The sequence below is a fragment of the Globicephala melas genome, chromosome 1, assembly GCF_963455315.2.
Source record: "Globicephala melas chromosome 1, mGloMel1.2, whole genome shotgun sequence".
Classification (NCBI taxonomy): domain Eukaryota; kingdom Metazoa; phylum Chordata; class Mammalia; order Artiodactyla; family Delphinidae; genus Globicephala; species Globicephala melas.
In genome coordinates, this window is record NC_083314.1 from 16,310,264 (window position 1) to 16,598,621 (window position 288,358).

The 288,358-nt window shown below is 40.4% G+C and overlaps 2 protein-coding genes and 1 non-coding gene across 5 annotated transcripts; 2 read left to right on the forward strand and 1 right to left on the reverse strand.

Moving 5' to 3' along the window:
* Positions 1–78,639: 78,639 nt before the first annotated feature.
* RRP15 (ribosomal RNA processing 15 homolog) lies at positions 78,640–124,949 on the forward strand. Its single transcript, XM_030868323.3, has 5 exons — positions 78,640–78,830; positions 90,884–91,158; positions 93,602–93,699; positions 96,101–96,302; positions 124,445–124,949. Exons 1-5 carry the CDS (start codon positions 78,686–78,688, stop codon positions 124,586–124,588), a joined length of 864 nt encoding a protein of 287 aa, XP_030724183.3. The 5' UTR covers positions 78,640–78,685; the 3' UTR covers positions 124,589–124,949.
* Positions 124,950–139,783: 14,834 nt separating this feature from the next.
* On the forward strand, positions 139,784–223,663 carry TGFB2 (transforming growth factor beta 2). Of its 3 annotated transcripts, none has more exons than XM_030868325.3 (8): positions 139,784–141,498; positions 156,294–156,377; positions 192,352–192,515; positions 214,209–214,341; positions 214,465–214,575; positions 216,099–216,276; positions 217,642–217,795; positions 220,869–223,663. In XM_030868325.3, the coding sequence occupies exons 1-8, from the start codon at positions 141,153–141,155 to the stop codon at positions 221,025–221,027; spliced, it is 1,329 nt and encodes a 442-aa protein (XP_030724185.1). In that variant the 5' UTR covers positions 139,784–141,152; the 3' UTR covers positions 221,028–223,663. The 3 variants fall into 3 exon arrangements, with proteins under 3 accessions (XP_030724185.1, XP_030724187.1, XP_030724186.1); XM_030868327.3 differs by having other exon boundaries at positions 216,214–216,276; positions 220,869–221,035; XM_030868326.3 differs by lacking the exon at positions 156,294–156,377.
* Positions 172,366–172,474, reverse strand: LOC115859560 (U6 spliceosomal RNA). Its single transcript, XR_004042101.1, has one exon. It is a non-coding gene; the product is annotated as a U6 spliceosomal RNA (small nuclear RNA).
* Positions 223,664–288,358: the final 64,695 nt, after the last annotated feature.

Sequence of the window (288,358 nt, forward strand, 5' to 3'; positions counted from 1 at the left end):
GCCATGGCTCACGGGCCCAGCCGCTCCGCGGCATGTGGGATCTGCCCGGACCGAGGCACGAACCCGTGTCCCCTGTATCGGTAGGTGGACTCTCAACTACTGCGCCACCAGGGAAGCCCTCTTTAGATGTTTTAACTTCATTTATCCTTTGTAACAACTATGGGATTGGTATTATTGTTCATTATTTTCAGTTGAGGAAATTGAGGCATAGAAAGATGAAGTAGCTTGCCAGAATTATTTACTAAATATTAGAAAAATTTCAAACTGGAGTCCCTCTCTGAGTTTTCTGAGAATGTCAACAATAATAACAATGAGAAAAGTTTTGGGGAAAGTCAGGGCTTATGCTCCTTGCCTTAACTGCAGCCTCACCTCCTCTGCCGCCTTTTTGCCCCATTGTGGGGTGGCCCGCTCTGCAGTTTCCTCTCCTCCTGGCCCCAGGGAGCTGCTTCTCTGGGCTTGGTTCCCTCACTTCCTGATGACTCCATTTTGATACTTGGCTGACTGCTCCAGGGAGGGATCCAGGTTCATCCCGGTACCCTATCTTAAACCCTGGAACTCCACCATTAATTAATCTAGTTGCATTCTGCTGTTATCATATGTTCACACAAAAGTGGATCCAAACATCCTAAGGAGAATTTGTAAGTTGTATAAATATGGCAACCAAATAACATACCTGAACATGTAAGGAGGGGAGATGAGTTTGGGTTTGAAGCTATCCAAAGAATGGATATGTTTTCATTTCTTTCATACAGTAACACAGCTGAAAGCAATCTTCCTTTACCGTGAAAGAAGGCAGGAAAGAGTCAGGAGAGTACTACACTATTAAACTCCAAGGAGGGTAAGAATGAAAAGTACCTGAATTCTGCAGAGTTAGATTGACAGCTCTTCACTGTAACACTCAGGATCCCCTGAGCCCTGATCCTGAGTGCATACTCAACAGAGACCAGAACAAACAACAATATTTTAATAATCAAGTAGTGTATCATAAAGAATGTAGGTTAGACATAAGGAAGAACAATCTGACATGGAGAATATTTGACCATGACACTAAAATCCCTAATAAATTTAGATCAAATTTCAGCCAATTGGATTAAGAAGAAAAAAATCCAACCAGGACATATATGTGGCGTTATGAGAGCTATGAAGTCTATTAATGATGGGCTGAATTCGTTGTTGGCCTGATTAAATTTACCACACAGTTTGCTATCAACATGGGTGTCATTAGGTACTAAAGATAATGTATAATCTCATTTCATGGAGATGTTGAAAAACATAACTGCCTTCTTGTCTCAAAGAAAGAGGCTAACTCTTTCTAAAGAGAAAAGGGGACTTCCCTGGCAGTGCAGTGGTTAGGACCCCACACTGCCAATGCAGGGGGCGCCAGTTCGATCCCTGGTTGGGGAACTAAGATCCCACATGCTGCGTGGCCAAAAAGATAAAGAAAATTAAAAAATAAAGAGAAAAGAATAAACAAGTTCATGCATTCAAGAATTTTTCTAGTTCTTCTAATCAGTAACTAAGCACATATAGATGTAAAAATCATATAAATCATATAAATTTCAGGTTAAGGGAAGCAGATATGTTGAACATTTTTTCTCCTGTAGTATAACAATTAAAAAATAAAGAGAAAAGAATAAACAAGTTCATGCATTCAAGAATTTTTCTAGTTCTTCTAATCAGTAACTAAGCACATATAGATGTAAAAATCATATAAATCATATAAATTTCAGGTTAAGGGAAGCAGATATGTTGAACATTTTTTCTCCTGTAGTATAACAATTAAAAAATAAAGAGAAAAGAATAAACAAGTTCATGCATTCAAGAATTTTTCTAGTTCTTCTAATCAGTAACTAAGCACATATAGATGTAAAAATCATATAAATCATATAAATTTCAGGTTAAGGGAAGCAGATATGTTGAACATTTTTTCTCCTGTAGTATAACAATTAAAAAATAAAGAGAAAAGAATAAACAAGTTCATGCATTCAAGAATTTTTCTAGTTCTTCTAATCAGTAACTAAGCACATATAGATGTAAAAATCATATAAATCATATAAATTTCAGGTTAAGGGAAGCAGATATGTTGAACATTTTTTCTCCTGTAGTATAACAATTAAAAAATAAAGAGAAAAGAATAAACAAGTTCATGCATTCAAGAATTTTTCTAGTTCTTCTAATCAGTAACTAAGCACATATAGATGTAAAAATCATATAAATCATATAAATTTCAGGTTAAGGGAAGCAGATATGTTGAACATTTTTTCTCCTGTAGTATAACAATTAAAAAATAAAGAGAAAAGAATAAACAAGTTCATGCATTCAAGAATTTTTCTAGTTCTTCTAATCAGTAACTAAGCACATATAGATGTAAAAATCATATAAATCATATAAATTTCAGGTTAAGGGAAGCAGATATGTTGAACATTTTTTCTCCTGTAGTATAACAATTAAAAAATAAAGAGAAAAGAATAAACAAGTTCATGCATTCAAGAATTTTTCTAGTTCTTCTAATCAGTAACTAAGCACATATAGATGTAAAAATCATATAAATCATATAAATTTCAGGTTAAGGGAAGCAGATATGTTGAACATTTTTTCTCCTGTAGTATAACAATTAAAAAATAAAGAGAAAAGAATAAACAAGTTCATGCATTCAAGAATTTTTCTAGTTCTTCTAATCAGTAACTAAGCACATATAGATGTAAAAATCATATAAATCATATAAATTTCAGGTTAAGGGAAGCAGATATGTTGAACATTTTTTCTCCTGTAGTATAACAATTAAAAAATAAAGAGAAAAGAATAAACAAGTTCATGCATTCAAGAATTTTTCTAGTTCTTCTAATCAGTAACTAAGCACATATAGATGTAAAAATCATATAAATCATATAAATTTCAGGTTAAGGGAAGCAGATATGTTGAACATTTTTTCTCCTGTAGTATAACAATTAAAAAATAAAGAGAAAAGAATAAACAAGTTCATGCATTCAAGAATTTTTCTAGTTCTTCTAATCAGTAACTAAGCACATATAGATGTAAAAATCATATAAATCATATAAATTTCAGGTTAAGGGAAGCAGATATGTTGAACATTTTTTCTCCTGTAGTATAACAATTAAAAAATAAAGAGAAAAGAATAAACAAGTTCATGCATTCAAGAATTTTTCTAGTTCTTCTAATCAGTAACTAAGCACATATAGATGTAAAAATCATATAAATCATATAAATTTCAGGTTAAGGGAAGCAGATATGTTGAACATTTTTTCTCCTGTAGTATAACAATTAAAAAATAAAGAGAAAAGAATAAACAAGTTCATGCATTCAAGAATTTTTCTAGTTCTTCTAATCAGTAACTAAGCACATATAGATGTAAAAATCATATAAATCATATAAATTTCAGGTTAAGGGAAGCAGATATGTTGAACATTTTTTCTCCTGTAGTATAACAATTAAAAAATAAAGAGAAAAGAATAAACAAGTTCATGCATTCAAGAATTTTTCTAGTTCTTCTAATCAGTAACTAAGCACATATAGATGTAAAAATCATATAAATCATATAAATTTCAGGTTAAGGGAAGCAGATATGTTGAACATTTTTTCTCCTGTAGTATAACAATTAAAAAATAAAGAGAAAAGAATAAACAAGTTCATGCATTCAAGAATTTTTCTAGTTCTTCTAATCAGTAACTAAGCACATATAGATGTAAAAATCATATAAATCATATAAATTTCAGGTTAAGGGAAGCAGATATGTTGAACATTTTTTCTCCTGTAGTATAACAATTAAAAAATAAAGAGAAAAGAATAAACAAGTTCATGCATTCAAGAATTTTTCTAGTTCTTCTAATCAGTAACTAAGCACATATAGATGTAAAAATCATATAAATCATATAAATTTCAGGTTAAGGGAAGCAGATATGTTGAACATTTTTTCTCCTGTAGTATAACAATTAAAAAATAAAGAGAAAAGAATAAACAAGTTCATGCATTCAAGAATTTTTCTAGTTCTTCTAATCAGTAACTAAGCACATATAGATGTAAAAATCATATAAATCATATAAATTTCAGGTTAAGGGAAGCAGATATGTTGAACATTTTTTCTCCTGTAGTATAACAATTAAAAAATAAAGAGAAAAGAATAAACAAGTTCATGCATTCAAGAATTTTTCTAGTTCTTCTAATCAGTAACTAAGCACATATAGATGTAAAAATCATATAAATCATATAAATTTCAGGTTAAGGGAAGCAGATATGTTGAACATTTTTTCTCCTGTAGTATAACAATTAAAAAATAAAGAGAAAAGAATAAACAAGTTCATGCATTCAAGAATTTTTCTAGTTCTTCTAATCAGTAACTAAGCACATATAGATGTAAAAATCATATAAATCATATAAATTTCAGGTTAAGGGAAGCAGATATGTTGAACATTTTTTCTCCTGTAGTATAACAATTAAAAAATAAAGAGAAAAGAATAAACAAGTTCATGCATTCAAGAATTTTTCTAGTTCTTCTAATCAGTAACTAAGCACATATAGATGTAAAAATCATATAAATCATATAAATTTCAGGTTAAGGGAAGCAGATATGTTGAACATTTTTTCTCCTGTAGTATAACAATTAAAAAATTCAACACACATTTATTGCTATGCGTCTGGTATTGTAAATAAGCACTTCCATGTCCTCTATCTTATTTAACATTGTTATTAAACATTTTCATTTTCCTTGTAAAAAAGAAATTCTAATCTCTCTGTAGCCTGAGGGAAACCACTAAACCTTTATTCTTCAATTTTATTTAAAATTGAGATGATAATATTTAGCTCCCTAGGTACTATGAAAACTAATCAATTAGCGTTGGCAAAAGATCTTGAAGACCAAAAAATATGAAATTCCTAAACCTAATATTATTATGTTTTTATTCTTCACAGTGCCCTCAATATTAGTCTCCTTTTTTTACTCTATTCCCCATCAGTAAATAACATTTAACTTGAAACAATTTGACATGAGCTAAAACCTACCAGCTGTTATCAAGATTTCTTGGCTAAAGACGGTATTTATGCGAATGTTTGTAGTACATACCAAAACATATGTGCTTGTTCACTAAAGATAGGAAAGTTTGAGTGAAAATAATATGATGAAATTCTTTTAACTGGCTCCCATGCGATTTCGGAATGGAATATGATGCTTTGTTTTTCATATTACTGGTGATATGAGATAATCTGAAGCAGCTTCGATGTTAAGTAAAAAAAATGTAAAGTACAGCCAATTGCCTTTTTTTTTTTTTTTTTTTTTTTTTTTTTTTTAGGTACGCGGGCCTCTTACTCTTGTAGCCTCTCCCGTTGCGGAGCACAGGCTCCGCGGCCATGACTCACGGGCCCAGCCGCTCCGCGGCATGTGGGATCTTCCCGGACCGGGGCACGAACACCGTATTCTCTGCCTCGGCAGGCGGTCTCTCAACCACTGCGCCACCAGGCAAGCCCTCACCTGCCTTTTGACTTTGCTAATGGACATCACTTTCTTTTAGGGTAGTCCCATATCACTGAATATGCTTTGGAAATACTCAGAATAGTATTCTTCTTAGCTTTCTGAAGCTTATTTCACAATAATTAAGCAGCAATTTTATAGTCTTAACCCAAGAGCCAAGCTCTTGGAAAAACTACCATTGAATTATGGTACTTATTAAAATTCTCTGAAAATAAACCTTGTAATACTAAGGTTTTCAAATATGACATATTTTATATGGAATTCATTTGAATCAAACCACTGTTTGATTCCTAACACCTATAGCAATGAAAGGACCTCAGGAATCCTGAAACAAAAAGGAATGAGTTTGCAAGTAAATAGAATGGGCAAATCCGTGAATTCTTAATGTGCTTTTTTTTAGGCACTATTATGTGTTATATTTTAAATGGAAAAAAAGAAAAAACTCGCTTAATTTCAAGGTCAATGATAATCTCAATCTCTCCTCTTCTCTTTCTTTTCTATTTCCAGCCCAAATACCTATGAATTGTGAGATGATGCTGAAAACGAATTATCTTCCAATCTAGGGCAACATATTTGCCTTAATTTCTTCCATATTCTGAAATTTAAAGAATTAAATGGAAAATATTTCATAATCAAGAAATGATTGATTAACTCCCTGTCTTATCAGACTCAAAGCAATTCTATCACCACTGTTAATACAACACAATATTTTATGTATACATTTTTTTTTTTTTTTGTGATACGCTGGCCTCTCACTGCTGTGGCCTCTCCCGTTGTGGAGCACAGGCTCTGGACGCGCAGGCTCAGCGGCCATGGCCCACGGGCCCAGCCGCTCCGCGGCATGTGGGATCTTCCCGGACCGGGGCACGAACCCGTGTCCCCTGCATCGGCAGGCGGACTCTCAACCACTGCACCACCAGGGAAGCCCTATGTATAAATTTTTATAAAGTGTCCAAGGTGCAATATAAAACTAACACAGCAGACAAAATCTGTGAGGAGTTTGCAATCTATCTTAAAGTTACATGGAAAATAAATACTCTTCGAATCCAAATAGGTTGACATATTGTAGCATAAGATCAAAATTAGGGCAAAAGAGGTAGGTTTATGGGACCTTGGACAATTGATTCAGCCATCTTAAATTATGTATGTAATGATATCATGTAAATGATAGTATATTAGGAATCAAAAATGAGAACAGAAGTGAAATCATTTTAAACTTCTATACAAATGGCAGATATTATTGCAATTATATAAATTAATATGAACACAGAGAAAAACATATATGTTGAACTACTCCATGTTTTGAAAGGACGGGATATAGGGAAATGATACAACTCTGTTTCAGGTGGACAAGTTTTCATAGGGTGACATTACAATGCTTTAGACCTAGTAAATTACATGCTTAACGTACATGCTTAGGAATATCCCATGCTTTCAAGGCAAGGTCTCCAGAATGAGAATAGAAGGACCAACCGCAGAGGAAACTGGGGGTCTTGGAAATGAGGGAAGTCATGTTTATGAATGAGGGGTGGCAGTTTGTTACCCAAGTGTTTGCTGCCTCATTGCTCCAATTTCTGGGGCCACCCTTGCCTATGACTTTAAAACAAATAAACACTTTGGGACAGTGATATTTAGTCATTTAAGATGTGGAAGAGAATATAGTCAAACTCATAAGAGCAGAGAGTAAGTTGGTGGTTACGAGGGGGTAAAGGGAGGGAGAAATAGCGAGGTGATGGTCAAAGGGTACGAAGTTTCAGTTACACAATAAATGGGTTGTGGAGATGTACTATACAGCATAGAGCCTATATAGCTAACAATGCTGCATCCTATATTTAAACTCTAAGGGGGTAAATCTTATGTTAAGTGTTCTTACAACACACACCACCCCACACCACACTCACTAATCATAAAGGGCAGGAGGAAACTTTGGGAGATGATGACTACGTCTGTGGCCTTGATGGTGGTGATGGATTCTGTGTTTAACCATCAAGTTTAGACATTGAATATATAGAGTGTTTTATATGTCAATCATAACTCTATAAAATGGTTTTTTTTAAAGAAATGTATACTTGCGTTGGGTTGCCTGGAATGATGATCACTTAATATAATCTGATTATTATATCTGAGTGGTGAGACATTTTTTAGCAATAATTATTTTTACCTTTGTAACTGGGTTTCTTATACTAGGCATGTATATGTTTTTGAAAAAATCCTTATTCTGCAAAACAATTTGGGAAAATAAGTCCATGGTAAAAGAAAGCTTCACTAGTAATAAAATGAGTGAAAACTTTTAAAATGAGCTGTCATTCTACACTTCTATAATTAAAAATAGTAAAATCTGATAATATTATTAAATGTTAAGGAAGGTTCAATGAGACATGTATCTTCATACACTGCCAGTAAGAGTGTACTTTGATGTAACTTATCTGAAAAGCAAGTGTGCAATATGAATTTCTAAAAAGGCACAGCCTTTGACCCAACAGTATGACTTCTTGTATCCCATCCTAAAGGAAAAAAAAAATCAGAGATACATACAAAGATACAAAGAAATATTATTCATAACAGCAAAATTTTGGAAACAACTAAAAATTCAACAATAAGGAAACGACTAATGAATAATCGTATATCCATTGAAGATCATATTTAGGAGACCAATGACCTGAAAAAATGATTACACAATGTGAAGTGAAGAAAAGCAGAACTCGATTCTTATACACGATAAGGTTTCAATTTTACAAACCATGTATGGGGGGAGGGGACTCACATAGGGAAAAGACCATTGGAGTAAACATACTACAATGCTACTAGTGTTTATGTTTCTAGTTTGTAGGATTGTACATAATTATTATTTTCATCTTCATACCTTTCTGTATTTTCAAGATTTTCTACAACTAGAATGGGTTAAAAATCTCTCTGCTTTATCATTTAGGAAAGAAATACCCTTTCTCAAAATTTATTCTAAGAAATAATGTTCAATTTGGGGGAAAAACTATACACAAAGGAATTTATCACAGAATTATTCATAATCTTAAAAACTGAAAAAAAACTGTAATGCCCATTAATAGAAAGGATAACTAACTTGTGCAACATCTCTCCAAAGAGTGTAGCACATTAATTTATACCAATGACTAGGATGATTATGTAAAAACAAGGAGAATGCTTAAATGAAAAAACAAAGTCATCGAATGGTATGCAAAGTTTCATTTAAATGGTTGAATAAAAGCAAATATACGTGCACATAAAACACTGAAAGAAAACTTGCAAACTCTCATAGTTATTATGCTATATCTGGGTTCCCCGGTGAGTGAACATTTTATTTACCTTTCTTTTCAAGCTCTTCTGTAATATGCCTATTTCCTCCTTGATGATAAAACCGATTTATAACACAAACCATAATGTCTGAATCAGAGAAGAACAACTAGTACAGTCATTCATTCCAATTCTGTTTATTCTTCTTTCTTAATTTCTAACCATTTGTATGATCTTGCATCTTTCAGCCTCATATTAAGCATTAGTGTTTGTCAGTGAAGCTTTATGGACTTTAATACTGAGTTTATAAGGTATTGAGTTAATGTGACTCATTTACTTCACATTTCAGGACGTATACATGAAGAGCATCCTTCTAATGTTTACTTGTCCTTTTGGGTCAAGGATGCAGGTACTCCACATGTCTGTGATGTTTGCCTTTTGTAGGCATCCTCAGAATCAGAGATCACTTTTTTTTTTTAATGCCATTTATTAAGTAGACTAAAAATGAGAGGTGGGGTGGGAAGAAAAGCAGGAGTCGAGGACACAAGTTGAGTCTAGGATGACTCTCAGTTTCCTTTTGGACAGTTTAAACAAACAAACAAACAATTCCTTCTCTACTTTGTATTGCCTGAGAACCACTATGGTTTTGTAAAGTCTGTAACATTAATGACATTTAATCACCCACGAGTACATTTGTTTTAAGCCTATAAATATTATGTTAGTAATACTAAACTATCTCCATTGGCTTATTTGTAAAAAGAAAAATATATATTTATATTCTTATAAAGTTAACAATGAGGGCAGAGAAAAGGGAATGAGAAGCAGTGTTTAATCACAGTTTCTCTGGACAGAAAAAACAGACTGGGTTCTTACTCAAGCTAGCTGGTCAAGCAGGATCTGAGGAAGAGTCACAGGAGACAGAGATGATGGAATTGCCACTTTTAAGGATAACACACATTGGGTTATATAGGATCAGATAAATTTGCTTTAAAAATCTCAATCTTTTATAACAACACCTCATATATGTTAAGATGATGAGACACAGCTTCAATATTTTATGAGATAGTTTTCTACTACTGATAGGTTCTCATTTAAGTTATTAAACCACCAGCCTCACAATAAAGGGAAACATATGTACTAACCATTTTTCTCTGCTATGAAATTCAGGCTCTATAGAATAAGTAAGTTGACTTCCTTTTGGAAAGATTTTGTCTGACACTAAGTTTTATTTCTTCACTTAAGATAATAAAATTGTTTTGAAATTGCTTGTTTCATCAGTGGAGGGTGGGTGGTTAGGTTGAGAAAGAAAATAAAAGTAAAGAGTGAACACATATGGGAATTTTCCTCAGTGAAGTGAACAAAGGCTCCATGGGTTGGGTGAGTTTCCCTAGCATATGGTCTTTGGACTGTGCCCTTTCTTTGCCAGTATTGATACATATTCTCCATTTCACTTTACCCAGTGTCAAAAAGTGGGGAAAGGAGATGACAAATTGAAAAAGAAATACACATATATATGTAATCTCATTGGACGAAATATATAAATAGTTGGAAACGTCATTTTAATTACTACCTCGTGAATACAAATGTATTTGACTCCACACTAATGATCTTGATTCTGGCACTGAACCATAACTAATGTCAAAAATTTGCAGAATTTCAAAGAAGAATATCACCTATAATATCCATGTGTCCTAACATCAAGGTCATTCTCTAATGATGAGGATTTTACTCACTTACATAATTTATGTGTAAATGAAGAATATGGATACTTTGTGTTTCTGAAAGAAAAAAAAAAAAAACTTCTACCAGTTCCAAGTGTCTGATCCCAGGTAGTGCTCTTATTAATATAATTCCAATGATATCACATTTCCCAAAAAATCTCTTGAGAGGGACTTGAGAGCTGCACCACTGTCTCTAAGAATTACCAATTACTGCCTTTCACATTTCCTCCTGAGCTGGATAAAAAGTATCCATCTCAAATTTATCAGCAAATATAGGATAGTTCTGGGACCGAGAGCAAAAGAAGCTTTTCCTTCAATTGGAAGCCCTCGGAAGATTGGCCTTTCCTAAAGGTTGGAAGATTGAGCCCTCATTACCATGGCCTTTGTCAGTTTGAAGACTTTACCTGAAGAAGCAGTCCATCTCCTGTCCTCTTTACCTTGGGTTACAGGGTCATTTAACCGTTTTCAATCCAGGGAAAATATGTGTCTTTCAAACTGGTGTCAAGATACCCAAGTGGGATAACGGGAGAGTGTTCAGTGGAGTCTCCTAGACTATACACCCTGCAGAGCTTCAGATGCCTTCTCAGTGAAGATGGGTGATGGGGAGATGAGGCTGGTGAATTTCACAAGCAGGCCTCACCTGCTTCTGCCTTCATTCTCTCTGGTGTTTTAGGATCCAGTACAAAGCTGTCACAGCCCTAATTGACAATAACACCAAGTGCAAGGGGGAAAAGCCCATTTCTTAAATTACTAGGATAAAGGAAGTGTAGTAAGTTCCATGTGCTGAGATGCCTCCTATAGGGTAGGAGGCCTCACTTGTTAATTTCTGCTACCATATCCTAGAATGAAAAATGTATTTATCCCTATTATGAAGATGAGAAAACTGAAGCTCAGAGAGGTTGACTATCTTACTCCAGGTCACAAAGCCTCTGAGTGGCAGAGACAGGATTAAAACCTGGGTTGATTTGTTACCAGGACCCCTGCTTTTTTTATTTTTTAACCACTTCCCTAAGAAGGAGTGATATCCCAGCATGTGAAATTGTGTGTTCTCCCTGGGAGGTCAGAGAATAAAGAAATCATTGAACCCCGGAATTCAAAAGCTCCAACAGGGTCATTATTGTGAAGAACGGAGGAAGTTACATCCTGCAATGAATAATTCTGTGCATTGTGGTTTTCTAATGGAAGGCACACAGGCAGAGCAGAAGTGAGATACAGGGGCTGGGGGTGGGAATAATGATCAGACCCAAAAGAAGCAGAAGGTAAGTAATACAGTCATTCAGTGGTGGGAGAACAGCCTGAAATGTACTATACACAGGTCAGTGCAGACCTGCTTGGCTCCAAACGGTGTTTTCAGTCCTTTTGGAAGCAACCGGTTTCAGGCTGCAGGTAGTAATGGCCAAGTTTTCACCTTCACATTTACACCCAGCTCTTCACCCAGAAGATCATTCTTTGAGCTGAAAGAAATAGCAGTCAGGAGCCGTGCAGTGGTGCATGCCTGCTCAGCTTATTAAAACATGGGAAGAAGGCAATATTTCACCCCCCAGAAATAAAAAAAGATAGGCAAGTGAGAGCAGCTAATCCATCAGAAGAAATTAGCAAGCAGAGTATGTAGCTGTTTGAAATGATGAACGAGGCTGAAATAGCTACACAGGCTAACATCCAGTGGGATAATTACTCCAAGCTCTCAGGCTAAAATCTGTCTTGGAGGAACTGGGAGGCTTTGATGACTCAATTTCAGTGGGCATGCTTATGAAATACATAGTAAAAGCTATTAAAATTGAAATTGTTCTTGGTAAGTATTCTGTGACTAGGCTGCTGACCCTGTCAGGCGGCTTTTAATAAGGTACACAGTATTTTTATTCTCAAAAGTGGCATGTACTTTAGCTGCCCACAAACTCAGCTTTAACCCTATAGTCACTTGCCCTGTGATTTTTCCATAGACGTATGCTGCGTTTACTTGTATTCTTGTTATGTAAAATGGTGAGTTTCCAAATCAGTGTAGACATTGTTCGTTTTTGCTATAAGAGAAGCTGCTTTCCTTGATTCTGTCAACCAGTTTTCCAGCTGCAGAGACAAGGATTTGTTGACAGGACTGATCATACTTGATGTGCATGGAGCAAATGTCTTCATAATACATACTTGCTGATCTAAAACAACCTTGTTTTCCCACTGGTGCTGATATTTTCAGCCATGACCATCATGACGTTATTCCTGTGGAATATATCCAGGTATAATCTAAAATAATCCCCACATTTTAAAATGAATTAAAACTAAGTAGGGCTTCCCTGGTGGTGCAGTGGTTGAGAAGCCACCTGCCGATGCAGGGGACACGGGTTCGTGCCCCGGTCCGGGAAGATCCCACATGCCGCAGAGCGGCTGGGCCCGTGAGCCATGGCCGCTGAGCTTGCGCGTCCGGAGCCTGTGCTCCGCAATGGGAGAGACCACAACAGTGAGAGGCCCACGTACCGCAAAAAGAAAAAAAAAAAATCTACAAACAATAAATGCTGGAGAGGGTGTGGAGAAAGGGGAACCCTCTTGCACTGTTGGTGGGAACGTAAATTGATACAGCCACTATGGAGAACAGTATGGAGGTTCCTTAAAAAACTAAAAACAGAGCTACCATATGATCCAGCAACCGCACTCCTGGTCATATATGTGGATAAAACCATGGTTCAAAAGAATACATACACTCTAATGTTCGTTGCAGCACTGTTTACAATAGCCAAGACATGAAAGCAACCTAAAGTCCACCGAAAGATGAATGGATAAAGGAGACGTGATACATATATACAATGGAATATTACTCAGTCATGAAAAAGAACGAAATAATGCCATTTGCAACAACATGGATGGACCTGGAGATTATCATATTAAGTGAAGTAAGTCAGACATGGAAAGGCAGATATACAATACCGCTCATATGCGAAATCTAAGAAAAAAATGATACAAATGAACAAATTTACAAAACAGAAACAGACTCACAGACTTAGGGAATGAATTTATGGTTAGCATGGGGAAGGGTAGGGGAGAGGGATAGATTTGGAGTTTGGGATTGATTTGTACACACTGCTATATTTAAAATAGGTAACCATGGGCTTCCCTGGTGGTGCAGCTGTTGAGAGTCCACCTGCCGATGCAGGGGACACGGGTTCGTGCCCCGGTCTGGGAAGATCCCACATGCCACGGAGCGGCTGGGTCCGTGAGCCATGGCTGCTGAGCCTGTGTGTCCGAAGCCTGTGCTCCACAACGGGAGAGGCCACAACAGTGAGAGGCCCGCGTACCGCAAAAAAATAAATAAATAAAAATAAAATAAAATAGGTAACCAACAAGGACCTACTGCCAAAAAAAAAAAAAATTAAATTAAAAAAAAGAATCAAGGCTCATACAGTTAAAAGCCTTTGAAGAATCAGGGTCGGGTGAGGCAAGGCAATTTATACTCCAACGATGATTATATTTACAGCTGAAGATGATGGGTCATCCTGTCAAAGACCATCTCCCAGTCCGCTCCTTCCTCCTCACACCCCATTCACTGGCCCCATCCTCTTTCCGGAGTCTCTGTTTCCCCTCACTCTTCTCCTACAGTGACATTTCAGCCCCCATTTCACTAATTTCTTTATTTGCTCTTTCTTCTATTATCTAGCCTGCAGTTTATATTCTGAACAATAAGCCCACTGAGGACACCAGTGTACCCAGAAGACGGCGTCTTTTTACTCTAAAGTAAAGACAAAAGCATTAGATTTAGAACCTGGGATTGCTGCATATAAAGGAAGCTTGCTGTTTTTATCCAAGAAATGTCCATTCTTCTGAGTAGTGAGAGGTGGACTTGAGTCAGGTCGCGCACAACAGGAAGCTGCTCTTTTCCAATTAAGAGAGAGTTAAATACAAAAAAGAAGCAGACTCACAGAAGTTATATTCCATCATATATATATATATATATATATATATAATATATATATACCACATCTTTATCCATTCATCTGTCGATGGACACTTAGGTTGCTTCCATGTCTTGGCTATTGTGAATAGAGCTGCTATGAACATTGGGGTCTAATTTTTTCTTGTCCATGGTCAATCTACTCCCATTCCCCTCAACATATTTTCAAACCTTCAACACCACCCTCAAACTCTCTTTTCAACTCCTGCCTCCTTCCAGTCTTCAAGAGATAATTATGCCTCCTTTTTTATACATAAATTAAGGCATTATCTCTCAACTGCTACTCCCTGTTCACTGGTCTCTTTCCACCCACGCTCATTCCTAACTTCCTCTCTTTCAGTTTTCGAGAAAAGAAGATCTTCCCCTATTCACCCCCAATCTGTGCCCTTAATTCCTCCTTCTACCAACACCGTGATTTTGCTCCCTCAGTCACCTCCCCTCTTACTCCCTCTTGCATCTTCCTCTCCTCTTCCTCTCTCTCTTCCAGCTTATTGTACTCAACTCGTAAGCATAGTCAAGCTTCCCCCGGACAAAAAAGAAAGAACTGACCTTTACCCCAGAGCTCTCTATCTTCAGTCCAACCTTCCTTTCGCATCAAAATTCCTCTCCAGTGTAGTTTTAATTTCACATTCTCAATGCATATCAACCAACTGCCTGTATGACTTCTATCCCCAGGTTGCACTTGCTAAAATGCCAGTCACCTTCTTATTCTCAAAACCAAGTTGCCATCTTATTATATTTCTCTATGGCATTTGATACCTACTTCTATTTTCTCAGCATTCAAACTCTTCATTCTGCTGGCTGTCCTCCCATCCCTGGCCATTTCTTCCTCATACACACGATCTCCTCTTCCTTCTCCTACCTTTAAATACTGGTGTTCCTACATCTATCCCAAGGTGCAACTGACTTGTTATATTTTATCCTGAGCAATCAGATTTACCCACTTGTCATGGTTTCAGTAACTATTTGTACGCAGATGATTAACAGATTCACACTTTTAGACGTAACTCTCTTTAGGGTCCAGATCGTTTATTCAAGTCCCCTTTTGGATATTTCATCTAGCTACCACTCAAGCACCTAAAATTCATTATGTCCAATATGGGCCTAATCCTTCCCCAGAACCGCACCTTCTCCTGTGTTCCCAATTTTCATGGCATCACCATCCAAAAGACACCAAAGTTAGAACTTTGCTTTCTCGCCAAAGAGTTGATTATAAAGGGCCAGTGATATAAACTTCCTAAATATTTCTGGGCTCAAATTCCTATTTGTTCTTCCTACTAGTTCAGGCAATTATTGTGTCTGATGAGGATTACTACAACCTCCTGCTTTTAGTCTTGATTTCTCAAATTCAACTTCCACACAGACATCAGAGTCCAATATTCATTAGTTGGACCAGGTGAGAATGGCAGCAATATATAATTCCATACTATATGGCAGGGGTCAACCGCTTGTTTTTTTTGTACAGTCCATGAGCTGGGAACGAATTTTATATTTTTACGTGGTTAAAAAAGAAGAGAAGTCTTTCATGACACATGAATATTACATGAAATTCAAATTCAGTATGCCAAAATAAAGTTTTATTGGAACACAGCCATGCTCATTCATTTATGTATTTTCTGTGACTGCTTTCAAGCTAAGAAAGAATAGTTAATTAGTTGTGATAGAGACTATCTGGCCAGATCATCTGGAAGTTCAGATATCTGAAAATATGTACTATCTGGCCCTTTATAGAAAAAGCTTACTGACACCTGCAATATAGTATTTTTTTAAATTTCATCATATAGTGCCAAAAAAATTGGGCGGAAAGTGGTTTAGAGGTGCTTATATTTTATAGACTCCAAAAAGCCTATTTAAGTTTATGTATCTTCAAGTAATACTTTTGGTTTAATAGACATTATACATAAAAATTACTCCTCTGGTGAGTCCAATAAAATATTTGTTGAGTACCTACGCATCAAGTAGTTTTCTAGGCACTGGGCATACAAAGATGATAAATATAGGCCAGTGGGTTAGAAAAATAGAAAATTTTCATAAAATTAATCAGAGCCTTGAAAAGGTTTACAAAGGGTAATAGGTTATAAAAGACCGAAGAGGGACCATCAGTCAAGCAGGGATGTTCAGGAAGGTGTTCCCGGTAGAAAGGACCATTCAGCTAGAACTGAAAACAGCGTGTTCTTACCCTCTTCTGTTGATAAAAGTAATTCATCTGTTACATTCATTTTTCTTAATATTCTAAGCGATAAGAATTGTTCATGTATTTTTTCAAGTGACAAATAATAGTTTAAATTCTCTATTAATACTATGTTGCAACCAGATGAATCTAAAAGCTTTCATTCCCACACAACTGCTTGCATACCAGTATCTTCACCAGGGTAATGACCACTGCCATTTGAGCCTACAATCATAATGAACATGGAAAATAACATAAATCTGATGGATGGCGCCTAGTGCAAATATTTTATACTTGTTAGCTGGGTATGTATGTCAGATAATTGTACATTTACTACTCTGGGATCTACATTCAAGATGATTGGATATTTGTGAAAATAAAAAAATGCAAACACCGTAACATTACCTGAAAGTGTACTTCATTACCTGGAGAATGTAGGAGACATTTCTCTCATTAGCGTCTTCTACTAAATTAGGCTTTTATGTTGTCACAGTATTTGTGGCTTAGTCAAAGCTCATAAAATAGACAGTAGCCAATAATGGAGAGGAATGATTTATTGGCAAACAGCCAAGTCTCGAAGTCTTTTTTTTTTTTTACAGTCAAGTAGACTGAAACTACTAAGACACATCTTTTCATATTTCTTTCAGGAAAAAAAGGAGAGAAGAGATTTTTTTTTAAGTCAGGGACTTTTTAAAAAAGAATAGATGTAAATTTAAAGACCTTCAGCATTTTACACTGGTCACTAAAATTTCATTTGTACTGATCCAAGTACCAGTTGCAGATACAGAAGTAACTTGATTTTTAAAAGTCATTTTTCAGGTGTCCCTCCTGTTATATTTGCCAGCTCTACCATCTAGATAAGGAAATAATTTAAGATGGGCTGAATTACTGACTTGAGGGCGTATTAGCAAACAAGATCAAAACTGGGAGTTAGTTTTCATAACTCATCCAAGATACTGTGCTATTATCGCCCTGTATCCCTAGTGGACAATAGCTGCAAGTGTATCTGAGCCTATGAGTATTTTTGTAGGTTTCGTTGACTTCCACCAGCCCTACCAGCCTCAAACACTGAAGTGCTGCCTTTGCAACATGGATGTGTTCTATAAATAGGCGGAGTAACTCCCCTTGAAATCAAAATAATTTGAGTTTGGAATAGATAAAAAGGTTGAGGAGGAGTGAGTGATCGAGAATGAGTGTGGATAATATAGGGAACAAACTAGTGGTTACCGGTGGGGAGAGGGAAGGGGGAAGGCGCAAGATAGGCACGGGGCAGGGGGCGAGAAAAGAAAGGGTGATTATGGGATTATACGAAATCATGTGTGTGAAACTTGAAAATTGTAAAGCACTATAGAATTTAAAGAACACTTTATTCCATATAAAAAAGAATGACTGTGAAAGCCTGAGAGATCATTTACACTCGGTAAACATTTGTTTTATAACTTCTACTGCAGTTTTGGAGGATTTGTCTAAAGCCAAAATATTTAATGGATCTTAGGATTGCAAAGCCCTTTTTCTTAGGGCTTTCTTTATTTTTACAGACCAGATTATTTAAATTTTATTACAAAATGATACTCATTTTAAATATAATTTAAATATAATGAGGTGCAAAAGTATATTGTCATTCAAAAACACATTTTTGAAACAACTTCATGTCTTAGAAATAATATTAAGTAGCATATGCCTTTGGAATAATAGTAGCTAGCATATGTATCATTTAGCAAAGAATTTCATAGAATGAGATAACATTTGTAACAAAATATTTTTAATTAAAGAATTTAGACAATATTGGCCTCAACTCATGTGATTTAAGTTGCAAACTAGATTTTTAATTTTAAAATGTCTAAGATCTTGGAAGTATCCAGTGGAAGTATCATTCTCTGAATCAAAAATATTTATTCAGAGCTTATTATATATAAAATACTATGCTAGGTAACTGAATATATAGAAGTGTCCTCAAACTACTTATTGTCCAGTGTTGGAGACCACAATTCAAATAGGATATACCAGGTCAAATATAACAATAAACTAGGCTTTTCTCTGGTGGAATAACAGAGCTTAGTGTGTGAGATTTGTTTAATTTTATGTTGTCTTACAATTAATTTCTTATGCAGTCCATTATCAAATATATTTACAATCTAAAAAATACCTGTTCACTTCATATAAGAATTTGCTAAGGGCTTCCCTGGTGGCGCAGTGGTTGAGAATCTGCCTGCTAATGCAGGGGACACAGGTTCGAGCCCTGGTCTGGGAGGATCCCACATGCTGCAGAGCAACTAGGCCTGTGAGCCACAACTACTGAGCCTGCGCGTCTGGAGCCTGTGCTCCGCAACAAGAGAGGCCGCGACAGTGAGAGGCCCGCGCATCGCGATGAAGAGTGGCCCCCGCTTGCCACAATTAGAGAAAGCCCTCGCACAGAAATGAAGACCCAACACAGCAAAAATTAATTAATTAATTAAACTCCTACCCCCAACATCTTCTTAAAAAAAAAAAAAAAAAGACTACCCTTTCATAACTGCTGCTGTAGAACTGAGGCAGAAGTTTAAAAAAAAAAAAAAAGAATTTGCTAAGTTGATATTTTATGATACTATGATTTTGAAGGTTTAACAAAATATAAAAGCCAAGAAAGTACCTTTGTAAATAAAATTCTGTTACTTCAGCTGATGTAACTCCTATGTGTTTTTTTGTGCTTTAGTGACGATATGACTTTCTGATGACATCAATAGCAGAAGTCTTCACAACATATAAATCAACTGTATTTCAATAAAAATTTTTAAAAATCAGAAGTCTTTTCCAATACCTCCTATGACTTTTTCTATCTATTCCTTTAGCCTGCCTTTTCTTTCTTCATAGCAGCTTTGGCATTCAAAATCTTTCCTGCCTTCTCCTTTTTTCACATAATGAAAGTTTACTCAGTTCTTTGGAACCTACCGGCAGAAATACTATAGCCCTTCTCCTTCTATGTATGTAAATAAAAGACTGTCTGGCTCAACCACTTGAGTACACAATCCGAAATCTTAACATGTTAGGACTTAGATACTCAGTGGATGCTTCACTGATACCTTATAGTCAAAGTCTACAAAAATAAACATTATTTGTAATTTTTGTTAATGTTCAGTCATAATTTGGCTTAATAAAATCCCCAAGTAAGAAAGTTTTCCAAAGAGAACTATGCCAGAAATTCCAATTTAGTTTGCTGGTGAAGTAATGTTTAGAATGTCTGTATCAATAATATAGGAAAATGATGTTCGCTTTTTTCTCTTAGCTAATAAAAATGTAATATTTTCAGTTTAAATGAATTTTCCTTTCTACTTATGGATTTTTTTTCAGACTTTTAGGGACCAAATTTAACGTTCCTGCCATTCACCTGTTTCAAAACAAATTGCTTCCTAGGTCAGCATTATTTCTTGGTACAAATAAGAGAGTGCCATTAAATGAATCCTGTGTTCAGACTTCAAAGCGATCAAACTTGACAAGTATTGCAGCCGCTCGCTGTCTATAGCTGATCTTACAGGAGTAGGTGATAATGGACACCATTCAGTGGACTTTTAATTTCCCTATATTTTAAGGAGTTATAAGGAATAAAACATGGAAGGTAAAGAAGTATAATATTCCAGAATTTAGAAAAAATGCATTATTGAGTGTGAAATATTCAATTATAAGAAAGAGTAGAATTAAATTTTCTACTGAATTTGCTAACTATAAATTGTTTCATTCAACACTTTAATATAAATTTCTGAAGCTTTTTAGAGTAAGATATTTCTTTGCCTTTATTTTTTAAACCTATATAAATCAGAGGAATTTAACAACATTTAAGGCAACAATCTATGATAAAACATAATTTCAGATCTTTTTTAAGAAGTTGTAATGAAAAACCCAGTGGATCATCAGATAAGCTCCACTAAAAGACTATTAGATATAACAAGATAACTCAGAAAGTTGACTAGTTGCAAAATAAATATCAAAATCAGTAACATTTCCAGAGAAGAGCACTAATCAGAAAAACAATGGAAAAATTATTCTTCCATTCACGTTAACAACAAATATATATGAAAGAATCAGAAATTAATACAAGCAAGGTACAAGCTTTTGTGAAGAAAAGCACAAAAATTTCCTATGGGATATGAAAGAAGATTAGAAAATAATTGACTTATTTGTAGCTAGTGAGATCTAATAGTATTTCTTGAATTAATTTGTGGGTTGATACAAAATTTCTATAAACTTCAACAGGATTTTATTTTGCATCTTTACAAAATGAATTTAAGTTTACCATGAGGAAGAATGAGCTAGCAAAACCTCTGTGTGTGCATGCTCATGTGTGCATGCATGTGTGTGTGTGTGTGTGTGTGTATAGAGGTAGAGAATCATGGGGGGAGAATTGATTTTTATGTATTCAAGATTATGTCTTATAAAGCTAAAGCAATTAACAAAATATACTAGTTGGATGTTATAGAGACTGAAAAATGAATGCATTAGAAAACCCCCTATTTATCTACCTTATGTAAGAATTTAATATATAATAAAGACGGTATTTCAAATTAGGAAATGGCAAACTACTCAGTAAATTGTACTAGCACAATTGAAGGAGGTTATCCTCATTTTACAAATGAGGAAACTGAAGCACAGAGAAGTTAGGTAAGTTGCTTAAAGTCACACAGCTAGCATACAATATGTTTAGGACTCAAACTCAGGCCGATTTACTCGGGAGCTCAAGCTTTTACTATTACACCATCTGTTCCTAATACTTGATTTTTCCAACAACCTTGCTCTACGAATAAGAAAACTGAACAACAGAAAAGTAAAGTAACCTCCTAAGATGATGTATCTGAAGTATTCCAGAAACAGTTCTGGAATTTGAGTTCAGGCCATCAGGGTAGTTATTTAATTTTTCAAAATATCTTGTACTTATTAGGACTTCCCTGGCGGTCCAATGGTTAAGACTCCACGCTTGCACTGCAGGGGGTGCGGGATCTATCCCTGGTAAGGAGCTAAGATCCCACATGCTGCGCAACACGGCCAAAATAAATAAACAAATAAAATATTTAAAAACATGTATATATTTTGTACTTACTAAATCAGAATTTATAAAAATCTAGGTCTTCTAAGTGGTCAGATCATTTTTCTAAAATACAATTACTAACATACAATTTTAGTAATACCACTAAAATACAATTCACCAGTTACTATAAGCTCTCAGATATAGTGTTATTTCTAGTGTCGGATAAGAAACCGTGAGAAAGAGATGTCTCATGTCAACTATGGCCTTCCAAATTTAATAGAGACACAGATCAAGAATTATTTTTATATTGCATAAACTTCCCCAAAATAGGCTCAGTTCAGATTTCACCTTCTCTGAGGATTCTGGGGGGACTTTATCTCACTCTCATCCCAAACTTATGACAAAACTAAATTGTTCCCTCCTCGTTGTGCTGTTTCCCTTCGCCACCCACCTCTAGTTGAGCACAGACCACATACTGCATTATAGTTATCTGTAAAAATGCTTGTTGTGCCAAGATATCAATAGCAAAGCAAGAACTATTTGTATTCTCACTGCATGCTACAGTGTCTGGCACATAATAGAGCTGAATAAATATTCTGCCTTGTCCTGAATCTGCTCATCTGTACTTACAGAGCATCCTTCTATATGGTACAAAACTGAAGGCTCTTGGGAAACAGACAAGAATTTTTAATCCATAATCTCTGAAGCACTAAGGGAGCAAGTAAAATGCCAGAAATAAGATTTTAAAAATCTGGCTTCAAATCTTGACTCTGCAGCTTTTTGACTATTGACCTCTGAGTTTTTATCTTTCTATAAAATGGGAATTATAATATTTACCTCCCAGGGTTTTTCTGAGCAATAAACAAGAGAAATTTAGTAGAAGGGCCAATTATACCGTCTACTATGTACTACCAGTTAACAATATTTATCCTATTAACATTAATATAGCCATTTTTAAGTTATTGCAACATCACCTCTTCTGCCAGCCATTTTATATATCATCTAATCCTCATGACAGTGCTTTCATTCAGCAATGATATCTTCACTTTACAGGTAAGGAAAGATTCAGAGAGGTGAAATGGGTTGCCCGTGATCACATGGCTAGGAAGTAGCAAAGCTAGAATACCAACTCAGAAGTTGCTGATTACATTTCCTGCTCTGAGCCACTATAATTTTTTTTAATAAAGCAATATCTTAAAAAATTGCAGATCAATCTACACTAAGAAAGATGTTTTCTAAAACATAGACACTAAATAGATAAAGATTTGGGGGAAAACAATTTAAAAAAATACAGACTTCCTGGATGACTTAAGTTTCACAAGACATTCTGGAGCTGAAGTAGTAGAGTCAGGATTTAGAGAATGCCAGGTGACTTCCAATCTCCCTCTCTATTCCAAATTTTGATTTTAATCTACTAACTACTGAATATTTTTACTTGAATGTCTCAGAGACTTTTTAAAGTCAAAGATCCAAAATTAAATTAATCCATTCTTTTTTTCTACCACAACTTTTGTACTACTTTCCTTCCTACTAAAAAAGTTATTTCTTTTTGTTACTATATCTGTGGACTACAACTCCATCCCCTCTTTTTTTTGTGTGTGTGGTATGCGGGCCTCTCACTGTTGCGGCCTCTCCCACTGCGGAGTACAGGCTCCGGACGCGCAGGCTCAGTGGCCATGGCTCACGGGCCCAGCCGCTCCGCGGCATGTGGGATCTTCCCGGACCGGGGCACGAACCCACGTCCCCTGCATGGGCAGGCGGACTCTCAACCACTGCGCCACCAGGGAAGTCCTCCATCTCCTCTTAATTGCCCATCTCAGAAATCTGGAAATCCTTCTTGAACCTCTTTCTTTCATAACTACCTTCTCAAATCCCTCCACTTTTTCTGCTTCCCATCTTTACCAACATTTCACCACGAACATACCTGGCAAAATTCTTGCCAAGACTAATGTGCAGATTGAGCATATTAAGCACTCTAAGAGCTGAGACAGATTCCCGAAACGTGTGAAGGAAAATGATCAGAAAAAGAAGGAAGCCAAAGAGAAAGGTACTTGGGTTCAGCTGAAGCTCCAGCCTGCTCCACCCAGAGAAGCACACTTCGTGAGAACCAATGGAAAGGAGCCTGAACTGTTGGATGGAGCCCATTCCCTATGAATTCATAGCATGATGGCTGTAAAGAAAATAAAAGACCGGGACTGTAAAAAAAAAAAAAAGAGGAAAGAAAAAAAAACGCAAGTCATCTACTTGACTTGTATTAAAATTATGTTTACAGGGACTTCCCTAGTGGTCTAGTGGTTAAGACTCTGCACTTCCAATGCAGGGGGTGCAGGTTCCATCCCTGGTCAGGGAACTAAGATCCCACATCCCACATGCCACGTGGTGCGGCTGATAAATTAAAAAAAAAAATTATGTTTACTGTCCATTTCCAAATAAAGAAGATTGTGAATGCACTGGTGGCAGAAAGTTTGTCTTCTTCAAATTCTAGCCTATGCTTTGCAGTAGCTAGCCTAGTGTTTGGCTCCTAATGAAAAAAAAAATTCTATTTGTCTGTGTATATACGTATGCATCTATCTGTCTATACATCTATCTACCTACTTACCTACATACCTATCTTTATTGGTAGATTGTACACAAACGAATATCTAACCAATTTAAAGAGAATGAATTCTTCAACTATGGGTAAAGTATTCTGTTTCTCATGATCTAGTTTTAGTTAATATATAGCTCACTTCAAATAAATATCCCAACCTTCTACCTAAATGCTGATTAATTTTTAATACTGAATAACTTTTTAAGTACAAATAGAATGTTTTGGCAAAACATGCTCCCTTCATTTCAGTCCATTCTCAATTTAAACATAGCATTTACTTCTAAAACACTACAGAATTTTGGTATAATCACATGGGAAAAAAATTCCATAATGTAACTGTTTTTGCTTTCTCCAAAGGGTTAAATTTTTGAATTCAAATTCTCAGCCAGAAGTTAATTTTTTTTAAAGCTAAGTATGTATATTTATGTCTATCTAACAGAAAGATTTTGAGGACCATATCCCAGGCACATTGCTAGGTCCTAAGGATAAGCAAAGATTTATGAAACAAGATCCCTGATCATTAGAAGCCCACAGTGTACAAAGGCTGATGATATTCACAGTCAACAAGAGAGCATGTGAGAATATGTAGTTCAGTGTTTGCTGCATACAAGGTGCTCAATTAATGTGTTAAAAGAAATAATCAGACTATGATACAGTAATGGCTACCTTACTGGTTTATACAGAAATTACTTTCAGCATCCTCTTTGCAGCTGAAATTATTTTCCAGAACACAGAATTCCAAGAGAGTAACCAAAGATGTTTTGATTTCAAAAGATAATACCTCTTTGTCTACATGCATCTGATACATATACCAATTTTAATAAAGTGTAACACATTTAGGGGAAAAAAACAATTATTTATATTAAATAAAAGGCAGCTGATTGATAGAAGCAAATTCACAACCCAAGTAACTGCAATTATTTTAGCTATTTCATTTTTGTCCTAATGCTAATATGTCCCTGAATTGTTTTCAATGGTTTTAAAGCAGTGAGGTGATTGTTTTGCTACAGATTCAGGAAATCATGGTTTATTGGCCAAGTCACTGACCTTCCAAGATCCTGAGCTAAAATCCCATTAGCACAAGTTGTTTTAATGTGAACTTGATACAGCAACTCAGAACCTGAGAGAGGAGATCTGAAAGGCACCTTTCTAAAAAACAATTGATTTGCTTCATTTCATTGAAATGGCTAATGCTTTGATGGTTCATATTTACAATGGCTTGTCCTGCTCTTCAATAGAGTTGATATGTTGGAGTCTTTAACACCATAAACTTGATCAGAACTTCCTCAGTAATAAACAGACTGGATGGAAGGGGAGTGCCCCTCCTCACCAGGCCTCTGGAACCTATTTGCTTACCAATTTGTAGCTAAAGACATTGAGAATGGTGTTCTTCATGCTCAACCGCTCCAGGTAGTTGAAAAGAGTTCTGGGAAACTCAATATGCAAACTGGTTTGGGAGCCTGAAAGATTTCAAAGGGAAGAACATTTGACCTTCCTTAGGAAGAGCATGTTGCTCAGTTACATTCACTTTTAAGTATGGAATTTTGGTAGCATTCATAAAACCCATGAAGAAAACCTATTTCCCTTGTAAGTTACTTCCTAAACAACTCAGAAAATTAACAAGCTGGGATTCTAGTTTGTACTTTTTTTCCCTACATTCCAAAGATGTGTCAAACTTCACAGCGACTTATGTTGAATCCCATGATTGTTAAAGACAAGAGACACACACCTCTTCTCCACATTAGGGCACAGAGAAAGCTGAGACTGAAACTTAGCAGCCACTAAAGGGCCTGAGTGTGTTGCTTTGTTTTTTCTTTTCAATTCTACTCTTTTGGAGGTGTCAGGGTCAGTGGAATTTTTTTTCTTTGCTTTTGAACAGCAAGTCCAATTTAATTGTGATTGCGTTAAAATCAAGACATTCAATCAGCACAAAATGCAGATTTCACCTGCCCTCCCACCTTTTTCTTTTTTTAATATCAGAAGGTTTTCTTTGAATCTCTCCCAAGTTACTTGCCTATCAGTTTGTGAAGTGATTTTGCCATAGCAGTACTTGGGTAGGTGTGATGAGGTCAGGGTTAACTTAACAGTCACCAACAAAAATTCCTACCCAAACCCTAAAAGCTAAAAGAATACTGTTGGGGTCATACCTCAATACCCAGAGATAGAAAATTTACCCTCTGCAGGTCTGTAGAAAATCCTTGACAACTAATCCTATCCCAACCTCTCCACACTCCTGCCAAGAAGAAGAATTATATGAATTCCTTATGGAAAATCTCAGGCCAAAATTTAAAACATCTTTTTATGCCTCATAGTTGACTCCTACTCAACTTCTCACCTGCATTTCAACAAAATCCCTCCATGACTCTCAGTACCATTTTTAGTGTATTTCTCTGGCATTTAACCTACTTCTTTTCATGTTAAAAATAACTGACTCATAAGTTCTTCATAAAAATGATGATGGTAAGGGACCTCCCTGGTGGTCCAGTGGTTAAGACTGCATGCTTCCATTACAGGAGGCACGGGTTTGATCTCTGGTCAGGGATTGAACAAAGATCCTGTATGCCCCGTGGCCAAAAGAGAAAAAAAAAAAATGATGGCAATCATAGAAATACCATGATTAATAGTAAAAGTCATTTGTGCAGGAGACAAAAGACAAGATAAAATAATTTTATGTCAGGATTTCTTTACTTTTAATTTAAATAAAAATAAGCAGCTAGAGATTGTTTAAATCATTTGGAAAACAAATTCAAACTTATAAGATGGATCAGAAAGCTATTGTATGAAGCTGTTCATTACCAAGGGAACATTATCAAAGAAGAGTTAGATCTATTAAAAAGCAAGATCACAGTTTAAATAAAATTAAACCAAAAAATTAGGAAGTCATTTTATTATTACAATGTATATTATGTATGTATACATGCATGTATGTATATATTTGAGAATAGCATGTGCTGCTTTCCTATGTATCTGATATCTAAACTGTCCAGCAATTTATAAAGGCAAAAAATTAAAAATCTCCTTATTTTTAAATATTTTAATATGTATTGTTATATGTATTGAATAAAATGTGAATATAATTTTCCCCTCAGTTTTCTTCTTTGGGAGCTTAGTTGCCAATTAAATGAGAGAATATATAAATAAACAAAAAATTAAAAGGATACTTAATTAAAGCTAAAGTATCTACAGTGATTAAGTAATCCAAGTATTTCAGATTATGTAGTTAAGATAAATAATATCAATAAAGATGAAAAATTAATCTGAGGTCTCCAACTATTTACATATTTGTATGTATGTGTGTATTTATCTACTTTGTCTCTCTCAACTTGATAAGTAATAGCCTGGCAGAAGAACTCATAGAAATCCTTTTTCATTTCAACAATGATTCCTAATCTCAGCAAAAATACTCAAGAAAATTCTAAATCCATTCCTATCTCGCTGGCTTGCTAGCTCACACTTCAGAAGTTACTTATTTCTCTTGAGTCTGTCTCAACTACAAAATTAGGTGAAAATCCGTCCTTCTCCAGAGATAACTTGTATAAAATGCTCAAATTAAAAGTTACATATCAAGTACAAAATAATGCCAGTTCTCTTATTTCTTTGAAGAAGAGTCCATATGAAACACAATCTGCACAGTTGTGAATGAAAAGTGGAAATTAAAAGGGAGTAGTAATCGATAGCTGTGAAATCCCAAAGCCTATGAAATCCAATCAGAAAAGGGAAGAGTTAAAATAGGAGAACTCCCCAGAGCTTAGATGACTTTGGAAACACAGATCAAAAACAAAGACAGATAGTATAATTAACTCCATTACTGCTCAGTCAAATGAAAACAGCCATGACATCCTTACTTATTTATGACACCAGCAAATAGCTCAATTCCACCCCTGGATATTGCTGTAGGACAGCACTGGTTCCACAGCAGGTGAAACAGAAACAAGCTGCTAAAATTTATGTCACTAGATCATGTTAGAGATATAAGATTTATGCAGAAGTCCCATAAAAAATAAGTAGCTTTTATATCTTCTTATAACAATTCTTGTTCTTGAGCAAACCAAAGTCTATACACAGAAAGCTGTAATTTTCTCAAGTGTGTTTAGAATTGTGAAAAGCCTATTTACTTAAGTATATATTTTGCCTCAGGTATTGGAATTTACCAGCAATAATAAAATCTTTGCATCATCAAGCCATCTATTAACATTTACGAAATATTTTCATTTCTGAGTTGTCTTCCTTAGCAAATTGGAAAATCCAGCAATGTGGTACATAACCCCCACTGTACAGAAGGTTCAGAAGGAAGGAGAATAAAGGGGATATGCAGGTCACTCGCAGCATTTCTCCCTGAGATGTTGTCTGATTCCTCTCCACCTCTGTTCTTACCTTTCTGACCAAATCTTACCTTCCTGATCACTTTGGTATTCCTACTGCCTAGGGCGGTACTTGGCGTGTAGTAGGCATTTGTCTGCAAAGAATTTCACTGTGCATATATATTCTACTCAGACTCTCTTGTATATCTTTGTATCTATCTTCAACGTCTAGGACAAGCACCTTATTTACAATAGATGTATAATATTTAGTTGGTTGCCCGATTTCCTGAGTTAGATAGATCGTTTTACCAATGGTCTTAAATCTTTTCTTCACTGCTGGTGGGAATATGAATGGTTACAACCACTTGGATGGCAATCTGTTTTTTACACTTTTGGTCAAGAATATTCAATGACAAGCTGCAGAACACAGTTTGTAAGAACAAAGGAAAGCAGAATGGGTAAGTAGTGGTATATTCATAGGAGGCAATATGGTAGACTAGTGAAAAAGTATCAACTATCCCTATACAGGTTACCAAGGAGACTCTCCCAAATAGGATGTTGAGGGAAAAAAAAAAAACAAATTGTACATAATTTATATAAAGTTTTAAAGCATGAAAGCAATACTGTCTATTTTATTATACACTACACATTGAAATTATGTTTTTAAATGCATGGAAATGAGAAACATTACGTTCAGTGGAGTGGTTGCCTTGGGGTAAGAAAAGGATATTGCAGTCAAGAAGAGTACATAGGAACACGGAACACTGGGGAAGCCAAATGTATTGGTAATGTTTTACTTTTTAAGCTGGATGTTGAGAACGTGAGATTTTTAAATTGTTATCATTCTCTTCACCTTTCTGTAAATCTGAAATAGTTTTTAAAGGAATAAGAAAATAACATTAACAAGGTAGTAGTTAATCTACCGTGGGATAAATATCCTAATTAGATTCTTTTTCTCTTTGCCATCTCAAAATTGTTAAGGAAAACAGTGCCCTGAATAGAAATGATATGTTGACATGAGGGGCACCATTTAAATCAAACATGGCAAAGGGACCAGAGCCCACAAGAATAGATATGAAACTTTAAAAAGCAAAGGCAACATACTCTCTTTAGCCACTCAGTAAAATATGACGACACAGTGGCCAGGAAGCCATCAAACACATCCTTCTGCCAGCAAGCTCAAAAGGCTGCTCAAATTCTTACTATAAATTGGGCGAACACCTAAGTTATCATCCAAGTAACATAGTTTTAAAAGTAAACACGGGCACTATTAAAAACTATACTGGAACAAAAAATGTAAACCAGGACTGTCCCACCAAACCAGACTATAGAATATAGACTACAATTGCTAGATGCTCCACTGCAGTAACAGGTTTATCGAATTTAGTGGATTTTATGGAGGCAAATATGAATACAGAAGTGTAAATGTTGCACTCCATTTGAAATACTATTTTTAGATGAACTGGGAAATCGAAGAACTGGAAAATAAACTGACAAAAATCAGGTAGACATAGGAGAGGAGTGAAATCCTCTTCTTTTATAGTGGTCTATCTGGAGATTTTGTCTAAAATCGACATTTGTGACTGCCAGATGTAGGCATTTAACTCAGTCATAGTGGCAATTTAAAAAGTTTTAAGTGGTTATCTCTGGGAAGTGGAATAGCAGTTGGAGGAGGAGTGATTATGTCAATATCCTTCCTTGTGGTTGGAGACATTCTTTACCATAAGCATGGTATAATTAGAATTTTTATAATTAAAATGTTAAAAATTTATAAAAATGATAATAGCCAGTACTCACAAGTGCACAGGGTAAATAATGGTAATAGCTCATATTTTTATTGAGCATTTATTATGTGCCATGTACTTTGTTAAATGATGAACATGAGTTATCTCATTTAATCTTCACAACAATCCCATAAGTTATTATGCCCACACTCTAGATGAGAAAACTGAGATATTGGGTGGGTGTCACAACTTGTCGAAAGTCAGACACAGTTCACATGTGCAGGACCTGAGACTTGTACCCAGGCAATCTAACTCCAAAGCTGCCCTCTCAAATCATTCTTCTCTCCCGTCTCCTATTTGAACATGACACTCCAGGGAGTATACATTGGTACAAGTTTTCATATAGTATTTTGACAACATGTATCAAAACTTTTAGTGTGTATACTCTTTGACTCAGAAATTCTGTTCCTATATATTTATGTTAAGAAATAATGGTAAATACGCCCCAAGGGATATTTTAAAGGAAGTCCATCCTTGCAATGCATATGAAAGCAAAAAAAAAAAAATTAATATTCATCAATAGAGGATTGATTTTCTTAAATTATGATATAATTCATACAATATAATACACTCAGTCCATACTTATTTACATGGAAGATTAACACGGTTATATTGAAAAGGCAAGTTGCAAAACAATATGCATATATGATCTTGTTTTTGTCAAAAATAAAAATGCATAAACAGAGCCATAGAATACAGTTTGGAAGGCCATACTCTACAATACCACTTCCCAGGAGAGATCATTTCTAATAGCTTGACATAAGTAGTACCTTCCCTGTTGATTTGCCATCATGATTCTCTGCTCTTAGCCATCAGAAAAATAATATACATTCATTTGCTTTCTTGCCTATTTTTTGTATCTTTCACCAATTTTATGTTAACTAAGGGCAGGAACCACATCTGTAATAGTTATCCTATTTACCAAGGCCCAAGTGGTACAGAATATGTGCTTCAGAAATACTTGTTGAACTAATGCCAATCAAATTTGCTTCCAGGTGATTTTCACCTTCAACTTTCTACCTTAATCCACTGTTTCAGCTTTTACAAAGAGAAGGGTGGGGATTGCTGGTATAATTATGGAGAAAAAAACCCCTGTAAAGCTATTTTTATTATGGTAAAGCCAACCAATCAACCAATCTAGCGATGCAGAGGCAGTGCTGATGAAATTAAAAACCACACTAGGGCTTCCCTGGTGGCGCAGTGGTTGAGAGTCCACCTGCCGATGCAGGGGACACGGGTTGGTGCCCCGGTCCGGGAAGATCCCACATGCCGCAGAGCGGCTGGGCCCGTGAGCCATGGCCGCTGAGCCTGCGCGTCCGGAGCCTGTGCTCCGCAACGGGAGAGACCACAACAGTGAGAGACCCGCGTACCGCAAAAAACAAACAAACAAAACCCACCACACTAGATTTGCATCCACAAGACTTGAGTCTGCAGCCTGCCTTCCAGCTCAGGCACTTACTAGCTGGGTCATCAGTCTCTTAAACTTCACCCATCTTCTCTTCTTTCCTTCTTACTCTCATTGAAAAACTTTATTCCCATATTTATTTGCAGAGCAAAGAACTGGGCTACCTGCCTCAAGGAGGCTACAGAATCTTCCAGCCCTCAGTGCCCTAGGTGGACCAGGAAGGACCCAGGGGCAGAGACTACAGAGGAAGGGCTGCTGAGGATTTGGTTTAAGTTTTTTTTGGTTTGTTTTGATTTTTGAGTGCCATCAGGAGGTGGAGGCCATAACTTAAAGGGCTGCAAAGCCTGCTTTCTCTCTCATTCTTCTCAAAGAGAATAGGCTGACCTAGCCCCAGCCTCACACTGTCAAAGGTATAGTCACTCCGTAAATATTTGTTACAAAAATGAATGAATGAACATGTAAAACATTCTTTTTCATTGGGCTTGCTGTGGCAGTCAAAGCCCTAAAAATCGTAACTGGAAAAATGTAAGATTTGTTAAATATTGAGTTTAGGGAAGAAAAAAATGTATTTATAAATTAATTTGTTTTCAGTATAAGACCTTGTATGTAAGGTTCCAACACAGTGAATTTTTACAGTGAAGCTATAAACTCTAAAATGGGGATTATGAACGTGGACACTATAATTTATAATACTTGCATAGCTTTCAATTATTCAGGTGCTCAAAGCCCAACAAATTGAATAATGAACAGGGGTAATGAATTGAACGCTGAGAAGATGATAACAGAAAACACTGGGTAGTCACCACGGAGAAATTCACATACAGAAGTAGCCCTGAAAGAAACACACTTGTTTGAAGGACACATTTCCTTTTCTTTCAAGCCAAACATTTACGGAACAGTCATGCAAGTAGGAATTGCTTTCAAGAAATACCTGTTAAAGGCAGAAAGCTGCTAAAATAGTATATTTTAGATGACCAAACGGAGAATTAGAATCGTAAATTGGCCTGTCACATTCTCGGAGAGCGCGGTTCTCTATTTCATTATCTTTAACCACATGGAGAAAGGGGAGATGCGTTCATATAAATTATCAGCACCATTGCTTTAGATTTAGGCTGGGAAATGTGTGGCTATTCCACAGATCCTAAAGCACGGGGTTCTTCACGGTATTTCATACAACACTGCAGATCAGAAATTTAAATAATGAAATGGCTTCTGAACTTGCTGTTCAGACCCGGGATGGATGATGCATGCTCGTGTCTGCCAGTGAAGGTTCTGGAGGAAGGATGCCTGCTTAGCCTGGTACCCACATCTCTGCTGTCAGTGATACTGCAGACCCAGACAGGCACAACGTGCAGTTGGCCAAAATCGTTGAAAGATTCGAATTAACTGCAATTAACTAAAGTCAATAAAAATTAATGGTCCCCGCACCTCTAACCTCCACCACCATCATACACACTACTCAGTCTGCACACCCATCATTTTCCACATAAAGGGTATTTATCAGAGCAACTTAAAAATCATTTGTCTTCTAGACTATTGCAAGCCACGTGGTAATACTGTATAGTGATTAGCGTATTGTCCGTAAGGTCAGTACATCTGGCTTCAGATCTCAGCTTTCCTGTTTTCTAGATGTATTTTAGGCAAACTATTTAACCTTCTAATATTCAGTTTCTTTGTCTGTATAATGGGGATAATAACAGTACCTCCGTCTTCAGATTATTGGGAGTATTAAATAAGATAATATATGCAAAACTTTCAGTACAGTCATAGTTAGCACTCAGTAAGTATCAATGTTAGCTATTCTTACTGGCTAAAGCTGTATTGGCAAAGGCTGTTTCTATGTATCTGAAACACTGGGACCTGGCACCCATAAACAAGAGTTGTGCCATTCACAAGAACCATTTAAATGATCATTTGGGGCTCGAGGCTTTCAGGGGCAGCTATTGCTATTATATCCTTAGAAACGGTTTACCAGCAGCAACATGGAAAAATTCACATGGAAAATGAGTGCCTATTTACCTCTGACAATTGTTTTGATGGGTAGACCAAAGGAACTCGTCAGTTTGATATGAATTATAAAATATGGGTCACGTTTGTTAAACTGTCGTACCTGTATAATTTGAGTTTGATTGTTCTGATCCTAAAATATTGTTCTACCCAGCGGAAATCACGATAATTATCCCAAATCTGTCCTGGAACTACAAGATCAACAGTGCAGAGCTCTAAAACCAGTTATTTTCCTGGGAGAATTTCATAGAAAATTTTCAGTGATATTTCACCACTCAAAAAATAATTTAAACCTATTGAGGTACTTCAAGACTTTTCTCAGATGCAAATGTAAACCTACTAGAACATCTGGACTATTCTGCCTTTTGTTTTTAGTCACTCACTAATCAAGGAAAGTGGAAATGTGTAAGAAGCTTAAAGATCATCTAATCTGACCACTTTATACTAGAAATGAGGCAATAAGGATGAAGAGAGGAAGCTATGTTTCAAACAGCCAAGGTTCAAATGGAATTTTTTCGTGGGCCATAAACATATTTTCAGTGATGTTGGTGGCTGCTGAAATGTCCAGGAAACTTTATACGTGGACATTATAGAACACAAAATATAAATTGTTATTGATCACTTTTACTTTATAATCCCAATAGTAAATTAATGGCTCTCTAAATATTAATACAAACACATGGTCTTTAGTTTCTTTAAGATAAAGCATAGGACACTTACTCCATAGAATTCTCTTTATGCACAGCATTTACACACATACATCAAGTATTTCTTTTTTTTTTCATACATAAGAATTTCATTTTTCCTCTTGCTATTTATATTTCTTAAGTCTCCAATTCAATTGTAAGATATTAGGTGCAGAAACCTCTTTCCCCTTTTTTAATCACCTATAACATGTGGGGCATGTTCATGATAGGTTCCCATGATTCACCGCCGATGAATGAGTTCTAAAGGGAAGCATTTAAACTATTAAAGCTGATGGACTACGAACTCTGAACTCTCAGAAACCTTGGGAAAAAAATTTTTGTTTAAGGGTGACCTGAACAACCAAAGGACAATAATTCACACTATGACCTTGGATGAGTCAATTAACCTCTTTGGTCCTGGTTTTCTTCACCTGTAAAGCAAAGGGGTTGGCCAGAATGATGTCTAAAGAGCCTTCCAGGTCTCCACATTCTACAAACCTGTGTTACTTCATTACCTTGGTCTATCTGTACAGTGTTAGGTTATAGCCGTCACCTCTTCTAATAGCCATTCAATCTTACTTCTAAAAGCCAGGTCCCGCCGGTGTCGCTGGTAGCGGAGGCTGCATTGCTTGTTTCTAACCTGCAGTGGAGAATTCAGTGGTGGGGAACAGATGAGGATCGATGTCCCTGTTATGGCCACAGCTGGGACACAATCTCAACCTTTGTGCAGAGGGCTCTTTGCTTTGGGGTTGGGAGTATTTGAGATGGCAGGAAGGAAAACGACCACTGGCAGGACAATCCCAGCAGGACAGCTTCATGTTTGGGGATGTCTTTGGTCAGCATATCACTCCCCTCCAGTGAGCATTTGGTCTGGAAAAAAACAAAAAAAATGTGTATCTGTTGATCTGATAGCATTGGGAGGCTTCCTTCCTGTTCAGCAAAGTAGAGAAATGGGTCCTGTGAAATCACAGACAAGTAGAATATCTCCCCTTTGCCCCCCATCCTTAGCTTTTCACTCCAACTGAGATACACGGCCAGTATCAGCAGTCTTTGCTCTACCCTCTGGAGACCTTCAGAGGGTAAAAGAGACTTAAAAAGAAAAACTCCTCCCCCAAATCATAAAACTGGCATGAATAGAACATCTCCACAGCAGGAAAGCAAAAAGGAGGGAAGAAAGTTGGTTTAGGCAAGAGTGATATGAATATTCAACTCAAATAAATCTTATTAGGTGAGGGTATAGCAAAAGAAACAGCCAGAGGCAAGAGAAACAGGGAGACCCTACAGCTGTATTAAGGAAGGAAAGACAAAGTAGGGTTACAGGGACTTCCCTGGCGGTCCAGTGGTTAAGACTCCATGCTCCCAATACAGGGGGCATGGGTTCGATCTCTGGTTGGGGAATTAAGATCCTACATGCTGCATGGCCAAAAAAAGAAAGAAAGAAAAAAAACCAAAGGTCTAGTTAAAAAAAAAAAAAAATATATATATATATATATATATATATAGAATAAAAAACAGCATTAAAAAAAAAGTAGGGTTACAAACAGCAGTCGTCTCCTTGGACAAGGCTAATGACTCACCTAAAAGCCTGGAGAAAGAAGACAAGTAGAAAATTACGAAAAATTACAATCTCTTCCTCACCACCATAACCCCCTTTATCGTGTCATTTCCTAAACTGCCCAAAACTTCTCCATTAAGACATTAGTAATGCTGACCAATAAGCTGAAAGAATAAGCAAGCCCTGTCAGACAGGCCTCCTGGCTGGCTTAGCGTTTGCTACTCCCCTGCCCCCAGCCTTTTCCCTGGGTATTTCCATGACTCTGTCTTTCTCAGCCTCAATGTCATCAACTCAGAAAAGCTTTCCCTGGCCACACAATTAAAGTAGCCTTTGCGCCCCACCGTCTATCGCCCAGTTACTTTCTATTTCCTCATCTGATTTTTTTCTCCAATAAAATTTATCAAAAATTTGAAATAAAAAAAAAAGAATAAGCCAGCCCTTAGAAAAGTATGCCTATTTGAGAGTAAAGGATAAAAAAATCTCTTAGGGATGGCAATTTCAAAATTGAACAATTTCAAATTATTCCACCTGTTTCTTCCGAAGACCACCAATTTTGCTTGGAAAGGTTTTTTTGTGTGTGTGTTTTTAAATTTAATAATAGGTTAGAAATCTTGTTGCTCATATCCTAAACATTTTCTACCCCATTATCTTCATTATTTTTCATTCACTTTCTCATTCTCACAATAAAAACTCGAGGAGACAAAAATAATAATTAACATAGGATTCCTATCTTTAGATTTATCAAGTCCATATCTGACTCAGATAGCAGAAGTTTAGAATACTGGCTCTTCTTATAAGCCAGTTATGGGCAAGCAAACTCTTCAAGCTTCAGTTTCTTCATCTGTAAATTAAAAATAAGAACATATTTCTAATAGAGTGTTGTACATAAAATACCTGGAATAGTCCTTGGAACATAGTGGGAGCTCAGTCAATAACAAGAATTATCTTTACCATCATTATTTTCTTGTGTGTTGTTAGCTACCTTCCAATTACGTACAGAGAGCTCTACTTCAATGAAGTTTCAGGCACAAGGCAATAAGTTATATTACATACATAATAAATCATCTTGCTTTTCTTATCAATTTCAAATCTGCAAAATCATAGGAACAGGAGGTGTCATACTCAGCCAAAACTATTCAAGTAGTATGTCACCAACAGGAACACTAAAAACAAATTGTCAGTGACAGTGATAATTGCTACCATTTATTGAGCTCTTATTATATATAAGGCCCATGATAAGCAATTTATATGGATTGTTTCCTTTCATCCTTTATAAAACCTCGTACGGAATTGGTATTTTTATCCCCACTTTCCAGATGAAGAACAGGGATGCTGCAGGGAGTTGCTTGGAAAGAATGCATCACATGTGTCCAAATTTACACAGCTAGTAGCAAATGAAGCAAGACGTGAAACCAGGTCTCTCTATGACAAAGTTTTAGGCTTTTACACAGTATCGAGGGTCTAGTATCCTTCTGAAGAATTATAGCATTTTAGAAATTTAAAGGAGGAAGAAATTTGGGGGGTTTTTTAGCACAAGACCATCTTTTGAGAAAAAGCTTTCTCCCTTCTTAGTAAAATCCCTGTGTATGGAGCCTAAGACATATATACGTCCAAGTTCCCCAAAGTGGTTTTTTTTGGTTTTTTTTTTTGCGGTACGCGGGTCTCTCACTGCTGTGGCCTCTACTGCTGTGGAGCACAGGCTCCGGACGCGCAGGCTCAGCGGCCATAGCTCACGGGCCCAGCCGCTCCGTGGCATGTGGGATCTTCCCGGACCGGGGCACAAACCCATGTCCCCTGCATCGGCAGGCGGACTCTCAACCACTGCGCCACCAGGGAAGCCCCCAAAGCAATCTTGACAAAGAAAAACAGAGCTGGAGGAATCAGGCTCCCTGACTTCAGACTATAGTACAAAGCTAGAGTAATCAAGAAAGTATGGTACTGGCACAAAAACAGAGATATAGATCAATGGAACAGGATAGAAAGCCCAGAGATAAACCCATGCACATATGGTCACCTTATCTTTAATAAGCGAGGCAAGAATATACAATGGAGAAAAGACAGCCTCTTCAATAAGTGGTGCTGGGAAAACTGGACAGCTCCATGTAAAAGAATGGAATTAGAACACTCCCTAACACCATACACAAAAATAAACTCAAAATGGATTAAAGACCTAAATGTAAGGCCAGACACTGTAAAAGTCTTAGAGGAAAACATAGGCAGAACACTCTATGACATAAATCACAGCAAGATCCTTTTTGACCCACCTCCTAGAGAAATGGAAAGAAAAACAAAAATAAAGAAATGGGACCTAATGAAACTTAAAAGGTTTTGCACAGAGAAGGAAACCATAAACAGGACGAAAAGACAGCCCTCAGAATAGGAGAAAATATTTGCAAACAAAGCAACTGACAAAGGATTAATCTCCAAAATATACAAGCAGCTCATGCAGCTCAATATCAAAAGAACAAACAACCCAATACAAAAATGGACAGAAGACCTAAGTAGACATTTCTCCAAAGAAGATATACAGATTGTCAACAAACACATGAAAGGATGCTCAACATCACTAATCATTAGAGAAATCCAATCAAAACTACAATGAGGTATCATCTCACACCAGTCAGAATGGCCATCATCAAAAAATCTAAAAGCAATAAATGCTGGAGAGGGTGTGGTGAAAAGGAAATCCTCTTGCACTGTTGGTGGGAATGTAAATTGATACAGCCACTATGGAGAACAGTATGGAGGTTCCTTAAAAAACTAAAAATAGAACTACCATACAACCCAGCAATCCCACTACTGGGCATATACCCAGAGAAAACCATAATTGAAAAAGAGTCATGTACCACAATGTTCATTGCAGCACTATTTACAATAGCCAGGACATGGAAGCAACCTAAGTGTCCATTGACAGATGAACGGATAAAGAAGATGTGGCACATAAATGCAATGGAATATTACTCAGCCATAAAAAGAAACAAAATTGAGTTATTTGTAGTGAGGTGGGTGGACCTAGAGTCTGTCATACAGAATGAAGTAAGTCAGAAAGAGAAAAACAAATATCGTATGCTAACACATATATATGGAATCTAAAAAAAAAGTGGTTCTGAAGAACCTAGGGGCAGGACAGGAATAAAGACACAGATGTAGAGAATGGACTTGAGGACATGGGGAGGGGGAAGGGTAAGCTGGGACGAAGTGAGAGAGTGGCATTGACATATATACACTACCAAACGTAAAATAGATAGCTAGTAGGAAGCAGCTGCATAGCACAGGGAGATCAGCTTGGTGCTTTGTGACCACCTAGAGGGGTGGGATAGGGAGGGTGGGAGGGAGACGCAGAGGGAGGAGATATGGGGATATATGTTTACGTATAGCTGATTCACTTTGTTATGCAGCAGAAAGTAACACAACATTGTAAAGCAATTATACTCCAATAAAGATGTTAAATAAATAAATATATAGATCTAATGATTAAATACACATTTGGCTTGTATCTTATCAGTGCCCAAGTCCCTAGCTGGGAATGTCTGTTGACAAAAGAAGTTTACTGATACAATTGCACTAATGGCACTCATGTTGCTCTGGAAAAAACAAATCAACCTGGCTTTGTCTCAGAGGGAGGCACTGCAGGCACTATGAGGAAATCAGGTCTATTTTTTTACATCTGGACTTGTAGAAAAACATGTTTTCCAAAGCTGATTTATAGCTTGTAGGCAAGTAGATCTGGATTGAAAGAGAGATGCTGGTCTGTTGAAGCAACTTGATCCAAGCCAAGAGAAAGCTGGAGAGAAGTCTCCTTGCTCTGAGCAAGAAACCCATGACCGACAGAGCCAGCCTGATCAGGAGCACCTGTGGTTTTAGTAAACCTCTTCTTCAAGCCTGACTAAATCACAAGGGCACCCTGACAATTCTCCAGAGAGAAAACCAGAAGCAAGAGGCCAAAACGACTCAACAAAAAGCTCTCAGGAGCTTACAGAGATGAGATTTAGAGCCCCGGCACTAACAACACACCAGACACTTATTGAGGACTCGCTGTGGGTCAGGCACCGTATTCCTTGCTTTGCACACATCCAATTCATTCAGTTCTCACAACAACCCCAAGAGGTAGGGATTAATATTATCCCCATTTTTCAGAGGAAGAAACTGAAGTTGAAAGCTGTTAGGTCACGTGCCTTAGGTATCTTAGGTGTAAGAGGTCCCTGGAAGTCTGGAGCCTGAATTGATGCATGTAACGTCTACTATCCTAACTCTAGATCATGAGCCATTCTCCAAGGTAATGCTTCCATTTCCCTGCCCCTTGGTCCCTGGACTGAATTACCATGGACTTCATATTCACCCTTCCCTGGAGACGTGGTGAATGTTGTTCAAAACTGCCTATATGTGTTGAACCCATACTTTATGCATATTTGTTCTATCATATCTCAGTATTGTTTCAAATTTTTCCTCCAGGGAAATCTTTGCTCTTTATTTGAAGGAAACATTAACAATAAAGTTGTGATGGAAAATCGTGTCCTGAGTGTGCACTGATTCATTCATTTAGAAGATATTTATTGCAGTATAATGTAGTGATCGAAAGTGCAGGCCCCACACCAGACTGCTCATGTCTTAATATCAGTGTGACCATTCTCTAGCTGGGTGATCTTAGGTATATAACCTCTTTGTGCCTTGGTATCCATCTTCAACATAGGGGTAATAAGATAATGATATTTCATGGAATTATGAGGATTAAAAATTAATATATATAGAATGTTTAGAACAGTGTCTGGCAAGAATAAATGCTTAACAAATGTTAGCTGTTGTCATAGTCAGTTTGGGCTACTATAACAAAATATCACAGACAGAGTGGCTTAAACAACAAACATTATTTCTCACAGTTCTGGAGGCTGGGGAGTCCAAGGTCAAGGGCAGATTCGGTGTTTGGTAAGCTCTTTCTTCCTGGTTTGCAGACTTCTTGCTGTATCCTCACATGGTGAGGAGAGGGCTTTGTTCTCTTCCTCTTCTTATAAGCACACTAATCCCATCATGAGGTTCCCACCTTCATGACCTCATCGAAAGCTAATTATCTCCCAAAGGCCCCACCTCCAAATGCCATCAATTGTGGGTTAGAGCTTCAATATATGAATTTGGGGGAAGACAAATATTCAGTCCATAGCAACTTTGGATGTGATTATGATTATTTACTGGGTGTCTTAGCTCTGTGCCAAAGATTGTGCTAAAAGCTTGGGTTGCAGAAATGGATGCCAGTGGATGGCTAGCTTGAACAGTTTTTTACATAATTATCTCACGTAAAAGAAAAATGTGTAGTTGGTAAGTGGAAAGGGCTCCATTGCCTCTAGGTCCCTGTTTCAAAATGCTTTCCCATGGAGAAGAGATAGAACTCATCTTTAGCAGTTTGTTGAAAGGCTGTAGGAAATCAGCTTCAGTTCTTTGTGACTAAGTCCACCCAAGGCCATAGAACCTTAGGTGACATCTTCCTAAACTGATGCAACTGTAATTCCATTGAACTAGTGAGACTTTCTCAACTGCAATATAAAATATGTAATAATTAACAGCTTAGATATGTCAAGCAATTTTCAAGGCATTTTAAAATTATTAATTCATTAATTTTCAGAATAACTCCATGAATTAAGTGCTATTATTATTCCATGTTAAAGATGAAGAAACAGGCACAGAATGGTGAGTACCTAGGGACATACAGCTTGTAGGTAGCAGAGCCCAGTTTGGCTCCAGCATCTTTGCTCTTAAATGCTGTATCATAGTGTCTTTTTATACTTAAAGAAGACTGCCTACGTCTCTGATAATTCAATGGTTATTCATATAAACTATGATTGATAAGGATATACAAAGAGCTCTGGATGGCATAGTTCAGAAATTCGGTGTCACATTCATGAGCATTTCTTCAATAAGAAATAACAGTTCCTGGATCTCTGTCTCACCAAGGACTAGAAACTTCATGGCACTAAACAGCTGCACCTCCAGTCTAATTACTCAAATACATGAGCTCATTGGGTTTACACAGAACAAGCAACTTGCTGATTTACTGGTCTTTTCACACATCAGTGAATCGTTTGGTGTTATGAAAACATAACATGATTCAAATGCATTGATAGAGCTTGTTTGAGGAAGCACAGATAGCTTCTATTTGGTGGGTAAAATATGTATAGGTAGTCTAAGTCTCAATTTGACATTTCAGCAAGCATTACATTTATAGAAGGAAGTCTAAGCGAGCAGAGGTCTTTCTAAACAGAGTAACTTAGAGAGGTGGCAGGTAGATTTCCATTTGATGTAGCATCCTATACACAGGTGAGCAAATTAAGGTTGTAGTCCTTTTGTCAATTGGGTGAAATTGTTTTCTTTTTTCATAACTCTTTCAATTATACCCTCTATAGACTCACTTTTAGAAGTTATCAATGAGGACCATGCCCCAAGTACTCCTGAGGTAGATGGGAATTTTCCCAGAAGCCAGAGAACCTTCCTTGGTCTTTTCCCCAAACATTCATGTTTCCATTACCCCATACAGCCTGCCTTTTGGTAGCATCCAAACACACAAGGGGGAATTCTATGAATGCCTCAAATCAAATGCCTAATTTTGTCATTCAGTCATTTGTCTACAAAATTTTTTTTGTTTATTCTTTTTTAGGGATGGATCTATGCTTCAATTCTCTACTGCATTCTTAAGTTATGCACAGAACATGAACAAAAATTCAGTGGAGTTTTACTTTCAAATTTTAAGTCTCTAGTTGCCTCAGGGTAGGTTAGTTCTTCACTTGAGTTCATCCTTGTCTTCTGTGTTGAGACTGCATGAGGATAAATGCAAATGGTGCATAGGCAGAATGGTGATCATCAAGGTTTGAAATGAGAATAGAGGATCCAGGATGGAATGCCATTCACTTTATCCATTCACCCTCAATTCACCCTCATAAAAACTGGTATAAATGCCTTTCAACAATCTGGAACTTCAGCACGGGGAGGGTCTATCAAGTTGCTGGGGAGGATTGGTCTTCTGCCATCTACAGAGCTTAGGTACTTCGGGTGAGCTAAGATTTCTCCTCCTAGCCATTCTCTTACTCATCAGAGCTCCATTTTAGGGGACTCTGTGGATCAGTTACCTATTGAAACCACTCTCAGTTCATATCCATGAAAACAGATAATTAGCATGTAGCGATACTTGCTCTATATTTTCTATAGTAGGAGAATATACATCTTGATGAACTCTGTCCGACAGAAATAAAATGGGAGCCACATATGTAACTTAAAATTTTCCAATAGCCATGTTGAAAAGAACAAAAAGAAGAAGGTGAAATTCATTTTAATATCGTATTTTGTTTAACCCACATATCCCAAGTATTATCATTTCAATACCTAATCAATATATCAATTATTAATGAGATTTTTTAATCTTTGGTACTAAGTCTCCATCCTGATTAGCCACACTTCAAGTGCTCAATAACCACATGTAGCCAGTGGCTACCTTACTGGGCAGTGAAGCTCTAGATCATCAAAAAGAGGTGGCAACTCATTAAGTAAAGTTAAAATAAAGTGCCTCCAGACCATTTTATTTGACTCAAAATTGTTAGTTTCTACCGAGACACCATAATTATATACGATTGTATACAATTAGCTTAAAGATAAAGGTTCTATGTAAACAGGAACGTATTCTAAGCTGATAGAGTCAAACTGTAATAAATTTCTTTTCACAAGATCAAAGGTCAAGGATATTTCTATAGTTCACAGATGTTCTCAAAATTTTTGTACTATAATTAACAAAATGCTCCATAAAAAGTTAAAAGTGAGTAACGTGGATTAATAGTAAAATGTGCTTATTTGTTGCTGATTAACGATCTTAATGACCAAAATTATTGCCATTTACATCGCTTGATTAAATAGAAATTTAATTAATGTAAAAAGAGATATACATTTAGCAAAATAACAGGTAGCCTCTTCTATATCATTCATCTTAATTTGATTAATAATTTGTGTTTATGTTTTTTCCCTTATTTTCTCTAACAACCAAAATCCCAAAAAACAAGTTTACATTTACCTAAACCTGAAATAAAAGCGGTAATCTGTTGATATGGAATAAGAGGCAGACCATTCTGTCAAACCACCAAAGAGAAAATTTCTACATCTACATACAGAAGAAAATCACAATTAAAATTCTAAACAACCTCATACTATACTTTGCACTGAATAGTATTCATTATATCCTTTTATCTTTTTATGCTGAAGGGAGTAGATGCAGGTCCATTGACAACTACATCAAAAGTGAAGATATTGGCAGTTTCTCCTCAAGTTAAAGATACAAGTATTATAATGACCCAGCAGTACTACTCTTGGATATTTAGTCAATAGTAATAAAAACATATTCAAATGTTCATGGTTTACTTAATAATAGTAAACAGCTAGAAACAACCCAAACATCCATCAACAGGTGAATGGATAAACAGTTGTGATGTACTCACACAATGGAATGTGAACACAGCCATAAAGAGGAACAAGCTACTGAGAGGGGGAAAATCTTGAATACTGTATAGCTCAAAAATAATGTGACAAGCAAAAGAAGTATGTCCCCCATATAATTACATCTACATGATGCTCTAAGACAAGCAAAACTAAGTTATGGTGACAGAATTCAAAAGTTGGGCAGCTGACTAGAAAGAGGCATGAGGAAGTGTGAGTGATAATTGAATTGTTCCATAGCTTGATTGAGGTGGTGGTCATATTGCTGTATACTTTTGTCAAATGTGATTGGACTGAGCACTTAAAACCTATGCATATATAAATAATAAAATAAATTTGAAATTAAATAAAAAACTTTAAAAATGAATAAAAGGACAACGGTTGCTTTTATTCAGACTGTAGTTACACCCTGTTCTTGCATGATAGCTTTCGGTCTCTTCAACCTATTTTACAGCTATTTTAACTCCCCCTTCTCCCTCCCAATTCGCACTAAGAATGAACAATGAAGAGTCTCCTGATGACCGTTTTCACTGAAGAAAGAGCTAATATTAAGTGAAAATATGGATGGGGATTTGCAGTCTACTCACACTTCTCCATCATTTCTACAATAGTTGTATTATTTTTTGGCAGATATTCAATGGTGACAAGTGATTTTTTGAAATGTAAACAATTAGTATATAAGATTCCGCATATTAAACAGATTTCATGGTCTCTTTATTCATCTTGAACTTGATAATTTCTGGAAATTTTGAATCAAGGGGTTTCTGGTTACTTTCCAATGATGTTTAACAGTTAGACTTAAAAATACAGAAAAAAGCATTATAAGTTTTATCCAAAATGATTATGGCCATCATTTGAATAAAATACAGATTTTGCAAGCTGTAAAGCATATCATTACTATATACTGGCCTAAGTAAGGTTTGGTTCACAAACTAAGAGCTCTAACCAAGTCATTAAATCTATCAAAAAAGGGCCTCATTTGAGAAGCAATAAAATTTTTAATCATTTTATTATTAAAAAAGTGTTTAATATGTAGCTAATTAAATGCCAAAGGCAGGTTATCTGAGTTTAACCTTCAAAAAGAAAATGATGTATCAAAGTCTGCCGTTGGCATCATGGGATAGAAATGTCATCCTCATAATCATTGCGTGACAACTAGCTGGTGGCCTTTTCTAGAGCTATAGTTAAATTACCTGATTAAATTAATAGCCACTTAGATGTTTTAGGAACTGCGCAGACCTATACTAAATGAAAATTAGGTCCATTACATTTTCTGAGTGGGCTAGATAGACTCTAAAATAAAACACGTATGCCATTGCCCACATTACTTAGATTAAGCAATTAAAAGCTCTTTCTAAAAAGCGACTAATTCCCTGTAAAGTACAGACAACTGGATTTACACTAATGACCAGAGGTAAGTTTTTTTTTTTTCTGCTTATTTTTCCCTATCCTCAAATTCTCTGTTTATTTTAAAATAAAATATTAAAATTTGAACACACCTAAATATGTAACTAGATAGCTATTTGTAAGTATATTTCTGTAAGACAATGAACAGTGATTATGTGTAAGTAAAACAGTAAATTAGAAAGTAAAATAAAAAGTCATCCTAATTGGGAATTCACCAAACCATTATTGAAGCATTCTAGGTAAAAGCTTTGAAACTATTCAGTCTCGAACGTTTGGAAAGAATACAAAAAGAATTCATGCCTTCTTTCCTTACTATGTTGATTCTTTCATGTGAAATCCAGATCATCAAGTAAGTAAATACGTCAGAAAATGCAAACAGCATATTTATTAACTTAGTTAAGAAGCAAACTACTATTCTCTCCATACACCTCCAGTTGCAAATGAATACAGATTGCACGTGTAAGTTTTAAGGACAAAAGGTATGGTCACTGCTATATGCCTAGTACCTAGAATAGCATCTAACACATAATAGGTATTCCATAAATATTTGTTGGATTGAAGGCAAGGCTGAAATGTTTTCTCAGTTTCAATTAATAATATTTATTTAAAAGTCATATTGACATATCAAAATCCCTTGTTTTGACAGCATGTTATAAAACTAAATATTCAGCAAGGAATTTTTAGTCCAGTGCCATTTGATAGGTAACTAATAAAAAAATGAACTGCATCAGTGTGGGGACTTTATTTATAATTAAGATTTTGCCTAACTTCATTTCATTTCATACTTATCAAGGATACAATGTTGTATCCTATTCAGGGACTTTAAGGTGTTCAAAATAGATACAAACTCTTAACAATATTTCTTAAAATCCTTCTTGTGGCTATAAAGCTTAGATCTACTGTAACATCTGGTACTATTTACAGATAAATTTCACCTGTGACATGATCATGATGTTTTAAACATAAAGCAGAAAGAACCAAGCAGCATTGATAAGACTGTGTAAACAGATCACTCTTTGGGAATCAACAGTGCTTACATCATAACTTGGTTGCATGTGAGTAGGTCTTTATTCGTTGAATCCTCATTTATTGGGAGGCTTATGGTGTGCCTGCGTTGCATTAGACACTTTGTAGAAATACAAAGAGTCATAAGACAGCCGATGTTTTAACTCTTGTGTTAATAAATAACCAACACTGAATATGAAAGAGTAATCAGAAATGCGCATGAGCCAAATTAGAAAAGTGGAAAAGTACAATCACCATAGTGAGACAGAAGTGATGAACCGTCTCATGGATGGTGAAGGCAAGCTGGGAAAGAAGTTAAAAAAAAGAGTGTTCAGAATTGTTACATGACAAAATGAAGATGGAAACTTGTACATGAGGATGTCAAATCCAAAAAAAAAAAAAATCCTAAAAACCATGTGTGAGAAACTAGATTTAATTGAATACAGACCCTTCTTAGAAAATGTCAGAATCTGATGTAATGGATTGCATTTTTTAGGTTGTTTTATTGGTATGTCAAAAAAAATCTCTAAGTACTCTGTGACTTTTTTCAAAGTTACCATGGAAAAAATTCCTACAGAGGAACATCATAGGATATTTCCATAATAGAGAAGATAGAGGAATGTTGTTATATTTACAGGAAAGCACAGAAATAAAAATTTAAGACTTTCACGGACCATGGGCTTTCGAATGTATTCTATAGATAGCATGCTGTGTCCCACTGACCCAAAGCCTGATTGTCCTGGTAAGGGAGTTGTGAGGAGAACACCCAAATTCAGCTCATGGTAAGGGAGGAAAGAGTGGGAAGAAATAACCAGGTAATCATAACAGAGATGGATCTAAGACAGAACATATTGGAAAATCAACCTTGACAAACAATTTTAAATTACCTTTCCAGCCTATGCCCGTCTTAAGTTTTAGTTGTTTTGCCTGTCAAGAGGCTGGCTATTTGACAAACAGTAACATTGACAGGAAATTCCTTATACATTCATAGAAGCCTGTCTCAACCTAGATCCATTTTGGATGTCACTAGAGCTAATTGAGAATAGTATTCAAGCTGTACAATGGATTATGTACATCTCCAGGGAGATCTTGGAGTTCATTCATAAGGGCTAGAAAAATATTTAGTCTATTCACCCCACATACACAATGCTTCTTTTTTATGTAAGATCTAGTATTGAAGTATTGTAGGTAATGGTAATAACCATGATTTCCTAGCCACCTGCTATGCTCTGTACTTACTAGGACTTTTCAACCTTCACACTATGGATACTTGGGCCAGATAATTGTTTGTTGGAGGGCCTGTCTTGTGCTTTATAGGGTGCCCAGCAATATCCTTGGCCTCTGAACACTAGAGACCAGTAATACCCCTTCTCTAGTTGTGATAACCAAAAATGTCGCTAGACTTTGCCAAATGTCCCCTGGGGTGGGAGACAGGAAAGAGGGCACAAAGTCATCTCCTATTGAGAACCACTATTATAAATGACCATTTACTTGTTGCCTATTTCTTTTTATAACAATCCTGCATGGTAGGAATTATTATGCCTATTTTAAAAATGAGAAAACTAAGTTTTATAGGAGGATTTAAACCTGGGTCTTTTAACCACAATCTTTATTCTGCACACCATGCTCTATTATCTCCACCTTTAAAGATTTTTTACTCTGAATTTTCTAAAAGGTTTAACATTAACCCCAGAAACATCCTTGTGATACACGTCTAGAATTGACTGTCCTTAACATACTCAACCACATTGAGTATGTGGTTCAGGATTTTCTTTTAGGGTTGCTTTGTCTTATCTACCAAGCCTACTTCTAATCTACTGTTCTATCTTGTTACAGCCTCACGGTCATTTTTGGATGGCAAGCAAGGAAATCAAAAACTTTGGGTGACTTTGATTGTTTGCTGATTTTCAGAAATGTTTTGTATGTGTTTTATGGGGTAAAGAGAAGGAACTCTTAAATAAATCTCTGTAATTCATAAAAATATTGTTTGATGTTCATACCAAACAGTAAAACTTTCTCTCTCATCTTATCATTGTGACTCTGTTTGCATATTTGTGAATCTGTCAAAAGATTTAGGGATTCCTAGTGGTTTTACAAGTTGAATTGATTAGGGCAATGATGAAGGAATTGCGTTATCTCTTTTTCCTGCTACCAACTTCCATAATTACTCCATATCGTGTTCTAAGTTGCTTTTGAAAAGTTCTGCCTAATGGAAGAGTTTCCTCCCTCAGTTCAACAAAAGCAACTATTTGGTGTTACATCATATATGTTTTTACCTGATTACCCAGCACAGAAATCGAGGTTGAAAAATGTCTGTTGAATGAATAATAAATAACGAACTAATGTCAGATCCATAAATAATCGGCAGATTCTTGAATTCGGCTACACATAAAAGATGTTTTATTGCTATTAGCTGCAGTGAGTCACCTGCAGGACTGGAAGAGAATATTAGAGATGATCATTTCTTTAATTTCTAAAACTCACTCTTCCCCTCTCCTCTACCACTACCAATTTATGTGGTGGGAAGTCAGGAAAAAGGTAGTGTCGGTTCTTTTTAAAGGAAGAATTAGGTACTTGCGAAGTTTGGGCTTTCACACTTAAAACATTCATTAACATGGAGAAAAAAAATGTAGAGTATGAAGAAAGAATAAACTATTACTTTTGCCCGTTCTTCTGAAATAATAGTCTAAAGTTTTCCTTTGAATGTTATAGTATGGCTCTTTAGACTGTAGAAATCACTCATATCTACGATAATTCAATTTTTTTAAAAAAAGAGCTGTGTATACAGATTATCAGACAAACTAGAACAAGGAAAGCAAAATCGTCACTTCACAATTGATTGTATTGATCAAGAATTTTGAATCTTTTATAATTATGAAATGTTAGCATAAGTGTTATTATTTGATTTACTGACATTCTCATCCTTCCTTACACAAGTATATTATGATTTTTAGGAATTATAGAATGCCACATTTTGAAGCTAAAAGTGACCTAATGTTACCTGTTCCAATCCACATTCCCCTCTTAAAACAAACAAACAAAAAACCCAAAAAACAGCTGAAGAAAAAAAAAACAATGAAACTTAAGAAGTTACCGTATACCAGACCTTGCCTTCCTTTTTCAATTAAGTAAAAATGTAACTGAAATTTTTAAGTTTTAATTTGAAATTGTGAAATAGGTCATTATTTTGACCCTTTAAGCTCCAGGGAGCATTCCCAGCATTATCAGAACGTACAGTAAAGAGTCTTTCTCTAGATCTGTTGTTCAGATGACATGGGTTGAGATTTCTGCCAGTTTTAAGCAGGGGGCCTTGCGTTAGCTTCTTAACCGTTCTTTGCCTCAGTCTCCTCTCATAGGAAATAAGCGCTTCAGCTTTGATCTCTGAAGACCCTGCTAGCGTTTCTTCTCTGACTATAGCTCCTATTGGATTTTCCTTTTACAAAAAGCAGACTTCTTTTCTTAGCCTTAAGAGGGGTGATGGTTAAAACCTATTTTCAGTATTTATTTTGGAAGTGTTCCAGCCACTGAGCTGCCATTTGATTAACCAAAATTTCTAGGAATATCTCTCTTTAAAGTAACTTTTGAAGTGGAGAGTTAGAATCCGTAATGAACACCAGGAATGAGCAAGTTTCATAACCTCAAAGGGTCAGGTCATGACAACCTAAAAGGATCATGACACACATACTAGTAGTAAATTTCCCAGTAAAATGCCACAAACAGCAAACATTTACTGGGAACCTACTCTGTGCTCAAATCTCATTTCCCTTTATTTAATCTCTGCAGTGATCTCATCTACATCTGGACTTTAAACTACCATGTGTATCCTTAATTCATCACACCACATCTTCCTTCTGAGCCCTGGACCCATGCATATTGGAAATAATTTCCACATGTTTGTCCCACAGGCACCTCAAATACATTAAGTCCAAACAGTCCTTTCTATCCACCTTCTAATCTCTTCCAACACTTCTCACCATGTATTCACGTAGGGCTACTACGCCCTTCGTCTTCTAATGCAATAAATGTGAGGGACCCTGAGGGCAAATAAGAAAAATGCGATTAGTAAAGAGGAGGTGAACTCTGAAGATGGAGAAACAGAAGGCGGGAAGACAGGCAAAAGATTGTTATGATTGACCAGCCAGACATGGTAGGATAAAAAGGTTTGGAATGGGAAATAGGCATGACCACTTCATAAATGAATGATGAATGAATGAATGGCTGTGTGCATGTAATGTGTGTGTGTGTGGTTTATTAAGAAAAATAATAAGACAAAGAAGAGTTGCTGAAGGGAACCACATTGATGCACTAACTCTTAAGTCATCTAAAAGGCATGTTATCATTAGTTCTTACTTCTTTGTTGACAAGTTCATAGAAAGGGCAGGCTCACTTTTATTGAAAGCGTGCGGAGAAGGCAAAATCTGAAAATTGCAACCATTTTCAAACTAACTGTGACTTGGCTCGATGTGTTTTGAGGCAAGGAGTAACAATGAAACATCCTTCGTTCAGTGGGGACGCTTCACTCTGAGTTCTTCCTTGGAGAAGGTTAGCAACGTCTTCCTCACTTATGGAGTTCATGATAACTTTATCAAAAGGCTTGGCACATGGTACTCAGTCCTTTTTCCTGTCTCAAAAGTGTGCTGATATGTCCAAAAAGGTGATGTCAGCATGATGATCATTTTCTAGAGAATCCAATATATTTCCATGCCAGTTGATCTTTAGGCACGAACTTTAAGTTGCATTTTGTACTGTTATCAAACATTACCACTTAGATTTTTAATTTACAAAGATATATTAAAGCTTGTCCAGCAAAAGTAAGCAGCTCATTTGTGCCTTTGTGGATGGGGAAAAGCAGGGCATCAAATATGTGTCTGTCACTCCCACACTCATGATTCTCCAAATGATGAGTAGAGAGAAACCCATCTCTTTCACACATTGAGGGCTGCTAGTTTTATGTTCCTTACTTGATTATAATCTCCAGGAAAGCAAAGGCTGTGCCTCACTCCTAATCGATGAGCTAAAGTTAGAACAAAACCAATACGTTCCTGCTCCAGGAAGTTTATCATAGAATACATGGAGGAACATATGTATAAATGAACCATAATGTAAGTATTATGTCAGTGGGTCTCAAACTTGGCCATGCATGAGAATCACCTGGAAGGTGTGTTAATCCACATATTACTGGACCCCCACCACCAGAGTCATTAATACAGTAGATGTTAGGTTGTAATAAGGAAGAACTTTTGTATTCTGTTAAGCTAACTTTTGTATTCAAGTTAAGCACTAAAGGGATGTTTCCTATAAGCTTAAATTATACATAATGGCCCATCTCCAGGAACCCTGCCTCCCAAGTAATGAGCGTTAAGTTAAAATACCTTGTTTGGCTCACAGGAAACATCCTGCCCAGGCCCACCATGAATGGCTGCAGGAAAAAAGAAATTAACACATCTCTGGAATCTGGCTAAAACAAGGACTGCATCCCCCTCCCCTTTTAGTATAAAAGAAGCCTGAATTCTAACACGGGGAGGATGATTCTTTGGGACACTAGTCCACCATCTTCTCAGTCTGCTGGTTTTCCAAATAGAGTCACTATGCCTTACCCCAAAAACTCTTCTCTTGATTTATTGGCCTGTCATGTGGTGAGCAGTACGAGCTTGGACTTGGTAACAGGGTGATGCTAAGCCTTTGCATTTTTAATGAGTGATGCTGATTCTGCTGGTCTGGGGACCACACTTTGAGAAGACTAAAATATGGTGTCAGTGGTGGGTAGGTGAGATTATATTTACTCCCAAATAATCATAAGATGGTGGGGCTGACTTAAAATTTTAGACTTGAAAGGGAATTCTGAGATCTTCTAATTTAATTTCCCAAATATTTTGCAACACGAGTGAATAGTGGTGGGTCCGTATTCCTGACCCAACTTTTCTCCAACTTCTTTTCTGCTTCCCAAATGAGGTTTCCCAGATCTAGTAATATCCCCGAAAGCCATCCTGCATTTGTGTCTCCCATATAAAATAGCTGTGGAAATCAATAACAGTTCTGTGTGTATAGCGATCTCAGAGGTTGCTTATGGGTTTTATTCCACCAGTAGAAATAACAGAAAAAATACACATGCACTAGATTGATTTTGGTCCCTTTGCTCTACTTTTAGAGGAAAAAATGAATATGAAAATATGTGTCCTTTCTGCGATTTTTCTCCCAGGAATTTCCCTTTTTATTTCTCAGGCAAAGTTGGCTGCCATCTGAATAGGAATATAAGGCTCCCTGGTCCTTTTCACCCACCATTATGCAGAGTCAGTTTTCCACCATTTAGAATTTAGTGCATCTTTGGTGAAGCCTGACAGGTACATGGAGGGTTGGTGGAGAGAGGTTGGAGGAAGGTAAGAGGGCTAAGAAAGCAGCCGTATAATTTATAATCTTCATGACCATAAAAGCACAGCAAGCAGATAAGGTTGAGCACGCTGTCACGGGGGCACTAGCCAGGCCTCCGCAAGCTACAGGGTCTTGTTTCGTTGTCCTGTGACCTGCATCACAGTGCACAAAAGTCCCACTCTAGGGCCATAGCTAATCTGCTCTGACAGAATAGGAAAACAACTGCAGAACTCTGCAGCTTCTCTTTCCCATAACCAGGAGGCCAAATGCAAGCAACAGAACTACATTCTTTTGGAGAACCATCGTGACAAGTTAGAGCATCCAGAACTTATGATCAGGCTTTGACCCTGTGCTTTCATAGCTGCTACTGCAATGCTGCCTAGATGCTAAGTGCGTGGGTTTGGAGTTCACATTTTCGTTCTGCCATTTGTGAGCTGGATAACCTTAGCTTCTACTTCAATAAGTTGCATCTTATTTAACTATAAGATGGTGATCAGAATAAAGCCAAACACTGAGCGTTGTTAAGAGAAATGAAAAAACTAATCCATGTAAGATACAGAGTACAGGACACGTCCCATAGGAAGCATTTTTGATTATGACAGATACCTCATCAGTATATGTGCGATATGTCAGGCTAATTTACTTAGACCTGCTTATATATTTCTTGGCTGTTCGTCTCTATCTATTAAAGAGACTGTCCTCAATTTCTACAGGTTAGGCTGATCAACTAGGTAAATCACAACAATGAAAAACTCACACCTTGACCACATTGTGACAATTACCTGAATAACCAAGGAAACAGTTACAAATGTGTTCTGCAAAGGAGAGCTTCACAAAATGTTAACCCTGCATGGGTTTCTTATAATCAGTTCATTTTTTTTTATTATTGAAGTATAGTTGATTTACAATGTTGTGCTAATTTCTGCTGTACAGCAAAGTGACTCAATTATACACATATATACATTCTTATTTTATATTCTTTTCCATTATGGTTTATCCCAGGAGATTGGATATAGTTCCCTGTGCTCTACAGTAGGACATTGTTTTTTATCCATTCTAAATGTAATAGTTTGCATCTACTAACCCCAAATTCCCCCAAACCCCAACCTCTTATAATCAGTTCTTATCCTTCCCTTGACACAGTTCACCTCGGAATAATGTAATAATCACAATAAAGATACAACTAAAGCAAAGTAATTAATTTCATGTGCTGTTTTGCCACCGATGAAACATGATACCGCCTCCATCAGGTCACAAATAATGTCTTACAATAAAAAGCTCCCCTAACGTTAAAGAAATGCTGTACATAGACTCTGAAAACTGAACTCCTTCAGATTAGCCTCTGTATCAATGAGTCCTTTTGTTAGTGGACAAGGAAATAAAGGAGGTAGCAGTCAGCATGCAAGCGTTACTTTTTAGATTTGAAAAGAAGATGATCCATGGGGATGTTTCTGATCTACAGTGAAACGTAATATTCTGCTCAGGAGTTGACATTAGTATCACTATATTGGCGAAGGCGGGGCAGGGGGACAGAGGAGATGCTGCATATTTTTTGCTTGTTTCCTCTCTCATCAACTGGAAACGTGACAGTGTTAGTAGCAAGTGTTCTATCTGGTGTACAAAAACCGAGCACTTAGGCATTTTTGAGTGATAATTCAATAGGATTAAATTACACTCATGTGACAGCTCAACTTCGCTAATGAGGTACATTTCAGTAAACTGTTGACAGAACCGTCTGGGAGGTTTCTTTAATTTACCAACATGTAACAACATGGGAAAAGCATTAGTCAACTAGATGAAGATGAATAAGCAGTGAGGTCTAGGGGTATTTTACATTAATACCTGACAACCTGAAAGGGTTTTTTCACCTGTTCCATTTAGCCCAAGGCAGGCACAGAATCACTGGTACCTGTTAGTGTGGTTGACTTACCAAAGCAATGAAGGGAATTACCTAGAAGAGGGCTGAGTGGAAAATATGTCAGAGAAATTTCTTTTCCTTCCAGTTAACAGGAAGCATGTTCCTTGCAAAGTAGGGGATGGTTGCCCTAAAGTTGAAAGAATGTTTCAAAGCTTTTCAGATGGCTACACCAACATTTTCATTTTCAAATTCTTTGAGTTTGTCTTTACAGATGAAAAAATCTGTCTGTATAGATTTCTAGCCAGATGTTGATTGGGAATAGTGTAAGGTGCTCAACTAAATAATTTATTCCAAGCCAAGAAAAGAAAGAAAGTATAGGAAACATGGAAGAACAGTAAATAGGAGACGAGGAAATATGCTTATGAAGGCATCAAATGTTTATTGAAAAGATGCTCTAGCTAAGATTATACTAGCCAATAAGAAGGCCATAAAATCATTTGCATCCTTTGAAAAATGTCCCCAAACTACTGTTCTTCTAGTGTCTGGCAAGTAGTATGTTTGAAGAGAAAAAGCCGACTCTAAGTGGATAAACATGGCAACCATTAGGGGGCGCTACAGGTTCCAAAATAGATATTTATGTACCAAAGTCTACCTGTTTCCCTAGACTCACAGACATAGAACACAAACTTATGGTTACCAAAGGGGAAAGGGTGGGGGGGATAAATTAGGAATTTGGGATTAAAATATACACACTACTGTACATAAAATTGATAACCGACAAGGACCTACTTACTATACAGCACAGGGAACCATACTAAATATCTTGTAATAACCTATAATGGAAAAGAATCTAAAAAAGAATAGGTATATAGGTATATGTATAACTGAATCACTTTGCTGTACACCTGCAACTAACACAACATTGTAAATCAACTATATTTCAATGAAAATTTTAAAAACAAAATATAATGTAGTAAAAAAAATAGTTATTCTCCATACCTAATCATCCTAAAAATGTTAATGTATTGATATATTCTCAAGGGAAGGTGTGCCACAAAGGAGAGGCAGAAGCAAAGATGGAAATACTTTCTTACTACATCTGTTGGCCAGAAATTCCTCAAAACCACTGAGCATTTTAGAAGAATTAGGAGAAAAAAAGAATCAGTGACACCTTTAACTCTTGAGTGTCAAACACATAAGAGAGGATTGTTGGTTTAACTAACTCAAACTATCAGCTAATCCATAAACCACATCTGTTTAGCTCTGAGAGAATAAAGTGTATAGGGTTTCTCTGCAGCAAGTTACCTTTCTCATTTCATCTTGATATGGCGATTATTCCAGTGGTTTTGCATTTCCAGAACACACGGTGATTTGTTGGAGGCCCTTGGGATGACAGGCTAGGAGGGAGATGATGGAAAGATCTAAAAGACAAGAAACCGACTTTTCATAGTTTCCGCTGTGTCAGCTCAAAGTATACTACCTGAGGGGTAGCAAAGGTGAGAAAACCATTCAGCAATATTGTCAACACACACACATACATAGAAATGTCAAGCTGGACCTTGGAGTAAGACAGAAGTTCTGCCAACAGAAAAGCTCTAGGAGGTCTGAAAATACTGATGAAGGGTATGCTGAACAGAATGGAAAGTATTACAAAAGGGCCAGCTATCCAGAAATGACTCCTTTTGCTGGCCTCAGACACTATCTCTGACTCTCTGAACATTATTTCCAGTCTCAGTGATAATCATAATAACAACAATTGCTAAAATGTTCCCCATGTTCTGTTATTCACAAAAACTTCCATCACCTCATTTGCTCCTGTGAGGTAGGTAAAACTTGACAGACAAAGAAGCTGACTTCAGCAACTGCCCACTCAGGCTGCAAAAGCAGCCAAATAAGACACAAACTCAGGTCCTCTGACTTGAAGTCCAAATACTTCATTTTCACTGTGCTGAAATGTCATGGAATGTCTAGAGGCGGACTTGCAGAGTTTGAGCAGGGCTCGTACAGTCCAAGTGGGAATTAAATATCTTGGCAGGTTTTTGATCAGAGTGATCCTCATAGGGAATTCGAGAGGAAGGATTCCATCTTTCCACAGTCAGGCTAGGCATCTGGATGACCAGCAACTTGATTCTATCTTTCCTTTACTTTTCTCTAACTATATAAAAAACATGGACCTGGCAGTTTCCAAAGTAGTGAAGGCCAAGCATTCTTTCTGAGTTCTTTTTTTTTTCTTACTCTATTACTTTTTTATTAGTAGAAGCAATAGAACAGAAATATGAGGAACAGTATTTGTAGATTTTTCCAAATATCTCTGTTACATAAATTTCTAGAAGTAGAACCATTGGGTTCAAAAATATGCACATGTAATATTTGATTTATATAGCTAAACTGCTTTCCATTGAATTCTACTTGTTTTTAGTTGAAGTATAGTTGATTTCCAATATTGTGTTAGTTTCGGGGTACAGCAAAGTGATTCGGTTCTATACACACACACACACATATGTATACACATATACAAACACACACATATATATTCCTTTTTCTATTCTTTTCCATTATAGATTATTACAAGATATTGAATATTGTTCCTTTGCTATACAGTAAATCCTTGTTGTTAATCTATTTTATATATGTTAGTATGTGTCTGTTAATCCCATACTTGAGTCCTTTCACATTACAGAACAATATAAAATTAATAATAAAAGCAAACTAGCAACAGAGAAGGGAAATAAGACATCATGCCTATAAAATATTTTCGTATAAGGTCTCAGTTGAAAACACTTATCTGAACAGTAATACTTTTCTCACCCAACAGTGTGTATATAGTAGTTGCTAAAGCTTGGACCATATCAACTTATAAGACAGTTCTAAACAATGTTAGGTCAACAGAATTGTCTGGCTGTTATTCTGACCAAGTAAAAATTGTCAAGTAATAGCTTGATGTAGACAGTTTTAAATTAAAAATGAACAATCAAATTTTGTCTGGGATTGACTCAGCTATCTAGTCAATTATTTTGTAAAGTTTAAACAATATTAATAGCCCACAATAGTTAAGATTTTTTGACTGCTTCCTGTGAGCCAGAAACTGTGCGTTTACAAGCATTATGCAATTTCATACTGCTACAGTTATATGAATGTCGGTGCTATCATTAGCCACATAGAGAAGAATGCAAAAAACAGACTTAGAGCCTAGGTAACTTGCCCACATTACACAGCTAGTAATCCGTCGAGCTACCACTTGAACCCAGGTCTGTATTATTTCAGAGTCTAAACCCTTTACTATGTCTACTTGACTCTACCTTGGCCAGATACTCTGTCTCAGTTAACTTCCTAATGTTCTGCTATATTCCTAATTCTGGTTCTCAAACCCAGAGATAGCTTACTTTAGAAAGATGGAATGAAGTTAAATCAACTGAGAGCAAAATAGAACACACATGAATAGGAAAGCCCGCTTTCTGCAATGGGGTAGTTTGGCGCCAAGCTGAGTAACCAGTGCATGGCCAGGAATAGTATCAGAAATGACTCTTTTCAAATAAGAAATTAATCTTCCAGATATACTTGAATTCAAATATAAAAATGTATTACAAAGATTTTAAAATTGTGTGTAATAGGAAAAGACACACAATTTAGATGGAACCAGAAGAATAAACAAATTATGACAAATACATAGAATAGAATACTGTGCAACCTTAAAAGAAATTAAATAGATTAACGTGTGCTAATACGGCAGTCACCAAGACATACTGTTACATGAAAAATCAAGGCTCTGACTAGTATGAGCAGTAAGTTACCAAACAGACCTTAAAAGATAGACATACAAACTCATGCAAAATAGAATATCGCTGGAAAGATCTACAAGATCCTGGTATCGTCTCTGGAGAGGGTTAACTGTGATTCAGAGAAAAGAGAAAGTCTACTTTTTACTACATAATTATTTGTATTGTTCTATCTTTTATCATGTACATAAATTACTTAGAAGTATTTTAACATTAATAAATAATAATAGGTGTGCAATCTATGTTTGTGGATCTGAACAGTGATCGGAACACATAGGTCATGCCAACCTAGAAGCACTGGACTTGGAAACAGACAAAAAAAATTTTAACTTGGTTCTGTCACCAACTAGCAGGGCAGGGTTTGTGTAAGGGACTTAAATCTTTTAGCTATAATTTCATGTATGGGAAATTGGTATAACAGCCGCTCAACAGATTCTCAAGGATGAGATGAGACCATATACAGCAGAGCATTCTCTGAAGTGTAAAAATGCCAGGAGTTATTATTGTTTGTTGTTGCTGAAGCAGGCTGTGGTTCAGATCAGGAAGCCATGTCTTCAGAAAGGGAGGACTTACCACGCATAGCCTGACTTGCCACGTCAAGCAGATCAACCAGATATTTGCCAAATATTCGCTTCACTTTGTACCATATTCCCATTCTTTTGCAACTAGATGTGAAAATATTTATGATTTCTCCTTTAGAAAGGGGAAAATGTTTGTTTGCAGAAATGGTTGTTTCTTTGGGGTAGAAGGTAAACCTAAGAGGGACCTCGGCAAGATGGAGAGAAACACTCTTGTTCCTTTAAAGAAGAAGGTGAAGAGGAGAGAGGAATGGATAAAGGCTGAGACCAGCGAAAGATAGGGTGCTCAGCAATGTGACCTCACCAGACTCCTCGTCATTAGAATCACAGAATGGCGGACATGAGTAGCGTCTAGAAGAAGCTACTTAAAAAGCTGAGGACAACACACACAGGGTCTCTCAAGACAATAGAGACAGGGAGAATGAGAGTGAGGTTAAGAGAGAGAGGCACAGGAAGTAAAAACCCAGGACCTCTCAGAAATATAAGGAAGAGTCTTGGACTGTCACAGAAATGGACTGGGATCCAGGTTTACCCTAGAAGTTCAAGCGGCAGGGGCCCCAGCTGAACGCAGGGTAACATACCGTTTCCCCAAATACACGCTTGGCCAGCAGTACGCCCGAGTATTAGACTGAGTTTACAGAACGCAACTCCTGGACAGCCAGCCCAGTGGATTGACTGTCCACAATCAGCAGGAACATTCCTGGGTGAAGCGCAAATTGCTTTCCCTGGTGCTTGACCCTTCCAAACCATAATGATAATTGCTGCCGTGTTGCAAGCTGGGCTTATGCACAATGCAGGGGTTAGTGCCCTCCCCTCAGGAAGGCTACCAAGGAGTAGGGACTACACACATCTGATTGTGACAAATGCCTAGTTTACCTGCTAATCAGTGCACAGTAGTACGTATCTTGTAATCTCACCAAAGCAGAAAACCCCACGCATCTCAGCTCAAAAAAATCAAATCAAATCTACTGCTTCTATATATTTCTGGTAAGAAATGAAATACATTCAGTTTTAATCACATGAGCAGTCAATCAAATATCGAATTGAAAACAATGAACTGCAAAGAGCCACCTCGAAGTCACTTAGCATTGATAAATTAGTAATGTATTATTAAATTATTCATATCTTTTTTTTCTTCCTTCGAACTATAATGATATACTGTACACAGCACTGATCATTTACTTAGGCTGAGTCCATTCATTTAATTATGCTGCTGAACTTGGTAGGCCAACTGGTCATCATGAGAGTTTCCAGGCAAGCTTATCACAAATATATAGAACATGTTTCTTATTGCCCCCAGTGGCTAAGTGCTAAAATGCTATTTAGTGCTCAGAAGGTTAATGTCCTGCTTATGTAAATTGTCCAATTTAACATTCAGCAGCGGTATCATAAATTCTGGCTCCAGGATTTCATTAAACGTATGTTCAAACTAGTTGACCTTAAAGGTTAACAAGCACAAGTTAAACAGGACAATTATTTAACTCACTTCTTATCAAGAGACTGAAGTGTACCAGCCGTTTAATAGCTCCGCAGACTTCACAATTAGAATTCTTAGAAGGTCTCTGATAAAACGGCAGGTCATGAATTTTCATAAGGATGTCAGATAATAACTATTTATCTGCACTTGTTTTTTCTTTCTTATAAACTTAAACTTTGATCTTAACATTCAATTAGAAATGAGTCCACAGAGAAGGACTAGGTAACTCAGGTTGCTAGGGTTCACCTTCATTTGGGTCTGCACGGGGATTTAAAACATCACTTACGCATCGTCATTCATGAAAATTAACATGAAAGTCAGGGACTCACCATTAAGTGTGCAGAGCTCAAATGAAGCATGGGGCCCAACACTGAGTTACAACACCTCTTTTACTGGTTTGGGACATTAGACTAAACATTTGATTCTTTTCTTAAAAGACCCCCAAATGCCTATTAACCTCCTGGAAAAAAAATGCATTCTCCTTTGCTTTTATAACATGATGCTTTTTTTTTGTTTTTTTTTTTATGCGGTACGCGGGCTTCTCACTGTTGTGGCCTCTCCTGTTGCGGAGCACAGGCTCCGGACGCGCAGGCTCAGCGGCCATGGCTCACGGACCCAGCCGCTCCGCGGCATGTGGAATCTTCCCGGACCGGGGCACGAACCCGTGTCCCCTGCATCGGCAGGCGGACTCTCAACCACTGCGCCACCAGGGAAGCCCGCATGATGCGTTTTAATATAACAGAAAGTTAGATGATTCAAGACATCCTTTTCCTCGCCAGTCTGGTTTCTTCTCCTGCTCTCCTTGGGCATTTTTTTGTGAAATGGGAGCGAATCTCTGGAAGTGATCGCTAAGGCCGTGTTACCTACGCTGAGGTGAAGCTTGGAGCGAAGTCCGTGGGCTGACGTTTGCATGTGCTTCTCTCTGCGGGAGGATCAGGCAGTGGCTTCGGGGATACATTAAACTGGTAACCACACACCAGCTAGCTCAACAGTTGGTGGCCACTGTCCACCAGGAAAAGGCACAGAAACCTTCTCTCCTTGCAGGTGTAACTGTTTAGACTGCAAGCTCTTTGGAAAATAAAGCAGCACATAACAGCAAATAGGACTTTATTCATAAATCATGAGCTGAATTTCTGTTAGGAGCTGAAATGAAGCAAAATGGGTCCAATTTGCCTGTAGGTACATTGGGGGTGTGATAAGTAATTTTTAAAATTTGGTAATGTGCGTTAAAGGTAATTAAATGTGACGATAGAAAAGGGAGAGATGGATAGATAGATAGATAGATGGATAAATAGGTGTTAAATATATCTGTGCTTGGCCCAGTTCCTCTTCCTGCCTTCCTCATTCCCCCAGAGGTTACTTATTTTTAGGAGCTGTTAAAAAAAAATAATATAAGGAAGAAATATTTTCTAGCATGAAAAGATGTGACAGTGTTTTATATCCTCTTGTGTTGCTCTTCATCCAAACTTCATCTTTTGAATATTGCCTTCAAATCCTGCCTGAAAGGGGACATAAATAAAGTGAAATGGCTAATGGACTAAAAACACTTATGATCAGGTTTTCATAACTAACATTATTGATAGCTTCTACCGCGCAGTCACCTGCACACAGTGCAATATCCATTTCTAAAGTAAGATTTAGAGCCCTATTTGCAATAAAAAGGCTAGCACATGCAAATAAAGAATTCGAGAGTGAGGCCGGCAATGGCCTCCCCCAAGAGAGGGAGGAAAGACCTCTTTCCATCGCAGAACTGACCACAGGGTCACAGGACACTTTTTCAGATTTCAGACGTGGCTGTGCATTTCATGGCATCCTGGGAGGGTCTTCAGGGACAGAAAATTGTTAAGTCCTTAATTTGGAAACAACCACTTCTTCCTCCTCAATGGCTTAGTATTTGCACTTGGTCAGGCAAATAAATTTGCATTTCTGTACATTGAAACAATAACAAGATCGTTTTGCAGGAAATGTAACACAATACAAATAAGGAAGCAGGCAAGATGGGAATATTTTTATGGAGTCTGGTGCTTTCCATGTCCATTTTAAGGTGATTTTCCTGTTGTTGTTGTTTTGTTTTTTTTCCTTTAAACATTTCTATTTTAGCAAAGACAGATAAAGAAAAGCCTTTGTGATGAATAGAAATTTATTTGGTGTTCAAAAATTTTTCTTATCAATAACCCTCTCTTTAAAAATATTTTAGCTGTAGTAACAATAAGAAGATGCTAGCAAAACAGAAAGCCTTTTATCTGCTTCTTGCTATTGAGATAGCGTTTGGAAGGCATAATTTTCTTCTCTTTTAGTTCTTACTATTCCCATCTCAGCAAAAAAAAATTTTTTTTTTATTCAAACTCCGGACTTTATTATTCTAAAAAAATTAAGTTCAGATTACATAGGAAACTGGAAATTATGGCTTTATTAAATTAAATTAATTTAAAAGAGCATTGGATTTGTGGGACTTGTATAGTTACTCATATCTACAGCTTCTATTATGGTAGGATCCCCTCCTTCAATTATATTGAAAATATGAATCCCAGTATACAGTCCCCCTTGGAACTGTGCATTCATGTTAGAGATTGTCACCTCTGTACTCTAAAGAATAGTGATAGCTTCCAAGTTATATAGCAATCAACAGCAAAACATTTCTCCCTCCCTTCAGAATCTCATGGTACTGCAAGGTATTACTGAGAGAGAAAAATGTTTTGCATGGGAAATTGCAACAAAGATTTCACACATAACTGCATCAGTGTTTAGTTGTGAGTCCCTATTTTTGTCCTTTCTTTTGTCAGAATTTGAGTGTAACAGAGAGCAAAGAAAGACATGAAAAGGAGGGTGCAAAATGACTGCAAACTCTTCATAAATGGCAAACTCATCGCTCAGAGACAAGCTGAGGCCTCACTGCTGATGACAGACACAGCCCAGATGCCCGGATGCAATCAATGCTACCTGGGAGGGAGCTGGGAACGATGAGACAAGTGTGACGCTGCTCCCCCCATCCCCTCACCCCACCCACTCCCACCTCCAGAGCAAAGAAAGTGCCAGCAGTCCAAATCACAAATCCAGCCTGCTGCAGGAGAACACCAATCCAGACAGTGTCTACTATGTGAGAGACAGCTCAAACGGATGCTCAAGTCTTGTGACAGCTAGGTTGTGACACATCAGGAATGAGTGGCAGCTGGGTGAAGACAAGTGGAAGACACCCTAGCATAAGAGAGGGAAGGAGGGGGATTCCCTGGTGGCGCAGTGGTTGAGAATCTGCCTGCTAATGCAGGGGACACGGGTTCGAGCCCTGGTCTGGGAGGATCCCACATGCCACGGAGCAGCTAGGCCCGTGAGCCACAACTGCTGAGCCTGTGTGTCTGAAGCCTGTGCTCCGCAACAAGGGAGGCCGCGACGGTGAGAGGCCCGCGCACCGCGATGAAGAGTGGCCCCCGCTTGCCACAACTGGAGAAAGCCCTCGCACAGAAACGAAGACCCAACACAGCAAAAATTAATTAATTAATTAATAAACTCCTACCCCCAGCATCTTCTTTAAAAAACATAAAAAAAAAAGAAAAGAGAGGGAAGGAGGTTGCCATGAGTTGAACTGTCTTCCCCAGAAAGATATGCTGAAGTCCTGATCTTTGGTCCCTGTAATGTGAGCCTATCTGGCAGATGCAGTTGAGTTAAGATGAGGTTGTACTGTATTAGAGTGCACCCTAAATCTAATAACTGCTGTCCTTATAAAGAGAGAGAGGTTCAGAGACGGAGAGAGAATGCCATATAATCATGCAGGCAGAGACTGCAGTGATGTATATTCAAGCCAGGGAACTCCAAGGATGGCGGGCAACCACCAGAAGCTAGAAGAGGGGCATGGAACATCTGTCTGCCTCAGAGTATACAGAAGGAACCAACCCTGCTAAAACCTTGATTTCAAATTTCTAGTCTCCAGTATGATGAAAGGATAAATTTCTGCTATTTTAAGCCAACTGGTATGTGGTACTTTGTGGCAGGCCTAGGAGACTCATACAGAGGTGAATAGGAACGTGACTTACTTCCTCCTTCCCATTTTCTCCTAGCAGTCCCTGAACCAGAATCTGTTCTGGTATCTCTCATAGTCTCCTGAACAGACTCTCAGACTGACTGGCACTGATTACACGGAATGCAGAGAATCACCATGCAGAAGTCTTGATGTCCTCTCTCAAACTGGACCTGCCTCTTGGTCAATGATGTCAGTAGCCAGTCTTGATTATGCTCTAGTTCCTCAGAATTGATTTTGAACTTCTAATAATTCCTCCTTCCATCCTCAAATTTAAGGAAAAAAAAAAAAAAAAAAAAAAGGTCCTCAACTCTCTTCTTCCATATTTTCCTCTAAAAACCATCATGGTTTGGGCCTAGCTCTCTTTCACCTTCTAAAAGTTTACCAAGTATCACACTTATATGGTCATGCTCTTTATGGCAGGCAGGAACAGGCAAACGTAACTGCTAGATTGCATTTAGAGCTTAGGTTTGGGGATCAAACTCCTTTGATGGAGGGAGAATAATTCTGGCAGCCTCTGAAAGCCTAACCTCAGATACTATGTCATGGTCTTCCTGCAGTGTTGATGCCTAAGAGCTTTTCAGACAAGACTGCCTGGCAGTAGTTCTCAGTTTAAGGTTAGATAATCATAACGATAATCGTTATGATAATCGCCACCATCTGTAACATCCACAACTCACAACTGTGACTCCAAAAAAGAAAGGTTTGGAGTTATGAATGGCAGACCATTTTGTATCAGGTTTCCAATGTTCATGACCTGCCCAGGGTTGGATTAATGACACAAATGCCAGGACTAATTTTCACCCTCAGTATATGATTATTCAAAATGAGTTACTAATGACACAGCACATATATGTGTGTATGTGTGTGTGTATATCTTCTTGACACCATAACAATTACTCATATACTCTATACAAAGCTCCCATAAGATCTTTCCCCAAAAGAACTCTTTAAAAATTTTTTAAAAGTTTTTTTACACAATTTTAAAAGTTACTTTCCATTTACAGTTATTACAAAACATTGGCTATATTCCCCATGTTGTACAATACATCCTGCAGCCTATCTTATACCCAGTAGTTTATACTTCCCCCTCCACTGCCCGCCCCCCAACTGGTAACCACTAGTTTGTTCTTTATATCTGCGAGTCTGCTTCTTTCTTGTTTTATTCACTAGTTTGTTGTATTTTTTAGATTCCATATATAAGTGATATCATACAGTATTTGTCTTTCTCTGTCTGACTTACTTCAGTTAGTATAATGCCCTCCAAGTCCATCCATGTTGCTGTAAATGGCAAAATGGTGTGCTTTTTTATGGCTGAGTAATACTCCATTGTGAGTGTGTGTGTGTGTGTGTGTGTGTGTGTGTGTGTACCACATCTTCTTTATCCATTCATCTAATAATGGACACTTAGGTTGCTTCCATATCTTGGCAATTGTAAATAATGCTGCTATGAACATTGGGGTGCATATATCTTTTTGAATTAGTGTTTTTGTTTCCAAAAGAACACGTATTCAACAATTTAAGGGGAAAAAAACCCACCTTGTTGTATAATTTCCCCTTCACTAACTTTCCTGACGCTACTTCCAAAAGTTAACTATAGTTAACACCCAAGGCATATCACGGGATTTATGAAACCATCAAAACCTTCACAACTAACACGAGAGATCTCATTTACTTAAATTTACGTCTATAGTTGTGAAAATGAAACATAATTTTAAAGGACTCCGTCTGCTGTGGAAGTTTTCCTCTGTTATAACTTCTGTGTAAAATTGAATACTCTTTGCCATTAACAGGGGGAGTCAAAGGGATTCATTAAAGCACTAGCCTGTTATTCCAGGGGCTTCTAACTAGCTGAAGGGAGAGAGAGAAACAATGAACCATGAGCATCCCTTTTGCTTTGCCTGCATGTCTCTTTCCCCTTTCCTCTTATAGGTCTCCTTCTTATACCTCATGGATTAAACACCTAGTAGACAAACGGACATTAATTAAAGGCAGACATGAAACCGTTTCAAGGATCTGATGTGGAAGAATGAGTATGAATTTGGAAGGCAGGGAATCCTAGTGCATCACTTACTAAGCTGTGACCTTTGGCAAGGAAGTTTACTCATTCATTCAACAAATACATAATGACCACCCACTCTGAGCTGGCCACTGGAGTTACAACAATAAATAAGGCAGACGTGGGCCCTTCACTCAAAATATTTCATTCTATTTAACAGTCTTCTCCAAAGCTCAGCTTCCTCCTCTGTTAATTTGGCATAATTATAACATCAGATTCATGCGGAAAGCGTGAGGGAAGGAATGAGATACAATACATGTGAAGGAATTGTGAAGTCCAGTAAAATTAGCTATTATTTCCACCGGATAGGAAATACCTTAAGAGTAAAAACGGTTTGCTATTTGCCTTTAGTATGCCCTGCACCTTGCACAATGCTTGGCGTTTAGTAGATACTCAGTGAAAATTTATTGTATGATTATGAACACCAATAGAGATCAGATTAATCACTTCCTCATCTGCTCTTCGCAATTGGTACGCACTTTGAACAATACACGATGTGAGAGCATGTTATGTTCATCTCGGTATTCTTCTCGCCCTTCCTTACCTGACACAATCGCTGGAGCATAGATGGTGCTTGGAATTTATTTCAGTAAAATGTCTGTCAGTTAACAATCATTTCAAATAGAAAACTTAAGCAGGGAAGGGTCAGCACTCGGCCATGTCTGCTCCATGCCCTGCGAAACCCATGTCCATCATATCCTCTCTCACTGGCCAGCCGCCAATACTGAGGATTTCATTATCAGCTCCACCCAGGTTTGGAAATGACCCTAAATATGCTTGTTAGTGTATAAGAGACTGGGTGGATGTTGGACAAGGTTTCCTTGTGGAAGGGACTCAAAATAACGTTTAGGTAACAAGGGGGTAGAGTTGTAGGGGAGGGAGTATATCCTTCAGCGAAAATAACAAACAAGAGGGGCTGAAAATGGGAGATGAGATGGAAATTTTGTGAAACAAAGAAATCCACCATGCATGAAGCATAGGTCAGGAGGAGAGTGGTCCAAGATGAGGGGTGGGCAGGGGCTAGGGCTGGGTTGGCAACCTCTGCAATATTGACATTTGGGGCCAGAAAATTCTTTGATGTGGAGTTCTGTCCTGTGCCTTGTGGATGGTTAGCAGAACAATCACTATATGCCAACAATATGCCCCAGTGGGATGACCAAAAATGTCTCTAGATACTGCCAAAGGCCCCTTGGGGGAAAAACTTCTGAGATTGAGAACCACTGGGCTGCTGGGCCATTGCAGGGCCTTGCAGGTCACATAAGGAAGTATAGGAGATCACTGTGACCTGACTTGCAGTTTGAAGAAATCATTTCCTGCTGAATCCATGCAGGGAGACCAACTGGGAGGCCATGGCAAGAAGTCCACTGGAGGGAAAATGGAGGTTTTGACCAAGATAGTGGCAGTAGGATGGACAGAACCTGGTAGATTCAGGAGATATTAGGAAGTAGAATGCGAGTGGTATTCATAATCTTGCCAGGCATCTTTTTTCTGACCTTTTTCACTGTTCTATTTGACCCTACTCAAGGCCTGGGGAAGAACCAGCAGAGCAGGTCTTCTTGTTAATACCCATCTGATTGCAATTGGTTCCATCTTTTTTTCTGATTCAGGAGACCTCTTTGCTTATTACTTATTGTTTATCACTATAATTTCTAACTCTTTACTTCTTATGAAGGTTGACATTGGAACTGTCTGTGAAGGACATTGTCTGCATTTCCTTTTGAAGAGAAGCTCAGGCCACACAGGCCCATTTTGATTATCTACCTGTTTTTCCTGGAGGCAGGAAATTACTAGAAGCTTGTCAAAGCAGTTCCCATCCTTCCACTGATCCCCATTTTACAAGGAAACTCAGGGAGGAATCCCAAGTATAAAGGACCAAAAAAGTAGCATTGATGAGTCTACCACAATCTGAGCTTGCTGAAGTTAGCAGAATGGTCTTCTGGTTATCTCACAGAAAAATCAACAGTAGTCAGAATATATTTATTAACCTACTTAGTGGATTTCAGGAACAATCTCATCATGACCCCCCTCACACAGTATAAGGCCTTTTCCCTTAGTAAAGGGAAAGAAAGGAAGAACCAAAGGTCATAGCTTCCCTGCAACTTCTATCCACTAATTAGAGAGACCCGTTACTAGGTGAGGCTGAACATAATTGGGCCATTACAAAATAAAAAATATACAATTTCATTTCTGTTGGTTTTCCTGTGAGTGAGACACAGATCATCAACGGATAGTCAAAGTGTAACAAGAATATTACTGACGGGTTTTCTAAATGTGAGATTCCAGCTCCAGGGATTCTATTAATATTGCTCACATTAAAGAACCTGAATGGACAGGTAGCCATTTGGGACCTGCTTCTGATCCAAAGCCATTCTAAATATCTAGTTTTACCATTGTGAGCCGTATTCAATGGCAGGCTCAGGAAATAATATTGACACTGAGAGGAAAACTCTCTTCTTTAGTAAAGACACCAAGATTTCCTTAAAGCCAACAATATTCCAGGAGCAATTTATTAAAAATCCTCCCCAAAAGATCTGTGGGTAAATATACATAGAGGCAAAGCCATGGTGCGCACTTCAACCTACAGCCGTATGCACACATCTGGATTAGGACATCGAAATCTGGTCTCAGGTCACTGGAGGACTTCTAGCTTCATGGAGACACCTTCTCTGGAGGTGAAGCTAGCTACAAATTCTATTGCAAACCCTCACATTCCCCACCCATTTCTCTTGTCTCCTGTGCAAAGGCAAGGCCCTAGTGCACTGAGTTTGATGCTGTTGTTGTTGCCAAATGTGGTCTAGTTTCCATCTTAAGAAAATTAATTTCATGTTTTCTACTTTCATATGAATGAGTCCATTGGAAATGACAAAATGAACAAAGCTTGAAGAAAATTAGAAAAGCAAGTAGGCAATGTGCTCTAGCTTACCTTGAAAGTGTTTGTGGTAGTAATGGCCATTTTTCATTTGTTGTGATAGTGGCTAAGATTAGGCTTCATCAGACACATGACTATCCCCAATTTTTTTTAAAAGGAAAGTTCTGTGTATTTAATACCACAACAACTCCCCAAGGTAGTGGAGTCCAAAATGCTGGAAAGTTAGTATTTCAACAGAGCCTGAAAAGGACTGCCTTGCTTTCCATGGAGAGGGAACGTGATGCTGAAGAAAGAACACAGCGCTGGGAGTCAGCGCTGAGTGAGTGTTGGACAGTCACTCAGTTCTCAGTTCTCAGACAGTCAGGAACTGTTGGACAGTTCCTCCTCCTGTGTGGCCTTGGGCATATCAGTCTCAACCCACCTGCTCCCATACATCTAAGGCCTTGTCAGGCATTAAAATTCTATGATTAAAAGAAAAAGGGGCACATATCCAGAGAAAACTATAATTCAAAAAGATTCATGCTATGTTCATAGCAGCACTATTCACAATAGCCAAGATGTGGAAACACCCTAAATGTCCATCGACAGATGAATGGATAAAGAAGATGTGGTATGTGTATACAATGGAATATTACTCAGCCATAAAAATGAATGAAATAATGCCATCTGCAGCAACATGGATGCAACTAGAGATTATCATACCAAGTGAAGTAAGTCAGAAAGAGAAAGACAAATACCATATGATATCACTTGTATGTGGAATCTAAAATATGACACAAATGAACCTATCTATGAAACAGAAACAGAATCACGGACATAGAGAACAGATTGGTGGTTGCCAAGGGGGAGGGGGCTGGGGGAGGGATGGAGTGGGAGGTTGGGGTCAGCAGATGTAAGCTTTTATATACAGAATGGATAAACAAGGTCCTACTGTATAGCGCAGAGAACTACATTCAATATCCTATGATAAACCATAATGGAAAAGAATACAAAAAAGAATGTATATATATATATATATATATATATATATATATGTATAACTGATTCACTTTGCTGTACAGCAGTAATTAACACAACATTGTAAATCAACTATACTTCAATAAAAAAATAAAACAGAAACAAAATGAAAACAATCCACAAGATCACATGCTTTCTTTCAATCCTCCATGACTTCATATGACCATGACAGGCAACAGAAAGACAAATTTCCTTGCTAAGAAAGGGGAGGTTGTCTTTTGGCGATTCATCCCTAATCTCTTTCTCAACTTGAGAGCTCCCTCTCCAGACTCACTGCATATTGGGATCCTTTACTGCCCAGGTCCAGGATCATTCTGAAAATAAAAATGTTCTTCTCGCACAGCTGGGCAGCAAGTGTTCAGAACAAGAGTGAAAGGCTAGACAAATCTCCCCATTGTCTAAATGTCAAGATTCTTGGTATCACCCATCTGTGAATCAGAGATTCAGAAAACAGAATCCCTGCTTTCTAAGACAAAGAAGCCTGAGGTCTGAGTGGTGCATTGTGCCACGTGCGGAGCCCATATTTTGAACCCAGCAAGCCAATACCCCTAAATTCAATAAGAAATAAACACTGAAAAACTCTGTAGGGTAACAGCATCAGTGCTCTGTGCTTAGCATCCCTTCCAGGTACTGAGAGGAAAGCACATTCAGTGCTCGTGGTAGTTAGTGCAGTGAAACAGCAGAAAATCTGGTGACAAAAATCCTTATGGCATAATGTTTAGTGGAAAAGTAGTATATACAACTTTGATCCAAATTATATTTAAACATAAATGTAAATTTTTTTTCTTTGTTTTCATCTTTTCCAAAATTCTTACAGTAAAATTTGATTAATTTTGTTGTAAACAATACAACCAATTCCATTTTGAAACTATAGAAATATTTAGCAAATCTACGCGAGTTGAGAAGTCACCCCAGTTTTAACTTGTATTTTTCTCAAAATTTTATCCACGTATTGATGACTTCGGCTTGTTATGCCAAAAATTTACATGCTTTTTGCTAAGCACAGGAGAGGTGGATATTATGTTACAGCATTCAAATGCTCTCTTATTCTTTTGTGTGTGTGACCCTGTAGGGCAAGTTGGAAGATTAAGAATAGCAGCCGTAAAATTCCTACCATCCATCTCATAGCACTTGGCATTATATGAATATTTGCCTGCAGTGTTTTATTGTGCAATAACAAAAATGGGGGGTGGTGGCTTTAAAATAGCTAGTTTACAAACATTGTATCTTTACAGATAAAGCTGAATATGGTCAACTTTCCTGAATCAGTGGGGTGGTGCTAATGAAATTACAGTTAGAGAATCGATAAAAATAGACAGACCTTAAATACAAAAGACTATGCACTGTACAATTCTATTTATACGAAATTGTAGAAAAAGCAAAACTAGAGTGTCAGAAAGGAGCTCAGTTGTTATTAGGGGGCTGGTGGTAGATTGAAGGGGTCTAATAGAAAGGGACACGAGAACACTTTAGGGTGAGGAGATGATGCCATATCTTAATTATTGTGGTGACGTGATTCTGTACAAGCACTCATCAAACTACACTTTTAAAATTGGTCAATTTTAGTGCATGTAATGCCTTAATAATAATACCTTAATAACATAATACCTTAATAGGCATAAAAGAGGAGGAAATGGGCAAGATTTGCCTAGACCTATTCATTTGAGGCAACACCTAAAGTTCTAGAAAGGGGACAAATTACAGCATTTACCATACATGGTAAGTATCACGGGTCTATTAAGGACACACAGATTGGGTTCAACTGTCACCATGAGAAAGAAGTGGCAGTTCCTTGTATACAATTCAGGATGCACTTTGTACTAGTAGAAAGGAGAATCTGAAAATCTGGAAGGATCGAGGTAGTCCACTTTTCTCTTTTGGTTGCTTGATCATTCAAAAATCCAGGGCAAATCTTGCCATGGCTGATGAATACTGCCTAAGAGACTGTTAACTCCCATAGGGAGGTGAGTGTTTAATGGAAAGGCTTTATGCAAGGTGGACTATGTCTTCTTGATGCATGAAAGTACCTGTGTCACTAATGAAGGCTCTGAGACCAGGAGTCCAAGAGTAATTTGTTCAAATGAAATGAAGCCTGTTAGTCTTGCCAGTATTCTCCTGCTTCGTTGCTTAACACCAACCGGATGATGTAAGCTGTCCCTTTCTTGTTTACAGGGATGTTTCTAAAGAGGCAGTCAAACATTGCCTCAGTCTGGTTAGGAATAATGAGGCCACTGCCTGGGTCTTAATTATATCACCGGCAGAAGTCCAGTGCCAGAGGAGAGTAAAGATAAAGAGGAAAGCTATCCTCTTTTTAAGGATGTTCCAAAGCATTCAGAAACATGTGTCCTTAAAATAAAGATGATAAGATTCAGAAACACCCGTATGAACAGGAGTCTGAAATGCTGGGGTTTTGTTGGTAGTTCCACTTTTCCTTTAGAGAGCAAAGCTACCTGGTTGGAGAGGGAATGGAGCTCTAGTTAGCTGCTCCTTAATGGATTTCAGAAGCCTTAAGGTGACACATGAAAGATCATTCCTAGGAATTTCTAGTCAATCTCCAGAGGAGACACAGAGCCACACACTCATTGGCATCTAAATTCTGCGAGTCCTCTTTTCCCACAAAGGAAGTTTCCCTACTCTGCTGTGTTCAGAACCTTTCTACACAGGAGAATTTATGTTCATCTTTATATTCTTTCCACTCTGTTACTACTTTAAAAAAATACAGAGTTCAGAGCCAGACGTTATCACTATCATCATCACCATCATCATTATTATTGTTACTATTAATTTTAGATTACTGCCATTAAATAACTTAGGAAAAGTTTGCATATCAGTCTTGAATCTTAGATTTTGAACGAAGGGGGGATGGTTTGGGAAAACAATGTCTACCTGGAAATTTATTCTATAATGGCATAGAAATGTAAGCTGAAAAGATTTTTAGAGTTTATTTAGTGCAGCTCCCTTATTTTTAATATGAGGAAACGGAAACACCTTTACCCTTTTGAAGGTAAAGCAACTTGACCAAGGTCATGTAGTGTATCCAGTGCAATGTTTTTTGGATGTAAAGAACAGAAAACCTGACTTATATTATAAACTGACCTAAACAATGATCCAATTTATCTTACTAAAATGAAGGACATGTATAGGGCGTGAGTATTAGTTTTCTAGGGCTGCTGTAGCAAAACACCACGGACTGGGTGGCTTAAATAACATATGCTTATCTTCTCATAGTTCTAGAGGCTTCAAGGTGCCAGCAGGGGTGGTTTCTCCTGAGGCTTCTCTCTTTGGTTTATAAGTGGCCACCTTTTCTGTGTATATGCATCGTTGGTATCTTTTCCTCTTCTTTTAATGACACCAGTCCTATTGGATTGAGGCCCACCCATAGGCCCTGATTTAACTTCAGTTATCTCTTTGAAGACTCTATCTCCAAATAGAATCACATTGGCAGTTAGAATTTCAACTTATGAACCTTGGGGACACAATTCAGTCCCTAACAGTGAATGCAGTTGAGCCTGGTGTTTTCTGTTTGGGGTGGTTATTAATTATTTATTCCATTTATTTGAGAGATACAGGCTTATTCAGATTGTCTATTTCTTCTTGTGTGAATCTGGGGAAAATGTATCTTTTAAGAAATTGGTCCATTTAATCTAGGTTATCAAATTTGTGGGCATAGAGTTGTTCATAGTACTCCTTTATTATACTTTTTACATCCATAGGATCTGTAGTGATGTCCCCTCTTTTGTTTCTAATATTTGTAATTTTTGAACTTCTTGAAGTTCTTTTATTCTTAGCCTGGCTGGAGGCTTATCCATTTTATTGATCTTTTCAAAGAAGAAGCTTTTGTGTTCATCGATTTTCTCTATTGAGATCCTCCCTTCAATTTTATTGATTTCTGCTCTAATGCTTATTATTTCTTTTCTCCTGCTTACTTTGATTTAATTTGCTTTTCTCCTTCTAGTTTCCTAAAGTAGAAACTTAGATTAGTGATTTTAGATCTTTCTTCTTTATATATATATCAGTATATATATATATATATAATCAGTATATATAGAGAGAAATCAGTATATATATACATATATATATATAGAATCAGTATATAAATAAGTATATATATATGTGTGTGCTTTTATTTCCTGACTTTCTATTTTGTTCAGTTGATCTATTTGTCTACTTGATGGCCATATTATACCATTTTAATAACTGTAGGCTTATAATGTCTTGAAATTATATAGTGCTAACTCTTCAACTTTGTCCTTTTTCATTTGTTTTTTTGCTATTCTAGGTTTTTTGAATTTTCATATGAATTTTAGAATCGGATTTTCAATTTCTACAAAAAAAGTCTGTTGGAATTTTGATTGGGATTTCATTGAATCTATAGATCAGTTTGGGAAGAATTGATAATAATGTTGCATCTTCTGATCCATGAACATGGTAGACCTCTCCATGTATTTGGATCTTCTTTAATTTTGGCTCAGCAATGCTTTGTAGTCTTCAGCATATAGGTCTTTCACATCTTTTACCCCTAAGTATTTTGTGGGTTTTGATGCTATTGTAAATAGCTCAAGCCCCTCTCCTGTAAGTCAACCCATTGCACGTGCAAATGTTATCTAGCTCTTTTTGAGTCACTCTGTGGTGGGGCTTGGAGAAATGTCTAAAAAATTGCTGATACTCTTGCTACTACTATTGCTCTGAATAATAAATAATCTGCCCTTCCACTCTTACCCAAAAGTCTTGTGTCTTCTACCAGCATTCATGAAATTTTGGCAGGCTTCTTGTTACCTTGCAAATAAGATAAAATCTCATACCCTTAAGTTTTTGATAGATACTCTAACCAATACCCTGTGTGTTGTGAGATTTTGCCAGTCTGGCTGGTGGGAATAGGCACTATTCCCAGTCCCACGTGTGCATAAGTAGCTATTGACTCTAATTCTTTTGGGTGGTTCTTGGGTAGTTTCTCACGTGTATGTGTTGATCAGTACTGACCTAAATCCCTGAGGGAGCCTCTTCACAGATCTCCTGAGTTGTCTCTCTTCTCTCTGGTACTCTATCCTGCTAACTCTAGTTGCCTTGGTCTTCCCTGACTCTCAGCTGTATCTTTCCAACTTGAAAAGTCTTCCAGGCTCAGCTTCGATCCCCTCTCTCTGTGCCCAGGTTTGGAAACTTTCTCCAAGCAGTATGCTGAGGAGATCATGGGATCACCTAGTTTGTTTCCCATCTCTCATTGGTCATTATCCTTCACGTCTGGTTCTTGAAAAATGTTGCTCTGTTTATTTTGCCTATTTTTTGTTTCAGGTGGGAGGATAAATTTGCTCCCTGTTACTCCACCTTGACCAGATGTGAAAGTCATATGAATTCTTCATGTAGTCATCTCAAAATCGATTTTCTGTCTTATTCACATTCTATTTACCTTTATATTTTGGTCATTTTCTTAGATACACAGTTTTTGGTTTTTATATAATTACATCTATTGTTCTCTTTTTCAGAATTACTTCCATTGATTTTAAACTTGGAAAGTTGTTTCTACAATCCAATAAATCAGACTTTCACTTCTTTTTTTTCCTTATATTTATTTCATATTTAATTCTGGAATTAATTTTAGGGTAAGATGTGAGCCTCTAATTTCTTTTCTCACTAAACAGTTAATTTTACTAAAATAAGTTTTGCAGAATTTTTCTCTTCTCTCTTTTCCTCATGATAGTTCCTGCATAACATTTTAAGTTTTTACATATTCTAGAATTTGTTTCATTATCACTTATTTTTTCTTTTGATCTGTACATTTTAATTATTGTAGCTTTATGTATAGTATATTCTAATATCTGAACAGGCAAGCTTTGTCTCAAGACTCCTCTTTTTAAAAAATATTATTATCATTTACTTATTTTGAACCTTAGAATTATTTTATCAAGACTTTGCTCTTTTCCTTTCTTCTCCCCAAACTTTCCAATGGCACTTTTGTTGGAATAAATAAATTGCTTTAGAAAATTTGATCTGTCTTTCAGGAATATAGTACATCATTTCTTTTTTTTTTTTCTTTTTTTAAGTTTTCCTTTACATCTCTTGTTAAAGTGACAAATCAATTAAATAGTTATGATTTCTTTTCCTGTGAGTCCACATTTGATGACAATCACTTCTTTTGGAGAATGTGTCCCACTAGTGTTTAGAGACCTAGCATTGCTCTTCTCGTAACTCTCTATCCTCATCCCTCTTTCTTATGCCTTCCCACATAGCAACACTGATGATATTCCCTATGATCCTGAGATATATTCTTTCTCTTTACACTCTCCTTTTATAGATTCCTTTCTCTGTAGAGAACCCAAGAATTATTACTTAACCCAGAATATCTTTCCAGAGCATGCAGACCTTGCAGACCCAGCACCCCCTGCTCTGGATACACTGTGCAATTACCTCTCCTTCTCATCTGTTCCATGTCCAGTAGTTCAAAGCTCTTCAATGCACTCACATCAGCCAAGCTGCAACAAATCATCCAGAAGAAATTGTTTTATCTGTTATCGTCCTATAAATATTTGCATTTTTAACAAGGAACTCTACTCTGAATACCCCCACTCTTCTAAAAATGACTAAACCTTAACGGAACGGTTTAACGGTGCTGCAGGCTGGGGGGGACAGTATTTGGGTACTGATAATATTTCCATCACAACACTGATCTTTGTATCAGTTAAGGCCAATCAGGAGATGGACACCACTTAGTAATTTGATTCGGAAAGTTTAATATACAGAATTGTTAACTTTAACAGAGGATTGGAATAACAAGGGATTGGCTAGTAAGACGTGAAGAGAATTCTACAGAAGATAGTAATAGCAGATAAAAGGAGCAGAGAGATAACAGCACCCAAAGAAGAAGTGTGCCCCCTCCCCCTTTAGAAATTTTGGGTTTTAAAGAAAAACAAGAAATGCTCTTCCAGGAAAATGCTAAGCTTAGGGAAAGTCTTTAGAATACGCCTGGCCGATGGAACACGATGTAAGAGTTTGCTACATTATCCGTTTGACTCATTAACTTTGTGAATGGTTGTATCCTGTCATTCATTCATTCATTCATTCATTCATTTCTTCCAAAAATATGTTTGGGTTCCTATCACGGGCCAGGCTCCGTTGCTGGCCTCGGGGGTAGGGTAGTGAATGATATATGGTCCTTATTATCCAGGAGCCGACAAGTTAGGGAAAGGAAATAGGGGCAGCTTGTGGGAGCAGCTTCGAGGGAAAGCGGGGCTGGGAAAGCTGGTGTCAAAGGCTGACCTCAGGGAGAAGCTGGCCCCGGGAGGGAGGCAGGAGCAGCCCGCGGAGCGCAAAGCTGCTGTTTTCTCGGTCTCCACCGCGCGGTCGGGCGCCTTGAGCGGGCGGGGCGGAGCTAGGTGGGAGGGAGGGGTGGGGGCTGGAACCCTTCACACCTGCGACCCAAGGGAAGAAAGCGAGATTCTATTCGGTTTGCAATTGGAAGCCACTCAGGGGTTAATCAGAGCGAGATTTCGACCCCTCACGCGACTGTCCTCGCTTCCTCCCTTCTAGTGCGTTTAGTAGGCACGTTCCGGACGTTAGTCCAACACCATAAACCAACATGAAATACGGCAGCAGATACGGAAACAGCCGTGGGGAGGAAATGAAAGTGGACCGGGTCGGGTTGGGGGTCAGAGTGCGGCGGCGGACCAGGACACGGGCGAGCTGGCAGAGGAGTCGGCCGAGAACGTATATTCACTGATTTTTATTATTATTTTTTACTGGAGCAGATAGCACGTAAAGACAACCAATCAGTCCTCTTTCCAATCCATATTGTGAGCCTCCAGCCCGAGAACTCCCGGCTAAATGGCACCGCCCCGGAACCTTGTATCACCGGAACTAGATGCCGAAGTCCTTTGTGTCACAGCCGGACGCAACGCTCACGGAACGCTTCCGGTTAGGAATCATGGCCGCGGCCGTTCGAGAGTCACGTGTGAGTGCGGGGAAAAAGCTGAAAAATTCACTAAAGAAGAAGGGGAAGATGAAAATGATATCCCCGGCTGCAGCATCGGAGCTGGAAGATAAGGACAAAGATGCTACCGATAATGAAGGTAACGTACTAGGGCTGAGTTTGGCTGCTCAGAGGAAAGGCCGGCATGAGTTTGCGGGAAGCAGGGGATGCGAATGCATTTGCCGCTAGCCGCCCGAATTTCGTCTCCTCAGGACGGCGAAGGGGCGACTTTGGCTCCTTGAGAAGGCTTGGGAAAGTGGTGTTCAGGGAAGGGTCCCTGTTGCGTGTTAAAGCTTCCAAGTTCTTTTATTAGACATTTTTATCGTCACTGTAATTAATTAAAACAGATGAAACTGCTCCTTCTTATAGCAGCAAAACGAAGCTTATAGTAGCAAGGGACGAAAGGAAGGGGGATATTTGGAATTACAAGAATGAGTTAGTTCTCATATGGAGCAAGGAGCAAAAGTCCGGAAGAGGAAGACGGATGGTATACTTGAATTTTCTTGTGCGGTAGGTGCGTGCATCTGTTGGGGAGTTAGAGATGAGATAGTAAATGAAAGAAGAGTAAGTGGTTAAAGTAGAATAAATAAAAGTAGCAGTTGATAACTCTCTCTCAGAGACGTTTGCTATTGAAAGGAAGGAAATATATTTTAAGGCTTTCAACCATGATGTGTCCATGCTTCTATTCTTTACCATCGTTCTTGGCACTAGCTTCTTAGGTTAAAGGGGTCGCAGACGACCCCTGACTTACTACTGCCAGTGATTGCTCCTTTGTACTGTCTAGAGCTTTTAACAGCCAGACCTATTCTTTTATAATGTACCTCAGATCATGTCAGTTATCTGCTCAAGATGAGCCAGTGGCTACTCATCTCAGAATAACATCCAAAGTCCTTAGCCTGTGTATGATCTAGTTCAGGCATCTCTCTCATCATCTGCCCCTCTTCTCTGCCCCTTACTAGCCACATTGATATTCTGTGGTTTGTTATACATGTTAAACATAACTGTCACACCATGGGTTCTGCACTTGCTGGTTTCACTGCCTAGAATACTTTTCAGATGCTTGCGTGGCTCTCTCTCTCGCTCACTCCTTCAGTCTCTGATTCAATGCCTTGTCTGCGAGACTCGTCCCTGACCGCCCTATCTAAGGTACACCACTACTCTTCTCCGTGTCTCCCTGCCTTCACTTTTTGAGTTACTACCCTGCTTTATTTTCCTCAGCATTTCTCAAACCCTCTGACATATGGTATATTTGCTGTGTGTCTCTCTCAGCCGGAATGTAAGTTCCATAAGAGGAGAGACTGCTCTGTACCCATTGCCTAAGACAGTGCCTGCCGTGTTGTGGATCCTTCGCAGCTATTTAAGTAAATAAGTGAATAAACCTCGACTTCCAGGACTAAGAAGAAGAAACTGTCATATACTACTGCAGTCCCTAGGTAATTGGAATCCTTATCTCCTGCGAAAGGAGTTAAGGAAAACAGACTATTCATTGAGCAGGGATTGGAACACCTCCCTATATATATATATATTTTTTTTTTTTGCTGTACGCGGGCCTCTCACTGTTGTGGCCTCTCCCGTTGCGGAGCACAGGCTCCGGATGCACAGGCTCAGCAGCCATGGCTCACGGGCCCAGCCGCTCCGCGGCATGTGGGATCTTCCCGGACCGGGGCACGAACCCGTGTCCCCTGCATCGGCAGGCGGACTCAACCACTGCGCCACCAAGGGAAGCCCTCCCAATATTTTTTGAACTCAATAGACTGGTTCCTGTGGGGTTGTCAGAGAAAGAAATACTACTGCATTTGGAGCAGAATATCAGTATTGCTTACAGATTTAGGTGGAAAGTAGATTTCTCTATTTAAGTACTGGATAATTTCAAGTTAGAGCTGTCCTGACTTCTCAGTGCATTATTGTAAATATGATTAGGTTCTAGGGTTCTTTTGCTATTATAGTTCAATTACATTTTGGGTTAAGAAGGCTTTTGGCTAATATAGAGACCTTATTATTCAATTCAGTTCAATGAACAATTGTGTTCTTCTGTATTCTGGTCACCCTCTGGGTGTTGAGGATACAAAGGGTGAGTAAATTCCTGCCCTAGAATTAGTCTTCGGGAAGATAGATATTAAACACAGGACTGTAATACAATGTATTGAGTATTATTAAGAGCTCATTATAAAGGTTATAGTTACCATGATCCTGGTCCAGTTAAAAATGGTAAGGATGGAGACAGAGAAATCCATATCCTATAGAACCCAGCCTAGGCATTGCTTCCTTCTATCTTATACATATTACTTACAATGTACTGTATTATTATTTTATTTTAACGTGTCTCTCTCCTTTTGGATATAAGTTCAAGTGCTCGAACGATGTCTTATGTATCTTTATTTTCATAGGGCCTTCCTTACACATTTTGGTACTAAGTACGTTTTCTTGCTGAATGAATATGGATAAGTAAGGTGTCATTTCATCGAAGCCTTAGTTTTCTAAGTCTGGGGGTGGAGAGGACAGTTTTCTCAGACATAGGAAAAGCACATACAGTGGCATGCAGCTTCTTAAAACACATGGCTGGTTAGGTTGAGATGAATTGTTGGCTGTGGCTCTAGCTCTTCAGAGGAGTCACTGAGACTAGGAACAGAGGATAAAGCCAGATTGTAAAGGACCTTGTTTGCCATATGAAGGAAATAGGATTCTCTATTTGTAGGCAGTACGGTGCACTTGAGACCTTTTAAGCAAGAGGGCGACACATCTTTATAAACATCACTGCTAACTGTATGGTGACTGCCATAGAGAGCCAGAACAATCAGGCAATTGCAAAACTCTTTCAGGGATTGCACTAGCAAAGTACAGGGAAGACAGAGAGAAGGTCCCCACTTGAAATGTGTTTCAGAAGGAAAGCATTCAATTTTCCAGATAACCAACTTCCAAATAAACTTGTAGCACCATAAATTTGGGGTGTACTATACTGTTAGAGGAATTAGGTAATAATAACAATAATATTAGCTTAGGTACTCTTCTAAGCTCCCTATATATCACTTTAATTCTGACAACAACCGTGTGAGACAGGGTTATTATTATCCTCATTTTACTTATAAGAAACTGAGACACAGAGAGGTTTTATCTTGCTCCCCCAATGCACAAGCTGATAAACAAGTTGGTAAATGACACGACCATTACTGAAGTTTGCTCTAGAGCCTTTACTCTGACCCCTAACTCCGCTGATACGGTTGAGGAACCAGGAGGATAGAGATGATCAAAAAAAAAAAGCTCTCCGGAAAGTAAAAGAGCAAGGGCATAGAATCTTAAGAAAGATTGGGTATGAGGAAACCTTGGTGTTGAGACACATTTTTCTTCCACTCAGGGAGGTTCCATCACTAAGGGGTGTTTTTGTGGTCAGATTTCTGTAGCATTCCTTCTGCTGTTTTTAACTGTGTAGTCTTCATTCATTCCTCACTTATTCCAGCCTTCCTTCTTTTCTCCTAGTATCCAAGTATTATCTCTAGAAATGAATGATCACTTTTACTCAGTTGTATAAGAGGCACCTGTGTTTGTACTGCTTCTTTACTGTGACCTGCCTCAGTTTCGTCATCCCTAAAATGGAGGTGATAAGTGTCTCCTCAGGATTTTTGCAAAGGTTCAATGAGCTCATACATGTAAAGCATTTAATGTTTGGCACAAGACACCTACTCATAAATATTTGGATTAATGATCATGACATTTTTTCTGATCTAACAAAACTGCTAGTCCCATCTCTTGACCACCCAATAAGCCTTCCAGCCCTTGATAACCGTGATGTTTATAAGCTGGAGCTTTCTCCAGAAAAAAGATTAGAATTTCCTCTGGTAACCCTGCAAGGTAGCTCATGGCGTTTCTGTTTTACAGATGCGGAGACAGAGGCTTGGAGATACTGTTTCCATTGTGCCTCCCAATGGAAAACTGTTCAGTCCATAGTTGCAGGATGTTGTCTCTTAATTCTGTCCTTCTTACTCCATAATCTAATCATTTAGTCATGTATTTGTGGTAAAATTCAGGATTAATAATAGTGATTTTGACAACTATGGGTTGTCTATGCTTAGTTGTTCCATAGATACCTCACACTTAATATTTGCAAGGCTGGACAGGAATAAAGACACAGACCTTCAAAAAATGTCATGAAGAACCTAGGGGTAAGACAGGAATAAAGACACAGACCTAGAGAACGGACTTGAGGATATGGCGAGGGGGAAGGGTGAGCTGTGACAAAGCGAGAGAGAGGCACTACCAAAGAGGCACTACTCTCACTACCAAACGTAAGGTAGATAGCTAGTGGGAAGATAGCTAGTGGGAAGCAGCCGCATAGCACAGGGAGATGAGCTCGGTGTTTTGTGACTGCCTGGAGGGGTGGGATGGGGGGGTGGGATAGGGAGGGTGGGAGGGAGGGAGACGCAAGAGGGAAGAGATATGGGAACATATGTATATGTATAACTGATTCACTTTGTTATAAAGCAGAAACTAACACACCATTGTAAAGCAATTATACCCCAATAAAGATATATATATATATATTTGCAAGGCTGAATTCATAATTTCATTTTCCCAAATACAGAAGCCAGTGAATGAGGAGGATGGACTATATCACTGTGAACTGGTGGTAGTCTGCATACCCAGCCTCCACGATCTGACGGCTGCTTACTCCTCAAGGCTCACACCTTGTCGCCCCCCAGCTCGCTAGTGTCACAGTTTCTGAACTCCTCGTTCCGTGAACACATTTGCTCTCCTCCCTCCTAGCCATGCTTATGCTGTCCTAGTAGCTGCTATTTTTTCTTCACTTTCTCGTAACCAGCTTCTGTGTGTCCTTTAGATTTCTACTTAGTTGTCTCCCTCTGCTGTTTCTTTCAGGATTTAGAATGTGTCTCTTCAATAGACATAAATAATAAAGGGCCTTTTATTTAATAAATTCAGTAATGTAGGTCCTTTGGATGGGACGTTTTCCTTTGGTTTAACTGAGAATTTGCTATTTAATATAAGAAGTTGATTTTTTTCCTCTTGTGAAATCAGATATTTCTGGAAAAAAGTGAACCATGGAAACAGCTTTTCTAGTTCAGATATTTGTGTACATGTGGCCTTGGCAGAACTATTAAGTTATCAAAAATTTATAGAGAATGGATTCTGAGAGATCATAAAGGCAGACGATTGAAGCTGACTCAGACACATGAGGAATCAGCAAATTATAGACTTATTATTAAAGTGTACCAGCTCATTTTATCAGGAAGTTGAATTAGAGACTAGAGACTTATCTTTGAATTTTAATTGGTTCATAAAAATTGATAGAGATGTGCCTTATATCAACATTTGAAAGCAACTTCCTTTAGCAAGATGCTACTTAAATTCCATAGAAAACACACAGGTATAACCCATGTGTTGTTTTAACTTTATTTTTTATCTTCTGGCTTTAACTTCTTTTGACACATTGTTTAAGAAAGGTAGAAAATTGTGCATTTATGAATGTAAACCTCTTAAGTATTATTTGTCAGACTTTGCAGAAGTTTCCTAGTTCAGTGGGGAGAGACCTTGAAAGCTTTGGTTACAGCTGTGTCTCAGAACTTGGCATAAGAAACATGGTGTAGTACTCAATATCCATTTATTATAAATTGGAAAACTCTCTTAATGTGATTTTTACACTCTTTTCTCACGTACCAGGTATTTTTAGCTGAAGTTAAAAATTAACAGAAGTTGTATGTAATATAAACTTGAATGATAGCAAAATGATTCAGGCTGAAGTTTTGGTAAATTGTAATACTCTTCAGTAGGGTTTGAAATCTGGTCATAGTAAAATTGCGGATGATCACGAATCAGAGGTATTTGAAAGGTAAAATGCCGTAGTCAACATTCGAGTAACACATAAATGTCAAGCATTATAAAGGAGAGGATGCCACCCCTAAGTGAGTTAACCTGGAACTACTCAGATTTATTGAATTGATACCTTGTTGGAGGTTTAGATACAATGTATACTTGGCTCTTAAGTTTGTAGTCTAAATAAAAAACAAAGGTACACCTAGCCTTCCCAGTCAGTAAATCATGAAAAAAATGAGAACACTGGTGATGATATCACGTGTTATAAAGAAGAGTATGATAACCTCTACCTCTGAGTTATCATTGACCTACTCAGATTTATGGAATTTATGCACTGTTGGAGGTTTAGACACAATACCTACTTGCTTCTTAAACTAATAGTCTTTATTAAAAAAAAAAAAAAAAGCTCTGTAGTCAGTGAATCAACCCAAGTGAAAAAAGCCTTGGTCCAGTGCCATGAAGTGATTGACCCCTCCCTCACAGACTGTGTCCATATGCCTATAAACTAGTAGAGAGGAATGGTAATTTCATTTTTTTCTGAATTATCTGGTTACATACTTGAAAAATGGCCATATACTTCTAACACAAGACTTGATAGCAATCGGTTTAGAAGATCCGAGGAGCTATCCCTTCATTTTTGATAAACTACAAAACAGTATTCAAGATGTAATAACCTAGCAGATAAATGGGCTTTTCATCAAACTGTAGCTTATAGCCTCCTTCATCGTTTAAGTTACTTAAATAGCAAAGGAGGAACATGCCTAAGAAATGAAGTATATCATAGTCCTACTTGAGTGGTTTAGCAATTTATAGGACAGACTCAGGAAACAGACTACTTCCAGGCTCTGTCTGCTCTGGCTTGCCCAGATAGCACACAGTAATCACATCCGATAGTTTGTCCTGTGGTAGAACTTTCATTTTATTTTTGGTTATTTTTATGGAAACCTGGAGTAACTTCCTTTTTTTTTTTTAAGAGGTAAATGCTTTTTAAAAACGTTTTCAAGTATCAGTTTTGAATATTCTAAATTAAGTACTAATGGGCAGGAAAGATCACGTGACATGATCGATCGGAACAGATGATTTAAACCTGGAGTGGGGAGCAGTAGTTTTGTAGAGCTCTGCATAGCTAGGGGCGGAATGAGAATGGGCGCAAGCAGTGGCTGTTCTGTTACCTGTGGCCTAGAGAGAAATTCCTTTTTAATTCAAGCTTTATTAAGCTATTTTGTGAATACTTTCTGCATTAGTTCAGTACACATTAGTCTGAGCTGAATCTTTGATTCAAAGCTTTGTAGTGCCTTAGAAATCAACAGCCCTATCATCCTACCTTATTAACTTCGTGACTTTGGCCATTTTTTTAAGCTTGAGAACCGTTCCCTTTGTAAATAGAATAATAGCAACTCAGAGAGTATTGTGAGGATTAAATGATAACGCATAAAAAGTGTTTTAAATAGCACCTAGCCCTAAACACATGTTTTAGAGTGCTCGGAAAGGCGTAGGATGGAGACACCGACCACTTCTGAAATAGAGTCAAAGGTGGCTTCTCACCGTGAACGCCTGGCGCATGGGTTATAGACGATAGCCAAGACGGTGGGTAGAATTATAGTGGAAGGAAAATTTATTCCCCCTTCCCCGCAGTTTTTTGGCATCCTTTTTAAAGCTTTTGGGATTCCCCCCTGCTCTGGCTCCCAGGTTCTTAGTACCTTTGTCTGTCTTCTGGTTACTGTCATCTCTTTAGTGCCTACTATGTGCCAGCGCTGTGCTAAGTGCTTTTCATGTGTTATTTAATCATCATAACAACCCAGTGAGGTAGGTACTGTTTTTATTCCCATTTTACAGAGACACAGGGATTAGGTTGCCTGCCCAAGATTATCCTGGTAGGAAGTAATGGAAACAGGACATAGCGCCAAGTCTGCCTAATTTTATAATCTGAGCTCTTAACCCCTGTGCTGTAACTGATCATCTAAAGCTTCCCAGTCAGCACCTCACATGTCCTGTAGATTCCAGCCACCAGTTATTTCTTCTTTGTTCCTCTCTTCTCCACAGCCACGTTGTTTGTGTCCTGTGTGTGGTGTGTAATTGACATGTAAACATTTACTATGGGCTAGGCATTCTTCAAGAACTTTGTATATATTAACTCATTTGATTATCACAAAACCCGATGAAGTAGATACTATTTTATTGCCATTTGTACAGACAAGGAAATTAAGGTTGAGAACATAAAAACCTTCAGAAAAGTTACATAGATTTCTGTCTGGAGATACGATTGAATCAGGCAGCCTGAGTTCTGTGTCTTTACTCTTTAGCCACTGCTAGCTGATCTCAGTCAAATTTTTATGAGAGTTCTGTTTGATTTAGAGTAAATTCTAAAGGTGTGAAGTAATATCAAGGTTAACCAATAGCCTTAATGCTCCCAGATGATATTTGTATTTTAAAAGAACAACCTTCTTAATCCAATAGAGAAACTTTTTTAAAAGTAAGGACTTGAGGTAGGTGGTAAGAGAAAAAAGCACTAGCAGTTTGGCCACTTACTGGAAGTACACACCTATAGTGCAGAACTTGGGGCTTGATGTATATTTTATTTCTTGTATGATAAATCAGGCCAGCTTATTTATGTAAAGCAACCAGCTTTTCATACCCAATTCTTACCGTCCAATCCCCAAATCTCCAGTTTCAGCCAGTGTGAACTTCTTGTTATTTTATAAATATCTTACCTTCTTCAACATACCCATGCTTTTGGACATGCTGGTTTCTTCTGCCTGGAATGTCAATAATAATGATGATTACAGTAATAGTTTTAATTTTAATACAGAGCATTGACTCAAATCTAGGATGTTTTTCGTTCTAGATTCAGTGATCTTGCCCCCTGCCTCTTTCAGTTGGCCTCATTGTAGAAACTTATTTCTTTGGCCTTTTTCCTTCTCTTGTCATTCAAACTCTTGCTTTACTTTTAAGAAACAACTTGAAATCATCTTTGTAAAAGATACCCCTAAACAATCACCCTTTTCTTCATTGTTTTTCTTTTAGAAGAACACTTACAAATTTTACAGATTGTAAAACCAAATTTTACAATCGGTTTTAACTAATTTATATATCCTACTAAACATCTGGCTTCTTCGAGGAGAATTTGATTTTTCATTTTCGCCTTCCTTCGTCTTCATTCACGATTCTTGGTAAATATTGAAGGACTGCGAGTCTTCTTTAAAAACTTTATCCCAAAGGCTAAGGTAAGTAGCTCACTTTTCTGCCAGCAGCTAACCATATATCTGGGATCAGGGACAGATGGCAAGTTTGAAAGGCTGGTGGAAGTTTGGGGAAAAGGCAGCAAGAGATGGAGAAATGCCTGTGTCTACCTCATTATCTCAGAGGTCTAACCCTGCCCTGTCCAATATGATAGCCACTAGTCACTTTAAATTTGAAATAACTAAAATTAAATAAAGTTAAAAATTCAGTGACTCAGCTGTACTAGCCACATTTGAAGTACTCAGTAGGCTCTTGTGGCTGGTGGCTAGTGGGCAGCTCTGATAATAGAACATTTCCATGAATGCAGAAAGTTCTGTTGGAACCTTGAGTTATTACTTCCAATAAGCATTCTTTGTAGCCCTTCCTATTCCAGATTTTTAAAATAGAATGCAGAATTAGAGTTAATGTTTAAAATAACACACACGACTTCAAAGGAATTTTTTGCTTATCTACATCCACTTAACTTCTTTTAAATATCAGTTCATGGTCAATTCAAAAAATCTCATCCTCATAGGCTACAGTAAATTTTTAAGGACCAGTTCTATTTTCTGATTTGCATAGTGATTATTTTTGGTATCCTAGAAGTAAATCCTGTTTTTTAGTATGCTGGAAGACCTCATTACAGTGGCATTTTAAATTTATAAAAAATATCATCATTTCCATCGGCAGTGAATGCGTGACTAAAAACTTCTGAGCTGGAGCTTCTTAAAAAAATAATAAAATAAAAATTATGACTTCAGTAAATTATTTTGGGATTTTTTTTTTAATTGGTGGGGTAAGTGCAGGTGATATGAAATGGTGTTATAAAACGTCATGGATTTATTGTGTCCATCACATGCATGTTGTGGTAGTCAGGCTGGATAAGAAACACACCAAAGAAAAATAGCCAGGGTTTAGAAATGGAGAAATTGGAGTGGCTTATACAACCATAAAGCCTTTGGCTGCCTTTACAGTGTAGGTGAAACTGAAATTCGCTGCAATTTGTGTGTGAATTCATCAGGACAAAACACTAGATGTCAGTGTTGTAGTTTTGACATTTTACCAGGAGCTAGTAAAGACTTCTGCTTTTAATCACTCAGAGATTCTTCATTGACACAAACTTTTAAGCTGTTGTGCCTCTTTACATTTGGATAAATGCTTACTTAGAAGAAGTACTTTTCAAAGAATTGTTTATTTTGTTATTCGTGCCTGTCTAGTGCTGCTGACTGAGGAATAAACATATGCGATATTAACATATATGTTTTTCAGCTAAATATGTTCTCCAAACTTTGTTTCTCAACCCACTTCCCAGGGAACACTGATCCTAGGAGATGCTTCTGGGGGAAAAATAATGTGACTCTGGAATCTGGTATATAGCAGAAACTCAGATTTTCATTGAATGATAGTTCTTTCAGCTTTTGTTTGGCAAAATTTAGATACTTTTTCTTATATTGCAGGCAGTAAGATTTCTTGTATCACCTTAGATTTGCATGAAGCCCAAAGATACTTCATTTTTTACTCCTGTGCTTGAGGCTCATTTTTATATGTGTATAAAATGTTTTGTTTTATATATTTTTATTTGCTTTTTTCTAATATATTACAAGTTTAGTTTCAATATGTTAAATGTTTAGTTTTCCATCCTTTTATTTCATGAATTCTCAACAATTAAAAAATAAAGGTATTGGGGCTTCCCTGGTGGTGCAGTTGTTGAGAGTCCGCCTGCCGATGAGAGGACACGGGTTCGTGCCCCGGTCCGGGAAGATCCCACATGCCGCAGAGCGGCTGGGCCCGTGAGCCATGGCCGCTGAGCCTGCGCGTCCGGAGCCTGTGCTCCGCAACGGGAGAGGCCACAACAGTGAGAGGCCCGTGGGGGAAAAAAAAAAAAAAAGGTTTATGCAAAAGTAATACCAAAAAGTAAATATGATGATGACTAGCTAAAAGTCAGGTCTTTTCAGCAGTTCTCTTAATTCATGGCTTAAAGTCAAGAGTTTAGGGAGGATCACTCAGAATTGAAGAGCTGATTACACATTCAGTTCCTTTCACTTTGATCGTAGCCATAAGCTGATATAAAACTACTTTTGAAGTATTTCCTAATAGTTCCATAGGTTTCTGAAGAGCAAAGCAGAAGCTCTTCAGAAGGCTCTGGATCATATAGTTACCCGCACACTGTGCTGGCGCTTGTGTTCTTGTTGTTTAAGTACAGCGAGCTTCAGAATTTGAGACAGGCTGCAAAACTTAAAAGTACCCAGAGCTTCTTGGCAAGTTGATTTTTGAGTAAGGTCACCAACTGGATTGTTGTTTAGGCCACTCCTCTGATCCCAGCCGTTTGAATCTTACATGATGACATAGTTTGCTGGTAACCTGTATATGCTTGTTTTGGTGGTTTCGCATGAGAAAATTCAACAGTATACGAATTTGTATCCTCAACCCAGAACTTGATATTTTCACTCAGTCACCCAGCAGTGCAGTCAAACCCTGGGCACGTATCACTTCATTAGATTATTTTTCAGAAATGTTGAAACACCCCAATTGATTAATGTCATATGCAGCTTCTATAAAAGGAAGTTGGTTTTTAGATTTTTCTGCACACAAATTCAGAATTTTAAACATCTGGGCCAAAGCCCTCAGAGAACCTAATCTGACTTCTCTGTGCCATGGGATCACTATACCATCTTCTTGACAGATTAAAGTTTTTGTTGTTATTTGTTTTTAAAGTAACCTTCATTAGTCATCTCAAGTAGTTTAATGACTCAAAGCCTGGGGATTTGAACACACTCTGCACTGGCACCATGTCAGCGTCTGTCACCACCTTGATGACAAGACGTGGTGGGGCTGTTGGATTTTTTTCTACTCCCTGGGTCCTGGGTGCTGAAGCCACTGCGGCCTCCCCGTCCACATGGCTGGGCCAGGTCTTTGGGGGAGGATGGCAGTAGGATGGAGGGTCCTGCCATTCTCCGCTATTTCTGCAGCTGTGGGACTCGGAAAAGTCTCCCCTTGCAAGAATGGAGACTGATGGAGAACCGTTAGCCTTAGGAAGGGCCCCCGGGGTCTTACCATGGCCTTGCCAAGGTCTGCCTCTGGTTTTAAAGTTTAATTTGTTTCTACTCTTAGGTTCTGTAGGAAGCTGTGGATCGGAAAAGGATCACTTTTCCTCTGGTGAAGAAGCAGTAGAAGCTGACAGTGAGGATGAAGCTGAGCCCTGTGATGATGTCAGTGAAAATGCTGTAGAAGCTAGCGTTGGAACTAACGTGGGCTGGGCAGATGCCATGGCTAAAATCCTTAACAAGAAGACTCCTAAAAGTAAACCCGCCATTCTGGTCAAAAACAAGGAGCTGGAAAAGGAAAAAGAGAAGTTAAAGCAAGAGAGACTAGAGAAAAGAAAACAGGTGTGTCCTACCAGTTGTTCTGTAGATTAGGTTGTCTAGTCTAGTTCTTATCTGCACCAGATTGTTCCCTGCAGTGTTTGTCCAATTAACATTACAGTTTGTAACTTGCGTTTTACGTGAGGGTGCATAACCAAGGTTGTGTTCAGAAATCTAGTCTGAATCATTCTGTTGAGCATGTTCACTTTTGTTCATCTAAGCAAAGCAATAGAAATGTAAATGCCAAGGAAATTTATCCTTTTAAAATCAAGTAGTTATACATGTGACAGTGACTCCTGGGTTTGAAATCTTATTCACCTTAGCTGTCCAGATACTAACTTTATTAATTCTGAACTAATAGAATCATGTTAGTTACTTTTTGCTCAAAATCTGTTTTATGGTATAAACCTTTGATGATGTCATTGTCAGGGGTTGGTTGCAGTTCTGAAAACAAACTGTTTCACTGTTGGATAAACTTGAGTTCCTGGTACCTTTTGTTAAACCACTGGTGGAAGAAGTTAGACTAGTGCCGCCTACTAATGAAAGGGAAAGGCCAAAAGTTGGACTTAAGTTTGCTGTTGTGTATTACAGAGGAGATAGAGAAACAATAATAAGGTTTTATATCCCCTGATGAGGTATTTCTATGTCTAAAAATATTTGGTTACTGAAATAGGTATTTTTTAATGAGAGAAAAATAACTTTCTACAATCGTACTGACAATATAAAAGTACTCATTTCCAAGAGTTATGTTATAGGTAAAAATGAAAGAAAAATAGATTTCAATGGCATTTATTTCCTTTTAAGTTCACCATCCCCTTATCTTGTTTCAAGATGAATGTTTTCTTTGTTCCTAATACTGGTTGGCTCTCTATAAGAGGCTATATAAAGATGGAACTTTTCAAGTGTTGCTCTTAGAAACAACCTGCTCTTTTATTAATTCGATATTCTCATTGTACTTTATTTAAGATCAGTTTTATCTCTAAATCTTACTGATAGCTTTTCAACTGAAAATTTGAATCTTTGTTTTCTATCTGGCAAAAGCTAGAAGAGGCTTTAATCCTTAATTACCTGTAGTCCTCGTGTTCCAATGAGAGAACAGCATTTTGAAGCCAACAGAAACGAGTCTGTAACTCTGCTCTAGGCCAAAGCTTTGAGTGCTAGAGATGGTACTGTCCACATAATGCTTGAAAGCACTCGTGTGGGTACCAGAAACACAACACAGCAGCCACAAACACTCTGAGTGTATATTTCTGGGTAGAGGCTATGTAAATTATCATCGTTTTTTAATGTTAAATATTACTGGTTTCCAGAATATTGGCTACTTATTTCTAATCATAAGTATAAAAGTACATTTCAAAGTTAAAAAATATTTTGGGATCCTGCATGCCTGTTATCCCCTGGGTACAATAGAAAATTAAGAATCAACTGTTTTAAAAGTAAGATTTTTTAATTTCTGGCATAGTCTGATAATGAATTTCATGATAGTTAAAATAAATTACATGATTTGGGGAAGAATCTACTCCTTTAAAAAGGAATCAGAGTAATCTTGATACCAAGAGCAAAGATTTGGTTTTACCGTGATCAGATGTTTTTATTAATACAAAATGAGAGATTAAATGAATGGAGAAAAGGAAAAGATAAAAGGAGACTTTTTTCCACTGATTCTTACTGGTTTTGATGTTCATCAGCTTCTTGGTGATTAGTTCATCATTTCAATATATTTGATATTGGTGATAGGTTGGCCTGAGGAGGGGACCTGGAGAAGCTGAGGTACCTGAGCTACCAAATCAGGTACCTGAGACCAGGATACCCCCGGAAAACAGTTTTGAATTAGATTGTGTTGTCTTTGAGATTTCCTTATCTCCTGATCCCTTTCTATTTCTGCATTATAGCAAAGAATCAATTTGTTGTAGTTTGTGACTGATATGCCATATTTGGCAAGGATATTGGTCAGATGTGCCATAAGAGAAAAGAAAAATAGTCACTGTATAAACAGGGTATATCTGGATATGACGCTATTCTTTTCAAAGCTGATACAAATTCTTAATAGTTCTGACTGCTGAGGAAGTCAGTTTCTAAAAATAAAGAGAAACGGTATTTAAACTTGTGGTTACGGAAGAGGGTAGTTTGGAGCCTTGCTGATGCTCCCCTCCGAGGATCTGGTGATGGCAGGGCGGGAACGGGGCTGCGCACACCCTGCCTTGCCCTGCCCGGCTGGCGGCTCTCCAGGCCCCTGCTGTCAGAGAGCCTGCCGTCAGCTCACTTGGTGCCTCTCACATGACACTCGGAGTGCTAACCACAGGCTCCCTGAGCCGAACCCCTGAAAGTGTGGGTTTTTGAAAGTCCCTGTGACAAACTAAGCCAGAATGATTTATTACCTTTGTCCTTTCACAGAGTATCATATCAAAGTATGCTGCACTTTCAAAAATGCCTAATATTCTTTCACATAACAATATTTATAACACAGCTTGATAAGAAGCGGGAATGGGAAATGATGTGCAGAGTAAAGCCAGATGTTGTCAAAGACAAAGAAACAGAGAGAAATCTTCAGAGAATTGCAACGAGGTAAGACAGTGTTCTTGCCCTTTAAAAAATAAGTACTCTAAAGCTGTGGAGTGATCCATTTCTGACTAGCTTTGATTCTTAAGGTCTGCCTTCTCAGAGCCAAGTGATTTATGTCTGAGCCTCTGCCTATTTAATACTGGATTCAACCGCAGATTTTGGAGGTCTCGTGAGGCAAGAATATAACGTGCTAAGTGGATATTTGGTATGAACCTATTTCATATCATCTTGTATTTTATAGTCACAAGAACAGTATAATCAGACCTCTTACTGCATTTCTCTTAGGATGCTTGTCTTAAATTATGGCGCTAGATGATTATTTTTGTTATTTTGCACTATATGACGTCACAAATTACACATTATAGCAGCTTCATGCTGTCCGTTCACTCAGCATTTTTTTTTATCATTGACACCAAACATTCATTTGTTGCCCTCTGTGTTCAAAGATAAATAGAAGCTGGTGGCTGCTGCATTGTCTTTGCCCACTTACGTATAGGAGTTCTAGTCTCTGTAAATAAAGGTACGTCTGATGTGTTAGGAACATATGATGGGAGACTGTAGGGGAGTTGCAGCAGGCTCCACGGTGGAGGTAACAGTTGGGTTGCTGCTTAAAGAATATAGCAATTACATTTAGTGGAATTCCCTTAAATGTCCTGTTTGCCTACAACAGTCCATCTGGGTGTTGTACAGTAAGACAGTGAGGCTGCATGGGTAAGAGAGGGAGCAGTAGAGCCAGACTGCTGACCTGTCCCTGCACACTGGCTGGCTAGCTGGGTGTCCCTGGGCATTTACTTACTTTCTGTCTGTCTCAGTTTATTTTTCCTTAGGAAAAGGAGAGAATATTATACCTACCCTATAGGATTTCTCTGAGAATTAAATAATTAATACCCGTGCAGAGCTTAGAAGAGTGCAGGATTAGTGCCAGAGAATAAGTGCCTCCTTAAATTTTATACCCTGGGCATCTCACTCTCCTCACTTTGGTCCCAGCCCTGCTGTGAAGGGTATGGAATTTTACCCTCCTTATAAACAAATAAGCCAGCTTGGTAAAGTTTCTTCGATGCTGGCAGGAGACAAGAGGCTTGTGGGCCAGAGACAAAGGACTTTGTTACTCACGGCAAAAGCAGTAGCCAGAGCTTCACGTTCCCACTGGTTCCCTGTGTCCCACGGGGGCAGTGCAGGTGCCCTAGATGGATGCTTGTGCCTGTGGTGGGTTGTGTTACAGGAGAGGAACTCTGTACCTGGGAGTCTGTTGCTTTTATGGTGAATGGTAACAAGCCTGCTCTTTGTCCGGGGGGAGACATTACCTCATCTTTCAAGGTTGCGTACTGCAAACACAACCCTGAGAAATGGCCTGGGTAAAGAGCAGTCGGGGCCTTGCATTCTTGAAGAACCCAGCAAGAACGTGCAGGGATGCTCAGGGCCTGTGGCGGATTGCCTCTGCCAGTGATGATTAGAGCAGGAAAATTAATAGGTTGTAGAATTTTAGAGCTGGAAGGGATGTTAATGGTCTAAATCATTGCTGTCCAGTAGAAATATAATGTGATCCATGTGTGTAATTTAAAATTTTCTTATAGCCACATTGAAAAAAGTATAAAGAAAGAGGTGAAATTAATTTAAATAATACATTTAACTCAGTGTAGTCAAATTATTATTTCAGCGTGTAATCAATATAAAACAATTATTAAAGAGATTTTAAAATTCTCTTTTTCATACTGAGTCTTCAAAATCCAGTGTGTATTTTAAACTTGGAGCACATTGCAGTTCATACTGGCCATATTTTGTGTGTTCACTAGCTACGTGTGCCTCGTGGCTACTGTAATGGACATGACAGTTCTTAATCTTCAGAGTTTATCTTTCGGTGAGTTTAACTATAGCACAAAGTACTTCAAAAAATATTTTTTTAAATTAGTCTTATAAGAGTTGCAGGTAACATAGCTGAATACTTTTTGAGCTTCTTGAGTATTGTTTTTCCCGTTTACAGATGAAATTGAGATCCAGAAAATCTTTCCTAGCATCAGATGATTAGACAGCTAACTGTAAATAAAGGCTGTGCTCATTCCATTTACACTGTAAAGCCTTTATATTTTGAGAAGTAGATGTTTGTGTTAAAACATCTTAGTTCTGATTCTTAGTTCTAGTTGTACAAAAGTTGATTTAGAAAGACTAAAGCTGAAAAAAAATCACAAATCAATCCACATATATTTATTCTCTATTCAGAAGTTTATATTCATTCATTGAAATGTATGTTCACTTTTCAGATTTATTCAGCGCTTTTCACTTGAGTGCCTATTAAATTAGTGCCTCTTTTCTGAGCAGTGAAAATACATTGTTTCTGTCCTCAGAGTTTGTGTTCTAGTTGTAATTGTTACTTAACTACATTGCTCTGGTCATTTATATTCTATAGGGGTGTGGTGCAATTATTTAATGCTGTTCAAAAGCATCAGAAGAACGTTGATGAAAAGGTTAAAGAAGCTGGAGGCTCTATTAGAAAGCGTGCTAAGCTGATATCAACTGTTTCCAAGAAAGATTTCATCAGTGTTCTCAGAGGAATGGATGGAAGCACAAATGAGAAATGTTTGACTGGGAAGAACTCAAAAGCCAAACAGGTAAGACCGTTAGATAGGATTCAGTGCATCAGATGTCAGCTCTTAGAGTTTTGAGGTGAAAAAGCATACTATAAAATTATAGGGTTGGTTTTGTTTTGTTTTTTTTCAGATTTTATTAAAATGTCTACATGCCCACAGCCTAATTTAAAAGTTTGTATTCTTAAATTTCATGATGACTTATTCAGTATGGAAGTTGCCAGTTATAGATGTTGTTAGAACTCAGGAACCAGTAGATTCAGGTAAATTTTTTAGAGACAAGAGCAGTTTCTCTCCTATCTGAAATCCTGCGTTTTGTGCATTTTGTAGAAGACTAAGTGAGGGATACAGCTTCAATTGAGACTGTTACCCACAGCAGTAATTGTGATGGTGTGTAACTTCTGAAATGAAGAATTGGAGCTTTGGGAAATATGGTGAGAATTCATCCTTGTGCTGAGGTAGCTTTGATGATACTTGGCTGTTTGGGAGATGAAGAACATAAATACTTTTCATGATCTTTGGCATGAATCTCTGCTTCTCCAGCCTTTTGACCTATGAACCCCCACTAGCTTTCTTTTTACTGTACCAGGTGAAAGGTTCTGAAATGTGCTTTACTCTCAGAAGGGCTGTGTTTTTTTTTTAAATTAAAGCAAAGTACATAGTTGGATTTGATGGCTTGGTTTCTATGGCCAACAAAGAGTACTTCAATCAGGAAACTAGAGTTGCTTTCGTAAGTTTTTTGTTTGTATTTTGGGAAGACAGTGGGAACTCTGGCAAGAATAGCATTTAGGAATTTCATGCTGCCTAGTGTTGAAGTATTTTTCAAGTTTCTTGATTAAGTGGCCATTTTACCTAATTTTGACAAAAATTTTCTAAGCTGTTTATACTTTGCTGATCTCTTGAATATCAAAGGACTCAAATTTTGTATATTTATGTAAATGTGGTGCTCACTGGTGCTGCCTTTTTAAAGTGTTTGTCAGAAGTAATTATGAACACATGAATACTGTGCATGGGGATTTGTACTTTTTAGTTAAAAAGTCTAACAGGCTGTGTTCTGTTCTCACTTGTGATGTAATGATATTTTACTGTAAGAACTGGAGAAAGATCCAGCAGCATTGGATGAGAAAGAGCTAATGGGGCAATGGAAAAGGAAAGACTTTTTTTCCCTTTTCCTCGTTGGTTTCAAAGTAAGTTTTAGTAGAAGCATTTGTTTTTGCTTTGGGATTAGTTTTTTCATGAGTTATGAAAATACATGAAGGGTTCTTTTCAGTGGAATTATTGCATTTTCTTTGTTACCATTTGCTCTTTTGCCCTTGACCTTCTTTTTTTCTACTTGAGTGATCACAGGCATGGTACTAATCTGAGACAAGGTCAAAAATTCCTTGAGATTTAAACCAAAGTGGCTTTGCTTTAAAAGTAATTTGTTTCTAGAACTACCTATCCCACACCAGTGCTACCCTGGCACATTTTTTTCTTTTAAAAATGTTTGTTTTCATTTTGATCTTATACTTATGGAAAAACGTAAAGTACCTATTTGTACCAGGTGCTATCCTTGTATCTTTTAAAGGCTTACAATTCAGACAGACACATGATCTCAAGTAAATAAGATTAACATGACAACATACAAATTCTCAATTAGTATGTCTAGACTATTATCATCAATTACACTAGGTACAATAGACTATAAATTAAGTGGCTATTCCCATCTGTGGGGAGAATTTCAAAGTAACCTATATTATTCATTTAGGACATAGAACAGTTAAGTCTATGTAGGTTACTTGAAATAGGTGGACTTTTAAGGCAATTGAAGAGAAGGAGGGAAGGCCAAGGTGGGAATCGGTTTGGTGTCGCAAAACACCATTCGGAAATGAGTCATGTATTAATGGACTGGATAAAGGAGGACGTTAATTAAGTAGAGAATAAGATTTCAGCTTTTTCTCTTATTTCACCTTATCCTAGCACCACTGCTGCTACACATTTGCCTAATAAATGCTGCTTCTCTCCTCATACAGTCTGACAGAAGAGATTTTATGGAAGTTGCTCATTGGTGTCTCTTTTCTGAGCATAATGGTATTCAGAACACAGGCTTTTAATCTCTTATTTCTAATATTGTGAAATCTTTAGCGTCCATCCACATATAAACTGGATTCACTGGCAGCTGTCTGTCAGGATACCAATCTAGAAAGACCTTCATATCTTCAGGCCCTTTACCCGGTGGTTGTGACATTAAAGTTCAAAACAAACAAGAGCCAGTCGTGTTATATTAAGCAAAGCTGGGTAGAGTGGTAATAATCTAACATAGAGGTCGGGTCCATTACTGTCAGTATACCTCAGGAGTGCTCTTGGTGTTGTGTGTGGTTGGTTGGTTTATTTGTTTGTCTGTTTGTCCGTTTTTGAATCCTTAGGAAGACATGTGACTTGGGGATTTAAGAACCCTGTTTCAAGAATTTCCATACTCCTGCAAGATATTAGAAACTTTGAGACATTGTGACAAACGTTTCTTAGCTATATTACGGCCCTGAACAAGTTACTTTTCTCAGAACCTTTTCTTTTTTGCTGCATTAATTTTTTTTTAAAATTTTATTTGCAACGCAATAGGAACACTGCTCCAAAAGGGAACTATAACTAAATAAAATACCCTTCCCCATCCCCCTCTACCCCTTGTCTTGTCCCTTCGCCCCAAGGTAATAGATCTTTCTTCTAGTGTTTACCTCCATATATTAAATAATATTCATACTGTGTTGTTATCAATATTAGATATTATCTTTTATGGAAGGTAAAGAATTGGCATTCTTAACATTCCTTCGACCCCATACATCTCATACTCGGTCCTTCCAATATAGTATATTCATGTTTTTGGCTAAATCTGTATTCAATGTAAACATTATTCACTGCTAAGCCAAGTAATATATGATAATATTTTCTTTCTTTATTTCCTTACAGTTTTTGTTTTCCTGGAATTAACATTTGCTTTGTTTTATGCACCAAAGGCTTGCTACACTCTTCAAAAGAACTCTTAAACCCTTCTCAGTACTATTTTCTTCATGGTCACCCTGCTACAGTCCAGACTGATTGTTTTTTACCTGCTAGGCACTGTCTATTTTCGACTTTGCTTTATCACTGTCCTGGGAATTCCCTTTGCCTCTTCCCTGTGCAGTAGTCTCTGTTTCTTGGACTAAATGTCTTATTTTCTCTTGGCTTTCTCCCTCATTTTGATGAGGTTACATTTACCAGTAGCTTTCTGGGAACGTATTTGGGTATCCTCATTTTTAATTGATGCATTGGCTAGATATATGTAGTGGGTTGAATGGTGGCCCCTGAAATAAGTCCACGTCCTGATACCTGGAAGCTGTGATGTACCTTATTTGGAAAAAGGGTCTTTGCAGATGTAATTAAGTTAAGGATGTTGAGATGAAGAGATCATACTGAATTATCTGCATGGGCCCTAAGTCCAGTGACAAGTGTCCTTGTAAGAGACACATGGGAGATCTGACAGGCAGAAGCAGAAGGGGCAGTGTCACAGCGGAGGCAGAGGCTGGAGTGACAGCCACGAGTCAGAGTGCCGACAGCCCCCAGGAGCTGGAGGAAGCACAGAAGCGCTTCTCTCCCACAGCCCTCAGGAAGGGGGGCCTGGCCACACTCTCAACTGTGGCACGCTAAATGGCTGTTGTTTTAAGCCACCCACTTGGTGGTAGTGATATTATGGCAGACATGGGAAACTAATGTAGTATAGATGTGTGTGTTAGAAATAATCTTCCCTCAGAGATTTGAAGTTATTGTTTCTTTCTTTCTTTCTTTTTTTTTTTTGCCAGTGAGAGGCCCTGTGCTGTTTTGATTTCTGGTTCTTTACCCCTTGGAACCTTTGGGCTCGTCTCTCTATCTCTGCTGTTCTGAAACTCTGCAGTGAAATGTGCCGGGCGGCTTGCTCACTCCCTGTGCTGAGCCCGTGGTGGCTCTCTCAACCCAGTGAGAAGTTCACGTTCCTCCCTTCTAGACACGTTGTTTGGTTTCTTGGATTTAATATCTTTGATGATTTTTGTGCCTTTTTTTTTTTCTGTGTTCTCTTTCTGGAATTTCTGCTAATTGGTTGTTAGATCTTCTGGATTGATCCTCTTATTTTCATAACTTTTTTCCCCTCTAATTTTCTCTCTCTCTGGCACCTTTCTGGGGGAAGTTCTTTGATTTCTAGCCCTTAAATTGAGTTTTAAAAATATATGACTTCATATTTTTTAATTTTGAAGAACACTTTTTGTTCCTTTGTTTTATTCTTGGGATCCTATTATTGTTTCACGAATGCACTGTCTGTTCTCTTTGGGGAATTAATTATAGGCATCTTAAATTTGTCTTCTGCTCTGCGTTGTTTTAGTCTCTTCTGAGCTCATTTTTGCTGTTTGCTTTGGCCTCAGTCTTTCCAGTTGGAGGCCTTCCTTAGTACATGGCGATCCTCAGTGTCTACTCATATTTACGAGTAAAGTACTAGAGAATGGATTGAGCATCCCAGCATGAGCCCAGGCTTTACTGGTTGGTGAGCTCAGCTATAGAAGAGTCAAGAGAGTTGGTGCTTTTGTTGGGGAATGTCCAAATGTCAGCTTCTGTAGGACTTTCTTCTGGAACTTTATATCTTTTCTAGAGAAGACTCTTAAGAATCCTCTGCCTATGTATGGGGTAAGAACTTGCTGCCAGTATTCTTGGAGCAGAATGTAGGAATAGTCTTTGGGGCTCCAGCATTCAGTACGTAGACTTATCCAGTACAAGCTCTTTGTGTTAGCCAGTGCTCCAGAGTCCAGGACCTCTCTGGTTTAATATTTTCAGGGAGTAAACTGCTGTCCATGTTAGTGTCAGTCACCTGCCTCCGTAAGCTGGCGAGGGGGCCAAGAGGTCTAATAACTGCTGCTTACACGGACTATCAGCCATTCTTCTGTTTTATCACACCCATTACCCCTACCTCCGCCCACTGCCCCCAGTTCCTGAGCATGGATCCACTGTTTGTCACTTAAACATCAGCTTATTTTTTTCTCTGTTAATTGGTTGCTACTACTCTGTCTAGTTTTCATCCCCCCAAAATTTGCTGGCATATTGTGTCTCCTATTGTTTTCCCTTCTGTATTGTTTCCTTGTATGTTTATAACTTTTATACCTTTATTTTAATTTTTGTAGGCTTTCCTGTAAGAATTGGAGATAAATGCATGTCTGGGGGTTAATTGGAAGACCTCCTTTTTATTTTAAAAGCAAAAAGGTTCATCTGTCGTAGCTTCTTATTGCTTTAATGGAATTACTGGTAGTCTTAAGTTGATTATAAAGTATTTCACAAACAATAAACCTTTAAATTTTGACATTTTTAATGTTTTGAAGTGAATTGTTTGAAAAATACATTATAGGCACACTTCCTAAAATTTTAGCCATATAAAGAGGGAAACGTCCACGTGAAGCAGATATATTCACCTCTATTTCTATGGGTTTGCATCTTCTTTGGAAACAATCGTTGTGATTATCTCTCTTCCTTTGAGAGTCTTTAGATATTTAGATTCATGCTCTGGCACATGTGCATTTAGCATTGTTTCTTAGAAAATAAAGAAGAAAAGAGAGTATATGCTTTTTAAAAAATATGACTAGTCTGTTAATTTTTGTTACGTAATCTGATTGATAGATAACGAGAATTACTAATTCATTTCTTTACAAGTCACATATCTATGATTTATAACTCTTTTTTAAGGGTGATATGTATTTGTGCACTATACATCTACATTTGACTTACTTCATTTTATGTTTTTATATTTACTGTTTTTGTGAGCTACAACTTCAGCTGTTTAAAGTCTGCTTATTTCATTTAAAACCATGATCTTCTTCAAGGCTTTTGGTGCCTAGATTGGAGTACTGTTTGATATGTTCCAAGACTGCCTTTCATATCATTAGCTCTTTATCAAGACATTTTTCCTCCTCTGATCCTGCTGACTTGGATAATGCTGTTGCCCTTAGAAGTTTTTAAATCTTTTTCTTTCCTAATTTTGTTGTAGGTAGTCATTATTTCTAGAGCAAAGTACTTGGGAACTCATATGTTAGAAACCCCTCCTTAGGGCAGAAAAGGTGTAATTGCTTTTTAAAGATCATTTTTAGGGAAAGAGATTTCGAAATGACTTACAAGTATTTTAAAAGATGTCACACTGATATATTAAATTACATTTGAGTCACCAATTACTGTACTTTACTCCTTGGAGCTGAGCTTGGGTACTGTGAAGTAAGACAAAAAGTTACTTGATGGGCTTGTTTCAGAAGAAATAACAGCTAATATTTGTAAATCAAAAAAAGCCTTCACTCTAGTGCCTAGGGCAGTTATTATTCTAAGTATTTTTCATCTCTAAAAAAATGAGCTGTTTCTTCAGTTACATATGTATGGTTTATTTTTTTTTCTTAATAAATAATTGTGTATCTCTTTCATCATGTTAAGCCAGGTCATTTGTACAGATGATATACATCACGTTAATAAATGTAAACACATTACACCTTGGCATTCACAAATTTAACACTTTTTTTTTTTGCTTTTTCCTTTTTTAAAAAGTTCCTCATATTGTAAAGCTTATATGCAGAAGTATGTCACTTACTGGTGAGTTCACTACCCAGTATCCACTTTTATGCCCATTGTTTTCTCTATTCCCTATCATATCATGTCACAGTAAATCTTGTTAAATCAATACAGGGGACTTAGTTTATTTTTATTTTTTATTTTATTTATATTTTGTGAGATAGGGCTATGAAATGCAACATTGTTAGTGGAAGTTAGAAAGCCTAAGAAAAGAGTGATTCTTAGCCAAAAAATAAAAATTTGGGGTAAAGTATTGAATGTCAAATTCAGTGGAGGTTGGTTCTTTGAATGAATCAGTCCATCGAATATTTCACATAGAAACGAGAAGAGAAACCATTTGAAAAATTGTTTTAGTACATGTTCCAGGTGGTATAGATGTTAGCTCATGAAATTAGAAAGTTTTAAAGTTGGAAAAATTAATGATGTGAGAATGTTCATAGAAAATGTGACTCTCAAGAGGAATGTGCTTTGGAAGAATATAAGAACCTTAGCTTTGATTTTAAAATGTCATGAAGCAAACGTAGTGGTGGCACTAGTTCATCCATTGAACCAACCTAGCCTGTAGGTAAAGGTGCTTTGAGTAACTGAAGAAGCATTTTTCATTGTATAATGGTGAATTCAGATGATAACAGGGAAGGAGGCAGCAGTGAGTGATACTTCTGTTGAAGTGTTTACCTTCAAGCTAAAGAATTTCGTGAAGAAAGTCATAAATTGGAACAAGTGTTCAGTGTTGCTGAAACCAGCCTATACTGAGACAGTCTTTGAAAACACTTAAATGAAATAAGCATCAGAGAACGAAGCCATAATCAGTAGACATTTTCACTAGTAATAATTCAAGGAAAAAAGAGACCGTGCATCTCATTTTTACTTCTTTTCAAGGCACACTTAAGCAGTTGGTTAGGAGGAAAAGAACTGCCAATCTTTGTACTACTGTAAGGGGAAAAAGTCTAAGAGTTTTCCAGTTTTTCACATTCTTTATAATTTTCTTTCTTTTCTCTTTTCTTCTTCCATAGGGGTTGGAATATAGGGTGTTTGCTGACGGGTGGGGAGCTAGTGAGTAAGTTGGGATCAGATTTTTTAGTCTCGTACCTTCAGTTAAGGAATTTGGACTTTATCCTTTAGGCATTTGGGAGCCAGTTGTAATTTTTCATCAGGTAAGTGATGTGATAAGGTTTGATTATTTTTAAGAAAAAGAAGGCTGGAGGATGTAAAGCCAGTGTCAGAAGACCAACCAGTGGGAGGCTATTGTGGTAATCAGAGCAGGAGGGGAGAACTAAAAGGGGGTGAGCTAAGGTTGCATGGGGGTGAGAAGAAAAGAGGAGCCAGATTTGACAGGCAGTTTTGAGGTTGACTGGGTCTGGGACTCACCTGATTCAGAGGGATGAAGGAGAGGGAGGGACTGTGGGTGGGGTGACTGTGAGGTCAACGACAGCTTGGGAGATTCAGAAATGGTGACAGCTTTCACCAAATCAAGACTGTAAAAGGTGGAACATGTCTGAGAGGTAAAGACTTTTGGAGGCAATGTCTGCTCCAGGTTGTAATGAGAAATGAGACGAATGACAGTAAGTCAGGTCAAAAACGTCAAGCGCGGGGCAGAGGCCCTGGGTTAGTGCGGGAAGCCTGACACAAAGGAACAGGCGGCCCGAAGAGCAGTGTGTGTGAAGGCCGCTTAGTGCAGGAGCTCACGAGTCTGTCTGTCTCTGCAGGGTCCCGAACACAGAGGACAGTTAGTCTGTTTACCCAGTCGGGGAAGGTGAATCGTGTACTTTAGAAATGGAAACATTTCTAGGTTTAAAGAATTAATTGTCACCTATTCGGAGGGAATGCTGTAATCCAGAATCTGTAAATCCCTCCCTTGGACCAAATAAATGCAGCCCTGAATGTACCAGCCACATACCAACATGTGGCAGGGCACGTTGGCTGCTTCCTTGATGTTGACCTTGAGTGAATTTCTTTTTTTTAAGATAAGATTGTATTTAGGGCACTCTGTTTAAGGAAGCAACAAAAACTTACATTTTGTATAAGAAAAGTTTTCACTAGAGATTAGTTTTAATCCTTAAGGGAATAGTACCTTCCTTCCCCCATTCAGAACACATACCAGTCTAGAGTGATGTTTTCCCAGTATGTTGAATAATCAAGGTTTTAATAATTAGAGCTGCTAATTTTTTTCCTTACCTTTCAAAGTTGTGATTATTCCTTTTGCTCTTTTCTTGAAAAGTTGACTAAAATTCAGTAAGATTTCTTGGAACTTAAGTGCCTGTTTCCTTAAAGGTGGCACAGAAGCAAAGGTGATGCAATTTAAATCTGTTAAGTCTCTAAGGAGAGCATATTGGCTGCTGTTAGGAGATCATTGACTATATGTTATTAACACTCTTGAAATTACAGACTTTCTGCAGTGTTTTCATTTATTTGACATTGTCAATATATCAATTTGGGCTTTTGTTAAAACGAAACCGCAATAATAATTTTGTAGTAAGAGAAAGTGCTGGCTAGTTTCTGTTAGAAAGTAATTTCCTTACTGATTGCAGGACAACAAATTTCAATCAAAATCAAGGGGAAAAGTTACTGGAAGAGACTAGGTATTTACTTTTTTCTGATTTTGTGATATGAGTGCTTTAAGTGTCAAGCATAGAGGTGAGTTAGGGGGCTCTGTTTCTCATACATTTCTCATAAATGACGACTATGTGATTTCTTCACAGCTAGGTATTTAGTGGTGGGAATACTTTTGAAATACCTGGCTTCTTTGGTATCTTGGTAACTTAGACCTAGACTCTGAATTGCTGTGTACTTTTAAAATTGTGCATTCCTGTTGATTCATAGACCTACTGAATTCTCCTCCCAAGGGAGAAAGCCTAGGAATGGAGGGACTCCTCACACAGGTCCCTAGGTGGTCCCCCGGCCATTTCCAGGCCTCCGTTTTTAAAAGGAGTTGGGGGTGTGGAAGACAGGCAAGGGGGTGGAGAAAGATGCTGTCCTTAAGTTGCCCCTACATTGCAGGGCAACACTGTTTTACTCTCACATGAAAGCGGCTCTAACAGGAATGTGTGGAATGCTCACTTTGTAGATAATTCAGCTTAATGTTTGTTTACTGAAAATGCCTAAATAGATTAGAGTTTAGACAAAAGAGAGACTCCAAGTTTGAAGTAAGAATGAGCATGATTGTACACTTTGCTGTTGATGGGAACAGCCTAAAGCCAGTTTCTCTTTGTACTCACTTTTAAAATATGCTGTTTAATTTTAACATAGGGTGGTTTCTGATTTGAACAGCAGTTTTAATCAAAGTGAACGTACGTTTGGCAGTGTGGTAACATACAGCATTTGACATGGGGGAAATATGGGTATAAGTGAAAAATATAATTATGGAGCTGCTGTGGAAATCTTTAGTTACTGTTAAAATAAAAATTAATAGTGGTGCCGTACATCTTCTGGCCTGCTTTGAAGAAATGTTCTATTTGAAGGGGCTGAAGTGGCTGCTTGCTTAGGATTTTCATCAGTGAGATTGAGGCTTTTTCTTTCTTTCTTTGATTTTTGTTTTTTAATTTAAATGTCCTGCACAAGATGTGTCTTACACCCATGTGTTTGCACGTATGGTGCATTTTTAAAAATCAAAAGAATTATTTTACACACTGACTAGAGAACCAGACCGCCGGCGTTCAGAATACTTGGTCTGCCGCTAACTGCAGATGGGTTGCTTACCCACACCAAACCTAGGATACTTCTCTGTTTAAGACAGTCATTCTAGGAGTTATAACGACCTCACAGAGATACTGTGAGAGTCAGGTGATTTAGTGTACATAAAGTGCTTAGAATTAGAAAGCTTGGCATCTAGGAAGCACTATATAAATGTTTGCAATAGCATGTCATTAGAATGAGTTTCTTATAGTCAGTTCTTATTTTTTCCTAACAGGTAATAGTTAAAGATGAATCTGAATTTGGAAGCTAGTTTGTAAGGAAACTGTTGTTACTACTGCTGAATTACTGGATCGTCCAAAAATTATCTAATAATTGAATAAAAATTGTGTTTAGATTTGGAAGGTTCTCTCTCATTTAGGTGTGTCTGGCCTAGTAATGCATTCTTCTTACAAAGTAATAAAACTAGATTTTGAGGACCTAGAAATGTGTCCACTTTCTCTTACCCCACACTTCAAGCTGTGGTTGAACTGTAACTTTCTTCCTTAGCAAGGGGGATTTGGTTTCTAAGTGGGTGCTTTCCTACTATTTGAACGTTCTCAACTTTGTGAATAGTGCGCAGAACATTAGAAGATCACAGATGTCCTCAGTCGGGGGCTCTGTGTGTACGTGATGACTCAGGGCATTAGTGGTAGGGACAGGGTAAATGGGCTGGGAGGGGCCTTATTATTGTTTGCTTTGCGCCAGGTACTATGGAAGGTGTTTTTATATAATTATCATTTTAAGAAATACTAGAACTCTCATTTAAAGATGAGAAACCCAAAGTCAGATTAAATGACTTGCCTCAGGACACACTGATAATAATTGACAGACTCGGGGTGAAAACCTAGTCTCTATTGCTCCAGAACTGTCTTTCAGCCATTAGTGCCCGTGTGCTTAAAATAGTGAGGTACTTTTTTAGAAGCAGAACAGAAAACTGTCTCCATTCTCTCACCTAGATGAGCTGGAAAGAAGGGGGGCTGTCTGGCGAGCCCCAGTGTTGCCTGCCCAGACTAGACAGAGAGGTAAGCAAGGCAGCTTGCTGAGTTCTGGGTCTCACCTCCCCTTCACTGGTTATGTAGTAGCACTTGGGGAATGACCCACTTTAAAACCTCATTCCTTAAAACTGGTTAAGGAGGAAGTAAGATAAAATATTATAGTAAAACACTTCAGAATTATGAAACTCATTAGACTCATTTAGAAAATTCTTTGGGGAATTCTCTGGTGGTCCAGTGGTTAGGACTTGGCACTTTCACTGCTGTGGGCCTGGGTTCAATCCCTGGTCGGGGACCTAAAATCCCGGAAGCCACGCAGTGTGGCCAAAAAAAAAAAAGAAAGAAGAAAGAAAATTCTTTATAAGTTTACTGTTAGAATTGACTTTCTATTCATTTATCAAGGAATTTAAAGTTATTGGATATCATTTAATCATTGTTTGCCTAATAGAAATTTTAGAATCCTTTTTTTTTCAGTTATTTTATAGAAAATTTTCAAACAGGAAAAACATGTGAAAGACCAGTATTTCTGTCACCTAGTTTCTAAAATTGTTAGCACTTGTCCATGTGTTTGTTTTATACCTGTCTGCCTATCCTCTCTCCACCTAGTTTTTGTTTGTTTGGGATGATTATTTGAAGGTAGTCCCTATACTGTCCCAGAGATTCTTTTTTAAAAATTAGGTTTATTGTTGTATGATTCACATACCACAGAATTCAAAGGATTCTTTTATAACTTCGAGAACTGGAATCCAGTCGAGGTTCACACCGAGCATTTGCTTGTATCCTGGTCTCTTTTCTTCTTGACCAGTCCCTTGTCCTCTCCCACCCCACCCCACCTTTTTTTAAGAAGAATATATAAAGAGACAAACCAGTTGTCTTGAAGAATGAATCCAGATTCTGAATTTGCCTGATGGTTTTGTCATGATATCTTTTAACTTGTTCCTCTCTGCCCCTTTTTTAGTAGGCTGGAAGTTAGGACTAAAGGTTAGGATTTAGGTTAAACTCTTTTGGCCTATTTCATAGGTGTGATACTTAGATGCTCTGTACTTACTATTGCATCACATCCATATTAGTGATGGTAGTTTTTCATTTGGTTAAAGTGGTAATAAATAGTCCCTTATTAAAAGTGCATTTTCCCCCTACAGTTATAAAGTAATTTCTGGGATGAATAACTTTGGAAGGAGCAAGTACCTTTCTCTATCTTTCCTTTGCCTTTTAGCATCAATTGATGATCCTTGTTTAAAACAGTTATGTCATTGGAGTTTATAGAATGGTGATTTTCTCATTTATTTTTTATTTATTTAATTTTTCTAGGGATGAATTTAATTTCCTAAAGATGGGGGCTAATGTTCCCTTCCCTTTAATTACTGCTTTCTGGAGTGAGGAGTTGGGTTAGCAGTCATCTCCAGTGCTGGCAAGAGAGCCTTCTCTCCCCCCGCCTTTTGTTGTTTTTTGTTTAGTATCATGGACATAAGAATTTTTATTTGTTCAGTATTTTACAAACATTATGCTTTTTGATGCTTAAATTCACAAATGAGGTAATGGGAACCAGTGCAAAGTGGCTCTTGTGCCCTTTTGACATGACCCCATTTTTCTTTGAGTACTTCTTGCCTTCTGGGATAACAAGATGTCCCAGACCAAACCTTGAACTTCCTGTGTCCCAGACTTGGAATCACCCATTTGTACAAGGAACTCTAGTGAGACAATCCATTTATTTTTAAATCTTTTGTTGACTTCACTAGATTGATTGATAGTATGCATATTATCTACCAGATATAACTTAGTTTTGTTTGTATAGCTAGCTTTTCATGGTTTTACAAAGAACTTTTCCATATTTTGAAAAAAAATTTTTCCTTGTTGATACCCCGTCTCATAAACTAACTGCAGTGTTGGACTAGCAAGAAGTCTGTACGTTTCATTGCTGCAAAGACCTTGGGGGTTGGGTACTTCAAGAAATTAAGGAGAAGAATGGAGGGATAATAATCACATATTACATTTAAAAGAATGACAAGGAGTTTTGTGTTGGCAAAAGCAGCCATTTATTTATATCAATGACCTTTATGGCTATGTGTGTATGTGATATGTGAGGGAGAGAGTATTTACTACTATCGTCCCTCATATTTCAGAAGAGGAAATAGGTAACATGCTGTCTTAGCCCATTCAAGTCGCTATAATAGATTAGCACAGACTAGGTGGCTGAAACAACAGACATTCATTTCTCAAAGTTCTGGAGTCTGGGAGTCCAAGATCAGGGCACTGGCAGATTTGGTATCTGGTGAGGACCCGCTTCCTGGTTCATAGCCATGTCTTCTTGCTGTGTCCTCACATGGAGGAGGGGCTTATGTATGTTTTTTTTCATTTAAGCTTTTAACAAAGTTGTGATATTAAAACATTGGTGTCTCTTTTCTAGATAAATTCATAGCTCTGCTAATTTGTTTATACATCTCAATTCTCACTAATGTACTATGTAATGTAGTAGGTATAAGAATAAGGATGTGCTTTAAGAGACTGACTGGCAGAGTGTATTCTAAATATTTCATGATCCTAATTGAGTATGAAAATGTATAGAGCACTTGTGTCAAAAGGCTCCTTGAGATGTTCTGTTTGTCTTTTTAGGCAGTATAGTCAGCTTTTAAGAATTCTTAAGAGAATATAAACAATGAAGAAAATCAGGGATGCAGGAATGTTTCCTAAGACTTAATTTTGTGGAGCTAGATGTATATAGATAGCAAGTTAGAACAGAAGAAACCAAATAGAACCACTTTGAACAAGGACATAAGTGTTAAGTGCATAGTAAAGTGAAGGGCAGCAAATGAAATAAAAGCAAAAAACAGTATAGTGGATGAAAAAAAATGCATCAAAAAAGCTTGTTTTCCAGGAATACTAGGCCTGAATTCTTGGAAAGCCAGGCAGCATTAGGTTTTCTTAGAGAGTTCTGTACATTTAATATGTGCTTGGGCTGTAATTAAAGGTGACATGATTTCAGCATCTTGATCTTTTTTCCTGGGATCTCTTATTAAATGCTTTTCTAGTTTGCTTGGATCTTAGAAATTACCCATCTGAATTTGTAAACTGTACAAGAATCTGGAAACTAAACAAAAAGTTAACAAAAATGAAGCCCAGTGGGCTTGTTGCCTGGAATACCATCCTAGTAAGAGTTAAACAAGCTTGTGAAGGAATAGAGAAGGCAAAAATTGATAAAGGCAAGTAGGAATTGCTTAGTAAGAATTCTGTGGGAATCAGAGAAACGTTTGAGTTTGTTTAGATATGGGATCTTTCATATAAACTTGAATCAGTAGGTTCTTCACTGGAATTCTCGTATATTCTAGATTGAAAATTTTCAGTCCTTTATGATTGAATTTTCAGTTCTTTAGAGGTATGTTAACAATGTCTTGCACAATTAGAAAATCATTTGTGCTCTTATTTAAATTCTAAAGATTTGGGGCTATATTTTACTTCTTTTGATTTCTACCAGAATACATTTTTTTATATAAAGGGATTTCTCATATACCCTTCATTTCAAGGCAGAACTTTTAGATAGGATTTAATATGTCAACCAAAAAAAAAAAAGAAAAAAAAAAAGAAGCAGGAGTCTGCAAATAAGAAAAGAGTTTATTTGGGGTCTTAAGAATTGCAGTTTGGGAGATGCAGACGATTCGGTTGATCCCAGAAGAGTGTTACAGGGAAGAGAAAGTTTCATCATACAGATGAAAAGCCATGAGGTTGTTAAAAGTCACCCGACGAGAATTGTGATTGACTCTGACTGAAGTCAGAAAATATTTTTGTCCTTAAGAAATCATGAGTTGTTTTAGGGTAGGGTCCAATAAGTAGATAGGCTATGCTGTCACGAATTTCTGGTAGATGTTCTGGATGGCTTCATCAGGTCAAAGGGTGAGATTCCATCCAGGCTGAGATGTGCATAAGTCACACTTCTTTAATGGCCCCTTGGCTGTGTTTTAGAGGGCTCTCTTAGCAATACTGACTCCATTTTGATTTTCCTTTCGCAAATGTAGGGGAGATTACTAACTACAGCTGTAAATAGCTTACAAAAATTTGCAACAACAAAGGTATTAAGATGACTTTAACCAGTGGTATGAACCTTTTTTAGTTTAGGTGAAAATAAATTAAAATGGAAACAGAACGCTCTTCTTAGGGAAAGCAATGAAATCAGCTATTGCTGATTGCTAAATTTAGATATGATTATAATGTTTATTTTTTTAGGATTTGACTTTAATTTTCCCCCTTCAAAACTGAAATGAGGTTAAGCTCTTAATTATTTGGTATTAGACTAATGAATAATTCCAAACCTCTGTTTTTAGTTTTCTTTTCAATAGCTGCCAGTGTATGTTTGAACCTTGAAATGGAAGCTGATTAACATTTTTAAGGGTTGTCTTCATCTTCAAAATCAACACAGACTGCTTCTGTATGATCTTGATTAAATATTTGTGTAAAACCAGGCCAGTGAGGGTGGGGACTATTTTGTTTCCTTGCGTCATATGGTTTTCATTAAGTTTTTTGCATTTAAGTCCGTTTTATTTTTCAGTTGATGTAGGCACAGAGAGTTGTCTTGTAGGTTGCTTTAGGTCATTGAGTCATTGCTGCCTTGCAGTAACCCTGACAGACTTCATAAGTTGCTAAATTTTTATCAATCCCGTCTTAGATGTCAACACATCCAGACTTAGATGTCAAAACAACTTCCATCTGACGGTGGTAAATATCTGTGCCTCACATGTACAGTATGATTAACTGTCTCTTACATTACATTTATACCAAGGTTAAGAAAGGGAAGTACATTTAATTTCTTTCAGGTCTCGGACCTCTATCTAAACTTTCTCATTTGTAGTGTTGTAGTCAGTGGTTAACAATGATTCACATCCAGAACTCTTTTGGTTTTTTATTCCTGTTGTAAACATAATACATCATATTGCCACTACTTCTATTTTACAAATAAAACAAAAACCTTTAATTCTCGTGATGTCTTAACATTTAATGAAACCTATCTAGGGATCACCCTAGGGAAATTTTACCAACAAATGACACATTTGGAATTTGCTTCAAGCTTTCTCCTTTTCTTATATTAATCTCTGATCCACCTTTTCTTTGTGGGTGCTCCAAGCATTTAGGAGGTTTTCTACTTAATGGTTAAGTCATCTTTATGGAAAAGATCCAGTAAGTTGAAATTATGTAAATCTGTTGTGTGAGATAATTTGCCCAAGTTTTGACTTTCGTAGAAATTATCTGAAAGTGTATTCAGTTGTTTTCAGTGTACTTTAGTGCTCACTCTACTGTGTAATTTTTAGGTTATAACAGATGACTTAGTAATATATTGTGTTCATATTGATTAAGTTGTAGAGCAGTGTAGTATTATGGAAAGAACTTGGGCTTTGGAATCAAATGGATCTGGATTTAAGTATTGACTCAGCTGTTTATTAACTCTGACTTAAATAAGTTGCTTCACTTCTTTGAGCCTTAGTTTCCTTATTAAAGATGAGAAGGATGATGGCAATCTGGCTAGGAAACTTAGGAGAATTAGAAGCAAGGGAATATTATATAAAGTGTCTGGCACATAATAGCTTCATAGTATAATTCTTTTTTTCATTGAATAAGTTAAAAAGGAAAGCAGAATCATTATGGTTAATAAAACCAGAAAGGTTTCTTGGGGGAGATTTTTTTAGGAAGATGTTGGAGGAGGCTTGTAAAACTTGGGGATTTGTGGAAATGATTGAAGAATAGTTGGTTTTCTCCTTGTTGTCCTGTTTTTTCCTTTTTAAATTAATTTTTACTTAGGCATATAGTTTAAAAGACCACATTTTGCCAAAAAGTTCATTATCAAATAAAGCAGTTTTCTGCACCATTCTGTCTACTCTGCACGGCTCTGACCCCAGGGCAACCTGGGCAACCAGGACAGCTGGCTCCTGTGGCTAGTTCTGCTGGCACTTACACATCTCATATTCCCAGCTATCACAGAGCCAGATCTTTTGATTTGTCAATTTGAGGTGTTACCTGTTGGCTTTCTCTTATTGTAGGCAAATATTTCATTCCTCTTACACATTCTGTTTCCTCCCGGATGTCCTTTCAATATAGTTAGTTTATAATTTTTTGCTAATTCAGTGTTCAACATATATTATTATGCCTGCACAAGTATTATTTACAGCTGAAGACTGTAATATTCCTTACTCATGTTTCCTTTCTATTTGTTTTTCCTGAAATGAATAATTGCCTTGATTTTCATATTTAACGTCCACAATTTATTTAGTTTTTCAAAATGAAATTACCTCAGGTAATGTATCTATTATAAAAACTTTATTGGAGACATTCTCTCCTAGAATCCTCTATTTTCCTTTTTCTGGGTTGATTGCTCCCTTGGGCCGCTTCACAGTTGTCATCCTGGGACGTAAATTTCTTCTGATCCTTGGAATGTCTGCTGGATTGGATTCCCTATTTCCTGGATCTCGTATCTTCTTCTTTCTTGGTTTACTCCCACTGTTTGGGTAAAGCATACCCTCTAGGGGTTTTGTCCAGTTAAAATGATGGGACTGTGGCAGTTGGCTGGTGATGACAGCTCTCAGCAGCCTTTCCCGAGGTCACCGCTGCAAGCTTTCCTCCCTGCCTGACTAGTCACCGTGCTGGAGTCTCCATTCAGTCTCATCCTGGACATGCCCTTCTCTTTCCTGCATTGGATGTCCTTATTTTTTTCTTGCCTGTGTCTTTCTCTTCTTGATTTACTCCACCTTTTTGTGGAGGGCATTCTCAGTAGTTTCTCGAGAAAGGCTTAATTGGAAGTAAAGTTTTGGGTACCTCATGTGTCTGAAAGTGCCTCTATTCTGTCCTCACACTCGAATAACAGTGTATCTGGGTATTAAATGTTCAATTGGAAATTCTTTTCTTTTAGCATTTGGAAAGCATTCATCTATTGCTTTTTTGCTTCCAGTGGTGCTGTAGGAAAATCTGAATCTTATTCTGATTCCTGATCATCTGTATGTATGTGATTTATTTGTTTGCTTTCTGGCAGCTTATAGCGCATTCTTTTAGCACCCCTTTGTTCTGAAACTGTACATGGTGTCCTTGATGTGGCTCATTTTTTTTTTAGTGTTTTGGACTTTCAGGAGGGCTCCTTTCACTCTGGAAATGTGTGTCCTTCATTTTCGGGAAATTTTCTTGAAGTATTTCATCAATTTTCCTCCTCTCCATTTTTGCATATCTCTGTCTGTAGACCTGTTATTTGTATGTTAAACCTCTTGGACTGGTTCTCGAATTATCTTACTTTTTCTTCTGTTTTCCATCACATTTTTCTTTTTACTCTTTTCTGCGTGGTTTCCTTAACTTTGTCTTCTCACCCTTATAATAATTTTTTTATTTCTGCCATCGTGTTTTAAATTTCAAGCTCTTTGTTATTCTCTTAATGTTTATTTTAAAATAGTAACTGTTCTCTCTTTGTGGATGCAATATAATCTTCTAACTCTTCAAGGATATTAATGGTATTTTCCCCTAAATTTTCTTTATTTGAATAGTTTCTTTTTTTTTTTAAAGAAATAAGTGAAAAAGCTCAATTCCCACTCTTCTCCAGTGATCATATCAGGAGGATTATGAGAAATACTATTAATATGGACTATGCCCCAGGCACTAAAAACCAAACCACACCCAGGCAGTATTGTCCTGTCATGCATTTTGTCCTAGCAGAAACATCTTGTTTTCCCCAGAGCTTCTTGTTTTTGTAAAAGACACTAAAAGCAACTGACTAAAGTTTATCCACTATATTCTCTTTTTAATTTAATTTAATTTATTTTTTAAACAGCAGATTCTTATTAGTTATCTATTTTATACATATTAGTGTGTATATGTCAATTGCAATCTCCCAATTCATCCCACCACCACCCCTCCCCCTGCCGCCACTTTCCCCCCTTGGTGTCCATACGTTTGTTCCCTACATCTGTGTCTCAATTTCTGCCCTGCAAACCAGTTCATCTGTACCATTTTTCTAGGTTCCACATATATGCATTAATATACAATATTTGTTTTTCTCTTTCTGACTTAACTTCACTCTATATGACAGACTCTAGATCCATCCACGTCTCTACAAATGACTCAATTTCGTTCCTTTTTATGGCTGAGTAATATTCCATTGTATATATGTACCACATCTTCTTTATCCATTCGTCTGTCGGTGGGCGTTTAGCTTGCTTCCATGACTTAGCTATTGTAAATAGTGCTGCAATGAACATTGGGGTGCATGTGTCTTTTTGAATTATGGTTTTCTCTGGGTATATGCCCAGTAGTGGGATTACTGGGTCATATGGTAGTTCTATTTTTAGTTTTTTAAGGAACCTCCATACTGTTCTCCATAGTGGCTGTATCAATTTACATTCCCACCAACAGTGCAAGAGGGTTCCCTTTTCTCCACATTTCTCCAGCATTTGTTGTTTGTAGATTTTCTGTGGATGCCCATTCTAACTGGTGTGAGGTGATACCTCATGGTAGTTTTGATTTGCATTTCTCTAATAATTAGTGATGTTGAGCAGCTTTTCATGTGCTACTTGGCCATCTGTATGTCTTCTTTGGAGAAATGTCTATTTAGGTCCTTTTTTGGATTGGGTTGTTTGTTTTCTTAATATTGAGCTGCATGAGCTGTTTATATATTTTGGAGATTAATCCTTTGTCCATTGATTCCTTTGCAAATATTTTCTCCCATTCTGAGGGTTGTCTTTTCGTCTTGTTTGTAGTTTCCTTTGCTTTGCAAAAGCTTTTAAGTTTCATTAGGTCCCATTTGTTTATTTTTGTTTTTATTTCCATTACTCCAGGAGGTGGATCAAAAAAGATCTTTCTGTGATTTATATCAAAGAGTGTTCTTCCTATGTTTTCCTCTAAGAGTTTTATAGTGTCTGGTCTTACATTTAGGTCTCTAATCCATTTTGAGTTTATTTTTGTGTATGGTGTTAGGCAGTGTTCTAATTTCATTCTTTTACATGTAGCTGTCCAGTTTTCCCTGCACCACTTATTGAAGAGACTGTCTTTTCTCCATTGTATATCCTTGCCTCCTTCGTCATAGATTAGTTGACGATAGGTGTGTGGGTTTATCTCTGGGCTTTCTATCCTGTTCCATTGATCTGTTTTTGTGCCAGTACCATACTGTCTTGATTACTGTAGCTTTGTAGTATAGTCTGAAGTCAGGGAGTCTGATTCCTCCAGCTCCGTTTTTTTCCCTCAAGACTGCTGTGGCTATTTGGGATCTTTTGTGTCTCCAAACAAGTTTTAAGATTTTTTGTTCTAGTTCTGTAAAAAATGCCATTGGTAATTTGATAGGGATTGCACTGAATCTGTAGATTGCTTTGGGTAGTAAGTCATTTTCACAATATTGATTCTTCCAATCCAAGAACATGGTATATCTCTCCATCTGTTTGTATCATCCTTAATTTCTTTCATCAGTGTCTTATAGTTTTCTGAGTACAGGTCTTTTACCTCCTTAGATAGGTTTATTCCTGGGTATTTTATTCTTTATGTTGCAATGGTAAATGGGATTGTTTCCTTAATTTCTGTTTCTGATCTTTTGTTGTTAGTGTATAGGAATGCAAGAGATTTCTGTGCATTAATTTTGTATCCTGCAACTTTACCAGATTCATTGATTAGCTCTAGTAGTTTTCTGGTGGCCTCTTTAGGATTCTCTATGTATAGTATCATTTCATCTGCAAACAGTGACAGTTTTACTTCTTCTTTTCCCATTTGTATTCCTTTTATTTCTTTTTCTTCTATGATTGCCGTGGCTAGGACTTCCAAAGCTATGTTGAATAATAGTGGTGAGAGTGGACATCTTTGTCTTGTTCCTGATCTTAGAGGAAATGGTTTCAGTTTTTCACCATTGAGAATGATGTTTGCTATGGGTTTGTCGTATATGGCCTTTATTATGTTGAGGTAGGTTCCCTCTATGCTCACTTTCTGGAGAGTTTTTATCATAAATGGGTGTTGAATTTTGTCAAAAACTTTTTCTGCATCTATTGAGATGATCATATGGGTTTTTTTTCCAATTTCTTAATATGGTTATCACATTGATTGATTTGCATATATTGAAGAATCCTTGCATCCCTGGGATAAATCCCACTTGATCATGGTGTATGATCCTTTTAATGTGTTGTTGGATTCTGTTTGCTAGTATTTTGTTGAGGATTTTTGTATCTATCTTCATCAGTGATATTGGTCTGTAATTTTCTCTTTTTGTAGTATCTTTGTCTAGTTGTGGTATCAGGGTGATGGTGGCCTCATAGAATGAGTTTGGGAGTGTTCCTTCCTCTGCAATTTTTTGGAAGAGTTTGAGAAGGATGGGTGTTAGCTCTTCTCTAAATATTTGATGGAATTCACCTGTGAAGCCATGTGGTCCTGGACTTTTGTTTGTTGGAAGATTTTTAATCACAGTTTCAATTTCACTACTTGTGATTGGTCTGTTCATATTTTCTATTTCTTCCTTGTTCAGTTTTGGAAGGTTATACCTTTCTAAAAGTTTGTCCATTTCTTCCAGGTTGTCCATTTTATTGGCATAGAGTTGCTTGTAGTAGTCTCTTAGGATGCTTTGCATTTCTGCGGTATCTGTTGTAACTTCTTTTTCATTTCTAATTTTATTGATTTGAGTCCTCTCCCTCTTTTTCTTGATGGGTCTGGCTAATGGTTTATCGATATTGTTTACCTTTCCAAAGAACCAGCTTTTAGTTTTATCGATTTTTGCTATTGTCTTCTTTGTTTCTGTTTCATTTATTTCTGCTCTTGTCTTTATGATTTCTTTCCCTCTACTAACTTTGGGTTTTGTTTGTTGTTCTTTCTCTAGTTCCTTTAGGTGTAAGGTTAGGTTGTTTATTTGAGATGTTTGTTGTTTCTTGAGGTAGGATTGTATTGCTGTAAACTTCCCTCTTAGAACTTCCTTTGCTGCAATCCCATAGGTTTTGGTTCGTCACGTTTTCATTTTCATTTGTCTCTAGGTACTTTTTGATTTCCTCTTTGATTTCATCAGTGATTTCTTGGTTATTTAGTAACGTATTGTTTAGCCTCCATGTGTTTGTGTTTTTTACATTTTTTTCCCTGTAATTGATTTCTAATCGCATAGCATTGTGGTCAGAAAAGATGCTTGATATGATTTCAATTTTCTTAAATTTCCTGAGACTTGATTTGTGACCCAAGATGTGATCTATCCTGGAGAATGTTCTGTGTGCACTTGAGAAGAAAGTGTAATCTGCTGTTTTTGTATGGAATGTCCTATAAATATCAATTAAGTCCATCCTGTTTAATGTATCATTTAAAGCTTGTGTTTCCTTATTTATTTTCATTTTGGATGATCTGTCCATTGGTGTAAGTGAGGTGTTAAAGTCCCCCACTATTACTGTGTTACTGTCAATTTCCTCTTTTATAGCTGTTAGCAGTTGCCTTATGTATTGAGGTGCTCCTATGTTGGGTGCATATATATGTATAATTGTTATATCTTCTTCTTGGATTGATCCCTTGATCATTATGTAGTGTCCTTTCCTTATCTCTTGTAACATTCTTTATTTTAAAGTCTATTTTATCTGGTATGAGTATTGCTACTCCAGCTGTCTTTTGATTTCCATTTGCATGGAATACCTTTTTCCATCCCCTTACTTTCAGTCTGTATGTGTCCCTAGGTCTGAAGTGGGTCTGTCATAGACAGCATATATATGGGTCTTGTTTTTGTATCCATTCAGCGAGCCTGTGTCTTCTGGTTGGCGTATTTAATCCATTCACGTTTAAGGTAATTATCGATATGTATGCTCCTATTACCATTTTCTTAATTGCTTTGGGTTTGTTTTTGTAGGTCCTTTTCTTCTGTTGTGTTTCCCATTTAGAGAAGTTCCTTTAGCATTTGTTGTAGAGCTGGTTTGGTGGTGCTGAATTCTCTTAGCTTTTGCTTGTCTGTAAAGCTTTTGACTTCTCCATTGAATCTGAATGAGATGCTTGTCAGGTAGAGTAATCTTGGTTGTAGGTTCTTCCTTTTCATCACTTTAAATATGTCGTGCCACTCCCTTCTGGCTTGTAGGGTTTCTGCTGAGAAATCAGCTGTTAACCTTATGGGAGATCCCTTGTATGTTATTTGTCATTTTTTCCTTGCTGCTTTCAATAATTTTTCTTTGTCTTTAATTTTTGCCAGTTTGATTACTGTGTGTCTCGGCATGTTTCTCCTTGGATTTATCTTGTATGGGACTCTCTGCGCTTCCTGGACTTGGGTGGCTATTTCCTTTCCCATGTTAGGGAAGTTTTTGACTATAATCTCTTCAGATATTTTCTCTGGTCCTTTCTCTCTCTCTTCTCCTTCTGGGACCCCTATAATGTAAATGTTGTTGAGTTTAATGTTGTCCCAGAGGTCTCTTAGGCTGTTTTCATTTCTTTTCATTCTTTTTTCTCTATTCTGTTCCACAACAGTGAATTCCACCATTCTGTCTTCCAGGTCACTTATCTGTTCTTCTGCCTCAGTTATTCTGCTGTTGATTCCTTCTAGTGTATTCTTCATTTCAGTTATTGTATTGTTCATCTCTGTTTGTTTGTTTTTAATTCTTCTGGGTCTTTGTTAAACATTTCCTGCATCTTCTCCCTCTTTGCCTCCATTCTTTTTCTTAGGTCCTGGATCATCTTCATTATCATTATTCTGAATTCTTTTTCGGGAAGGTTGCCTATCTGTACTTCATTTAGTTGTTTTTCTGGGTTTTTATCTTGTTCCTTCATCTGGTACATAGCCCTCTGCCTTTTCATCTTGTTTGTCTTTCTGTGAATGTGGTTTTTGTTCCACAGGCTGCAGGATTGTAGTTCTTCTTGCTTCTGCTGTCTGCCTGAATAGTTTCTTTTTCCTGCAATTTGCTTTTTATTTTTCATTTATTTATTGAATTTTATTTTATTTATTTTTTATACAGCAGGTTCTTATTAATTATCTATTTTATACATATTAGTGTATATATGTCAATCCAGTCTCCCAAGCAAGTTGCTTTTTAAATGCTTGTGTTTATGTTATTCTCTGTCTTCTTTCTGATAAACCTTAGTTGTCTGTTCATGACTAGAACAAATAATCCTAAAAAGGTTACTGGAAACTCTGAGTATGTGGATATTGTCCACATGACATGTGAGCTTTAATGTAGGCTTCTCTCTGTGGGTTATTTATTATTAACTGGTCAGATTTTCTAGAGTATTCCTGATCTCCTGCCTGGAGAAAAAAGATCTGCCGACCAGCATTTTGGGAGCCCAATGTGAGAAGAAGGCTGGGACTCATTGTTGGGGGTGGAGTGTGTGTGTGTGTGTGTGTGTGTGTGTGTGTGTGTGTGTGTGTGTGTGTAAGTAACCTAATCCCTTGGTTTTGGTACTGCACCTATGCCTTCATCTGTGCTAGCTCATAACCTCTCCAGGGGTTAAACCTCAGATGTTCTGCCAGGGGAGTGTGGAGTGGGGAACGGATCTAGAGACCTGATTGTTTCTTAAGATAACTGTCACCCAATTCTCTTTATTTTGGTTCCTCTGTTCTTACCCTCACTTCCAGAAGTACCCAGAACTGCCCGTTTCTAAGTTTTGGGTTTTTTTCCCCTGAACATTCTGCCGTGTGATTTGGATTAGCTGTCAGCCTGACAGTCGCAGTTGTAGGATTCACCTTCCTTGGCTTTGCCAAGACAGTTGCCTCCAGTCCATCTGCTTCCACCGTCTAAAACTTTGTGGCTGTTTTTCTCTTTGGATCTTGTCCTAGTGGATTATGTCTTTAAAACAGCAGTCACTTTTCCTTTGTTGCTTAAGCTGTGCAGTTGAGCAGGCCTAGTTGTCTATGTTCACACAGCCGCCGTCACACGGATCCCCTGCCTTCGTTCTTGCTGCATGTTTCTTCAGCATGTGGAGGCATTAGAAGTTAAAGGGTCATCTTGAGAGAGGTTTTTTTCTTGAGCTGCCATCTTGAGAGATACTATAGAAAATACCTGGTTTTAAACTATATTAACCTACACTTGTTCGTACTAAATTTTATGTTGTCAGTTTTTTTCTCCATATTGTTGCTTTGTGGTATAAAAATGCCACTGTAATGTAGCTTGAATGATGGCAGTCTGTCAGGCATCCAGTGCTGTGTCTGCATTGGATTCCAAAATCTGAAATCTTTTCTCTCTCAGCCGTAAAGTGTACTTAGTCTTACAGCAGTGAAAGAAAACTGTCTCTAAGAAATATTTGTCCTTTTATTTGGTGGTTCTCAGGCTTTAGTGAGCATCAGAAGCTCTGGTTGGCTTATTAAAACAGCTTAAACTAGAGTTTCTGATACAGTAGGTCCGGAACAGGGCCCAAGTTTTGGGGGTTGTTGTTTTTTTAATGTTTCTGTATTTATGGGCCTGAGATTGTGAATTCCTAACAAGTGATGCTGATGCTGGTGTGAGGGCCACACTTTGAGACTGACTGAAGCAGACTGTATGAGTGCTTGAAAACCAGAACGCCACCACCAAGACCCTCCAGTAAAGCTTTACTTCATTATTTTCCAGTTGGACAATTGAGAAGAGCTTTGAATTTATGCTATGATCGCTCTCTTTGCCTAAAACATACGTTTACTTGATCGTCTTGATTGAGACAGTAGGTCTAACCATTTAAATTAATGAATCCTTTCCTTTGGTCCACTGTTATTCCTTTCTTTCTTTCTGAACTGCCTGTTTGAGATTTTGTCCTCGTCTCCCCTTCTTCCTTCCCTTGTTTCTTGTGGTGCCTGCAACTCTGTGATGCGGCAGAAGTTGGCTGTCAGGGTGAGCTCTCATGTAGAAGCAAGTCTGCATTGAGGTCGGTCACGTGGGGTCTGCCTGCTCTGGGTCGGTAACGTGTTCATAGCATGTTGGGTGTAGTTATTTAAACATGGAGCCTTACCATTAAGGTTGTGCATACTCGCATGTAAACACAAACATTAATGTCAGGCTGTCTTTACTAGTTAGTAATTTGTGTATGCCTATACCAGGAAGCATACACTTTTTAGAATTTAACTGAAAACTTTGAATAATTAATTTGGCAGGAGAAGTGTTACAGTTATTGGTTCTAAGTGGATCTCTGTTCATTGGGAGCAACTGTCTCTTTTAAGTAAGGTGAAGAGATTGGCAAAGAAAACTTCAGTTGAATCAGGGAAAATGGCCTTTTATCCAGTTAGGTAACTTAATCTGACAGAAGCAGAAATCGTTTTTAGGAATGTAGGTTTGACACTGTAGAGATGAGGGATGGGGAGGTGTTAGCATCCTCTGTGAGCAGCGTTATAAATTGCCTTTCTACTTCATTACTCTCTATCAGTGTGGCGTGAAAAGCATTGGAACTGTTTTACTGTTGGGTTTAACCTAGCACAGATGTTTTTGTTTCTTTATGCTGGTTAAATTATAGTACAAAGTGCACTGTTTGATTCACTAAGTCATTTCTGCAAATCTTTGGTCACATTTATATGCTGTCCAGTCTTTGGGTTCTACTGAGGGACAAGCCCTGAGGAGTAAGCCAATAGGAGATTTTTCCCGTTTGTAATAGTGTCCTTTTTTTTTTTTTAATGGTATGACTGTTTCAGGGCTATATTTTTTAAAATAAAAGATAGCTTCAGCAGAATTAGATAAGTAATCTCTTAACCCAGTTAAGAGATCTTTTCCCTTAATAATTGCTTTTTATATGATTAATGGCTCCCATAAGGTAACAGTATTTTCTAACCAAATGGGTTCCCGTATATTTAGAGAGATTTTTCCCACATTGTGTATTTCTGTGAATGGCATGAGTAGAAAAGCACAGACTGTTAGCTCCATGAAGACAGGGACTTTGTTTTGTTCATCACTCTGTTTCTAACACTAAGAAAGGTATTTGATATGCAGTTCTCAGTAAATATTTGTGGAATGAAGGACAGAAACCAGTTTAGAGTTCAGCATCCTGCATTACCTAATTAATGCCACAAGGTGGTACTGTTGTAGCATGAAATAAGAGGCTGTAATTCTTAGCCTCTCTTACATAGTTTTATATAAATCCTATGAATAAACAAAATGAATGAATTGACTACCTATTATGTTTATTGCCTGTTTCAGATATTTATGGTTTTAGCATGTGATTAGTCTTTTGAGTCCATGATTTGGCCAGGCAGTGAGATTATAACCTAAATAAAGAACATTTGGTTCAATTTTTTTTTTTTTTTTGAAATTTGGAGTGAGTTTTATTAATTAATTTATTATTTTTGCTGTGTTGGGTCTTCGTTTCTGTGCGAGGGCTTTCTCTAGTTGCGGAGAGCGGGGGCCACTCACTATCGCGGCCTCTCTTGTTGCGGAGCACAGGCTCCAGACACGCAGGCTCAGTAGTTGTGGCTCACGGGCCCAGTTGCTCCGCGGCATGTGGGATCCTCCCAGACCAGGGCTCAAACCCGTGTCCCCTGCATTAACAGGCAGATTCTCAACCACTGCACCACCAGGGAAGCCCTGGTTCAAATTTTTATCAAATGTTAAATGAGATAGCATCTATTAAAACCTAGCACAGTATCAGGTTAGTTTCATTTTCTCGCCTTTAATTTATTTTGGGTTAAAAACCTTTGTTAAATTTTTCTTTGTGTTAAAATAATTTGCCAAACATTTTCTAATAAGTTATCACTGAATGTTAAACGATATTTTGTAAGTCTGTTTTGATTGTCAGAAGATTTTAAAAATTGATACCAAACCTAGATTTTACTGTATTATACCCCCCACTGCAAAAAAAAAAAAAAAGTTTAATTCTGCTCCATGGTTCTTTTATAAGGCTGAAATATTTTAACATAGTACTACATATTTGTGCATATATGATCATAATGTATAAATAAAGTCAGTCTATAATTTGTCTTGATTTCACTCCTATTATAAAAGTGTTGACAGGTTTGTTTTATAGCTTGGAATTTTAAAATTTCCTTATGATGAAATTGACTTCTGAATATTTTGATTGTATAATTTTCCACAGACTGAAGCAAAATCAGAAGAGGGCCCAGGATGGGCTATCCTACGTGATAATTTCATGATGGGAGCATCCATGAAAGACTGGGACAAAGGAAGTGATGGACCAGATGACAACAGACCGGGGTCTGGAAGTGACTCTGACACATAAAGCTGTATAAGAAACACAGTTTCCATTTTATTTTTCCTAGAAAAATACTCGTGCTCTGAAAGTTGGGGAATTATAAAGATACCATTTGTAAGAGAGCCAAAACACTTTCACTATTATCAACTTTGGTGTTTCTCTTTTTCATGTAAACTTGGTTAAAATGATATTTCAAACCTTGTATAATTTTAAGCATTGTTCTTTAGAACGTTCGTAGAAAGAAATATTTCTACTTGAGATATGCATTTTGCCAAGTTCATTATAGGTTTACCTGTTGCTTTTGGATATTGGTGTTTTATTTAAGTATCACCAAGGGTTGTAGAAATGCAATATCAATTCATAATTAAAATGAACTCCTTGAAGTTAATATTTTTCAGCCTCTAACTTACAGACCTATATATGTATATTTTTTGTGGTGAAGGGTTGGTGTGTTTTTTTTGGTGAGCTATTGAGAAAAACTATGTAGCAAATTTTTAAATTATAGCATTTCTGATTTGGGGTGATGATTTTATTTTTAGACACTCTGGCAATTATGATTTAAGAAACATCAAATTTCTACTTTTATATTATTTCCTTTTATATGCTAAGTAATATATATAAATAATGGCTTAGATTTATTTTAAGTGTTAGGTTATTTTTGTATGAGAGATTTACTGAGGTGGAAATTCTCATATTTAACTTATGCAATGAGGCATAATTTCTTAGGAAGCATATTTGACATGTTCTCGTTTCTCTTATTTTCCCTAAATATTTGAGTTAGCTTAAATTCTTTTTTTATGGACTGGCTGACCAGTGAAATGGTAGTTAGACAACAGATAGTCTGCATCAGATACTGCATCTGATCTGAGACTTGATTTCTTATAGTTGTCTTAAAGATTATTAAATTGGATGACTTTCAGAATCTAGGTGTTAAACAAAAAGAGAAGAGAAAGCAGGGCTATTTAATATCATTCCAAAATTTCTGTGAAACTGGGCCTAAGATGCAAACTTTGTAGGGGAATTATTTAATAAAAGTGATCTGTTCTTTTTTAAAAGGGTCCATCCCTTACTCCATCTTTCCATAGTAAAAATAGTTCCCTCCTACTACCAAATTGCACATGCTTGCATCTGTTATATATCGAAGGATAATCCTCCCCTCAAAACTGTGCTAGAGCAGAGACGTTTATATTTGCAAACCCATTTGGGTGTTACAAGTATTATGTAACCAAAGTTAAATTAGTCCATGGCCTGGTATTTGTTATCCTAAAGGAAGGTATACATCTAAGATATCAAATGATTAAACCAGCAGAGCTCAAAGTACATTTTTGTATGTATCCAAACTTTTGAAATTTAGTGTCTTCTTAAATTATAGAACTGCTATTTTGTCAGTGTAATATAAGTAAATGTGAACAACTAGTCCTCAGTAGTAACATGAGCATGCTAAACATCTCAGTATAACTTAACACAGATAAATATTTCAATACAACCTTACACGTAGATAATTTTGAGAAGCAAATTTGCAGCACCTAAAAACTTTTATCTTCTCAGAATTAAAGATTTTACTTTTTTTTTCCTGCTATTATTCTGTTTCTGAATCATATTAAAGCTTTGCAAAATTTCTTCTGAACAGGACATCAGGTGATAGAAATGGGTAAATAACTTCTTGTTTAGTAAAAAAGTTGTTTTTTAACATAAACTTATCATATAGTCATTAGTTTAATTTAGAAAAATTGAGCAAGATTTTCAAACTGAAAGGAAGGAAGAGAATATTGGCAGATTTTCTTCTTTCAGAAATCATTTTATTCCAAAATAAAATTGAGTTGCTGCTATAAGAAAAAAAAATCACTTATGTTAGAAGGTGTAAAGCATATGTAAATCACGTGAAATAATTTTTGTCATAAAGATAGGATGTTTTATGTGTATTAATATCTCTGCATATTGGCAGTCAAATATCTAAGCAAAATACCATCATATGAATCTAAGGATGAGCATATTATTTTAAAAGCTCTGTATCTTTAGATGGATGTTTTAAATAATCTAGCTCTGTCATCTCTACCCTAAATATTTTACCTACAACATTTATTTATTTATTTTTAAAATTTATTTATTTATTTATTTTTGGCTGCGTTGGGTCTTCGTTGCTGCGTGCGGGCTTTCTCTAGTTGTGGCGAGCAGGGGCTACTCTTTGTGGTGGTGCGTGGGCTTCTCATTGTGGTGGCTTCTCTTCTTGCGGAGCACGGGCTGTAGGCGTGCAGGCTTCAGTAGTTGTGGCTCGCGGGCTCTAGAGTGCAGGCTCAGTAGTTGTGGCGCACGGGCTTAGTTGCTCTGCGGCACGTGGGATCTTCCCGGACCAGGGCTTGAACCTGTGTCACCTGCATTGACAGGCGGATTCTTAACCACTGCGCCACCTGGGAAGTCCCCCTACAACATTTAAATTCTGACATCAATCAGATAAATAATTCTGCACCTAACTTCTGATATTGTCTTTGAGTTCTTTAAGGAGGGAAAAGAGAAAGAACAGCATTACTATACCCCTCCCCCCCATAGTTATCTAAAAATAACAATATTTGGATTTTATTTTTGGTAACTATTTAGGGTAATAGAGTAATAAAAAGATTTTATTTTTGTTTGTTTAAAAAGAACAATGGAAAATAGTAACCAGGTAACCAGTACCTAGGTATTATCTTATTCCCTTATCTGGATATTCAGATGGCTAGGGTGAATGTTCTCAGCATTAGCATAGTTCAGTATTGCTTATTTTTTGCTTTTAGCTGTTGAAATCTCACAAAATTAATACCTGTTACAGACTGACAATAACTTAGAATCATTACAGTAGTTTAGTACTTTAACTTAGAATACTGAATTTATTTTCAACTTACCTAGACTTCTACATAGATTAAGTATTATTCTACTCGTTGAAAAATATATCTTGGAAACGCTTTGGATGGACTAATTCAAAGGCTCGCTTTCAATACTTAGAACCTGAAATGACTCCATAGGAAATTCTGGAAGATTTATTTGAGGGTAAGTCCAATCCTTTAAAATATTTTGTCTTTTATAATATGAATAAGTGGGTGAAAGGGAATGTTTAAATGTTGGAAAACCTCTTAAGGCTTTTCAGTCACTGTGTTTTGCACATATGAACATACTTAATATTCAGTGGCTGCCAGCTAAACTAATCCTTCCTCCCGTGCTGGTCTTTAGGACATGTAAACACAGTACTTAACCATAAAGCCATTTAATTGCAGTTTCTAGACACCTACAGATGTCCCAGTTAACATATAACAGCAGAGAAGTCCTAAGGTTGAAGTGTGAACAGAAACATGGACAAACTGAGGACCTTGTAAGGAATTGTAAGGCCTGAGAGAATGCCTGTAAAGGACTCATCATAGAGCATAAATATTTAGAAGAGATAGGAGGAGGTCAAATAAGTAAGTTGATATTACATCTTTTGGATAACTTGTTTCTTCCCTATACGGATTTACTTATTTTATTTTATTATAGATGTTTATTAATATAAAATTATATTATGCTAATTTTAATATATATATAAATTATATTAATATAAAATTATATAATATAAAAGAGTCATAAGTGAAATGGGATGGAAGTTTTATTTTTTCAGTTTTTTTAATGATCACAGAGTACCATTATTGCACTTAGTATAGTGATATATTTGTGCCACGTGAATTTCACTTTTAAAACATACATTTGAAAAATCAGTAGATACTTTTTAACATTTGTAATTTCTTAAGGAAGTGTGAATGTGTGTGTGTGTGTGCGCGCGTGCGTGTGTGTGTGTGTCTTAGTCCAGGACATTATACCAGATACCATAGACTGGGTGGGAAAAACAACAAACATTTATTTTCATGGTTCTGGAGGCTGGAAGTCCAAGATCAAGGTGCTGGCAGATTTGATGTCCGATGAGCACCCTCCTCCTGGTTTGTAGACAACTGACTTCTTGCTGTGTCTACTTGAGGCAGAGAGAGATCATCTTTCTCAGTGCCTCTTTTATAAGGGCCTCGTGACCTGATTGCCTCCTAAAGGGCTCCACCTCCAATATTATCATATTAGGAATAGAGCTTCTACATATGAATTGTGGAAGGCGGGGGATCAAAAATTCAGTCCACAGCAATGCATAAAATAGCAAATGGTACATTTTTAACTTAGATGTGAAATAACTTTAGCTACCGTTGATTCTTTTCTTTAATAAATTATTTGTTTTTTTATTTTTGGCTGCGTTGGGGCTTCATTGCTGTGCGCGGGCTCTCTAGTTGCGGCGAGCGGGGGGGCTACTTGTTGTGGTGTGTGGACTTCTCATTGTCATGGCTACTCTTGTTGCAGAGCACAGGCTCTAGGCACGCAGGCTTCAGTAGTTGTGGCACGTGGGCTCAGTAGTTGTGGCTTGTGGGCTCTAGAGCACAGGCTCAGGAGTTGTGATGCACGAGCTTAGTTGCTCTGCGGCATGTGGAATCTTCCCAGACCAGGGTTTGAACCCGTGTCCCCTGCATTGGCAGGCAGATTCTTAACTACTGTGCCACCAGGGAAGCCCTACCATTGATTCTTGACTTAGATTTCCTACTAGAATTAGAAGGTTAAATGAAGCATTTATCTGGCATTAATTGAGCACCTGTTCCAGGAACTGTACTAGAATCATTTGAGTGATATTGTTTATGGCAAAATAAGGGGTAATTTTGCTCCTGTAAAAAATTAAAAAGTCAAATCTCCTGTTCCTTTTTAAAGTCGACTTCCTGCAGTACGTGCCCACTGTATGATTTGGATTGTGTGCCAATTTGGATTAACAGTGATAACTTGAAATGAATCAGTTATGTGCCATGACTTTAAAAATGTTTGTTAAAAGATAACCTTTTCAAAAACTATTATAGTGGAATCTAAGTTGTACATTAAAAAACTATTGTAACAGAATTGTACAGTAATAGGAGTCCTAGAATAATGAAGCTTGTCTAGGGGTGTGAAGAGGTTAATTTGTCGGTACTCTGTCGATGATAAGTTCATTTTTACTTGGAAATGGTTTTCAGTTGAAGGAAGCAGAGTTCATACTGCTCCTTCCTTAAATGTATCTATTAGGATCAACATGACTGATGTTTGTCTCCACTCAGTATATCTGTGATAGGTAGTGAGTCTGTTGAGTCCTGCAGATATTATGAGTACGAAGACTATTTGAGGTGAATTGGCAGTTAGAACAAATTTTGGAAAAGGGAGAGAGAACTCTTCCATGCCTACAAAAAGCTCTCTCATTCCTTCCCCAAGAAAGCAGGAGTCTGAATTTTGGCCAGCTGGATAGATGAATCTTACTGACTATTGCAGCAAGGTAGGCCTCCTGGTAAATTTTTTCCCTGTGTGAGCTTTTCAGAACTTGATTAAATATATCAATCAGGAGGACCAATGAACAGATTTGGAAGTAAAATGGTGTCTGAGATAGGTGACAGGACATTTAGAGTAGTGATTGGTGGTTAACAAAATACTAAGAGTTGTAATAAATCTAATCAGAATTTTGTAGTTTGAAGATATCGTCCAACAATTCTTAAACAATTTTAGATTCTCTAAAGGATGTTTTGTAGCTTAGAAACACATTAATATTTTTCATCTGGTCTACTGAGCATACTTTCAGGGAGTTATGATTTAGGGCTATTTATCTAGGTGTGTGATGAAACTTTTGTATTCAGAAGAGTTGTCCTCAGAGACAGTTACAAAATATATTTCATTTTGCTTTGTTAGCAACATCTGGTCCAACACCGCTCACCTCATTCACCCACCCCTCCACTATAGCAGGAGTATATATTTAGCTTTCTGTCAAATGCTCTTTGGTTTTCATTCGAGTAGTTAAACAAGGGTATATGTTAGAGAAGTGGGCCTGATTCCTTATAATTTTAGTCTCTACATCACTACTGTCCGCTAGGACTTTCTGTGATGATGGAAATATATCTCCACTGTCCAATATGGTAGCACAAGTGGCTATGGAGCCTCTCCAGTGTGGCCAGGGATACAGAGAAGCTGGATTTTTCATTAATTACTTCAAATTTTAAAAGCTGCACATGGCTAGTGGTGGTCTGTCTCCCTAAGAAGAGAATAAAGTCACAGAACATATATTTAGTCTAATAAAATATCAGTAAATTTTGGAATCGTAAGTCTATCTTGAATTGTTACATAAACATTTACTGATACAATTTAAGTATATACAAATACTGGTGTGATTTTTATTGACTAAATTATGGTTGATGTCTTTTTCACTATTTGTATTTTTAAAAAGTTATATTAAGTTGCTTTATAATTATTTCCTGAGGTATAACTATTGTCCTTACATGTTAGGCCACTGTGTATGACACATAGCATTTGCTTTTTTAGTAGTACCACCTGCAGCTTTCAGAATGAACACACTAAACTTTAAGTCTCAGTGCTGTACTGTGAAACAGTAGGTTTGTGATGCACTAAAGGGACGTGCTGAGAACTGTCAGAGCAGCAGACAGCAGGTGCCATCTGAGCCAGTGAATTCCAGCGCTGGGGACTTCTGTCGGGAGCCTCCTTGTTTAGGAGGTTTCCTGAGGAAGCGCCTTGAGTGGCAGGGCTCCCGAGGTATCTAGCAGCTCAGATCTATCCCAGCACACACTCGACATCCTGCCAGAGCAAATGGAGGTTGCAGATTTGGGCAAAAAACCTGGAAAACAAAGAGCACCATGAGCGTTGTTAGTACAGCCAGTTTAAAATGATGAGGTGTTAAACCACATTTGTATAAAGAACAGTTTCTCTAACCCCAGAATCATTACCCTGGGTCTTTAATGCAATTGGTTCATAAACATCAAAGCAGCAACACCAAATTTGTATGGGGTCAGGACCAACTGGGGCTCTGAATGGAGAGACAGCTGAGAGCCGCGTCCTTTGTGTGGGTGGCCTTGCAGCTGTTGATTCACCCTGAGGCTTCTAGACAGTTGCCTCTGCATGCTCGCAGAGCCAGACTTCAGTCTTCGGTAAAAATGGATCCCCTCCCGTGGGATGGACATAAACAAGGGATTGACATCAGCTCTCAAAACATCAGCCGGGCAGCCAGACAGCAGTTATCCTGAAATACTGAGTAGTACCCAGCACAACATCAGGGCTGCCTCTACGTAATATTTGTCTTTGTACAGTAACACTGGGATCTCTTAAGTGTATTATAAATAGTAAAAGCTCAGAGTCCAAAAGGTTCAAGGTGACATTATCCTTCTCTACAAATGGTAGGAATGATAGGAATATCTATTGCATGACACAGCTGCCATACTTTGGTCCTTATGAGGACTCCCAAGTACACTTTTTAATGATAAATGAAGTTATATTTACATGGAATATTTTTAGAAATATCAGTATTCGTTGTTAGATGACAGAAGGCAAAATTTTGGAATCAGAACTGAGTTCAGAGTTCAATTTGGACTCACATTAAGCCATGTGTTGTTGCAAAAATGTCTTAAAACTTTTTAAGGCTAGCATGTACCTCAGGCACAGGGATATGTTTGTGTATACTGGAGGGATTGGAACAATGAGTGCACAGCGTCTGTCTAGCACAGTGCCTGCTATGTAGTAGGGAGGGTCTCAGGAAACAGTATTATGTATTTGGAGGTTTAGATGCTGTGCGTGTAGACTTGTTATTCATTTCTGATCTCTAATCATAAACGTTCCTCTTCTAGATAATGAGTTCCTCCCAGAAAAGTTTAAAGTCTGGCAGATAGTAAAATTTGTGTTCACCCAGTAATTCTACTTCTAGAAACCCTCCTCAGGAAAAGATCCTAATTACAGAAAATGCTGTGTGAACAGTATAATAGCATTATTTTTAATAACAACAAATTCTAGACAACCTACAAGTTCAGTGACTTGAGGGCACACACAGACATCAACTGTGGTACTTCCACTTTTGTGCTACCATTTAACATGATGGCGTGAAGACTGGTGAAATCACGTGTCAAGAATTGCATGTAGACTGAAAATGTAAAAAATTATGGATAGCATAAGTAAAATTTTCAAATGCCAAAGATTCATTAGATGAATAGAAGAACATAATACATTCTTTTTTTAAGAAAATAATTTTTGACGGCCTGAAAAGTTGAGTTCACACTGAGTACCAAGGTCCTGACCTTTAATGAGAAATTAAAATATATTTACTGTCTACTTCAGCTGTTCCAGAACCAAAACTCTAAATACTGTCTTAATAGAACACTCCAAGGGGTTGACATGGAGAGGTGCAGTTGATGACTGCATGAAGGTCGGCCCATCAACCAGTCAAGTATAAGTTGGACCAGAGCAAGTCATAAGAACAGCAAACATTTATACAGTAATTATTGTGTGCCAGATAGTATTTAACAGTTTATAATGCCCTTAACTCATCCAGTCAGTATTCCTATGACCCTGTGAAGTAGGTGCTGTTATTGTCCCCAACATATAGTTGAGGCAACAGGCAATGGGTTCAGTAACTTGCCCAAGTTCACAGTTATTAATACAGTTGAGTCCAAGCTCCAGTCATAGAACTGTTACACAACAGTGATTCCTCACGTTGTAGGTGATACTAATGTTGTATAGAAAATGACATTCTAGAAATTATTAAGGTCTTATAGAAAATGAGATTCTGGAAATTGCACTTTGCTCTGGGAAAAATAAATAGGCATATTACATTTTTTAGTCTCATTTACTCATGACACGAACCTACGGCACGTATCAAAAGGTGAACACTTTCCTGGCACTAGCAATTTAAAGGTAGCTTGTCAGCTCAGGCTTTATTTTGGTTGCCATTGTCAGTTTATTATACAGTGTACTATTGGAGAATTTATTATAGATCTTGTTTGAGTATGTCTGATAATTAAAACTTTGCTATTTAATTATCTTGATGCTGCAGAAATGGAAGTACTACTAAGTACTGGAGTAGTGTCCAATGGTTTTGTGTATTGGAACATGACTAGCTCCTTTTATACTAAGATACAATATATTGCCCGTAGCTCTGGTTGTTACTTAATGACATTAGATGGCTCATAAAAGTGTAAGTGCTGACATTTTTGCTATTAAGAATTTAGATATTCAAATTATGCTTTGTAAAAATGAAGACTAGATTTTAGTTTAGAATGTTATTGGCTAGGAGATAACAAGTAACTAACACTTTATTTTTCCTCTGGGGGAAAAAAAAGTCAATGGAAAATACCCTTGAGGTGAAAGTTAATTACAGTTAAAAAAAATTTACAGCCACATGACATTGTATCATTGTTTAATAGGCTGTGATGAAAATACCCAGGGAAATTGAGTATGTTAGTTTTCTCCAAATAGGAAGCTGTAGGACATACCACTTTTCTCCTCTAGGTGGCACGATTTAGGCTATCATTGAATTAAACGATTCCCCTCCAGCCCTCACACCAGGCGAGGGACTAGTTTCTGAACAATCAGTACAACCGGGGTATCGATTACATTTAACCGTTGTAACTGGTCAAATAACCAGATTGACCTTGCAACAATCTGTTGTCTAGTGACCTTAAGTAACTTAATTAACAAAGACCTCTTAAAAAACAAAAGCTTCTAATAACCAGGTAGCCAAAATCATTTTTGTGTATTGCTGAAGTCTCTTTGGGTCAGAGCACACGCCCATTTATGGATTTATTCCTTTGGTTTATGGTAAACAGTTTGCCATTTGATACTGACTGTGAAGATACTGCGTTTGTACTTGAAAAGACACATAGAGATAACTGAAATAATCTAAAAAGAAACCAGAACTGTAGGTGACGTTAACTTCCCAGGTGTCCCTGGTTTTGTTGCAGCCTTCACTGTTTACTAAACAGGAAAGATCAACATGTAAAAAGTCAGTATTAGGTGACCCGGAAGCAGCAAATGACGGAAACATTCTGTTTGTTCTGTGCACTAAAACGGGAAGAGGACACTTTATTTTTACCTTTCAGATTCTTTTATCTATTGTTCACTTTCCAAAATTTAAAAATGAAGTTGGCTGCACCCAGAATACATGAAATACTTGTTAATCCCATTTTCATCTTCCTCCTCTTCTTCCTGTCTGTGTGGGGGATGGGCTTTCGTGGAGCTCAGAAGAATCTTGACCAGGCACCTCTCAGGAACTTCATTTTGGGCGTGGTGCATGTTTATATAAATGCTAAAAATCATACAAGTATTTTCAAATTATAGCTCTGATAGTGATTATTAGAATCGGTAGCATAGGCAAAGAAAAAAAAGGCTTGGAAATACGCAATATATATCATACTGAACCGAGAAAAGGTGAAAAGTTAACTGATGTATTGTTACAGATTCCGACTGGAAAGTGGCTTCATTTTAGGGTGACAGTCTGGGACAGTCCTGGTTTACCCCTGGTGTCCTGTGTATAGATGAAAAGCATCCTCTTCACTCTTGGAAGTGCTCAGGTTTGTGTGATAAATTATATGGTCGCCCTAGATGTAAGAACTAACTTTCTTTTCTAAGACTTGAAACAAACATCAGGAAAAGTTTGTGGCCCGCAGTCTCCACTTTTACAAATCATAACTACCGATACAGCTTTGCTTTCTAAAATATGTATTAAAAGTATACTTCCACTTTGCTTTTTAAAATACGTATTTACTAGTTTTTCCTTCTAACATTAAAAAAAACTACATCCAGGTTTTCTTTTTATCTGCAATTGCTATTGCCTGTTGGTTTTTGTTTTATTTTCATTTTTTAATTGCAGGATAATTGAGGCAGCAGAAAGGCAAGGTTGTTTGAAATAGAGGTTGGTAACTTTGCTCATGGAAATTTACACATTCAGAATTTTCCACAATCTATGAAACCCACTGAAATGATGACAAATTCATTTAAAGACTATATATCTTAAAAAGATAAAAATTCCACTTTATGTTGTCATACTCATTTTAATTATAACATCATTATGTTTTTCTCTTATCCTTCCTCATCTTTGAATTTTTACTTTGTTCATACTTGTCTCCCGTTCTCCCCAGCAACCTAATTCCAGTCTCTTGCTTTGTGAAGTATCTGGGGACTGCTGGGCTGGTGGGGTCAGTGAAGTAGGAGCAGAGATTCTATAAAGGCAAGTGTCAAACCCTGCCCTAAAAACTAAGGAAAACTCTGCTGCTGGCTTCTTTTGATCAGCATTAGCATTTTATCAAGCATGTCTCCATATTTTAGTGTAAGACAGCTGTCCCCATAATGTTCATTTATTTATATCAATCACCAGGTGCTATTTTAGTGGCTGAATTTCACCGGGGGTAAGAAACCAGAATCTCTGGCTGATTTCAGTAGGCGGTGACAGTATCCAGGCCTCCGGAGGTTGCCCCCTGTTGGAAATCTCACGGAGCTGAAAATATAGAGGTGGAAGGGCCCCAAAGCCACCAGCAGTAATCCATCAACTAATCGCAATTCCAAAGGGTAAGATCAGTGTTCCCACAGTGTATCATCAAAGTGTGAGGAGTTTATCACTTTAAAACCTCACAACCTACTGATACGTCTGCTTTTCCCTGTCTCCTGAGTTCACCCCTTTATCTTTCACCACCTGTGATCTTCTCTTTCAGCCTTTTCCTCCCTGCCAGTGTGCCGTCCTTTGTCCTTTATCACTTCTTTCTTGGATAAACCTATAGATACAGAATGGAAACAATATTTGGATGATTTTTCTTGTGGAAATCACTAAACGTTTTCATTTCATTATTCTGAGAGCAGAAACTTGCATAAAAATGCGTACAGAACATGAGACAAAAAGTGTTATGGACCAAACATTGTTTTTGAATTGTGGTATCAAAGATAAAATTACAAGGAAGAACTTAAAAGGCTTTTGGTATATTTTCACATTAAAGGGTTACTTTGCCTTTCTCAAGTGTAACTGTTGAGAGTAAAATGTAATCAATTACAGTAGCTCTGTATATTTCTTTTCCCCACCTCCTGGTTTTTGAGGCTTGAAACCATTGTGGAAAGCTTTCAAAATTGTTACAAATGAAGTTTTTCTTTCACCAGACTTAGGAAGGACCTATTACATTATAAACTCTTCTCTGTGATCCTTAGGGGTAAAACTCCCGGACAGGGATGAGTAGTTGTTTTGATATCAAGCATTTGTTTAGGCTCTTGTAGGACCTGCACATTAGTTAAGTGAATATACCCATTAATGAGCAGAGAAGGGCTAGCGGTGGAAACAGCTCTCCCACTGATCGGGAAGACAAAGAATTCCATTTTAGGGTGTTAAACTGGAATTTGGACTTAACTGGATTTTGATAATCATTTAGAGTTCTGTTCACCAAAAGTGTATCTTCTTGCCCTTTCTTCCTACAATTAGTAGGGGCAAAATACCATAGTGTTTAACATAACAATGAGCATGAACTTACAGAAACTGCTAGGAGGCATAACCGTGAAGCAAATTCTAATTAGCATCTTCCCTGGCTTTTTCATTCTATTTATGTTGGAGAAAGAGCTGACAGAAATGAAGAAGTGAGAGGATACAAGAATGGTCACTAACATTTAATGGGCATATATTTAAGTGCCAGGTTGTGTTAGAAACTCTCTTGGTACCTTGTGTCATTTAATCCTCACAGTAATCTTAACTTGTTGGTACTATGTGTTATGCCCATTTCATAGATGAAGAAACTAACACAAGTGTCTGAGTAACTTAGCCAGGATCACAAAGCCAGAAAGCGATGGATATTTGAACCCAAGAAAACTTGAGTCTGGAACCTGCCCCTTTTACACTATGCTCACCTGCCTCCTTGAGCTAATCAGGATGGCCTGTGTGGGTGAAATCCCCTTTTACCGCATGGCTTTGGTAAACCAGGGGGACAGCTCTTGAAGTCTTACCTGTTGCATCTTCAAAGGATTGCTCACCTGAGAGGTAGAAAGGGGCGCCTCCTCTCCTGCTACACTCAAGTCACTCTCCTCGGCCACACTAGAAGAGTTTACCATCCCCTCCCCTGTCCTCGCTTCCTGGGCTTTAGGGAAATTAAAAGTAGCCTCTTATGAACAGGCCAGGAGTCTGAGGGGTTGTAAAGTAAGCAGTACGTGTTCATCAAACTAAATACCATGGGCAAAAGTGTGTGTGTTTATGTTGGGAAGGGGGTTGTCAGAAGGATTTATGGCTTAGATTGCTTTCCTAGCAGTGATGGAGATGGACTTTTGCTGCTCTATCCACACTCTAATCTGAATCCACTTAACCTCAGGTACGTTTGTGTTTATATCTAGAAGGTAGTCTCCCTAATTTGAGGGGAGGCTGAGCCTATGTCCTTGGCGGAGCACGGTGCCTAAGGTTACCAGCCGCCTTCCAAAGCCAGATCTTCACTCAGTAGCTCCTGCTTTATGTCCTATAATTGCCCCACGTGTAGGAACAGTCACTTTTCCCCTTTGTGTATAGCTAGATTAGAGCAGTTCTCAAACTCAACTCAAAAGGGATGACAACTTGGTGAAACTACTAGCCCCATAGCAGCACCTCTTGAGTATATTTTGCTTTGGCTATTGGAGTTGTAGCTGGTTGTCTGACTGCTTTCAAGTTGCTTCAATTTGAAATTGACCTCCAGGAAAGGAACGTGCTAATGCTGATTTACACATAATTTTCAGAATTATTCAGAAGTTGGTTGGAACAATTCCTTTATTCCAGAGTTTTCTGATGTGTTTTCATAGGAAAAAGTCCCATGTTCAAGGGAGTTCAGGATATGCTGGGTTAAAAGGGTTAAACAGTTTTATTTTCTGTAAGATTCTCAGAGCCTTTAACATGACAGAAACTGTGAATCTGTAAGTAGGCAATAGAGTACCCAGTATCTCTCAAACTTAACTTCACCACACGATCCCTGTTTGTCAGACACATTCTGGTACCAGTGCTTCTTAGAAATACGTAGTGGATAAGAACATAGACAGTACATTCTGATGGCAAAATCCATCTTACTATGGTCTTGAACAAGGTACTTAACCTCTCTGTACCGCAGTCTCCTCATCTGCAAAATAGAGATGATAATAATAATACCTACTTTAGAATGTTGTGAAGATTAAATGACCATACATATATACATCTGTCGATCTGCCTCACGTTACTGAGTGTAATATGTGTTAGCTACTGTTATCGTAACTATTTACCCCTCTGTTTACTAATGGTATAGGCCCCATACACATGGAAAGTGTAAATTCCAAAAGTTAGAGAAAGCTCCTTGTGACCTTTCTATAATGAAAGGAACATCTGAACTAGGGAGTGATATAGTGGCTTTGAGTTTGGGGGAAAACTCAACAGAGTTTCCAGTTTAAATCATCTGTCTAGTCGGTATGGCTACCGTCATGATGAAATGAAAATGTTGACTTTGAGTAACTAAAGGTAAAAGAAAAGAAAAAGGGAAAAGTGAACAGGGGCAAGAATTATTTTTGTATTTATCTAATTTGGACTAGGTTGAAATAGAAAATGTCAAGTTATGAGTAGTGTATAACAGCGACATCAAACACTTAAAATCCCAGCTTCCTGATATATGCTGTGGAAAGAATGAAGTTGATTGCTAAAGTCTAGCTGGGGAAGAAGGTGAAGAGAAAGCCATGTCAAGATGTGGCTTAGGCAGCAAATTAAGAAGATAGCCATTCATTCAAACAGTAAAATAAATATAATTCATTCTCCAGGTGCAGAAGAGAGAGCTCTGTTTTCAGCCGTTCACAGTCAAATGCAGAACTAGGCTATAAACAACAAACCATAATAAAATAAGCTTTAGGATAGAGGTACCAGCACGGTGCTATGGAATCTCAGAAAATGATGCCACTAAAAAGCTAGGAGGTGGAGCTTGGATGACCTATCCCAGGGCTGGCCTGGCCCAGAGTCAACTGTTTGATGCTCATTTGCATGAGCGAGCGAGCGAGAGAGCGAGAGAGGAGAGAGAGAGAGAGAGGGAGAGAGAAAACAATACAGGAGGGAAGACTTCCATTCTAGAGCAAGTGATCCCAACTGGGAGGCTGTGAGCGAGCGAGCCACACGAAGTAAAAATGGGAGGCTTGATCGCATGTCCTTCACCAGACGGGTCCAAAATGACTATATAAAGTAAATACCATAAATCACTGTTGTCAGGGCGCACACCACCTCCTCCCTCCCTTCCCCACAGCCGTCCTCATTTCCACACCCCCTCAACGGTTCAGGGAGAGCTCGTGGTCTAAGTAAACGAGAGGACTTCTGACTGTAATCCTAGCACGTCACTTCGTTGAAGGCAAACACGTGGTTCAGAGAGAACTTATAAATCTCTCCTCCCAGGCAGGATCGTGATGTTATCTGCTGGCAGCAGAAGGTTCGCTCCGAGGGGAGCTCCAGAAGCTCCCGACAAGAGAGAGACAGAGAGAGAGGGGCAGGCAGAGGCAGCGGGAGAGATACAGAGAGACCGAGAGAGGCAGAGAGAGACACACACAAGGAAGAGCGAGAGCGCAAGTGAAGGAGGACTGGCGAGAGGGATGGAGAACCTAGGATAACGGTCTAGGGAGCCATTCGGGGGCAAACCGAGGGGCTGCCTGGCTGCAGAAAAGAGGAAGGAGAGGATCTACTGCAGGCTGCCTACTACCCTCGGCGAGAAAGCCCAAGTGGCAGAGAAACCAGGAGTGGGTGGGCAAGGGTGGGAGTCCAAGGCAACCCCTTCGCAACCCCCTAGGAATAAAACTCCCCTGTCGGCGCGTCCCGGGGCTGCCGCTGCGGTCCGCGGGGGGCGAAAGCCACGGCGGCGGCCGCCGCTCGTCTGTTGCCGGGTTGGCGTTTCGAGCGAGAGGAGAAGGAGCAGAAGGAGGGAGCTGGAGGCCGGACGCGTTCGCCAGCGGCGGCGGCGGCGGCAACGTGGAGTGACCGGGCGGGTCGGCGCGCCGGCCGGGGTGTCGGCCCCCGCGCGCACCTCCGGGAGCAGGATCCTCGCCGCGGCCCCCGCGGCCCCCGCCGGAAGCGGCCGAGTCCCGGGCGCAGCGCGAAGCGCTCCCGCCTCCCCGCCGGGGCCGGGCTCGCTCCCAGCGCGCGCACACGGGCGCGCGCGCGCGCACACTCACACACACACTCACACACGTGTGCGCCCCTCCGCTCCGGAGCTGCTGCTGCTCCTGCTTTCAGCGCCGTAGTGGAAGGCAGGGCCGCGCCGCTCCTTCTTTAAATATATAAATTGGAGCCGGCCGGCCTCGGCCGCCCCCCTGACAGCGCTGCCTGCGGCCCTCCCGCCGGCGCTCCCGCTGCCAGCCCCGGGACCTTTTCATCTCTTCCCTTTTGGCCGGAGGAGCCGAGTTCGGATCCGCCACTCCGCACCCGAAACTGACACACTGAACTCCGTTTCCTCCTCCTAAATTTATTTCTGCCTAATAGCCACTCGTCTCTTTTTTTGCCCCCATCTCGTCGCTCCAAGAAAACTTTTGCTGACTCCCCCAAGTGAAGCTTCCCCCTTGCCCGTCGTGTATTAATATTTCCACTTGGGGAACGACTTGCCTTTTCTTTTTAAAGGAATTCAAGCAAGATAGCTTTTTCTCTCGGACATTGACTCCCGATTGTTTGCAAAAGTTTCGCATTAAAAAAAAATCTACCTGATCTGTACTTTGAGAGTTGTTGGTTTCTTTTTATTTTTCTTACTTTTTTACTTTTTTAAAAAAAAATTTTTCCACCTTAAAAAAAAAAATGCACTACTGTGTGCTGAGCGCTTTTCTTCTCCTGCATCTGGTCACGGTCGCGCTCAGCCTGTCTACCTGCAGCACGCTCGACATGGACCAGTTCATGCGCAAGAGGATCGAGGCGATCCGCGGACAGATCCTGAGCAAGCTGAAACTCACCAGCCCCCCAGAAGACTATCCCGAACCCGAGGAGGTCCCCCCGGAGGTGATTTCCATCTACAACAGCACAAGGGACTTGCTCCAGGAGAAGGCGAGCCGGAGGGCGGCCGCCTGCGAGCGCGAGCGGAGCGACGAGGAGTACTACGCCAAGGAGGTTTACAAAATAGACATGCCGCCCTTCTTCCCCTCGGAAAGTAAGTACCGCTCCCCGCTTCCACTCCCCGGGGCTTAGCGCTGCCCGAGGCTTCCAGAACCGCAGCCACTCCAGGGATCGCCCTGCCCTCTCCGGGTCCCAGCTCGCTCCTTCCCCTGCTCCTGTCCTCCGTCCCACCCACCTCCTTGCCAGTTGTGTGCTTGAGGACGTTAGGCTTTAAAACGTGGACTTGCGACTTTTAATTTTCTCCATTTCTCCCTTCCCCCAACGCTCCGTCTTTTATAAGGCGTTTTTCTCTTTTTTTCTCTTCCCTGGAATTCTCGACTCGGCCACCGGCTAGGAGTCAGCCCTCCTCTGTCAAACTTGGAGGCGCTCCCTGGGGCCGCGTTAAACCGGGAAACCTTGGTGGGTTTGTTTTCTTTGCTCCGATTGGCCTGAAGCCCGCCGAACTGGTGCACGAGGGGTTAAAAAAAAAAGTGGCTCAAAACTAGCCTCTCCGGAAGGCGCCCCTTTCCGTGCCGATCTATCAGCTGATTCCCCAAGCCTTCCCTATTGTCTCTAAACTCCCCGAAAAATGTCAGCATCGCCAAGACAAAACCCGATCTGGAGACCCCTCCAAAAACCTACCTCCAACCCCTCAATTCTTGAATCTACTGCCTCGGCGAGGTGTTTACATTCCCCCCAAGGCGAGATCTTGTAACCACGTCCCCTTTTGATTTCACCTGGAATGGTAGAAAGGACAGCTTCGTTGCTGACTACGTTTAAGAGGGTTTTTCCTTCACGTTATTTTTTTCCGAATTCACTCAAACCTGCCTTCTTAAAATCGCCGGTGTAGCAGATCCTTTTTCTTATGCGTTTATCGTTTATCTTTCTCACTCTTGAGCCCGGTGTTCCCTGCCCTTTCATAGGCTTCCTGCAGTCACTTCGTTGCATTCCTAAATCTCAGCGTAGAAGACAGCCGATTTTTTTTTCTTTTTAAACTGGCTTCTCTGAGGGCAGTGTCCTCAAAACCAGCTGGCATACAGTAGCAACGGGAGTGAATGATTGATTGTTGAGTTCTTTGAGGGGAAGGGAAGAGGGCAGTTAGCTTAGAATGATTTCCAAGTTCTTTAAAAAAAAGAAAAGAAGAAGCAGCATATATTGATGCCTGAGAGGGTTAAATACCAGGAAGAAGAAAAAGAAAAAAAAAAAAAAAAAAAGAGCTCCAACATTTGCCTATTCCAAATCCCAAGTCGTACACTTTTCATTGGTTGCCCATCTCTCTCCTCCCCTTTCCATGCCCTATATACTCCCTGGCAGCCTTCACAACGTCTCTGTGTCTTGCCTACAGAGATAATATGGCCATCTTGGTAATTTTATCCTAGAGGTTCTAATTGCAGGGTGGTGCTTTTCTTTTTGAATATTTATATTTAGTTTGACAAGTCGTAGTTCCGGGACTTGCCATGTCTTGTATTTGATGGTCTCACATTGTCAGCTGAAGTATCCAACCCCAGGCTTCCTGGCGACCTCTGTTTTGCTGCAGCATCATCTCTTCTTGTTTAAGGGCAGAGCTGAGGCAGGAGATCCTGGCAAGCAGGATGATTTTATTATTGTAATTACGTCACCATCCACAACAATGGTGATAAATACACTCCACCCTGGTGATTCCCCCCCGGGGAGTGAAGGAAAGCTTTCTACCTGGGGTGGAGCCATGGAGATAATTAGGAAAGAAAGTTCATTGTAATTAGTCCAAAATCATTGAGACCCAACAGGGAATTGAGTCAGTTTGCTTTCTCTAGCACGTGCAACCGTTCTACTGGAATTTGGGCAGGCGGGCAGTTATGTTATGTAGAACCAGAACAAGCCAAGCCTTCAATGTTTACCTGCAACAGCTCTCATGAATTGCTGGCATTTTCATAACAGAGAGGAGGTCTGATCCCTTCGTGAGATAGGTGTGGAAAGAGCAAATTACCCAAGAGGGTGTTCATTCTTTGTTCTTCAAGCACTCTTCAGTCTAAACAACTGAGGTGATCCCACGCAAGATTATCATCATCACCAAATTGGAGAAAATTCTCAAATTATTAGGATTTCAGAGGTTGGCATCTCAGGTGCGTGTGTGGATTCCCTTCTGCTTCCTCTCCCAGCTACCAAAGAAATGAAAGCCTCTGATCAGTGCAGGATAAAATATAAACTATCAGTCTTCCTACAAAGAGTGCAGGCTTCTTAAAGCCTTAAAGGAAATTTAGGAGCAGAAAGCCTTATTAATAGCAGATTTGATACTACTGTGCTAGGACTGTGGATAATTTTATAGAAAGTAGGTTAACTGATTTTCCAGTACTTTCTAGTTATACTGGAATATAGTGAACCCTTCCAAAAAAAAGGAAGAAAAGAAAAAAAAATCACTCCACCATATTTTTAAAGGGCAAACGGAAAGGACAGCATTGGCTTATATACCAGCTTTCCCTCTTTAGGACCTTTCCACCTAACTTTTAACTCGGTCCTCCCTGAAGAGACGGTGGGGAGGAAGTGTGCCTGTCATTTCTTGAAGGGAATCTGCAGCGGGTCATAAGCCCCAGAGATGAAGGCATGGGAAAGATCACTGGTTCACTTTTTACCACCAACTTATTAGCGTTCAGGGAGTGACTTCAGCTCAAATATTACAAATATGCTCTAACCGTGCTCAATGAGCTATATATCATTACAGATTGTTGGTAGCCCTTTGCAGGACGTTTTATACAGTTCAGACAAAATGTTTTTAGCAATGTGGAGTTTTAAAAGTAAAAATATAAGAGATATTGTATATGCCTTCAGGCATATTTTGTCTTAAATATTATCCTTGGCCCAGCGTACTATATAAATACAGTAAATATGAATAGAACTGGCCAGGTGCCAATCTCCTAGGATGAATTTTAGTCAAGAAGGTATTTATGGGATATAAATAATACTGTGTCAACATTTGAAGAAGGGATCTGATTAGTTTTGAATTTATTCGTATTGATCTTTTCACATGCTGTTAGTTTAAGGCTCAAAGTGGAGTTATGCTAAGGTTTACCCATACTTTACCCAGTGGGAATTAGTGGACTTCTCGTCCTTTTGACAATCCACTTGAACTTCAAGCACATCTATTCAAAAGACACTGTACAGGGCTTTAGAAATTTAGAAAGAGTGATTCCACATAACAGAGTAAGAATCCAAATGATTAACAATTAAAATATGTAGACCCTTCGACAGTCAAAAAAAAAAAAAGGAAGAGACAAAATTTTATTTTCTTTCTTTCGCCTCTCTTTTCCATGTAACAAATCAGGCACGTGTTGTGGTTCTAACTGTGGTGATTTTGTCCTTTCCCCCGCCCACACCCTCAGGGAACATTTGGCAATGTCTGGAGACATTTTGGGTTGTCATGATTGGGAGTGGAAGGGCCAGGGAGGTTGCTCACCATTCTAGAATGCACAGGAAAGGTCCCTTTTCCACCCGCCACCCCCATACATCAAAGAATTATCCTGCTCCAAATGTCAGTAATCCCCACGTGGAGAAACCCGGTAACCCTGGGATTTATTTGCAGTTGCTGAATTCTGCTAGTAGTACCATTTCCAAAGTAATAATCTGAAAGTAAAACATCTTTATCATCAAAAGGACATTAACATGGAATAGAAAGATAATCAGAAACTTTTCTTAAGTAAGTGGGACTATGAATTTGACTTTTTGGTATGGTGTATACTTCATTATTATGATCTTAAAGGGCCTAAATTAGAGGCATCAAAGGTTCCCATTCATTTAGCCTAAGTAAGGGTGTCGCTCCACCCATCTGTAACTTCAGTCAGCAGCAATGTGATATTAGTCAGGACAGAGCAAAAAAGAAGTGAGGGATTACCGTGGATTTTCCTTGCAAGGAAAATAAGCAGCTCATGTTAAGGAAGAGTGGAATCTCCAAGCTCAGCAATGGAAGAAAGTTGGTTTATTCTCTCATATTGAATTAGATAAACTAAAATATACAGCCTGAGACATTACGGTGAGGTTTCCTTTGTAATTGTTTCACATAAATGCTAAGCATTTAATACCAAGCAATCTCTTTTTCTATTTCCCCTGTAATTTTCCAAGTGAAATTGAGGAAGATAGGAAGCATACCAATAGCACTATGGTTTGTGGGGTGGGGGGGACGCAACGTAACATTCTATTCATGGATATATCTTTCTGTGTACACATTGCTGAACTGTCAGCCAATTGCCCGATGAAAGAAAATATTAGCAGTTGCTGGAACATAGTACTATTTTTGCTTGATGTTCAGGGATTTTTTTTCTGTTTCTTAAATTGAACTATAGTTGATTTACAATATTGTGTTAGTTTCAGGTATACAGCAAAGTGATAGGGATTTTATTTTTCAGATTCTCTGTGGATGTGTCAGAAAGAGGGACACAGAGAGAGAGACAGACTTGAACCCCTTCCCTAGACTTCCCCAATGATTGAGTTATTAATACACAGCAGACCCAACTTTAATTCCCCTACTTGTATTGCATCATTGCTTGTACTAACACTAGTGCTTAATTGTGGTCGCGTTTAACTTTAGGCTCCGTTCTCTTCCAGGATTTTCTCTCTTTTCTTTCTTTTACTTTTCAAAGTCTAGCAAAACTCCTCAAAGAGATATACTGGTTATAACTGAAGTAGTTGGGCCGTCTTTGTTGCCAAGGGAGGCCGGTCTCCTCTCCTGAGGAGTCCCCACTGGATGGAGGCTGGGCTTTGTGAAGCTGGAGGGGTAGATGGGGACCAGCTGATCTGGCAGAGGCTCCGGGAGCCTTCTGTGTCTCCACAGCGACCCCTGGGGTCTACTCAAGGAGCTGCACTTTTTGAACGATGCCTTCTCCCTGGTGAAGAGATGCTGATGTAACCCCAGTCACAGCATCTTTCATATAAAAAGATATGAAAGAATGACAGATCCTGTTTCCTAGAGGAAACTGAGATGTGAGAAAAGGGCTAATGACTCACTGTTGATCCCATATCAAATCTGGGTTAGAACAAAGGAGGTCACTGACTTCTAGGCCTTTGCCCAGAGATTACAACACACTTCAAGCTGCATTTTTAGAAGTTTAGGGAAAATAGAGTGGAAGAGCCTGGCCCTGGGAGAGACGTACAAGCTGACCACCGAGGTGGGATTCTGGGGGGACTCCTCCCTCCCCGCCGCCACCCCCAGCCCTTTACAGGTTCAGTATTAAGGTGATCCGGGAGCAAAGAACCTGCAGGCAAGAGCTCTGCAAACAGCCCTGTCAGCTCTCCTGATATAGCATTTCCGGTCCTCAGGGATCCTGGAGAGAGGATGTGGATTTGCCAGATGTGCTCGCTCTCCTTAGGCAGCCTGACTGCCGAAGGGTGGATCCACTTCGCAGATTCTGAACAGCTTGATGAAATGTGCCTCTGGCCCGAGATAAACAAACGTTTCCATTGTCATTTTGAAACCATATGGTGTGCTTTGGGTTTTTAATATTTTTTCAACAAAGATACTTTTTAACCTAGGAATTCAGTGTTCTCCAGGTAGTTTCAATTTAATCACATACTAGGGATTCTCTGATGGGTTTGTTTAGGCGGAAAAGCTTGTTTCCATCCTGTGTTTGGGAGAAATTCGCCTCACGCTGCAGTCACAAGTGGGTTTTGGTGGCTGTCGTTGGTTTTGTTTCTTTTCTAACCTCTGATATGTTAGAACTACACTGCACTGTGACCAGCACCTTGCTTCCGGATTGTCTTCGTGGCCTTGACTCTGCATCTGCACTCCCCCTTGACCACTTCCCCACAGGCTCTAAATTGCCTTCTTGTTCTTCTCTCTTCTGGAATATCTGTGTGTAGGGTGGTGAACTTCATTCAACCATGGCTCCATTTCTTCACTTGTAAAGATGAAGAAGATGCTGGCTTCCTAGGGTTGCAAAGGACTGACCGTGACCTGTGTAAAGACCCCCTGTGCTCTGCTTCTGGCACTTAGTAGACCCTCTTTGCATGCCAGCTATTAACCATTGATTCTCAGACACCATTGATTTAAAGGTACACTGTTATTTTATGTGCCACAGAGAAAGAAATATCACTGACAATTGACTATAACGTGCCATTGATTATAAGATATTAAAAGGAGATATGTTAGAGATATTCCAATATGATTAAAAGTGATGCCCTGGGGACCACTCCCACCAGCCTGGGATGTCTCGGGACCAACAACTCATTCATTTCCTAGTAAGTTCCACTCAGTAGATCTGTTTCCCTGGCTCCCTCGGATTGGTCCTTAGGTGACCTTTGCCACCTAAGGGGCTGGGAACAGAGACCGGCAGGGCTGGTAATCCAGCATGCCCAGCACTATCTAATCCTCATATAGGGAGGCCTTGAGGATCTAGGCTTCGTAGGTAAGATCTCAGATGTCTTAGATAATATCCAAGACCTTTCAGAGTCAGGCCCCTCCTCCTTGCTCAGCAGCCCCCCAACTAAATCCCCCCAAGAAAACTACACTCCAGCCAGATCACCCTCTTTTCCTTTACCCAAATGGGCCCTTTATTTCTGTGCCTCCAGCCCTTTGTTTATGTCATTTCTTCCACTTAGAGATCCATCTTTTAACACCTTTAAATACCCTTCAAGGTTTAGTTAGTACCATCTCCTTATGAGACCTTCGTCGACGTTCTTTGTCCTATTTAAGTAGCTCTTCCTCTGCACTCTCACGATACTGATATTCATCTCTATCTCAGCCTCTTTTCTTTTGCTGTAGGTAAAATCTAGCTGTGTCCTGACCTGTCTTCTTCATCGGTTTGTAAACTGCCTCAGAACAGGAACCCACTCTGACTTACCTATGTTCTTACAGCACGTTGTTGTTGCTCAATCAATGCTTAATAAAGGAATGAGCGTTTCCCTTTAGAGAATAAGATTGAGTTACCAGAAGAAGGATCAAGAGTTCAAAGCATTGGGGTTTCCCTGGTGGCGCAGTGGTTGGGAGTCCGCCTGCCGATGCAGGGGACGTGGGTTCGTGCCCCGGTCCGGGAAGATCCCACATGCCGCGGAGCGGCTGGGCCCGTGAGCCATGGCCGCTGAGCCTGCGCGTCCAGAGCCTGTGCTCCGCAACGGGAGAGGCCTCAACCGTGAGAGGCCCGCGTACCGCAAAAAAAAAAGAGTTCAAAGCATTGGACCGGGAGATATGGAGAGACAGAAATCTACTCACCTCCGTTATTGGGGACAATGTTCCTGATGGATCTTGTCCCTGTGCTGAAGGCAACACAGGCTTCTCAGAACCATTCATTTCCTGTTTCCAGTTTTGCAGATAAAAATGAAAATGATGGCGATAGTGATGATGATGAAAGCGAACCCTCACTGGGTACATGCTACGTGCCAAGCATAGTTTTAAATATTTTACACGCATGCACTTATTTCACACTCAAAAGTGACCCTATACGGTCCAGACTGGTATTTTCCCTGTGACGTATGAGGACACGGCTATAACTATTTCTATCAGCGATGTCTTACCGGAAGTCAGACTTTTAGGTACCACGAGTAATAGAGGCCCCAAATAGAGACCAGGAAATGGAGAGCATGACTTTTCCTGCCCTCTCGCAAAACGATACAGTCCCTCCATGAAAGGGTGGTGACTCTCCTCACCTGGCAGGAATTACATTCATAGAAGCTCTGCATTCTTTCCCTCCAGAAGGAAGGATACTTCTGAAGCCTTTCCTACCACCCTGGGTCTCTCTTCTTGCCTCTACCACATTCTTCCACTTTTATCTCTGCACTTGGTTGATACAAAAATTGTGATTTCTCAAGTCTCCTGGTCTTGATCTTGAACTGCAACCATTTTCTTCACAACATCTTTATAAATTTGATTGATAGGTGATTCGTCTTGTCTCTCGCAGAAAATTAATTTATTGAGGAAGGCAGGATGGTGTTGTACGGTGAGCACAGACCTGAGAGCCAGGCAGCCCCAAGAAGTGAAAGAAAGAGAATAAATAAAAGGGAATCGCACCAGAGGAATCTCAGAGACTGAAAGGGAAGAGGGAGCATCAAAGACAGGAAGTCCTACTCCAGGCCAATGGCAGTTGTTAAAATGTGGTCTTGTTTGGGTTAGCAACTTGGCTGTCTCCGTGCAAGTTATTCAATCGGCCTCGTTGACATTTAAGTTGCTTCCTGCTGAATTCAGATCCTACCTCTGCCATCACTGGCTTGGTGACCAGGCCGAAGCCCCTGCACTTAAGCTGATCTCAGTTTGTTCACTTGTCACGATGAAGAAGCTGATATCGGCCCCCTAGGGTTGTAGAGGATGGATGATGACATGCAAAGAAAGGCCAAGCGCAGCTGCTTCTGGTACCTAATAGGCTTGCTTTACACGGCAGCTATCATTCACTGAATCTCAAACGCTATTGATTTTACAGTGCACCATTATTTTATATGCCACTTAAAAAGAAATATCATTGCCAAGTAATTGTAACGTGCCATTGATTCTAAGAGGGCATCAGGATTTTAGAGGTATGAAAAATATGTAAAATCAGTGAAGTCGCATAAATATTTGTGGATTGGGAGAATAGCGGTCCATGTGCATGTAGCAGAGTGCTGTGTCCTAGAAGCACATCGAAAATAAAATTAAGTGGGAACATGATATCTGCCCTCGGAAAACGTTTCTATTTAGTAAACTTTAAGAGCCTGCGACTGGTAATCGCCACCTCTGGCACCAGAAGCAGGAGGTCCACATCATGGATTCCTCCCAGCTGGAGTGTCTTACTGTGCACGCTCAGTGCATTAATATCCAGTTTTGATTTTTTTTTTTTTTGACATCTCAAGATGTTACCAGTTGTTTCAAAGGGCCTTTACATTTCTAGGAAAAAAATGTTTAAAGTTATTTTTAACGGATCTCTCTGAGTACACGTATGAGTCACATGGCACTCACCTCTTTATCTTTCTGGGCCTTAAAGGTTGAAATCCAACAAAGGATGGGGGGAGGGTATTGCTCAGAAAAGGCTAACATGCAGAAGGGACTTGTGGGCAATGTGCCTCTGGGCTGGCGCGGCCCCTCCTCCCAGGCCCCCTGTCTCACCCGCTCCCCTGGGGAGAGGCTCTGTTAAAGAAGGAAGCCAGGACATTTGGACCTCCCTGCATCTCCGTGACCAGGCACCAGCCACAGCAATTTCTTCGCTGTCAGGCGACTCATTTAAAAGCAGACTTTAGCAGCAAAATGCCATTAGGGGGTAGAAGTCTCCCAGAGGAGGATGGATGGGAGGAAGGGGAGAGGGTAGTGGAGGAGTCACCACAAAGGGTTTGAGTAGGAAATGAAAACTTAGAAGGTGATGTCAGAGAGGAGAGGCCGTACTAGGCCCAGGGTAGCTGTTAACAGAGCAGAATGATCTCTGCGTGCGGTAGCATCCTGGCTTTCCTGGGGCGACCGAGTAAAACCATTTCGTTGGTATGAGAGGACGTTGCCGTCCAAGAGGAATCGAGTTTACTGGATTTAGCATCTGTTACAAGGAGGGAAAGCCTGCTGGTGCCCAGAAAGCTCTTCTGTGTGGACCAGCCCCCATCCCTTCATTCTCAAAAATGAGCCCTTGGATTTGGTTCTGCCTGATAAGTCAAAAATGTGGGGCTTAGATGTTCCTTTAATCACAACAACTTGAGGAACTTAAAGCAAATGGAAAATGCTTTCTGGATGTTACAAAGCCCAGACCTTCTGAAAATAGTTCAAATGCATTTCCAACGTCCCCAGGCAGCTGTTTGCGCTCACATTGGCACGTTGCACACATCTCTGTCCACAGAGAAACTGTCACTCTCCCTTCGGAGAGTGGCCGTGGCTCGTGGCCTCCATGTCACTAATTAGGAAGCAGGACGTTCCTGAGGGAGAGACGTGGTGTTTCTGAAAGGAGAGTCATGGGGCAGCTGTTGGAGAGTAAGGCTGCTTTTTTGGAGATGTTTGTTTCAGGAGGTGCTGTAGCATCTTTCCAGTCTCAAGGAAGAAAAAGAAAAATGTTGTGACTTTGACCTTGGCGCTCCGTTCATTTGGCTTTTGCTATCTAACCCACACCACACTGACAAATACCACATCTGTCTTGACAAGCTAGTTCACAAATAACTGCTCATTCATAACTTCAGGCTGTTGTAAGAATCCTTATTTGTTACTTCAGCTTGTGAACGAGAATGCACAGTTTGGTTTTGAGAAAGACATTGAAACGATCAGAAGTCCACTGGTCTCTGCAGATCTCAGGGGAAGCACTCTCTAAAAGAGAAGACCATATTTTTTAATGTGTTTTAAGAGTGCTAAAGTATATTATTGCCCATAAATGGGAATTTTCTGGGAAATTTAATTTTTAAGTTTTGGAGTCATTTCTGTATTGGGAATTGAACACTTCTTAGACCAAATTCATCAGGGATTATTCTCTCTAGAGAATACACAGTCACTTTGTCATTCCTTCCACTGGGGGGGTTCATTCTTATAGGGTCATTTATTTCCCTATCCATTGACCTAATCTCATTTTCACTCTGCTTTGACAACTTAATGACCATGCCATTGACATTGTTTCTTCTTGCTTTATAATAAACTCATATAACTCAGTTGCTGGCTGAGAAAGGCCAGAATGGGGGCTGGCGGCGGGGGGGCGGGAAAGGTAGATGACTTATTCTGATTCGACTTTAGAAGGAGAAAAAAAAAGGAAAATCACAGACTGAGGACATTTCTTTGTAGAAGATGGATGATTTGGTAAAGGAACTGCCCACTTGGAGGTCTGTCAGGGTTTTCGGTTGGGGAAGTGTTTCTACATCCAAGTTCACACCTTAGCATCTGGGGCTCTGGAAGTTAAGGAGAGAGAAACAGAGGTAGGAGCTTTTAGCTGGAAGTAGCTGGGCAGAACCAAAGGAGAATTATGGCTGTCACGTCAGGTTCTAAGGCAGCGGTTCTCACCCTGAGATATGTCTATTATATAGTCATTTTGATCTGAATAGTAACTTAGTCATTCATTCGTACCTTCCCGCAGTGTCAAGCCTTAGGTTGTTAAGTGTGTTAGTAGATTTCACTGGTCACATCTGTGAACCAACCCACTTCTGAGCGAACGCTGTTTCACCTACTCAAATTTTGCTTTTCTCCTCCATGGAATTAGGTGGCAGGTGCTGGTTTGTCTAGTAGAGAGAAATATTTCAGAAGAATTCCACTGTCAGAAAACATCACCATCAATAATGAAACTATGTGTATAAGGTCATGTCTAATTTCATTCATTCTTTGGCAATTGTATCAGGATTCTAGAAAGAGGGTCTTGAGCCAAGCTGACCCCGAGTCATTAGACACTGGGGATCAACGGTTTGCCCTTTCTCAGTAACATTTGCTGGGAATTCTCTAAGTGGAGTAGAAACTCACTGTCATCCAGAGCTGGGAGGAAATGACAGTACCCACTTCCGGAGTTGCTGTTATCAGAGAGATGGTGTTTGCGTGGAGGGCTGGGGAGGGGTTGAGGGGCAGGACTAATTTGATGGGGAGTTCACTGCAGCATTTTTAATGACATTTAATTCTGCTTAAGCTATCATTGCGTTAAGAATGGCTTTCTGGGCTTCCCTGGTGGCGCAGTGGTTGAGAGTCCGCCTGCCGACGCAGGGGACACGGGTTCGTGCCCCGGTCCGGGAAGATCCCACATGCCGCGGAGCGGCTGGGCCCGTGAGCCATGGCCGCTGAGCCTGCGCGTCCGGAGCCTGTGCTCCGCAACGGGAGAGGCCACAACAGTGAGAGGCCCGCGTACCGCAAAAAAAAAAAAAAAAAAAAAGAATGGCTTTCTCTCTGACTGAGAGGCGCTTTCACACTACATTCACACTACATAAAACCGTTACTCAGAACAGGCAACTCTTAGGAGAGAACGGTTTCTCTGTGATCCACCTGGTTGGGTTGTTTTGAGGTCAGACGAGCTTTTTGTAAAAGGCCTTTCTGACCTCTAAGTCACAAAGGCCTATACCAGTGCTTCTTGAATTTTACCAAGCACAAGAATCACCTGGAGTGCTATGTGCGGACTCCCAAACCTTTGCCTGCTCCCCTCCATCCAGATTATTATTCAGTAGTTTTTGTTTGTTTGTTTTGTTTTTCTTGGCCGCGCTGCGCTGCGGGATCTTAGTTCCCCGACCAGGGATTGAACCCGGGCCCTCGGCGGTGAGAGCACGGAGTCCTAACCACTGGACCGCCAGGGAATTCCCAAGATTATTATCCTGTAGTTTTAAGGTGAGCTCCAGATAACTGCCTGTTGACAAGAAGGCCAGGTGATTCCCAAGCAGGTAGTTCAGAAACTCACTCTGGAAACACTGTGTCTTTGGGTTTTGTTGCTTTATTTCTTAGCTGTGTCATCACAGGCAAAAATGAGTCCCAACACTTTTATAGTTAGCTTCATTGTTTCTTAGTTATTTTGTAAATGACCCATGCAAAATTTTAATTCCAGGACTTTTTTTCTCTTATGACTTATGTGAGCCATACGAGCACCCCATTATTCATGACTGAGGGCCCAGGTAATTCTAAAAATTTTTATTTCTCTAGGACTATTCACATCTCAGATTTTTCATAGGGTTTCATCTTTTAAAAAGCATTTCACATGGACGCCAAACCTTACTGATCTGCAAAAGTTTAGGCATACCGCAGTGCCACTTCAAACACATAGATGTTGAAAGTTGATTTTTACGAAAACTAGCAGTTACTTCCTTTGGCCTAAATCATCCCTATTCGCATCATTTATCTCTCCATCCAGTTCATGGGCTTAACTTCAGAGGCACTGTATCAGCACCACAGCAGCCTGTCCTTTGGCCCTGCTTAAAAACAAACCAACCAACAAAACAAACAAGGAAGGGGAGGAAAGAAAGCATTTTAATACTGTAGCTTGATGGCGGAGAGAGAGTAAACCAAAGGTGCATATCTGAGTTGGAAAGGACAAATCATGGCAGTTAGCTTGCCTCGTTTCCCCACAGACTTCGTTTGACCCCGGTGACCTGGGACGATTTCAGGGATCCGGATTCCGGTAATAGAAGCATCCCTGTTTGGCACCACAACACCCACTGGCCTGAAGAAGGTGCTGTTTCCCAGGAAAAGGAGTGAAATCCCCCCAAGAAACGCACAGGGCCCTAGTCTGAAGAGAAAGCATTGCTGAGCAAGCGATGCTTTGCGTACCCTGCCTGTCTCTGGTTCCGTTCCTTGAGATTTTTATTGAAGATAACTTTCAGCATCTCTTTTTAGAGGTCAAATCTGAATGAGAAGACGTTGTGTGCCTTGCTGATCTTGTGACAAACAGTTTATACCCAGTCTGTAGCTTCCTGTCTTTGCTGACGGGTGATGTGAGGGAATTTTCTCTCTGTGAGGCTGTGGAGAGGGCTCTAAAAATAAACAACATGGTTACTTATTGGTGAGAACATGTGTGAGCAGATGTCAGCTGGTAACAGCATATGGTGGCAACATGATAGCAGCGTGTTACCAAGACCTGGGTGTTGGGCCGTCGTCTTCCAGGCCATTCAGGCCATGCAGATGCCACATCTCAATTAAAGAGGGTTTTGACTGGAAGGTGGAATCCACCCAAGTGTGAATATAGGCCCCTGGGATCTTGTTAGTGGGCTGAATGTTGGAGATGGTAAGTTACAGGCCATGGAAAAAGTCTTCCTTATCTGTTTTAAAATTGAGAGATAAAAGTACAAATCTGGCAAAAAAAAAAAAAAAAGGGGGGTGGGGTGGGGTGCATATGGGGTGGGAGGGAATCCACAAAGCCTCTGTCTTTTGTCCAAAGAAGTTTTCAAGTCAGGTATAAATAGTGGCCATGCTACTTCTAGAAGACATGCCCTAGGTGAACGGAAGGTGCATGGATTTTAAGTTGGTGTAAGGAGCTGGGAAAGAGGTATATTCATGCAGACCTAGAAGGCCGTCAGGGGTTAATCTATCAAATAAGTTAGATAACTAATATTATTACATCCCTTGAGCACCTTTTATTTCTCAGTTTCTTTTAAATATCTCGTTTCAGTCTTTCAAAAACCCTCAGGGGTAGCATGATGTCAGTTTCATTTTATAGCAGCAGAGGCTTGGGTGCCTCAAGGCACTTGTCCAGAGATTCCCAGGAAACTAATGACAGAGCAGGGTGTCCACCTACCTCTTCTCATGCAAACATCTGATATTTATTATTGACTCTATCACAGATAGGATAGCCTTTGAACACTCAGCAATGTTTTTAGCTGGAGGTATTTTTTGGTGTATTTTCATTTATAAGAATGTGATGGGCAATATACAAGATCTAGTTGCTACCTTTACTTTTAAAACAGCAAAGTTCAGAATTTCAGGATGTCAAAACTATCACGGAAGATATTTTAATGCATTCCAAGGAGCCCTAGATTTTTAAACGGCAGCTACGCAGCCCCAAAGCAATATACACTCGGATTTTTGTTCACTGGAGAAGGAGTTTTCATGTGCGGGTTAGAAATGATGACAGGTGGTTTTAAGAAAACTGAAATCGAGGCCAAGCAAATGAAAATCAGAGTTTTACTCTTAATAGGGAGTCTGTCTTTTGTCAAAGAGGTCAAGGCCTTTCTTAGTCATCTTTAATGTAAGTCAAGGTATTTATTTTACCATTTCCGTATATAAATTGTACATTGCTATTTTAGCACTAGAATGTGTTAAAGGGAACGCTGAATTCAGGAACCTGACTGCTGGTTAAGGGATGCCAAAAGATCTGGGGTGAGAATCCACAATCCCCCAAAGATCCCTCCGGCCTAGTCCCCTGGCCCTGAGTAGGGGGGACCTTCTATTTCTGGGGGAATGATAAGTACGTTCATTGAGTCCCTCTTCTGCGTTGAATCTTTGTATAGCTCTGTACAAGGCTTCTCCTCAGTAAAATAGCTAATGACTGTGCTTTTTAAAACTCCTAGCTGTCTGCCCAGTTGTTACAACACCCTCTGGCTCAGTGGGCAGCTTGTGCTACAGACAGCCCCAGGTGCTCTGTGGGTACCTTGGTGAGTACACCCGTCTGCTTTATATACCTCGTTTGACGTAGTGATAGCCGGCCCATCTTTAGTGTGTGTTGTCTCCTGGGGGGAACGTGTCAGAAGCAAAATAGAATTCTGAAGTGCAGCCTTGTAGCTGGACAGTCACACAGGTGCCCCCAATTTTGTAGTCAGAGTTTCTATGAGAAAGACTCATGAATGCTTTGAAGTGATATGATGACTTGATTGCCGTATGGGGAAGAATGGATCGTGAGTCTGTGAGATGTGTGTGATCCAGGGGTGAACGAGGGATTTGACAGATTGATCTCTTGACCCCCCTGGGAGGATACTCTCTGGAGGGTTGAACGGTATGGCCAGAATGTCAAGGGTCCTTTTTGGGTATCTTATTTGAATCTATGTTCTTGTTTCTGGCACATAGCAATGGCTCAATTAATGTTTCCGGTACTGAACTGAAAGGGAGGAAGGAGATTTTCTCTCCTTTGAAGTTCTAGAGGGAGGCCTGCGGGAAACATGTGCTGATCATTGTGACCTTGATGTTGCCATTAATGGGTTGAATGTGGTGGTCATGGTCAAGGCTTCAGTTGACTGAACCTGGGAGCTTGCCACTTCGCCCTGACCCTCAGAACAAGTGCAGACTCCTCCGAGCTAGGGCCACGTGTTAGCTTGGGGACCACCGAAGCCGGAGGTCTCACCCCTTTCTGATTTGGGACATTAATACATTTAGCCAGCTTTGATTGAGTGCCATCTTTTATTGTATGCTGGGCCATGAGACCACAGCACAGAACAGGTCTTAGGTGGTCCTGACACTCAAGAACTCTGGCCCAGGTGGTACCCTGATCCATTCAGGAAGGGAGGAAATGGACTTGCCACCCTGGCGTTGGTTCCCACTGCACTTTTGAGGCCCTGAGGAAGCGTGAATTATATTGATTCTAAATGCAGGTGGAGGTCCCAAATAAGGACAAGAGAAATGTTTTTATTACCCCAGTAGATGTCTGACTCACTGGATTATCCTACCGTGAACTTTACCATGCCTAACCTTGCTTCTTAGGAATCAAGAAATGAAATAGTTTATTTACAGTGGCCTAAGCTGGGCTTTCCTAAAAAAAAAAAAGAAAGAAAAACAAAAACTGATTCTATTGAGAATGTACATTTATTTTAGTACAGAAGGCCTCAGAGTGGCTAGAAGCTGCCATGTGAATAGGAAGAGTGAATGGCTTGACCCGTGCTTTTAAAGTTCCCCTTTTTTGAGGCAGATTATGTTTGGTTTTCCATCTCTAAATGTGTATTTTATTTCACTGTCTAAACCAAGGAGTTAATTGTCTGATTTTGTTTTCTTTTTTTGGTCTCACCAGCTTTTTGGAAAAGACAAGGGAAAGGGATGAGAGAAGGAAAACATTTGTTGACTACCCCCTAAGTCCCTGGTATTTAAGGCACGTCATCCTGGGTGGGGAGGACGAGTGCGACCTCCCCATTTTTCCCCACCGGAAACTGTGTCTTGGAGAGGCGAATACCTTGTCCTTGGTCATCACCTCGCAAAAGGGCAGAGCCCAAATCTGAATTCAGGTCTGGCCCTGGTGCCCTCCACCACATGGACCCCAAACTTCTTTTATTTTATTTTTTATTTTTTTGCCCTTCTTTTTGCTTTCCCTTTGGAATCCCATCCCATTCATTTTATAATTCTCTTACCTACCACTTTGGATTCATTTCCTTTTCATGTTTTCTTCCCATAGGAAACAAGTGGAGAGGCCTCCCCTAGTTCTTGGCCTCAGACACGCCTTCTCCCTCGGGGTTATTTTCGGTCATTTAATCGCCCCACAAGCTTCCCTATTTTTTTGGTGAAAAAACACTAGAAACCTACCCTGCCCCTCCTGAGTCTGGGAAAATCAGGAGTGTCTCGGAGGGTGTGGCCAGGATGGGGGAGAGAGACGCACAGATTCCCTAAGGTGGGAGTCTCTCCCTCCCCACCCAGCTTCCCTCCTGGGAGGAAACCCTGCGGACCCTTCCAGACCTTCCATTCAAGACTGCTGAGCAGTGGGGCTCTGCATTTTTTTTTTTTTTTTTTTTGTCTCTGTTCTTAGAAATAGTAATTGAGTAAAAATGTAAGTGAGCGGATGCCAAGGGGCAGGCGTCCAGGGTCAGGGTGAATTTCTCCGTGCTGACTGTGATTCTGAACACTCGTTAAGTGGAGCCTGGCTCGTGCCAAGCAGCTCGAGGGCCATCCCTGTCACCTTGTGTGAACCACCTCTCCATTCCAAGGAGAGGTTGGGAGTGGCCGCAGGGAGGGCGGGGGGCCGGTGGCGCCTCTGGCTTTCCTCCCTCGGTCTCTGACCTGAGTGTAGTTATCACTATGTGTCCTGACACCCATGCTTGGACTGGCAGCGCTGATGCTCCATCAGCTTTACATCAAATCGCCTGGAGGAAGAAAGAGTCCTTGCCCCGCACAGCCCATGTGGCTGCTGCGTCATTTTTCTCCCTTTAAGTTCGCTCTCCTCAAAAATGTAGGTGAGGATGAGGTGAGCCTGCCTGAAGGTTTTTCTCCTGAGATAGAAGAACCCAGAAGCTAAGCGGCCGACACAGTCTCTCTATGAAGACATGGGTTAGAAGTCACGAAGGGAAATGCAGCTTCGTTCTTCAAGGATGTACTGAGCGCGATGCTTTTTGTTAGCTTGGTTCGGATTTAAAGATGGGCTTCTCAAAGTGTGGCCTGCGTTTGTATGTCCCGAGGGGTCATGGAAAGCAGATTCCCTGACCTATCTCAGGCCTGCGGAGTCAGAATCGCTGGGGCGGGTGGGGCTGAGGAGTCTGTACCTTTAAGAGGCAGCACAGGTGAGTCAGGCCTCACTAAGGGGAGGATGCTCTCATTCTGCTGGTCTGTTTACTCGAAGTCCTTCAGCTTGAAGGATGCAGATCCAGTGGGGCCTCTGTTTGATCAGCTGGTCCTGCAAGTGTGAGACCCTGAATCCACAGCGTGGCTGGGTTTTCACCCTGTGCTCTCCATGTCCCCCAATGCATCTAGATAGCAAGGTAGATCTGTGGTTAATTACACTTCTCACGCACAACCCCTGCTCACCATTCACCACAGAGGAGGCCCTGCACGTGCAAACAAGTGATGACACGGCGGGTGGATGCCTAGTGGGGATGTTATGTACGGGAGTGAATGCCTCCGTTCAAGTGTGGATTGGGAAGGGGAGTTTCGAAACTAATGTATAATGTGTAAGTGATGCCTAATTTATAATGTCTTAGTCGATGTATAATGTTTAATTCGCTGAGGTAGTGTTTGGTCAAAGCACTGCTGACCTCTTCGTGGCCTGAATCCTGCTCTGAGACATTCCATGGGGTAAGGATCCCGCCAACAATGGAATGTAAACTCTACTCTCTCAGCCAAACTCAGCCACAAGTAACTGCAGTTTTCTCTTTCCAAATAGTGTTTTGTTTTTTTTTTTCAACCAGAGGTATTCGAGCAGGTGAAAATCTGACCCAGATATTAAAAAGAAAAAGTTAATGATAAATTACTTGGTATTTTCTTTGTGCAACCCTAGACCTCCTGTTATTTTGATGTTGTTTTGGAAACATCAAGTATTTTGATTCCAGCCATACAATGTGGATATTACATAGTGTTTTTGACCATCAAACTAAAGAAGCGGCCAGTTCTTCTACATGGTCTGTATCACTAAACCAAAAAAAAAATTGTTATTTATTTTTTTTATAAACATGCCCAGAAAGTGTCCTTGTGCCCCAAGTGATTTCTCTGTTATTTCTACCAGTTTGAGAACTAGGTTGTTTGCTGTGTGGTGAAGGGTAAATGTAACAGTCAACTAGCACCAGAGGAAGAGGCACTAACTACAGTGGTTACTTTATAGCCACTCTAGGATTATACTGGTCAGGCTTAATAACCACTAGAAAACATGAAGTTTAAAATATTAATATTATAAGAACTCTTATCACTCTGCAGATTTAAACAATGGGGAAAAAAGCATTTTTCTATTGAAGTAGGAAAAGAATGACGGGTCATATTCATTCTACTTCCCAGCAAGCCTTCCATTAAAAGGTCTCTATGTGCAGGACAAATATAGATCGAGTTGTAAGATAAACGTCAAATGCATGCAGAGATCTTGGGAAGACAGAGGTAAAGACGAGACATTCTTATGATACTGTCTCTCATTCCACAGTGTTCATTGTCTGCTATGTAATAGACATCTATCTAGGCACTAGTGATGCCATCAGTGAATAAAACAGCAGAAAACTTTGCCCTGGGAGAGCTTCACATTTTGGAGAAAGAAGATAGACGATTAGTTCAAAAGATGAGATAAGAATGGTAGAATTTGATCAATGCGATAGGGGAGAAAAGCAGCGTTGGGGGAATGGGGAGGTGAGTTGCGATTTAAAGTAGGCTGGGCGTGGAAGTGCTCATTAAGAGGGTGACATGGAAGCAGAGACTGGAAGGAGGGCATAGGACAGCCTGTGACAATGTGGAGAAGAGCGTTTCTGGCAGAGGGAGCAGTGGGTACCGTTCCTTCCACACTCAAGGATGATCCAAAGTAACCTAGAAGCTGAGGTTAGAGAGTTAATGATGCGTCAGGTAGGGCCTTGGAGGCCACTGTCAAGTCTGTGGCTTTTCCTCTGCATAAAATAGGGAGAAGGGTGGTTCTAGCCAAGGGGTTCCTGTGGCTAAATTGAGAAGAGTGTGCAGGTAACCAAGGAGGAGCACGAAGCCCAGTGAGTTGGACTTGCACTGTGAAGTTGCACTTCACAGCTGCATTTCTAGGTGAAACTGCACCAAGAACTACAACCAGACCTCCCTTGTGCTGAGTTCTTTCTTTAGCAGACAATTTGATAGGCAGGCTACAAGCGGGTTCTGTATGTAGAATATGGTTTTTTTGTTGTTGTTTTGTTTTTTATTGTTTTATATGAATACTCCTGAGTTATTGGCAACCCACCCCCTTCCTTTCGGGAAAGAAGCTATCTTTGCACCCTTCTGTGTATGAAAATAACCTCTTGGGTCTCCCATCGTGTGCTAACAAGTATAGAATGGCAGCTGTTGGAGGCTGTACTTGCTGTACTGCCTAGTCACGGCCACCCTTGATTCAGTGACCAGGGACACAAGGCACTAAACTCATAGGTGACCACGGTTGGCCTCGGAGAATGACAAACTATCTCTCCCTGTGCGAAGTGAAAAGTTGGGCTTGGAAGGGTCTTTGGACCTGTCCAGCTGTGCCTCATGCCTTTGCCTAAACTTTGAAGTGGGGTCATAAGCCAGGGAATTTGTAAGACTATGTCTCTTATCAGTCAAAAAGCATTTCTCTTGGATGAGACTTTGAACTCTAATGTTTAAGTCTTGAACAGCAAGACTTTACACTGGGATGGCGATTTGACTCCTTCATCCATCTGTATGAGACATGTCTACCGAGTCTATAGCGCGTGCAGGTGCTGGGTGAAGTTGCCATTGGATGGAGGCATAGAGCACAGTCCCCGACTTCAGGAGAGCTACAACTTGCTGAGGAGCTCAGGCAGACCAAACCAACCAAAGCAAACCGAGAAGCTAACACCATGTGGTTGATTATTAGTAAGGGTCTGAGAGGTCGGAAGAATTGCTGAACGTGCGTGTCAAGGAAGCCTTCTTGGGGAAGGTGGTATTTGCTGCTTGAAAAGATGGCCTTTGGGGTGATCGTTTGGCCGTCATCCAGTAGCCCTAGGAAGCTGCTTCAGTTTTCTGGAAGGAGAAGATTTGCCCTTTCATGTCGTTTGCTTCCTCTGTGAGCTCGCATGACTACCGTCTTGATGAATCATGAGACAGCACAAGCACTTAGTGTAGTCTTTGAGAAATTGGATGTATTCCTACAGGAGACCCGCTGTGAAATACTGAGGCTGGAGAACAGGGCAAGATCATTGTATCAAGTATTTGTTCTTCAAAATTGTTACATTCAGGAGACATAATGGACCCATGGTGTATAAAATCCATTACACCACGATGTGCTGTTGTGTAATGGGACTCTGGAATATAACATTATTTTATAAGCTGAAAGTCACTAGAGCTTTTCTTCTTCATCTTGAAGGCATATCACAACGATGGGTCCCTCACTCATGTACTGTGGATTTGTGGGTTGGCTGTAGTTGTGCTCCATGACATCTTCATTGCAGGACACAGGCTGAGGGAGCCGCATGTAACCCGGGCATGCTGACCTCCTGGCTGGACCTCAGGAGATTTGACAGTTATCCCCACCCCATTCCATTGGCCAAGCCTGATTTCAGTAGGATAGGAAGAGGCACAAGAAAGGGTCCATGTGGCTGTGGGCCCAGGGGAGAGGGACAGACCACATTTTGACCAAAATGGTACAGTCTACCACAGTGTAGGTGCAGGAGTTGGGGAAAGACAAAAATTTCACCCATGTTAAAAACCGTCTGTGTTGGGCTTCCCTGGTGGCGCAGTGGTTGAGAGTCCGCCTGCCGATGCAGGGGACACGGGTTCGTGCCCCGGTCCGGGAGGATCCCACATGCCGCGGAGCGGCTGGGCCCGTGAGCCATGGCCGCTGAGCCTGCGCGTCCGGAGCCTGTGCTCCGCAACGGGAGAGGCCATAACAGTGAGAGGCCCGCGTACCGCAAAAAAAAAAAAAACAAACCTGTGTTGTGGGTATGGCTTGGCTAGAGCCACACTATCGCTTTATCTGTTGAATTATGAGTAGCTTTATAACGGATATTTACTGAATAATTAGTAGGTTGGCCTTATAAGACAGACATCAATGTCCTCGTCCTCCATTTTTATGTATCACTTGTTCCTCCAACCGAGACAAGTTTATTTGGTGTCAGAGGCACAGTTGGTAGTACTAGGTTTAGGAAGCAAGTCCTGATGTGTTATGTGAAATTTATGTATGTCAGGGAAGCTCAGGCTTACCTCCAAAGCATGTACTCAGATCCCTTAGCCTTAGGGTCTCCGGTTGCCACTGTGGTCCTCACATGCCCAGCAATATCTGGTAAATGTGCTTCACAGTAAGGATCCAGGCTAAGCTTCCATGAGACTATAAGTTTGAAGATGCTTCACTGTTTGCTAGAGGGACCATGACTTTCCTGTTTCTTCTCTCTCTCGTGTGAGTTCCATGCCAATTGATTTAAACATCGTGTACCATGCGGTTCCCTAGAATTCTGTCTAACCTGAACCTTAGTCTCCTGTCAGTGACCTATCGGGTTGCTGCCTTAGATTCAGGCTCCTTCTTGCTGTGTCCAGTGAGAAAACCGGAGAATGACCCTGCCTGGCTTGAGGCATCTTCTGTACCACTCTCAAGCCAGGGGCAGCCATCCATCCCCTCCGAGCGCCCCTGAGCATGCTGGGTAACTCTGTGCTTTCAAGTTCATTGCCATCTCCGCAGCCTATTCTTAGTAGCAGCAGATGCTGAGCTTTTCCATCCTGCTCTTGGGGTCAGCGGTGGGAAAGAGCAGAAAAAAATGAAAGCATTGTCTTGCCCCTGGCTGGACATCTGTATTTCTGAATCGCCCTGTTGTGTGGGTGATGCAACCACTGGAGCTGTTTTGCTGAATGTGAACTTTGTCCACCGCCTGGACTTTAAAATTGGTTTTGGATCCTTGTGAAATCCAAACGGTCAGACCACATTTTTCTAATCTTCGGTTGGATTGTATCTTTGCTCTGAAGCGGAGCTGATTCCTATGTGTTCGCCTTCACGGCAGGGGCTGCTTCTCTGTTTTCCTGGTCTGCATTGCTTGTTTTCTCAAGGCTGCTACTTACCTCATCCATTGTGTGTAGGCAGGAGAGCGGGAGGGCAGCTCCCTGCGGGAACTGCGGCCACTGTGGCTTCAGGGATGGTTTACTCAAGTGTTATTGTTAGGGAGAGAGTAGACTGGCTTTCAGAAACTAAACAGGGGAAGCACCAAGACCAGCTCACCCACAGGTATGCTGGGACCATGGCAAAGACTTGAACTTGGGCTTCAGATATCAAAGCACTCAGATCCTTTATTGGAAGCGTTGACCTTCAGGGCTGTGGTCTCTACTTGGGTGTTCTAGTGCTGGGATTCTCAACCTCACTGTGCAGGAGAATCACCTGGGAGATATTTAACATACATTCAGGCTGAGGTCCGCCTCCAGAAATTCTGAGTCAGTTGGTCTGGGGTGGGGTCTGGCATCTTTAGTTTTAAAAAGCTTCCCAGGGCATTCTAATGTGCAGCCAGGTTTGAGAACCTCTGTTTTGGGGGCTTACATAACTTTTACTACTATGATTTTCTGTCTAGGTATCCATGTTCTAATATGAGTGAACTTCTGCATGAAGAAAAGGCGTATACCTGCTTGGGGGTATTGATAGATAAAAAGGGTGGATTCTGGCTTTAGTAATGATAAGATGAATAATAATGTTACCGATAGCCATTAGTTATTGAATACTTAGTTCGGCAATGCACTAATCTTTCTCTATTAGCCCTATAGGATAAACAGTTATTCTCAGTTTTACAGATAAGGAAACCGAGACTTACAGACATCATGTAATTTCCCCACAGCCACACAGCTAATAAGTGGCAGAGCCAGAACTTGAACTTGGTCTGTCTGGTTCCAAAGCTCCAACTAATTGCTCCCCTAAGACGATAAACTTAAGTATACACAAGAATATTTGGGGTGAGGGGATGAGGTGTCAGAAAAGGAGAATTCACTGAGTGAGAATAATATGTATCTGTATTTTAAAGAGATCATTCTTTTCTGAAAAAGGAAAAATGATATGTTTGGATGTTTTCTTTTTTTCTTTTAAATCCAGTATTTCTCTCCTGAAATCCTATGGAAATTCAAAGCAGGCAGCAGAACCCACGGGCTTGAACACGGGTGTTGGAATTAGGCAGTGTCTTCTGAGTTTAGCTCATCTTTATCCTCTGGGTTCCCTGTTTGAAGAACGAAGTGGTTGCTACTTAAATGAACGTGTATGAAATATGGTGCATCCTTATGTGATTCTCTTGTCCACACTGGATAATCACTGGACCGTGCAGTGTAAAATCCTGGTGTTGTTCTTTTTTTTTCCTCCCTAGCTAGGAACAACTGTTTTTTGGCTGGTTTTTTTTTTTGGCTAGTAAATCTGAGTTCTTCCTCAGACTACTGCATTAATCCTTTAATGCCTGTTAAAAGATCAGAATGGTTCCAGGCCAAGGCCCTAGAAATTCCATCTCCAGTTCCAGGCCTTCGTATGTATCCTCATACATATGAAGGAATGTTGCAGATCAAGGCAGCCAATAAATATTTGTTAAACGTGGGAGTGAGTGAATTTTGCAAATATGGACCATAAGAGAAATAGCACCTTGCATATCGCTAAGGACTCATTGGGAAATGAGCAAAATGTCTTAGTCCACTGGTCGGCTCCCAGTTTCTCCATGGGGCCACTTGGTCTGTTAGCCAACTCCTAATTCCCACCTGGGGAAAGTTTTTGTACTCTAAGCACAGCAATATTAATAGGATTGAAAGCATCTTATTATCACCAACCTCTGTTTATATCTCTGAGCCTGGATGAAGGGATACTGACTTCTTCTTTACTGTCAGTAGCATTTTTCATGTTATAAGTTAGGAAAAATTCAGAGTCCCCGGGGGCACAGAAAGAACATGAGTGAAGCTACTCGCCAGCCCATATGAAAGCCAAGCCTATATCTGATGCATTCTTGTTGTGGATGGTCCCACGGGGACGCCTGGATCAATACTTGCTCCCTCTGTGAGTTCGAACTGCTGTCCCTGGAGTTATAGTGGGACAGTTGGGCCTGTGTTCTTGGGTCCTCAGCCAGACAGCACAAGTATTTTTAGGGTTCTTCTTGTTTCAATCCAATTTCTGCTTGAAACTTTAACACATGCAGGCTGCACTGAAACAACTTTTAAACTACTCTCTGGGTAGTGTAGGAGGGCTTGGATGAGTACTACAGCCCTTAAGCATTTTTTTTTTTTTTTTGCTAAATATGCAACAGGCTGAACAGAGGAAATTTAAGTCTAACCCTGGGGGGGACCCCGGTTTAGTCATCTGTCTAGACAGACGAGTTCATATAATGGGCCTCTCTGTTTCTTTTGCTTTGTTAGAACAGACGGTGGTCCCTTCCTTTCAACTTTGTGAGGATGTCGACCTTTGGTTTTTAGATCCCAGCCTACCACTGATAAGCCAAGAAAGTGACTCATACATGAGCCAAAGATGACTCTTGAGGGTGACACTTAGTCTGTGATATAATAGAAAGAAAATACAGGTTTTGCATAAAGGAGAATCCTGGGTAAAATCCTGACTGTGAAATATTGGGCAAGTCAGTTACCCTCTCTGAACCTCATTTTTCTCTTCTCTAAAATGAGAATTGATTTTTAAAAATAATGCTTCTTAATGGTACTTTAAAAAAAAAAAGAAATTAACACATAAAAATGCCGTGCCTGTGGTAGGGAATGAATATATTTTTTATTCGTTCATTCATTCATTCACTTATTTCAAGGTGATCAGTGAAGACTTTTTCTTGCTTTTGTATTCTGAGAACTATAGGAAAACCAGAAATTCCAACCCATGTTTTTAATATCAAGTTATACATTGAGAAAAGCAAGTGATATATTTTTTTTTTTTTTTTTTTCGGTACGCGGGCCTCTCACTGTTGTGGCCTCTCCCGTTGCGGAGCACAGGCTCCGGACACGCAGGCTCAGCGGCCATGGCTCATGGGCCCAGCCGCTCCATGGCATGTAGGATCTTCCCGGACCGGGGCACGAACCCGTGTCCCCTGCATCAGCAGGCGGACTCTCAACCACTGCGCCACCAGGGAAGCCCAAGTGATATATTTTTTTAAAGCCTAAGAAAAAATTAAAAGTGGTACCAATTTCTGTCAGAGGAAAATAATGCTGAAGATATCATTTAAACATTGGTAAAAGTAAGTAAGGCAGAATGATATTCTTTGTCTTATCAGGAGGGCTCAAAACTTTCAGAACCTGCCTAAAAGAATTCTGTGTGTTAGTAACTATTTCTACAACTAAGTGGTACATCTCTCTCCCTTGTTATTTCACTTTAATCCCTTCCTGAATTGTCCCTGAAAGCAAGGATGTGGAAAATACTGTTTTATTCAATTTAATTCAATACATATTCACTGAGCATGTACTGCCTCAAGGGCTTGCTGCCTGAATCACACGAGTGGATAAAAATGAGAGTAGGGGTAGATCCCTCCAGAAGAGGCAGCACACACAGCGCAGAGGAAGGCACTGGGCTCACATAACATAGGTGTAAGTGGAGGCGTCCTATCTCTAGTTATGTAACATTGGATAGGGCACACGCCCTCTGTGAGCCTCAGTTTCTTAGCTTCCACCAAAATGGGACAATCATGGTGGCTGTGTGACAGACGGCATGCCCCTCAACACTTGTAGTGTTACTTTTGTCATTGTTCTTCCTCTTTTTATTGTGATTCTTACATCACCCCTGCCCTCGAGTAGCTTATAGCCTATTTGTGAAGACAACTTGATACACCCGCTGCCCTACACAAAGCAGAACCATTCAAAAGTTGCTGAGTGACATTTACAAGCCAAGGCCAACGGTAACACAAAGACAAGGTGACTGGGTAACGAAACCACCTTTTTAAAACATCGATCCGTATCGTACGTAGAATGACATGTGTACCTGGGCAGGGAATAGCCCGGGCCTCAGGATGAAAAGGGAAACAGGAAAGTCAGCATCTCCTTTAGCTGTTAAAGGACAGAAGCAAGTGACGTCTGTGTTGATAGCAAAGCTTTTCACATGTCAGAGTACAGTTCTTGACGTTTTCATACATTGAAATTCCATCAGAACCCAGTGCTTTACGTGGCTTCGGATATGGTATGTCTGAGTCATGTCTCTCTCAATACAACTGCAATCAATAAAAAAGCCCAGTAAAATGTGGTTAGCCACAAGGACCTCCCTCCCGACCCACCCCACCCCCAGTCAGCACTGTGATCCATTCAGTCTACTGCTCCCTCCCCGCCCCCCCACAAACTCTACTGAGAGAGGCTTACGCTTCTTCAAGTACAAAGAACAGAAAGGCCCACTCTTGTGCCGGTTGCCCGCCCCTCCTGTTGTCTGGCCTGCCCCACTCCTGACCCCTGGGAAGCCCCCTCCTGTCCTGTGCCTTGGGTGGCTGTGGCCAGAGAGGAGCTCTGCCCAGGGTCATGGGTACACAGAATAGATGTCTCCAGAGGATGTGGCCTGAGGTTCCAGAAGGCCTGACTGAGTAAAAAGTCTTGTCCTTTCTCTTACTGATACAGCTGGCTTCCTCCTGTATCCTCTGTAAAGTGAATCTTGAGGCCCACACTGGCCATCACCTCCTTCGTTTTACTTCCTTACGTATCTTGTAGTGTTTTTTCCTTCTTGCTCTTACGCACAAGTGACCTGAGGCAGCAGCAGGGGTTGTGAATGCACAGGGAGGCCAGAGGGGAGGGGAGGAAAGGAGGGTGGGAGCCAGACAGGTGTGCAAAGGACAGAGACAGCTGTCGCCTGCTTGCTGTTTGGACTTGGCCGTTACCTGCTGGAGCAGCGCATGCCCAGGCCAGCGAAGCAAGAAGGGTGTCTTCCAGCAGACTCGAGCTGTCATCCCGGAAGTCCTTGACCTTCCATCACCCGCAGGGGAAATCGGGCCTCCCGATCACCTTTAATTGTCAAAGCAAACCAAGAGAATGTGCTCCGTTTTCTTTATTCTTAGGAAAATGGTGCCCCTTTCTTTGTTCCCACTCAAAGTCTGCTTTGGTATTTTTTCTCCAAGTTGCCATTTGGGAGGAGGTTTTATTTAAAAGTTCTGAGGTTAGATATTTGGAGAGTAAGATGAAGCCAGTTGAAAACAGTGTCCTTTTTGTGTTCTTAACCGAGGGAAGTTCAGTCCTGACCTCTGAATCAGTGAAGGCCAAAGTTTGTCACTGGCTGTGATATAATCTAATTTTACCACTGCTTGCTTCTAGTTAATAGAAAGGTGGACCTAAATATGTCTAACTACACTTATTTTACTTACTGGGGGAACCAGTTACCCTTTGCTAAGGATCTGTATCTAGCTTCTTTTATTCACACTTGGTGTTTGGTCCATAACAACAATGACAACAACGACAAGAATAATATTTATAATAAAAATATTGATTACTTACACTGATGTGGTACTTCTTCTACCCCAGGTACCCTCCTAAGTACTTAGGGATGTTGACTCATTTGAGCCTGGCAATAATGGATAGGCATTATTATTTTTTTCCATTTCACGTAGGAGGAAACCAAGGCACAGAGATAGATTAAATCACTCCCAAGATCAATAGCTAGTAAGTGGAAGAGCCAAGGTGCCCCGCCTCCCATAGTTGCCGCTGTCATCATGACTCACTCCCGTGGATTGAAGTTGGAGCTGATCACGTGACACAGAAGCGGCCACGTGGTGCAATGGTTGAGGGCGTAACTCCAGAATGAAAACTGCTTAGGCCTGTTTGTTTGGGGAAAGGCAGTGCACGCTGAAAGTAGAGTCCACCTAGCGAAAAATATAGAAACCATTTACATATGAGAAACCTATGCGGTACGTATGCACGCAGTGCTCCTTCGGGTCTAAACTGAGGAGAGCAGTCCACACGCCAAGTTCTCTTCAGGTGACTTTCTTAAACTAACCCCTGTGATTAGCAAACAGTACAAATGTTTATAAAGTTGGAGGAATTTTAATATCTTTATTTGAATGGCGCAAAGCAGCCCAATGTAGCTTGGCCCTGGGCTGCAGCCTATATGTATTTGGATGCCAAGAAGCAACTGTGCTCCGCCTGGGATGCCAAGCATTCCAGACCTGTTACCTTGTAAGTGTAATATTTACCAGATTTTCGCTTCATCTGGAGATGAAGCGCAGAGCTGCCCTGAGTTGGGGAGTCTGCGGCTGCTGGGAAGGGAGCTCCGTGTGCAGAGGCCTCCCTGAATGACCAGGGAGCTGGGGAGATGAACAGAGGTCTGCCAGAAAGAAGCCCTTTTGCTGGGAATCTAGGAAAAAATAACAGAAGCGACGACGTTGGGGTACCCGTCAAACTCACAGTGCTGAGTGCTTTTGCTTTCACAGTCCTAGTTTATCCTCACATCTCTAGGCGATAGATGCTGTCTTGTCCCCATTTTAGAGATGGGCAAAGTGCGGTTTAGAGAATTAACTGGAGTGCCACATAGCTAGCTCTGTTCCAAGGCCTATCTTTACTTTCACTTTAGTAAAGCTGGTTTAGAACAAAGGGTGATGGTGGCCAAGTGGGGCTGAATCGTTCCCTGTAGCCTCTCTTGATTCTCATTTCCTCTGACCTTCCCAACCTCCTTGCCAGGAAGGTGTCCCGCACATTTTACAGATGAGGAAACTGAGGCCTAGAAAGGTTAAGAGATGTGCCCAGGGCCAGCTTTTACGTGGCAAAGCCAAAGCAGAATCTGGGTCTTTGAGTCCCAAACCTTAAATCTCCTCATGTTACAGCTCCAAGATTACAAACAAAACCCCATCCTAAGCTCTCTGTGGTGTTCCTAAATTTTGAGAAGGGCCTGGAGGCCGAGTTCTAGACAGTCTGTACTGAACCCTGTATGTCAATAAACAGAGCTAGTAAATGACATCGTTATTGTGTGTGTGTGTGTGTGTGTGTGTGTGTGTGTGTGTGTGTGTCCATGCACACACAGTGGGGCAGTCGCAGGCTGGAGCAGGTGAGAATCATTTTCAAGTCGAAGAGGTCAGCGATTGCCAGATCAGCACGTGTAATGAACCCTACTTTACTTTCATCATCACTTCATCCGACAAGTAAATGGTGACAAGATCCCCAAGGTCAGGAAAAGGATGGTGAAAACTGCCTCTAGTTCTTCCTGCCCTTCCCGATGGGGGCTGCCACCGGGACCCTCGACACAGCCGTCATTTTGTTCGTTTTCTTTTTTTGGCGGAGCGTTCGTGTGAAAATGAAGCCAGAGCGTTGGAAGCAGCCCCCCGGCCGCACCCGAAGTGCTCAGGGCTGCCTTCCGATGAGGCTGGAGATATAAACGGAAGAGGCAGCTCGCCCGGGGGCACCTTGCAAGAGCCCTTACTCGCTACTGCTCCCGTTGCTTTGGGAGATGATGCTTTGGTTGAATCTCACCCCAAAACCAGTACTTTTAGCCGAAGGTGGAGAATTATAAAAGCAAAGGTGTGAAATGAAGCTCTCTGGTGAGTGTTGTCAGTGGAAGAACAGTCACCCCAGCATAGAGAAAGTTGCTGCAAGATCCGCGTCCAGACTCGGGGCCGGGCCCCTGATTCACCGAGGCACCGGCTCTCGCGAAACCGATGAAGGGACTAGTTTTAAGCCCTTGGTTTCACTTCTACATTGAAGTAGGTAGGCAGGTTTTTTTTCTCTGCGGAAGTTCAGAGTTTTTCTCTACTGGCGTCACAGTGCCACTGTGTCCTGTGTTGGACATTTGGTCACAGGAACTGAATCCAAAGGATGATTTTCCATCATTTCAATTTCTTTTCTTGGGGGGGGGGGTATAAATACAACAGACCTTGGTTATGCTACTATTTTGTTGAGTGGGTTTTGTTCCATGAGTGGATTTGGTCTATACATTCCCTTTTCTGATACCGTTTTGGTAACACGGTTATACTGCCTGTGTAAGTGAGTTGGGGTATCTTCCCATTTCTTTCTCTGGGATAGTTTGCATAGATTGGAATATGTTTCCTAAAAGTCTAGTGAGATTCCTTTGTACAACTGCCTGGGACTAGTATTTCTTTGTAGGACCTTACATAATGATATTATTTTTTAAATATTTACATGCATTTTCATCCTTCTAATTTCTTTTTTTTCCCTTTTTTTTTTAGTTTTTTTGTTTTAATTGAAGTAGAGTTGAATTACAACGTTGTGTTAGTTTCTGGTGTACAGCAAAGTGATTCAGTTATACATATATATTCGTTGTCATATTCTTTTCCATTATGGTTTATTATAGGATATGGAATTTAGTTCCCTGTGCTATACAGTAGGACCTCGTTGTTTATCCATTTCATGTATAATTGTTTGCGTCTACTAATCCCAAACTCCTAATCCAACCCTCTCCCACCCAAAAATACAGAACGCTTCACGAATTTGCGTGTCATCCTTGCACAGGGACCATGCTAATCTTCTCTGTATCATATTCCAATTTTAGTATATGTGCTGCTGAAGCAAGCACTCCCCATTCTTAATGGATGTACTATTTACATACAGCAGAATGCACAGCTCTTAAGTGTGCAACTTGATGAGTTTTGACAAAAGTATACCTTTGACATAATCTTGAAGCAGAAGAGAGTGGAGTAACTTGCCTGCAGTGAAACAGCCAGTGTTTAGGGAAAGGAGTCAGGATTAGGAAAAGGAGGATGAAAGTTCCCAACTTCTGCCCCCAATATGATGCTAAGATCATCTTCATATACCATCTCTAGTTTCCTCAGGAGCACAGGTCTTGAACGGACTTTCCTTTCCAAGGTCTGGTGGTATATGGAGCTATGATGTGCTCTTTCTCTTTTGATCCCTCATCTCGGTTTTTGCAAATAAATATCTGTGGGGGCGAGGAGGTTGTCAGATGACACAAGCCTACTGTAAATTGTTTTTAGAGTCTTCTTGGAAATAACTTTTTTTTTAACATCTTTATTGGAGTATAATTGCTTTACAATGGTGTGTTAGTTTCTGCTGTATAACAAAGTGAATCAGCTATACGTATACATATATCCCCACATCTCCTCCTTCTTGCGTCTCCCTCCCACCCCTCCTATCCCGCCCCTCTAGGTGGTCACAAAGCACGGAGCTGATCTCCCTGTGCTATGCGGCTGCTTCCCACTAGCTCTCTATTTTACATTTGGTAGTGTGTATATGTCCATGCGACTCTCTCACTTTGTCACAGCTTACCCTTCCCCCTCCCCTAACTGGGTTTTTTAATCGAACACTACATGGTTAGGAAAAGTCTCAAGGAGAAATAAAATGCAAAGGGAAAGGCAGTTCCCAATCAGGAGGAAAGAAAACTATGTGATAGAGCCTTAAACTTGGGGATTCTGCCCTGGGATATTACAGGAGAGCTGTGGAGCTGGATTTATGATCTAAACAGAGGGTTTAATGGGAAGCCTAGCAGCACAGATGCACCCACATTTAGACAGGATATCGAACTGCTGTTTTGTGGCTGTATAATCCTCCTAGGATTTGTAAGTGATCTTTTAGGAAAGTTGAAACTGCAAGGTGGGAAAGCATGTGCCTTTTTAAAACAGTGTATCATCTATTGTAAATATGAATCTACATTAAGAATAACACAAGAACATTTTGAAATGCAGTAACAAGATTGCTCTTTTGCCCTTCAGAGGTCCCTTTTCTGTCTGATGGGAAAGCAGGTGACATGGGGGTGGGGAGGGAGTCACAGGCTTTCAGGGTCACACAGGCTCCTACTGGCTTTAGAGGAGGTAGGAATTCTTACTAAGAAGTGTCAGCCCTTGCATAAAGCGTTTATCCCTTTAACCATGATGTCTGGGAGTTTTTTGCCAAAGAATTTTAACACAGCTACCTGTCAGAGGATTCGCCAGATTTGGTGATATGTCCTATGAGTCAGGTTTCAAGGTTTCAAGGAGTTAGAAGTCGCAACAAGATTAATCACAAACTTCTGAAGAACATTCCATGAAACACATTTGCAAGTAAGAAATGTTGCCTTTGGATTTCCCAACCTAAAAAGGTAGAGCGTAAACACGCACTGACCAAAAAGTACCACATTCTGGTGCCTCCCAAAAATTGTGAAATGAGACAAGAATGCCTTTCCTCCACCCTTTCCTTCATTTTGGCCTCACAGTTTGTCATGCACGGTGATTTTGTGGTGGGGTGACGGTTCTGTAGAGATGAGATATAGGGAAAGTTTATTTAAGGTTTATTTAAATAATATAAAGTAATTCACAGGGTTTTTTTTCCCCCTCCTCCTCGAGAACATCTTGATTCATTTTCAAAAAAAGAAAAAAAAAAAGGAATTACGTAGCATAAGTGTTTTGAATGCATTGGGTATGTGTTTTATTTTTAGTGAGAATGTATTGTCATTTATTATTTTATAGGGTTAGAGGTTATCATCTTTTTCACGTAGATAATTTAAATTGCTATGTATGTTGGAATAGAGTCAGGATAACTTGACTTGGAAAAGGCAGGTGTGTGGTCTATTTGCCAAGCTGAGAAAAGTAAGTATGTTAAATACTCTACTATGTGTTATAAGCAAGATTGTGTATAAATGGGTTTATCTTACCTTATGAAGTGAAGTACTAAAAGTAGTCCATTGTATTGATAAGTCACTTTCACTCTGGCACCACCACTTACTGGCTATGTGACCTTAGATAAATGATGTAATCCTCCTAAGCCTTGGTCTCCTCATCTGCAAAATGGGAATGAAAAGAGTGTCTACCTTGTCGAGTCTTGTGAGGCTTAAATGAGATAATGCAGATAGGACTCTGAGCTGCTGCTGTTATTATTGGCATATTACATATTGAGAGGCAGATTTTCCAGGCAGTGGATTTACCATGCATTTGCTTCACCCCACCTCATTCTTCCTTAAGCTCGGGGCCGTGGACAGTCCTTCACATGCCTAGAGTTTGGCCACAAAGGGACGGAAGGCAAAACTCAAATCTGTTGGTTAAAACTCAGCTTGGAGGAGGACCTGTAGGGGGTTCAGGGAAACAGATGAGGGTTGGCTACAGGTGCTTCGGAGGCTGCCCATGTGCATGTCGAGGTCCCGGGCAGGTCTGGCTCATAGGACTGATGACACCGTGATCTCACAGCCCCCCGAGAGTGGCTCCAATTCTGTGCACTGTAACCTGAACGGACCCTTCCTAAGTCTGAGGCGATGTGATGAGTGGGAAGAACACCTGTTGGGAGTCAGGATTTGGGTTTGATAATCCACTTACCAGTGTTTTCTGATCACTAACCCTGAGCCTCAGTGTTTTATCTGCAAAGTCGGAGATCAACCACAAAAGTTGTTTCCGGGGGATTAGATGAGCTTGTGTCAGCAAATGCTTGTTGTCTTTGAGTGACCTCTGGGGAAGTGTGGCGAGTACATTCTAATTCAGTGACAGTGTCAGAACGGCTGTCATCAAAAAGACAGCAAATAACAAGTGTAGACGAGGGTGTGGAGAAGAGGGAACCCTTGTGCATTGTTGGTGGGAATGTAAATTGGTGCAGTCAGTATAGAAAACAGCATGGAGATTCCTCAAAAAATTAAAAATAAAACTACTGTATAATCCAACAACTTCACTTCTGGGTATTTAGCTGAAGAAAACAAAAACATTCGTTTGAAAAAATATATGCACCCCTGTGTTTATTGCAGCATTATTCACAATAGCCAAGATAAGGAGGCAACCTAGTTGTTTATTGACAGACGAACAGAAAAAGATGATGTGGTATATATACAATGGAATGTTACTCAGCCACCAAGAGAATGAAATCTTGCCCTTTGTGACAACATGGATGGACCTAGAGCTATTATGCTAAGTGAAATAAGTCAGACAGACACAGACAAATACCATAGGATTTCACTAAAAAACAAAGGAGCAAACAACAGAACAGAAACTGACTCATAGATTCAGAGAACAAGCAGGTGGTTGCCAGAGGGGAGAAGGGTGGGGAGATAAGTGACATAGGTGAGAAGACCAAGAGGTACAGACTACCAGTTATAAAATAAATAAGTCATGGGATATAATTTACATCATAGGGAATATTGTCCATTATATTATAACTTTGTGTGTTGACAGGTGGTACTGAGACTTATCATGGTGATTATTTTGCAATGTATAAAAATGTTGAATCACTATGTTGTACACCTGAAACTAATATAAAATTGTATGTCAATTATACTTCAATTTAGAAAGATATTTAAAAAGAATAAATGTAAATACAGTCATGCCACCTCGCACGTATGATTCACTTTGCATTTAGCAAAGCCCGTTCACATGCATCATCATATTTGAGCCTGACCAGAGCCCTGTAAGGTGGTCACCAGCTCCCAAGGCACAGCGAGGTTCAAGACAACACAGCTTCAGAGGTAAATGGGAATTCTTACCAAGAAGTGATAGGCCTGTGTGTAAACCCCTCATCCCTTGAACCCTGAGATGTGGGAGGTTTTTACCGAAGGGTTCTAACACAACCACATGTCAGGACGAAGACTAGTCTCCTCACTTAGCTGCAACAGACAATATATTGGATCAAGAGCTAGAAAATCACACACAAAACGTATGCTTGACTTACAAGGAGCCAAGGAGAAGCAGCAGAAACATAGACCTCATATCTCGCCTTCAGAACCTAAATGAGGCTTTTCAGAAGCTCAGCCTCTGAACCCTCAGTGCTACCTGGTTCCTTCCCCATCTTTCCTATTTGAGGAAAGTTGAAGATTCGAAGGGCTAGAACTAGACTTGTCTAATGAGCCTCAGCACAGTGTCACACGTTGTCCGGGTGTTCGCATTTCAAAGGTCATCTGGTTCTGTTATCTCTCCTTGAATCTTGTCCCGAGATTCTGGCTGTTGCCGGGAAAGTTCCTGACTCCTTTTGTGTATGGTTCTGACCATACACATATCTTCTGATGAGAAGGCTCATCATTTACTGAGCTTTGGCTGTTCTTCTAGAACTTTCCAGCCGCCGGTCCTTGAAGAACTTCAGAAGGAGCCTTTATTGGGAAGAGAGAGGCCATGGAGCAGTAGAAAGATTGCGGACTTGGGGTCAGATAGACTTGATTTGCGATTTCCAGCCACTTCTCTGTTCTAGCTGCACGCACGAGTGACTTGCCTGCTCTAAACCTCAGTCTGTTCATGTGTACAACAAGTGGTGGGCGGTGGGAATTATCTAGCTCATAGCAAACACTGTCAATAAGACAGCAATTGTACAAAAAATATACATGAGATGCCATTAAGGTTAAAAATGAGATTATATCCAAGAAAGCGTGTTGTAAATTGCCTGTAAATGTGGGTACTTTTAATAGTAAAATCACTTGAAGTCTCTTTTACACCTGGTTTTATGTGAGTGAGCCAATGGGTCTACAAATCTAGTGACCCCGGAGTGGTTTTCTAAGACGTGTCCTGTTGAATTGGGCTCACGTGTGCCCATAGGTTCCTGATATTAATAGTTATAAACTGAGGAGCAGAGGCACAGCCAAGGACTATGCTGGTTTGTTTGACTCTGTAAAGGCAGAGAAAACGTCTTCCATCCACAGTTTCAGATACTGCTGCAATTTTGACGTATGTGACCTTTTTTTTGTTCCTGGTTAGGAGAGTCTTCCTGGCATAGGACTCTGAGAGTAGGTTCAGGCTTTTTTTGGGGGGGGGGGGTGGGTAGGAGGGCAGGAATGTGTTGCAATTTTATTTTATTTTTTAAAATTTAATTTAATTTTTATTTTATATTGGAGTAGAGTTGATTTACCATGTTGTGCTAGTTTCAGGTATATAGCAAAACGATTCAGTTATATTATATATACATATATCCATTTCTTTTTCAGATTGTTTTCCCATATAGGTTATTACAGAATATTGAGTAGAGTTCCCTGTGCTCTACAGTAGGTCCTTGTTGATTTTCTATTTTATATATAGTTAGTGTGCATATGTTAATCCCAAACTCCTAATTTATCCCTCTCTGACCACCTTTCCCCTTTGATAACCTTAAGTTTGTGTTCGAAGTCTGTGAATCTGTTTCTGTTTGGTAAATAAGTTCATTTGTATCATTTTTTTTAGATTCCACATATAAGGGATATCATATGATGTTTGTCTTTGTCTGTTTTCCTTCACTTAGTGTGATAATCTCTAGGTCTATTCATGTTGCTGCAAATAGCATTCTCTTAAAGGCAGAGAAAAGTCCTGCCATCCACAGGGTTTCAGGTACCCCTGCTGTTTGGACATATGTGACCTTTTCTTTGTTCCTGGTTAGGAGAGTCTTCCTGGCATGGGGCTCTGAGAGTAGGGTGCAGCCTTTCGTCTTTTACTCTCAGTGGTCCGTTAATAATATAAGCTTACATTTCTTGAACACTCAGTGCGTTCATAGTCATTGCCTTAGTTAACCCTTATAGCGATGCTTAGAGGCAAGAGTTGGTATTATCACACATGAAAGGTAAATGAATCTGAGACCTTGCTCTCATGCTGTCATCTGTCAGGTAAACATCTAAAGAGAGAGCTATCATACAATAAGCTAAATGTTGTCTCGCCCAAAGAAGGGAGAGATTGCTTCTGCTCTGGAAGAGCTGGAAATTCTTCTGATGAGAGGGGAAACTGGGCTGGACTTTCAAGAATGAGTAGAATTTGCCAAATGTAAAGAAGCGGTTTCTAGGCGAAGGATTCACGTGGCATGGGCGTGGTGGCATGTCAGCACTTGGCATGTTTGGAGATTGGAAGTCATATGGTGCATTTAGGGCTTTGGGCAGAGTCCAGTGTGGGGGGAGGGGACATGGCAGCAGAGATGGTCACGTGCCCGTGAAGCTAGAAATGTAGGTTGGGGTCAAAGGGGCCAAAGCAAGATACATCTTGAAGTTGTCTCTTTATTTGAAAATTGTCAAGACTTTTCACAGCTGAGTTAGAGTTTACGAGAGAGAAAAGGATGGCTGAGAATAAAAGTGGGCTTGCTTTGTACCATGGTGTCTGTGTTGCTAGAAAGGGCAGGCCACACTTTTTAATCTTGAATCCCCGTAACCTCAGGAGTGGCCAGTGACTCTCCCAGCCTTAGAGTCTAGTCCAAGCCCAACATCCTTTTAGACACGAGGGAACTGAGTCCTGGAGAGGTTGCTGATGCCCCGTAGTGAGATGTACCAAGAGATCGTACCGCCCTGCCGTCTTCAGGCTCACATCTGGCAAGCCCCTCCCATATTGTGCATTTTATTTTATTTTTTATTTTTTGCCTTTTAATCTTCTAAATTTTTTTTGATTATAGTTGCTTTACCATGTTGTATTAGTTTGTGCTGTATAGCAAAGTGAATCAGTTATACAGATACATATACCTACTCCTTTTGCAAATCAAAACTGCAGTGAGGTATCACCTCACGCTGGTCAGAATGGCCATCATCAAAAAATCTACAAACAATAAATGCTGGAGAGTGTGTGGAGAAAAGGGAACCCTCCTACACTGTTGGTGGGAATGTAAGTTGGTGAAGCCACTATGGAGAGCAGTATGGAGGTTCCTTAAAAAACTAAAAATAGAGCTACCATATGACCCAGCAGTCCCACTCCTGGGCGTATATCTGGAGAAAACCATAATTCAAAAGGATGCATGCACCCCAATGTTCATTGCAGCACTATTTACAGTAGCCAGGACATGGAAGCAACCTAAATGTCCATCAACAGAGGAATGGATAACGAAGATGTGGTACATATATACCATAGAATATTACTCAGCCATAAAAAGGAATGAAATAATGCTATTGGCAGAGACGTGGATGGACCTAAAGCTTGTCATACGGAGTGAAGTAAGTCAGAAAGAGAAAGACAAACCGTATATTATCACTTCTATGTGGAATCTAGAAAAGTGGTACAGATAAACTTTGCAGAGCAGAAATAGATCCATATTGTGCATTTTAAATCCCTCCACAGTCCAAATGGCCACCACCCAAGACCTGTTGCCCCCTGCGCTGTTTGCTTCCCTTCATTCACACCAGACTTGCGAGAAAAGCTGGTTTGATTGCAGCCTGGGGAAATAGGACTGACTCTGTGTTGTCTCTCTATATATTAGACTCATAAAATGCTTTTAGGATTCTTGGATCCTTCTCGGGGATATTTTATGTTGCTGAACATGCTGTGAAGTTCGTGTGTCTGTATGTGCACCACCAACCCCCGTCATTCTCCCCATCAGTGTTACCCTTTGTGGAAACAAAGCAGCCTGGGAGGCCCACCAAGAGCAAGACCACGTTTCTCTCCTCTGCAAGGTTAGAAGCTGTAGTCAGGGGATCCCAGGCGCCCACAGAGGCGTGGACATGAGCTTAGACGTGTGTATGGTTATAGTAGAGCTATGGAGAACGCGTATTTGCCTCTGAGGGCCCCTCAGCTCCCTTCTTACAATGAACAAGGAGTAATTAATGTATAATCAGTTGGTTTCAAAATAAAAAAGGAAACAGAGGGATCAGCTGACGTTTGTAAAAGTCCATCTGTGTTTGGGCTGCACTGATTGCCTGTTCAAGGCAGAATGACTTCTGTGAAGCCATCTTGAGGGAGGAGAGGTCACAGCTGATGCCCTACATCCAGAAGGAAATTTTTTTTTTTCTTTGCTGTACGCGGGCCTCTCACTGCTGTGGCCCCTCCCATTGCAGAGCACAGGCTCCGGACGCGCAGGCCCAGCGGCCATGGCTCACGGGCCCAGCCGCTCCGCGGCATGTGGCATCTTCCCGGACCGGGGCACGAACCCGTGTCCCCTGCATCGGCAGGTGGACTCTCAATCACCGTGCCACCAGGGAAGCCCCAGAGGGAAAATTTTAAAAGTGCAGTAAACTTCTGGGCAATTGTGGACTCGCTTTATACACCAAAAAGTGATTTTGTCATTGAGGCTGATGGTCAAAAAACATCTCTGAGTCTGTCTTCTTTTTTTTTTTTCATTGCTTTTGTAATTTTTATTTTTGGCTGAGCCACGCGGCTTGTGGGATCTTAGTTCGCCGACCAGGGATCGAACCCCTGCCCCCCTGCAGTGGAAACATGGAGTCCTAACCACTTGACCGCCAGGGGAGTCCCTCTGAGTCTTTCTTATACCCACTGCTGTGGCTGCCTGTGGTCCAGTCTCCCCCTTACCCACCGTGGAAGAAAGAGATGGCCTGAAGACAGCTTAATCTCCCGCTGAAACATGGGGGAATCTGCTCCCTCCTTCTCTCTTGAATCTCTCTTGGCATCATTCCCAAAGTACCAGTTCCAGGGAAGGTCACTGAATGTCGTGATTGCCAAGGTAGCTGCCGGAGCATAAATCACTTCTCCATCTCGGTCCCTTCTAGGCGCCGTCCCTCTCAGGCTGCTGGGCATTTAGAGGAAGATGCTTCTGCCCTTGGCACTAGAATAGCTATTCACAATAACAATGAAAACCGCTCTCACCAGAGCATCAGAGCCAGTGGAAAAGACAGAGTGTTTATTTTAGCGTTGCTGTATCTCTTCAAGTCGGAATCCCACGAAGGTCTCAGAATTGGTCTTCCCAGCCTTCGCTTGCGAATGAACCGTCTTAAGAGATTGTGCTGCCTGCTCTGTCAGCTGCTTTATATCTTACAGGAAGGGTAGGTCCCGAGCCTGGTGTCAGAGGTTAGCGCTAAGAAGTCCCCAGACTCATTTAAATAAAACCATTTGGCTTCTGAACTACGGTTTCCTCCACAGTAGAATGGAGATAACACTACCTAGGTGTTACCAGGCTCAGATGAAGTAATGAATGTGAAAGTACATTGTGAGGCATTAAGATCCTAGGAAGATGTCAGGGCTTGCGATTTACACTGGTTCTCATCATAAGATTCAGCTGTTTGAGAAAAGAATTCATCTTCTTTTCCCTTGTGATAGTTATTGAGCACTTACTATGTACTAGGAGGCCTTGGGGAGAGAGAAGATGAATGATTCGGCCCCTGTACTTGTGAGACTTACAAAGGCTTCTCTCTCCAATATGAAGCCAGTGTTCCCAGGGTCGCTCCTACAAGTGTCGGTCCAATGGGTGGCCTGGTCAGGAGGGTCTAAAAAGGAGCTCTCCGATGGGTGAGATAGATGTGCGCAGATCTCTCCCTGGCCCTCAGGGATCTCCAGTCCAGTGCTATCGCCAGGCAGCCACAGGACTTGCTCCCTGCTAAGGAGAATTCTTGGGGTGTCTAAGAGCCCTTGAAGGAATTGAGAGGAGTTACCGAGTTTCCCTTGTCAAACCTCCTCTGGCAGCAACTGTCCTCAGGACCATGTCTCATGGGTGCCCTGTTGTACAGCGTTCTTCATTGGTAACCTTCCTTCCCTTGCACACACAAAAGCTCAGTTCATTTATTCAGATGAGATTATGGAACTGACTATTTCCCCACTTTTCTGACATGGGGAAATCTTTCTGATTGTTGTCTAGGCTTTAGAAACAGTCTAATGAAACCAATGTAATATGACAAGAAACGCAATATGGTGTGTCAAGGACATAACAGATGCACCCCAACGTGGTGAAAGTTATTCCCCTGATTTTGGGGCGTACCTGCAGTATTCCCCGAGTACATGCAGGTAAACCCCACACTGGTGTTGTAGACAGGTTCCATCTCTCTACCTTAGTTTGCTACTTTTTAAATGCTGGTTATGCATGTGTGTATATATCACTATGGTGCCCTGGGAGTTCTATTTGCTTTCACCCAACATATTTAAGAAGTACTGGCTCATTCAAAGAGCTCTTCTTTAAAGGGGACTTAGTAAATGCTTTTTAAGAAGCGTAGGAGAGCCATTGGCTCGTAACTAAATAAAGGCATTTGTCCTGTGCCATCTACACAACCGCCAGTGAGAAAAGAGAGTGGAGAAAGCTTCAGAAAGCACCTGAGTTTTGACCCCTGCCACTAAGGCTTCTGAAGCCTTCAAAAGATAATAGAGAGAGAGCTGTAAGACAGAGCTGAAGCTTCCCCAAAGAGGAGAAACTCTTTTTTTTTTTTTGCCTTAAGAATTCTCCTTCCATTTTCAAAAATGACAGTGCCTCTTCCTTTGCTAGGGTGTCAAGTAACTTGGGACCAGTTGGACTCACTCTTTGGATGTCCTGGCTGCTACGATTTAGTCCGTTTTCTCTCCCAGTGGCCCTAAGAGCAGAGGAACATTTGTACACGTTATACACCAAAGTCATGAGATTGAAACTAAAGGGTAGGGCTTGCTCTCAGATAATTAAATAAAAATAAGATACACTCAAACATTTCAGAGTCCTTAGCTGTGGTCTAGTTTTGCCGTGGAGATTCTTACTTTAAAGACTGTTTTTTCTCCTCTCACAAGTGGTGTCCCGACCTTGAACAGAAAGCTGCTTAGCACCAAAATGAACATGAATTCTTAAAACAAGCATAACACCTGTGGCTCCATTCCAGAACTCGGTCATGCCACAGTTCATCTGGATTCCTATAATTCCTGTATGTTCCCATATCTTAATTGCCCATAGCTGTGTTGCCAGTACAAACAGGATGGAGGAAGAGTCCACACCCTTAATGAATACATCTACTAACCCTAAGAAAGCACCATCTTTTGAAACTCTAGTATTCTTTTTAAGGTACTGAATGACCATCTACTGAAATGCTAATAAAGATATCTGATAACTAAAAATTCCTTTCAAGCAATTCTTACTCCCTACCATCTTTCTAGCTGGGGTTCAGGACTGGCATTCAGCATAAAGAACATTACTGATTTTCAGACTCTGCCCTCTGCAATGTTATTTAAGAAATGAACGCTCAGGTTCACCAAATCAGACATCAAATCCATCTCAGCATATTTGAAAAGAGGAGTCAAATGAAATAAGTACATATTGGATCGGGGTAGATTGTAAAATTTGCACACAAAAAAGCCTCAGGGTGTAAAACATAAGATAATGACATCTGTAAAACAGGCTGTGTGGAAAAGACCCGAGACTTCTCATTTATTATGCATTCAAAACACATAGAAAATATGATACGAGTACAAAGGTTAAAAAGAGAGAGAGATTGTGTGTGGGGGGCAGTTGGGAGGGAGAGAGAGAATGAGAATGAATGAGAATCATTCACAGTTGGGATGTATTAATAAAAGTATAAGTTCCACGATTAGGAAGGTGATAGTTCTACTGTATTCTGCCTTGAGAATTATGTTCAGATTTAAGGGTCTGATTTTAAAATTGGAGCAAAGAGGACCATCCACCAAGGTAAAAGGCTCTCACGAAAAATAAGAAAAGGAAATAGGAATGTTTGCTTAGAAAAGAAAAGAGATGGGGGCAGGGAGACATGAGATTTGGCTTCACAATTTCTGAGTAGGGTCAGGTGGAAAGGGGGTAAATCATCTTATGCGGCAGAACCAGACCCAGTGGGCAGACCTTGTAGGTAAGCAGATCTCAGCCCAAGATAGGGAAGAACTCTGTACAGTCGGAGCTGTCAGAGACTGCAGTAGGTCATCTGCCTAAGTTTGAGTTCTCCGTCACTGAAGGAGTTCTGGGAGAGACTGTCTTGTCTTGTCTTGTAGAGAAAACTGCAGTAAGAGGAATTCGATACCAGTAACATTGAGAGAGCACATAATGGGTGCCGGGCAAACCCTTTATGTGTTCTCATTTCTAAGTGCAATGAAGAGTTTCAGAGAGAATGAACGTTAGCTGTATTTGCTTTCCTTTTCAAACTAGATAATCCAGACCATCTCTTCCGCTTCACCTTTACTCACTCCCAAGTCATGAATTTAATACATTTGCAGGAATAGCCCGTCCCACTTGGTGAAGTTGGTAAATAGCTTGCAATCCTAGCAGGGTGTGCCCTGTTGCTTATTCGCTGAGCTCCAGGGCAGAGCAGGAAAGCAGCACAGTGCCTCAAAGTAATTAGGCGATTGCCTGACAAAGAAGTTAGGCCACAAGCAAGAAGCTTACAGACAACACAGAGACGAGCTCCCGGTACAAGACACGCAATAACCATTGTGTGCATCACTGCTATAATTTTAGAAAGCTTAGGGAAAGATTTTCAGGCTAATAAGGAGCCGCTACACCCATTAAGGCATGTCAGACAGTCCACACCAATCGTCATGGAGCTGCAAGGAACATGCAGTAGTTTCTGGAAAGAGGAATGTTGAAATTTGTCTGTTCTGGGCTGAGAAGGCTCTCTGCAGCGGTGAGCGAGAATGTCCGAGAGGGTACATTTCCATCTTTATTTTGGCAATGTTTGGTGTAAGTCTTGCAAGATTTTACTAGTTTCTCAATCTGTAGAAAGAGATTAAAAATAAAGGGTGCTTCTCATCCATTAAGAGATTAAGGGCGAGATCCTACATTTCCAAGTTTAACTTGTTAGTGGAATCGGTGCATATTGCCTTCTTTCTGTTGACCTTGTTGGGAGCCATTGCTGGGTTCTAGAATAGCTGTGTGGATAAATATGTCATGAGATCATTGGCCTCTTTAAAGGCCATTAGTGGACCAAAATCATGGCGATTCTGCCCCTTCCCCCTTTTTTTAACATGTAAAAAAATTTTATTTATTTTATTTATTTATTTTTGGCTGTGTTGGGTCTTTGTTGCTGCGTGCAGGCTTTCTCTAGTTGTGGCGAGCAGGGGCTACTCTTCCTCGTGGTACACGGGCTTCTCATCGTGGTGGCTTCTCTTGTTGTGGAGCACGGGCTCTAGGTGCGCAGGCTTCAGTAGTTGTGGCTCATGGGCTCAGTAGTTGTGGCTCGAAGGCTCAGTAGTTGTGGCTCGTGGGCTCTAGAGCACAGGCTCAGCAGTTGTGGTGCACAGGCTTAGTTGCTCCGTGGCATGTGGGATCTTCCTGGACCAGGGCTTGAACCCATGTCCCCTGCATTGACAGGCCGATCCTTAACCACTGCACCACCAGGGAAGCGCCCCCACCCCCGCTTTTTTTTAGAGAAAAAGAAGCACAGATTGAAGAGAAGTAAGAAAAGAGAGAAAGAAAATGGAGCAAAGGAAGGAGAGAAAATAAGGAGAGAGAGAGGAAAAAAAAAGAGTTGTATGTGCTTTAAAGAATGAGACAATGGCAGAGAAGAATGGCTTCAATCACCTACTCCAACCAAGAGGACAGCCTCCCACTGTGACGTCATTCAAAGGAATATGTCCCATTCGTGGTCCACCTGCCCGCAAAAGCGGGTCCACGTGCCCTCTCCACACACAGTCCTGAGCACAATGAGAAACATAGGAGAATCAAAACAAAATAGGTGTCTCCACCTAAGTGGGGTTTTTATGAAGGTGATGGAAACTTTGGAGTAGACACTAGAAACACCGTGTCTGTCATAGTTCAAGAAAACCAACCACTGTGGGCCAGCATCACTGTGATTTAATGTTTTTTTTTTTTTTTGGTTTTGTGTAAGAAGGGGCCAAAACGGTCCTGCTGACAGTGTGCACAGACTCAAATAGCAGTTCGATGAAGGCCAAGTCACATAAGCTGATGCTGACACAGTGACTCCCAACTGCCAGCAGCACATTAGGTCTGTCCCCTGCTCGGAGACACCCACTTTCCATCACAGATGCTCCGGTGCTGGGTTACATTTAATAGGAGGGATGGCCAGGGAGAACATCAGAGACCACTGGTGATGCACTGTTTATTCCTCAGTCACTTTGTGTTAAATTGCTGTGACTTGAATGTCAGCAGTGTTTGGGATGTGGTAGTGAAATCAAATCTATCTCCCGTGTGCCAAGACAAATTTGAGAAAACCCCCAAACACAATTGTCTTGGTTTCTCGCTGGCTGTGTCCGCGCACATACAAATAGCAGCTCGTTTCCTGGCCCTCCAATCGTGTGGCGGGTGGCTTTCTTGCTGCTCCCTGAGGAATGTCTAATGAACCCCAAACTACTTCCCTCAAAGCCGGGGATGTCAGGAATGAGGGGCCACTACACCCGTTAAGCACTGTCAAAAGTCCACGCCAATTACTGCAGAGCTGTAGGAAAAGTGCAGTCATTTCTGGAAAGGGGAATGAAGAGTTTGTTCTGTGTGTTTGAGGAGCTTGGGGATGAGAGCCAGCGGATGCTACTGAGGATAGAGGCACCAGGCACATCTCGTATGGGCGTCCAAATGATCCTGGGCAGTCCTAGTATTAGCAGAGTGCCTCTTGGGGGGAACTTCCGCACGAACAAGCCCCAGATCTCCAAACCAGAGCCATTCTTTTAAGGATTATCAGTGAAAATACCGGGCCTTGCATTAAAGTTTCTGGAGCTTTACTGCAAGGTCTAACAGATCTCTAGTTATGCAAGAGCTACTTCTTTGTGCCCGTTTTTGCAATAGTGCTCCAGTGAGGGTGTTGGTCTTTCTGCCTCGGGTGGGATTCATGTCTTCCACTCAGGGGACTCTTTTGCACGGAGGGCAGGATATTGTGGTGAAAAGCCAGGGCTTTTGATGACAGGCCAGCTTCACCTTGCCCTTAGCCAGGACTTATTTCACTCTCCTTGCTCTTGATTTCTGAATCTGTGAAATGGGGATTAAAAACACCTTCTTAGCAGACATGAAGCATATAAAACTATTAGAACATGGGAGGCGATTGTGAAGTAAATTCTGAGGCTGCAGTGAGACCAGGCCATTCTTTTTTAGGGAGGGGATGGTGGGATAGACATATGTTATTCGTCCCTAACCAGTTCATAACACTGAAGCGAAGGGAAGCCTGGCCAAGTTCATTATGGTTAGACATTGTCTAGGGCAGATGTTATCAAATCTGGATGTAAGACAGAATCACCTGGGATTCACACGGTAGGTCTGGGATAGAGGCAGGTAATAAGCATATTCCTAAGCTCCCCATGTGACTCTAAAGCAGGTGGTGAGGGACAGTCATCTAATGTAAAATCTGGGGGAGAAAAAATACTTTTTGGAGGCTCCATCCGTGGAGAATATCAAAATGAGAATGATGAAAAGGAAGAGCTGCAAGTGAGCTGGGTGGCCATCTAGCTCAACCTGCTACCAGATTCAGGATAGATGATCGAAGCCTTGCCTCCCTAAAGGCTGAACTCTGGATATCCTTGGGGTATTTCTTTCAGCCTCCAAATCTACACTTTCTGTCAGAACTCCTCACGTATTGGTGATGTTGTAAGACCTTTCTTTGGTTTTTGTTCAGTCATTTATAAACTGTCCCAGGACACTTAACTGCTTCTGTCCCTTCTCTTCTAATTAAGTTAGTTGGTAAGAGAATGTTCTCTCTCGGTGGGACATTCAAGGAAGGCCCAAGAACCAGTTAGCATCTCTGTTGCAGGATGGAAAGGGGGATAGGAAGGGACGTTTTTGAGGGGAGATGTGTGCGAGACCCAGTGCTTGAATGTTCTGTCTGCTCGCTTGTGTGAACTGACAACCTGAGTCAATACATATGAGATAGGAAATTATTTACTTCCTTATATAGATGAAGAAACAGGCTCAGAAAAGCCCACTGATGTCCCTGTTGCCCCATAGCTACGACTTTTTGATTTGGGGTTAAAATTCAAATGGCCTTAAAGATCCCACTGCCTTCGGATCCTATAACTGTATGTGACTGTGGAAGGACTAGCTACTTTCTCCCACTGGGCTGCCTCTGAATATGCGGCCAGACTCAGCTCAAACAGCCGCCCCCATGCCCTGCCCGGAGATGTTCAGGTGTGGGCACCTGATGCTGGCTGTCCTGGACGCAAGGGGCAGGGGGCTGAGTGCCAGTCCTGGGGAGGCCTGGAGGTGACGGGAGGGTGGCCCAGCACATGAGTGAGGCCCCATGCCCCTGCACGTGCTCCGTTGTCCCATCAGACTTCACGTACGAAGCGTAAATTCAAAGGTGAAATGATTAAGGGTCTAAAGATGGTGACCACAGAGCATCAAACTCCAGTGTGAGGCTTTTCTGAGCTTGGGACCCAGTACCACCACCCTGGTCACATGCCCATGAAGCCATCCCTGGGCCATGGGGAACCAAAGAACTCTAAGTGAAGATTCCTGACCGCAGGGTGCTAACACAAGGAGAAGATGATTTACAAATGAGCTAATCAATAATTTGGAAGAGGGCTTCCCTGGTTGCGCAGTGGTTGAGAGTCTGCCTGCCGATGCAGGGGACGTGGGTTCGTGCCCCGGTCCGGGAAGATCCCACGTGCCGCGGAGCGGCTGGGCCCGTGAGCCATGGCCGCTGAACCTGTGCGTCCGGAGCCTGTGCTCCGCAACGGGAGAGGCCACAACACTGAGAGGCCTGCGTACCACTAAAAAAAAAACCTAGGATGAGCGTGGGCAAGTTAGCAAAGGTCAAGCACAAGTCCCCGACTACCTGGCAATGGGGTAGGAAGTGGATTGGAATTCCAGAGGCCTTTAGAGACACGTCCCATTCCAAAGGGGGAAATGAGTTCTTGGAGAAGGTGGAGAAAAAAGCTACATCCCTCCAAGCCTGGATGGATGGATTAGGGCTGCCCAAGCCATTAACTACCTACCCAGCCACTCCGAGCCCAGGAAACGAGCCTCAACATCCAGGCTGGGTGTAGAGGGGCCACGCTGAGCTCTTTGCACCAGGCGTCCAAAAGCCTTTATGAGCAGGGTCACAGGCTAGGCCCCAGCACTTTGCTGTGATTTTTAGTTTTTCCCCCAAATGTAAGGATATTTGGCAAGTCGCTCAAGTTCCTCAGCCAGGCATGAGACTGGTGACCCGTAGCAGAGGGCAGCCAGGGACAGCTGGGGCTGACCCTTAGCAGTGGTAGTCAGTTCTTTAGTTACCAGTCTTTATTCAGTGAGCTCCCATTCTCGGGTGCTGGAGCAGGGGTGTGGGAAAAGCTGCCGTGTCCTGCTGGCCTGGTCCCTTCACTGTGGTCACAAGACCAAAGCCGACGTGCTGCTGGAGAACGCTCAGCTGCCATTTCACCTCCTGTGTTAACTGCTTCGACTTATAAAGCAAGAACCAAAACTGTGGCTTTGTAGTATCAGGCAGCTGAAGCAGCCAAAGTGGTTATAATGGCCAGAGAGGAGGAGGGCTGTTTGCCAGGGTATAGGGAGCAGAGCAGAACAACGTACTTAACTATCAAGCAATTCCTGTAAATATTTGCAAACACCCCTTCAAAGCTCGAAAGCCTAGGACAGGATCATTGGATGATTTGCTTAGAAGAAGGAGAAACAAAATTGACCTCCTGGTCCAAAGCGGCCATAAAAAGAAAGTGTGTTTATGGGCAGAGGACCAGAAAGGGAAAAAAATTGTTCAAAGTTTAATAAACACAAAAGAGAATAAAAATAAATCTCAAGAGCACTTATTTACAAACTTGATGGAGGGATAAGGTTGGGGTTGGCGGGTGTGAATGATGGGTGTCTGTGGAAGTAACACAGGCCTGAAGGGGGTTCCAATAAGAGGGAGAAAACCAATGAGATGTTTGCTCTCGCTAATGACGGGAAATGCACTGAAGCAGCTTTGCGCTTTCAGGATGCTCTTTCAAAGCATGTCTGAAGCTCCTGCTGTCTAATGGGGAGGCCATGCGAACTTGAATGCAGCCACTAGGCCTGTGGAAGGTTCTGGCCAAACTGGAGAGTGTGTGAAGCCAGGAGGCCCGGCCCCAGCCCTCCCCAGGCCTCTCTACCTGGGACCCCAGACTGTTTTCAGCTGAGCTGATCAGGATGGGACAAGCCTGTCCAATCACCTGGGCTGGGCACGTTCCAGCGGAGGGAAAGGTCAGTTTGTCCTGGCAGCTACCTTTGCAAATTGCTAAGCTAGGGGGCTCCCCAAACCTTTCTGGCCGGGTGAATGTTTTTGTCCGCCTGAAACTGTCCACTGAGTATTTCACGGTAGTGATGCAGCGGGCCATCCCCGTGTCCACATGAATACCTTCTTTTCTCTGAAACGTGGGTGCTTTAGATTCGGGGGTTTTTTGTTTGCGTGCTTGTTTGTTTTTGTTTCTGAGGCTTCTGAGCTACAAAGCTTCAATTCCCACAGTCCTTTGTGAAGCAGTCATCGAGCAGGGCATGGTTTGAAATTCACCACTTCCCCGTGAGCTGCTTTCCAGAAGCCACAGGACATGGGAAAGGGATGGGGAAAAGCCTCTGTGAGGGAAAAAAGTTCAGAGCTCTTACGATGAGGAAATGTTGGTGTGTTCCTAGCATTTTTTTTTTTTCAGTGTAATTGTCAGGGCATGGATTTCCCAGGAAATCACAAAAGGTATTTATTTCTATTTTAACATCAGCAGGATGGTTCACTTGTTTAATAAGAAGCTAGTCTTGCCAATAGCCAGACGCCTGAGTCTTTCAAGACTCCTGTTGATGACCAACTTCGTAAACAGTGGGTATTTGGTGAACTCCATGTGTGCAGAGCCCTGTCCTAGGTAGACGGGGAAAAAGAAAGACCTGGAAAATATGGTTAGTCCTCAAGATTCTTAAGATTTCATGGGGAAACAAAATAAGCAAACATAATAATGAAGTAATAAAAACATTTGTAAGAAGCCATAAAAAAATGAATGATTATGTTGCAATGAAGTGACATAATTGAGGAGGGGGTAGAATCATGGAGCCACCAGAGTTGGATGGAACATTCCAGAATAATGAAAGTAAGTTTGCAGGAGATTTTGGAAGAGTATTGTAGAAATATACCTATTCTACGTATACTGTAGGAATGTACCTGTAACAGGTGGCCTGCCCAGTGTAGGTGCTTAATAAATAGGTGTTGTATATGAAGTATGGGGATAGAATTTGGACTTGCTTTGGCTTGGGGGTAACCTCAAGTTGCATATTCAAAGGCAATGACAGGTTACTACAAAATAACAGCAAAATTCTAGCAGCCCGTGAACTTGAAATTGCTGTGGACTTTCTGCATCTCTGTATTTTTCGTGACTCAGAACAGAAGGCATTTTGGTTGATTTTCTTCCTCTTCATTAGCTAGGATTCCCTCCCACCAATGGATATTTATGCTGAATAAAGAATTTTAAGACTGGCCTGGTATAGCCAGTATCTGTGTATTTTTATTCAAATGTCCTCACCCTAACTTGTCTAGAGGGTGTATTTGGTCCTATGTGTGTGAAAGACCAAATTATCAAAGCCAAAAAAGATGCAGTCCACGAAGCTGGAGAGAGCAGAGTGTTTGAGTGCCAAAATTTCAAGGAAAAAAAATACATGGGCAAACTGCTTGCCATTAGGAGCTCTTTTCCTGGCACAACTGATGAAAGTGTACGCAAGCCCGACGCTCTCTCCAGGCATCCACTGTCATGAACTTGTTCCAATTTATAACCATCTAGGGTTTTCCACCACTCTGTCAGCTTTCAAAGGAGAGGGTTAACTTTATAGCCTCAAATGGAGTTGGAAGTGGTTTGTTAATCCCTATTAATCGGCTGCTCCTGTAACCAAATGCAGATGTTTATTTTTTTTTTTCTGGTTCAATTGTTAATGATATTAAATTGGCCATTGGAAACGAAATCATTCTGTAGATATTTCCCGTATGGTTTCTTAAGACTATCTCATGCTGCGTGGTCTTTTGTGAGAGAACAATGGATTTTTATCATTTTGAATGATTGCCCTAACTTTTTACAGATGCCATCCCGCCCACTTTCTACAGACCCTACTTCAGAATTGTCCGATTTGACGTCTCCGCCATGGAGAAGAATGCTTCCAATTTGGTGAAGGCAGAGTTCAGAGTCTTTCGTTTACAGAACCCGAAAGCCAGAGTGCCTGAACAACGGATCGAACTGTATCAGGTAACTTTTCTTTGGGTTGTTTGAATGGACAATCAGTTTGAAGTCTTAGGATAAAGGACTTCCTACAGACAGATTTTCTGAACTGAGATACGCCGTTTTCTACACACATAATCATGACATAGACCCTCATTTATTATTCCTCTCACAGTGACAGTTCATTCCTCACTTGCTCAGGAAGGCAGAACATTTAGAGTGAAGGGGGGAAGCTCTGGGCATGAATGGCTAGAGTGCCCACCCTCGGGAGGGCTCAAGTCCAGAAGTCCACCCCCTACTCTGTAAAGTCAGATGACGTAGGACCAGTCCCACCCCAAGGAGGGAAGTCAGCTACCTTTCTTTTCTCATTTGATGGCCATCCCTTTCTCCTTTTCTTCCCTCGTCACTTCCTTCCTGTTGTCTCTCTCTCCATCTTTTTCACTCTCTTTTCTTCCTCTCTTTGCTACTTCCTGTCTCTTCACTAACCTCATCCTGCCTCCTCTTCCTCTCTGATTCTACCCGCATTTTGTAGTCCATTCCACACCAGATGCACATCCTCTGTTCACCACTGTCCACCACGATTACAGGCAGCCCTGACATCTCATCTCCCTAAGTACAGTTGCTAGGCAGCTGTGTCAAAATATGATGTTGGTGGTGGTGATGATGATGACGATGATGATGTGATGATGATATGATGATGATGATGATGTGATGGTGATGATATGACGATGATGATGATATGATGATGATGATATGATGATGATGACGTGATGATGATGGTGATGATATGATAATGATGATGTTGGTGGTGATGATGATGATGATGATATGATGATGATGATGGTGATGGTAATAATGATGGTGATGATGATGATGATACCAAGTTACTGAGATGTGAGAGATGTTCTTAACAGCTTATTACTCACGTGGGTTACCGGGCAGTAGCATCAGCATTACCTAGGAGCTGGGAGAAATGCAGAATCTCAGGCCCCAGCCCAGACTTACCAAATCAGAATGCACAGAATGTAGACCAGAATCTAGACTTTTATCAAGATCTTCAGGGGATCTGACACACATGAAAGCACTGCTCTGAAAGCCCTGAGCTGGGCAAGGGACGCAGATCAGGTCATAGTGAATACGTCATAGTGTCATATGAACAGTGTCTGTAGAGGGCAGAGTTGGAAAGATTTCACCAGGGACTTGACGTTTGGGTGGGGCCTCAAGAAGCATCTGTTAAAACAGGATGAGGGTTGGTCATTCTTGACGGAAGGAGCCACTTGTACCAAAACAGGGTGTCCTTTGAAGGGGCCTGTTCAGGGTACCAAAGAGATGGTACTCAGTGCCAGGAGGTGAGGAGAGACTAAGGAGGAGTGTTGCCCTCCAGGGAAGATATGTAGAGGGAGACTGAATAAGAACAGACCCGAGAACCCCAATGTTAAGGAGGAGGCATGTGAGACAATATGACTAAAAAGCGTGCTTCCTTGAGGGAATCAAAGGAATTGACATCTGCATGTGGAGACCTCTAATTGTCCTGGATTGTAAACATTTGGAAGTTTTGGTAATCTGGATAAGACTTTTCTTTGCATTTATTGGGAAAATGGAAAAATTCCCACACAAATAAGCATGGAATCTCTGAGAATGAGTCTGAAGTTGTTAAAACAGTTTTCAAGTACCAGTTTACATGTGTGTTCATGAAAAGTAGTTCTTGCTTAGATCCTCAGGGACCTCTCTGTGGAGACCTTAAGATCTTAATGCACGTTCTGAGAGTATCAGACAGGGTCGTCTTTCTGTGTACAAGCCCCTCTGTTAAGCCCTTTGTAAGTATTGCCTCTATTTGTATCCACAGCTCTCCTGTGAAGTTTGCATGATGAAGTATCTTTTTTTTTCATTTATTGACATATAACAGACGTATAACATTGTATTAGTTCAAGGTGTACAACCTTGAATAATATTTCGATATATGTATATATTGCAAAATGATCACCACAATAGGTTTAGTTAACATGTACCACTTCACATAGTCACATTTTTTTCCCCTTTGTGGTAAGAACTTTTAAGATTTACTCTCTTATTTCAAATATTTAATACACTATTACAAACTATCGTCACCATATTGTACATTACATCCCCAGAACTTATTCATCTTACAACTGGAAGTTCGTACTTTTAGACCACCTTCACTCATTTTTCAAATATTCTTTCTTCTACTGGATTCTTTCTCCTTTTTACCGAGAAAGATGCTGAGTCACAGAGAAATTAAGTCACTTGGCCAGGGTCACACAGCCAGGAGGAGGCGGGGCTGGGATCCAGGTCCAGCTCTGATTCTCAAGCACTCCCTCTTCACCGCATTTGCTGTTTGTAGCAAATCCTTCCCTACCTCTTTGCCTCAATATCAGCCAGAATAGGAGAAAAATAAGAGAAACTAGGCCGGCCAGAGGGTGGAGTGGTATTAGGAGGGAAAGCAAAGACGGAGTTCTCTGAAAAAGCAGCTTGATCAAAGGTAGCCAGAGACATTGCAAGGTGATTTGAAAAATAAAAACAAAAACATGACTGCCTGTCCTCTTTTTTCTTCTTTCTCAATTAAGTCTCTCGTCCCTGCCTCTCTGTGCAGATAGATTGTTCTCTCTGGCCCTGTTTCAATTACGCGACTTCAGTTAATTGAAGGCAAGGTCTGTTAGATTTTGTTGCCTGTAACGTAAGCTGCTAAGTCACCGTTATTCTTTGGCTTCTGACCTTGCTCCGAGGAGTGGCCTCTGATAGCGGGTTACTGACAGTTTGTCTTCCTCCCAGAGGCCATCTCATCCCCGGGAGGGGATCTGTCCCTGGAGGCTGGTAATTCAGAGGACCTCAGTGAGGTCCTCAGTGGCTGTGTACCTTCCCAGAGGTTATTGCAGCACTGGCCACCCCATGACACAAGCAGCAGGCTCTGCTCCAATTAAATCCACAATTGGAAAAGATACAGCCCAAAACAGAAGCTCATTGTATGGAGAACATGACCTTGGGCTTGTTCAGTGACACTGAACACGAGACCCAGGAAGGAGGTAGTTTTAGAGGAAAATAAGGAAGAATAACATCTCCTTATCTATCTGGAGCTCAGCTATGCAGCAATCTAACCTCCTGAAACACAGCCAAAGTCCAGGTAGTAAGTCAGAGAGATCCCCGAGCACCCTCACAGAAGACATAGCACACACACACACAGCTGACTCACCGGAAAGGCAGCCTTTGGTCCTCTCTGGGACCACAAGAAATTCGAAGCACTGGATTAGAAGGAGTGCTGGGGGAAGACACTCTGACAGGAGGAGATGACCCTTTAGACTTGAGATGTTTGCCTGTGCACCCCAGCCCAGACGATCAAGTCATAGAATGCAGTGCCTGTATGGACAATTTTCCTAAAGCTTATCCTGTTTGTGGTTAACCCAGTCTTTATCTCTGTGGCACCTTATCTGGATTCTGACATCTGCTGGTGGCCTTTTTATTTGGAGTCCCATCTTTGGCTTGTTCTTCTCCAACTTGCCACTTGCCTTCCAGGCATTTGGAACTCTTTGTGGCCTTCAGTGATAAACTCCCTCTTCAAGTCTCAGGACAGAAATTGATGCTTACAGTAACGGCTTTCAATTATGCAGGTGAAGCTAAATTATATTCAGGTAACTGAACACATGCCGTAAGGTACTAGAGGGTTTTCTAGGCAAAATTGCTGAAATGTTATTTTGAGAAATAAAATACTCAGTGCTTAAATGGGCAGACCTGTAGCTATGGGGAGAGCTCAACTATTCAGAAGAACAAAGCCTCTGGAATTTCTAGATTCCCTTTGACTACTGTATTACTGGCCACAGGGTTGACAATCTGCTTCCTAGAGGAAGAGAGATAGGATGACTAGGAATAGGTTTTCAGGGTGCTTAGATGATTGTATGGATAATTTATTAGAATTCCTCAGGGCATCGGTTTTAAGCAGGGGGAGTGTGTGTGTGTGTGTGTGTGTGCGCGCGCACGCGCGTGCGCGAGCTCACATGTGGGTGCAGGAGGTGCTTCCCCACCTCTGAATGCCCTGGGGGAGCTTCTACAAGGTCTGTCCACAGTCCCTTTCCTGGAGCTTCTGATTCTCCCTGGAGAGGAAAAGATTTGCCTCTGGACAGACGTTGTTTCGAAAAGCTCTCCTCATGATTCAGATATAGTCATTCTCCATTCTCCATTGGGAATCACAGATTTAAGGCATATCCCAAGTTTTGGGGGTCATTCTGTCCCCTAAAATGTATATGGATCCTCTTTCTAGCGTCCGAATCCCAGGCTAGAAAGACCTAAGAAAGCATTTCCAGGAGTGAGTTCCGAGTTAGTTTTGTCCAGGGCTGTGCATCTGTTGATTTCTCCCTGCCTGGGAGAGTCAGGATACCCGAGCTTCTGTGGAAATCATGTTTAGTTTGGCAAGGCGACTCTCACTCTTCTCCCCTCTACAGAATCGTCTGTCAGAGCTGTGATGAATGGTGGTAATATAAAACCGCACTGTCCTCCTGCTACCTCTGACTTCTGTTATGTGAGCAGGCTCTAAAGAGCATATACTGGTGTGATCATAGTATGACTTCAGACGTACACCAGTATCAGAGGGAATACGAAAGGGATAAAGCCTTCTGATAGGAAGGGAAAGAGGGCAAAAAAGAGGAAAACTGAAAATTTTTCCAAATAGGAGTGACCCTTACCGTATTTTTAGAGATTTATGACAAAGGCAGCCTTTATTGAAATATGCTCCGATAGAGCTCCAGTGCTCTGGGAATGCTTTTGAACCTACTAATATTTAGTAGAGCTCTCAGCGCATTTGGAAGATGGAATACATCTTTCTCTGATTAAGTTGTGCTTGTATTTATGATTAAAATCATGCCCAGAGTTATAGAGGGAAAAAAAATAGGAGAGGGGAATCTTCTTCAATTGAATATCACCAACAAGAGCAAGGGTGTCTGCCGTCTTGGAGGGGGCTCAGCCCCCAATTTCACAAGCAAAGAAATTAATAACTTACATAAGGGTGCCCATGACCTCGTGGCCGTGTGAGACCACCAAAAACTACTTATGTTTAGGGGTGCTGACCTCAGGGGGCCTTGGAAATCCCAGCTATTTCTAGCTTCCTCTCACCAACTTACACCCTTTTCACGCTTATTTCCCAATTCTTTTTTTTTTTAATTGACGTATAGTTGATTTACAATGTTGTGTTAGTTTCTGGTGTACAGCAAAGTGATTCAGTTTATATATATATATATATATATATATATATATATATATATATATATATATATACTTTTTATATATATATATACTTTATATATATATATACTTTTTCAGACTCTTTTCCCTTATAGCTTATTACAAAATATCAAGTATAGTTCCCTGTGCTATACAGTAGGTGCTTGTTGGTTATCTATTTTATATATAGTAGTGAGTATGTGTTAATCCCAAACTCCTGATTTATTCCTCCCCCGCTGCCTTTCCCCTTTGGTAACCAAAAATTTGTTTTCTCTGTCTGTGGGTTTATTTACTGTTCATTTAAAACTTTACCACCTCTAGGATAATAAGATTTGTACCTTTGTAATGTTTCGATGATCTAGTCACTGTATAACAAACTACCCCCAAATTTCATCGCCTCAAATATCAATTATTTTATTGACTTTTAAGAGTCAGAAGCTTGGCTGGGCTGTTCTTCTGCTCCATGTGACTTTGACTGGGGTCACTTGATGGTATTCAGGTAGCAGCTGGTCTGGTCTGGAGGATCTGTGATGAGTTTGCTCATAAGCTTGGAGCTTGGATGGGATGACTGAGCCCCTCCTCCTCTCTAAATGGTTTCAGGAGGTATCCACGGAGTCTTCCCAGAAGAGTAGTCAGGCTTTTTACATGAGGCTCAAGGGGCCAAGTGTCCAAGGCGGAAGCCGCCAATACGCTTAAAAACAAGGCCCAGAACTAGCAGAACATCATTTTCACCTTATTCTATAGATCAAATGACCTACAGCCCAGCCCAGATTCAAAGGGAAAGGAAATAGACCCCAGCTCTTGATGGAAGGAGTGTCAAAGAAGTTGCAGCCATCTTTAATCTGCCACACTAACCCACGGTATGGCGTCACAGTGAGCAAACTCCAAGTGGGCACCTCCTAGCGTTGGCGCCAGAACTGGAGCCAGCCATCTAGAGATAAATCAGACTCAGACTCTGCCTTCCAGTTGTTCAGGGTCTGGTGGAGGAACAGACGTGTAAATGGTGTCCCAATGGTACCGTCTTTCCACTAACAGAGACATACCCAAGGGACTCCTAGAACAAAATTTGGAGAATCCAGAGGAATGCCTCAGAACTCATTCCTTCCAGAAAGGGAGCTGTGAGAATTTGGGGGCAGTCTTGTTTGGACTCCTTGGGTAGACAGGCAGATAATTCCAATACACCGTGTGCCTGACTCAAGAGATTTCTTTGAGCCCGACAATATTTATCGCAGGAATATCTGAACGCATCAGATTGAGATAGGAGCAGGTTTGGTTAGTTACTATGCGCAGCATTTTCTTTTATTCACTCGTTCACTAGTCACCCTTAATGAGACAGCATGGTGTAGTGTTCACTGGTATGGGCGTTGTGATCCAAGTTTTTTTTTTTTTAATAATTCCAATTCTCTTGCTGTTTATTGTAAGGGTGAAATAAAACAGTGTATATGACTGTCGGATGGAGAGTTGGCAGTCAACCTAGTTTAGTTCCCTTCCTTCCTCGTCATCTCTTAGATTTTGACTTCTAAGTCTTTGATTCCCCCAAGAGGAAGAGCTCTCTACAGAATTACCTGCCAAAGTCAGTTGCCAGGTTATCATTCGATTAATTTATTAGCTTGAGACCACTAAAAAAAACCATGCAAAAGAACTCCCTGGGAGGCAATGCGATATACTGGGTTCATACCTCCTACATCATACATCAGGAGAAAAATGTCACCTTCTCACATGGGGCTGGTGTGAGGCCACAAATGTTGGTGTCAGATCTTGGTAGAATACAGTCTGCTGGTAGTTGCCTATTAATCAGTAGAAGATAAACGTGCTGGGATGAAACAAGCTCTGTGGGTTTCCAAGGCACCTTAGATTTCCCGACCATGGCTTTAAGGGGAGCAATGGTGGTGTTTATTTTTGTAGAGGTAGGACATCCAGCTTCAGTTGAAGTCACCTTTGCCTTAACAAAGGAACTCCCCCCTCTACAGAATACTCTGTCAGACCTGTGATGAACAAAAGTAAAATAAAATCTGTCCTCCTGCTGTTTCTGACCTCGTTCTTTAATCCTTGAGATTGATTGATGTATTTATTTATTTTGGCTGTGCTGTGCAGCACGCGGGATCTTAGTTCCCCGACCAGGGATCAAACCCGTGCCCCTGCCGTGGAAGTGCGGAGTCCTAACCACTGGACCACCAGGAAATTCCCAATCCTTGGATTTTAATGCCTAGTTGGATTTGCATTTGTACAGTAATGGGTTTGTCAAATGTGATGAAATCTCATCTTTAGAGTTCCCTTGCAAGGGTATACAAAACAGCGGCTAAATCCTAAGTCATTTATATCCATTTATCTTTGGCTTCAAGCTGTATAGTCCATATGAAATGACTTTTCAGATTTGAGGGTGAAAGAGTGAATTGATGTTTACGGAGCAAAATAAGTAAACAAAGATTGTAGTGGGGAGGAGCGAATCCCCAGCTACTTTTAATGGACATTGTATCTCATCTCCCCGAAAGATTTTAAACGATGCGCACCCCTAAGGCTTTACAGTGATAATTCAAGGTAGATAGCCTTGGCCTGCTTTTTATTTATTATTTATTTATTTATTTTTGGCTACACTGGGTCTCTGTTGCTGTGCGCGGCTTTCTCTAGTTGCAGCGAGCGGGGACCGCTCTTTGTTGAGGTAGGTGGGCTTCTCATTGCGGTGGCTTCTCTTGTTGCGGAGCATGGGCTCTAGGCGCACGGGATTCAGTAGCTGTGGCTCGCGGGCTCAGTAGTTGTGGCTCGCGGGCTTAGTTGCTCCGCGGCATGTGGGATCTTCCCGGACCAGGGCTCGAACCCGAGTCCCCTGCATTGGCAGGCGGATTCTTAACCACTGCGCCACCAGGGAAGCCCTGGCCTGCTTTTTAAGGGACTCTAAAGCTTCAAAATGAAGGGTGAGGTTCCTGTCACTGCAAGGACCACAGCACTAGTGGGGTTAATGAAAATTAACCTTTTCCTAATCCCAAACACGTACGCATGCACATGCGTATATGTGCCATTGTACACGCGCACGCGTGCACACACACAGAGTTCAGCTTTCATTTCTCATATTGCCCAAGGGTGTGTAAAATATAAAGAGGTCAGCCAAGAAACCCGACTGTCTGTTAGATTTGACTTGCAAAAAGTGCTACTGAAAAAAAAATTTATACTGAGCTCCTGTTGTCCAGAATTTTACAACGTACAATCCCCGTAATACTGATCCTAACTCTGGCGCCACGTTGGAGACACACGAGGTATAGTAACCCACTTTAAAAAAAGCCGTGAGGTATAATAAACACTTTGTACAAGGCTATTAACGTCTCAGGTTTTTGCAAACTGATCGAATGACATGCTCGCCTCGTAAGGAAAATTGGATGGTTATCATTTGCATTAGGTTATGACGTTACCCAAAGCCTGTGAACGCTGTGAGCAGACGGGACCCCAAAAATGGTGTGAACAGTAGTCCCTCCCCACTGTATTCAAAGAACTGTTAATAATCGTGCAATGGTAACTAATAATTCTCTGTTCTTTTTTTTTTTTTTTTTTGCGGTACGCGGGCCTCTCACTGTTGTGGCCTCTCCCGTTGCGGAGCACAGGCTCTGGACGCGCAGGCTCAGCGGCCATGGCTCACGGGCCCAGCCGCTCCGCGGCATGTGGGATCTTCCCGGACCCGGGCACGAACCCGTGTCCCCTGCATTGGCAGGCGGACTCTCAACCACTGCGCCACCAGGGAAGCCCATCTCTGTTCTTTTGCGTAGTGCGGCTCAGTAACCGTGTTGAGAATTATCGCTAACCCACGCAGTGCTTACTGTCTGCTGGGCACTATTTTAAGTGCGTTATAAAGATTGATTCATTTAATCCTTATAATAACCTTATGAGGTGGTTACTATTATTATCTTCATTTTACAGATGAGGAAACTGAGGCACAGAGAGGTTGAGAAACTTGCCCAGGCCACACGACTTGGAAGAGGCAGAGCCAGGATTCTAACGCAGGCAGTCTGGCCCCAAAGGCCATGCTGTTGGCTGCTTTGCCCTACTGGTAGGAGGAGTCCAGGGTTTGGAGTTGGGCTAGTGTGAGTTCCAGGTGTGGCTTTCCCCCGTGGGGAGTCTAAGGAAGTCACATCACCGAGATGATTTCTGTATCAGTAAAATGTGGATAAAAGCACCTACTTGACAAGGATTTTGTAAGGCATGGAGAGAATGCATGGAAACTCCTAGCACAATATTAGTCGACTCAATGGTTACTATTATTATGATTAGTATTGTTTCCAAAGCACTGACTTTGAACTTTTATCAGAAACAATCTCTTAAATCTATGATCTGCTCCAAATCTCTTAGGAATGATGACTCACCTTAGCCCCTAGTGCTGCAGGTCCTGGGTTTGCAGTGGCTGCCCCGGAACTTAGCTTCAGGACTTCCTTAGATAAGATTTTCAACTCACTCTGTGTGTGGTGGTCTTATTCAATTGCTGGTGAGTAGCTCTGGGTAGGAACGAAGAGGAACATTGCAGCCAGTCAGCCCTGGGTTCACCTTTCACCTGTTTTATTTAGTAGCTTTCTGGTCTTACAAATCACTCATCTCTCTGAGCCTCAGATTTTCTTCCACCCCTGGAGGTTGACAGTTCTTGTCTAATGAGTTGCTGTGAGGAGAACACAGCTGTAAAGTGTCTGGCACGTTGGCTGAGTCAGGAGTGGATATTTTCACCAGGGTTTTGCTGGTCATGTAGAACATGGTTTATACTTCCCCTAGAGGGGGGTTGTGATGGTAAAACTACTCCACAATGATGTCAGTTGTCTCTGATTGGATGATGTCATTCATCTCTGATTGGATGAGGTGTCATCTGACCCATTTCCGGGGATCAGTGGAGCAGAGCAGGATTATGGGAAGAGCCGTGGTGTTAGCGTTCTGGGTCTTTGCTTTATCAAAACTCCAAGGGCAGCTGCGATGAGTTGGGGGCTGTGATGTGTCTTGCTTTTCTTTTTGAAGAAACCATTACAGAGTGACTGACCCCAGTGGGGATGTCTTTTTACCTCATCCCTGGCCCCATGGCTACCTCTGCCTGCCTCACCACCACACGACTAGGCTTGGCACCTGCTTCCTGGATTGATTTCAGTAGTTTTATTTCCATCTTGTAAATGTCTGTCAACTTTGCTATAACTCCACCAGGGCAAAAGTTGTTCCAAGGGAGGATATGTGTTTATTTCCTGATAGCAAGAGTAATCAGAATATTTGGGGGGAACTTTGGGTTCTAGAACTGTGTTCACAGCCTACAAATACATAATTGAGAATTCCTTCAACGGGGACAAATCTGGATTTTTTTTGAAAGGTACTATTGGCTTTTTAAAACTGCCAAAGTTCTAAATAAGAGGAACATAAAAAGTAATTAAGTTGATTTTCCTATATAATGGCAGTTTTTCAAAAATGGAACCGAAATCCAACCACTTTTCCCATCTCTGCTGCTACTACCCTGGTCCCAGGGGTTCTTGTCTCTTGCTTGGGCTTTTGCAGTGGCCTCGTCTCGCTGTTTGCACCTGGCCACCTTCGAGGCTGTTTGCAACACAGCGGTGAGGGCGATCTCTGCCGAGAGGTTGGTCCGATCCAAATCCCCTGGTCAGAGCCCTGTCGTGGCTTCTTACCTCACTCCGCGTAGGAGCTAAAGGCCTTCTTGTGCCTTAGGCTTTCCCTGGCCTATTGCTCACTCGCCCCCGCCAGCCATGACTTCCCCCACTCAGGGGGCTCCCCCATCCCGGCCTCTTTGCTGTTCCTCAGACACCCTGGGCTCACCCCCTTCTAAAGCCTGTGGCTGCCGTTCCCTCTGCCTGCAGTGCTCTGTGGCATTTTCCAGAAGGCTCCCTCTCTTCATTCCTTCAGATCTTTCCTCGAATGTCACCTGCCCAGATACCTTCCTAGCCAACCTGTCTGACATCTCAGGGTCCCTCTTCCCAACACTTCCCGTCCCTGTTCTCCACATTTCTCCTCCATTCTCTTGTCACATGCTGTACCTGATCTTCTCCACCTTCATCTTGTTTATGGTCTTGTCTCCACCTCTAGAGATAATCTCCCTAAACAGCACCTGGTGCATAGATGATGTTCAATAAATGTCTTTGAATACATTGAAGAAACATTTCAAAATAAGATTTAAGTACAAGGAATATATATATTTATAACTGCATCACTTTGTTGTACACCTGCAACTAACACAACATTATAAATCAACTAGACCCCAATAAAAATTAAAAAAAAAAAAAGAGTTAAGTACAAGGAACATTGTGGAAATAAGCGTGTAACATCATCAGGGGACTCTCGAGAAACATCAATTATTTGGATTTGGAAATTCCGCTAGGTTTGTTTTAAAGATACCTCTGTAGCTATTAATGAAGAAAGAAATGTTGATAGCTACCCATTTTCTGTTACTTATTCAGAGCTACTTCTGGTTAAGTGAATAATAACCATGTGAGAAAAATACATATATATACATATATATATATATATATATAAAATACAGTAATGAAACTGATACTCTTGGGTAACCCATAAACACAGTAGGAAAACCATGCTCTTTATTTTTTGAGATTCATTACTTTAGATGTGTGGCACATGCCTCTTTCCTTGCCTGTGCGGATGTGACTTGTGTCTGGTTGAATCGTTTACTCTGCTGTGTGATTTATATCTGATGCTCTTGTGAATGAGGTCGAGCTGCAGCATCACAGAGACTTCCGTTTACACAAAGGACTCCTTCATCCCTCAGACCTGCAGAGATGCATTTGCTTGTTTATGCACATGTGCAGTCAGCACAAAGGCCCGTGTGTGGAGAATGAAAAAAGTGAAGGAAAAAATAGGGAATTATGAGGTGTTTTCATCACAGAGGAGAGGCTTTCCTCTGTGTGTGTGTGTGTGTGTGTGTGTGTGTGTGTGCGCGTGTAGCTTGCTGGTGTCATTTCCATAAAGGTCATTAAAGACCTCTGTCTGCCGTACTTTTACTGCACATGGATCCGTGTAATACAGAAACATACCAATGTACATCACGTTGTACTGTAACGAGAAAGAGTTAATATCGGGACATAATAATGTAGATATCCCAGCTCCAAAGAGACTGTATTTTTAATGGGAGTCTTTCTTTTGAAGCTGATGTGTATTCCATAAGTGTGTGCTATGCAGGCTCTTGTGAAGCCCTTGTGAAGTATGCATTCCTTACGACCTCTTAGAGGGATGCAGTCATAAAGGAGCTGCAGGACGTGGTAATGGGAGAAGTAGGATAAGAGCTGGGTCTGTTAGGCCACTTTCCGAAGGATAATCATGCAGTGTGTCAGTTTGTTAGACACGCCCAAGGTGACCCAGCGCTGTTCAAGGAGGCTGCAATTAAACAGGGACAAAGGGCTATGTTTATGCCTCAGTGGAAGAGAAGCCGTTTACCCAGTTCTGATTCTAAGACCCCACTTTCTAGTACTTGGAAATTCTACTTTCTTGCTTTTTCTCATCATTTTCATTCCCACAATATGTTAAGTAGAAAGGGTAAAATACGTATAAAATTGCTTACATTGTCAGGTGATTCTTTGTCATCATAGATAGATAGATAGATACAGATATGGATATATAGATATAGATGTCTGTTTATCTATGAAGTCTCTGTGAGGCGAATGTCCATGTGTATGTGTAAAATTCTGAGAAGTTGTTTCTATCACTCTAAATGACTGATTGTTCAGGGGCTTGTATATCACTTGATCATATATGTCTTTCTAATGAAGTCTGTTAGTCAATAAGAATTTACCAAGGATGGACTGTGTAAACTACAGTGGAAAAAACTCTGTGGAAGAATAAAAAGGAGTGTTTTTTGCTTTGAAGAACTTCCCCGTCAGATCAAGCATCAGAACATACACATCCCACGGTAATGCATGAACACCTACTGTTATAGGTTGAATTGTGTCCCTTCAAAAAAGATATGTGGATGTCCTGACCTTCAGCATCCCGTAACGTGACCTTATCTGGAAACAGGCTCGTTGCAGATGTAATTAGTTAAATTAACATGAGGTTACACCGGAGTAGGGTAGGCCTCTAATCCTATATGGTCAGGGTCCTAAGAAGACAGGCATGTGCACATGCAAAGATGCTCAACACCCCTAATTATTAGAGAAATGCAAATCAGAACTACAGTGAGTTATCACCTCACAGCAGTCAGAATGGCCATCATCAAGATGTCTACAAATAACAAATGCTGGAGAGGATGTAGAGAAAAGGGAACCCTCTTGCACTGTTGGTAGGAATGTAAATTGGTACAGCCGCTATGGAGAACAGTATGGAGGTTCCTTAAAAAACTAAAAATAGAGCTACCATATGATCCTGCAGTCCCACTCCTGGGCATATATATGGAGAAAACTCTAATTGGAAAAGATACGTGCACCTCAGTGTTCATAGCAGCACTATTTACAATAGCCAAGACACAGAAGCAACCTAAGTTAACACTGACAGATGAATGGATAAAGAAGATGTGGTACATATATACAATGGAATACTACTCAGCCATAAAAAAGAATGAAATAATGCCATTTGCAGCAACATGGATGGACCTAGAGATGATCATACTGAGGAAGTGATGGTTTATGTTTGCCTGACTTCAAAGCCTATGAGCCTTTTCCCTACACTAATGATTTCCAAAGGCACTTGGCAAGCACCATGGGTTCTTCTAAGGAACCACAGAGGGTATGGAATGGGTCGGCAAAGATGGGCAGGACTCTGGCTTAAACTGGGCCTCACACCTTACGTACACTAGTGAAGTTCTACTTTGCTCTGCTGTATACAACACGAGACAGTGTGTTGATTAAAGAAAACAAGGCCAACCAGAAAAGAAGTAACTATGGATACAGCAACAGGTTATGGCTTTGGCTCTATACAATTTAATACTGTTATCATCAAACTGATGAAGACATTGCATGCACAGCGGTTGATACTGTGGCAAGGATAGTTTAGAGGTTGAAGAGCAAACAAGGTTCAGAGAGATTCTAAAATGCTAAAAACCCAGAGCAGATAAGAAGTTCAAAGTTAACGGAGATATATGTGGAATTTGCATTTAGGTTCAAAAATGAATTGCGTCAATATAGACTAGAACAGTAGTTCTCCGAGTGGCCCTTAGACCAGCAGCTTGTGCATCACCTAGGAACATGTTAGAAATGCAAATTCTTGCGCGCCAGCTTCATCCCTATTAAATCAGAAACTCTATAGATGTTTTAATAAGCCCTCCAGATGTGTCTAATGCAGGCTAAAGTTGGAGAACCACTGGTTAGAAAAACCAACCTTCCTTCTCTCTTTGCCTTCCTTCATTTCTTCGTCTTTATTCCATGTCCTTCCCAAGAAAGGACTTGGGGTGGAAAATCTGACTTAATGATTTGTGTAAGAACAAAGGTTTTATTTTACAAGAAGTTTGGAATCAATGGTGTGATGTGGCTCCTGCCCAAAATAAATAGTTTGCATTAAAAATAGTGACCAGAACAAGGGAAGCATGAGGCTCCCCCATCCCCATTTGGCATATTCTGTGTATTCGCCATATTCTGCTAGACTGTACCTTGAATCTGTTGAGGAACTGATTTTAAGAGGGACATTGAAAAGGGGCTTGACAAGGGTGGAAAGCACCACAAACCTTGTCTTGAAGGAAGAAGTTGGGGGAAGCCATCTCCTGTGATGGGAGGCTGACATAGAGAAGAAACAGAATTTTTCATCTTGTTCCAGATAGCAAAATACGTACAATGTTCAAAAGCCCCCTCAACTGGTATGAACAGGGCAAGATGTTTCCAGACTTTTCCTACAGGGCTTTGGTAACCCAGGTAAGTCCTTCAGGCTTCTTCTCCTCCTGCTGTAGTATTGAGATAATAAGGGCTAGGATATCTACCTCACAGTGTTTTGTGAAGACTGAAAAATGTGAAAATGTTTCACATTTTTGAAAAGCTGACATCATTGTATGAAGATGAGGCAATGGTACTATTATTAACTAAGACCAGTTGATGGAAGGTTTAAGTCCAAGATAAAGAAAAATTTCAACCTGCCAGTTGGCCCAAAGTGGGATGATCTTTTTCAACAAGTAGCAAGTTCACTGTCTTGAGAGATCTTCAGATAAAGCCAGAGATGTTAGAGGATGAATTGTCTTGAGTTGGAGAGACGGCCCCTAAGTGCCTCACTGACACGTGTTTCATGACACGGACGTTAGTGCGTGAGATGAGGCAGATCTAAGAGAATGGTGCTCAGAGCCAGCGGAGTGAACATTTAATTCAGCATTTCCTCATCACTCCGTGCACACCACTGCAAACATTTTAAACCCTGAAATATATTTAAACATTAAGTACATTAAAAACATTTAAAAGGAACAAGATGGGCCCACACTTGTTAAGCTGGTGTCAGTTTTTCTCTCCAGCCCTATTGTTAAATTTCTCTTTCCATTAGAAGTCTGGTTGAATGGGCCCCTGGGTCCTTCTGTAGATCTGTTGATGTCTGAATATGGAAAGTAAAATCGAATCCCCAATGCTTTCTTATAGCTTTTTGCGATGTCTCATAGGAATGGAAGAGGTGTCTTTCAGAGGTTTGAGCCAAATCCTGAGTTGATTTATAGCATTATTCCTTTAAGACTAAGCTCTCCTCTGGCTATAATTTTGCATCTAGAGTTCTGTTTCTTTTTTTCTTTTTTTTTTTTTCTTTTGGCCCTAAACTATTGGGTAACATCAGCGACTTTTGCCTCTCTCCACTCCCTAATTGGCTGGTTTCCAGTGGCAGAGAGATGAATGGATCCTTTTGTGTAGGGAGTTTTGTAATTCAGGGAAGAACTGAGAGCTTTGCCAAAGGCGATATGTGGTATTTTACACATATTACAGATAATGTGTATATATCAATAACGTAATGAAGGTACCATTCAAGCATGGCTGTGGGTGGTAGCAAGAGACAGCTAAATCTCATTTTTAATATATTAGAAGCTCTCTTCTAATTCAATCAGGAACAGTTGTTGTTCTGTTATTTAAAGACAAAAAAAGTCAGTTCAAGCAGGGAATTATAAAAACATGAGTTGGGGGGCAAACTTTATATTTTAATTTAAAACATATGTATGTGTATATATGTGTACAACACACACACACAAACACAATTTAAATGCTGAGTTTTCTATAAAATACTGAGGACTTTTCATTGACTGTGGCTCTGCCTGTTGCAATCCACGTCTTATTTTTTGCCTAAACCACATCCATAGTGCATCATCAATACTTTCTAGTTTTTAGTTTCTTTGAAGAAGAGAGAGACGTTTCAGGACAATTGCTAAGCAAACCGAGTGCAGGATCCTTCTAGATTTTTAACATATGATTTCCTTCTTTGATAGTTATCTCTCCCACATCTAAAATTGGAAAAAAATATATATTGTGGTAAAATATACATAACATAAAATTTACCTTAACCATTTTTTAAAGTATACTATTCAGAGACATCAAGTAAATTTACAATGTTGTACAACCATCACTGCTATCCATTTCCAGAAATTTTTCATTATCCTAAATGGAAACTCTGTGCCCATAAAAAAAATAACTCCCCATTCCCATTACCCCCAGCCCCTGATAACCTCTAATTCTACTTTATACCTTCATGAATTTGCCTATTCTAGTTATCTCATATAAGTGAAATCGTATAATATTTCTCCTTTTGTGTCTGGCTTATTTTACTTGGCATAAAGTTTACAAGATTCATCCATGCTGTCATATGTCAGCATTTCATTACTTTTCGTGGCTGAATAATATTCCATTGTATGTATATACTCCATTTTGTGTATCCATATATCTGTTGATGGACACTTAGGTTGTTTTCATCATTCAACTATTGTGATTAATGCTGCTGTGAACATTGGTGTACAAGTATCTGTTTGAGTCCCTATTTTCAATTCTTTTGGGTATATACCTAGCAGTAGAATTGCTAGATCATATGGTAATTTCATGTTTACCTTTTTTGAGGACCCACCAAACTGTTTTTCAAAAAAAAATTTTTTTTAAGCAACTTGTCTTTATGAAGACTTTCTAAGGCATTCAGCTTGGTTCTCACAGAAGCAACAGCTCTCTTTACATTTGGTCCTATATTTCCTCAGTTTCTAGACCATCTAATTAACTCGTATAATTACAATATCATGGATTCCCTGGTGGTCCAGTGGTTAAGACTCCACACTTCCAATGTGGGGGGGTGTGGGTTCGATCCCTGGTCGGGGAACTAAGATCCCGCATGCTGCGTGGTCAAAAAAATACAATATCAAGTCCAACTATCATTAACAGGTTTAGAAACATATACAATTGATACTTGCTAAGCATGCAACTCAACTGCTAAGACCAGAAGTCCTTGGAACATACTAGAGCGTAGCTTTCTGGCAGTAAGCCCCAGGGTGCTCTGGGAATCAGCCAATACCTATTACAGAACAAATGGAGTATATTGGTTAATCTGTCCAGTCAAATGGAGGCCAGTTAAGAGAGCTTTTACCATTCAATTAAATTACCTTTGTCATGATAAGATATATAAAGGAATTTAGAAATGACTGTGGCTCTAGGAAAAAAAAAAAAACAGCTGCACATCCAGGACTGTTAACATTCAATACACTTGTTGTTGGGAGACTGGAAAAAGGCACACAGCAAAGGCTAAAACAGAATGGGAAGTTGACCAAGGTGGTCATTTTTGTATCAACTCTTGAATTTAAGAAAGTTCTAATCGATAAGAGCCGTAGGTTAATTTTCTTCCTTTACAGCTTCACTTAGCGTGGGTGATAAATGGAAGATAAACAAAGAATAGGGAGATCATGCCTATTCTTAGAAAGAAAATACCTTTCAGGTTAAGATTCAAGACTTGAGGATATGGGGAGGGGGAAGGGGAAGCTGTGACAAAGTGAGAGAGTGGCATGGACATATATACACTACCAAATGTAAAATAGATAGCTAGTGGGAAGCAGCTGCATAGCACAGGGAGATCAGCTCGGTGCTTTGTGACCACCTAGAGGGGTGGGATAGGGAGGGTGGGAGGGAGGGAGACGCAAGAGGGAAGAGACTTGGGAACATATGTATATGTATAGCTGATTCACTTTGTTATAAAGCGGAAACTAACACACCATTGTAAAGCAATTATACTCCAATAAACATGTTTAAAAAGAAAAAGACTTTGGGATGTGATTAGAAGGTTTTCTAGCCAGTTCTGAAATGAAATCACCGAGCTGTAGGAGGAGTACTTTTATACAGCATCATCCATCCTTGTTGGCGACCCAAATGATTAAAGGTTTGGGAAATTGCCCCTCTAAATATGGGCTAAAGGAACTGGGTTTATTTAGCTTAGAGAGGTAGACTGAGCATGCTGAGGGGGACTTAATAATAGTCTCCAAGAATATGAGGGATATTCTATGAGTGATGGAAAGCAGCTGTTTCCTGTTTCCACTGAGGGCTGGATAAGAAAGAATAGAGTTAAATTGCAACAAGTGCGTTTAAGAACTACTTGGCCATAAAGTTCAAGACAACAAACCCACAAGACCAAAGTCACTTCTCTGTTTCAGAATTATGTAGCTCACTAGCTATCTTTCTTGGGTGCTTTCAACTGGCCTGTTCTTGAACTAGTAGAAAGATATGGAGGACCTTTCACCTGTGTGAGAGTATGAAGTTGTCCAGTGTCAGAACCTACCCGTGTTCCGTGGCTGAGGAAGCCCTTATCTTCTAAGGAGATTTAAAAAGAAAAGAAATTCAGGATCTCTTTGCTCCCCCTTCATCTGCTTTTAAAGCCAGATAATCTAGATCTGCTTCTATATGAGATGAAAACTTTCCATAGATTTGCCAGTGTGTGTTTTTTTCTGCCCACTTGGTCAATGTTGTCACGACTTTAAAAAAAGTTCTGTGTTTTTAGTGAGATTGTGTATACACATACATGTGTATACGTACATGTATATAGGCATGTGTGTATATATGGTGTCTTAAGATATGAGATATAGACACATATATCTCATAGATATTGTAGATATTTGATATATGATATAGATATATATTTATCATATGTAATTAATTCAACAATGAAAGCAATGTTTCATTCTAGACAGTGTATCTGTGCGTGTTAGGGATATGAAGATGAATAAGATATACACCATGGGGCTTCCCTCGTGGCGCAGTGGTTGAGAGTCCGCCTGCCGATGCAGGGGACACGGGTTCGTGCCCCGGTCCGGGAAGATCCCACATGCCGCGGAGTGGCTGGGCCCGTGAGCCATGGCCGCTGAGCCTGCGCATCCGGAGCCTGTGCTCCGCAACAGGAGAGGCCACGACAGTGAGAGGCCCGTGTACCACACACAAAAAAAAGATATATACCATGCTAATTAGGAACAAAGCAAATAAATACACAAAGCATTACAAAATAATGCATCATTCTAGAAAGTCAGGTAGGGGAAGAAATTTAAAGACAGAAAAGTGAGTTTGGGGAATGTTACTAGTCTTTAGTCAACGAGGCAGATGGAAATGCCTGAAACTTCTTCTCAACTATTGTTTCACCATTGTTATCCGGTGTTAGGTGAATTTTACTGTTTATTCTGAATTGGATAAAGGGGTGTCTTATTTGCCCAGCTAGGAGTGTTTTCAAGGCAAGGTTTCATTTCCAGAGGATTGACTGCTGTTGGGTTATATCTGGAAAATTATAGGTTTTTATCAGCATTAACTGTGTTTGTGTTCCACGTGGGATATTTTCATCTTGTACCAACATTTACTATAAGCTTATTAGAAATGTTTGCCTCTGTCTTTGAGTGTTCTCTGGCATCTGGGAAGCGGGGGGGTGGACCGTAATCCAGCCCTGACTCCCACAACTCTTTTGGTCTTCAGAAATCCAGCATTGAAGCAGGAAAAATGACCTGGGGTTGCTTTAAATCACTCATTCACTGTGAAGCTTTGGGCAAGTTACTTAACCTCTCTGAGTCTCACTTTCCTTCATCTACCTGACAAGAATGTTTTCAGGACTAAATTAAATGCAATAGTGTGCTCCAAGCTCAGAGCTCATGTGCCCGGCCCTTAAGTCATTGATTCACAAAGGGCATCTCTTGCCTATGGTAGCATCATGATTGCCTCTAGATTCTCTTCCCTCGTGGGCTTTGCTGGACCTTAGGGACAGGTTTGTAGGGTAGGGTTGGTTTAAAATTCACGAAGGCACCCGAAGTCCAATTGTATGATTTTTTTCCCCTTTTCTATGCTTACTCAATCCAGAAAAAAAAAGTCCACTCTAATGCCAGATGTTCCAGGAAGCGTTTGTTGTCAAACTACTTGAAACAAATGATGTGCACACATGGAAGGAAAGTGTGTTGTAAAATCAGCAGGAAGATTATGCTTTTTTTTTTTTTTACAAGGTTTAAAGGAGAATAAATCAGTCTTCTAGATATGCAGGTAGTCATTTAATAGACATTGATTAAATCGAGTGCTGTGCTTTGAAATGATATCAAATTGAAGACATGATCCTTGCCCTGGGAGGGTTTATGAACTTGTTGGAGAGACCAAACATGTATATATGAAATGACCACAGAATGGTTAGACTCAATCTCAGGAAAGGAAGTATAAAACAACAGGGCTTGAGCCCGTAAGTACTGAGGAAAGGCAGGATACAGGCTTGGCTAGGGATTTAATATAGTTCTTGGAGACTTAAGGTCGTGGTTTGACGGGTTCATAAAACAGTATCGTTTAAAGACAGACAGAATTAAAAAAAAAAAACCCCAACCTAAAATGTTCACTTCCTATAGAAACCTAAGAACGTACTGCAGTTACTCTTAACTTATTTGAAATAAATGCATCCTTCTAAATTCTCAGCGTTCAGGCTGATTTCCTTTCAAACTCTCCCTCCACACTGTGCCAGACGGCTCCTGCCCAAATTTGTTCTTCGTCTGCGGGATATGGAATATCTTTATAAATCATAACAAGTCACAGGGAGGGTAAAAATCCCAGCTCGAGACCTACCTCAAAAGCTGAGGCGTGCCACGTATTTTAATGGCGGTGGATCTAGGAACCAAGGGTAGGACCTTTCTCTCTCTATTAGAAGAAGATTTATAATTCAGAGCCTTCTGAGGGTGAGCCTGGATCCTCTGACCTGGACCCATCCTCCAGCCCGTCCCCACATCCCAGCTCCCCAAATGAAATAAGCAGGGAAGCAGGGCAACAAAACCATTAACTTAATAGCATCGAATTTATGGCTGAAATCTTGCAAAGCTTATGTCAGCAGAGGAAAATAATTACTGTCACTTTCTTTGAGACACTTGGCTTTATGGTTCCTGTCACCTTTATCATAACACACAGCTGATTTAGTAGCTCTGTTTTTCATGGCAAATGGCCTGGTGTTATGTTTTTATGCATGTGGACATGCTAGTGAGATGACAATACATGGATAGACTGGGGTGGGACTAAATTTAGATAATGAACTGGAATACTGTTAATGGTTTGGGTTTAGTCATGCTGTCACTATGCCAGCTGAGCTTTTCTCACTTGCCCTTTCCTCCTCTAGATTCTCAAATCCAAAGATTTAACATCTCCAACCCAGCGCTACATCGACAGCAAAGTCGTGAAAACCAGAGCAGAAGGCGAATGGCTCTCCTTCGATGTCACTGATGCTGTTCACGAATGGCTCCACCATAAAGGTGACCACCGCCCTCTGTTCTCCTCCTTCGATGTTCAGTGATCCTAAGTTATTGCAAGTCGATTGCAGATTGAGGGGTATTACATGCACAGACAAATGACCTCCTTGACTTAATGTTTTCCAGACAGGAATCTGGGATTTAAAATAAGTTTACACTGTCCCTGCTGCACCTTTGTACCATCGAATAATTACATCATCCCCAACAAAAGTGAAGAACTAGAAGCGCGATTTGCAGGTAACTGAAACCGGGGCGTATGAGGTGGGGGAGGGAAGGGCCTCTGTTGATAATCTCCTGGAGGGATGAGGTCAGTTTGCATGTGAAAATGAGATTGCTGGGTGAGGCCCGGGGAGTTTCATTTGTTTGGGCAAAGCTATGGTTGGGGAAAGATATATGAAGGCAGAAAGGACTAGAAGAAAGGGATTCCTTCCCAGTTTACACTGCTCGATGCCCCGTGATGACTTGGCAGTACTAACTGACAGACTTACCAACCTTCCAGACTCTTAAATAGCCTGTTCAGCCCTTTGTTCTTCACTTGAGCAAACCAACATTCCATCTATGCTAATAGTATAGAAGAAGAAGATCACATGCATTCAAGGACATCCCTTGATTATCCCCCCCAAACCCAACGTCGTGGGGAAGCCACCACTGTTGTCTCACAGAGGACGTCCTCTCTTACCACAGCCTCTGTAACTAACCTGACCTGTACCAGAACACACCCCCTTTTCTAGCTGGTGCCCAAGATTCCAAGTGACTTCCTTATCAGACTTTCATAATAGTTTGTAAACACATAACAAGGTTTTAGTCGCCCCCCTAGTCTTGCTAACCTTTTAGTAAGCTTACTTTAGCCAAAAGTCAAAGAGAATGAGGAGATGCCAAGGGTTCAAGTCATGTCTTACGTTAGGTAACAAGTCGTTGGAGGACGAGAGGTGAGGGGGGAGTCTGGATCTATTGCGGGTTCAGCACTGGCTCCACACCACCAGGTGAGGGAGCTGATGGCCCTGTCCTAACTCACCCCACCTGAGACCTCCATCCATTGGCAGAAGGCTCCAGTGGACCTTGCTCATGGAAAAATACTCCCAGCGGTCTAGAGATTATTTCAGTCTCTAACCTAGTCATGATTCTCTAGAGCATGGAGATTAAATGCTTAAGCTGGCAGTCTCCTGAGTGTGCTTTGGGGAGCTCGAGTTTCTCCATCTCAGATGGAATCAGGAAGGTGTTGAGGATATCATAAAATCAATGAAAAAACCCTTTCTTCACAGCTTCCCAAAGTAGCATTAGGTAAGGGTGGGTGACTTCTGTTTCACTTGAACCTCATTCACTGCAATTTAGTGTAAGTCTCAGTTTAGGTTCATCAGGGAAATCTTTTGACTTGAGCAGTCCTAGGAAGAGAGGGGACCAGCGGGTGACACGTCCTGTGGCCGTGTCATCAGTCGTTGAGGCGTTGAGCACAGCCTACACTGAGGACTGACTAAAATAAACAGTCGAGATTGCCCTTGGACTAGTGGTCAAAGACTTCTTCTGTAGTGACTTTCACAACCAACAGGCCCTGCCTTGGACACTGAACTGCCTTCTGACAAGAGCCCCATTTAGCCGTGTTCCTTGTCACCTGCACTAGTCCTATCCACTGCCGTGGGGAGTGAGCCAGGGGCTGCTGCTCTGTGGTCATCACTGCTCTTTGTGACAATAGAAAAGATATGGCTGATTCTATCTGATGAAGGTGAAGCTAAATGTCTATTACCCGAATGCATTTTTTCAAGGTATTGACGGCACCTCCACATATACCAGTGGTGATCAGAAAACAATAAAGTCCACTAGGAAAAAAAACAGTGGGAAGACCCCACATCTCCTGCTAATGTTGTTACCCTCCTACAGACTTGAGTCACAACAGTCCAACCGGCGGAAGAAGCGTGCTTTGGATGCGGCCTATTGCTTTAGGTAAAGGAAAGAAAAAGGAAACAAAAAGTAACTGTGTTTGTTTAACGTTTGTACTGCTTTTGCCCCCCTTTTTTTTTTTTTTTTTTTACTAAAAATGGACTGGAACTGCAACTCATTGCATAAAACCAGGACTAGAAAAGTTAGAGCCATCATATTTCGTAACATCATCCTTTCCGGAGGTTGAAACAGTTATTTCTATGCTGTATTCATCAGTTCTTTAACAATGAATCTACTGTGAAGGGAGAAAACTAGCCCCCTGAACTTTTTCCCCAAATCCCTCCGAAGCACTTTGAGGCTGAGGGAGAAAAGGAGCTGTCTGTTCCCCAGAGCAAAGTTAGGTTTATTTGAGGTGCAGGATGGCGGGTCCCTGACTGGGGAGACTCACGACCTGTAGAAGCCTTCACTCTCCCTGCAAGGTACCCATGGTCAAACCTTCTTCACCGTAACAGTGATGAGAGAGACAGAAGAAGGATGCTGTTTGTCGTGTCTTTTACTAGAGAATATGAGAAGGGAGGGTAACATAAATTTATCTCCCATTTCCACATGAATTCATGGTGGGAAAGTGTGAATGTTTTTCTGTATTTTTTTCTTTTTCTTTTTTCTTTTGGCCATGCCACTGGTGCAGCTTGTGGGGGCCTTAGTGGCTTGCGGGGATCTTAGTTTCCTGACCAGGGATTGAACTCGTGCCCCCTGCATTGGGAGCGCGGAGTCCTAACCACTGGACCACCAGGGAGTTCCCCTTTTCTGTGGTTTCTTAGTAAGCGTGGTAGGAGCTGTGGGGTGGTGAGGGGTCCTCACTGATAAAGTGCTCAAAGTGTGTGAGTTCACAAGAAAAAGGGTGATTTTTGGTTGCCAGAGCCAGTGGTTGCTCTAAGCAAGACTCTGTGTTTCTTATCTCTGGTTCATTCCTAGATCCAGGAACAGGAAATGAAATAAAGGATTTCTTCTCAAAGGAAAATGCCTTAGATTGTTCTCTGTAAATACCTATTGTACTTCATCCATTTTGCATTTGAAAAGGCAATAGAGGATGGATGGCCAAACTGTGCACTCTAGGTTGGAACGGGCTTGGTCTCGTCTGCCACGTCTTTGCTTATATCTCATCATTTAAGGGAAGGGTTTGATTTTTGAAGTCACAGATAAGCGGGTCAGGGCACAGAACTCACAAGGGAGTCCTGCGAATCACCATCACACCTCATCATGACAGTCTCTTGAGATTGCAGTTCAGCCATTAAAACCTGGCCCGTGGTATTTGCTCATACATATTTGTTGAATAAATGAACGAGTCATTTTCCTGGTTTGGGATGAGGGGCGGGGGGATTGGGGTGAAATCAGCTTCAAAATCTCCATTGCTCTTTCTTTTATCAGAAATGTGCAGGATAATTGTTGCCTACGCCCACTTTACATTGATTTCAAGAGGGATCTTGGGTGGAAATGGATACATGAGCCTAAAGGGTACAATGCCAACTTCTGTGCTGGAGCGTGCCCGTATCTGTGGAGCTCAGACACTCAGCACAGTAGGGTAAGTACGGGCCTCACTTGTCTCTTCTGTTCTTGGGCTGCTAATATGTACCTGCTGGTAGTATTTCCACATGAATTCTAAATAGCCTGGTGCCCTTTTGTCATCACACGTAAATGGGTGCTGGAGACACCGTTTTGAAGGATGAGAAAAAAATGTAAGCTGTAGGTGAACTCAGAAAGTAACACTGATGAGTTTGGACAGTATGTCTGGCCTTCCCAGTTAGATTACAAGCAACTTGAGGACAGTTTAATTTTTTCTTTGTTTTATATTCCTAACAGCTGTAAGCATGAATAGGTAGGATCAGTATATCACTTAGTGTCATGTGCTGTTAAGATGTGCAGGGACCCAGGTCTCCAGCTAAAAAAAGGATCCGTTATCGCCTCCATCAGGGACTGTCATATTTGAAAGAACATTGAGGACTTCAGTAGATGCTTTGGCAGAGTGATTCACTAGTGTATGACAGTTATAAAATCATTTAACTTCTCTGCACCTCAGTTTTCTTATCAGTAAAAAGGAATGTCTGTATTAAAAATTATTTTTGAAATAATAATGTCCAACTCCAGAGTGGATGTGAAGAATATAAAGATGATATATGTAACAGTGATTTGAAAATCAGTATCTCCCAGTCTTTTCAAATATAACCCAAAGTACTTGAGAGTCTGAATATTTTATTAAGTTACTTCAATGAGGAATGAAGGCTAATTCAGAAGGCAGGTCCTAGATTGGATGCCATGGGTTCCCAGCCCAGATTAGCAAAGACTTTTTCTTTGTAATGATGGTATTTGTCCAAATGCTTCTTCCTGGTGCCTAGTCATGTAGGATTTTTAGAGATGGAAAGGACTTCACAAGTTATCTTGTCCCATCCTGTAGTACTATATATAAAATAAATAAACAACAAGGACCTACTGTATAGCACAGAGAACTATACTCAATATTTTGTAACAATGTATAAGGGAAAAGAATCTGAAAAAGAATATATATATATATATATATACACACACACACACACACATAACTGAATAACCTTGCTGTATACCTGAAACTAACACAACATTGTCAATCAACCATACTTCAATAAAAATATAGAATAAAATGAAATAAGAGTAAAATAAAATACAAAACAATAATAGGCTCTCTTGTTCAAACCTTTCATTTTTTTTAAAGAAATTGAAGCCTAGATCAAGTAGATGACTTGCCCAGGAGCAAACAGTTGGTGACAAACCAGAGCTTGGAACGCAGGCCTCCTTGTTTTATAACCAGGCCTTCGTTCACTGCGTCTTAGAGTTTAATTCCTGAAATGTGGCTACACACTGGGGTTATGCCTCTGTAAATCTCCTTATTAAAGAAACGTTAGAAAAATTGCCTTCACTGCAGGATAGGAAAATGAATCTCCTGCCAAAAAGGTCCCATAATGCGTTCAGCTGAACTCAAGAGTTTGGGGGATATCAATGATTTTCGATAATCTGTGTTATAAAATTCCTCTTGAATTCAGCTGAAAAAATCTTGTGTTGGTGGAGCATGAAGTCTATTTATTGATAAACGCTTACATATGCTAAACTTCCAATGGACAAATACGGCTCCCTTTCCTTCAGCTGTTTTCCTGACACCCCTGGAGGTTTTGGCTCCCTGGGCTGACCACGTGCTTGGCCACGTGAGGGAAGCTCGCTTATGCCTGTCGCTTGGTCTGAGCTCTCTGGCCAGGCTGCTTCAGCTGGGCTGTGGCAACAGTAGCTGTAATGTGGGCGAGACCCAGTTGCCAAGTAGAAACATAATTCTCCTCCCTGATACACAGAGGGAGTGTGTGAAGGCTGAGACCACGCTTGTTTTTCAAGGAGAGAGGAAGAATCACTGTCATGATCACAAATATGTGGTTTGGACAGTTACCCAAAAAGCCAGAGGTAGCTTAATAAAGTAGTCAGTGTTGCTGTGCTGAACAGATCTTCTGTCTTAGGCTGAAAACATTGCAGTGGATCTCGAGGAAAAGGTCACTCGCTGTTTGATTAACACATTAATGGCATCCTTGGAAATGTCTCTTTATCATCACTGGGGAAGCTCCATACTTCCGTTGGTAGAAGTCACATACCCCTTTGATATAGGATGGAGTTAAAGGTATAGCACTGACCATAGAACTTTCTTTTCATTCTAAGACTGACTATTCACTCCTCCAACTTAGCCACTACCATTTACCACATGGAAAGCTAAATGGACGGTTGATTATTATTATTATTTTAAGAAAAAGGTAACAAAGTGAATCATTAAGAATATAGATTACTTCTGAGGTCGTTCTTAGCATGACTGTATTTACGAAGCAATGAAAAGACTTTGATCTTTATTTATTTTAAATGAAAATTTAGGTGACATTAAATTGGCCTGAGAAGACACTTAGCCTAGGAAGATTTCACACTGCAGACAGATGTCTTTTGCTCTACATAAGGGTAGATTAAAGCTCTGATGAGAGTTTTAATAAAAAATGTTATTCTCCTGTTTATCCATGTATTCATTTCTTCACCTAGCATGTGAGTCTTGTTTTGATTTTGTCCAGAGGAGTCTCACTAGGGCTATGAGGTTAAAAAAAAAGAGGTGTGTAGAGTCCCTGACCTCAAGCGAACTCTTCATCTAGGTGGGGATTGAAACTACTCACGAAACAACTTCAGTTACAGAGAAGTGTAGACACAAGGCGAAATACCAGGTTTGGTATTTGGACCAAGTTTTCTGAGGGCCTGGGAAGTATGGGCAGCAAAGGAGTGATCAAAGTAAAGACTCCTGGGAAAAACTGGAAAATCTGTTGAATGAGGAATTTTGTCTAATCTGACTTTTACAGAAGTATTTGTTTACAATGTATGAGAAAAGGATTCTGTAGGAAAATGGTGACTTCAGGGATTCCTCAGGACGCCTACCCATTTGACTATAATTGGAGAATAAGTAAAGGAAAGTGTAAGCCCCAAATAATCTAAATTGCCTACTCAATGCTGTGACTGATAAGATAACTATGTACGATGGTTCTATTAAAAAATAATTGCCTGTTTTTTGGGGTCTTTTCCTATGTTTTCTTTCTTCTCCTGTGTCCTTTCAGGTTCTCAGCTTATATAATACCATAAATCCAGAAGCATCTGCTTCCCCTTGCTGCGTGTCCCAGGATTTAGAACCGCTCACCATTCTCTACTACATCGGCAAAACACCCAAGATTGAACAGCTTTCTAATATGATCGTAAAGTCTTGCAAATGCAGCTAAGATTCTTGGAAAAGTGACAAGACGATAATCAAACAGTGATGATGATGATGATGATGATGATGATGATGATGATGATAGTGACAAAGGCAATGTTTGTAACAAGAAAACACGAGAGAGCCTTGCTTCATCAGTGTTTAAAAAAAATTTGAAAAAGCGGTACTAGTTCAAACACTTCGGAAGTTTGTGTTCTGTTTGTTAAAACTGGCATCGGAAACAAACAAAAAAAAGTTGAAGGCTTTATTCTATATGTTACCTACTCTGTAAGTGAGAGAGACAAGAAGCAAAACCTTTTTTTCTTGAGAAAAAAAAATAAACACTGGAAGAATTTGTTAGTGTTAATTATGTGAAAGAAAAAAAAAAAAACAGGAAAATCCCGTTAAGTGGAGTTGCTGTACATACGTTTTTATCCCATGCCTCACTTGATTTTTCTGTATTGCTATGCAATAGGCATCCTTCCATTCTTACTCTTAGAGTTAACAGTGAGTTATTTATTGTGTGTTACTATATAATGAACATTTCATTGCCCTTGGAAAATAAAACAGGTGTATAAAGTGGAGACCAAATACTTGGCCAGAAACTCATGGATGGCTTAAGGAACTTGAACTCAAACGAGCCAGCAAAAAAAAGAGGTCATATTAACGGGATGAAAAATGCAAGTGACCTATTATATGACCGAGCAAGTCTGCATGAAGAAAAGACCCTGCAAACACATGCTCTCTACCAACTGCCGGAGGAAGCTTCTTGTAAGGTTCAAAACTGAAAAGCCTGTTAATAAAGGAAACTTTTGGTCAGAATAAGTCTGTAAGATTTTTTTTTTCCTTTTTAATTGTAAATGGTTCTTTGTCAGTTTAGTCAACCAGTGAAATGTTGAAATGTTTTGATATGTACTGGTCGAACTTCAGACCTTAAAGTATTGCTGTATAGCTATGCTCTAGATTTTTCCTTCATTTCGGTGTATGTAACCATACCTATATTACTACAATAGATGGGTATAGAAGCCAGTATAATTGGAAACACATCTGCAGATCTCTATTGCAAACGATGAAATCAAAACATTAACTACTTTATGTGTAATGTATAAATTTTTACCATATTTTTAATGTTCTGTAATAATGTCAACTCTGATTTAGATTGGACTTAAATTTGGGCGCTTTTTAATGATCGTTCGGAATTGTGTGTTTCCTTTAGCTGGCCAGTACTTTTGAGTAAAGCCCCTGTATTTTGACTTGCACTACAAATACATGTTTGATAGTATTTGTTCCACCTGTGCTTTTGCATTGTCCATTATTATGACATAAGCTACCTGAGTCCACTTGTCCTTTTTTTTTCTTTTATAAAAAGACATAGTTTTCCTTCATTTTCTAAGCATCATTACTAATCAGTTCAGACATTAACAATCTTCTATTTTAGGGAAATTGGGGATTATAGATACATAGATAATTGAGGTGAAATGTTTTAGTTTTAGCAAGGGCTTAAGGATCTGACTGGAACTCAGAATCTTGGTGACTGGGTTAAGAAAGGTTTCTCTAACTTGGTTTAATCAGTATTTTCACAGAATTCTACTGTTACAAAAGAGCAGACAGTTCTTAGGAAACAACTGTTTCTTTAATCGAGTTTTTAGTGTTCAGGGAGAAATGGAAAGATTTACATTTTAGTTGATTTTTTTTTTTTTTTAAGGAAGAAAAAAAGCCCAGGTCAGCATAAGTCATTTAGTTTATTTCACTGAAGTTAAGGTTTTTATAGATGTTCTTCGAAGGTTGAAAAGGCACTAGGCAAATTCTCCCATGATCAAAAAATCCTTTCTTTCCTCTGAATGAGAGTTATCAAATCAGAGGTTAGAATTTACCTTGCTGAAATACATGATTTGCCACATTTTTGCAGAGGAGGTAACCTTATGTCAGGGGTTGTAGGATATGTCAGTTTGTCAGTTGTCTCTTATTTAGCTTTAGGATAACAATTAATAGTAAGTCAATGGAATATTTGCAGTTTTACCTAAAGAGCAGCACAATGAGGTGTGAATCCAGCGTGAAGTTGTTTGTTTCATGTAATGTACTTCTTTTTTGGAATTTCCTGACCATTATTAAAATGACAAATTGGATTTGTTTGAAAACTGGAAAAGCAAGAGATAGGATGCCACAGTACCAAACAACCCTTGGGTTGGATGTAACCCAATCCCAGATTGGAGTGTGTTGATTTTTTTTTTCTCTTCCACTTTTCTATCCATTCTATGTAAATCACTTATTTCTGCAGGTATTTTCCTCTCAGATAGAATGACATTTTGTTTTGTATTATTTTGTCTTTCCTCATGAATGCACTGATAATATTTTAAATGCTCTATTTTAAGATCTCTTGAATCTTTTTTGTTTTAGTTTGGGGGTTTTATAAGGCCTTTATTTCCCATAAGTAAATATTGCTATGAGAGGGGAGGGAGTGGGGAAAATGTTAGTATGTGGGTGGGGTTGGCCTGCAGTTTTTCTGTGATAAACAGCAATACGATTTTATGGTTGGCATGATTTTTTTTTTAAATGGAACATAAGAATAGCTGTTTTGTATTTTGATGACTGATTACGCTGTATTTTAACACAATGTATGTCTGTTTTTGTGGTGCTCTAGTGGTAAATAAATTATTTCAATTATATGTCGATGTGTTTTTCCTGTCCTGGTATCATCCTGGAGACCAGAGAACACTTCTGATTCAGGGAGCGTGATCTCAAGCTAGAAAAGTCATACCAGCTTTAAGATCGTGCTTTTTTTTTTTTTCCTCAGAGAGATTCAGTCCAGAGATGTCATGCTTTAGAGTTCCAGAGCCAGGATGTATCTATCAAGGCCTGAAGAAAGCGCTGTGCAGGCTTTGTATTCCCTTGTTTATTGCTATTTGGTAATTGTTGGAGATTTAGTTTCCATCCAGCTTGACTGTCTACCAGAAAAAAAATGCAGAGAGTTGTTTGGACCATGCTTTGGCTTTCTAATCCTATGTTCTGCCAACCCCAGGGCCAAAAGAACTGGTCTAGACAGTATCCCCTGTAGCCCCATAACTTGGATAGTTGCTGAGCCAGCCAGATATAACAAGAGCCACGTGCTCTTTGGGGTCGGTCTTTGAGAGCAGCGACTCCTTTATTTCTCCCCTACCGCTGCACCAAAAAACCCCTATTCCCGCAAACTTCTTTGGCTGTTCACCCTGCAAGACCAGACTTTGCAAGTGAGTTGCCAGTCTCTCAATAAATCAAAGTAATAAAAAACGTCGTTGTGGCTCCATCTGGCTGTCCTGCTTTATCTAATGAAAGAACGAATTTGTGCCTGTGTTCTAAACATCACCTAGAAACAAACCATCCATTCAAACGTCTAGGTAGAACAGAAAACGGTTCCCTTTTCTACCCTCTGTGTTTCATCTTTTATACTCATCTGTTATAGACAGAGGAAGTGTTTCGCTTGAAAACAATTCGTTCGTGCTTCTCTGCAGTACCAGGGGCCAGTACCAGGCCTCATCACCTTTATTTGAAGTGTGAGAAGAAGAGGGTATCATAGGGTCATGAAAAGAGTCACGTAAGAGCTGTATCAACTTGGTAAATTTGTCAGCCACTCTGACCCTCCGTTTCTTTATCTTTAAAATGAAGATGAGATTTACCTGCTTTGTGTGGTTGTGTTTGTGCCCTGGCTATTGTTAAGTAAGTGGACATGGGAAAAGTACTTTGGTGTTTGGCCTGTAGATGATGGTCAGTAAATCGTAGTCTTAACAGCTTTTTAACGTCTATTCAGACTGTAACCAGGGGCCACACTCCTTCCTCTTCATACTGAATGTGTACCTCCAGACCCTAATCTCATCAATGAATCAGGCCATCAGTTATTCCTGAGAATATTGTCACTCAATTTCTTAACTTTTGGGTTACATGACTGACCAGAAACTGTTTAAAATCATGGGGAGATGTTCAGGTGAAGCTTTGCTTCCCGTCCACCGACTGAAATTCAACGTAACAGAGACAAGGCGGTTAGTTGATGGTCCCATTTTCTAAGATGATGATACTGAGAGCCCCAGTTTGCTGAGCACCCATCAGCTACTGTTCTCTGTTATCCTGCGTAACCTCACATGTCACCCTACGATGTAGGCTTTTTTGATAGAACTCCATTTTACAGGGAAATGAGCAGACTCGGAATGGTTAAATTACATGTCCAAGATCACCCAGGTTATAAGAGGAAGGTCGAGAACTTCATTGTTCAGTACACTAGCTACTTGCCATGTGTGGCTTTCAAGCAACTGAAATATGGCGAATCTGAATTGAGACATTCCAAGGTGTAATATCCAAACCATATTTTGAAGACTTAGTACAAAAGAGAAAGAATATCTAATGTCTCATTACATTTTTATATTGATTACATGTCTAAATAATACTATTTTGAATATATGGGATTAAATAAAGTATATTATTGAAATTATTTCACCTGTTTCTTTTTTACTTTTTTAATACAATTACTAGAAATTTTAAAAGTACATATGGTGCTCGTATTCCTACCCTATTCTATTTCTCTAGAATTGTTTTTTCAGTTCTTTCTTAGAATTTCCCCATCTCTCTGCTTACATTGCCCATCTATTCTTGCGTGCTGTTTACTTTGTCTATTAGAACCCTTAGCATATTAATCACAGTGGTTTTCAATTCCAGGTCTGGTGATTCCAACATCCCTGCCATGTGTGGTTCTGATGCTTGCTCCGTCCTTTCAAATTGTGCTTTTTGCCTTTTGGTATGCCTTGTAATTTTTTCTTATAGCTGGACATGATGTACTGGGTAAAAGGAACTGCTACAAATAGGCCTTAGAAATATGGTGGTGAAGTGGGAGGGGAAGCAGTCTATAGGTCTATGATAAGGTCTCAGTCTTCCAGTGAACCTGGGCCTCTGGACTGTGACATTCACAAGAGGTGCTCAGATTTCTTCTCCCTCCTTAGCTGGGGCAGGATGGCTAGTATGTTGTAGAGTTGGATATTTCCCTTCCTCAAGGTCAGCAGTTTGTTAGTCTCTGATAATACTCCAGCAGGTGAGCCTCTGGTTGACTGGTTTCCCCAGAGGGCTTGATAAGAACAGAGTGCTCTGGTGTATTGCAAAATGATTCCTTTGCCCCATTCCCTGCAGGAAGTCCTAGATTTTTCTCTGGTATTTACTGTGGGAGTCTGGTGGATCTCCTGAAGGTGAATCTCACAATATTGTGTGTGTATGTAGGGGTTGGGAGGAGGCTATGGGTGGGTCCCCCAGAGTTTTTAACTCTCAGAGGTGTTCACACTGAGCTTCCAGCAATTCATAAATTACCATTCAGGTTTTCCTATCCCGGCACTAGTTCCTGCAGTGGTTTCTTTCTTTTTTTTGTCTATCATTAATGTGATGGGTAAAGCATAGTCCATTCATACAATGAAATGTTGTCTAGTAATTAAAAGAAAATGAATTAGATTTAAATGTATCAACATATATACATCTCAGAAATATGATGTTGAGGGCTTCCCTGGTGGCGCAGTGGTTGAGAGTCCGCCTGCTGATGCAGGGGACACGGGTTCGTGCCCCGGTCCTGGAAGATCCCACATGCCGCGGAGCGGCTGGGCCCGTGAGCCATGGCCGCTGAGCCTGTGCGTCCGGAGCCTGTGCTCCACAACGGGAGAGGCCACAACAGTGAGAGGCCCGCGTACCGCAAAAATATATATATATATATGATGATGAGTGAAAAAAGCAAGTTACAAAAATACATGTGCAGATGACCATCCTGAAGTTGGATTTTATCTTTATATCTGTATTGCTAATATTTTTACTATGTATGTATTCACAAATAATATATAATATTAATTCTTGAATTTTATGTAAATCATATCACCCACAGCACTTTCTGCTTGTAAGTCTCTGCTCTGATAAGTGGTGATGACCTCTATTTTCCCATCCGTCTCTTCAACCTTGGGGACAGTGGTTTGCCCTGTATCCTCCCCTCTCTATGGATCCAGGAAGATTTGTTGATTTTTTTTCAGTCTTTTCAACTTGTTACTAGTTGTTAGGACAGAGTGGTGACTCCTAAGCTCCTTACATGTGGAGCCAGAAGTTCTTTCTACTTCTGTTCGACAGCTCTGGTGTAGAATTTGAAAGCAGGTCTGTTTAAGGGCTAAACTATTCCCTTAGCCCGCCCCCTGCAGGAAGTCCTAGATTCCAGCTTTTGTTTTGTTTTGTTTGTATTACCAGCTTTTGTTTTTGTAATTAACCTATGATTGAACAATATTGAGTCAAACTCTATGAAATTATTCTTGTAGGTCATGATTTGTTGAAAGTTGCCAATTCTTTAGGGTTCATCCTAACAGTTGGAGCTGATTGACAGATGTGGCAATGAAACTACATACATTCTACAAGCTCCACTGGCAAAGCTCTTGATAAAATTTATGGTTACTTATCAGCAAAGCACTACTGAGACAGTACAACCTATTTCTAGGGTAGCTGGACTATCATACAAATCTTTTCAGTCCATAGACATCTTCATTTATGCACCTGTGACAACATTTTCTACTGTGTTGAAGGGGGGAAAAAGCCGGAATACTCACTGTGCTCTTTCAAGTCACCGGTCCTGAGAAGACTCTGCTTTTCTATCTGTAAATAAGCTGTGCTCTCTTTACTAACAGGTCTTAGAAGGGTGGATCCAGGCTTTGTGTTCCGGAAGCTTATATAAGGGAGGTTTTGTTTTTTGTTTTACAGAATCAAAATTACAAATACAAAATTAGATTCGGAGCCTTAGAGAGGGCCCACAACAGTGAGAAGGTGGGATATTTTGAGCTTTAAGAGCTCCACTGCAAACTGGCCTCTGGGCTTAAGCTAACACAGGCCTTTGTTACTATCAGATGGTCAGCTTGTAATTCTAGCAAAAATTATATCCCATCTCTTTACTGATAATCTACTAAATCACATCTTATGTGCTGAACAAAGGAAAAAATGACCTTGGTTTTTCTAACATTCTGAGTCAGAGGCAGTAGAGGCGATGTTATTTTTATACCTCTTTTGAAACACACTATGAGATTGGAGACATTGTTCACATAAACATTAGGCAATTGTGTCAGTAAATATGAATAACTTCACCTGAAGTTGCAAAAAGAATGCTTTTCAATTACTTTTTTTAAAGGAAAGTATTTCTCTGGTCCCCTGCCCCTCCTCCCCAGTTGTGATGATTTTGTCTTTATTTCCCTGAAACACTTTGTAGCTGGTTTCTTTATTTCAGCGAGTAATGGCTATTTGGAGAAGAGATGAGTGTGTTCCTGTAATTGGGCAGAGACCTAGTAAAAGGAACAGAATGTACTGAGGGAGACAGTGCTCTGTGATCAAAACTAGGAAAATCATTCAGCCTAAGAGAACAGACATAATTAAACAGCAAAGCAAGAAATTAGTGGTCCACAAAAAGGCCCAATACAATCTCTCAGGCTTTTCCCCCAAAGTGGGATTTTCTCTCCCGCAGATGCCAACCCAACTGAAAGAACACAGATGTGTGACTCAGGTGACGTCATAAAGGTCTAGCCAGATCTAGAGATGGAAACCCTCTCCTCAGGCCCAAATCTCCATTCTGATTCATATAGAGAATCCCGAATCTCAGGATGTTGGGAGCAAACAAGTAAAGAACTTATGTAATCCCATCCAGCTCTGAAGGCAATGTGAAGTCACGTAGCTTGGCTTGTCCTCAAACATGGGTGTAACACTAATTTCTTCCTTTGAAACAAAATTAAGTTAAACAGTACAGAAAACCGAGGAGAACTTTCAATCGAGTGGTCGTTTTTCACTCCATGAAATATCAGATTTCACAACACCACGTGTGTATATCTTCCCCTTGCTCACATCCTGGTGTCCCCAAAAGCCACTGGCTACATTCAGATTCCCACAGAGGTGAAACACAGAGAGAAGGTGACAGACCTAGAGGAGGGCCAGGGACGTCTGGCCAACCCCTGAATACAGTCAACCATGAGGAATTATTCCTGTAGAATTTTACCCGAAGAGATTAGATAGATAGGTAGATAGATAGATAGATTTTTAAAATTTTTATTTTAATATCCTCAGGGGTGTAGTGCAGGAAACAATTCCAACCAAGGGTGCTAGGATCAATTTTTATTTATTTCCTCTTGTTCCAGGATTTGGAACAGTGAGACCGATGAACACTCAGGACACAATGGAAGGGGAAGTGGGGAGGGGACGCAAGGAGGGGGACAGGAAAGGGAGTGGGTTATTCTGAGCACCAAGTTTATGTGCATCGCCCACTGAATCAAGAGCATGATGTTTGTATAAAACACCAAAGCAACTAAACAAATATAGTGAGAAATATAAAACAACTGGTCAACCGGCTTAAGCTCATTCAAAGGAAGAGTCCCACTGTGCGATTGTCTTTCAACAGGCGTCTTGAAAAGCCAAGGAGCTGGTTGCATAAATGCTGTGACTGGAAGAAGTGGTTCTTTGTGCTCTGTCCCTGCCCCACTGTGTTGGGTGTTTGGGATGGTCACATTGACCCCCAGGGGTCTCCCTCAGAACCGTGAGCCATCCCAATCCTACGTTTCCTATTCTGTACCCGTCCTCATTTATCTTGTATTCTCAGCCCCTACTATACAGCTCAGCTCATGGCAAAAATCAAAGAAAGGCATGAGATGGGATTATAGTCCCAACTCTGCCACTGACACTATCTGGGACGCAGAGAAATCATTTTCAGTGTCTCCTTCAATAAAACAAAAGGGTTAGATTAGGTGATCTACAAAGTCCTTTGTAAATTCCTTTTTTCTGATTGGTCGGATGCCCTCGGTGTTCTTCTATGATTGCACCTGTGAGCATAAAACATCTCTCCACTATAATTCGTTCAACAAATAATTACTGAACATATCCTATGTAACAGATTTTGTTTCAGGTTTTAGGTTCTAGGTCCACAAAAGCGAACAAAACAGGCTCAGTCTCTGCCTTCGGGAAGTGATGCTCTTGGTGGGTGTGGGGGGGATTTCACCCCATTGAAACCCTAAAGAAGATGCTGTAACCCATTCCCATTCTCTTGCTGCACCTTCCTTGCTGTGGGCACTGAGACTTGGTTGACCATCACTGGTGGAGGCAGAATCAGCAGCCACCTCTGTGGCTGATTTCAGAGGTAATGGAAAAGGAAGAAGCCCTGCTTCCCCCAATACTTTCTCCACTAGAGCAAAGCCTTTCGTTTGCCAATCCGAGAGGCAGCTGGTCTATAACCCCCGTGCGAGAGAGAAACCAACTCTGCAGTTCACACAGAGGAATTGTTGAACTGCTCTTCATGATGAAGAGACCAGAACCATGTTGCTTCTGCAGGTGGAGGCTCAGCAAAGAGGGCTTCAGATGCATATTCCACCACCTATAATCCTTCTTACCAGTGAACAGTAGCTAGTTCTGCACCCCAGGAGCTCACAGTTTAGAGTGAAAGAAAAGTGGACCCAATTATACTTATCATTCGTTTTGTTGCCAGCAATATCATCATCAACAAAATCATCACTACAACTTACTAAGTGTGTGTATCTTGGTTTATCTCCCATGGCTAACTTGTTCCATCTAAACCAATGATTCTGAACCAGGAGCTATTTTGCCTCATCCCCCTTCCCCTGTGGGACATTTGACAAAGTCTGGAGACGTTTCTGGTTGTCACAGCTCAGGAAGTGCTGTTGGCATCTAGGAGGTAGAGGCAGGGGAGGCAGTTAAACATCCCACAATGCACAGGACAGTCTCCTTCTGTAAAGAATTATCTAGCCAAAAAATGTCAGTGCTGCGGAGGTTAAAAAACTCTGATCTAGATCAAAACTTCTGCAACATTTGGTAGTTATCAAGTATTTCACAAGACAGTAAACCATGACGAACACATCTGCAGAAATGTAGTGTGAGTAACTGTAATGGGTTTCTGAAATAACACAGTAGCAGAAGTGAGAATATCTCCAAAAGCGCTCACCTCAGCCTGAGAGTCTCTTGAAGCAAGTTCTGCATTAATTGGTTTCTATTCTAAGGCTCCAATCACAACGGCATATATTGGAAGGTCATTTCACCCTCAATGTGTTCAGGAGTCTTAGGTCTCTGGAGAGAGTAGGCTTCTAGTGAGACGGAGCAGGACCCCGTGGGGCTCTCCTGGGTACAAATCTTTTCTGTGTCCCCCGTTTCTTGTTTGCAGGAAATGGGCTTCATTCAGCCTCCTTGACCTTACCTGGGTTCCAAAGGGCGGATTCAAAGAGCTGCTAATCAGGGAAGGGAGGGGATGCAGAAACAAAGGAGGAGCAGTCAAGAAATAATAGTGCAGGGATAAAGCAAGGTCCTGGTTCCTCCTCAAGGGATATGCATAACAATATCTTTGAATTCTTCTGCCGGAACTGAGGCCCTCCTCCACCCGGGGGGTGAGGAGTGGCCGGAGGATGGTAACTTCAGGCTGAACACATGATTCCTGGAACACCACCCTATTCCCTCACAACCAGCCAATCAAGAGAAAATCTGCACACAGTGGAAGATAACTCTGACTCCCTCCCCAAATGATTCTCCCTTCAAAAACTTCCATGGTCAAGCAGAATCTTCAGAGTCGGCTTTTGGACACGAGTCTGGCTTCTCCCTAGGTTGCCAGCCTCCTGAATAAAGCGTCCTTTCCTTTCCAATCAACACTGTCTCTCAAGTATTGGTTTTCAAGTGAGGAGCAGCTGAACTTGAGTTCGGTGACAATAGGAAGCTCTACTGGAGGGTATGTAAGTTGTCCTCCTCAACTTGAACCAGTAATATCAACCAAATACTGCTCAAACATTTAAGGAAGGCCACTTCTAGACTCCTAAATTTATGCTGTTCTGAAAAGACTAACAGATCTCTCTCCCTCTTACTTGTTTCCCCAAGTAACATCTCCACAGTTTAGCAAGAAAATCTTTCTCCAGCAATGATAAATATGTCAGTCCCTGTGTGAATCCCTTCAGTGCATTCCCATTGCATAGAAGACAAATTTAAAACCCTTCACGTGGTGGCTAGGCATTTTAAGACTGGGTATTTCGATATGCAAAAAGGACTTTTATGTTTCTATGAATCCGCTTAACTTCTGAACCTCTAGTTTCATTTGGGTAGCAGAACAGTTAAGCCTGCCAAGCCAAGATAACTATGTCACTTCAGTTTAAAAGCTGTCTCTTTTGGCTAACCACTCAGTTTTGGATTTGTTCTGCCCACTCCTTTTCCTTTTCTCTGTTGCTTGGGTAGCATGTGGGCCCAAGGAGAGTCTTCCTTACCCTATGGGGACTACAAGGAAGTATATATATATATATATTTATATGTGTGTATATATATATTAATTTTTATTGGAGTATAGTTGATTTAAAATGTTGTGTTAGTTTCTGCTGCACAGCAAAGTGAATCAGTCGTATGTATACATATACCCACACTTTTTAAAATTCTTTTCCCATATAGGTCATTACAGAGTATTGAGAAGAGTTCCCTGTGCAATACAGTACGTCCTTATTAGTTATCTATTTTATATACAGTAGTCAAGGAGGTATATATTTGGTCTGTGGTGCTTTTCTCTCTTCACTGGCCTTGGGGGTATATCATAACCCATCAAATCTTGGACATTGCTTCCTATCAGATGGGGTCTAAACAGGAAAATAAAAACCACTAGTGTTTGAAACAGGAATTTTATGTACAGAACTGGTTACCCAGGTGATGGAAGGGCTGAGAAACCAAACAGAGGACTTCAAGGCAACCCTAAGATTAGTAACAATAAGGGTCTGGTAACCACATCCAAGCCAGAGGGACGAGAGAAGAAGCAGTGTTTCCAGAGCCCAGGGGCTGGTGGCAGAGGGGCCCCGTCTGTAGGGAGCTGGCGCCCGTGAAGGACACATGACCTTTGCTGGAAATGTTGCCTGAGGCAAAGAAAAACAGAAGTTCCCAAGTTTCTTTCTTCCTCTTGTCCTCAGTGTTCAGCCTAGGTCTTCACTGGGTAAACGCAGTGGGAAGCCAGGTGAGATGGGAGCCTAGGAATCGTGACATGCAAGAGTTAGCCTCCCTATGTTGGAGGACAGGGCCAGGGAACGGTGAGGATTGATGTCATGGCCAACACACCATGTGTGCTTGCTTCATGGGCTACTAATGTCAGAGGACTTGCTGTAGCCGCCCTCTTGTCAGGAAGATGTGCTTTACCTTCTCCTCATTCTAATGCCCATGTCTCCTCTGGTTGATTGAGCCTCTCACTTCTGAGCCTTTCTCAGAGATGTTGGGTACTCTTGCCTGTTTTTCTTGATTTTAGCTGAGTTCATAAAACTCTCTGATGCTGCCTTAGGTTCGTCCTTTCAAACACCTCCGTCAGTCATTGTTCTCCACAGCTCAGGTCCCATGTTTGACTGCCCTATGAGGCTTGCTCTCTAGGGAACTGGGACATGGGTGCTCCTCAAACATGACCAAGGTTACAGGACTTTGGTCCCCTTCTCATCTTCTAAACCCTAATCAAGTTGCCTCCAATCTCCTCTTTCTTACTTACTTGTGAAACTCTTATTTTCTTTGAGGAAATAAAACATATTCTTTTGTTCCATATTGGGCATATGGAAGGGGCAAAAACTTAGTTCATTTGTCTCCAGATCAAGAGAAGCAGTACTTGGGGCGATGCACCTGAGGAATTTCACCTAAGCCTCGCAATACCTAGATCTTATTTAGATAACAAGATCCTGGACTGCGAGTTTATGGACGTTGAGGCTTGGAAGGAGGAGTTAAGTGTATGTGGTGTGTGGGAAGGATATGATCTATTGTAGTCAGAGGGAAGACTCTGGCAAATTATAAAATATTTTTCAAAAGTGACTGCCACAGTGTATCCCATCCCACACGCCCATCTTACAGCATGAAACTTATACTCCTTCCATTACTTGTGGGGTCTATGTCTTATCCCCTTGGATCTGCCTGGGCTTGGGACTACAGTGGGAGTGCTGTTATTTGATATCCAAGGATAGGTCATAAATGGCAGAGCTTTTGCCTTATTCTCTTGGGATACTTGTTCTTGGAAACCAGCTGCCATGCTGTGAGGAAACCCAAGCAACGTGGAGAGACCACATTAAAAGTTTCCAGCCAACAGCCCCAGCCAAGATCCCAGCTGACAGTCAATATATCAACTGTCCAACTTGTGGATTAAGAAGGCATCAAAGGGCTCCAGTTGCAGCCACTGACATTCTTCACAAAGAACTTCAAGCAAGAATTGTTTAGCTAAGGGACTTCCCTGCTGGTACAGTGGGTAAGGGATCAACCGGGTTCGATCCCTGGTCAGGGAACTAGATCCCACATCCTGGCGCGGCCAAAATAAATAAACTTAAAAAAAAGAGAATTTCTTAGCTAAGTCCAATTAATGCCCAGAACCACAAAAAGTAATAGTAAAAATAATTATTGCTATTTTTCTTTTTTTTTTCTTTTTTTTTTTCTGTACACGGGCCTCTCACTGCTGTGGCCTCTCCCGTTGCAGAGCACAGGCTCCGGACGCGCAGGCTCAGCGGCCATGGCTCACGGGCCCAGCCGCTCCGCAGCATGTGGGATCTTCCCGGACCAGGGCACGAACCCGTGTCCCCTGCATCGGCAGGCGGACTCCCAACCACTGCGCCACCAGGGAAGCCCAATTATTGCTATTTTAAGCCACTGATTTGGGGTGATTGGTTATACAGCAATGATAACTGAAACCATGGTTATTTTTGACTTTGTAATTAAGATGTTAGCTGCATGACTTTTACTAATTAAACTAAAAGCCCCTGTGAAATAAGAAAATTTAATTAGATGGTCTGCATGGACTCTTTTCTCTCAAAAAATAACTTTGTGTGTTCAGTCACTCAGCAACATTTAATATTACAAGGATCTGTATAAATTTCTGGAGATGCAGAGATAAGAAATCCACAGTCTCTGGCCACAAAGTTTTCACAGTCTTCTGAAAGAGCCAGATATATAAATATGTAAAATACAATCTGGAAGTCAAAAGCAATTAATTTTTTATCAAATATTTATTGAGCCCCCGTGATGTGATAGGTACTCTACAGGTATTGGGAATATAGTGGTTTTGAGAAGATAAACACATGGAAATGATACCAGTGGGTTATAATAATACATGTGTGAAGCACATTGGAAATGTACCAAGGTTCTTAGTAACAAACAACAGAAAATAAGTCTAGTAAAATTATTAGGTCAGACCATATGAAATTGGTTTATTGTAGGTCAAAAAAGATTGTCTAGGACTTCCCTGGTGGCGCAGTGGTTAAGAATCTGCCTGCCAATGAAGGAGGCATGGGTTCGAGCCCTGGTCTGGGAACATCCCACATGCTGAGGAGCAACTCAGCCTGTGCACCCAACTACTGAGCCTGAGCTCTAGAGACCATGAGCCACATCTACTGAGCCCGTGTGCCACAACTACTGAGCCCGTGTGTCACAACTACTGAAGCCTGTGTGCCTAGAGCCTGGGCTCCATGACAAGAGAAGCCATGACAGTGAGAAGCCCATGCACGACAACAAAGAGTAACCCCTGCTCACCTCAGCTAGAGAAAGCCCGCGTGCAGCAGCGAAGACCCAACACGGCCAAAACTAAATAAATAAATAATAAAATTTTTAAAAAATTAAATTAAAAAAAGATTGTCTATTGATAAATTTATATGACACTCACAGAATCAACAGGATTCAGGGAGACCAGACTTGAGGATTAGCAGGGATCAAGGAAACCCTGGAGGGACCAGAGACAGGGAGGAGGAACAAACCTCCTATTGCAGGAATTGCCACTGGGGTGCTGCTGAGCCAGCCACCACCGCTGCTGTGGAGGCTATGAGAATGGCCTGATGCTTCCTCCGTCTGTGCCTCCCTCACTCAAGATGGAAAGTTCCAGAAGAAAGCATCCAGTTGTCTGAGCTTAGGTCATGTGCCAATTCCTATGCTTAGAACATGGGTTTATAGAGGAGGAATCTGGTTCCCTTGGCTTCCATGGTGGGTGTAGCAACAGGAAGTTATCCTTCCAGCAAGGCTGCTTACACTGGGGAAACATCGGTACACAGGGGAAAAGGCAGGTTTATTAGGAAGGTAGATGGAGGCTGGGCCACTAAATACTGACTAATGTTTATGTATTAGTTTAGTAGGGCTGCTGAAGCAAAGCATCACAAACTGGGTGGCGTCACAACGTAAATTTATTGTCTCACAGTTCTGGAGGCTAGAAGTTCAAAGTCAAGGTGTCCGCAGGGTTGGTTCTTTCTGAAGAACAGAGTTCTGGCTTTGCTATTGGTCTCCAATCCACTCAATCTCTCATGATAAAAAGTGCAACTCAATTTTGCTAATTTTTCCAAAAATTAAATCAGTCAACTAGTTGATTCATCATAGGTAGCTAGCATAACTAGTTTTTGGTTTGTGTTTTGTTTTGTTTTCCAGCAATGCTTTGTTGTCTGCCTGTGTGCCTTCAATGAGGATTGTTTCTGAGGCAAGAGGAACATTATCTGGACTTCTGGCATCTCATGAATGCTTTCCCTACTATATTATAGTATTTGGTTCAAGCATCTGTTTTTCTCTGCTAGCACCTGTCTGCCAGGTGCAGAGGGAAATGGAGTGGATAAGCAAAGAACTGACTTGTCCGTGTGACCCAATATTTACTACTTAATTGGTTCACGGGAACCAGGTTGCCACAATTTATTTCTAAAGAAAGCAGACCCTGCAGGAGAATGTGAGTGCTTGACCTTAAGAGTCCTGAGATAAAATTGATAAAAATGCCAACTCACATGGCCTGGCACAGAATAGGTGCTCAAGATGTTGGTGTCCTTTCTTTGTCTCCCTAATCGCCTTATGTCCTTACCTCATGGCATCTTTCTTCATGGCAAAACTCCCCTGAAGACCGCTTCCTTGCTTTCTTCAAACCTGTTCCAATGAGTCTCGTTTGACAGCTATTAGCTGCCCATCAGGCAACACTTGTGTAAAGAGCTCATCAATTAGGAGGTTCACCCCCAAAGCGAGCCCAGGTCTGTAGATCCCTTGTCTGTCTTCACAACTCTCCAATTACCCACTTCTTTTGGAAAGCTGCCCTGACTCCAGTGCCAGGGTACCCCCCGGGTGCAATTGGTCATCGTCCCTGTCCTTGGAGGGAAGAGGAAATCTGTTTTATAGGGGCCGGGTGAGGTAGCAGTGCCCTGACATGTGTTGAACCCCTTCGGCATCCTGGGAATTGACTCAGCGGTTCTGTGAAGGTTGTCTGCTCCTCAAGATGGAAGAACACAATTGCTTTTGATGAATGTTTGGGTAAAACATTTTCCAGGCCACATTTATCTCTTTGGAGGACTATGTTATATGTGACAACATTCCAATTTTGAGGCATGACTTGTGCCAATCCACACAGGCAATTAGAGCTGACACATTCCATGGGCTGTTGGTCAAGCCCTCAGTAGATCAGAAAGAAAACCCACAAAGAAAAACTTTACCAATAAAGGAAACCAGTTGGAGTCAGCCATGGAACCTTAGAGCAGAAATTTCTTCCTCAGTTTGTATGCTGGGCTTTTCTACTATTTCACCCTTTCTTCTGCCTAAATATCCCCGAGGCTAGGTGTGTTGGGAATATTTAGGGGGATATTGCTAAAGTGATAGGCAATGTTTGGACATGTCCCACCTGAGACATGCAAAGCTCCGTGATGAGTAGAGTAGTTTTACACTTTGTCACCTCCAATGCCATCACAGTCAACCTGAAAGTGGCCCTCACCCCATGGAGGTGCACTGCAGGTGGTATGAAAAGAATCTCCCTGCTCTCCCCCCCCCCCACCTCAGGACCACTGATCACCAACAGAAAAGCTGGGAAGTGCACAAATGACGAAGTAAACCAACGTCACTCTTGGTAAAGTTGTGACGTCATTTCCTAAATACGAATCTTGTCAACTCTTACTCAAATCTTTCTTTCACACAAATAAAATGCTATCTTGAGGTTTCTGCGATCTTTTGCAAAATAAACTAGCTGTTCAGAAAGGACGCCTGTTGGTTTTGGAAATGTCTACAGCTCTAGGGGACGGGTTCTGATCACTGACCTATTTTTATCGTTAATCCATGCCGCTTTAAATTGTAGGAATGTATTCATTGAGCCATTTGAGTTAATAAAAAATCGAAATATGAGAAATCACCTAAAAATGCAATATTAATGTTTTCAAGGGGTCGAAGAGCACTGACTCTAGGCTAAAGAAAGTGTTATGTAATAGAGACTTTGGGAGACTTAAAGATGAATAGATAAGACACAGAAGAGCTCTTTTTAGCCGCTGTCAGTTTGAGGTATGTAAACAGCTTATGAGGAGCTTTCAATGATTCTCAAGTATGTTTAATAAACTCGGTGCCATCTTGTCTTTCTCATTCATTTTCTCAAGCTTTGTAAAAACATATTGGTCTTTGGGGCTTCCCTGGTGGCGCAGCGGTTGAGAGTCCGCCTGCCGATGCAGGGGACGCGGGTTCGTGTCCCGGTCCGGGAAGATCCCACATGCCGCGGAGCGGCTGGGCCCGTGAGCCATGGCCGCTGAGACTGCGCGTCCGGAGCCTGTGCTCCGCAAGGGGAGAGGCCACAGCAGTGAGAGGCCCGTGTACCGCAAGAAAAAAATATATATATTGGTTTTTGATACCATAATCAACATACTATGTCGGCACTTATTTTTAATTCATGTTTTCTTCTCAACGAGAATGAATTCACGTACTATCTCTACTGGACTCAAGATGAAATCTCTCATGCTAAGCTCCACGTCAACAAACTAAAACTTAGCTAAGTTCCTATACTCAGCTCTTCCAGTAAAGGAAGGTGTAGGTCAACCCATCAGTGTTTGCTCGCTCAGCACAAGTTACCTGACAGGGTGCCAAGATTTCCCCTCACTCCATATGAGGAAAGTAACCTTTCAGTAACCAGTCTGCTTTTGCCCAAAATAACTTCCTTGTGCCTTCTCACTTTGGTTTATAAAACCCTCTCAAATCGTACAACTCTTCGGAGCTCCTTTCTATCTGCTGCCCAGTTGGATGCTGTATGATTTATGAATCACTGAATAAGGCCAATTAAGATCTTTAACATTTACTCAGTTGAATTTTGTTCTTTCACATCTCTATCAAGAAAGACTGTAAGTAGGAATTATCTATAGCTGGAAAGTGAAATACTGCATTAAGCCACATGGAGTTAAGATACAGCAAGTAGAAGCTACTAAATTAAGGGCAATCTGTTGTATGTGGGGTGATTTATGTTTGTTTTTACAATTATTATTCAGTTTTAAAAGCAAATGATCATGCACTTGGAGAGCCTCAAGAGAAGATGAGAGGTGGTTGCCTGAGAAATATCTGTGTTTTTAGAAAATATTGAAAATATAGCCCCTCATATGGTCTTTATAGTCCCGTAGAGAAAAGACCATACGATAATTCCGCTTAGAGTCAACTGCTAATAGAATATGTCTTTCCTGATGTAATAGGAAGCTTTCTTTCATGAGATTGTGAGAGAATACAATGTATCAATTACTTATTTTTATTCTGGCTGCCAGTGAACTCAGAGCTAAATTTTATAACCAATCATAGGAGCTTCCTTAGCTTAAGTTGCCAGGTACGATGTCCCCCTCTTTCTGCTGTCCTGCTCTCTGCTACCGAGCTCCCGTCTGTTATCTCTCTTTTTGCTGTGACACATCCTTTCTGGAGATTTGTTTTTACAATGACCTCATGAGATTGGCTTTGTTATAGTCCCCATTTTCCAGATAAGGCACATGGGTTGATGTGAGGTTAAATAGATTGGCCAAAGTCACCTAGGTCACTGTGTGACCCAGCAATTCCACTCCTGGGTATATATTCAAAAAAAACCAAAACAAACACACTAATTCGAAGATACATGCATCCCAATGTTCATAGCAGCATTATTCACAACAGCTAAATATGGAAGCAACCTAGGTGTCCATCCACAGATGAACGGATAAAGAAGATATGGTATGTGTATAAAATGGAATACTACTCAGCCATAAAAAAAGAATGACATTTGCAGCAATGTGGATGGACTTGGAGGGCATTATGCTAAGTGAAATAATTCAGACAGAGAAAGACATATATTGTTTGATATCACTTATATGTGGGATTTTAAAAATACAAAAACTAGTGAATATAACAAAAAAGATCAGACTCACAGATACAGAGAACAAACTAGTGGTTACCAGTGGGGAGAGGGAAGGGGGAGGGGCGATACAGGGGTAGGGGCTTAAGAGGTACAAACTATTAGGTATAAAATAAGCTACAAGGACATATTGTACAACATGGGGAATACAGCCAATATTTTACAATAACTATAAATAGAGTATAGCCTTTAAAAATTGTGAGTCACTATATTGTACACCTGTAATTTATATAATATTATACAGCAACTATACTTCAATAAAAAGAAAGTCATATACGTCTCAAATGGAGGAACTAATATAAAAGCAGACAGCTCTCTCTAAGCCTATTCCTTTAAGCTTCATGTAATTCAGCAGAGAAACGTATCCAAATGCTAGCAGTTCTTATGTCCAAGGGGTGGATCATAGTTCTTATTTCTCTGAGTTATTTTTGCCTTATAATCATCACGTAGTAAGCATGTATTACTATGGTACAAATAATTTTTATTCAAAAGGCAAGATCATTAAATAATATTAACAACAATGCTAGTAAACATTGCCTACTTTACAGAGCTCGGTGAGGATGAAATACAAACTCAGGCCCTCACTTGATAAGGTAATGCAACGATTTTGCTAGGATTGTTGTCTGATGTGGGCCTTGGTTTTCACTGCTGACTTTCTGAAGAGCCGTGAGACGGAGGGGACCAGACCTAAAGGAACATCTGTGGGGTGTCCTTAGGCAGGTGACCAAAATGGCGGCTTGGCCAGCCTGGCGGCACTGACCCCAGTAGAAAGGGGATCCGAGAGATTTGGTCCAGTTGCCCTGAGTCCCTTGCTTTGAGCCTTCAGTCTATTTCCCTCTTGTCTATTTCCTGTCATCTGCAAAGGGTCTTGTTCTGAAAACATTTTATTCATTAAAATGAGCCCCACCTTCTCCTTAAAAGCAGATCCCTGCCATCCAGGTTTCTAACGAGCTCCCCTTCTCCTGGAAGTCCCCCCAGGCAAGACGGGAATAAATGTAGCTGCTGAGACCTTGGCAGCCAAGGTGACCCTGTCTGTACGTAGCTCAGATCCTTCCTCGCTACAGAAATGGGATTCCAAACCAGACCCAGTAATAGCCAGTTGAGAAGCTTCACAGAATCCGAGCAGGGTGTTCAGCCTCATGCATAGTTTAGAGATGACTCACTACCCAACGCTTCCTAAAAGAGACTCATTAAGTTACGGTAACATTTTAGAATGGTATTTATAGTGCCAATAGAAAAAGGAGGGGGCAAGTTATTTGGACATTGCCTCTTTCTATGCACCACCCCCCCAGCTATTTCTCTCTTTTTCAGTTTTCAAGTCTTCTTTGTCCCCTGACCAAAGGCAAAGCCTGTGTGTGAGACTGCCTTCTGATGCCCTTGGGGCTCCGCCACTGACCCCTCACAACCTCTCAAATCCTCGTGTTCCCATTATATCTCCCCCTATCAAACCCTCGTCCCAGCCCCACAAGCTGAACCCTTCAATCTGCTCTATCCCTTCCAGCAGTTCGGTCCTCTGTTTATTAACAATTCAGATGCACTGTCCTGAAATGAGTGGAAATGCCAGAGGTTATTTGTTCTGGTTTCCTTCCACTGTGTATGCTCCGTTTCCGTGGCTGTCGGTTGGTTACCTAGGATATCGCCAGGAGAGGCAATGGACTGGCTGGGAGCTTGGATGGATTCCCTGGGAGGCCGGGGAACAGGGCTTAGTGGTCAGTAGGATGCCCTATTTGAGTGTTTGATTAACCACTCCATGACCCCTTCTGGGCTGAGTTCATAGTGTCCTGTCCAGGGTTCTAAGAGTTCTGCATATATACCCGTGTTGTGGCTTTTCCCCAACTGGTGATATAAATGGATACCTCTGCCTACCACTAGGCTACAGAATCCTCTAAAGCAATGATCATATATTATTCTGTGCTGTGCCCAGCACAGTTCAAATCGCACACAAGTTGCTTGATATATGTAGGTCGAATACATGCCTAAACGAATACTTGGCCTATTTCTTTGGAGTTTGAAATAAACTCAGCATTTGATATTCCATCAGTGGTTTTGTTGAAAAATAAAACTAATGTATTAATCACCTATAGTGTCAGGACCCTTTTGGATATATTAACTTTTTTGAACTTCGCAACAATTCTGATAAAGTAGGTATGATTGCCCTCAATTTTAAAAGTAAAATTACGGAGTTCAGGGAGGTTAAGACATTTTCCCTGAAGTCTCTCTGTTAGTAAGTAGTGAAATCAGGCTTTGGGGCCCTCACTGCCTTATTGTTTGCATTGTTTTATAACGCCCCCCCAACTAGGTTACCGACTGTATGCTTTAACTGTGTGAATTAAACTGGGAAACTGTGCTTTTTTGGAAAGAGTCACTCAAAGAGTTGAGATGGAAAATAAATGAATGACTGCATAAAACTTTAAAAAGCTTTTTATTATAGAAAATTTCAAACACGCACAAAAGTAGCAAGAATAGCAGAATAAACCCCCTCCTGTACCCTTTATTCAGCTCTGTTTTGTCTACATCTCTTCTCACTTCCCTCTTCCTGTCACTGGATTATTTTGAAACAAATCTCAGATACTGTATCTGTTGACTAAGATTTTACAAGTCATTAGCGTAATGATACTCCTCTGGAACATAGACAGACTCAGACAATTTGGGTACAACCAGCTAGAGAAATTGATTCTCTCCAGGTGCAAGAACCATACGGCTGCTGCTCTTTCCAAAAGGATAGAGCAAATAGTTCCATTACCCTCAGATCCCATTCGTCCTTTAGGGGATGCCATGTGTTCTAGATTAGTGGAAAACCAAAGATCCGTTAAAGGGTACTCCATATTTTAGATAGATTCACAGCTCGGGAATAAGCGTGCAATTCAGCATGTGCTGTGCGGAACCCCAAAAGACTCTCTAGATCAGCCCAAGTGTGATAAACTTTCAAGTGTTATTACTTTCTTTTCCATTGCACATTCGATATGCTATATCATGTGAGGAGGCTTTTTTTCATCCTTTTCCATTTTTCAGAGACTGGTGGTTGGTAGTAACTGCAAGAAGGGTAACATCCACAGCATTTTCCCATGACAGCCACAGAGTTCAAGAGTGGTTTGGAGAAATCACTAATATTCAAATGCTTATAGACACACTTACCATAACCCAGGCATTTTTTTATTACAGTTTTGAGAGGGAAGCCTCGGCAAGAATGGTCTTTTATCTGCAGGAAACAGTTAAATATTTCTACTCCTCAACATGGTTTGGGTTACGATCAAAATTAGGGATTGCGGCAGTAGGATTTTATGAAGGGGTCTGAGGTGTGAGTGTGTGCACACAAATGCCACAGAGCAAGGGGACGGCAGTCTGTGGAGGTGACGGGAGGGGCACGTCCACTAGGATGAGAACCATTTTGGTATCTGTAGCTTTATATACTTCGGAATCTCAGATCTAAAAATAACCCCCTTTGGAACCCTTGTTGTTTATTTGTATCCTGGGTTTTCCCATTCTTAAAAATACCCTGACATGCATATGGAGACTGTGTTCCAAAGGTTAATGCTCCTTAATCCTGAAGGGAGTGGCGAGTAAATTCCTTATATATCAATCTAAGAATAGGACTTGGAGCTATTCTAGTGTATGTCATAACATGAGTGGGTTCTTCTTTTTTTAAAGGAAGCTTATAGCAATGGCTGGGCAAGGAGAGGATTCGAAGGAGGAGATGAATGAATGCGTTTTGACAAAATAAAAATTATCCTTAACATTTGCGTATAGCTTGAAAGAATCATTGCCTCGAAACGGTTTTATCTGAGAGTGGAGGGGAAGAAGGAATTGTGTGAGAACAGCTCCCCTGTCCTCCGCTCCATCACCCCACTGTGGCATTTCCAGTGGAAGCCTAACCAGAAAACTCTGGATATCAGAGGAAAGTCAGCCCTTCAAAAAAAAAAAATTTTTTTTTTTTCTGTACGCGGGCCTTTCACTGTTGTGGCCTCTCCCGCTGCAGAGCACCGGTTCTGGACGCGCAGGCTCAGCGGCCCTGGCTCACGGGCCCAGCTGCTCCGCAGCATGTGGGATCCTCCCGGACCAGGGCACGAACCCGTGTCCCCTGCATCGGCAGGCGGACTCTCAACCACTGCGCCACCAGGGAAGCCCCCAATTTTTTTTTTTTTAAGGCTGCTTTCCACTCTGACTTTTTTGATTCAAGAGATTCTGATGATTTCCCCTGTGTGTAAGGATAACAGGCCTTGCCACATCCAGGTTGCCCTCTCCACACTGCATCCTTTCCGTCTTTCTGTTTCTGGCGAACAGCCTTTCTGAATCAGCATTGTTTCTGCACTGCTGCTTCTCATGCGCTGGAGTCCAGGGGAAGAGTGAAATGAAAAGAATTGAAACGAACTCATCGAGGCTGGTAAAGTTTCTGGTAGATCCCAGGTTCCTCTCTGAATGGACTGCTCTCTCCCAAGTCCCCTTATGCTCCTGTTCACCACCTTCTAGGCTAATGGATCCCTTCTGCCCAACACCCAACCGTATTTCCCCACAGTACCTGCTTTTTGGTGAATTCTAAACAAGCACAATTTTAAAACATTGTACATCTGAACAAGTTGGATATATATATATATATATATATATTTTTTTTTTAAGGATGTATTTCTGCATGACTCACTGGGCCTTCTTACTTCCTGCTAGAAAGATTACAGAATGAATCCGGGAGACAATGAGCTTGCTGAAAGCGACATGGAATATTGGCAGGTCTGCTATAGTATCACGTGTCCCTTTGCCAGTGGGTCTCTCCTTGATTCCCCTCCAGGGTCCCCGGCAGAGTCACAAATTGGGCCAAGGTAACAATTTCTTACTCCAAGCTGCCTTGTGACTTTAGGCATTTTGGGGAAACCAGTGGCTATTCATGGTGCTGAAGACCTCTGCTCATGCGCAGCCCTGGAAAAAGGGCCCTGGAAAGAGATTATATGACGGATTGTGATGACATTATTTATGCTGAGCGTCATTTTGAAATGTGTTCTGTCATAATTATATATTTTGGCACTCAGTTTAGGTGCCAAGTTCTCAAGCAAAATCGTATATAGTAAAAAGGGAGCTCTCTACCCTGAAAAACATCTTGTTCTGGTGCCAGGCCTATAATCATATTTGTTCCTATAGGTTATTTAGATGTCTTCTGAGATACTTAGTTGTACGTAGCCAACCTCTCCCTTTATATGGGGTCTTTTTTTAAAAATAAATTTATTTATTTTATATATTTATATTTGGCTGTGTTGCGTCTGCGTTGCTGCGCGTGGGCTTTCTCTAGTTGCGGTCTACTCTGCTGCGGTGCCTGGGCTTCTCATTGCGGTGGCTTCTCTTGTTGCAGAGCATGGGCTCTAGGCATGCAGGCTTCAGTAGCTGTGGCTCATGGGGCTCTAGAGCGCAGGCTCAGTAGTTGTGGCGCACAGGCTTAGTTGCTCCGCGGCACGTGGGATCTTCCCGGACCAGGGCTCGAACCCGTGTCCCCTGCATTGTCAGGCGGATTCTTAACCACTGCGCCACCAGGGAAGTCCTGGAGTCTTTGAAGGAAAATCGTATATCAAAAAAAAACTCACCGATTCAGAATAATGGCAAGAACGTTTTAAGCGTTTTCAAGACATCGGTTTAAGTGCAAAAAGTCAATTTCCTAACTCCTGTTATGTTTTATGCTCTATCCAGTCTCAGGCCCACCTCTTCTCGTAGATTCTCCCCACTCTTCCTGCCTCCCAGATATTATAGATTCACACCGTTATGATGCTAGCTCTCTGCTCTGAATCTTTAGCCCTAACTTCTCTCCTGGGCACTGGTCCCCCATCTCTAAGGATCAATTGAATAATTCACTTAGATGACTGGCTACCTTCACCCCAGGGGTTCCAACAGGGGTGATTTTGCTCCCCCGCTCCCCGCAGGGGATATATGACAATGTCTGGAGATGTTTTTGGTTGTCACACTTAGAGGGGGATATTACTGGTGTGTTGCATAGAGGCCAGAGATGGTGCTAGGCACCCTACCGTGCATGGAAAAGGCCTCCACAACAATGTCATTTGTGCCTAGACTGAGAAGGCCCATCTTAACCTAAGATGGAATTTATGTATTTTCCTCCTGAATTCCACTTCTTCCATTAAACTTTCTCTGGACCATCCTATTTTCTCCCTTCTTTGAACTCCGCTGTGTGTTTGCTAGTAAGCTGTGTTCTGCATGACATTGTTCTTCTGAATTTATCTATAGCTTATCTCCCTAATTGGATTTGAGGTTTCCCCGATGGCAGGGTTTATCTCCTCTTCCTTTTGTGCCTTTAACTGTACCCAACTTAACACTCTGGATTTAGCTTATATTCAATACGCTCCTGATAAATAAATATATCTTCAGTGAACGATTGAATCCTGAAGTTTGAAGATGATACATTGGAGTGAAAGCAAGGGTTTCCCAAGAAACTTAGCGGTGGGGTAAAAATAGATGCTCTTAGAGATTCCAAGAAATTAAGTAAGCATATAATGGAAGTGGACGGCGTATCTTCTGGCGTCCACAGAAATAGCCATTCAATAATTGGTTAACAATCTTAACACCTTTGAAGACATGCAGCACAGAAGAAAAGGGGCAAAAGAATTAGTGATTTATGTTAAGTCTTATTGAGTGGACCGAAGTGACTGCATTTGGGAGATGATGGGAATTTCATTGAAACTTATCTTTGCTTAGATGACATGATCCTCAAGGCATTCCCCACCCATGGGTTTCAGTTCCACGCCAGCCAAGCCACATTCAGATGAATAACCCGTCTTCCTGGCTACTCAGTACATGGAAAGGGATGTCTTAGATGGGAGGGGCAAGCATTCAGCACCCTGACATAGATATCCCCCATAAGAAATGGGTAAATTGGGCTTCCCTGGTGGCGCAGTGGTTGAGAGTCCGCCTGCCGATGCAGGGGACACGGGTTCGTGCCCCGGTCTGGGAAGATCCCACATGCCGCGGAGCGGCTGGGCCCGTGAGCCATGGACTCTGAGCCTGCGCGTCCGGAGCCTGTGCTCCACAACGGGAGAGGCCACAACAGTGAGAGGCCCGCGTACCACACACACACACACACACACACACACACACACAAAATGAGGTAGAAATTGGTAAATTGACCTTTGCATTTACACATTACTCTCCTGTGAACTTAGGGTGTGAATCTCTCCTCAAGATTCTGACTACGTCTGAGATTCTCGATAAGGTCCAGTTATAGGACTGAAAAGGCAAAGGGCCAGACTCTGGTCTGTGACTCACTCACCAAAGCAATGCCATGTTGGAAACTGCTTGACTGATCATCTAACCCATTTTCCCCTGTGACACCCTATTCTGCCTCAAGCCTTTCTGTTCAGCTTGAACATATCTTACCATTGTCAGGTTTCACAGCCCATCCCAGATCCTGGAATTATCCTTTTTTCACTTCCAAAGTCCCTTGAAAATTCCATTCATACTTTATTTAGAAATATTCTTCTTGGAAAAACAAACAAACAAACAAAACCCACATGCAGCTTCTTTTTAATGAAGGAAACGAGATGGGAAAGTAAAATTGCTCTTAGAACTTTTTATACACCTGGCAGCCCTGGAAATATTTCATCATTAAAGAACGTGTGACAAGTCACTGGGACAATTTACTGAGGGTTTCTCAGGGACAGACAAAGAATAGCAAAAGGGAGCTTTTCTAAAAGACTCCATGATTTGTCTTGATTTTCCTGAGAACAGCTAGGACTAATTAGACCCAACTTACAGCTTGTATTAGTTACATCTGAGTAATTGTTAACAAGCTCTTGTATGCAAAACAAAGATGGATTTCAACTTGATTCATCACTCGAGTTCTCTTTCCATGTTCTACTCCCATCTTTTCATTTAAATGCAAGAGTTTCTGGTTTAATGTCATTAATTAACAGAGGAAGTTGGGATGAAAATATCTTGAACGCTCCACCTAATTACAGACCCGGTCATGAATGCTGGAGAAAATGTGGCTTCTTAATAAAAAGAAAACAGTCTAGAACAATATTATGCAGTTTATAAATTCCACCAAACCACTGTACAAATAAACAATGCTACTGAATCACACAACATATCATCTCACAATTAGGCTACACAAGACCAGCTGCTTCACAAAGGAGCCCGTGAGCCAAAGAGGAAAACTTTGAAGATAAATATTGCCATATGTGAAAAGAAAAAAAGAAGTTCCCAACAAACCTTAATTGCACAGAGCATCATTTTCAAATGCTATTTGCCGTGGGAATAAGGGAGCTTGTGTTGTGACCCATGACTGTTGTAAGCATCTTCTTCAGTATGGGGGATAGAATTACAGATCGGATTGGAGGCACCGTGCACCTGCCTATACGTGCTTTATGTCTCCTTCTTGCCCCATCTCTTTTTCCCTTTCCTTACCCCACTGGCATTTCTCACCACCCAGCGTTTAAAATCAATTCTCCATTAATCTGTGTAGATTCTCCACTTTGGACCTCAACTGAAGAAAAATGTTAAGTGCAGGCGGGCCTCCCAGAACTAGGAGTTGGTGGATATCCCCAGGGCATAGACTCATTTTAGTATTTGTTAGAGTTCAACAAGAAGGCTTCCTAAATTTCACGATCAATTCCAAAGCCAAGCATTTATGCTCTTTGGCTTAACTGCAATTCTTAGATTATCCTTGCATTTGACAGTAACTGTAGTTCTTGGATTATCCTTGTCACCACTTCCCTTAGTTTTTAAAGCCTTGACAATGACTGCATTTGCAACTTCATTGCTCATTTATGTCAAAGAGTAACCAGGGTGGGACAATCACCCCAGGAAAAACTACAGAATCTCCAGGGTGCCCAAAGCAAGGTAGTCATGCTAAGAGTTGCGGGCCTCAGCCACCTTTGTGAAGCCGGGAGAGTCAAAGTCACCCAAAGGCTAGAAGGAAAATCCCTGCTCAAATTTCTAAGGGTGTCTCATTCTACTTTTAATATGGTAATCTCTGTAAATGCAATACGTGGAGAGCTCTTTGGAGGAAAATCACTCCATCTTTATGAAATGTCAACATACCTAACATTCCTTTATTCATAGGTGCACCATGTTTTAGCTTATATGGAATCTTCCTTTGGTCCATGATGGGTGAAGTAGTAACATTGACATCAAAACTGTGCTTTGACAATGTCCTGTTTGCACTCTGTTTCCTCGGATAAGTTCTTTTTTTCCCTCATGCTTTACAAAGGAAATGCTTCTCTTTGCTTTTACTTTCTCCTTCTTCAGAGATTCAGGAATCAGATCGGTCTGAATCAAATTAGAACCTCTTAAAAGGGCAATCAAGCATATCAGATAGGTATGGTTGACTACATTTGTCAAAATATGATGCACAATATTTTAAGGTTGATGGTGGAAAAATGTTATGTTTTTAAGTAATTACCCTAGTGTGTATAATGTTGTACTTTAGAAAGACTGAGAAGAAAACTAAAGAGTTAAGAAGAGGTCGGATTCTTTGTTCCTTTGCAATGGGAATGCATCATTAACAGAAAAAGTTTGAGAAGCACCTATTTACTTAAAAAGATATTTAGGATTTAAATTATATATAATTTCAGAGATCTTTTCTCCTGTATAGTTACTGGTCACAGATCATTATCTCCAGGAGTGTAAATCAGGCATCCTCCATTATCATTTTCTCAGGGTTGCTTGGGTTTAGCTCCTCCATTATATCTGCTGTATATCGGAAATCATCAGTGTTAACATAATAAATGTCTGCGGTGATGTTGTAAATAACGATCATTACCTGACGTTTCTTTCTGTACCAAATATAATGGTTCTTGTTGGTTATGAACTCCAACAGCAGTACATACAGTAGTTAAGGTCATGGGTTATGGAGACACATATTTGGGTCATAATAATAGAAGCATTCCATTATTAGATGGAAGCAGTATAAATGAGGTTAGGTTAAAGCAGGTCCTGAAGGCGAATGTAAGTTGCATGTGCAAATGTACTGATGCTCATGGGACATCTTTCTGCTATATGCCTTTTTCCATCTCGAACAAACATATGGCCCCATGGGGGTTCCCTATTATCAGTTGACTGAGGAAGGAATCATTTAGGTCTGGTTTATGGAGAGTTTTCGGCAATATGCTGGCACTACCCCAAAGTAAACAGTTACAGTCCTATAGCCCTACTCTGGGGTGTCCCTAAAGGCAGTGGTAAGGGAAAGAACTTCTAGCAGTGTACTTGGTTGTTCAAGTACACTTGCTTAGAAAGACAGAAGGTAAGAGATATGGTTATACAACAATTCATGGACTGTGGCTATTGGTTTGCCTAGATGGTCAGGAACTTGGAAGGAGCTCAATTGGAAAATTAGTGACAAAGAGGTCTTGGGAAGTTACTGGTCACAGGTCATTATCTCCAAGAGTGTCAATCAGGCATCCTCTGATTGGGGGTGGAGCTCTGTGAATATGCATCAAAGGGCAACCTAAACAGAAAAGGCTCAATTATCAGGTGTACAAATAACGTGTCTTATGGATACCAGTGGATACCCCTATCCTTGCCCAGTTGGCTCTATGCACAAAGTGGGCAGAGAAGTATGGGCGGAGATTACAAATGGGCTCAACAACACAAACTCCTCTTCACTAAGGCTGATTTGGCTTCAGCCGCTGCTGAAGATATGTCCTACGAACAGCAGAGAATGACAGTGAGCTCCCAATATGGTACTGCTCCCTGATGGGCTTAACCAAGCACCTGGTTGATTCCATTGGGCTAATTCTATCATGTAAGGGCCAGCACCAGCGTTTTGTTCTCATTGGAATAGATGTTTACTCTAGAAGTAGCTTTGCCTTAACTTCCTTCAGTGCTTCTGCCAATACTACCTTCTACAGACTTACAGATGCCATGATCACCATACGACATTGCTTTCGACAGAGGACCTCATTTCACAAGAAGTTAAGTGCAGCAGTGGGCTCACACTCGTGTAACTCACTGGTCTTACTAGGTTTCCTACCACTCTGAAGCAGGTGGCCTGATAGTAAAAGAGTAGAATGACCTTTTGAGACTGGTTACAGTGCCAACCGGATGTACACAGCATGCAAGACTGAAGGAATAGCCTCCAAGATGCGTTATCTTCTCTAAACCAGTGAGAGAAGATGAGAGATAGATGGTACTCTCTCTCCCATAGGTAGGATTTACATTCTAGGAATCAAAAGGTAGAAATGCAAATGGTTTCTCTTATTATCATCCTTCATGATAAACTAGTGGAATTTTTGCTACCTGTCCCTGCTCTGCTGGTCTAGAGGTCTTAGTCCCCAAGAGAGTGGATATAGCAATGGTTTCATTAAGCTGGAAGTGAGAACCTGACAGGTTTGCATGCAGTTTTGTGGCAAAATGCACCAGCTCTTGAGCAGGTTATAGGCATCATTGGAGTCGGAGTCTTGGAGGCAGTGAGAGGCTAGCATCGGCTCCAGTTCATCCTAATAGATTCTAGCTTATTCTCATGGATGTCGTTTGTCCTTGCTCTCCCTTACTCCACGTCCATCTTTTCTTTCCTGAAAGCCTGCCCTTCGAACTTCAGGCCCAGCTGTATGTAGATGGTTCAGTCAGTTCCTATAATCATGTAAGGTCAAGTATGTATGGCTCCTGGTGATTTTGCTTCTCTGATAGAGCCCCAACTAACTGATTAGGTTAGAATCCAATATCTTTCTCTAGCTGTAAATACAATAGTAGGCAAATCTCTCTAAGCAAATTTCTTCATCTATAACATGGGGATAATACTAACTACCATATAGGAGTGTTGTGAAGATTATATGAGCCAAGAGCTGAGTACTCTGCAGGGCGTACAGGAAGTATTCAATTAATGGTTACTACTACCTACAAAACTTGACTTTGACTCAATATAATTTTCCATAGTATTATGGGGTTTGAGGACTGGCAGAGATTTTGAGAAATTATCTGAACCAGTAACTTGCCCTAAAAAGGCCAAAACTCCCAGTCATTTTTAGGGTAGATATCTTATTCTTGCTAGTTTAATGTCACTAAACTATAATATCTAGTTTTATTTATAAGATATATACTGGAGAGAAATTCATTCAACTGTCATTACTTCTGAGAGAGGGGTTTTAAAACCAAATATTAGATTTTACAGTTCAAATAAATACTATTCTTCAAATAAATCTTTCTGAGTCTGTTTCCTTCTTCAATAAAAAAAAATTATCACAAAAGTCCCTTCTAATTCTAAAATTGTATGAAGATTGGTCAACTGGGAGGCTATTCATTTATGCAGTGAAGATTCCTTTGCTTTTTTCATGCAGAGGTAGGTGTTTCTGCTTGGACATTATCTTCAGAATTGGCTTTATGAGGTCAATCCAGAGAACAAGTCTCACTACATTATATCCAAACTTTGTGTCTTGAATGGAGCTCATGTTATGAGACTTGGCATAAAATGATTTGGGGCTCTTCGCAAAAGCCAGATCTATTGTCTAAGGAAAGAGATGGACCACCATTGAAGATATTCTGATAGATACCTCAAAAATGGGATTACAAAAATCTTTGGGGTAATATCAATGTTATCTTGGGATATTATTAGAGTTTAATTTCACTATTTTCCTTGGTAAATCAGAGGAAGCAAAGACTTAGCATATGCCCTAAATTGGAATGTGTAAGAGGTTAGGAGGTACAAGTTTAAGTCCTGGTTCCAGCATTTACCAGCTGTATTCCCTCAGGAAGCCACTTTACTTGTGGAAGTTTGGGGAACTTCGTCCGTAATATGGGGATAACGTATCAAACTAGATTTCTCCTAGAATTATTGTGAAGCACAAATACGATAGTAATGTGAGAGCACTTTGCTTGAAAAGCACCCAAGAATATAAGCTGAGGTTGGCACACTATAGGTCAGATTCAGTCTGCTGCCTGTTTCTGCAGAGCCAGTGAGCAAAGAATGGTGCCAATGAATGTGTGTATCAATTTGTTAATAGGGACCGCTAGCTAACTTTGAACCCCAGCTATGAAAAATGTTACCACTCTCCACACCCAAGAATTCCTTTTTTCTTGTTAGTAGGTCTGTATTACAATAGAATTGCACTCAATTATTATTATTACATTTTGAATTTCATCAAAGATTTTATGGAAATTTGTCTTCTCTTTGGTTATACAAACACCAGCATAATATCCTCTCTTTTGCCTCTTGGCCCACAAAGGCTTAAAATGTTTACTATCTGAGTTGCATGGAAAAAGCTTGTTGATCCCTGCTATGAAGTATTGTGCAAAGGGATTTCTAGTATTGATAACAAGCGTAGTCCCTGCTCTCAAGCAAAGTTTGCTGTAAACTATTTGTTTGCTTTTCCGCCTAGTTATATTAAATCTCTGTTTATACTTTTAATTTGTATGACACAAAGCCTCTTACAGATCGCAAAAAGAGAGGGAGAGAATTCTGTTACCTAGATGAATTATAATCTGAATTTTATCATCTGAATTGCAAAGTTGCAAATCTGTGAAAATTTGAAGAAAAAGAAAAAGAAAATTAAATAATAAAAGAGAATCTGAAGAATCAAACCAGGGGTAGAGATGCTGGCTTATCCCAAGCTCTAAAAGTCCCTCTGAGGGCTTCTGTGATTGGTAGACCCTGGGGGCGGTTCTCAGAAAAAGAGAACCGTATTATACGGGTATTATAATAATGCACCAGGAGGCATCATGTGTGTAGGTGTGAAAGTAGGAGCTTCCTCACTTGCCTCTGATAGAAAACAATGCAGTTCTAGCTATAGCAGTAATAACATCTTTACGGGTAGGAAAATCTTTAAAATGAATCAAAATTTGTTTCGTCTGAGCACAATTTCAGATGTGGATGTCTTTATTGGAAATACAAAATACCAAAGTCATCTTCGGGGGCTACAGCTTCCCTTGCAAAGGTCCGTGATACACGTTAATATCTTCATTCAAGAAAAAAGAAAAAAAAAAAAAAGAAAAAAAATAGGAAAAGAAAGGAAGGGAAAAAGATTTTTCAAATGTGCACTGCCCGTTTTTAACATTTCAAATATTTGTCTCAAGGTATGTCTGGAGTGCCTTTGTTAGAGATTAATTAGGCAGATTTGATTTTCTAAATGATATGAGCCAGAAGAGCAAAGGTGGCGTCTCTCTTCTCCTGGGAAGGGGAGTTGGGGGCAGATGAAAGAGAGAATAACCTTTACCTCATAATTTCCCTTCCCCTCCTCTCTGTGTAAGCCACATTAGTCTCTCAGTAAAGGTACTTGGAGAAACTTGCTAAAATTTTCCCTCATGCTTGAAATTTACTTACCCTGGGTAACAGGAAATGTGGAGTCTTGTGATGTAGATTGTTATACCAGATGGTAATCTTAGCACATGCTATTTATGTAGATCAGCCATGTGTGTGAGTCACCCATTTGAGGCTGACCTCAGCCACTGTGAAATTGGGTTCCATACCGCTGTTATTAATAAATAAAAACGGTACTGATTAGGCATCATTTTGATGCACACTTAATGAGGCCATTCCCTTTACACAGTATTAAATATGAAGTTGTTTTCTTTTTCCAAGTTGTACTTTTTTTTCACCAACTGGCTTCACTGGTCGAGTGCTCCTCCTTAATGGCGAGGGCAAACACAACATTTAACTCAGTTGAATTAGATAATTAATATCTGTCACTTGCATCGTGCTTGTCATTGACTGCCCTGATTTTCAAGAAAGTTTCTATTCTTATCCAAATTGTCCTCTTCTAGACCCTGTGATTTGAGTTAATATTTTACTGCTGAAGATGAATTTGAGCGGACTAACACACACTCTCACCTTCTCTCTTTTCAACCACTGGCTGATTTAGCCATGGGAGACAACTTCGCATTTCTTACAACTCCAATTATCGGCTGGTTACCCATAAGCCAGGTCGTGAAGGCTGGGCAAAGATAAACTCTTCAAAGTCAGGGTGTATGTTTTCTTTGCTTCCTACCATCCGGTCATTCAGCCTTTCTGCCATTCATCCTCCTGGACTTTCCTTCCCTTCTGCTTCTTTTCCTGGCACTTTTCCCTTCGTGGTGCCTACAACCGGGTTCTGCACAGAATAGTCAACATCCTTTTGGCTTTGTAACTGTCTACGGATGTTTTCTAACATGACACTTGGCTGTCCTCTTGCTTGAAGGGCTTCCCACTGACGTGCTGTCCTCTCGTTGACATCAGATGCCGCTTTCCTGCATATCCGACTTGCCCTCACACTTCATAGCACCTGAATAATGTGTCTCTTCTTTTTTTTCTTTCCCTTCTTTCCCAGCTGTTGTTTACTTCTACGTGTGGTCAGATATCGAAGTGAGGGGAAGTGCATGGCTGAGATTCTCTGCTCCTGACCTTTCCTTAGCCCAGTTCTCGGTGTTCTTTGGTCCCTTTAGCTATGTCACATTCTTTTCAGACTTTCTTCTGAGAGGACTCAGTGTTTGCCCTGTCTTCTTCCTCTGTCCTCCTTCATCCTGTTTACATCACGAGGGGTCATCCCACCTTCCTGGAATACTTCCTGCTGGTCTCTGAGAGAAATGCCTCCATCGTTTTTTGCTTGGATTCTCTTATCCAAAGATAACATTTCTGACCCAACATTGTTACAGGATAAGGACTCAATAGTTTGTTGGTAATGAGTTTACAGGCATTTTTGTTCCCCTCTGATTATGACCAGAGTCCTTCGTTTTATGACTGAATTTGGATCAGAAAACAAGGGTAGCAGGTCCATAAGGGGTTTTAGTCTGTACAAAGTTCCACTGGAGCAATGTAATGATTAAGGGTACAGAAGAGAAAAATTTCAATGGGAAAAATGAGATATTGGTTCACCTCTTTCCTTTGGGGTTTAGGGTGTAAACTGTTACTGATATTGTGCTGCTAATATTTCTTAGCCCTAATTTTAGGTGATTGTCTGTTTGTTTTAAGTTGCCTCACTGAGTGAGGGCTAGAGCCGTGAGGTCTCTGCGACTCTTCGGAGCAAAAGATCCTTTATCATTGAGGACTTTCTAGGCATAGCGTTCCCCGAGGGTCCAAGCTGTGTCTTGACAGCTCCCCTTCCCTCGCTCCTGTTCTCTCAGAGCAAACAACCCTTCACAGTTTACTAAGATCCAAGCAGGGGCTCATCTGAGATGGTCTCAGCTCCCTGGTGGGAGGGGCAGTCTCTACCCCCAATCAGCACAGACAGCAGGCTTGGGTATCAGGTCAGCTGCAGGGCGCAGTTCCAGCCCCCACGACCGACTGTAACATCTGACAAGTAACAAAACCTCTCCTTGCCTTAGATTCCTCGTGCATTCCATGGAATAACATGACACCCATCTCATATAGTGGCCGTGAGGAGGCAATGAGAGAATCATGTAAAGTACCTGGCACCACTAGACAGCAGCTATTTTTATCTATGATCCAGGAGGTAGAACATTCCTGTGCTCTCTCCAGCCTGAAATGGAGATGCCTTTACATCATCCTTCTTGGTTATTCTTAATGACTCTTGCCATCTGACTTTTAAATGCCCATCGTTAGCTTCCTATTAAGACAAGTACCTATAAAACAAGATGAATAGCAATTACATAAGCCGTCTCTGCAGAGCTTTGGGATCCCAAGATTTTGTCAGAATTTTTAGATCATCAGTGATTAAGGTCACTGAAGAGCAGAGCATTGGAAGTCTAGGTTTATCACTGAAACTAACCAGCACTGCTCTCCTACCTTAAAATGCTAAGGCCTTACCATCATACACGATGCCTAGGTAGTAAGATACAGGTGAACTTTAAGAAGTCAGGACTGGAGTCAGGAGTTGTAGGTTTCAGGGTCAGCTCTTCCAGCTCTAATATCCTGTAATCCATGATGATGAGCTCCTTACCTAGATTCAAAACTCCTTGAAGGGCTTATTGATTCTGGAAGGAGGAAGTTGGTGGTTAGAATGTATACTGATCTGAAATCAAATCAATTTCTATATTGCTTCCTGGGCTTTTCGGGAAATTCCACTCCTGTCTGAAAATGAACTAGTCTCTCCAAAAGAGTGAGCCTTACTGTAATCTCTACTTGCAGCAAGCATCTAGCTAGTGTCTCCCAGATCTCTTGTACAAAGCTCACACTTCATAGAAGGGACATGCATACTGATTCCAAAGTCATAATAGTCTAGATAAGGAGATAAACAGTTCAATCTTGAAACACAAAGAGCACCCATTATACAGCAATTTATGAGGGGAGAGAGATTGCACTCTCTCCCCTCAATTTTCTTTAATGCACAGAGTAAAGACTCCAGCCTGAGTTGTTTTGTCCTTTTCTGAAGTCCTTTACTTCATTTATTTACTTAAACTCCTAAACATCCTATCTATAAGATGCTGTAGGAAATAAAAATTAGAAAATTCTTGAATATGATTATTATAAAGGCCCATTTTCAAAGATCATGATTTGTTAGTCTAAGATTCTATGACTACAGTTATCAACATGATGGTTGATCAACGTGATGGCCCCATTAGAAAATGCCAAGAATTCAAAGACACTTCTGTGATGAGTCACTGCCATTTAGCTTCTTCCACAAATGGTCTTAACCTAAGCAGGACTCTTAAGTCAACAAGTGGTTGTTGCTAGAAAAAGCATTTGCAATTTAACAGTGAAGTTTTAACTACTTTTCAGTTTCTATTGGTGGTTCTTTAACCTACAGCATAAAATTCAGAGTCTGAAGGACTTAGAGATGGGGCCCAGTCCTTATGCAGTGTGTAAACTCCCTCCACCCTCTACATGGTTGTCCAGCCACTGTTAATACATCAGTGCTGTCCACTAGCAATAGACTGTGAGCAAAAAATAAAGCCATATATGTAATTTTAAATTTTCTAATGATCACATTAAAAAAGTAAAAAGAAACAGGTGAAATTAATTTTAACATTGTTTTAACTCAGTAGGTCCAAAACATTATTCCTTCAACATGTAATCATTATAAAGTTATTAATGAGATATTTTACATTCATTTCTTTTTCATGCCAAGTCTTGAAAATTCAGGGTATTTTACAATTAAAGCACATCTTAATTTGGACTAGCCACACTTCAAGTACTCAATAGTCACATGTAGTTCGTGGCTACTGTATTGAACAGCACAGATGTACGTAGTCACAAAGGAAAATTATCTTCAATACCCTCTGACCCTCCTCTAGAAACCCATTACACTTTTTCTTTTTTTTTTTTTTTTTTTTGCGGTACGCGGGCCTCTCATTGTCATGGCCTCTCCCGTTGCAGAGCACAGGTTCTGGACGCGCAGGCTCAGTGGCCATGGCTCACAGGCCCAGCCACTCCTCGGCATGTGGGATCTTCCCGGACCGGGGCACGAACCCGCATCCCCTGCATCGGTAGGCGGACTCTCAACCACTGAGCCACCAGGGAAGCCCCCATTACACTTTTTAACAGCTCTAGGGATCAGAAAGTTCTTCTTGTGTTGCACTGACATCTGCATATTTTCAATTTCTCCCCTTAGTCCTGGTTCTACTGTCTCAATCCTACTTTGAATACTACTGAAATTTCACATTGACTTTCAGTAGTGACAGTATTATCGTCGTAATGTAACCCTGGTTATGCTCAAGTTTTCTCTTCTTAAACCACATTTCTCCATTTTTGAAATTGGATTTTTTTAGATCAGATACAGAATTTTCTATTTAGAGTTATTATCCCCTTGCTAGTTGACTCATCGTTTCTGATCGACCCAGTTTCTTTTGGAACAGAATTCTCGCAACTAACTAATCAGGTATTCCTCTCAGTTTTTTGTTATCTAATTATGGAATCAGCTGACTATCAGCATTGTCATTTAATTTGGTGATAAATACATTAACTTGGACAGGGCATTTATGACTTGCTGTGAGAAGCATCCTCCCAGGCTAAGTGCTGTCCACAGTCACCCCATATATGTTACAGTCATTTGAACAGTTACAAAGTCACCAGCTAACTGGTCATTTCAGTCCACATTTCTTCATCATCCTCACCAGGACATCATGATTCACCTTGTCCAATGTCCTTCCCAGACAGTCAAGTTCTCAGCTGTCAGAACAGGAAATAAGTTAATACTTCTTGCTTAATTCAGCGAACCCATGGTGAGCTTGATCCAGAACCACATTTTTCTCTCTCCAGGCTTCTGTCACCTTTCATGTCCCTCATAGCTCTTCAAAATAATTGGCAATCGTTCATGGTTCTCATCTTTTGGTTTCCTCATCCCAGGGATCTTGTAGAAATTAAGTAGTTGGTCTTCATTCTTTTCTCAGCATTCATTCTTTCCTGTTAATATTTTTTCTATTCTTTAGATCTGAAAATTAGTTTCAAACATTCTTGGCATAGGTTATATGACTCAATTTTTAAATCATCGTTACGGTTGGCTTATTGAAACAGGCTCGTTTGCATGTGTGAGTGTGTGTGTGTGTGTGTGTGTGTATGTGTGTGTGTGAATTTTCCTATCAGTGCAAGTTTCTGAAGTCAAAAGGGTCTTGTTAGTAGAGTGATGAGAAAATATTTACTTCTTGGATCAGAGGAAGAGAGAGAACAAGCTTTTTGCGTAGAAATCATGCTTTCCAAGGGTCTGCTAATGTTACTTTCTTTTTCCTTTATCTTTTCCCCCTACTGATTCACTTGTTTTGGCAGCACGGCTTGTTCTACTCTTCTCCTCCTATTATTCCAACTTGCTGCTTCTCTTTAAATTAAAGGGCTAGGCATCAATTTTTTTTTTTTTTTCCCAGTAACACGATCAATGGGTCAAAAGGTTGTTTGTTTGGAAGCACAGAAAAGCAACCCATCAGAGGCCCAGTGGAAGGATATATATTTGTCCAGCTCCTTTTAAAGTTAGGTCCTATGTGTGGTCCAAAGCAGGGTCGTATTATCAGCTCATCACTGACTCTACTGTGTTTTAATTTTCTGTTTTGGGGAGTGGCTCACCCACTCTTCTGTGAACTCCTGGATGTCAGGGGCTATATCTTATTAATCTCTGCGTTATCAGCACTTTATGCTTCATAGACATTCCATAAATACTGTGCCATAAATGAAATAGTTAATGAATGAATCACTTATATGACACTCACATGCAACTTCTCCTGGAGTGCTTCTTGTTCTGAAATACTGCTTTGCTAGTCAACCCATTACTATGTTGGATAACTTTAATGACAAAAAGCTTTTCTTTGGTGTTAAGCTAAAACCTATCCTCAGAACTTCCATTTTCCCATAGAAAACATCTTTCCCATGTATTTATTCTAAATATTAAACTGAAGGCTTCAGGCCTGATGAAGATAGCAATTTTGTTTTCAACAGGAAGTACTGTGCTTATTCCTTTGCTTGTTCAACCATCTTCATTCCAGTGGCATTCCAGTGGCAAGTTTCTGGCATGCCAGCCACACAGGTCATCTAGGGAGAAATCCAAATTCCATTTAGACACATTTTGAACTCCTCTAAATATTGTACTTTCTCAGGCTTCCAGGGAGCCAGTGTTTATCACTGGATGAGTACAGTTACCGAGAGATCAAGGACTTAGTTTATTCTGGGTCACATCCATTATAACGGCCTAGTTTAGACCAAGGAGTCCTCTTGTTCCCAAGTACTTTCCTGGGTCTTAGACTGAAATTTTCTGCCACGTTGCCCTCCTTCCCAGGATAAATCCATGTGCCCAGGTTGTGGCTGCTTTTTCTTTATTCTAAAGCAGCAGTGCTCTTTTTCATAGCTCTGATTCTCTCCTGTTTTCACTGCCAGACAATACAGTATGCGGAACCCAGTATCTGACACTCATATTTGGCTCAGAGCTGGTTTGTGAATCACATGTCAGAGCAGAACTTTAAATCTCACGTCCAACACAAAGAGAGATGACGCCAGTGTTTTGAAATGTCTTTTAACACAAAATATGTCAATTCAGTGACCCCCCTCCAACCCTGCCCTTTTCTTTCTTCCTTGCATTTTTTTGAGATGTTTAGAAGCTGTGTCATCTTTGTTTGTGAAATCTGATCTTAGGGTAAAAGTATGTCAATATTGTGAAGCTGCCCTAAAAAACACTGCAAGGAACATGAGACCATGATTGTACCAGCTTTGATCATACTGATTCCACTAATTAAAAATTCCACCAAGAAGAGTGCTGTGGAATCCTGTAAACCCTGTGAATTACCTAATAATGATAGAAATATTCAAAGCATTAATGATTGATGAACAGATGTGAAGAGGCAATGCAAACTTATGGGAAACCATTTCTGATGGTGATGTCAGCAAGGAAAAATTTGCAGACATAATTACTAAAAAATTATCAGAGACTTCCTTGTCAAGTATTTTGTATGTTTATAAAGCTGTTGGTGACTCATTTTAGAAGTCTGGGAGACTTATTTGACTTGGAATCAGGATTTTATTATAGCTTAGCTGTTATGTAATAGTTTACTCAGACTGATGGGGAGATATTCTTCCATGTCAACATAACTTGTGTGTGTGCAGTGAGATTTCCTTGTAGTTATTTCAGTAATTCATATCTGAATGTTCTCCCATCTTTTCATGCCTGGAGTATATTCTCCAGTTTACAAAATGGAGCACAAGAGCGGCTGTGAGATGAATTATTCAATAGATTACCACGAACTCTGATAACTATTAAGGACCTACTGCATAGCACAGGGAACTCTACTCAATACTCTGTAATGGCCAATATGGGAAAAAAATCTAAAAAAGAGTGGATATATGTATGTACATATGAAACTAATTCAACATTGTAAACCAACTATACTCCAATAAACATTTTAAAAAATAAAAAATAAAATAAAAAGATTACCACGAACTCTGATGGTTTAGGGCATTGGCTCAAAGTTGCTTTAGATCCTGAGTTTGGAAATGTCATGTGGAGTGCTGTCTCTAGCATGCCATAAACACAGTATACGAATTTTCTGTCATACATATGTAGGGCTACTCAGCACAGTAAGTCCTCTATGGCTATCCTAAGGTCAATACCACACTTAGTCAAGTTTTACCCACAGACCCTCAAATTCTAATGCTTGAGTGCAGTCATCTGGGTACATCTAATTTTGAGGTTGGCTGGCTATCGTTTGATCAACACCTCTCATCGCTAACTGGAGAGAAGCATTTCATTTGGCATCTCCAATACACTAATAGCAACCAGATAGACGTTGTGTCTGTCTCTTGCCTCAAATTTTAATGATGTTATTGTCTCCAGAACAACTTCAAAAGAAACATAGCCTGAAAAATGTGATGATTTCCAAGAAGGGTTGGGTGTTGTCTTTGCTCTGAAGGGGATAAAGTGGAGATATAATTAAATAGAATAAGCAGAGAGGGCTCCTGTACTCTGCTCTTGGCTCTACAACTGTCTCTCTGCTACTGTACCATTGATACAGTAGCAATAGGTTTTCTGTTTTCTCTATCTATAAGTTTCTTTATCTATTGACTTAGAGAATCAGCATTTAGCCATAAAGCTATATGAAGTCTGAATATTTGCCTACATGGGTTTATATACAAATATGAGACTTTAAACATTTTCCCATGAATTTGTGTTCTCATTTGATATCCTATATGACAGGATATGTGGTATTTCTGTCTCTACAATATAGGTTAACGTGGAGGGCAGCAAGGGTGGACAGATAAGATAGGGGAAGAGAAGAATTTGAAACAGCAGATGAAAAGTAGTGGACTTTCTCCTTAGGGAAAATGAAGGTCAGTAATATATTTTGGATGATAGCTGCATAATTCTTCAACACTAACCACAGAAATGCCTCTGTTTTGTAGTCATGAGTAATGAAGAACATTTCATGATCCAGAAAAGTCACAGAAAGTCACAGTACAAAGGCACTACTTCCTTTTGGCGAGTTTTTAGTTTACAATAAACAAAGCTGCTATTTTAATTCCTGAAGCACACATTGTCACGCAAGATGGTCCCAAGAGGAAGGCATTGTGCTTCCTTTTGGCATCTTCTGAAAGTTCTCTAAAGCAATGATGCAGCTCTGCCATTTCATGGTAAGCATCACACATGCTACTAATACCTTGTGGAATTAGGCTGAGTGGTAACAGGGTCCGAGGGTCGCGGGCCAGGACTCTGTATATGGACTCAGAAATCACAGTTAGTTTATAATGGAGAAGGCTGGTTTGGGGAGGTGGAGAGCAGTGCGATCACCATGTTTCAGGAGGCGTGATAGAGTCAAAGTCCAGTCAGGACACCGGCCAAGAAGAGAAGAGGGTAATTGGATCCGTGTTGGGGACAGGCTTCCGTTGCGGGGTGTGCCCATAAATGCAACCCTGCCGGGGAGTGGTTTTTTCTGGTTCCATGTGCCTGTTGCTACCTCCGCATCTCCAAAGATCCAGAGGCTGAGGAAACTCACTTCTTAGCTCCCCTTTCCTCTTGATCTTTACTGAGAGGGTGGACAACACAAACAATAATCATAAAAATAGTAATTAGCCTCTACTGAGTCCTTGCTATGTGTAAAGCAGTTTACTAAATGGTTAAATGTATGACCTCATTGAATCCTTTCACCAGTCTTTGGAACTTGGTATTATTAATTCCATTTTAAAGATGGGGAAACTGAGGCTTAGAGAGCGGCTTGCCCAAGATCACCAAGCTAGTCAGTGGCAGAACAGAACTCAAACCCAAGCTCTCTGACTCCAGGGCCGAGGCTCTTGAACATGATTCTACATAGCTCCTCACATATGGAATTTGAAAAGTTTGGTGTCAGAGGCAATCGATGTTATTGGTCAAAATGGAGAAAGAAGTTGAAGGGCCTTTGGATTCCAAAGTGCATCTTCCACATAATGTCACCGAGTTCCTGCTTTTTCATTCCCATTGCTGATACTAGAGCATAAGTCACCATCACCTCCTACCTGAACATCTTTGAAAAATATTATCTCTTGCTAATTATAATATCATTATATACTCATTGTAGAAATTATGGAAAATAAAGAGAACAGCAGAAAAAATATCACCTATAATGTCCCTAATTAGAAGTAGATGTATGTTTTATTTTAGCTGCTGTTCCATTGTATTTTAGAGATATACATATATTCGTATCCATCCATACATATATGAGTATATATGTATACTTATATCTTATTTTACCTTACCACGTTTCTCATTAACTTAATAAAATAAACATTTTCCTCAAGTTATTACAAACTCCTGGCAAATGTATTTTTTAATAGACTTTATTATTTTTAGATCAGTTTTAGGTTCATAGCAAAACTGAGCAAAAGGTACAGAGGTTTCCTATAGATCCCCTGTACCCACACATGCACGGCCACCCCTGTTATCAACATCTCCCTCCAGACTGGTACACTGGGTACATTTGATGCACCTACTTTGACATATTATAATCACATGAAGTCCATAGTTTATATTGGGGTTCAATGCTAGTATTGTACATTCTATGGGTTTGGACAAATTTATAATGATATATATCTACCATTGTAGTGCCAAACACAGTAGTTTCACTGGCAAATGTACTTGAATGATTATGGAATATTCCGACCTACCTCTATGATTAGTCCTTGCAGTGATGTCTTACTTTCTACTTAGTATAAATAATTATGTAATAAACATCTTTATGCCTCAAGGATTCTCTGGCAACAACCTCTTATCTGTGCCTCTTATCTGTCTTTTCCGACTTATACCATAATGATAGCAGCGGCTAAACAATTTTCCTCAAAGGCATGCTTTGCTCTGATGCATATGCACAACACTGTCTGTCAAAAGCAATTTCAGTTTTTTAGCCTGGAACAGAAAGTGTCTGGCACTGTTACCGTTGGGCCCAAAGAATTGTAAAGGAGTGAATGAACTGTGTGTATCTTGTATATACCTCTCGTGTTTCCTGAGCACGGAGTCTGTGATATATTTATCTGTGTCCCATATAGTGTCCAGCAAGTTCCATGCATATATAGGTGCTTAATTACCAAATGAATTGATCTGCGCCTCCTTATTTTCCTTGAGTACAGGAAACTATGAGGTTGTTGTAATTTAGGCTGAAATTAGAATGACAGGTTTCTGGGTTATTGAGTGTCCAATGTTGCTAAACTGATGCTGTATAGGACTCCGGAAATATTAGGATATTTTCTGAAGTACATAGACATGTTAATGTTACAGACTTCATATAACCATGTTATGATAGAACTGTGTGGGATTTTTGTAGTCACTGGGTTTGACCTTTTAATTTCATGGAGAAGAAAAGAGGGCCAGGGAGGTGCCTGAAGTCACCAGCCCTTTCTGTTAGAGCAGGACCAGGAGGGTACGTTTTTGTCCTCTGAATCCGGGCCTCATTGGCTACAACTTTCTGCCTTGGCTTTCCCAGAACAGGAAGATCAGATGAAAACAAAAAGACTCTGACCAGATGTAAGTACTTGTTTGCGTCGGGCTTGGGAAATTGGATGCAAGTTTCCTTTTGATTTAGTTGCTGTTCTTTAAGAGCTCTTAAATTTATGTCATTGTGTTAAAGTGGATATTTGTATCTAAAAGCCTGTCCCTGATTCCTCAGGGTACTTCAGAGGTCAAATTTCACTACTAAACTACACTTCCGTCAGAATATACTTTTAGGTGCCAGATTCCTTCTAGCTGAGTAATGAACAGTTCTTCAGTATTAAATAATCAGAGTCATTGGATCTTAGAAAAGATCTTAAGACCATTAGCCCCAATGACCTTATTTTATATTCAAGGAAATTGAAAGTTTGAGAGGTCCTGACTTTATGAGCAACCAGGACCAGAAATCTTTCCAAGACAGCATGCAGTTATCATCTTAGTGTAAAGTCTGGAGAAAATGAAGGAGCCTTGGGTCTTGCCCTCATGAGGGTTGTATAATGATGCTACAGCTACTGGTCAGTTCTTTTGCTGGTGAGCACAGAGGAGATATTTCCAAGGATGGACAAGTAGGATTCAGGATTCAGACAATGACTTGACCTGGATGATTCAAAGACGAATGTTAGCGACATCAAAGAGGTTGGTGATGAAGAAGTGAGCTGTTACTAAAATAACCCTATGCTTTGTCATGGCCTCATTCTCCAGCCAATGTGTTCAGAGATGTCTGGCACTTTCCTTCACTTGGTATCTCCTGTATTTAGGACACTGATCTATATCACAGTAGTGTGTTGAATGAATGAATGGTCTGATGGCTAAGCAAGTATAGATCTGTTATTTTAAATAAGAAGGAAAAGAAATAAAACAAAAAATCAGCAGCACAATAAAAATACCCCAAATACAACTCTGGTAGTAGGTTATAAACATTTCAGATATAAGTATAGGCTTTGTTCACTAAATCTGGCCTGAGAAATTGGACTTCAATTACTTAGGTCTGAGAAACAAGGGAAAGATGAGTAAATCATGGGGTAGAAACCACAGAATCAGTGTGTGAGAGATCACATATGATTCCTCAGGTATGTTTTCTCATGCGTCCATTCATTCATTCATTCATTCATCCATCCATTCATCAAACACCTGTCTAGTGCCATCTGTTGGGATACACAAATGTCAAGGTGACTGCCTTTAAAGAGTTCAGGAATCTACTGCAATGTCCCCCCTTCTTACACTAAATCTGTATGTTCTGTTGCATAAAATGAAATGAGAAAATGCTGAATGGAAAACATCTTAAAGGAAGTTTGGCATTATTCCTTATGTGCTCTTCACAGGGTTATGAGGATGCTGTCTAATTAATTTCTGATTTTGTCTCTAGACCTGGGAATTTGAAAATGATTCTGGAATTTCCTTCAAACAAGTTACCTTTCCTCCAAAGGCATTTGTGCATCTCAAGAATGCAGCGAGTGACGGCTGCTCTTCCAGCAGGTCCAATATCATGAACTCTGCAGAAATCCTCACTGTGGCTAGGCACGTTCAGGCTCTCAGTCAGTCCTTTCACGGGCAAAAGCTTATTTGCTCTGCGCCTACATCACCCAGAGATTAGTTAAGCAAACCCACAAACACAACGGTTTGCGTATGAGACATCATGCTACTTGGAGTGACCTAAGATTTCTAAAAATGCTCACACCCAGCCACTCTGAATGACTACCCAAAATGTAGTAGAGTGAGAGAGTCTTGTAAAACTAACTGGAAGAACTTGGGAGAGGCCAAAAGGAAGGAGGAGACGTCAGCCCATAATATGTCCTACCAACCTCCCAGAATCCTTCACGCTGGAATCCATCTTGGCTGAGAGAAGCACACGCCACCAGGAAGAACCCCAAGTCACACCGAATATGGGCCAAGCAAGATGATTAGTCAGAGGCAACCTGGAAACTAACTCCATTACCATAAAACCTGAGACTGCGAGCCACATGGCAGAGCAGTCCTCCTGGGTTCCCTTACTCTGCTGCTCTCCACCCGGGCATAAAGTCTTTTGCTTTGTCAGTACATGTGTCTCCTCACGCAATTCATTTCCGAGTGTTAGACAAGAGCCCGCTCTCGGGCCCTGGGAGGGGTCCCCCTTCCTGCAACAGTTGGATCACGTGTCCTCTGAGGTGAGGACAGGACTCCAGGTCTCCTGATTCCCATTCCATGTGCTCTTTCCACTTTATTCCACACCAGCATACTACTTTTCATGATCCTTAGGAAAGGATGTCATTTCTTCTTTCTAGCAAGAATAGACTTTTGACCAAAAAGAAAAAGGAAAGTGCCTTGAAAACCTCAGCCTGTGTTTTCATGCAGTGAGGCTCTTTTCCCGTCTTAGAGAAAGGAGATTTCACCACAGGTTGCTCCTTTGTGGCAGGGAGGAGAATCAGGCCCTCTGTGGAGCCATTAACTGCCTGCTATATTGTGATTGATGGATATCAATTTCCGTGTCCATATCTCTGCTCTTTGACGTCATGCATTTGTAGACAAGCCTCCAAACGTGTAGGTTGGCTGAGGGAGGGAAAGACATTTCTGAGCCCAGCCTGCTGACTAAACAGCCATTAGAGTCTCTAGACCAAGATGATTCTGTTTCTCAGAGCTTTTGCTCAGGTTGCTACCCTCAGCCTGGTTTGGAGGTACTGTGGGCTCATTGACTTTCCTCCCCAAAGTAAATGAAAGCCCTCCTGCATGGTGAGCTGGGAAAGGCCAGCACCTGCTCTGCCTTGCTATTCTTCTCTCTGGCGCCCTGGGGAGCGCTGCTCTGCGAAACAGGAGCTGGTCTGTGCCTGCTGCCAAGCAGGGAACCCTGATTAGAATAATGCCCAGCAGGTTTCTGCTTTCTCTTCTCCTTTCCCACCCTTAAACAAACTAGGGGACTGCTGTTGCTATGGGCCAAAATAACAAGACCCGAGGGCTTTTAATTGTTATTTCAAAGACCGGAGCCATCATCCTTGGGAAGGAAAGCTAAAGAGAGGGTGAAGGCGATTGTAACCTACTGAACTTAATGAATGAGAACGGCTTTCTTCAAAGGATGAACAAATTTATGTTTGGAATGAAACATTCTTTGTTTTAGCGAATGTCGACCACAGTAACGCAGTCAAAGTGGATGATCTTGGGTGCAGGTGGGACCTGCTTTGGATAGGATTTGAAGTTGAAGGTAGGCAGGGCTTCAGTTCTTTCAGGATCTTTCATTTTGTTTGTTAGTACAGATGAGAGAGCTACTTCTCCTCCCGTCTTCCTCTCCCTTCTCTTTCCCTTCCATTCCTCTTGCGTCCTCTCCTCTTTCTCCTGAAGCTGAAGTGGATCCTGAATTGGAGGGTGGAGGACAACTCCTACAGTTCTCATCATCCTCCCATCAAGTCCTGCCTAAAGGCAACTTGGGTCGTTCCTGGACAAAATACTCACTCACAAGATGAGACGGGATCTACACAAGTTTGAATGTGTAATGTATGTCAACTGAAATGATTTTCACCCCTAAATCCCAATAATAGGTCCTTTATGAATACTTTAAAAATTATTATCCATCTCATCTTGGGCAATTTTTCTTGGGGAGATGTTTTGATAAGAAAATGTGAACTGAGTGGCCCAAGTTAGACCCAGGTAAGTTAGGAGAATTACTAGGTGTATGAGGAAGTTACAGGAGAAGGAACATGGTGGCTGTAGTTTTGTAGGTTTAAACAAACAAGCAAAAAGCTAAAAGTATGACAAAATAAAAGCAAGACCCATTCCTTAAAAATTTAAAAATAGAGCTACCGGGCTTCCCTAGTGGCACAGTGGTTGAGGGTCCGCCTGCCGATGCAGGGGACACGGGTTCGTGTCCCGGTCCAGGAAGATCCCACATGCCGCGGAGCGGCTGGGCCCGTGAGCCATGGCCGCTGAGCCTGCGCATCCGGAGCCTGGGCTCCGCAACGGGAGAGGCCGCAGCAGTGAGAGGCCCGCGTACCAAGAAAAAAAAAAAAAAAAAAAAATATATATATATATATAGAGAGAGAGAGAGAGAGAGAGAGAGCTACCATATGATCTAGTAATTCCACTCCTGGGCATATATCCAGAGAAAACACTAACTCAAAAATATACATGCACCCTTATGTTCATAGCAGCACTAATTACAATAGCCAAGACATGGAAGCAACCTAAATATCCATCGACAGATGAATGGATAAAGAAGACGTGGTGCATATATTCAGTGGAATACTTACTACTCAGCCATATAAAAGAATAGAGTAATGCTATTTGAGGCAACATGGATGGACCTAGAGATTATCATACTAAGTGAAGTAAGTCAGAGAAACACAAATACCATATGATATCACTTCTGTGTGGAATCTACAAACTGATACAAATAAATTTATTTACAAAACAGAAACAGACTCACAGACTTCAAAAACACACTTATGGTTACTAAAGGGGAAAGGTGGGGGGAGGGATAAATTAGGAGTTTGGGACTGACATATACACATTAATATATTTAAAATTGATCATCAACAAGGACCTACTGTATAGCACAGGGAACTCTGCTCAGTATTCTGTGATAACCTAAATGGGAAAAGAATTTGGAAAAGAATAGATACATGTATATATAAATCTGAATCACTTTGCTGTACACCTGAAAGTAACACAACATTGTTAATCAACTATACTCCAATATAAAACAACAATTAAAAAAAATTAAAAGCAAGACCCAAACAGGATAGCAACTTTATCATCCGGAATGGCTGAGCCATAATCCTGCCAAAGAGGTAAAGGTATATTAGGTGAAATATTATGTTGTTCTTTCTATGGTTTTGGTTTCTCCATTTTTTTTTCTTTTTTGAAAAGAGAAAATCTCCCCCCTAGAACACAGTTTGATAGGAGTTAATTAGAATAGAGTGGAATCGAGAAATGGAGGGTGTTAAGATGTTTGTGGAGACATTGCATGACCCAGGAGCTTAAAAGTGCTTAAAAGCACTTAGTTTTTCCTGCCTCTACGAGAGAGAGAGAGCCTCTCATTCAATCCTTTGAAGGTCTGCTACTCAGTAAGGACGTAAGTCCCGGTCTATGTGAATCAGTTCAAGTCAACACAAGTGACGACTTATGTTCTGAGCGTTCAGGGGAGGCTGGAACTCTGCACAGTCCTGCTGGTAACCTTAGGAGGCTTGTGCCCACGATGACCAGATCTGCTGAGGCAGTTACAGACTGAGATTGTAGATGGAGTACGTTGATGGCACATATAAGTCACTAAACCTTGTTCTCTGAAAGGAGTCTGGGGTGCTGCAGTATGGGAAGCTGTTGGTTATTACGTGACTTTTTTCCTCTTGGGATGCTTAGAGAAGAAGAAAACCTTGGTGTGTGTCTTCAATAGTTCCTCCAATTCGTGGAGAACTGACATTTAATTCAGAGAAAGGAAAAGAAATACATATATATATATATATATATATACACACACACACACATGCACACCATACTTATGTATGTAGGTAATATAGGCATAGATATGTTTCTGTGTGTAAATATCTTTGTGTGTAAAAAAAAACTTGTTAATGAAATTGATGTAAGTATCTTTTACTCCCTGACCCCATCTATATGTATGCCACAATTAATTAGGGCATAATTTTTCACTTTGCAAAACAGTTTTTCGTTCACAAAATGATTCCCTAGAAGGTTATAAATGAATGAACTAGTAAGCTGCCATTGGTTTCTTAAAATAGGATTTGCTAGGGTACCATTCATAGTAATTAGCATTTATAAATCTTTTCTCTTGTGCCAGGTACCGAGCTAAGAGCTTTATATGAAATATCTCATTGAAATCTTTCAGTCACCCTAGGAGGTAAGGTACTATCATTATCCCCTGCTTATAGAAATTGAGATTTAGAAAGTTCAGAGATTTAGAAAGTGTGACTTGCCCAAAGTCACACTATTATTAAGAGGTGTAGCTGGGATTTGATCCTTGAATTCTAGGCCCTGTACCTACCTCTTTTAAGGGCATTTCTATATTTGGGTATCATGGCTCTTATATAAAATGACACATCTGCACAAATAGTTTGAGCAAAGCAACGCACACAACTAAGATGTGAAGACAAATAAAAATATTAACCCTTGCTTTGGATCCAAATGCTTGGCCAGTGTTTTCCTTTCCGTCATTAAGGATTCTGCCTGCTGTTTTTTTTATTTTTTTTGAAGTTTGGAAAAGTCTTATATCAACTAAATTCACTGAATTCTGTATCACCATGTGGCAAATTCTAGTACTGGGCATGGAAAGACAGACACAGTATTAAAAGAATGTGGAGAAACTGCCAATCTAGATTTTTCTCTTTGTAAGAAAGTACACGCCCCTTGCTACAGAATAGACTATGCAGGGACCAAAGCGTTTGACTATTGAACCAGAAACTGTTAATTTTGATGCGATGAATCACCCTGCCTGCTCAGATCTTATGGAAGTGAGGCCAAGTCCAGCATTTTGTAATACTGCCCAAGGACAATCCGGTCCAGCACCTGCAGGCTTGGAAAATCCACTGGATCCCTCTTCCCTCCCACATATACTCCCAATAGACACACACCACATATAGAAAGAGCCATGCATGAGTGATAGACTTGGAGAAATGACCATTATTTGTTCAGTGAAAATGAAAGACAGAATGGCTTTCCTAGAAACACCAGCAAGAAAAAGGGAACCAGCAAGAGGCATCCTGATTCTAGCAGGGGGATGAATGGGTGTGAGAAAATGCGAGGGAGACTTCTTGGATAAACATAACTGAGGTTAAAGGTCATGGCAGCCGCAGCCAGGCGAAAATATGGAGGAGACGGATGTGCCAGCCTGGGCAAGCTGGGTGCGATCCGTCAGGGGAAGTGAGGAGTGGGGAGCGGAAGGGGGTCCATGACCTATGCTTATCTTTTAGCTGAAGTTTTGATCTCAAGGCTGGGAAAGACGAGGCCAGAAATAAATGTTTAGGGCATGACATTCTTTCCATGTTAGGACACCACATTCCTGCTATTTGGTGACAAATGACTGAAAAGCAAACTGGGTCCCATTTATGATCTAATTCAGTAAAAATGAAACTCCGGGCAGCTGCTTCAGAGCATTCCAGGAAAGAGTTAAAGTTGAATCTTGCTGCTTCACTCTTCTCTTCCTTTTTGGTGAATGATGGGCTGGGATGCTGAACTGGCGGTCTTCCAGGGGTGATTTTTCTCCCTTTCTCTGGATTTTGTTTTCTGCCTTCGTGCAAGAGAGCAGCTCTCTGGCCTTACCTCTTCCCCTTGGCTTGAAATGATTCACGATGAGCATATACCTTCTATCTGAAGGCTGCAGATAGAAAGGAAAAGAAGTGAAAATAATTACCCCTTTAGAAAAACCGGAGAGAGATGGACTGAGCTTGTGGGTGTGTCTGGGTGTGCGTGTTCCGTGTAGGAAGTGTTTGAGAGGAGTCCAGTTAGGGGAACTTGTTGCAATAATTCCCCATCTGCCTGAACAAAGCTTCCAATAATACATGGTGACATTTACACAAATATTTGTGGTTGTGCTTTCCATTTCTTCTTATAGGAAACAAGTGAGATTTTGAAATGCTTGAGTGGTGTGATCAGTAGACAGTAGTGGGAAAGAATTTCCCTGAAACTCGACTTGCAATCAAAATAAGGAAGGAAGATCTGAAAGAACTGAGAGTATTTCAGCTAATCAGGATATAGCACTTTCCGACATCTGGATGTCCAAACAAGTGTTTTGAATTCAATACTATTAACATGTGTCACTTTAATGAATATTTTCCCTTGGAGCCAATGGGGTAGTTACATTTTTGGCAATCACCTCGTGGTCTGTTGCTTACATTACCTGACCCACAGGCCATTTTCCTTGTGTTGGCTGTGGGAAAGAAAACAAAGTGGAAAATATCTCAGAACCTGGAAAACTGTATTGAAAATGCAGCTCATCTTTTAATTGAACCACTTCAAATAGAAGCTCTCTAAGGACGATCTTCTCACCGTTCTTGTGACATCATATGTAAAAAAAAGAATCAGTTCTCTTTGTATCAAAAAGATGGGGAAAAAATCCCACAAGATGAGATGGGATTTTTTTTTTTTTTTTTAAGCCTGAAATAGAAGGTCAGGTCTCTGCATTCATTCTTTTGACTTTTAACAAAACCAACCAAAGACAAGTAACTTCCTTGGAGCAAAAAGTGTTTTCAAGAGGTCAAGAATAAGATATCCTAACTGATCATTTCAAAAGCCCCATAGAGGAGCATCACCTCCTGTTCTGAAACGTGGTTTTAGCCCTCTGCTCTTTGCAGAAACTTTAAACACATTGTATTTCCTGTAAGGAAGAGTCCATGGCTAATTCCAAGGGCCTTTATGTGGAGCAAGGAGGAAGGTGAAGGGCAGCCCTAGGCTGACTGCTCTGTGTGTGTGTGTGTGTGTGTATGTGAGTGTGAGTATGTCCATGTGTATGAACATGGGTATGTGAATATGTGAGTGTATGTGAGTACCTGTGTATATGTGAGTGGATATGCATATGTGTATGCGTATAGGCGAGTATGTTTCCCATTAGACATTAGCTCATTGAGGTAGTTCATCAGAATGCTTTTAAAGGCATGGACTTTGGAATCACAGGCCAAAGGTTACATCATTCTCTAGCTGAACAATCTCTGACAGATTGCTTCGTCTTCCTCGGCCTCAGTTTCCTCATCTGTGAATGGAGATACGAGCAGCACCCGTCTCCTAAGGGTGTCATGAAATAGGACCTGGGATGTGATTTGCACAGTGCCTGATATAAAAAGCTCTCCATCACAACCTTGGGTATCATTGACTGGAGAGCTCTCCCCTGCACAGCTCCTGGAGGAGTTCGTGGTTTTGTTGTTCTGTTTTTAAATAAAGTGGGTGTTCCATCTGTGTTGTGGATTCTCTGACTCAGGGCAGCATGTGGATTTTTGTTTCAGAGAAGCCATCCACTTACTTGGCCAGGACGCCTGCACTACTTCCCATCTGAAGGCCCAGGGGCACACAGAGCACAGCTCCACTATGCTATCACTGCAGTTACATGTGTGCAGAAGGGGCTTCTACCCTCCTACACACCATCCAGTCCAGGGTACAGAGAGTCCTCCACAGATGGGAAGGATGGGAGCCAGGTCTAAGGAATGTGATGGACTCTAGGTCCAGGGGATAATTTTGTTTCAAACTGACTTTGAATTCCATTGAGTAGCTGCTGAAATTCCCATGTGTTGCACTAAGAAGCAGTAAAAGACAGACTGAGAAGGCACACCGCCTTTGCATTCGAGAGGCCATTACCACACTGGGTTGGTGTAATAACTTCTGGTGGGATATTCCTTCTGACTGCTCGTGATGGCCATTTTCCAGCTACCTCTGCTATCTTCAAACTCCATGTTTTCTATACTCCCTTTGTAGGGAAATATATTTGGAAAGCTGGGTCAGTTATGGCTTCAGAGTAGTTTACTTATGCATTCACCAAATCCTCATTGAATATCCTTCTAGGTGGCAGGCACAATGCTAGATACTGGGAGAAAAGAGTCATTTAAGACACTGTCCCTAATTTCAAAGTATTCCCAGTACAGTTAAGAAGAAAGGCAAGTAAATCAGTGATTTCAGAATGGGGTGGCAGAGCCTGGGATGAATGTAGTAGCACAAGATTTATGAGATGGCAGGCAGAAAGAAGAGAGGTTAAGTAATGTGTCCAGGGTCATAAAGCTTGTATGGGGTGGAGGCAGGGTTCAAGCCTGGTTTCTCTGTCTATGAAATCGTACACACACTAAGATATATGCCTCTTTCTTCGGTTGCCTGCATCAAAGATTTTAACAGATAACTAAAAAGTATCCTTCAGTTCTGAGATGAAAGTTCTACAATCATACTAATGTGGGCTTTGTCAGTGAAACATTTTAAAATTATACATTATTTTTAAGACACAAAATTTAACAGTGCATTGTAGTGATAGGAACCAGGATAATAGAGTGGCAAAGACCAAGATATACAACCAGATAAAAAATAAAAATCATTGAGGGTGCACCTGTCATATCTGTATCAAATTGCACGTTCACAGGGCCTTCAGAAGTTTTTTTCGTCAGTTAGGATTGCGTTAGGCTGCATGTAACAGACACAAGGCATGGTGGCTTCAATTAGGGCTAAAGTGGTAGTTCAGGGCTGGCATAGCCACTCAAAGAAGCCACCAAAGGCACAGGCTTTTTCTAGCTCCCTATCCCATGGTTCTGAGCATGTGGTTTTCAATCTCATGGTTGCAAGGTGAATCCTTTGACCTCCAGGGAGTGCATTTACCTTCGAGACTGAGAAAAAGGGAGAAGAGGTGAGGGCAAAAGATACCAAGACACCTGCCAGCTGATGCTGGCAGGAAAACAACCTTATTCCCTTCCACTTTATTTTGTTGTCCCATGCTGGGTAATACCACCACATGGAGCTGCAGAGATTCTGGGAAAGTGAATGCTTTTCCTGGGCTGAACTGCTGCCCTAAACAGAATCTGGGCCCTGTTAGTAACGAGGAATAAAAGAATGCACATTGGGTAGGCAGCCAGCACCGTCTGCCACGTTCCCTTAAGTAGGTTAACTATTCGCTTCAACTCTTGTTTAAACCATTTGTCTCCTCACAAAACTCATTAAAATATATGTCAGGCAAGAATTCAATTCAACTCAGTCTTGTTTGAATTATCACATGGTCTAAATAAGTTGAGTCTGAATTACAGAATTTGACGGAACAAGGGGAGCAGATAACTTTTTACCGCTCTTGGGTGGCTGCCACCCCAAAAGGTTCTTTCTGGTGAGAGTGAACCAGTTTCCCAGTTATTTTATGCTTTCAAATGAAATGTTACTACACTTCTTATATTATCTGGGTTCTCTTTCATTCCTAATTTGTGCCAATAGTTATGTTCATTGGTTTGTAATAAAAGTTTCTATAAAATATGCCTTGGATTTAGCCTAAAAATTAACAGAAGAAGAACTGAAATGAGTGTGAATACAGAAACCAAAGAGCTCAATAATGAATCACTCAACACATATTTATTGAGTGTTTGCCACAGCCAAGGTAATGACTTTATAACACAAACCTTTATTATTTCCCTTAGCACCTGGCATACTGTACTGTAAGTGATGCCCAGTAGTGTTGCTGCCTGAAACAGCTGCACCCATCAGGGGATTTAAAGGGTCAGATAAACAGTGTAATTCCATCTATCATCATCATCAACATCATCATCATTATAGTTTTTATTAGTGGGGAATATTTGCTTTAAATATTAGTTCTAAAACGAAGTGGCTATGAGCTGGGGTTGTGCACGAGGACGAGTGAAAGCTCTGGACCGCTCCGGAGTTCTGGAAAAGAAATGAAAAGAGTAGAAAAGAAACTATCACCCTGGATGGCCCAGAGGCGAATCTTCCAGACTTTGGGTACTGCCATTTTGATGGCTGGTTACTTTGATTCCTTCTATCGTAAAGCTGCTGAGCCTTGCTTCTGACAGTGAGGTGCACAGAACAACGAACATTTTGCGTTAAGACGTGTGCAAAAGGTCAACTCTGTTTGCAATAGTCCGTGTGGACATGGGCCCATTTGCAGATTGGAGCGCCTAACTCTGAAGGCTGAGCAAATCAAGCCCCAATTGCAAGGTGTGCTTGAAACCAGTCAAGGAGAACTGAAATGTCAACACCTTTTGAAAGAAGTCCTTGTGATACAAATGTCAACAGATCTATTCATTCCCTTATTTATTTATTTAACAAATATTTATGGAGGCCCGGCCACTTGCCTGGTACTATGTTCTATGCTATGAAAATGGCAGGAGACAAAAACCAAGTTCCTGCTCGCATAGAGCGTCCACTCTCTGGAGAAGCCAGACCATGAACTAATAAATAAGCACACACATCAGAGAGTACCAAGTCCTCAGAAGTCAAATAAAGCAGGAGAGAGGACAGAGAGTGCTGAGTAGCGGTGGGAGCGGGGTGCTGTTTTAAGATGGGCTAGTTAGGGTTGGTCTCTCTGATAAGGGGATATTTAAACAGAGACCTGAAGGAACTTAGGGAGGGACGCATATGTCTCTCTGGGAAAAGACATTTCTATAAAGGAAGGCAAAAGAGACAGGAGCTGCTTGGCTTGTTTGAAGAAGATCTGACAGGAAGACAAGGTGAAACAGGGTGGCCCAGAGAGCTGCTGTAATAGTCCAGGATGATGGCAGCGGGGACCAGAGTCAGGGCAGTGGACATGTCAGAGTGATACCAGTGATTATCCCTGAATGTTAAGGTTCTGGGCTGTTTTTCTGTTTTTTGTTTTTAAAAATACATTTCCAGGCTTTGCCCATTTTCTATAAAGAATACATTACTCGTGTAATTAGAGGAAACAAATATTGCCCCCTCTCCCAATCTGGCATAATCGAACAAAAAATGGCTTAGAGTAGAGGTCACCCAGGATCAGACTTTAGAATACAAATTTAACAATATCTATTTGTGGGGCTTCCCTGGTGACGCAGTGGTTGAGAGTCTGCCTGCCGATGCAGGGGACACGGATTCGTGCCCCGGTCTGGGAAGATCCCACATGCCGCGGAGCAGCTGGGCCCGTGAGCCATGGCCGCTGAGCCTGCGCGTCCGGAGCCTGTGCTCCGCAACGGGAGAGGCCACAACAGTGAGAGGCCCACGTACCGGCAAAAAAAAAAAAAAAGAAAAAACCTATATCTATTTGTGATTCCTAGTAGATTTGGTCAAGCACTTATACAAAATTTTAAGAACACGTTTCAATAATGCAGGGGATAATGAAAAGTGGAAAAATGGCAAGGAAGGGAGAATAACAGGTTAAAAGAGGTGAGGAATTAAAAAATATTCGGCAAAGAGAAATGTGACATTTTAAATAGCAATACTAATAGGCTGCCCAAGAACTAGTCTACTGTTTGAGAGGATGCTTTTTTAATGTAAAATTTCTTTTTGAGAAACTTTTCTTAAAACTTTATTTAAAAATGGAAGAATATAAGAATTGAACTAATTCCTTTCCTTTAGGGTGGTTTATTACGCTATAAGGAAACTTCCATTTGAAAATTTGGGAGAACAAAAGAGAACATCATACAATACGGTGAACAAGCTTGTTACTGAACCATTTAAAACATTCTGGAATATAAAGAACCAGGTAGCGCATGTAACAAGGCAGACGGTGGTCCACTCTGCAAGGTTTTACAGACCCCATTAGGGATCCCCCCCCACCAGTTTTATTGAGATAGAATTGACATACATCACTGTATAAGTTTAAGGTGTACAACATAATGGCTTGACTTACATATATTGTTAAATGGTTACCACAATTAGTTTAGTTAGCATTCATCCTATCATATAGATTCAATAAAAAGAAAAAATTTTCTTTTTTTGTGATAAATCTTAGAGTTTACTGTTTTAACATCTTTTATATATATATATATATATATATATATATATATATATATATATATATATACCATACAGCAGTGTTAACTATAGTTATCATGCTGTAAATTACCTCCCTAGTACTTATTTATCTTACAGCTGGAAGTTTGTACCTTTTGACCATTTTCCTCTAATTCCTCCCACTGCCCACATCTTGCAACCACAAATCTGATCTCTTTTTCTATGAGGTCTTAATTTGTGTTTAGACTCCACATATAAGTGAAATCATACAGTATCCGTCTTTCTCTGTCTGACTTGTTCATTTAGCAGAACTCCCTCAAGGTCCATCCACCTTGTTGCAAATGGCAGGATTTCCTCCTTTTTATGGCTGAATGATATTCCATTGTATACGTAGTCAGCTCTCTGTATGTGTGGATTTGTCATCTGTATATACGGAGGGCCAACTGTGGCACGCCATTTTATATGAGAGATTTGAGCAACCATGGATTTGGTATCCCCAGGAGTCCTGGAACCAGTCATCCAGGGAAACCAAAGGACGACTGTATATACCATGATTCCTTTATCCATTCATCTGTTGACACTTAAGCTGTCTCCATAAGACCTTATTAGGGATTTTGGTCTTTATCCTAAAAGCAGTGGGAAACCTTTTATTTTTTAATTAATTAATTTTTGGCTGCATTGGGTCTTTGTTGCTGCGCGCGGGCTTTTCTCTCTAGTTGCGGTGAGAGGGGGCTACTCTTCGTTGCGGCACGCGGGCTTCTCACTGTGGTGGCTTCTCCTGTTGCGGAGCACAGGCTGTTGGTGCATGGGTTTTAGTAGTTGTGGCACGTTGGGCTCAGTAGTTGTGGCTCGCGTGCTCTAGAGCACAGGCTCAGTAGTTGTGGCGCATGGGCTTAGTTGCTCCGTGGCACATGGGATCTTCCGGACCAGGGCTCCAACCCGTATCCCCTGCTTTGGCAGGCAGATTCCTAACCACTGCGCCACCAGGGAAGCCCTGTTTTAAGGTGACTCTGCTCAAGTCACCTTCTGTTTTAAGGCAGAAGGTGACTGGAGCAGAGCTGTGTTTCAAAGTTTCACTTTAAAAACAAACAAGGAAGTAAACAAAAACAAAGGTCATGACAGAGAGATGTGTCTGATGAAATCGACAAGAGAACGAAGAAACACACACTCAGAAATGCAAATACCACAACATATAGGGCAAAGTAAGTACATTTTCATCAGAAGATGAATCGTGTGAGTCTCAGAAGTCACAACATACACTGGGAAGCAAGAGTAATCACAACATACAAATATTCACTAACAAACTGACCAGGTAGCAAACCCATGCTCCAGTCTCTCATGAAGTCACCCTGGGCTCCATCACTGCTGTTTCATCCTTCTCCATCTCACGGTGTCTGTCTCTCACTATCAGTTGTTTACAGTTCCATGTGCACACAGAATGACTTTGCAAGTTTTGCAAAATACACAGGGTTTCATAAAGTCAATGAAAGGGATGTTGGAGAAATCCAACAAGCATGGTCCTTGACAGTGAGGACCTGCAAGAGTCTGACTGTCACAGGGATCATTGTGGCTGACTCGCCGACTTTTCCCACTGCAAATGATTAGTCTAAACCTATCATGGTAATCTGCTCCTCTTACCACTTATTTATCTAAGAATGATTTGAGTTAGGCAGGATTTTTTTTTTTTTTTTTGTGGTATGCGGGCCTCTCACTCTTGTAGCTCCTCCCATTGTGGAGCACAGGCTCCGGATGCGCAGGCTCAGCAGCCATGGCTCACAGGCCCAGCCGCTCCGTGGCACGTGGGATCTTCCCGGACCGGGGCACGAACCCGTGTCCCCTGCATCGGCAGGCGGACTCTCAACCACTGCACCACCAGGGAAGCCCGAGTTAGGCAGGATTTAAAAGATGAATACTTTAGGGATTATCTTTTTGAGATTTTCACATTTTGAAAATTTTACTTTGATGCTGAGAGGTAGAAAAAAACAAGTAATATTAATTTATATCCAGAACCAGTTTTTTTCTGCTTAGTTCGATTAAAACTAATAACATTAGTGGGTATGAATTATCCTAGATGTTTGCAATACTTGGATCTGTTACTATAGGTAAGCCATACCTGATTTATCCACGCAGTAAGGCACAGACTAATTTTAAGCAGGAGACAGCGTATAATAGTGCAGAGACTGAGGAAAACACCACTGGGAATACCCATTACAAGTTAGAGGTCAGAGATGAGAGGGTAAGCAAGCATCACTCCTTCTCTTGAGAAGACTTTACAGGGGAAAGTCTAAGTCTACAGATACAGTTAGGATACTACTTGGGAAAATCAAGTCCAATAGAAGGGGAGAGAAAGAAGGGGATGCAGAAATCAAATTTCAGTATTGACAAGAGGTCACTTAACTGGATATCACGACTGAGGGTCCACCTCTGCCTTTGATTTCATTCCCTGATCTCCCATTTCTTTGACTCACTCCTTATTCTTGTAAACCATGGAAGCAGTGGTCCCCAGATCTCCATGTTGGTTTGTCTGTTCTCTCTGTGGATTCCCATAAGTTAATAACCCCTTCTTTCTGTCTTGTACTCTAAACTTCCTTGTTTCTTCCTCTCTACAGATAATCTTTTTTTTTTTTTTTTTTTTTTGCAGTACGCGGGCCTCTCACTGTTGTGGCCTCTGCCGTTGCGGAGCACAGGCTCTGGACGCGCAGGCCCAGCGGCCATGGCTCACAGGCCCAGCCACTCCGTGGCACGTGGGATCCTCCCGGACCGGGGCACGAACCCACGTCCCCTGCATTGGCAGGCGGACTCTCAACCACTGCGCCACCAGGGAAGCCCCAGATAATCTGTTTTGAAGGCACTTGTAACCAACTAACTAAACATTTCAAATCCAAGACTCCTATACTAGTAGCTTTTAACTCTGACTGCACACTAGAAAGGTTGGAAGAGGTTTTTAAAAGTGCCAATGTCTCGTCAGCTTGGAGAGATAGGAATTGAATTGGTTTGGGTTAGACATTTGCGATTCTATTGTGCACCAGGATTGAGCAAACCTAACCCAGCCCTGGGTGCTGGCTCCCTTTCCATTGTTCCCCGTGATGTTTCTTTTTTTCTTCTCTCCTTGGCCTCTGACTTCACAACCACAAAACAAGATGGAAACTCTCTTGCTCTAAGCACTAGTGTGCAACAAACAGGAAGATGTCCTGAGGCATGATTTCTATCATGGCGTTATTCTTTCCAGAATTCAGTGTTGACTTCCGAACATAAACTTTAAAGAATCAGAGTTAATTTACTAGACAACACATCCCAAGGCCCCTTATCCACTGATCTTCCCAGGGCCTTTCCCATCCCCCCTTACAACATGGTCTATGTTTTCACTCAAACAAAAGGAGGCTCTTGATCTTTTTATATCCTCTTCTTCTCATGTCTCTAACCATCATCCAGCCTATTTTTCTTTTCTTAAAATTAGATCTCTACCCTCTGTTACTTTTCCAAACTTGAGTTGCATTTTCCTTTGCTAACAGTATCTGGGTCTAGTCACTTCTTGCATAACTGCTCAGTGAAGACCACTCAGTCTGTATTTACATGGTTCTGCTTTTGTGCTTTTTACTTGTTTATTTGTTGTCTTTTGGCATTTCTATGACATTTTTTGTTTGTTTGTTTTTTGCGGTACGCGGGCCTCTCACTGTTGTGGCCTCTCCCGTTGCGGAGCACAGGCTCCGGAAGCGCAGGCTCAGCGGCCATGGCTCACGGGCCCAGCCGCTCTGCGGCATGTGGGATCTTCCCGGACTGGGGCACGAACCCGTGTCCCCTGCATCGGCAGGCGAACTCTCAACCACTGCGCCACCAGGGAAGCCCTATGACATTTTTTTAACGTCTCAAATGTTAAGAAGTGGGTACTGTTTATGCCTCCTAATCCAATAAGTGTTCTCTATACAGAAGGCACTCAATGAATGGTGACTTGACAGCCAGTTCTCTGTTGATCAAGTGTGACTCCTTGATCTTTTCTGCCGGCCAAGTCCAAAATACAACTCTCTTATCTACTACACGGACTGGTCTGCATAGTCATCTGCCCAGACCCTGAGATTGGAATCCTTTAATGTGGAGAACACTATCTGTGGGCACAAGTATGGTTTGGTGGAGGACCAAAAGTACTTCCCACGCTGAGCACGCAAGCTTTTGGTTTCTAGCCAAAGGCAATTATGGGTAGAATCTGGAACTGTTTGTGATTCTAAGTTTCGTGTCCTTTATGCTTTTCTCCAAGAGCCACCCCATTTCTAAGGGATTAGCATCAGACCAGCCATTGGCTGCTGTGGTTGTTTAGCAATCCACAGACATTTTGCATTGTTTGAAGTGGTGTTTGAGTATGCATCTTCTCTGCTCACCTGAATTATAACTGGCTGATCTCTGCTAGCCATATGTAAAAGCCACATGGTTCTCTCCGGGAGTCTGAACTATACGATGCATCATGGTATTTTGTGCTAACTCAAATTGTTCAGTATTTGCTTCATATCTGAATGTAACTCCTTGAGGGTGGAGAAGACTCTTTTATAGTCCTACCAAGTCTGGTACAGCTGGGGATCACGAAATCTTTGTGACTTACCTGAGCAATTGGACCGATGAAGGATGGAATTATCAAGGTACAGGAGGCAAAGGTCATTGGTTCTCAAACTTTACATGCCTTAGAATCACCTGGAAGCCTTTTTGTTAAGCCACTGATGGCCCGGCTCTATCCTCAGAGTTTTTGATTCAGTAGATCTGGGTATGGCTGGAGGATTTGCATTTCTCACAGGTTCCCAGGGGCGGCTGCTACCACTGCTCTGAGGATCACACTTTAAGAATCACTGTCCAAGACAATACCCGAAAGCCAGCTTTTCCTTTGGGAGGTTGTCAGGCAGAGTGGTATTTTGTGTATCTTCAAAATTCTGACCCTAATTCTTGCCTAGAGAGTGGTGGTCCAATCTGCATTCCATAAGCCTGTGGGAATGAGCAAGCTGTTTGGTCTGTTTTGCGAGCACTTTCATCAGTTCACCTCTGAGTCATGCTTAATATACTTGATTATCATGTTAGGGTACTCAGTTCGAAGTCCCAGCAATGCTTCCAAATATGTCACCCCTGAAAAAGTACCCCCCCAAGCAACTGGGCTAGGACTGTCCATCTGTCCACTAGCTGGAAAACTTACCTATGGGTCTTGAACATTTTTGTAGGATATGAAGCAAGAAGAGAATATGATATTGTAGAAAGGCTGAAGGCTTTTGGAGTCAGCGGCTATGTGATCGAGTTATTTAAAGACTCAAAGTTTCAATTTCTTCTTAAAAACAGTGTACTGATACCTGACAGAGAAGGTATAAGAATTAAACAGGCTTAAAATCCCTCCTTTGTTATGGGACACACAATACTCCTTAATGAACAGTGACTAGGTTCCTATCTTCTTACCTTCATATCTACCCACTCTGTATCAAGCCTGGTGCTTCTGTGGGTCTCTACCTGCCCTGCAGAGACTACTGGGCTTCTTATGCAACTGAGAAGGTGGGGGGAGCTGTCAAGCTTTGTCAGATCCACTTAAGAGTAGATATCAGGACACTGGTGATCGGAACAATCAATATGGAAGTACTAACTGGGAGTCTCCATGGTGTAGCAACTCTGCATTAGCAGTGCCCCAGCACTGCGCAGAAGAGTTTGTGCTTTTGGCCCTTGACAGGGCCAACCACGGGCAAGGTTAGGAAGTCCTCCAAGATTTTCTTCAGTGCTCTTGACTTCTCCATCCTATGGCTCCTTTCTCCCAGTGTCTATCTTTTCTATCAAATCCTATGCTTTGAAAAGGAATTAGTGTCCGTGATCCTTAAAGCCTTCTGCTCCTGAGCCTAGGGGGGAATGACCGCCACCAAGAGCCACTGTCATATGGGAGTGTGTCATGTCCTTCAGGTTCCTGAGGTGGAGACAGACCAGGTGGAGAACCATCGTCTTCTTCAAGATGTCGCTTTACTAAACAGTTGCATTCTCACGTTGATTCTCATCCCTACGTGGTGATTGAAAGGCTCTCTCCTCTGCAGAAGTAACTTCAGGCATCAACAAGCAGGTAAGGGAGACTAAGTTGCCTTAAGCAGCTACCCCGTCCACACGTGGATAAGATTGTCCCTGGGTTCAAATTTATACTAAAACTGGTATTACTTCCCTTTGACATGTGGCATCAAAATAATCAGCACAGACACACCCCACATAATTTCCCTTTGAAACCAATTTTTCTTGTTATAGAAAGCAACAGGGCAACAGCCCTCAGCCAGCCTTCATAGCATTTTGTCGGGATAAAAATGTTCTGAGAGCCCCAGTTAGATGAGCTAAATCTTTTAAAAAGAATTTTTTTAATTTAACCATTTGAACCTCAGAGAAGAAACTGCAAACACCTCAGGAAAGAAGAGGAACCCCTTCAGCTCTCCTGGGATTCAACAGTGCGGCTCCGGCATGTCTAGGGATTTCAGCTCTGATGCTGAGACCATAGAGCAAGGAAGGAACATGTATCAGTCCCCTGATAAGGAGGAAGCTTGAAATAGCAGGAACAAAGGAGAGCTTATACCATCCATAGAATATGAAGTGATGACAAGTAGAGCAAAATGAAGTTGAGAGTGAAAAGGAAATTGCACAAGAGGGCAGGATAAAGAAATCCGAAATAGCCCTTAGTTTCAGTTTCTAGGAGAAGAAAAAATTCAAAGAATATCCCTACCTTTCAAAGGTGTTTGTTCAAACACAATGACCCCACTTAGCCAATGTGAGCTCTTTATCTCAGCATCTAACCCACTTGGATTTGCTCATGAGAGCTGAAAATCGGAGACTTTCCTGGTGAGGTTTTCAGAAGATTCTGCTGCTGGCTTGAAGGGCGGATCACAGTTCTCTGTTCCGTTACCGCTGGAATGGGTGACCGTGCGCTCTTTCTTACAGTAAATGGGAGCTTCTTACACACTTTTCTCAGCAGTATTATGGGGAGAGGCCACACCCCTTCCAGGAGGAAAGACAGGGACAGCTGAATGATATTTGGTGAATCTAAACCACCTAAGATGTTATTTTATTATTATTTTCTATTTACTTATTTTTTATTGAAGTATAGTTGATTTATAATGTTATATCAGTTTCAGGTATACAGCGTAGTGATTCCCTATTCTTACAGATTATACTCCATTAAAGGTTATTACAAGATAAAGGCTAAAATTTCCCTCATCTATTTTACACATAGTAGTTTGTATCTCTTAATCCCGTACCCCTATCTTGCCCCTCCCCCTTCCCTCTCCCTACGGGTTTGCTGTCTATATCTGTGAGTCCGTTTCTGTTTTGCTATATACATTCGTTTGTTTATTTTAGATAATGCACTCTCTTCTCAGATAAACGTTACAGGCTTCACGCAGATTACATCCTCTATCATCTGCTTAGCTTTATCTTTATGGGCACTTTCAGGAAACATCTTAACATTTGTAAGAGACAGAGCTAGGATTCCAACCAAGACCTCTCCATGCCAGACACTGTGCTATAAGCTGCATATAATTAACTCATTACATTCTGATAAAAACAGAATGAAGTGGCTATTTTTGGTCTTGTTTTGATGTGAGTGAATTGAATCAAAGAGAAGTTCATTTGTTCAGCCCAAGGTCACAAATCTTATAAGCAGCAGGGTTCATACTATGGTATGTAAGATTACAGATGCCTGCATTTTTCCCGGTGGCAGCAACATGTAAGCAATGTAACGAGCCAAGGGGTCTGCGAGGAAATAGGAAATTAGATACTTGTGAGACTTGGTAATTAATCCTACCCTTGCCTTCCTCTATATTCTAAACCAGATAGACAAATGAATAAGATAAGATAAATGAATATTGGCTTTTGGATTGGAAATAGCGGATTGAAAAACATGGCTTAAAGAAGAGGCTGTAATCAGGTTTCCTAACTGCTTTTCCATAAGTCGAACCAATTTATGACCGCACAGACTATGGCAGGCTGTGCCTCGCAGGGGCAGAGATGGAAAGCATGCTTGAATCTGCTGGAAGGGGCTAGGCGATACACATTCTGTTCCTTCTTCCATTCCTGCCAATCTGATAATTCACCCTTTCGCTCTTAGGGAGTGAATGAAAGATAGAAAGGACAAAAACATTTCCCTCATTTTTCCCTTTTTGGGAGTGAAATGGAATTTTCCTCCCTTCCAAGGAAATATGAAGAGCTAGGACTTAAATATCCCCTTAAAAGTAATGAAATTATCTTTTTAGAAGTTTCTGTTTTGAACCTGAAAGAAACATTCAAGATTGCTTCTGGTTGAGCTGAGTTGATTTGCAAGCCTATACGTTTTGTGATCGTAAGCAACGCCCTAGCTTCTGAATTGCAAAAATTAATGTTAGCTCTTCTGCTCAGAGTGAGCTAACTCTGCACTTTGGGTAATCAAGTGAAACAACCAGCCATTTCAGTGAAGGAAAGCAGTGAGGCCAATGACTTAGTGGACTGACCAAAAAAAGAAATGAGAGGAGTAGATTTCAGATGTATTGATATGCCATTTGCTTCTGTTCCAAGGTGGAAAAAAGAAATCAGTGAGGAACATTTGGTTGAGAATGAGGGTTTGAATGCAAATGTAGCTGAACACAAGGGGATAGCCAATGAAAGACATAAATATTTAAAAAGATGATGTAAAAACCGCAGACAGATACACAAGTGAAAGATGACTTTGATGTTGGTAAAGAATGCCGACTCATTTGGTTGAATCCTTAATAATGAGACCACATCAGACACACTTTTCACCTTGCTCAGGGATGAACTCATATGTTCAGACTGTGGAGAACATGGAGTGTGAGTCAGCTGCATCAGCTTTGGGCTTAAACCAGAGTCACTTAATTGAGGTAGGTGATGATGGTAGAGTTCCAGGTTGACACTTTTTTTTTTTTTTTTGCGGTACGCAGGCCTCTCACTGTTGTGGCCTCTCCCGTTGCGGAGCGCAGGCTCCGGACGCGCAGGCTCAGCGGCCATGGCTCACGGGCCCAGCCGCTCCGCGGCGTGTGGGATCTTCCCGGACCGGGGCACGAACCCGTGTCCCCTGCCTCGGCAGGCGGACTCTCAACCACTGCGCCACCAGGGAAGCCCCCAGGTTGACACTTTTTAAAGCACATTATGGTTAATATTTAAATTACATGATGTGCAAACTTCTCTCTCCCTTACCAGTAAAGTTGCTTCCTTTGAGATGCTAAAAAATTAAAAAAATAAAAAATAAATCACATGACGTGTTTCTCATGGTGGAGCTCCATTTTCCACGAGTATAAGGTCAAGAGTCTGACTTCAGTAGATTGTGAACAGTTTCTCAATATAGCCAAGATCTGTGGAGCAAATTTTAACATTTGGTTGATTAATATTTACTGAGAGCTCTCTTCGTACTCCTAGCTATTCAGAACATCCTCTGACTTGGTGACTGTTCTCTTTCATCTTGAAAACACATAAATCAGTCCAACCACATGAACAGCTGGCCCTTGACTGGAATCGGAGACTGGATGGTAGTTCCAGGGCTGGCCTTCACCTCTCCCTGATCCTGGGGAAGTCACTTCATTTGTTCTTGTAACAAATATTTTAAGCACCTGAATCAGGCCCTGTTTTTCGCACTAGGCGTGAGTTCTGCTTTCACGGAATTGAAAACTGAGTGAAGACAGACAATTAAACACGTAGTGACAGTCAAGT

What these genes read in the sequence shown, in the direction of transcription:
- RRP15 (XM_030868323.3), top strand. Translation starts at nt 78,686, where the DNA reads ATGGCCGCGGCCGTTCGAGAGTCACGTGTGAGTGCGGGGAAAAAGCTG. An exon ending in AGATGCTACCGATAATGAAG is followed by an intron (nt 78,831 to 90,883) that starts GTAACGTACTAG and finishes TTCTACTCTTAG; the next exon opens with GTTCTGTAGGAAGCTGTGGA. An exon ending in GACTAGAGAAAAGAAAACAG is followed by an intron (nt 91,159 to 93,601) that starts GTGTGTCCTACC and finishes TTTATAACACAG; the next exon opens with CTTGATAAGAAGCGGGAATG.
- TGFB2 (XM_030868325.3), top strand. Translation starts at nt 141,153, where the DNA reads ATGCACTACTGTGTGCTGAGCGCTTTTCTTCTCCTGCATCTGGTCACG. An exon ending in GCCCTTCTTCCCCTCGGAAA is followed by an intron (nt 141,499 to 156,293) that starts GTAAGTACCGCT and finishes TAAAACTCCTAG; the next exon opens with CTGTCTGCCCAGTTGTTACA. An exon ending in ACTAGAAGCGCGATTTGCAG is followed by an intron (nt 214,576 to 216,098) that starts GTAACTGAAACC and finishes CATTTTTTCAAG; the next exon opens with GTATTGACGGCACCTCCACA.